Below are 246,596 nucleotides of genomic sequence, written 5' to 3'. Positions count from 1 at the left end.
TCTCTCTCTCTCTCTCCTCTCTCTCTCTCTCTCTCTCTCTCTCTCTCTCTCTCTCCTCTCTCTCTCTCTCTCTCTCTCTCTATCGCCCGGTGGGCCGACCAACTTCTATATTGCCGTCGTAGCTGTTGCACTGCTGCCGGCCGGAGCTCGGCAAAAATCCTCCGTCGCCAGCACGTGCGTCGCTGATGACGATTTAAGCCATATAATCGCAGTGTGTTTGTCACGACGGATTAAGGCTGACGCCTGTAGAATAATGACGCTATTACCAGACGGTAGACGCGTGAGAATAGATGACCAGCCGAGTGAAAGTATAGCGAGTGTGCCAATCTGAGCGATGGTAATGGCGCCGCCGCCAATGGCGATGGCGCTGCTATTGATGCCGACGGCGTCTGAGGCGACTGTGGTTTGCGATGCCGGTGGCTGTATAGAGTATGGCGGCGTCGGCGGCGTCTGCGGCGGCGGCTGACCGAGATATATCCCTAGGGAGCGGCACCTGGTCGATCCGCGAGGGCTGACCAGACTCGACCTCAGATGGACAGACGTGAGAAAGGTCACTGCGACACAGCTGAGACGCCCCGGCCTACCAAGTGGGACTGTGACTGAGAAACGAGACATGAAAGGTGTCGACGCATGAAGACCGGATGGGGCAGCCCTGGGAAATTTTTGATGAGTCGACGTGATAGGCCCATTCTTGGTTTGGATGTGTGTAGATGTAATGGTAGCGAGTTGTATTCTCTGCACTCGACTAATAGAGCTTTTAAATGAGCTGATCATCATTTGGGCTGTTCGACATATCAGCTACCACATTGGCCATCCCTTACACACGAGTAGCCTTCACTCGCATACGGCTCCTCTATTCACAATGCGCCACCTCTCCCCCCATGAACCTTTCCACCTCACCTCATCTCAACTCATTTATTTTCAACAAAAAATGCAAAATAAGTTCAAAAGTGAAACAAGTGGGAATCATTCACACCGTACCAAGACCTACTTATTCCTCAACGTTTGCCCCTCCACCCACGGGACAGCTGTTCCACGTCCCTTCTCGGTCGTCCCCTCCCCCGCGGGTGGCCGCCCATCATGTCACGTCTCGCGCCGCATCCCGGCACGTCATTGGTACTGGGAGTGACCAGACCTGTCGACAGACACGCTATCCATTATTCATGGCTCGACGCCGAGGCAGAGTAGCGGCGCTGCTCCTTATATGCAGATGTCCATTGCCAGTGTATGAGCGGTAATGTGGGCGCCGTATATTGAATGGTAAATGAAATATTCGGGCGGTGGTGGGTGGTGCTGTAAGTAAGTTACAGCGATGTTACTACTTGTCGTTCGGCTGTCTGTCAGAAATGCCTAGTGGGCGATAAGTTGTAAGCGGAAGTCTGGTTGACGAGTTAGATCTTCATGTCATAATCATCCGGACCCGGCTCGTATTGTTTATGAGAAGAGCTTTTTTTGTCTTCGTGCGATCTAAGCTGATCTTCATCGTTGTCGCCACGAATCCTGGGCCCACAATCTTAGCAAATGCCGTGAATGCGCTTTCACGGCATTCGGTAACATTCATCGCTATTCTACCTTCATTTATTCATTCATTCATTCATTCATTCATTCATTCATTCATTCATTCATTCATTCATTCATTCATTCATTCAATCATTCATTCATTCATTCAATCATGCATACATTCATTCATTCATTCATTCATTCATTCATTCATTCATTCAGGCAACATTCATAATCATTGACGCGATAAAACACATTCGGCGAGATAAGCTGGACGTAAATAAAAAGAATACGTTTCATAATATTGCCGGTAACTCCGGCCAGTGCTGTCAAATCCTTTTCACTGCATTGGTAAGATTGGGCCCTGGATTACGCCATTTCCCTTGCTAGACACTTTATTTAGCGGTGTCGGCAGCATCCTTGGCATTTTATACGTAATGTAGAACTGTAAGAAAGTGTCTAAATGGTCCTAGTTTACATTCAGCACCTGCTGCGTCGCTATACGCCATCGAACTGCGCTAGTTTCGACCAATTGACAGAATTTAATGGAGAAAGTTTGACTCCCTCAGAAGTTTGATCACAGGGCTGGCCAGGAAATGAAATCATTTCGCGTTGGACTACTGTAGAAAACACGCGTCACGACCAGCGATAAATACCAAGGACGGAAGTGATTGACTCCCACGTTTGTCCGCCTGAATGGTCGAGATATTGCTGTGTGCTACTTGATTGACAGTCGCTCGTCCTCAGTTTTTGTCCTTTCACAGTGCTGATAGATATATTATTGGATAGCAGTGACATATACCCCAGTGCTTTTGTGCGTTGAACGGCAATATTGCATGGAGACCATGCCATATTACCGCCGTATCGCAAAGGGATTCTGTGATGCGTTATCTTTTCCTTGTAGGGCTTGAGACATTCATGTCAGATGAAAGAACTTACAAAGGAAGTGTTTCAATGCTTTTGGACAAGTCTTATTGCATTTGTTCTCTTGTTCCGGAGATCAGGATAATGTGATGTTTGTAGATGCATAAAACAGTTGATTATATATTTCCTAACGTTATTTAAGTAACTGCGCCTTTATGGCAAAGAGACGTGCTAAAAGTTTTGTGCATAGAAATACTAGTATTATAGCTGCTTACCTATTTGTCATGGTCCTAATCACTCCGACTTGCAAATAGATTGCCTTGATAATGCTAGATCCTCACAAAAACTCTCTTCCAAAGATTATTTTGTGACCACGCTGGACTCTCCCTTGACCTTGTCAAGGGTGTCTCACTGTTCAGTGGTATTGACTTGACACGACTTAAAGGGACTATCCCACCTTTAACATAGGGTTTGAGTTGAGATAGCCAAGTTTGCGGCGAGGTTCAGAAACCACTATCTATCTAGGTTGCAACCCCCGCGGCCTCTTGGTGTTGAAGAAATTCGTTCCCTTCATTTGAAAATGGGCCTTGTACAAGGCCCTATCTTCAACATGGAGCGACCGTTAGTGTGACGTCACCTCGTTTAGTCATTCTGATTTAAATGGGTTTGTTCGTTGAAAAATCGCTTAAAACTTGGTCTGAACTTTGTTGTGGTGCCTACAGAGTAAAAAGAATCAGCTTTATGACAGTAATGTGGCCTGGGGAAGGAGGTAATTTTGGGCTGTGACGTCACATATTTGAAAGTTTGTGTTTGGAATATGGGAAGCCTAAGATGTTTAATGAAAAATAAATGCCAGAACCGTGTTCCTGGTCATCCAATCTATAAAGTCGGGCACAATTTAACTGGTTTTAACAACATTTTAGAAGGTGGGATAGTCCCTTTAACTTGAAATTGACTCTCTTGACAGATGAAAGATCTCCACCACGATCATCTGGTGCGGTTCATCGGTATGAGCATCGAGTCGCCGCACCAGGCCATCTTTACCGAGTACTGCCCCAAAGGCAGTCTGCAAGACATCCTGGAGAACGAGCAGATCAAGCTGGACTGGATGTTCCGCTACAGTTTGATGCATGACATTGTCAAGGTCAGTGCAGGGTCACGACGGGCATTGTGGATGTTTCCACCCCTCACCTACCACACAAGTGTACTCACCAATATACTATTCGCTTGTATGATGAACTCCGTAACTTCTTCGGGCTTACATATGCATTTGGTTTGGTTTTTAGCATGAATTGTAATAATGGTGACGCTGATTCTGGCAACATTCGTGGATGAAATGTATGAATGATTTACGTAAACATAGACACTAGGACACCCAAATGCGTACGAGATTTGAAACTGCAGGCAAAGTACCTTATCAATATCCCAACTCCCCTGTTCTGTCCTAACTTAAACAGTCAACCTTTTTTATTGACTATATTCGGGTCTATTTTTAGAGGCGTTTTGTTTTGCACGACTTTTCAAGATGCTAAAAGACATCTTACACGGCAAAGTTCAAACCACAGACATTCGAGGCATCTGTTTGTGTGCGGTTCGTTTCACGGGGCTTACCTATACTGTGAGGAGAATGGACTGCCGACAGTCCGATTTAGGATTGAGCAGAACAAGCTGGGATGATGTTTACGGCTTCCCTCCGGTATCAGGTGGCGTCGGAGTCTGACGCGCGGACATTTATTTCCATATTCATACCACGTACGGTGAATGAATTCTGAATGTGATATAGAAAGAAGCGCGTTGGAGAATGCTGCATGGAAAGATAAACCAGGACGATGACATGCATGACTCAACTAACGAATGCCTGCAAACTTACTGTAAGGTAAGTTTGCAGGCATTCGTTAGTTATAATTTACTAATTACTGTTAGGTAAATCTAACAATTTTCCACGAACTGTAAAAATGCGAGCTGTTGCCGGCGGACCATCCAATTACATAAATGCAGCCTAAAGCAGTGCAAAATTGACACCCCTGAGTCACTTTCGTTCAAAGAAGTCGGCACAGTTGGTGACCGAGCCATTTCGTCAGTGTAACCTTTGTAAGACTGTCCCGAGGGGAACAGAGACTCGAGTCCGTCTGAGGGCCCTGGGACGTGTCAGTGTTATCAAAGCGCCCGCTGCGGTAAACACAGTGCAGGGGTGATGCTTGAGTTGAGCTGTTTTTGGTGGTGCTAAAAAAGACAACAGGAAATACTTAACCTGAGCTTTAGATCGCTTAGTAGTAACAATATCGCCTGACGACCAGGATACAGGCGCGCTCAATGAGATTTATATCTTCATTTTTGTAATGGACCTCTGCTGAAAGGAACGGCCAAGTCAACGAACCCAGTACGTTCACAGGGCTGGATTTTCTAGGAATCTTACTCTTCTACGTATGAAAAAGATATCCTGTCCTGCTTTCCGATCAGTGTTTATATTGGCCATGTGTCATCGAACTCCTTAGTATCATTCAGTAAGACGCTCGATACTCCATAGTCCACACTAAGATTGAGCCCATCATTGACAGCACCCTTACCCAGTGTGGCGAAAATAGTCAAAACTTTGGTTTTCAATGTCCGGAAACAGACCCTTTGTCTATAAGCATGTGCGCAAACTTTGCCTATTATAGCCATACTAAAGGCGAAGGCTCAAGTCAATGTAGGCGGAGAGGCTTATTGAAACCGTTGGGCACCGCGAGTCCTTCTGTTATTATTTTCACGCTCTAAAAAAAATGATTCCTTCCAAATAGTGAGAAGAGTAGAGCGGATAAATTTCATAGTTGGCGTTTTTTCTTAAAACCCCTCGGCCCTCCCCCAAAACAAATTCTGACTGCTCGCCACTTGAGTTATGTCTCATTCTAAGCAGCATTTAGCACAGCACTCGTGTAACACCAATTCGCACAGGAACTTAACCTATCTCCCCGACGCCCTCTGATTGTGTTCGATCCGGTCGTGTTTCAGGGCATGGCGTACCTGCACAGCAGTGAGATCCGGGTCCACTCCAAACTCAAATCGTCCAACTGCGTGGTCGACAGTCGATTCGTGCTGAAAATAACCGACTTTGGTCTGCATCAGCTCGACACGGACGACGAAAACCAAAACCTCGACTCGTATGTGTATTGGAAACGTAAGTGAGAGATTCTCCAGCGGCTCGTACTGCGCACTTCATAGGAGATCTTTTGGTCTTGAACAATCGTTGGTCCCATTAAAAAAAGTCATTGATTGGTAAGTCACATTTTGCTCAAATATGCTCAGCACCAAAAACCTTTTCGTTTGGCCTTTTCGATCTTTTAAGATCAATCAAGACTCGTGGAATGTAAGTGGACGTTGGAAACCTGGGATAGAATCTGGAGTCGACGTCTGACTGACGTCGCACACAAAGAATCAGTCCATCCCATTAGGACGGGAGTGAGCCAGTGTGACAGGTTACTTGGACCAGCCTCTCAAACGGTCACTATGGATGGATGCGTTCCTTTTGGGGCTTCCCTCTACTGGCTGTCTGAGTTTGGCGGACGTCAGCCCGGAGCATAAAGATGTTGCCAAATTCGAGAGCATTTTTAAAGATGTGTTGCTGTGGATGAGGAAAATAGTTGACATAGAACCAGAAAGTCAATGATATCCAAGATCTTTGTTTGATTATGCGGAAGCTGCATTAGAGTCAAACTAGCGTTCATTGCCCGCCTCTTGCGAGCCATTCTTCTTCGTTAAAGGCACCTGTTACATCGTGCTGCCTGGCTTATGCTCCTTCCACAATGTACGTCTTCATTTGTTTTTTTTTGTTTTTTGTTGGGTTAGGCCCTTTCGGTCGACAAGACCATTGCAGAGCCGGAAGGATGATAGGAATTAGGGGGAGACATTGGTCTGGGCAGGCACCCTAGTGAGTCGCCGGGGCTGAGCCCGTCCAGAGGACAGGCCACCCAGCCCCAAGGCACTCACTGCACCCGGCTACGGGGTGCGCTCCCTCAGGAGTAGCGGTGCCGCTCCAAGGGAGCAGCCCGCATGAGATAAAGTTGCCTGTCCAGCCCGGAGGGGGGTTTCGGCTTGGAGGAGAAGGATTTCAGTATCCTGAGGATAGAAGCACGGATAGGTGGCGTCTTCATTTATTAGCTTGGATCCCGAGCTAAGGCTACTGGTATAGTGGTGTTGGTCAGTCCTTGATGCAGACGATTGTGCTGCCATCTGTGGCGCTGAACAAACACCGTATCTTGTGCCATTGGCTGAGGTGGCGGCCAAAGCTCGCTCTGAGGGCGGAGGACGGCACTAGGTAGACCTCCCTAGGTGGCGCGCAGCACTGACTAAAGCCCAGAGGCTGGCACAGCTCGCTCTGAGGGCTGAGGGCGGCACTTTTGGTAGACCTCCCTAGGTGGCGCACACTGTGGTGGTGTGCATCCCCAGTCTGTACCTGGGGTTTGCATCTCTACGACCGTGTGTGCCCTCGGGGCACGGTCCGGCGGCGGCTCCCGGCCGGACCGTGCGGGGCCGCGTCAGTCTCTACTGGGTCCGCGCCACGCTCGCTCGCTGTGATCAATACACCTGCACCGGTTCAGAGGCGTCTTCACATGGCGCAGCCTGCAGGGTCGTGAACGTGCGATTACCAGTGCAAGTGTGACAGGGTGACGTGCATAATTACTGTGCATTTTCGACCCAGCAATGGGGGACTCTGACGCCGACAGCGTAGCGGATGCGTCTCGGGAGCCGGATGCGTCTCGGGAGCCGGCCGCTTCCGTCGCGGTTCGGGCTGCCGCGCCGCGGCAGCGGGCCGGCCGCGGTCGTGCGTCCCGCAGCGCGCCGGCCCCGTGGGCGGGCCGAGTACGAGCACCGGACAGCCTGGACCTCTCCACGGACCGGGGTGAGTCTTTCCTGGTGTGGAGAGAAAGCTGGGAGGACTACGTGCTCCTGACCGGCTTGATAGACGCTGAACCTGACATTCAGCTGGCTGCCCTGAAAAATGTCATGACCCCGGAGAGTCGCCGCGTCCTGAGGAACCTGGAGCTGACCGAGGTCCAGCGTGCCGATCCCGAGGTTGTACTGGACGCGCTGGAGCGTTTCGCAGTGGGCCAAGTAAACGAGGTTATCGAAAGGAAGAGGTTTAACGAAAGGTTTCAGGCTGAAGGGGAGGTCTTTGATGATTTTCTAACCTCCCTGCGTGAATTGTCTCGTGCTTGCAAATTTTGTGACGCGTGTAATGATTCGCTAATCAGGGATAGGATTGTAATGGGTCTGAGATCAGCGGAGACCGTCAAACGTCTCTGCGCCGTCCAAAACCTCTCGCTGTCGCATGCCATCGCTGTTTGCAGGGCTGACGAGGCGGCCGCCAGAGACGCCGTGGAGCTGCGGGCAGGCGGACTCGCCCGGGCCGCCGCCCACCAAGTGGACGCCGCCGAGCGCCACCGAGCGCCGCCGAGCGCTGGACCGAGGCGGCGCGACGGCGGCTGGTGCGCTGCGTGCGGCCGGCGACGTCACCGGATGGGAGACGCGTGTCCGGCCCGGGGTCAGCGCTGTCGCAGCTGCCGTCAGCTGGACCACTTCGCGGCAGTTTGCCCCGACGCATCCGGCGACTACGATGACCGCCGACCGGCCACGTCGTACCAGCGCCGCCGGCTGACCCCGTCTCGGCCGCGGAGCTCGCCACCTGGGCGGAGATACAGGCCCGACCCGTACCGCTCGTCGTCGAGATCGCCGTCCCCGTCGCTGGACACGCGGCGATCGCAACGGCGCCAGCCGTGGCGCGGCACCCGGGTCCGCTTCCAGTCGTCGGAGGGCAGCAGTGACCGGAGCCCGGACGGTGCGGCGCGGCGACCGGCCGCGTCGGCCATCATCGCGGTCGCTTCGGTGCAGAGCGCCCCCCGCGTGCGCCTGGATGTCACGGCGCAGCGCCGCGCCTCGGTACTCGCGCTGCCTGACACCGGGGCTGACATCTGCGTCGGAGGACTCGACTTCCTGAAGGAGATGGACGAGTACCCGGAGAACCTGCTCCCCCCGGAGCAGCATCCTCGGACAGCCAACGGCGAGACGGTCAAATCGCTGGGAGTCCTGCCGGTCTCGCTGAATCTCGGCCGCGTCTCGGTGCAGGAGTCGGTGCACATCCTGGAGGGCGTCAGCGGCCTGCTGCTCTCCTGGAAGGCCGTGAAGGGACTTCACATCATTCCAGCCGGCTATCCGCAGCAGATAACCGCCGATCTACCGGAACCCGCCTCTGGCTCTCGCACCAGGGACGCACCAGACCGCCCTCGGCCGGGGCCAGCGCGGCATCGGCACCGGTCTCGCGCCGCGCTGCCCGACGGTGGCACGTCATCGGACTGCGTGGCGGCGGTGTCGCGCGACGGCGCTGCTGGAGAGGCGACCGCGGCGACACCTGTCGAGCGGCCTGACAGCAGCCTTCCGACCGGTGCACCTGCATCTGAAGACGGGTCAGCAGAGCCGCCTGTGGACCAGGGAGGCTCCTTCCCGGACATCACGTCCGAGTTCCCCACCGTGTTCGACGGCCACATCAGAGTCATGCCGGGGGAGCAGTTCAAGATTCACCTCAGGGAGGAAGCCGTGCCGTTCCGCGTGTCGAGCCCACGACGAGTGCCCCTCTCACTCCGGACGCCGCTGAAGGACGAGTTGCAAAAGCTGGTGTCCGAGGGCATCATCGTGCCCGTCACGGAGCCGACTGAGTGGTGTGCACCGATCGTCGTTGAACCGAAGAAGGAGGGAGGAATCAGGCTGTGCGTGGACCTGTCTCGCCTGAACAAGTTCGTCCGCACCGAGCAGTACCAGGCACCCACCCCGCTGGAGGAAGTTGCCTCTATAGCGAGCTCGGAGGCGAAGTGGTTCACCGTTTTCGACGCGGCAAAGGGCTACCACCAGTGCCCTCTTCATCAGGACAGCGTGCTGAAGACGACGTTCATCACGCCGTTCGGCCGGTACGCGTTTTTACGCGCGCCGTACGGGGTCAGCTCGATATCTGACCACTACAACAGGCGCATGGACGAGGCGTTCTCCGGCCTCACCGGCTACAAGAAGATCGTGGATGACGTCGTGGTCTACAGTCGGACCAGGGAGGACCACATCCGTGACGTCCGTCGCTTCATGGAGCGCTGCGAGGAGAGAGGTATCTCCCTGAACCGGCGGAAGCTGCAGCTGGCCCAGCAGAAGGTGAAATTCGCCGGCTTCATCATATCGGCGGACGGCTACGAGCCCGACCCTCAGCTGACGTCGGCCATCTCGTCGTTCCCGACACCGAAGAACATCTCTGAGCTCCGAAGTTTCTTCGGCCTCGCCAACCAGGTCGCCCCATTCGTCGACGAGCTCTCGGAGCTCCTCCTGCCTCTCAGGCCGCTGCTCAGCACCCGGAACGAGTTCGCCTGGGACGAACAGCAAGAACAGGCGTTCATATCAGCCAAGAAAGCGCTGACATCAGTTCCGAACCTGGCCTACTTCGACCCCAGACGACCAACCTCGCTCTCGACCGACGCCAGCCGCCTCAAGGGATTCGGCTTCCTCCTACGGCAGCAGCAGGAGGACGGCAGCTGGCGGGTTATCCAGGCGGGATCGCGATTCCTGTCTTCAGCGGAGTCCCGATACGCCACCATCGAGTTGGAAGCCACTGCCGTGGTATGGGCCATGAAGAAATGTCACATCTTTCTCTCCGGACCGACGAGCTTCACGATATTCGTCGACCACAAGCCGCTCGTCCCCATCATCAACGGCAAGACTCTCGACGAGATCGAGAACCCGAGACTACAAAGACTGAAGTTGAAGATGGCATACTACGGACCATTCGTAGCCAGCTGGGTGCCAGGATCCCAGCACAAGGCGGCAGACGCTCTCTCCAGGAGCCCCACCCAACCAGCAGCTGCTGATGACGAATGTGGGGAAGACGACGACGCACCTGCCCTCCAGAGCGTCTTGGTAGCTGAGCTTCGAGCGTGCGACACCGACATCATGCTGGACCGGGTGGAGTGTGCGACGTCAGAGGACCCCGAGCTCCAGATGCTTCGAGACATCATCTCCACCGGCTTTCCGGCATCCAGAGCGGAGCTTGCGGAACCCCTCCGGAAGTACTGGCCGGTGCACGACCGACTGTCGGTGGAGGGCGGCATCATCTTATGCGGCATGCGCATCCTGGTGCCGCTATCCCTCCGTAGATCGACCTTAGCGTCTCTCCATGCGAGTCACCTCGGGAAGGAGAAGACCAAGGAGCGAGCTCGGCGGGTGGTCTACTGGCCGGGAATGGACGCCGCCATCGACGATGTCACCAGAGGATGCAGTAGGTGTCAGCAAGAGCTGCCATCCCAGCCGAGGGAGACCATGCTGCATCATGAGCCTGCCGCCAGGCCGTTCCAGGTCCTGGACATGGACTTCGCAGACCACGCAGGTGGCAAATACCTCGTCGTCGTTGACGGCTACTCTGGGTGGAAGTTCATCGAATGTACGGGCACCCGGTCTGACACCAAAAACGTAATCAAAGTAATGCTTAAGATTTTCAGTGAGGTCGGTGTGCCAGAACTTGTCAGAACCGACGGGGCCCTCTGCTTCACGTCTCTTCAGTTCAGCACGTTCTTGAGCAACTGGGGCGTTCTGCATCGCACATCATCCCCACACTACCCCCGATCTAACGGCCTGGCCGAGTCTGCTGTTAAATCTGCAAAAAAACTTCTCAGGCGATGCTGGGACGACGGCAGAGGACGGCTCAACGAAGAGGAGTGGACGCGGGGCCTGCTTCAGCAGCGGAACACGCCGGGCGTCAGCGGGAAGTCGCCCGCCGAGATCGTCTACGGCCGGCCACTGAGGGACGACCTGCCCACGCACCCGTCGCACTTCAAACCATCGGCGCGCTCGCAGCGGGCGAGTGGAGGCGGAGCCCAGCAGCGGAGGGGGACGCCACCGCACCAGACTGTGGACTGCGACGATCGCCGCGAGTCACGCCGCTGCGCCGCCAAACGGTGGTACGACCAGCATGCCCACGACCTGCCCGAGTTCCCCGTCGGGACTCGCGTCCGTGTGCAGGACGTCAGGACAAAACGATGGGACAGGTGCGGCGTGGTGACGTCGGTCGGCCCCCACCGACGCTACAGTGTACGCTTCGACGATGGAGGGGAGGTGGATCGGAACAGGTGCCACCTGCGCAGGCGGCACGCTCTGTGCCCGGTGCCCGGAGTGGAGCCTCCAGGGAGAGCCGGCCCGCGTGTCGTCACACAACCGGACACTGGTCGGATGAGTCGTGACCATGCATCTGCGAGCGAATCGCGCGCCTCCACACGGCCGGATCGCGCGCCGCGCACTGAGCCGCCGACTGTCCGCCGATCCACCCGTGTGCGGAAGCCGGTGCGTCGGCTCATAGAGGAGATGTGATGGTGTACTACGTTTCTTGTTATTTTCGCTACTGTGTTATGATTCCGTTCTTTTCGTTATACCTCGAGCGCGCTGGGGGCTTAAGGGGGGAGATGTGGTGGTGTGCATCCCCAGTCTGTACCTGGGGTTTGCATCTCTACGACCGTGTGTGCCCTCGGGGCACGGTCCGGCGGCGGCTCCCGGCCGGACCGTGCGGGGCCGCGTCAGTCTCTACTGGGTCCGCGCCACGCTCGCTCGCTGTGATCAATACACCTGCACCGGTTCAGAGGCGTCTTCACACACACCATTCACCAACACCCAGGTGATGAATTAGGAATGTTCCTGCTCCGACCACTGACTGTGACTGGTTAGTGGCATATTCACAATAAAATGTTAGAAGTAGGAAAGGATAAAATGTAAAATAGTGCCTACAGAGGCTTGTCGCGATCCTGTTCATATGTGTCTATATGCAGACCTGACGGCTCCGAGGGACGGCGATCTGTCTGTGTGCGTCCTGCTGCGTGTTCACCCCGAAAAATAATCAATGGTGGTGACGTTAGCGCCCCCGCAGATCACTGCAAATACAGCTCCCAGCAGCAGCTGCTGCTGCTTCGTTGTCTAACACACTACAAAGGCACCATTAGTAGCATATACCATCTCTGACATTTTTTTGTGTGCCAGTTAATTGCCATTTTTGTGCATAGACCCGGGAACAGGGGGGGGGGGCAGCGGGGGCGCTTGCCCCCCCCCCCCCAACTTGGGAGCCGAGGGGGCGGCGCCCCCTCAACATTGAGGCAGCGAGAAAAGATCTTTGCCTCCTTTTTCCGGACTTCTTTCCTTCTTGTTTTCTTTACACATCTAAACATCAACACACGGCATTTTCCTTGCCATCTGTATGGTTTCTGCTGATACAGTATCGATTTGACAACATCTGCTATTGTCATCCCGCTTTGATTTGGACCTGATTTTGGTCATAAGTTTGGCAGGCCATATTTTATACTGGACCATTTTGAGTCAACTTTGAGAAATACATAACGCACAACGGTGGTAAAATCGTTGCTATAGGTAGGTATAACACAGTTAACCCTCTCCGGGTGTGAGGGAGGGGTGTGGGGCAATGAGTGCACTGACGTGGCGCCCTCGGAGGGCGTGTATGGGATGAAAGCTCAGCGACACAAAGGGCTTATGTGGTGCCTTCGGTTATCGGTAGCACCCTCAGAGTCACCGGCGTAGGGCCCTCAGAGCCGCCGGTAAGGGGCCTTTGAGGCACCGGTGTGGGGCCGTCATGCATGTGCCGGTGTGGGCGCTCAGAGGTGCCAGTGTGATTCTCTCAGAGGCGCCGATGAGGGTCCTTACAGGCGTAGCTGTGGGCCCTCATAGACGCTGGTGTAGCCGTTACAGACGGGTGAGGGGCCTTTAGAGCTGCTAACGCGAACTCTCTACAAGCCGGCAGGGGGTCTCAGTGACCGGCAGGTCCTTAGGCCGGCAGAAAAAGTCCTGTGGGGTCCTTAGAGACCGGCATGGTACTGTCAGACGCCGATGGGGCCCTCAGAGTTACCGGTGTGGGGCCCTCAAAAGTCACCAGTGGGTGGCCTTTAGATGCGCAGGTGTTGGTTGGGTCGTCAGAGCCGCCGATATAATAGGGCTTTAATAGGCACTGGTGTGGGCACTCAGAGTTGGGGGTGTGAAACCCTCAGAGGCACCGGTGTGGGCCCTCATAGGCGCCGATGAGGGCCCCACATTTGCCGTTATGGGGCCCTCAGAAAAATAAGTGTGGGACCATCACAGGCGGAAAATGCTCCTAGAACTGGCCCCTCATAGGCCGGTAAGAACTCTCAGAGGCCAATAACGGGCCTTTGGAGACCACCGAGGCGCCCTTAAAAGCCGCAAGAGGCCCCCAGGAGCCGGCGTGGGGACCTTATGGAGATCTTAGTGTGGCTATTTAGGACCCATGAGGTGCTCTAACGAGCCCCATGGGGCCCTTCTGAGTAGAAATATGGTCCTCGTTAACCCTCAGCGGCCAAATGGCGCCGCAGGGCCTCTCGGACCCGAGGGTCCCTTTGAACCCAACGGGGGTGGGGGGGGGGGGGTACGTGTCCCCTTAGACCCCTAGCTACGCCACTGTTTCATATGTATCATGTCAGGTATTTTAGGCTCCCCCCCCCCCCCAACTTGAAAATCGTTCCCGGGCCCCTGTTTTTGTGCATTTGCAATGTCGTAGGCTGATGTAGTCGACTTCACTTCAGTCGGTACTTGCGCTCTCATAAAAATAGCATGCCCTTTCAGTCCCGAATCACCTACTCACACCCAAACCGATCTGCAACGATTGCCAGCCCTGTCCGTAACCTATCCCTAGATGGCAGTGTGATGCGGTGCTAGATGCCGCCGTCAGTCGCCGTCACCGGCCGTTCTGCTCCGACAGGACGATTATGGACGGCTCCTGAGCTCCTGCGAACCGCGCAGCCCATGGGCCACATCCGCGGCACGCAGAAGGGAGACGTCTACTCATTCGCCATCATCGTTCAGGAGATCATCATGCGCATGGGACCGTTCTTTGTGCACAACGAGATATCGCCAAAAGGTGAGCTCCGGTGATCGGTGTATGAGACTTGTGTAATGTTGAGGTAGGTGTTGACAGCATGTCTGATAATTTACGACAGGCATAAGAACACACAAGTGTCGCTATACGATCTTGTACACGATCCGTGCACGCAACAGCAAATTCAGATCGATTAACTGGTGACACCGCTGAACTGTTCTTCGAAACCTTTGGAGAGTGGCCTGCTTTTTAACGGCTTCAGTCAAGTCGAGTTAAATCGGAGGAGGAACACATTCGACATATTATTGTAAAGTCTTCTATCGTAGGCGATTTACGTTTGGTGAAAACAGCAATGCCCAATGCACTTTGCTTAGGCGTAAAATACATTGCTACGAACTATAGTACATGGCTGAAACCATACTGGCATGCGCTTCAGGCTTTAATGCCGGACTTTTTTGTCTTATCCGAACTTTGCAAAGAGACGGTGGCTTCTCATCTGTGAATTCATCTATGTGCTTTCGTGGTTTGGGAAGGCTAGCTTGGTCACAGGGCTGTATGTTTTGCCTTCGCATTTTGGATGACCGAAGACTTTAATATAAATAATTATGATTTTATGGTCCCCGAAGGTTTATCGCCAATGCATGAGGCCGTTTTCTTTGCAAGATCATCAGGACTGCATTTTGGACACGTTGGGCGTTGTGACTTTACGTTGTTCTGTGTTACTCTTCTCGTGAATTTGGTTATATACAAGAAATACACAAAAAAGCACTCACAATTTTTAATCCAAAATGTTTTTTGTTCTTTTGGCTTCATCATGACTTCTCAACACCAAATTCCTTAACCCGCGCCCCACTTGGGTCTGCGTATAACACGCCCTACTGGGGAGATGGGAGGCTATTCAGAGCCCCCTCCTAACTCCGAAACTACTGGGCCCATTTTCAAAATTCAAACGATGGTTGATAGCCCCGGAAAACTGTCGAGCGAAACCTAATTTTATTGACCTCGAGGTCACCGATGATGTCACAGGTCAGGTCAAAGCATACAGTATCGATGTTTGGCTTGTTCATATCTTGGGCTCTGGCCGCCGGCTTACAAGTCAGATAAGGCTCATTTTCGGTTTACGCACTTGTGAATAGTTAGATGCTTTAGATACCCTGAGGGTACCACACTTGTACTTTGATTCTCAGGTCAGGGTCAGGTCATCACAGGTCACGGAAATCTTTTATCATGAATCGGTCACGTGACACATGTTTTATGGTCTCTTTAGGCTATATATTTCGAATTCGGTGTCGTTTATGTCATTCGAGGTCATTTTGAGTTGAATTTAGCTGAAGTCAGGCCACTTTCAGGTAAAAAAGAGCAAATTTCAAACTTGATTTTTTTCAACAACAAATGTGATTATCGGATGCACTTTGAGCTCAGTAACACGCGGTGTTATTTACATTGGTGTACGATGTCAAATACGTACTGAAAAATTGATTTGAAAAATTTATAATTGTGAAATTTTTGCTATAATGCGTATAACTTGGGCCATTTTTGAAGATATCTGGCTAAAACTTGCTAGAGTAAGTCATAAGCATGTGTTCTGGCACACATATTCCGTTTTTTTTTTCTTCGAAAAGTCAACTTTTTAAGAAAAAATATCAAAATATAAATTTTGAACTTTAATATCTATATTTTTCAAAATTTTCTAAATGTTGAAAATCCGAGATAACAGTTTGATAGCGCAGTCTATTGTGAGTCCTCTCATGCAAGGAAATTGGATCTAGCTAAAAAACTGAGCTCTTGAGAGCAATTGCCGTTGTTTTGTTCAATGTTTTGCGTTGAAATCGGCCGAACATGACGTCACTCTGACGTCATTTCCGGCCGACCTATGGTAGCTACGAAGTTTATATTTTAAATTAATGCAGTCGAAGGTGCTGAAAGTTTTGCGTCGTGTATAGCGGTTTATTAATTATTGCAGAAAAACGAGAGGGGAGCTATGAATAGCCCCCTCCCCCTCCCCCCAGCGGGGCCCGGGTTAAAAGTAGAAGCAAGTAACCGTTAAACGTTACAGGGCCAGGACTAAAAACCATAGACAATTTGGATCCGTCCACATCATAGATGTAAAGGTCGTGATGTGGGTGCACCACGGGTAAATGGAAATATCTCTTTGTAGCGCTCCTTAACCCGGCACCGCCTGGGCTATTTCCGTACCCACGACAGCCTGGGGGGGGGGGTCGGATCCGACCCCCCCCCCCTGTTATCTCGAGAACCAATGGTCGCATCGAGCCCCGCGAGGCGGCGTTCGAAAGGTCTCTACGAGACCTTCCCAAAGCACTCTTAAGATTTTAAGATTGAGGTCAACTTTCGGGTCAAGGTCAGGTCAAAGGTCAAATTCAGGGGTTTTGCATGATTAGGCTTACGGACAGCGGAATCGATAGCTGCTGCTCGAAACTCACCAAAAATGACCTCAAAGGCCTAGTGAAGGTGTCATGTGCGTATAGGGGTCATACTAAGTACGGGTCAAGGTCAGGTCAGGTCACGAAAGGTCACGGTTTTCACTTTCTGCTACATAGGCGTGCGACACATGTTTTATGGCTTATTTTTCACGCCGAATCCGATGGTAATGGTTATATGTGACCCCAAGTCACTGTGCTGGTGATAAATGTGCATTGAAAGCATAAAAAATTGTTTATACCATACGAGGGCTGAGAAAAAAAGGTCAATTTTTCAACTTTTTATTTTTGACATAAAAATGCACTTTTCTAGGCGTGCTTTGTCCCAGGAATCTAGTGGTGCCATTTGTTTTCACATGCGATGTTCAGAAGTGCCTCTAATTCACGAAAATGCTTATGACGTCACCATGCCCTATGCATGTTGGAGCTATTTTTTACAATTTGGGGGTCAAAAATCAAGATAGAAAGTTGAAATTTGGGACATCTAATGTTCTAATAGAGCTCTATAACATATATTCCGGTTTTTTTGAAATTCTCCAAATTTTGGATTTTATTAGCTGTTTTCCAAAAAATGTAGTTTTTTGAATTTTAGGGGTGAAAAACGCATTTTAAGGAAAATCCGAGATAGCCATTTTAAAGAACTCGTTGAGGTGCGTCTATTCATGTCCTTAACTTGCAATTTGCTTCAAACCCTGATTTTTGGCGATTTTTTAAACATTTACCACTTTTTGACTAAAAACGCCGTGTAGTTACATCACTAAAATCGATATATCTAAAAAAAATTTGAAATTTTTTTCTTAAAAATTACACATAAGACGTCAAATTGATGGGGGAGAAGGTATGCCAAGTTTCAAGTTGATAGCGTAAGCGGTTCTTGAGTTATTCAAGAAAAACGGAGGGGGGGGTCGGATCCGACCCCCCCCCCCCCCAGGCGGTCGCGGGTTAAGCCCGATACAATTACACAAGAACAGGAAAAGATAAACAGTGCAAGGAACCTAAAATTATATTTAATTTAGAATAATAAGTATGGTCAGTAGTACATCTTTTGTATTCCTTTAAAACATCGTAAACATGCAATGGCTTACAATTGCCTTTTACTAGAAAGCAATTTATGTTAGATTCAGCTAAACTGTTTTTGTCACATTTGTCCACGTGATTCATTGTATTTAGTGGTCGTTTATCTTTCCGGACAGCGGTTGACGGTCAGTTAATCATCCTGCAACTGGCATGTGACAAAAGACGCGGAGCCGACCGCCGGTTGCGAGGCGCCCGGCTGGCTGTGGGCAGGGGAGGTCGCATCTTGGGACGGAAGGGGAGGGGTGGTCGGCGGGCTGCGTGCGACGTCGGTCGCGTCGGCTCCGACGCCCGCCGGCGGGCGGCTCCAGTCGCTCCGCGGTGGTCGCTGCCGACGGGCCGACTCCGGTGCGCGGCGGGTGCGGTGTCAGACGGGCGCGGCCGGCGCCCCGTTCCGCCAAACTGTCGGCCGAAATCGATCTCATTCTGAGCATCTACTCGGAGGCCGGCGGTATGCAGAGCGCCCGGCTGTCTCCTCCGGAGCGGCGCAGCGGGCGCGCTCTCGAGCCGCCGGCGCCGCCGCTGGTGCCGCGCGACCCGCTCAGTCGGCTCTCTCCGCCGTTCCTGGGCCACTCACCCACGTCGCTGACTGCTCCCGGGGGCGCCGGATGGCCGGCCGGTGGCGCCGCGGCCCTCTCACGTGCCGTGTCACCGGCGCGGTGCACACCCAGTCCGGTGGACATGGCGGCGAGGAGGGGCTCCTACTGCAACATTGACTGCACGTACTGCAAGTACCAGACTGCGGCCAGCCCGGCCTGCAGTCCGCTCCGCAGCCCCCGCTCCCCCTGCAGTGAGTCCGCGCCGCCAGAGCGATACCGACGGTATGCTGGATATATCGGACAGTTTTCTTGACGGTTCTTGACGGTTTACCCGTCATGGTCGCCATTCACTTCAGTTCAAGCTTTTCTTGCCTCGAGCTCGTGAAACTTTGTACTGCTCGCAGCTGCATTTCAAAGTACATTCTGCCAGCTCAATGTGTCAATGAAACGGATATTGCGAGAGCTACATTTTCACTTTTTGTCAAGCACTGATATAACGTTGGTAATAGTTTTATCATTGGCCAGCTGCATTTCAAACATTCTGCCAGCTCAATGTATCAATGAAACGGATATTGCGAGAGCTTCATTTTCACTTTTGTCAAGCACTGATATAACGTTGGTAATAGTTACGAGCGAGCGAGCGCAGCGAGCGAAGTGAGTCTTTTCAATATAACGGGAAAATCTCAGTATGAGCGGCCCGGCCCGGCCTGTAACGCTTTTGAGAGGCTTATATCTCAGCAACCGCTGGACCGATTGGCCTGCGGTCTTTTTTGTTGGGTAGCCCCATCCCTTCTACCCCGTAATTGACTACTTTTGATACATCTCAGTGACCGTCGTGGCACGTGCCACGTGAAAAGTCAGGGGTGTTCAAGCTGTTTTGCAAAAGTAGTGATATTGTGAGGCTCATATCTCAGCAGCCGCTTGGGCGATTGACTTGCGGTAATTTTTGTAGGGTAGCAGCATCCCTTCTACCCAAAATAGGATACTCTCGATGTATGTGGGTCACCCCCAGTGCACGTGCAAAATACAACAATAAGAGGTGTCAAATTTGTTCCCATTTCAGTAACTCGGTAATTACTGGGGCGATTTCGCTGACACTTGGCATACAGGTAGGCACCCACCAGGCATTGCATTCCCATGTGTTGCGGTTAGGGTGCTACTGCACGTGCGCACGTGCAGGGGGCGTTTCCAGATCTCGAGAACGGCTGGGCCGATTGCGCTCAAATTTGGTACACGGTTGGGGACCAGTTAGTAGGGTGCCGTGCAAGTCATTTTGGACCCCGTTTGCACGTGCGCACGTGCAGAATGCCGCTTCCAGATCTCAGGAACGGCTGGGCCGATTGCGTTCAAATTTGGCACACCGCTAGCGACCGGTTAGAAGGGTGCTTTGCACAAGCCCGTTGGAAGCACCCTCTCGCCCTTCCGCACGTGCAGGGCTCACTATCTCGCTCGCTCGTTCTTCGCCCAAAAGGCGTTTTACTGGTTTTATCATTGGCAAGATTTTGTTCAAATTTACCACAAGGCGAGGCCACCAACAAAACCTCGTCTCGGTCCGATTCCATGCTGTCCGCGAGTCATAGTGACTAGGTAGGCTGCGCCGCCGAGCACCGATGTAATGCGGCACAGCCTACCCAATGCTGAGCAGGCGGCTGCGCGTCGCTGCCCGGCCAGCCAAGACACCCACTTCCAGTCTCCTCAACTGTTCCCTGAACATCAAAAGGCGGTTGTTTTAGATAAATCAACACAAGGAAGAAATTACATCTTAGGTTTTTGTTTTTTGCGAGTATACATATATGCGAACTTAAAAAGAGCGATACCTTATCGTAAACGTACTACTTATAGACATGGTGTGTGCAAGTTCTATAATAATTTGTTTAATGAAATATTGAGTGCCATTGATATTGATGGCATTTAACGATAGCTGAAGTATTGCTGGAGTTCTTCAGGGCCTTATAATACATCATCTTGTTACTGCTTTATAACAGACATCCTAAAGCGAAATTGCCTACACTACATTTTATTTATAGGATAATTAAGATGGATATCATTTGTTCTCAACTACTCTTATTCACTTACTCTCGTTGTTGGTATGTAACTCTAAAATTCATAAAGATACGGGTAGTGTCTTTTTAATGACATCCAACAAAACTCAGAACCGAGTAGATCCGAGTTCTTTTGTTTCTACAGAGCCGATATCATTTTGGCAACATCTAAGTTTTAAAAACACATTCAAGTGTCGCACATATATCTCGCTAGTGTGAGAGAATGCACGTTGTAAAGCTGTTTCACGAGAAATATCGCACTGATTGTGTCTTAGCTGCGCTTCAATTCTGTAATTTACAGTGGCTGATATGCCCAAGTTCTGTGCTTATTTAGTGGACATTTTGTGAGCGTAATCCCCCGAATGGTTAATTAAACTTCCGGGCTTTACGTATATTTCCTACACGACCTTATCTGTGTTCCTTTTCATCAACATCTGTCATTCTGGAAAATAAGATCGTCAAGTTCTAAATCATCAGACACAGCTAAACTCTCCACGGTTCACACATTGCGAAGGCGTAACCCTGCCGTTCTCCCTGTGCCGCAGAGATCGTCGAGAACGTGCGGAACGGCCAGAAGCCGCCGTTCCGGCCGGCCATCGACGACGACATGGCCGACGAGGAGGTACTGCAGATGATGCGACGCTGCTGGTCGGAGGACCCCGTCGACCGTCCCGACTTCCACGCGCTCAAAGGCATCATCCGGCGACTGAACAAGTGAGGAAGACGTCAGGATTTGTGTTTGGCTGACTGATCATAATAGCTGTTTAACACTGTACTTTTAGTTGCTTATTAGCCTTAGCATTAATAGGCCTTAGGATTATCGTTAGTGTAGATATGCGAGTTGTATCATAATCTTTATTTGTTGACATGAGTATGACCTTACCATTTTTTGCATTCGTAACAATATCTCTGACAGGCTCATCTTACATAATTCCTTCAACCCCTTTCTCTAAGTGTACGCCGCAGTTTGAGCTTCCGGCCATAGATTTCCATCGATACCATTTCCAACTGTGTCTGTTATCACGTCACTCTAGCCCCATTTCTAGTCCTTGGAGACATTGTGATGTAACCTTCATTTTGGTCACTTGAGTCTAATAGCTTCATCAGCACTTAAAGTATGCTGGATCAGTAGCAGTAGCATAGCAACCCCAGTTGGAGTTCGATTAGCTGGCTTAAGCTGGTTCAGTGATATACCGTTTCCTCGGCCTGAGTGGGCAAGGACGAGTTACTTGGATACTGAAGGTCCGATCGAAAGCAACCAATACTTTTCAGTATGCCTGCTAACGATTCCCTCCATTCTGCTTTCGTTCCATTTGCCTCGCTTTTCCGTATGATGAGACATACTCAACCGAACTCCGATGTTCCTAAAATGAATGTATCATTTTATATAAATTTGGAATACCTTGACATACCTTACTTGCTTATCTTTAATCATTGTCATGTTACGTTGACATTACCTATATTGCAGACGTTTTTACGTATAAAATTCAATTAAAGACCGGCGGTTGTTCATGGGCTTATGATGTCATTCGAACGCATCCTTGCTTAGTGTGACACTCTGACTCACAGCCATTCTGCCAGCTGAACCATTTGAACTAAAACTCTTATCTTAAAAACGCTGGATCACGATTTTTCAAACGTCTGCTCATTTTGATTTAAGCATCGCCTTGTGCGGCACAAAATAAAGCTCTAGAAATAATTTTCTTTATTATACTGATTCGTTGAGATCTTGGTTCTTGGCAAGCGCTGCGAATTTCAGCCTTATCCCACCGTATCTCTTGTTGAGAGAGCAGTGTAATCCGCCGGAAACAGAAGACCGGAGCTCGATAAAAACACTCGTCCAGGGTGTTATATGATGATGTAGCCCATCGCTCTTGACAGATGGTGACGCTCATGGGTGTAAAAAGTGACCAATCCTGTGGAATAGTTTGGCCACCCACACTGCAACAAATCAACGACTGCAGTAAAAGCGAAAGATTCCCTGTAGTTGTGTGCACTTGAAAATTTAGCAATACTATGACCCCGTTTCCATGGGCATCACTGATCCGGATCAGCAAATTTAAATCGTATTATATCTATTGAACTCTTCGTTATATGTTATAATTCCAAGTGGATTAGGCTTATATAATCATTAATCAGTTAATCCTTTATTTTGATTCTCATATATTGTCTAACCATACTGGATTAGCTAATCCATTTTTACTGATCCGGATCAGTGATGCCCATGGAAGCGTGGTTTATATAATTTCCCTAAAAAAACGAAATGATTAAATTTTCGAAACGCATTTGGCAGCACTGCTGATAATCAGGTCTCTTTAACCAGGGCCCAATCTCACAAAATGCCGTGACTGCGCATTCACAGCATTTGGTAACATTCAATATTATTCAACATTGGCTAATTCCTGCCTTTAGGTAGCATTAATAATTATTATTCACACCATTAAAACACTCGGCGAGATTAGGTGGATGCAAATAAAAATAATAATTTCATATTATTTTCGGTAACTCCGGCAAGTGCTGCCAAATCCTATTCACGGCATTGGTCAGATTGGGCCCATGAACCACAAATAAAAATCCGTCATCCTGTCACGCATGGCGTAGGAGCACATGCCACTTTTGATAAGTATATTTAGGAACGTTTCTGAACTCCTGGACTTTTGCTGAATGCATATTACCTTCAATGCATGATGTCACACCCTTCCATGGTGTATGACAGAACACATTGGACTTGTTTCAGAGACAATGAAAGCGGGAACATTCTGGATAACCTGCTCTCCCGGATGGAACAGTACGCCAACAACCTGGAGGCCCTGGTGGAGGAGCGCACTGCGGACTACCTCGACGAGAAGAGAAAATGCGAAGAGCTTCTCTACCAGCTGCTGCCAAAGTGAGTAGTGTTTTGAACTCATTTGGCTGTGACTTGGTTAAGTAAAGGTGAATATTTGAAACAGTGTGGATTGTTTAAAAGGCCTGTCTCACGCACTATAATGTCTTTCTAACGCTCTCGGGTTTGCTAGCGTAATTTTCATCACAGCCTTCTTCGGACTGGCTCCCGAGGAAATCGATAGGCGTTATCACAAGTGTATTCGCGGCCATTGGGGCGACGTAAGAAAAGAAGAAAACAACTGGCCCCAAGAACTTTAAATCACCAGTTAGCATGCATATTTTCCTTGATCTGTAGAGAATTTACCATTAATTGCTAGAGAAAATTGCATTTAAAATCTTCCATTTATGCTTTTTTCATCGTTTGCACAATATGTTCTTTAACTATGCTAGAAACACTAATTAGAAATAGTTCCCGCATCATCGTCAAGAACAATAGGGAAGGCTTGAAGTGAATACAATAATCTAAACGGTTTTGTGATCTATGTGAAGACCAGGGTTTCGGAGTCGGAGTCGGAGTCGGAGTCGGAGTCGCCCGGAGTCGTGGCAAGCAGCTAGGAGTCGGAGTCGGAGTCGGAGTCGGTCAAGCTGCCTCGACTCCGACTCCGGAAAATAACTAGAATCTGTGACATCACTTTTCAGTTTTTTTTTATCAGTTGCCCGCGGTAGAATTCGCTTCCGGCGATAAAAATTGCACTCATCTTGTTTTTGTTCTAAATGACAAACATTGGATCTTACAAGTTTCAAGTTACAAGTTTCAAGTTTTCATAATTTAGTAGCCAAGTATTTTGCATGCCTGTTATAACTTCCACTATCTGAAGTATTTGATGAGTCAAAGACTAAATGTATTTTCATTTTATTCGTTTATGCTCCGAAAAGTATCAACACATAGGAATGACCGACATGATGGCGATGCTCATGTTCGTGATACGGCCGCCTCTCGTGCTTCTCGGCGGGTTTCCACGCTGACCGCTGACCTCTTGTGGATTCAGCTGCGTCCACGTGGGAGAAATGGTGACTGCATGAAGGAAACCGGAGAGTAGGAGCGTTCTCCCCGTGCACGTAGACCTAGCACGTGGCGTCATATCACGCAAAATTTTGGCGGCCGCCATTGCCATTCGTATCAGACCCGGAGTCGGAGTCGGAGTCGGAGTCGGAGTCGGAGTCGGTCAGGAGCCCGGAGTCGGAGTCGGAGTCGGAGTCGGAACAGCGCTACCACGACTCCGAAACCCTGGTGAAGACACTTATAAAATTGCCTGTAGAAATATTGAAGGCAAAAGTTCAACTTTTTCACAAAACGGATGTCTATAAAACCTATTCAACGTGTGACAACTCAGCCGGTATTTCGTCGCCTACAGCCCAGCTTTCCCTAGTGACCGATAGAGGCGCTGCTATCGATGTCCGCCCGTGCCGCCTAACGACCCCGCGAGTCCATATGCCGCACCATTCCTCTTTGCAACCACATCTCCGTCAGCTGGTGAAATATACGGCGTCCGAGCGATGACGAATGCGCCCGCCGCCAATTAGGCTCTGCTCACTCTCTGGGTCTCATTTAGGTGCCGGTGACCGGGTGACTGAAATGAGATATAGCCCTGTAATGGGGCTCCCGAGGGCCACAGATGGTATTCGCGAGACGAACCCAGAACACCGCTAATGACCTATCCTCAAAGGAGCGTCCCCGCCCCGGGAAATGAGGACTGACAGAGAGAGAGAGAGAGAGAGAGATGGCTGCTGGCGACGCTGTTGTATATAGAGACGCCTCTGCAGTGCCTTGGCCGCGCATGTGACGTGGTCGGTGTTCGGTGTTCTACTTTTGGAAGCCTTTGAATATGTAGATTACTGCGGTAAGACGGTATTCCGACCATCTCACAGAGTAATTTGGCTAATTAATGAAGCCAGTGTGGATGTAAGGTAGCGCGAGATTAGTTTTGCTTCTGATGTGATTATGTTACCTAGGAGGAAGATTTGTGCATTGGAGATGCATGGCCGGCCATGTGTTCACGCAGGCGAGACGTCCAGCCCACCTCCAGCTCCCAGACTCTCCCAGTCACCCCTCCCCTGTAGCAAAGTTTATCATGTGCAGCAGTGGGGCGCGTGAGTCCCTGCACCGTCTCAAAATACACCACCTGGGCCGGGCGCTGCTGGTGACCTCCAGTTCTGGAAATTCGGAGCCGACAGGCCGACCGGTGCCCGCTGGGGCCTGGGGCGAATATCGGCTCCATCTCCAGCCGGGCTGACCGCGCCCCGGTCAGTGTTCCGCCTGTGAAATGTCAACGCGCTCCAACTCCCATCCGATCGCGGGGAGAATAAGTAGCGCGGCCAGATCTGCAGCCGTGATGGTGTCGATCCCGATGGACGAATTGGACACGGGCTAACGCGCGATCGACCTGAGGACGTGTGCTACAGGCTAGGACGTGTGCTCCAGGCTAGTAATGAAGCGATGGCCTCTAGAGAAAGATTATCCCGAACTCCATCGACGTGGAAGGAAGGCGCCGGTTTCGAAGTGATCGGACGATCGCCTGTTATACATCAAACGTGACTGGTTGCCTGGCGTGCTTCGATGAGTTATGGGAAACAAACTGCAGCTGTCACATAGCATTACTGCACTGCTCACCTGATCACCTCTGACAGCTTTGACGTCTGACATTGACAGGTCGGTGGCCAGTCAGCTGATTGCCGGGAAGTCGGTGGTGGCGGAACACTACGACAGCGTCACCATCTACTTCAGCGACATCGTGGGCTTCACGGCCATCTCGGCAGAGTCGACCCCGATGCAGGTTCGTCGCCCTGCCCCCCCCCCCGCCCCCCCCCCCCCAAACACACTCACACACACTGCTCGATCGCTACGAGCGTACCGTGTTTTCGACCACTGCTAGTCGTACTGACTGTCGACCAAATGACGATATTTTATATTCAGATCTTCAGAAATGAATGCCGTAATATAACAATCCTGGCACGAAGCGGACACGAATTTCGTTGAGCGGCCCTGGCACTTTCCTCTAGGACATCGCAAATCCACTTCGGTTTCTCCCTAAAGAGCTCTTCAATCTAAATCACATCAGCCTTTAAAAGACATCATGTTATTCCTCCTTCGCTGTTCAAACACTGCTTTGGTTATTTTCCTCGCCAGATTTCAGGCTCAGCTGGAGCTGAGTGGAGTGAACACTGAGCACAGCTCAGCACTCGATCTTCTTTAGAACTATAGTTTCATATGAAGTTCCTTTTCGTGGATGAGTAAACGTTTCAGCTCTGGAGTATTATCGAAACAAAGTTTAACGGTAAGGAGCATTTTCTTTCGTGCAAAAACGTGGCATAGAAACAACCAAAGAAACCGTCAAACCATATAGCAAGAATTAATTGTTTTGAAAGTGACTTGTTTAGGTACACATGTTAGAACGGTTACATGAGTTGGAGCAGTTGCCCTTTAGCGGGACTACGATGATGAATTGAAGTTATATAGTGAAGTTGAAGTTTTATAGTGTTAAATTTGGCTCGCTCCAATAGCCTGTAGCACCTCTTTCATGTCACTTGGGGAGCTGTCGTGGGTGACCTAAATCTGCCACTCATACAGATTTGCCATTTTCCGTACGGATGTGTCACACTCCCGAAACTCCTCACGCACTAGTTCTTCCCGGCGACGGAGACCGATGAGAACAAGTACGGTTACTCCCTGGGCCATTCTAGAAATGAACTTTGATCGGCTAAGTGATGCTTATAAATAATTCGTACTGTGGCTTTCAGCCTTTCTTCAGTTCGGACGAAGTTGTAATCTAATCAGGGGATACTTTTCTCTCTGTGGGAAACATATCCCGGATGTGTTTTATCGCAGCGGCTAAAGTTGAATGAGTTAAGATCTCTAAGCTACATCGCTAGCTCAAAACAGTGCAATAATAAACGCTGTTTAGTCTTACATCCCAGCGGAATTACGAGTATGTAGCTTTGTAATATTTAGTTAAATTGATTGATATTATCTGAACATACTGAAAAAATCTGGTAAATTTGGTGATAAGATTTAGTTAAATTGATTGATTTTACGAGTATGATTGAAAGATAGACACGCACCCCATCATAAGAGTGAGTGTTTTAATAATCGACGAAACACGCTATCTCTTCGGCTACCGGCCACGTGCCCATGTCTCCGAGGGTGCAGTTCCCGTTCCCGGCAGCCTGTTGGTCGTTTTTCCTGGACTTCATGGATGGCGCTGAATGCCCGCTTATGATACCGGCAGCAGTTACTAGAAGTGCGACTTTAACAGATCAAAAGACTGGATCCAATGCTGACTGCTTGTCCGTCTCAAGGACACGGTGTGACACGTGCTTGAAATGACAATGCAGCGCGTCGCAGGGGTGCAGTGCATATTGAATCATTTATATTCTTTGGTTGAAAATAGGTTCCTTGATCTAATTTTTGGTGGCTAAGAGGTCTGAATGATTCATCGTTTATCTACTGATCAGATATTCAGCGGAGCTTGCTGCCAGGGTGCACTACAATTCCATGAGCCTTATCTGAATGCGTCCTCTGAGAATCTCATTAGTGATAAGTATAATTAAGTGTTTATTCGAGGACAGTTCAGGCTATTATCACATCACCGCTTGGCTATCTTTGTAGTTAGGTCAATGTGTGTTAAAATTATGTATGTACGATGCACTTACTTTGTGTTTCTCATGTAATCGTTTCTACGTGTAGACGAAACAACGAAGGTTTCCCGTGCTGGTTCAAATGCATCTTCCCCGCTTCCTCATGAAATTCCTTCCATTCCAGGTGGTAGATCTTCTAAACGACCTGTACACTTGTTTCGACTCAATCATAGAAAGCTATGACGTCTACAAGGTAAGAAGCTGTGGTGCTGTGGTTGTGATGTCTCGTAAACTGCACGGTCGCGATCACTCGTCTCCGCTTCACTCGTCAACTTTTCGTTTGCCATACCTAAAGCAGCTTTAAGTCGCTCGTAAGAAGCATGTCATGTGCGTATGCATGTCTGCTTATGGTTGGATATTGCTTTTCAGACAAGAGAAACCTACGCAGTGGAGGCTTATCTGCTCTCCTGCAGCTCTACATAAATGCTTTGATTGCGTATTACGTTCGGCTTTTTCCGTCTTTAGTTTTGCTGTCTGTATTTTATTTTTCTCGTGTTCAACTGTCTACATAATTGTTTCACGCAAGTTGATGTTGTTTGTCGCAATTTCGTCGCAAGTTAATGTTGTCCGTTGTGTATTGCTTTTCCCGCAGCTTGTGTCGTGACCACGTTCGTGGGTTTTGAGCTTACGTCCGAAATGCCGACTTTAATTGCACTTCGTACGGTCGGTGGATGACGTCATCTCTGCACTGCGATTTGGCCCCACCTGCTTCTCTTTCCGTACAGTGATATGGTTAGTATGTTTTGGTTTTACATTGTATTGTCCTGTCTAGCTGGATGTTGTTTCGCACACGTTATATTTGTGACGTAAAGAGCTTTGAAAAATGTATCCTCTTGCCTTGTTTCGCTAAATATTATCTTTAAAAAGTCATGCACTTTATTTTTAAATAAAATATAGAATGGCTTTGTTCTTAAGTGAATTTTAATGTTTGATGCGTTATGATAAAAGTCTAGAAACAAATACTTCCAGCTTGAAAGACAAGTAGGTACACATACGTCCTGCGAACAATAGCTTCTCATATGCTTACATTATACACAACCATAACAACATATCAATAGTAGGTATATGCATTATGTATGTAGTCAAGACTTAGGAGTACCTACCTAGGTATTTATGTTTTGGAGCTTTCTGAGTTGATAATATCGGTACAATGCTATATTCATTATTCATCGTACACGTTTCTGAAATCGTGCATCTACGTTGTCACAAGCGTATTACAGTTACACCAATATCACCATGTTCATACCTAATATAAAAACAAATCCCATGTCAATCAACCCTTCAACTATCGTCAGCTAACAGATGGACTGGCTCGTTTCGATTCCAACCGCGTAGTGATTAAAACTGTGACCTTCGGACGCGGGGTATCAGCTCTCTGAATGGCCTGTTATTGGGAATTCTCAGTATTGGGTCAAATTACATCGACTGGTAATGAATAGCTGAACACCGGACGTTTTATTGGTCATTATTGGCAGGATAATGGAACCAATAACTCATTGAGACAGTGATCACGCGTATGTTTTTTATCGACGCCGTACTGATATATGAATAAGATATCTGCAGTTGACTGCAGTCCTGAGGCTAGCATGTTGTGAACTGGAGGCCTACATATGCTTAAAAAACTACTTTATTTTGTACATTTTTATTTTCTATGTTTTTCAAGAACAAAGATAAGTTTATTTAAAAATGGTTGTTCATAATCACATGCGATAAAGATGCATTTCATACTATTCAATTGTAATCAAATTTTTCAGCTGGCAAAAGTCATCACTTTACTTTATCCAATTAAAAATTCTTGTGACCATGTAGTTAGGTACAACTTGAGTGAATTTTTGGCAGCATTGTTTTGAAGCCAGCCTATAGACTACCTTCTCACGATCATGTATTCACCGTTTATTTGTGAAACATCGGAGCCGCAGTCCAAAAGGTCTTCCTGAAAATAAGAAAATTTTCCAACTAAGACTTGCTACTTAATCTCAACCGACGCAGCAATTCCTAGGTAATTTCCAGCAGCTCAGTGCGAAATTGGCTATTGGGCTAAAACCACGGCTCCATAACCATACAGCACGCTAATTGCTCAGGACCTCACTAGCGTTCATTGGGGATCGTGCTCCACATACACGAGGGCAGTGCCTTCTCAGCTGACGTCAGAGCCGCACTGACCAATGGCGAGCGGCGCCGAGAAAGGTCAAAGAGCTCGGCTGCCCACACGGGCCGCTGACGAGCCGCGGGGTACGGCGGAGCGTCGCCAGGGGACAGGAAGCGGCCTGACGCTGTCGGCGACACGGCGCGTCGTTACCGGCTAGTTGGTCCTCCGGCTGAGGTGACTCGGAGCTGCAAAATGTCGGCTCAGCGCCAGATCAAAGCCGAGTTCGCAGAGGTTCTGATCCGGCTGGGTGGTCCGTCCTCGGAGACGGGACCCGCTATCGGCCTCAGCAGAGGCCGCCTGACGGGATTAGCCGCACATTGGGCCTTGTTACTGAGCATCGGATGTAGCGGGAAACTTTGAAGATATTTCATTACGAAGTTGTAGCTGACAAAAAGTAGGAGTGTTTGCTGTTCCATAAAAAACAAGCACTGAAAGAGGGTAACTCATATCAGAATGCGACGGTATTTTTAACACTAAAATACCATTCAAACATTTGTTTTCTTTTGCATTTATTTTTGTTTCACACAAGTCTTCCCAAGATAAGCCTACGTATTACACATGCACTAATTTTCTCAATTTTTCTTCTATATATGTTTGATGTGCTTTACATCAAAGCACCATGGTCAGCTCACCAGTATAGTATAGCCCAACTGCAACACAAGAGAGATTCTTCAAAGCAGTCTGACGTGTTGAACGATTTAATGCGCAGGTGTCCAACACCTTCACATCTAACCATCACGTTCTTGGCGAGCAGGTTGAGACGATCGGCGACGCCTACATGGTGGTCTCGGGTCTGCCGGTGCGAAACGGCATCAAGCACGCCGGAGAGATTGCCGGCATGTCCTTGGCCATGCTGGAGGCAGTGCAGAGCTTCAAGATCCGACACCGGCCCGGACAGCAGCTCAAGCTGCGCATCGGTCTACACACGGGTAAGTGGTGAGAGCGAGGAGAGCAGAAAATATGTGAGAAAATGGAGAGATGAAGGAAGAGAGAGAGAGAGAGAGAGAGAGAGAGAGAGAGAGAGAGAAAGAGAGAAAGAGAGAGAGGGGGGAGAGAGAGAGAGAAAGAAAGAAAGAGAGAGAGAGAGAGAGAGAGAGAGAGAGAGAGAGAGAGAGAGAGAGAGAGAGAGAGAGAGAGAGAGAGAGAGAGAGAGAGAGAGAGAGAGAGAGAGAGAGAGAGAGAGAGAGAGAGAGAGATAGAGAGAGAGAGGAGAGAGGAGAGGGATACAGAGATAGAAACAGAGACAGAAATAGACAAAGAGGGGTAGTTCTGGGTATAAAATTGAGACTTTTATTGTGCTTTGATTTGTCTCGTAAGCACCGTTTGTGAGCACATTCCATTTCAACTATCTTATTTAGCTCAGGTGCTGTTTACTGGAATCGCTTATGTTGCTCATTGAGAATTACTGAAGATGATAATTTAGATAGCAAGTTATCCTTCCAAATCCACATGTTAGATGTTGCAGAGAATGGTCCAATGGAGACATATGTACTGAGCACCTGAAGGACACATTTTACAGCGCGTATCATGTACCCAAGCATGGCTGGCCGGAACGGACCCTGCGTCTCATGGACTGCCCCCTCCGACCCCCCCCCCCTCGACAGATCAGGAGACAGCGTATTTAAGGGTAATGATATACCTACATCTTTACTCGCGCCGTGGCCGCGCGTTTTTAAGTTCCCTTAATTTTTTGGACACGCATTTTTAGAGACTCTATTTCGCAAATGGCTCAAGCTAGCCAAATGCTTAGCGCCTGCTCAAAGCACTTGGACCGACTGTCTTATGCCATGTAGACCATTATGCCGTAGGCGTCCATTTAAATGCTCTGAAAGCTTCGTAGAAACCTAATCGAACCAACGCTAAAGCTTTTGATAAATCTAAAGTGCTGCACAAATCATTACTCAGAACGTCTTATCACACTCTGTAGAATGTAAAACGGGTTTATGTTTCATACTGAGCCATTTATTTATAATACTTCTCAACAAGCAAAAACGTCACATGTCTGAATAATTTTCCGCTCAACCTTACCACTAGAACGTCAAACCCTAGCCGTCGTCTGCGCCAGTCGCCCAGACAGTCTCCCTCTGACTACCCAAATCGTCTTGAAGTTGGAGCTGGACGGGGCTGTGGGGGGCGGGCGCCGCCCTCCGTACAGATCAATACCAGGTGCAACGGTCGCGCCGGGCCTGTGGCTCTCCCTGACAGGCTGACCGAGCCTTCCACGAACGGGGCGTCGGACGACCCAACTCGAGACGGACGGGCTCGACGCTGGACAGTGCCACGAAAAGTTATCGGTGACACCCTAAGTGATAGGGCTGAGAGACGAGTGGCGGTGAGCGATGAATTGATCGCTCAACCAGACGCTAGGTTTTGATAGATGTTGGTAGCTGAACAACACGTTGGATTGATACGATCATAGTTTGTTTGTTAGAAGCGTTGAAACGGTTAAAAGACACGAGTGTTTCAAAGGCTAGTCTTTGCAAACAGAAATGTCTGCAGTTGCCTTAATTTGATGTGCACTTACAAAGACTGCTATCTCTTCCCAATCAGCAGAGAAGTGCTGGAAATCGCTAGCCGCGATCCTCTAATTGCGATTAGGCTCCAGAGCAATCATTTTCAGAAATGGCGGAGTGGCTGTTTTCTGGGCAATGCTCTGGCGCTGAGCGGCTATTCGGGCGCAGCAAATGAGACGTAACGCTTACACGGCGGCTGGCGGCCTCTGGAAGCGCAATGAACGGCCGCGGCGGGGTCGCTGGGGCCGCACAATGCCACCGGAACTCGCCATCTCACGCCTCAGGGCCCTGATGGTCCGACGGGGGCCCGGCCGGCTCTAATCGACCCTGAACTGCGCGATTGGAGGCCACCACAATGGTGCCTGTGGTGCAGTCATTTGAAGGCGCCCCCTGATGACCACCATATGGCGCTCGCTGCAAATTAAAGGATGCTATTTATAGAATAGAATAGATGAATGAGCACACAATCGAATGGGACAGCGTTAATGAAAATGTATTATGTTGGCATCGACAGCGAATGTGCTGCCTTCAATGGCAACTCGTGACTTTTCCAGTAAAACTAGATTCATATTCACTATTGGCACAGAACTTGAATAACTTTCTCTGTGTAGGACCACCCAATCTTCAAAAGTTTGGTGTCTGAGTATACTATCTTAATTCTGGGTGTATGTTTTAACTTTTTCAATTATAAACGAAAGGAGCTTTGATGAAAGATATGCAGAAATGGCAGGGTTCATATGAGCTTTGATTTACGGTCATTTCAAATAAACGTGACTGTGGGCATCATTACCCACGACTCGGTGTCTAACAGGACTGTGCTCAGTACTGTTCTTTCATTATGGCTACCACTGAATTAAACATCTGTCTGTTGCTCCTCAGGTCCCGTGGTGGCCGGTGTGGTAGGCCTCAAAATGCCTCGCTACTGCCTCTTCGGGGACACCGTCAACACTTCATCACGGATGGAATCCAACGGACTGCGTGAGTGGCTACACAATACAATACACAGTACACATCACACGACACACAATACATACATTTCCGTTTGAGAGAGCGAGTGCAAACTGAAGGGACATGTCAATTTGTATCGCAGCTTGTAGTATATGCTTGATGGTTGGTAGAGACGAACACTAATGAGGCTACGTAGTGTGTGTACGTTTAAAGCGAGTATATCATTAATGAGATTGGGGCCCTAGAAGTGGGTCAATGTTATTGCACTATGGTCTGCTTTGCGTCGTTTATAATCGGCTTAAACTGTGTTTATCTGGAGATTACGGTAGCATACAATGCCTTCAAATGCTTCCATAAATCTCTCTTGCCAGAATCGCTCACAGGCAGTGTTACAAATCTAGCTCCAACATCGGACTGGCTTTAAAGTTTTTTTTTTACTTAGACGGCTTCAACAACAACATGATGTTCAGTCCGCTTTTCAAGATATGCAAGATTTCAAGATATGCTTTAGTTTAGGCAACCATCATGTCAGATGATGGAAACGTATTGCTTGGTATTGGCATTGGTATGGTAGCGTAGGTACTGATTTTACCTTATTGCATCGCCATTTCTTTTCAACAATGATATTGCTCTCTTGAGACGCATACCCAATTCAAAAGTTCCATTGCGGACATGATTGACAGACTGAGAAATTGGCCTGACAGATATGTTGCAAGCTTCGATGAACTTTGATGGTGTGTTTGTAGGCTTGTTACTTACGCCAGTGATGCCACAAAACCATGCAATCTGAACACTCCGTTCCACTGCTCCATCCCACCACCATCCTGCCTGGCACCCGGCGTTCCTGCCGCTGCACCGTTGACCTTTCGCTGTGACGGCGACCCGGGCCGTGTCGCTACCGGGCCGGGCGAGCGGATTGCGTGCCGCACGGCCGTGTGTTCTCGCCACGTGACCATTAGCGGCGTGTACCCCGTGGCGTGCCGGCAGCACTGCGGATACACGTGAGCTCCACCACCAAGGAGGCGCTCGACAAACTCGGCATGTTCCAGCTGGACCTTCGCGGCGAGGTTGAAATGAAGGTGAGATTGTGGAGCGTGATGGAATGTGGCGGCTGAGGTGAGGTGATTAACGGGGTAGGTGAGGCTTGATGTTCTCATAGTGCACGACCCAGCTTGCCGAGAAGTCCACGTCGTGGTTCATCAGCCATTGTGACTTTATACCTTATCCTCCACTCTCCAGACTCCTAAGCCAGAGTGATGACGAGAAAGATGGTTAAATCGACTGTTCAAGTCATGCAGACTTGGGTGGGTGGCACTCATATATCACCACAGATGGCATGCATGAATGCCGGGAGTCTAGATAGTAAATGATGCCGAGTTGAAATATGGAGCTCCGTCAAAAGTATTATGCATACGTATGACATAATTGAAATCAGGACATCGCCTGTTGCTAGGTCTGGAATAAGTATCTTGGTGGATTCATGGAGAAGATATATGACCAGATACGAAAATTTGTCAAAATCGTTTGTTTTTTTTTTGTCCTACGCGGAAAAGATAAACCATAGACCTTTGAATGTTTCTACATACAAAAGTGTAAGTACATATGCCTCGCCCTCCGCAACAAAGTTCCAATTGATTGTCCGCTCGATGTGGACGCACATATCGGTCCAGCCGAACCATACATCTCCAGTCACACAGCCGTGCTGTCTCAGTGAGAAGCCTGTGAAATCACCGGAGCCAATATCGGCCCGCCCGAACGGCTCTTCGTCTGGGTCGCCTTTGTCGACTCCTGAGCCGCCGGGTTCGGATTTAGGCCGGTGATGTGACTCGCGCGCCTCAGAGCGGCTCTCTGCCGAGCCTACCGACGCCAGCTAATGCTCGATTCTGGAAACTGTCGAGCTCGACGCGTCGATTTAACTGAACTGCGGCGTGCACTCGGCGCGGGTGGTAACGCTGGTCGGTCCCTCAGCCGCACTGCGCCGAGCAACCTAATGCAAAGCTGAGCCTGAGTGGCAGCGGTATTGCAGTCAGCCAGTGAGTGATTCTATAATGGGAGGGCGTATGGTCTGTAAGGACAGAACGCTATGGACTCCTGACTGAAATTTCCCGCAAGAATGACATATTTCATCACACCATACTTGGACTAGTTATGCCGGAAGATACAATTATTTGAAATATTTTTATGTGCATCATGTCGAAGACGATCGGTACATGAATTCAGTATCCAATCGTTTCGTTGATTAACCCGCGCCCCGTTGGGCTCTGCCGAGCAACGCGCCCGGTTGGGGGGGGGCCATTTTGGCCCGCCCCTAAGATCTCGAGAACCACGCAACATAGCGACAAGCGGTAAACGGCGTTGGATAGCCCCAACGGGGAACTACCTTGTGACCCAATTTTATTGACCTAGGTCAAACCGATGACGTCACAGGTCAGGTCAAAGGTCCAATTTTCACCGTTTACAGGCACTTCAAGAAATGCGTTGTAAAATCGAGTAAAATGCATTTCATTGAAAATCATCGATGGTGAAATGTTCTTCAAACACATATTTTGCTATTTGAGGTCACTGATACCAGGTCAGGTCACAGAGGTCAGGTCACGGGGGGTCACAATATGAAAGTGTCGTGTGATACATGTTTTATGGTCCATTTTACATGACAAATGCGATTATATGGGTCAGGCAGCCTTTGGGGCCAGCTTAGATCACGTTTTGGTCAAGGTCAGGTCAAGGTCAGGTCAAGGTCAGGTCAAATTAGGTCAAATTTCAAAGTTAATATTTTTGCATAAAATGGGTATCGAATCGATGCAGCTCGTCACGGGGAGTTCAATGGTGGTCTTTGTTTTGCCGTACGTGGTCTAGAATTGCTAAAAATTGAGTTCAAAAATTTGACGTCATCATTTTTGAACAGTTTTTTTTCGCTATAACTTGGCCAAAAAACGAGATATCGATCTGAAATTTGGTATGTATATAGAAGAGCGCTGGGACTATCACATGTATTCCGGTTTTTTTCGAAATTCGGAAAAATTTTGTATTTTTTCAAAGTTTTTCTAAAAAAATCAATTGTTTGATTTTTTTTTTTGGTCAAAAACCAAAAATTTTGAAAATCCGAGATAGCAGTTTTGTAGCGCCGCTTTTTGTCTACTAGACCATATAAAGAACTTTGAAATTGCTTGATAACTGTAGATTTGGTGAGCGTTTCAAGATTGCATGTTTTTTGCTCATTTTTGCTCGAACATGACCTCAGTTTGACCTCAATAACTCCTGACCTAAGGTGACCTAAGACTTGAAATTTGGTGTGAAGGTGTCAAATTGATGCCCGGAAAGGTACTGAAAATTTGGCGGCGCTGCGCGCCGCCGTTTTCTTGCTATTCAGGAAAAACCACAGGGGGGGCCAAAATGGCCCCCCCCCCAACGGGGCGAGGGTTAAGATCGCAATATTTTTGGAGGTGATTCCTCCCTTGCAAAACGTCAAAGTCTCTGAAAGGAAACACATCAGGCATTGACCCCAGCAATTAATGTGCATTGGGCAGTGTGCACGCTTACCGTATTCGAAAGCACCATAACTTCGAGCACACCGCCTGACATTACTCGATAGAAAGTACTCACAGAGCATCGCGGAATCCCCCTTCACCCACGCAGCTGAAGCACGGCAGAATAACTGTGTCAAATAAAACAGAAATTATAGTGAAGCGGTACAAAACGGTGAATGCCGACCGCTGACATTTCACCCCGCACTTGGACGGATTCAGGCACCACTGTGCGAAGCTTTAGATGAAGTTGCAGGTGCAGCGTGTTTTAGTTTACTGGAAATTTGATCAGCTGTTGAGATTACGGACCACGCAGCGCAAAGTTTTCCCTACACTTCCATTTGGTAACTTTCAGTCGTTTGATCATTTCATGATGAGTTACGGAATGCTCACAATTTTAAAAGAACGCATTTCTCTACATCCAAGTTGAAATTAACTTTTTGACCGTGTGCCAAGTTTTGGGATTCAATTCTCTCTGGTGGAGGCTTAATTTACATTCTTATCAGGAGCGCCGCGTCCGGCTGGGCATTCCGTCCACCCCTGGCCACCCCAATCAGCATACGTTTCCCGCGCAGTACCACGACAAGTGAACATTTTCCTGCATTTCGCGAAAAAAATACACTTACTAGTATTTACAATTTTTGGCAAAGTGACAATGAGTGAAATATTCAGCCACATTTCATCTGCCAGTAATCCCTGTAGGTAAGGCCTATGGAAAACATCCGTTTCTCGCAGCAAAACGCCGGGGTTCCACAGCGAAAGTTATGCACTCGACGCGCCACATTTCTGCGCGGGTGCGCCAGTATTGGGCACACCGATCACGCTGCGCGGCTCAGCCCCCCCTCCTCTCCGTGCCCGAGGGCCAAACACCTTATTATAGGGACCGGCACAGACCCGCAGAGCCTAATATTGCTCTCGGATATTCATATATGAAGGCGAACGTAGTCCAAGAATGGAAAATACGCAAAATTGGCGCTGCGAATGTGAATGCTGATCAATGCGTCGTTGAAGGCAATTTTATCATAGGCAACCACAACAGTGGCTAGTGGGATGGCCACTCAATAGGTCAAGTTTAGTCGTTAGGATTTAAGAAATTAAGTAGCTTTGTTGTCTTTTGCAGTCAGTCCGAGAACATGGCACAAAAAATGATTTGCAACTGCAGAAAATCTGACCTGACACTCAGGTGACATGCGACTGCGCTATAGATATGCATCCTTTCCAACCCGTACAAACTGTGTACAGCTTAATTAAATACCTTTTATTACCCTGAAAAACGCTACTTTAGCCCAGTGTCCCCACGAGGTTGGAGTGTGGCCCATCACAAAACCATAAATTGCTGTAACCCGTGTCAAATTGACCGCATATTCCGGTCGTTCTTCTTCATTACCGCAATAAAGTATCGTACATCGTAAAACAGGCTCTAAATTTAACATTTATTGGTGTAGGCGTAGAGCGTATCTCGTCTTGGCTATCTCACATAACAGCTGCGTATTTCTGCGCCGCTCCCCCGTCGACAATAGCCGTGTTTACATCATAGGCGGCGGAATGGGCGGGGGGGGGGGCACCGGGGGACCGTGCCCCCCTTCATTTTGGCCTTTCAACATTAGCCCTATGGGCGTTGCATGGAAAGAATGTGACCAAAAGTCGGCAGTGCCCCCCCCCCCCCCCTAATCGAAGGTGTTCCGCCGCCGCTGGTTTACACAGGGTTTGTTGAGAGTTCCTAGCTCTGCCTGAAATGTTTAAAAACATGCCAATGGCGCTATGTACACAATTTCATTCGACGCTAGGAAATCCGCATCGAAATAGGCAGCATAAGCAAGCCAGAGACTCGCCCAAAAGCCCTTTGTAACCAGCCACAACGTAAACTTCACTGCTAGACTGACCCGCAGCGCAGTGACGTACTGCGGGTTAGCCTACCAATCCAGGTATCACCGTCCGGCCGGCATGTAACTACATCGTGCTTTGTGCGGTGCATCTGTCATTTGGGTGAGACTTTATGGAAATTGGAAAGCTTATAGGTATTCTGTTGTGCTATGTAGGCACATTGTTTAGTGTGGAGTATGTGTAGTTTACTCTGTGCAATGTACACACAACACCATGATGGTTGCCAGGAGAGCCAGCAATACGAAGTGCCCTGGAATGCTCGTCTTTGACCGATGTTGAGTTGTGTATACAGCCATGAAGGTACGACAGAAGAAAATTGAAGTGATGGTGATGGCGGTAAAACATGTTCAAGTTCAGTTTTTCTATAATCACTCAGGCCAACCCAGCCCACACAAAAACGAAATTGAGACTGCTCACTTCAGACTGATTTATGATCCACCTGCCCCGTCAGCGGTTTTCTTCGGAGGAGATTAAGTATCGTTCCGTTCGCGGCGTCACCCCCACTGCTCCGAGCGGGTCAGAGGTAGCAATTGACCGTTAACCTCCACATCCAACCATTCCATTGCCTTCTTCTGAGTTGTGGTACATTACCCGTGGATTCAATATTCGGTCATTCTGACCGGTGGCAGTTGATGAGAATGTAATAATAGTGTATGCCCGGTCGCTCGTTTCGAGTTTGTTAATCGCTGCAGACTCTCAAGACCCGTTCAACAATCAACTTACGTTATGTAAGACCTTACATAACATGGAGTTTTTAACTGCAGTCTTATGAAACAGAAAATGCAATATAATTTTGACGAGCGGGGTTAAAATTCGATGACGCATTTTATTGTCCGTCGGAATGTTTGAGCGAAATATCGACAGCGCCGTTTTCTTTGGACATCGTTTATGATAGTACCCGGCAATCTACATACAAGATAGATGCAAGAGGCAAATAGCGAAATATATTGCATTATAACTATGCGGTTCTTAAACCATTCTTTTCCTGAATTAGTTATCAAATAATTTCGCAACAAAGCGACAAAACAAAGTCACCTTTCATTCTTGGTATAAACCAAAGCAAAAACATGGATCCCGTGGACAATAACTCAGTTGTGATGATTTTATGCCCCACTACCGGAGACCCTCCAGCCTGCCTTTCCTCACCAATCACCAATGACTGTTGTGATTTTGTCGTGACAGCTTTTCTGTGTGGGATACCACGCGATTGTCGATTACCATTAACTATATTGATTGTTGACTTCCCGTCCTTGTTGCAAACTGTCTCACCTCTGAACTGAGTTTCTTACATCCCTAACCGGCGCTGACACACCATTATTTGTTGATTTCAGGGTAAGGGCAAGATGGTCACCTACTGGCTCCGACACAAGGAACCCACAGCCACCGACTTGATTGATATTGACGGCGTGGATCTACGAGAAACAAAGGTGTGACACTCGCGCCGTGAGACGGCGGTGTGATTCTCGCGTCGACAGACTCCGTGAGCGAGAGGGCACCGCGTGCCGCCGAGGGCACGTGCCGACATGTTGGCACACGTCTAACCTGATCTGGGGGCGCCCGGCGGACGGGCGAGCGTCCGGCGGAGTTATGTGCGAGTCTGCGTGACCTGATGCTGTCTTCGGCTCACTCCGGTGCGCTCTGTAGTTTCACATCGTGATCGATTCTCAGTGCGACTGTGCGACGCCGCGCCCCCTTCACGCAATGTTTCGAGACGCCTGGGAGGCACCTAGGGCGAATGATATGATGTGTTGCTCTCTTGTTGACGATTCATACCTTTAGCGTGTGTTGACTGGCTCGGCGTGTGTGACCGTTGTTTCGTTCAGCTGCGCCGCGGCGCATCTGAGCGCTCCTTCCGATGTGATTCTCGTGACAGCTCGCTGGTCGCGGGTGCTGTCTGCGTCGTTATTGTTCGCTGTTCAAGGGCCGGTTACCGGCAACACAGAACCATTGTCACGCGCACAGAGACGCGGGCGAGCGTCTCGAGAGTGACGGACGGAGCTTCTGAAGCGGGTACCTAACCGAACAGGCGGCGGAGAGCGCGCGACTGTTGAAACTCCAGCCCGGCCGTCGGTGTCTGTGACGGGCCCTCGCTGTGCGTGACGGAAATGTGACACTTGGTGATGACGTCACGTGACGTGTCGTGACGCAGGTGATGACGTCACGTGACGTGTCGTGACGCTGGTGATGTGTTGCGCAGTGACGTCATACGGCGTGGTGTGATGTCCGCAGAGCGCGGCGGACGTCACAGGGTAACGCGCGCGTGTGTGAGAGCGAGCGAGTGCCAACTCACTGTGAGAGAAAACTGTCTGTCATCAGTGTCTGGTTGATATGGGCACAAAGCAAGGCGCTGGAGTTTGTTTTATACATGGAGGTAGATAAATATACATACCTTGTCTTATCGTGGTGTACTCGAATATTCCCACATTTGATTTCATCGCACTGTCTCCCGAAAAGGTTACACAAGCCTCACGTGAAAGAATAGTGGATGAGTACCGTACACTACACGACAATTATACCGTTTTCTTCCAGCAATAAAGACAAACCACAGGACGGACAATGTATTGTAACACACACGATTTCATGTTTTGTGACACAGATAGATCATTCGCGCTATAGAATAATGTAGTGCGCAATACTGGATTTGAATCATACAGACTAACGATTGGCGAGCATTCTTTAGCATGTGGGAGCTTTGGAAGTTGACAACAACATGGCCAGAAAGCACAAAAGTAAGCGACATAAAAAGTATCCCACAAACTCATGTCCAATTGTGCTTCCATAGCAAGGCAGCCGAAACGGAGCTTTACTTAGTAGCCCTGAGAACATCTACATTCCACAAATAACGACAGCTGCGAAGTACGATATCAGCAGAAAATATTCCCATGCATTGCATTGGAATGTAAAAAGTTGCAAAACAATCATAAGTATAGTAGATCACCATCGTGCTACCATCGTACTGAAGCACCTTTTCTAGGCATCACATTCTAAGCGTGGTGTGCCTGCTCATTAAGTACTGCCATTTGCACGACGTTACAAAGGCACAGCGGTGCAATCCATTTAGCAGACAATAGAAAAGTGAAGCAGCTGGCACTAGCGGGAACCTAGGCCCGTTGTGTACATACACAGCCCTCTTGGTCGACAGAATTCAGGTAGAACTTGCGGTGAAGGACGGCGCTGGGGACAAGGCAACGATCTTTGGTCTCCAGGTGCAGCGATGGCACAGAAAAAGCAGCTTTGGTTTTAAGGACACTCAGTTACGAAAATTGTAAACGGACGTCATCATCCGGTGCATGTCGCCAATATTGGAGAATGGAGAACCACATGGGCAGACATGACCTTTTCAGAACAGCCAGCGGACATGCGGACATTCAGTGTAACACGGCAATGTTCTAATCACAAACTAAGCCCCTACCGTCAGCTACTACAAACTAAAGGTACAGAACAGCAGCCATCATCCGGCAGTGATTGAGGCAACAAAAGAGACAAACTCAAAATAGCAACATCACATTCATCAATACTGCCCTGCACCCTGCCGGCATAACAAATACCACCAACATAAATAACAATACTACATAACAACACCATCTAGGTACACCTCGCAACAAACGGCTAACATTCACAGTATATAGCCACAACATCGCGGTAACGGTTAGGCCAGGAGTTAGATTCCCAAGGCTGGGACGCGGTGTTACGAAACTTCTGTTTGGAGACATCACAGGCCCTCATATCCGCCCATCAGACACAGACCAACACGGAGCGAGCGACCGAGAAAAGCTCTGGCATTAGTCGAGCAGTTGGAGGCTCAGCCACCCATCTCCTGCTCCTTGGCGAAGCGCAGGAACACCTGCTCCAGCGTGGTCTGGCTCAAGCTGTACTCCTCCATGCCCAGACGCTGCTTGGCTGAAAACACAGAGAGAAGCGTGCAGGTGAGAATGTGGTGGTGTCACAATTATTGCACTACAGTTGATAGGACCGCATGTGCCTTTGATCACTTAAAAAGATTAGGCTTCAGGTCATACTTGGATGCCGAGTATGTAACTACTTGCATTCACCAAAAAGTAAACGTAGATGCGAAACAAGTGAAACTAATTCGGATAGTTCCGTTCGTAAAAATCGTAACCATATGGTGAACTACATAGAATAACTTGTCACTAGCGCGAAAACCTCTCCTCTGTCTCAGTCTAGCAAGCACGTTTCGTTTGTTCGCACGTCTGGCCAAGACTGTGCTGTACCAAGGCCACCCTACACAGTACACACCCGGCCGCATCAGAATGCATAGACCAATAAGAGGCGGCCGCGGTAGCTGTCAGCGGCGGTCGTTTGACTGTCAGCTCTATCTCACAGGAGCCGTTTGCTCAGCACCAGCCCACAGTTTGTCCTTGTGTATGCCTAGCTGAGACGGTTGACATCCCATCAGGACCGGCGAACGGTGAAGCAATATCCAACGGCGCAGGGTATTCGTTTGGAAGGAGCCTGTGGGTTATTTTTACAGGTCGTAATCAACAACTCGAGGCACACGAAATGCAGCCTTCCTCGGCCCAGATCGGTGATTTTATGTAGGCCAGCAAAGAAGTCCTTCAATAGTAACAAAACGAAACGATGCATGTAACTTTTCCACTCCAGTCAAGCAAAAAGAGCGATGCTTTCACCGTAAGCCTCGAAGAGCTTTTAACGAGACGACTTTCATAGGGAAACAATCTACGATTGACCGCAGACAATGACATGAATATTGGATATGCTGATTTTCAGCAGGTCGGTTAGACGAGTGTCCTAGGCCAGACCATACTCCGTGAGCTCCACTCAAAACCCTCTCCCTCCTATCTCTAACCGAAAAGGCACGAGTGCACAGGCCGCCCAGACCAATGTAGTCCCACATCTGGTTCCGACGGCGTACCTGTGGCAATTACGTGCGGCACGGGCCGAGGTATGGCATCGGATCGACATCGTCCGCCGGGTAAGGTCAATAAGCCGATGGACCCATTCGAGCGAGCCCGGTCAAATGACCCTGGTTGGTATAGGATCCCCAGCGACTGGCAAATGACAGGGTCACTGAGGACGATACTTATATCTGGCTCCAAGTGTAGGCAATATCCCTCCAATACACTTCTAAATCTAACAAGGAGTTAATGAAAATTGCAGCCGACACGGTGTTTCTTCCTAGCACCTTAATTCTTCTAATAAGGGTCTTTCTAGCTATTTATTCATCCTACCGTGACGTGAAAGGAAACAAGCCGGCATTTATCTTTGTTTCTGACATACTGATAAAACTGCATTGACCAAACCAAGTAACCAAACATTGGTATTGCAGGATTAGTGTATAGCCGATATAAGCAATAGGCATCCTCCTTCATAAGCTCTACATAAACCTGATTTCGATATTGTATCACCAAAGCGCCAGCTCAGATCTAGCTTCTCCGTCAAATGCTGCAACTTTCCGGCAAATATGGGTGGCTGATTCCCACTGCGACTCAACTACTGGTGAGCGCCTAGAACTAGTCTCAAAGTTAAAAGTTGTGCCGTCGTCACCGTTCCGCCGGCGCGGCGGAAGCCCGCATCGGTCCGACCGAGGCGGAGGTTCGTACCCAGAGCGACCTCGACAGAGTTCACCGGCAAACGGCTGCGCAACGAACGGCCATCGGTTCGGGGCAGCAGTAACACGCGCCTGAGAGCCTTTTAGCAGATCACCCGGCGAGTAACGGGCGGCTTTTAGCCCGGGAGACGGCGATGAGGCGCCGGATGCCAGACGCAACGAGGGCAGATTAATGGCCTTGTCTTGGCGCACCGATCGTGCGTGTAATTGTACTGACATACCCCTCGAAAACAACACTGTGGAGTGTGGTACTATATGGATGCAAAACACCTTCGCCCTAATGAACAGCGATGAAAAAGGTTCAAGTCCAAGCGGCTAAAATCCAGCTCGTGCACAGGAGTGCGTCTGACATTGACCAAAAAAGCTGGCATTTGATGGCCTTTAGCAAGGGAACAATGCCAATAAAAACGTCAAACACTGTAGCTTGTCAACATAGGCGGCGGAGCGGGGAGGGCACCGGGGCACCGTGCCCCCCTTTGATTTTGGCATTTTAACATTAGCCCTATGGGCGTTGCATGGAAAGAATGGGACCAAAAGTCGGCAGTGCCCCCCCCCCCCCTTAATTGAAGGTGTTCCGCCGCTACTGCTCGTCAATACTGCATGGATTGGTAAGCATTTCTCTCATGAATGAGCACTTTACTACCTTTGTGCAACGACGTGGCAGCCTTCTGGCTGCTTACGGGGAAGCGCAGACGCGAAGGCGTGCAGCGATCGACAGAGGACAGAAGCTTCTCCCCTCCCTCCCCGGGGAGCGCGGGGTGATAATAAGATTTTCCCGGACGTCGGATCGAGTCGGAAGTACGACGTTGACACGGGTCTGAGACCCGACGTCAAACTGGTGTGAACTGGTTTGGAAAGCGGTAGCTGGTTTGGAAGGAGTGCTGAAACTGGTGAGAGGTGATTTGTGGGAACCGCGGATTACAAGGGCAGATTCATATCGCATTTGACTATCGACGGTTAACAGCTCAAAATTACACCAACTTGAGATACTGATTTATTGGAACTGCTCCGAAGCCCTTTGTGAAAACTCTCATCATCTCAACGACGAAGATGATTGCGAGATAGATAAGTAGCAGCATCACAAATATGCCTCGCTGGTTGTCCAAACATAACCAGAGTATTCATCATGAATATGTCGTTGAGATCTATCCTAAGCGCTAGGGCAATAATTGCTGAAATACTCATCTTCCACTTGTATTAATTGGAAGACACTAGCTGTAAGCAGTAAACAGGGAAGATCGATGTCGCTGAAGCTCCAAGACGAAAACAGGCGCCAAAGTAACGGATTACTGGTGTAGGGAATTGATATGTAGATGAAAACATTTTCGTATTATGGTAAAAGGTAGGTAACTGTTACGTAAATTTGTCTACTGTACACGTACAGCTAATGCATAGCGGCAAATACAATTCGCGAAACGAGGTACTTTTAAACTTTTATCCTTTTTATACTTTTATCAGGTACTTTTATTCTCGTTTAGTTCCCAATATCACATTTTCAATACTAATAATATTCATAAATGCCGGGACACCGAACGGCGTGACTTGAAATACAGGGATCCACGTTCATATCAGTTGCGCCTGACCGTTACCCCGAAACACACTCCAAAATGAAGGCAAGAGCACGCACCGCACATCCAACGGGACCCAACTTACGCCATAAATCCAACTTGCGCCGTAAATTTATCAACCGAACCGGGGGTTAGACAGAGCGTAGGAGAAAGGCACTATTTGTAGTACTGAACTGCAACTAAATAATTAACCTGCAGGTGTTAGTACTTAGTACACATCCAGAGAAGTTTGAACTGATGAAGTTGTCCACGCATCCAAGGGAAACGGTATATACCTAACTTGGTCGACTGAAAACAGCACCAGTTTGCATGACCAGTGATCATGGTTGGTGGATTACCTCTATCTTACGCATAGAACTAGGATCGCAATACCATTGCTAAGCCGGGTAAAATATCAACATACAAGTTTGGAGAAGCAAAAGTTGTCTTTCTACCACTGACTTGAAGTGGTTTTAAGCCGCGTTTCTCAACACTTTCCCATCTGCTATCATATCAAGTGATCTACCAATTTCATTTCAGCTGAGAACGCAGAACAGTCTTACTTGGCACTCCAGTCATAACACCCACTGCAGGACAGTCTTCTCTAACATTCTCCCAAACGTGACCGGAACACATCCGGGCCACTGTATCTCAAAACTGGCAGCTCTGACGCCTCCAATTCATAGCTGGCCGGCCATTTGGGTCGTATAGTGGTTGCCATGCCACCCGATATGCCCGGGGGCGCCGAGGCCATTTGTGGACCGGTTCCTCTGTCACCAGTCAGCCAATATGTGCCCGGGACGGGGATCCGCCACCGTCGCCGACCCCTCCGACGGGGGGGGGGGGGAGGGGGCGGAGGAGATGTGGGGTCAGCGGACAACAGATTGCATCAAAAGAGGATGGTGGGAAGGTAGTCTAGTGCTCCTGCCAGCTAATAGGTCGTTAGCTGCAGAATACAGATACCAGTATTTGCGGAGATTACAATGCGTTACTTCTCTCTCTAAGCCCCCCCTCTCTCTCTCTCTCTCTCTCTCTCTCTCTCTCTCTCTCTCTCTCTCTCTCTCTCTCTCTCTCTCTCTCTCTCTCTCTCTCTCTCTCTCTCTCTCTCTCTCTCTCTCTCTCTCTCTCTCTCTCTCTCTCTCCTCTCTCTCTCTCTCTCTCTCTCTCTCTCTCTCTCTCTCTCTCTCTCTCTCTCTCTCTCTCTCTCTCTCTCTCTCTCTCTCTCTCTCTCTCTCTCTCTCTCTCTCTCTCTCTCTCTCTCTCTCTCTCTCTCTCTCTCTCTCTCTCTCTCTCTCTCTCTCTCTCTCTCTCTCTCTCTCTCTCTCTCTCTCTCTCTCTCTCTCTCTCTCTCTCTCTCTCTCTCTCTCTCTCTCTCTCTCTCTCTCTCTCTCTCTCTCTCTCTCTCTCTCTCTCTCTCTCTCTCTCTCTCTCTCTCTCTCTCTCTCTCTCTCTCTCTCTCTCTCTCTCTCTCTCTCTCTCTCTCTCTCTCTCTCTCTCTCTCTCTCTCTCTCTCTCTCTCTCTCTCTCTCTCTCTCTCTCTCTCTCTCTCTCTCTCTCTCTCTCTCTCTCTCTCTCTCTCTCTCTCTCTCTCTCTCTCTCTCTCTCTCTCTCTCTCTCTCTCTCTCTCTCTCTCTCTCTCTCTCTCTCTCTCTCCCTCTCTCTCTATTTCTCTAAGCACCCCCTCTCTCTCTCCCCCTCGTTTGGACTGGTAGGACATACCTCACTGACAAACGAAACACAAAGATGGAATGAGGAACACTGACAAACAAGCCATCTCATCTCTCTCCCTCCCTCCGCCAGTGCTCTTATCTCTCCCCGCCCTCTCCCCGTCCTCCTTTCTCTTCTCCCGTTGGCGCTCCGCTCCCTCGGCGTCCTACCAGCGCGACTGAGCCGATTGGGGTCACGGCTGGGAGAGGGACCAGCCGGTAGGCCGTGTGTGTGCGTAGGGGTGGGGGTAACTGGGGTTAGGATGAGGGTCATGGTCGTTCCCAGTGTACTCAGGTCGAATGCCACACAGCGAAGCGAAGGAGATCCCGTAGGACGATGCAGGAGCGGGATGATTAGGATTGTGGCGACGGGATCTGGCAGAGAATGCCGCTTAGGTAAGAAATAAGATGCTGACCGCAGACCGCTACGTTTGAAGTTGTCTTGGAACTGGGCGGATAAAAATGGAACGTTTTTGAGCGTATGCGTAGCAAAGTGAAAACCATGTGTGGATGTTTAGGCAGCAATGAATGCTTATTTTTGAAAGTTTTTCGGAAAGATCAAGTGTAACCCCGAACATTTTACGATTACATTTTGTGCTATGACTTAACACATGCCTTGCTATTACGAAAATGAATTAGATGTGAAATTCTATCAACTACACATAAAACTGACACCTCTGTACTCAAAACCCTGGCATCCAGCAGTGCAGCTATAAACCATCGACAAAATAAAAACGGCACCGGCTCCGTCAAAACCGACAGCACACGGCCGCCTGAGGCGCTGTCTCCAGCCATTTCCTCCGCCTCCGCTGCCACAATTCGCCTCCGATCGGCGTTTTCCACGGCGGAGGGCCGACGGAAACAGTTCCCGGGGGAGAACTGACCTGCTTCCATCTCTGAGAAACCCTTGGAGAGACTGCCGACGTCCTGCTGTGGTATCTTGTAGCGCAGCCGCTCGCCGTAGCTCTCCTCGAGGATGGCCGCGGGGAACACCTCGCTCACCAGCCGGCGGGCCTGCGGGAGCGGGACGCACGTGCGGTCACTGGTAAGGAGGGACGAGTGGCGAGATACGATGGGCAGGTGTTCAGGTAAGAATGGACAGGCACTGAGAGAGGTTGGGCAATGGTCATGAAGGATGATCAGGCACGGAGAATGGGTGCCAGGATGCAAGGAGACAAATGATCACTAATGAGACAAGACGCTGAAGGGCGTGTACAGTTAGACACAAAAGCCGGGTAGTCTCGATAGTCAGGCAGTCTAGCGGACACCGATCGTGGGATACGGGGGACACACGCCGATATAGCAACAGCGCGCAGCTGGGTTACATACATCTGATGGAAGTTGCATACAGCGTTCAGCTAGCTGATGGGCGAGCTGGGCCCGAGGTTTATGAAGACACGTGCAACAAATGACCGTCATGTGGACAATACGAGTCTCAGCATGTATATTGGCACCCCGAATGATGCCAGAGTAGGCGAGAGTTTGCGGACAATGGCCCGCTTCTCTGGAGCTGCTGGGCGTGAAAATTGCTGTCTCTTGATGATAAGTGGAGATAGAGTTTTAGATGGGTCTGACGGAAACAATAGGAATGATTTTGATGAGAGTATACACAAGACGGGCAGCTCTAAAAATGCATCATATTTTATTATTAGTTACTTCATTCATAACAAGTTTACTTATATGGTTTAATATCAATCGGCAAATGATTTGAAACCAAACGAGAGTTAACACTTTTAGCAGAAATCTAAATACAACTCAAAACGATAAGAGACATTGCTACATTTAGCACAAAACAACACATTTGATACTTCGCTGAAATAGCAAATCGACAGAGCTTCAGCCAAGCTTAGACCATCTACGGAGCTTCTCCGGCGCATCACGCCCAAACGAGCCCCACATTTATCAGAGTTAATCAGGCGTCCAGCGACCAACTAAGGTGCATCCGGCGTGTGAGTGAGACGGCCAGCATTTACAGGGCATCTGATGACTGTTCTCGGACCCGGGCTGGGTCTATTTATGGATCCCATGGATCAGAAGACGACCAAGGCTGAATGTAATTCCAGCGGCCACTGGAATACCTGCCACGCACTGGGTTGACTGAAAGTTCTCATTACTGTTTCTGTGTACCGCACGGATTGGATCTGACTTTTTTATACATTAATGCAATATTAGATGGCAGTAGACTAATATTCATCAAATAATGCAATAAAATATTAAAATTGGCAGCTCTGCTGAGTGTGACGCATGATGCCAGCCACCGCACGTTATCATGCAGAGCTTGTGATGTGATTACATTCACCGCTATCATCCGCTAACTACTCAGCACCTACCAGGCACGTATAATTACCATTCTCCGGTGCCGTACCCACTAACATGCCATCTAAACGTCGGTCACTGGGTACTAGAGATGTCAATCGGGTACCAACTTTCTGGTATACCGATACCAAACCGATACCAACTCGGTATTTGGTACTTCAGTCCTAATGTGTTTGGTATTTTGTTGGTATCATGAACCCTCGCTAATGTTTAAAAGAGGCTAAGAAATCGGTAAAAAGTTGATATTTTCCTCACGTTCCCAAGTTGGTTTGGTTTCGGTATTTCTCCACGGTTTTGGTTGGTATTTGGTTTGGTATCGGTAATCCAATTTTCCGTAATTGACATCACTACTGGGTACCTACACCTGGTGATAGCCACGGCCCGTCGCCAGGGCGTCTGTAGCCGTTTGCCAGGTAATATAACCTAACGGCCCATGCTCCGATCGAACGCCAGTGTATTACAGAACCCTAGCGGATGACGTCATTGGAGTTTGGACGAACTTCATAGCTTGACTGCACAGCAGGCGGGCAACGTGGGACGATATTGGGCCAAAGTTACACACAGAACAGGGGTTAGATGCGGTAATACAGGATGCAGTCTGGAGATAAATCGTTGTTCGGCTGTGACACAGTCAGGTTTATTTAAAGCTACTAGAATCGGTCCATGCAGCTCAACTTATGGTATTGAATTCTGAAATGTGAAATACTCACATGGTGAATTTTGGATCTACCTTAAAAATAATGCGATTACCAAATGCGTGAATTTACATCTGGTTTTCATATCATTATATTCATGGTTACACGTAACAATCACTTGGAAGCTAATTTCACAGATTAGTATTAGTAACGCAACCATGTTTGATAGCGCCCTTTTTAAAAACAATCAACATTAACCATTAATAAGCTGTCAAGATGACGAAAACAATCATCTATTGTTACCAGTGTCAAGTCATTAGCTTGTTTTGTTCGAACTTTGGCCTAAGAATATCAGCAACCTTTTCAGCGGACAATAACCTTCAATACAACTATCATCAAAACAATGGCAAAAATAGAGTCGTGTGCGGAAGCTGCAGCACGAAACGCTAGGCGCTTCTGCTTTTCCGAAGAACTCTAGGAGAGCCAGAATTACCTATAGCAACAATACCGCCATAGAAAAGGGAAGACGACCACTTTAACAGCCCGAGCCGCCGCCCCAAAACGACCTGCCAATGTCGGCCGTTTCGCTGACACATTGGACCCCGCCGCCAAATCGTCTCTGTCGCTATGACTCTGCGGCGCGGGTCACTTTCCTCGCCAAGTCACGTCCGGAGGCACTTCCGCCTTGCAACGAACCCCTGGTAGCAGTGGGGGAGGGGACCAGGGCGTCGTACAAAACGCAAAGGTGATATAGCCCGCGCGAGCCGAGCAGAATCATAATCAGGACGATCGAAGTATCGGAAGGACCATAACTGTGGCTCGATGAAATGAAGTAGCGTGGTGTTTTATGACAAAATGAGACGGCGACATACGTTACGACAAATTGAGGTGTGACGATAGACATGCATAATCAGATAATGACATCAAAAGGTGGATGGTGTTTTGTCTTTACGAAATGAGGCGATACTCGTCGAGTCGCTGAAGGGATATGGCTGCCTGAGGCGAAGGTTTGATATTTAGGGCTGTCATCGTAAGACTGCCAAGACTATGCAGTAGATTACTGTCCAGAAAATATGAGTGGGCACTGACATGCATGCGTAGAAGTCGCGTTTTTGCCACGTTATGCTAACGTCGGGCTGAAGACCCCGATACGGCGCCAGTTCACCAATGACAATTTTGACTTGTATCCGAGGAATAGCCCTAAAGTTATTCAGTATGTTTAGCTCACCCGCCAGATCTTTCAACCTCTCGCTCCACCAGTCGTTTCGACTTTCGATCCTATAAGCAAGTTGGAACCGTCAGTCCGCAACTAGCTAAAACAGTCCCTAATACCATCACTGCCGAACTGCAGTTTCGACTTTAGTCGATGATTTGGCCACCGAGTGACGCGTTAGCGTCGGTTAGGTCTGGCCCAGTCGGTCCCACCTCCGGCACAAGTTCGTCCCGCCGGCGACCTTTTCAGGCCGAGTTGGACGACGGCCGGCGCCGACTACTGGGTATCGGTGCGGTGACCGGTGCGCCCCCGAGGCACCGGGTCAGGGGGTGCGACCCGCTCGGTCTTGGTCGCAGCTCTCAGAGCCACAGAGTGATGGGAAGGCGGCCGGGTGCAGACTGCACTCTGCCGTGACGTGAGCGGCGCGCAGCGGAAGTGAGCCGCCTCGATCATTAGCCGCGGGACGTATACGCTTGGTCATTGAAGAAAACGCGAATATGTTGAAATCATTTCAAGATTGGCATCATAAAATATAAGAAGCTGTTGTTTGTAGGGGTTTAGGATCGCTAGCAAACAACTTCATCATCATTTATGACGCCAATATCTCAACGATCAGGGTAAATCCGTGCGGAGGATAAGGTGCAGCTGTATGCACAACATTTCATCTACAAAGTACATATACACATCAGTTTAACTTTTCCCGAAAAACAGCTGGCGATGAAGCCGTTTCCGGCCCACGACCTTTGATGACCGACGCGACCATGACTCCGCCATAGCGCGGCGATTCTCCGGGGATCTCACCATTAGGGCGAGCTATCGATCACGTTCCTCCAGGTAAATAGCACATCCGGCGGCTCACCTCAGCGATGCGGTCAGAGAGGTCATCACCGGCACCCAGCTTCATCTCCAGCATGTAGCCGCCGCCGTACTTGTTCTTCAGGTGCTGTGTCGAGCCGAGGCACCTGTGGGCCGGGAGGGGGGTGTGATGATCGGGCGGTTCGGCTCGTTAGGCCGCTGATAGATGGGTCGGAAACGTTGTGATTCCGAGCGTGTAACGACGGAAACGGCGAGCTACTCGGCTGATCTCGACTGGATGGCAGGGGCGTTCATCAGATAAAGTTTAGGATTACTTGCAGCACATTTAGCATTCAACTTTTACGATTGCAAAGAGCATACTGTGTAATAAGTATACTTAACCCTCGCATGTGTAGGGGGGGGGGGTCGGATGGACCCCCCCATGGTTTTTCGCGAATAACTCGCGTAAAAAGCGGCCGATCGCGACGAAACTTTCAGTACCCTCGCATTGATCAATTTGACACCTACCCTGAAAATTTCATGACCCTGACCCAAATGACCTTTGACCTGTGACCTCTTTTCCGAGACCATGTTTGGCCGGAATCGCGATTTCGCGTATGTCGGCTCGCACTAGCCGCGTGTTTGCAAGCTTTTCATGGTTTCAAACGTTCAAACATGTGATTTGATGTTACTCCCGTGTGTGTCAAGGTCACCTGAAGGTCAGGTCAGGTCATTGACCTTTGGTGACCTCGGGTGACCTCGGGTCACTTTTTCGAGTTTTACATGTTTCTAGGCTAGTTTTTGGAGCTGAATTCGAATTTAGCAACCATTTGAACATTTACGAAGTAGTTTTGGTGACTTCGTAACATGTTACGAAGCTGTCAGAGGCGGTTGACACGTACTACGAATACCCGTCACGACGCCTACTGGTTGACCTGACCTGACCTGACCCGACCTGGTCTAAATGCTTCAAGACATCATCTGTGATCAAAACTAACACGATATTCGTGATCAGCACCCCAAAAAACCCCTTAGCAGCCACACTTTACGACTTTCTAACAGGTCCCGATTTTCCCGACTTTGGGTCATTGACCTGACCTGGAAGGTCAACCAATGACCTAGGACCTTAAAATTGGGTATCATCGGCTTCCTCTCGTCACGGGCAACACGCTCGTTTTTTCCGCGAAGCTCTAGCTCGATCAGGGGACAAACGGCAAGGGGGGGGTCCAACCGACCCCCCCCCCCCTACACATTAGAAGCTGGCAAACGCCGCACACATGCGAGGGTTAAGTCAGTGTTCATCCCAGACGGTAGCTCTCAGTATAGCGAAGGTCTATGGTTCACCCATAGACCGGTATGCAGAGGTCTATGGTAGCACGCATACGCACGAAACAGATAAAGTGCTTGCAAGGATAAAAATCACTTAAGCTCCATCGTCGCATACGATAAGACGTCATGTCAACAGCACTTGTATTTTCTCTCCTAGCGTTGCGTGTTGTTGCTGAGCATTGCGTCAAGTTCGCGAATCTCATTTGGCAACACAATATCGCGCCCATAAAGCTGTCAGCTCTCGTTCGGGTCCTCGAGACCCGGCCATTTTAACTCTCACCCGACAAGGCACCTCACTCCTAGTTCAGAGTGCAGGTGCGCTGTGCGCCCACGCAACAAGGGAAAGCTCTCATGAGGTGCCTTGGGCCGTATAATTAGATCATCGTCTTTGGTTATTATCTATGAAATCTTCATTGTCTTTAATATCACCGTCACTGGTTTTCACTACCTACACCAACACTAAGACAACCACCAGCACCAGCACCAACACCAGCATCAGCACCGCCACCATCACGACAACCACCACGCAGCACGACCACCACCACCACTATAACACGTCTATCCCCGGAGGAACCAGTCCCCATTTCCGGCCGTAGCGCTGTCTCCGGAAGTTCCCTTCCGGTCCCGACACCCCGCCCCGTCCGGCGGGCGCAGAATGGGGTCGGACATACCGCCTGTGAGCCACATATGCATGCCCGGTGAACAGTGGGTGGCATACGAATCAGTTGCGTGGCGCGGTGGAATACAAAACAAGGAATAGGCAATGACTTCTCTCGAGAGAAGGTGCAAACGAGATGCGACTGAACGAGGACTTAGAATGATGCGCTTGAGGACACTGTTAAGACCAAAAAAGTAAGAAGACCAAACAGCAGCTCCAAGATTGTACACGTGATCGTATTAAGAATATCATGACATATTACTTACCGACACACGGAAACTTTCACTGATCAACTCTACCTGTAGGTATGTCTGTGTGCACGGTTGCATAGGTGTCTGCGTGTGTATGTGGGGCCGGATGAGGTGTACGTGTTGTGTTGCGCAGACAAAAATCCTCTACCGCGGCGTCGCCCGGTAAGGACGTTCGACAAACAAGAAGAGCCGCGTCTCTTTGACGGCTCAGCGTGGTCCGGTATTACCGAGAGGAGCAGAAAAACAGGATGGAACGCACCAGACCGCACAACACTGTCAGCGGCAGGACGGGGTTGTCATGGACATTTTTATACGCTCAAAGTGTTTTGGATCACAAACAAAGCGCAATCACTATAGAGCTAGAGCTGCATGAACTTAGAGGACAAAATCCGAATCTGCCCAAGAGCATCCGTAAAGCTGAAACACTACACCAGATTATGTCTAGGCTAGGATAAGGCATGAAGACAAGTCAACAGCTTGAGCCAACTTATGTTTAAGCAAAGGGAGCATTTCTTTAGTCAGCCACATGCTTTTCAAAATTGCGGACAATTCTCGCATCGCTTCACTCGATAAAAATAGGAATCGTGCGCCACAACTCGTTATAGGTACCACGTGTTGCACTGACACGTGAAAAAGCACGCGAACCTTAGATGACGCAAGCGAACCGAAGGGACCGTGCCCAACCGCCGCCTGACGTAATGAGTTCGCGCTAAATATCAAACCTGAATACTAAATGCCTGCTTACCCGATCAAGCATACGCTCTACGACAATCTTAGCGCTATCTTTAGCAACAAATGCGGCAATGTTAATTTTCCACACAGCCCATGCATTGAAAATCTAAAATTAACATCTTCATTACCAAGGCTCGATTTTCCAGGCAGGTTTTCATAAATCCGCACCTATATTTGGTCGAGCCGTCTATTCTAATATCTGCCGCCGTGAGCTGAAGGCCCGGTACGGGCGTCTCGGCTGAGAGGTAGCGTTGGCAGAGTGTGGCGCCGGCCGGCCCCGGCGGCGCCGGCAGAGGCGGCCGGCAGCACGCGGTGGCGCCCATAAACCGTCCAAATGTGTACCGTCCCTCCCCCTCCACCACCGCACCGGGCAGCCTGGGGCGAGCGCCCCCCCCCCCCCCTCGCGGACCACGCCGTACCCAATGGAGCGGACAGCCTGCCTGAGGCGGGTCGAACCCGATACCCGGACGAATCGAGAGGAACTAACTCCGGGATAATGCGCCGAACTAAACCGCATTGCAGCGTAAACGGCGTGTGTTGTAGCTACACAACGTTGCCACATCATGGAATGGATATTCCAGCTCGGCAGTCGAACGAGATATCTCGTTTAAAGAGAGGTTGTGAGATAATGTGCATGACGTTTAATAAGGAAAAGGTGATCATTTAAATTTTGCCTGAGAATGATAAAATGCCGAACAAATATGCTCAAAATCCAATCAACTGAGCACACTAGCCAAAAAAAAAACATGTTCGAGATGAAACTTCTTCAAACATATCCTACATATTTGAAAAACGCAATTCCGTAACTGAAAAAGGCGACGATGTGGAGCACCAAACTTTCCAGTGAACACCATTCACCAGCGCGCAACAAGTTCGGGCGTTTTTTGTTGGGAGCCGTCGCTCGCCAGAGACAGCCTCTCTGGGGCCTCTGCAATAACAGCGCCATCGGTCACAGAGCGACGGATATCCCTCAAAACACGGAGACAAGAAACTGCGCACAGGCGTCCGTATTGGCGGACCTACACCGTGAGGCGGTAAAAAAAACGATCGAGACGAGATGCAAAGGAGAGGATGAGCGAAGAAGGAAGGGGCGATAAAGTGAACGAAGTGGGGGTAATAGAAGAACAAGTGAGCGAAGAAGAGGGCGAGCTTTGAACGAGGGAGAGTACGGGCGAACGAACGACTGAAGAAACAAACAAGCGGCCACGAAACAAATTACCTATACACACGAACAGCTGGGCACGACGAACAAAAGGACGCCTGAAATATATGCTACGTTTCCATGACACAATCTAAGCCGATTTTGAAAAATGGATTTGCTCCATTACAGCATTTAAGCATAATTTAAAAATGTACATATAGGATTAGATGCTAGTTAAAACCATATCTACGCTCATTTTTTTGCATAAGGTAAATAGTTTCCGAGAAAAACGCACGTGTAATTTCGCTAAATCGATGTTGACAGCATACGGCTAGTGTTAGCTGGAAACTGCCAAGCCTCAAGGCGTCTGTTGAGACTACTTGTTTGTTGATTGTGGGTATTGTGGGATGTTCTCTGCATGCATTGTCGCTTGTCGATGCTTAATACATTGATTGATTGATTGATTGATTTAGACGTGTCATGGAAACGTAGTGATAGAGAATACGGAGAATACCAGATTGTGATGGCAACAGTAAGTACAAATAAAATTGCACCGCAATATCCATGTTTGCAATGCGTATTCGCCAGTAATGGCAACAAATCGCCGACTTTTCAGTGTCGGCACAGAATTAAACGACAAACTATATATTATCCGTCATGCGTAATTACTACTCGGCACTCGCAGGATGCGATAACAGTTCGATTTCATTTCGGAGCAAACCATATCCTTCAAGACAGTTGATTGGTTGTGAAGCTAGCAAGGTCTTAACCAGAATTGCAACCCAACAGTTCCGGGACACTTCTTGCTGCTGGCGACAGTTCATGACAAAATCAATTACCTCGCCACCGTACACAGGCTATCGACGAGGCAGTAAAGCAACTATCTCGAGGCAGCAGGTTTCCTGAACTGTACGGTTATGTAACCGTCCAATTTCTGTAATAGACATCAAAGTAAGAATAGTACCCGCCGCGGAGAAGCGACTGAGGTGGACACCAAACAGTGGATACTGTGAACAATTTCTGCACCAGGCAGCAGAGTAAGAATAGTACCTGCCGCGGAGAAACGACTGGGTATTCTGTGGATGGACAGCGGACACTGGATGTTCTTGAAGGCCAGGAAACGGAGGGAGGGGGTCGCTTAGCGAAGAATCTCCCTTGAACTGGGGCCGGTACAAGCGAATCTCCGGGGTGGATCAGAGGCGGGGGAAGGGGCGAATCTCCGGCGGACCAGGAGGGGGGAGAGGGCGAATCTCCGGCGAACCCAGTTGACCCGGATCACGCGCGGCAGACCAGGTCACGTATCGCCCCACCCCAGGGATCCCGACCGGCAGCGACCGTCGCCCCTTCCGCATCACAGCACTGCGGCCGCCGGTCGAACCAAGAGAAATCAACAACTTGGCGCTGGTTTATATGAATATTTGGTATTTCACCAAAGATAGGATAGAAGACGGTCGTTCGAGCGTACTCAAAAACACGTGCTGAGTATAAGTGTATTTGAGTAGGCACACATCTCTCCGAAACCCAAGGATCTCTGATTAATCGTTCCCGATTTCCTACAGCTCGTGTTTTTTTTTCCTCCGACGGGGTGTCGCGGCAGAATCGGGTCACAGTCCGGTAACCCGAGAGGAGGATCGATGGGGAAGACGCGGCATACACGAGGTCGGAGAGGGTGAGGGGGAGGGAGAGGTCCTCCCACCCGGTCGGCCAGTCAGGCGAGGAATGGTTACATCGTGTAACCAACGCGCAGATCTCGGAACTTGGTGCTGCGTTAGTAGAATCGGGTGATGGAGAGAGACGATATAGATACCCGTGCAGGCGCCAGCAGTTACGGCTCACCAAGCTAATACAAAAGAAATGGTTCATTGCTGCCAGCACACTGTCATAGCAATCATGCATCAGATAGTGAATTACTTTGCATCGCAAACGCTTGCAGTCGCCGGATTCATCCTCAAACCAGCGCTTTTCTAATTTAACCACTCCACGCTTTCGACGAAACTAGCACGATGAACAAATCACTCAAGTCGCCGATACCGTAAAATGAGGCTCGGACTTTACCATCGAGGGATCGGTTAGGCCGCTGTCGGATATCCCATGGATCAAACTGGTCGAAACTGAGCCGCGCACGCGTCTCACATATTGCGAGCCCAATGCGCCGCTTTGTCAGCGGCCTCGGGAGAAAGAATTGGCAATCTACCGAAATCGCCGACCTCGAGGTCGCCTCGATTGACTTGACCTACTAAAACGAATCCACAACTTGACCACATTTAAGAACCACCATCCAAGTTGAGAAAATTTCGATCGTTGCTGGTAAAGTTTTTAGTTTTCTACGAGTATAAACTCGAAGCCTGTGTTCTGTTTAGCCATGTGAACATCAGAAGTGAGTCCTCTCCTCGAAATCTCCCTCCTCGTCGTGAAGTGAGTCACTGACGTTCTACGAACTGCCACTGAGGCCCATCGTAAAAACAGCATTCCGCATCTGTCAGCTGGCGTCGACCGGAACAATTTGGTGTCAGATTGCCAGAAATAGGCCTGGGGCCGAAAGATGGTGATTGATAGCTAATTGTCCTTCCTGCTCAGACAATGAGTTTTACTATGCAGTCAGACACCATAAAAAATCCTATATTCGAGCATTCCTCACATAAACCACACCATAAATTATTGTGGCGTTGAATTTTCGCGATATACTTGGTTATAAGCCTGACTAGCACATCAGCAATCAGCATTCATTTCAATTTAGTACTTGTTTGTTTGCTCGTTTGATTGTTTGTTTTGCTGGATTAGGTCCTTTCGGTCTGACGAAACCATTTCAGAGCCGGGAGGTTGGTAGGAATTAGGGAGGACAGTGGTTTGGGCAAGTACCCTAGTGACTAGTGAGTCACCTGGCCTGAGCCCATCCAGTTGGACAGGCCACCCAGCCTACTAGTACCGACTGCACCCGGCTACGGGGTGCTTCTTCTTCTTCCTTCTTCTTCCTTACCAGCTTAGGCCGGGTCCCGTGGGACCCGGCCCGTCTCCACCAGGAAGTCTACGATGAGGTCAGCATCGGTGGAGAATATCTCCCCCAGCGTCGGCAGGGGGCCCCACCGGCGGGTCCGAGGCCCCTGGTGTGCGGGGCAGTCCATCAGCAGGTGCGGGACCGAGTCCGGCTCGCCGCAGTCGACGCACGCGTCGGACTCGGCCAGCCCGAGTCGGTGCCGGGTGTCTCCTGTCAGGGGCGAACATCCCACCCGGAGCTGCGCCACGGTCACCGACGCTCGGCGGTCCAGTCCGTCGTGCCCGGGCGTCGGGTCGGGGTGCGGGTGGCTGCGTCTGGCGCGCGCATCACACATCGCCCGCGCCCGGCGGGCCACCGCGGCTCTCGCCGACCACAGGTCCACGGGGATCTGGTTCTGTCTGCGCGAGCTCCCGATCGCTGCCAGACGGTCCGCCTCCTCGTTCTCCGGCAGGCCCGCGTGGCCGGGCACCCACTGCAAGTGGAGCCTGTGGCCTGAACGAGTGATGGTGTCTAGCAGGTCCCTGATCTCCGCTACCAGTGCCGACTGGGAGTCCGCCGTGTCTTGCAGCGACTGGATGGCCGCACGCGAGTCGCAGCAGAGGAGCAGCATGCTCGGCCGGTCAGGCAGATCGCCCGCGGCCTCGGCCAGCGCCTCGCGAATGGCCACGAGTTCGGCCCTGGTGCTGCTGCACACCTTCCCGGCCGGAAGATGTGACACTACGGGGTGCTCCTATGGGAGCTTCCCGCTCCCCGCATGGGATAAAGTTGCCCGTCCAGCCCAGAACAGGGAGTTGAGGCGTGGAGGAGAAGGATTTGCTATCACGACTCACGAGGATGGAAAAGACGTAATGGTCTCAATTTAATACTAAACAGCTTACCGTATCTTCTTTTACTACTCCATCCTTTACAGCTATGTAGGTACCTTTAACACTTCTCATCTCAGATATCTACACTCCATCTTTCACTCATTCACTGTCCCCTTCCGCCCTCATCCCCCTCCCTCCCTCCTCCCCCACTGTTCTCCTCACCTGAGGTTGCCGCGAACCATGATCCCCAGCCGTGTGCAGAGTGCGTCCGCCTCCTCCATGGAGTGTGTCGTCAGTATGGCGCCTCGCTCCGCGCGGAACCCGGCCGCGATCGTATCCCAGAGGAAGCGCTTCGACTGCGGGTCCATACCAGTGGAGGGCTCGTCTAGTAGGACGATGCGGGGCTCTCCCAGCATGCTGAGCGCGTAGCTGAGTTTGCGACGTGTACCACCCGAGCAGACGTGGCTGCGTTTCTTGGAGTGCTCGGCGATCTGGAGGCCTTCGATGTAGTGGTTGGCGATACGCTGGGACTGGAACACGGGGAAGGGTGGAGACGGTTAAATGAGACGAGATGGGATAATACACAAAGTACAGGGAATTAGAGTTAAGATACAGGGAAAGTGAGCAGTTATGTAGCGGGATGGGAAAATATAGCGAAAGGGTAAATAGCAAACCAGGTAGACAATCGACATATCTTGGCATCAGACCAGACTCGGTGGGTCATATGAAAACTCGCATCCCCGTTTCAAACAGCAGGAAGTGACGAAAACATTGCCATCGGAGCTCAGCGAAAGCCAGCGTGTGATCGAAAACAAGATACGCGAAAGATCGCTGCATCGAAAAGTTATGGAAATGACAAAAGAGGTCGTCAGACGAAACTAGAAAGTCAGATGCTGCTGGGATTCAGGTTAAATTGCCAATAGATAACGAATGGCTAGCACTCTCGACCACATCAAAATAACCGAGGCACATATCAACGAAAACAAGACAGAAAGCTGATTTTCAATCATTGAGCCATAAGGAATAGTGGTCTCACATTTTACACAAAAACAGATAAAACAGCTCACTCACTCACTCACTCACTCACTCACTCACTTACTCACTCACTCACTCACGTACACATAACTGGCAATATCAATGTATACCCGGCTCCACCTTCGCCGATCGCCCAACAACTCACGTCCTGCGGGGAGACGCCGCGGATCTGCGCGAAACACTTGAGATGCTCCTCGACGGTGATGTACTTCCAGAGGGCGTCAAACTGGGGGCAGTAGCCGACCATCTGGAACGCCTCGGAGAGACTGTCCGTGATGGGCGTACCGGCCACCTGGATCTGTGGGAGGGGGGGGGGTTATAGTGGGAGAGAGTTTACAGTGGGGAGGGGGTACCTCGGAGAGGCTGTCCGTGATGGGTGTACCGGCCACCTGGATCTGTGGGGAGTGGGTGGACGGGTGGGTTAGTGGAAATATGGGTCACAGTAGGGGGGGGGGGGAGGGTCACACTGTGGATGAGATGGGCGCAGTAGAGGAGAAGGGTTATAGCGGAACGCCTCCGAGACAGGCTGCGGAGTGGTGGGAGGAGGGGGGGGGGGTAAGAGGCGATTTTTGTGAAGGGCGCGGATGGGAAGGAGGGTCAGATAAGTGGGTAACTACAAGATGGCAATGTGATAATACAGAATGATTACAACTGCTGTAATTCAAAGCTGCTGTATTTCAATATTTACTGCTGTATTGCAATGTGGTGGGACTAGCAATAAGCTGAAGAAAACAAACGTCGAACTCTGCGAACTTTCCAGAGCTCGTCGGGCAGTAAATCGTCGTCTGGGGACCGCTGTTCGTGCGTCTAATCCCCAGCAGGCCACCGTTGATTGAGTACATCAGCGGCGTTATGAAATAATGGTCACATAAAACCAGTTCAGATCATGTAATGTCATTCGCGAATTAAACTTGCCCGGCGTTAAGAGGCAATCCAAAGCTAGGCTGTCGGAGGGGTTGTTTTGATCGAGAAGCCAATCATACAAATGGATTTTGGTGGCGCGCCTGGGCTAACAGTAAAACAGCAAAACCACTCTGCCTTTAAACACTTTTAGGGCGATATTAGTTGGAAAGGCTTGAGCTCAAACTTCGTTCAATTTGCCAGCTGTTTCTGACGCACTGAATGAAACGTCAGCGAAATATAACTGAAATGTTTTGGTGAGATAGAGCGCCGACAAAAAGAAACCACCTACGAAGGCAGCAGTACCTAATTCGAAGCTGGCTTTCCTACATACAGAGCCTCGAGTTACTTTATGTCTACATTTAAATACAGCACCACTGAATACATTGCCGCTTCAAAAACTGCACCCATAAAACTACCGACAGCGGTAGGGCAAGCTCAAAGTCACGACGCACCACCGAGGCCCCATCGCTGCCATCGGTGCTTCAAAGTTCGGGCACTCAGACGGTTCGACCTGACTGGGAGCCGCTCAGGGAGGCGCCGACTGTCGCCGCACGGCACCCCCCGTCTGTCACGGCGACAGCGGATTGGCCGGGCGGCTGTCGCGCGCTGTCACAGTGGGCAGAGACGCCGGCGCCGGACAGTCCGACACATCCCTTCCACGCCTGACTCCGCTCACAGTGTACAGCGACACGTCCGTCTGCGCCGAAAATGCAATCAAAAGTCCCTGCGTGACTTGTGTGATGAATGATGATATAGATGCCGGTAGGAAAGTATTTTCAGGCAATCACTAGTGAGTATCTTGTGGTTTTATCCTCTTGGCACCCGAGAGCAAGGTATCAATAGAATCACCATAAAAACTCATTCCCTGGCTTAAAATAAGGTAAGTATGGATAAAATACTCTTTTTTTTATAAATTTAGTCCGAACCTTTTGATGGGAAGGATTCACAAGGACAGAGCCACCGCTAAGCGAAGCTTGTTGCGGTGACCCTGCCCTCTACCCTCCGATCGCGTAATTCCAGTTCTATGGCAGAATTTAGAGTCCAAAGTTTAACGTGTGCACATAGCCGCGCACGGCCGGTCCCCTCACTGACTTCGCCTGGCTACGGCCTGCCACCAACCGCAACCATACCTGTCAGGAGGCCCATAAATGTCAAGCGCCCGTCGCGCTTCGAACCCGGACTGTTGTAACCGGGAACGCGTGCTCTCACCACGCGGAGTCCAACGCTCTACCAACTGAGCTACGGGACCGGCAAGTCACAGTAGAGACTTCTAATTATGCGCATGCGCTGTGACCTGTACACTATAGTACACTTTCGGATTCGGGGACTACAAAAAATGGTGTATTACGTGAAAAATGACATTGCATTGTTTCGACAAACCTCCCTCAAAATCATCATAAAACCAGAGTGATTGTATTTATCAACACTTACTGTTGTGTTCGGCACTCTTAACGATCATCAGATACAGCAGCTGAAGGGCGCGCTGACGCTCACCAGAGACGGAGACGGAGCTGAAGAGTGCGCGCTGACGCTCACCAGAAACGGAGCTGAAGGGTGCGCGCTGACGCTCAGCAGAAACGGAGCTGAAGGGTGCGCGCTGACGCCCAGCAGAAACGGAGCTGAAGGGTGCGCGCTGACGCTCACCAGAGAGGGAGCTGAAGGGTGCGCCCTGAAGCTCCCCAGAAACGGAGCTGAAGGGTGCGCGCTGACGCTCACCGGAGAGGGCGCTGAAGGGTGCGCCCTGAAGCTCCCCAGAAACGGAGCTGAAGGGTGCGCGCTGATTGTCCACGGTGTTTACTCATTCGAACCTCCCTCGTGGAACTGATGGAAGCAGTCACGATCCGGGCGGCAGCAGAGGAAGATCTTGCACCTGCGGCACTCCATCCCTGTCTGCTGATGGCACCCGGGCTTCCTGCACCGCTTAAACTCCTTCCGAGGGTGGCACTTGGGGAGGTGCTTCCCTGAACGCAGGCGAGCTGGTGACGGCATTGGCACTGTGGCTCGACGGCGCTTCTTTGGATCCGGTCCGTCAGGCTCTTCTACTTCGCTGCTTCCTGAGCTGCTGTGGGATGAGCCATCGGAGCTGATGCCCTTCAGGAGCTGCATCGCCAGGGCATACTTGAACTGGAGGAATTTCATCATCTCGGCACCCTTGATGCCGGCTTCTTCGGCATCTTGCTGGTACAGTAGCCACGCATTGACAGCTGACAAGTCGAAGAAGTGAAGGATTGTTTTTACCGTCCACTTCCGAGTTCTCGCGCCTGACCTATAGTGCGCGATCATCCGATCATTCAGATCCACTCCTCCCATGTTGGCGTTGTAGGCCTTGACGACTGCAGGACGAGTTACGTCAATGTACGACCGACTTGTCTTCTGGTACCTTTTACATGTGTCTGAAGGCTCGACGCCGTGTTCGGTTGATCCCAACAGGATCATCTTGCGATCTTGCCAGGCCGTGAACGCTACAGCGTCGTCACTGCGGACAGCGCACACAGACGTCCCTCTTCCTCGTTTGGCGAGTTCCCTCTCTGTCGGCAGTTTGGCCTCCTTCGGGACCAGATTTTTCTTAATGGTACCAGTCCCGTGAAGCCCTCGAGCCTCCAGCTGTTCCAGGAGGCGGGACGTTGTAAAGTACCTGTCGAAGTACACGGATGTCCCCGGAACCAAGGTTTGCACCAGTCTCATCACCACAGACTCGCCCACCGTCCATGGCTTGCCTTCAGCGCCTCCGTCGTCAAGCTTCTTCCCTTGGTAGACCTCGAAGTCGAGAACGAGTCCTCGCGGTGATGCCAGCACGAAGTTCTTAAGACCTTCTGGGTGAGGCTTTCCAGGCACATACTGCTTCAGTGTCGTTTTCCCCGTGAAAGGAATCATCTGCTCGTCGATGGACACCTGAGGAGGCCTTTCCTGCTGCAGACAGCCACTTCGAACGCTTTCGACGAGGGGACGCACCTTCCACAAGCGGTCCTTCTTCTGCTCATCGGTGACGTCGACATCATTCACTACTTTCAAGTGTCCCCGAATGAAGTGGAAACGATCCCGAGTGAAAGCGTCTGCCACTGCTGCGATTCGCGTTGGTTGTGACCAGTACATGCGTATCCAGGGGAACTTGAGCACAGACATCAGCAAGCTAGCCCCGAAGAACTGCTCGCACTCGTCGTTCTTCAAGAGGAGGCTTTTGCCCGTTTGAGCGACCGCATGCTGATTAGTTCGCAGCGCGATGGTTCGATACATTTGAGGAGGGATGAACACTTCCATGTACTCTCGGGGAGTCTTCACCCGAGCCTGGGAGGGACCTGACCTCTCTGGGATACATCGGCCAGCATCACCAGCTCCCTGCTGGCGAGACTTCGGAACGAACTCCTCCGATCTTCTGTAGAACACGCGCCTGGACAACGGATGCTCGGAAGGACCATCGTCATCTCCGGAAACACCGTGTGCATCGTCATCGCTATCGTTTTCTGGCCCTGAGGACTGAATTTGGTCTGGACCAGGACTGAAGTCTTCATCAGAGTCATCGAGGGAATCATCCAGGTCGGAATCTCTCAAGGACTGGAGGTAGGTGGCGATCTCCTCTGGGGTCCTCAGGACACCTTGGAACACACACACGGTAAGGAGGATTAGATAGGTACCTATTTTGAATGAAATAGCTAGCTAAGTATGCTTGCGTATCGAAAATAAGAATGAATCATATTATGTATGAATCATAGTGTTATGTGACGAAAGTGTACCATAGTAAACAATTTTTGTGGGTGCGATTACCTGGTGTGTACTATAGTGTACAACGCGACCTAATTTGCTGTAAACTAGGGGAATATTTGACACCAGGAAGGGAACATGAGCTCTTTTGGATGTTTATGTGGCTCAATGACAATATATCGCGCTCCATTGGAAATTATTTTACGAAAACATATTTTTTATAGAAAATTACTTCGCTCTGCCGAATGTACACTATAATGGACATGACCTATTTGAACCACTTGCCTTCATGTGAACGGCTCTATATTTATTTTTGCACCTTAGGGGAATCACCCAAGCTTCACTTAAAACGGACCAATAAAAAGATTATTAAATTTTGCACGAAATGCACGAAAATATTAAATTTCCCGAGAGCTCACCTGAAGCGCGCTTCCCCCGCGAGGACGCCATCACTAACGACATCCGGTGGCAAAATCAAAAAGCGTTGTCGAGTGAACTGACCAACAGGTGGCAGGCCCGGAGTGTCAAAAACATAGGAGAAACTTAATCGAGAAGCTGACACTGAGAGAGGCGGTCCCAGCCGCCTAAATGTCAGTGTGTACCAGGGGGGTTCGCTCCCGTGCCTTCAGCATTACGAAAAATGGCAACAGCCCGTGAGCAGCATCAGCGCTCACGCACATGTTCAAGGAAAACGACATGTAATGGACTGCTAACGACGGCCCTCTCCACCAATCAGCGCTCGGCATCTCGAGCGCTGATTGGCTGGTAGCAAACGCGTCATATGTGGGTCTCATTTTTTGCGATCAGTGAACGCGTTATTTAATATACAGTGGCCTATGGAGTGTGGTGCTGTGGGGCAGTTCACCACATATCAGTGACTGGATTTTTACGTTAATCAGAAATGGAGAATATCAACCTGGTGCGTGTTCCAAAAATTCAATCAGTTCGATCCAAACGGCCCCAAGTAAAAGAATTAATTAAAAGAGCGGGTTGTTATATTTAAATTACCAAAACGAAGTCAAAAACCAAAACAGCGAATCAGACCATGGAGCGACGAAGAGACGAGAATGAAATCCAAGTTGGCCTATGGAAAAATCGAACAAGAATCACGTCGGGGTCACCAATATGTGGTGCTGTGGGGCAGTTCACCACATATCAGTGACTGGATTTTTACGTTAATCAGAAATGGAGAATATCAACCTGGTGCGTGTTCCAAAAATTCAATCAGTTCGATCCAAACGGCCCCAAGTAAAAGAATTAATTAAAAGAGCGGGTTGTTATATTTAAATTACCAAAACGAAGTCAAAAACCAAAACAGCGAATCAGACCATGGAGCGACGAAGAGACGAGAATGAAATCCAAGTTGGCCAAATATGCCCTACCTAATCTAAGTTATAAATCCCGGACAGAACGGGCCAAATCGCGGAGCCAGACGTGACGCGTCTGCTCGGGCCAAGAGCTCGGCCAGAAGTCCCGGGGGAGCGCAGCGCGCGGCCCGACGCAGCGGGCTGGGCCCCAGACATGCGCAGAAACACTCTGACAACACGTGGCTGCCGATCGGAGCGCGGATTGGTCACTGGCCGACGCACTGCGGCAGCGCAGGATGCAGGCACGCGGTCGCATCGTGATGGGACAAAGTTCACGAACAGACACGTCCTGGGCCGCCCCCCCAGCGCCGGGGCGGGGTAGCGACGTCACAAGTCGGCGCGCGAATCGGTCTGCGCCGGGAACTCCCGTGCCGGCCGGCGACACACGTGGTTACCACAGGAGAATGGCACGCGGAACTGAAGGTCAGTGTTTTATTGCTTCGTACTTGCGAATGGGGGTATTTGAGTGGCATTTGACACCATTTTCGAAATCTACAGTGAATTTCTGATCGACTCATGTATATATTTTTATGAATTTGACAGTGTTAGTGCTACATAGTCGGTGTTTTATGTTGGTGTTGTTTCTCTCGACCTTTGTCTTGGACTCTTATCCTATCTTTTCTCGAAAATGCTTGCCATAACCAGGTCTTAACTGTATCTGTATAAAGGGAATATGTGTTGAATATGAGGAGAAGGTAGTAATGACCACTCTGCCTATCAAACTGCCAGAAGGTGTGCTTGTAAGGTGATTGAAACTGCAGTACGGGTTGCAGATGTGGGTTTGACATTAGCATTGTTGTTGTAACCCCACTTGCTCTAATAAAATGGCAACATGGGGTTATGTACCCACTATTGCACAGCCTGGTATCAAGCTGGTTGATATGTGGAGGATAATGAAAGTATAAAAACTTTTCTTTAGTGAATAGGAGTGTTGCGTCTTGTGATTTATGTCAAGTCATTTTAAATGAAATGATTGTGATTGTAACTTTTACTTCAATTATTATTGCTAGTTTTGACCTTTTTAATCATCAAGTTTAATGTGTACCAATTTCATATGCCTGTGTAATGTCTGTGCGGCTTTGTGCAGTGAGCGTGTCTTGAAACAAACCAATTTATTTTGTACCCTTTTTTTACCTCAACAAATGTATGTCAAAGGACAAAAATGTCATGTCTATTATCATTGACACTACTACAGCTAACTTTGCCTATATTCCTATCTTTCAGAGGCATTCATCTGCTTTCCAGTGCAGTACCTAGGAGGCTGCAACTGAAACTCGCGCAAAGGCAACCAAGTGTCACTTCATCAGCCTACAGTAACAGCCCATCTGTAATCAAGATATGGGTGAAGTGGCATAGAAGAACAACCAGTAAACATGAAAAGATGTATTTTGTTTTGAACTATTTCTTAGCATAACAGAACAGCACAATGCACACTTACTGCTTTTTATGTTTGCCCTGTGTGCAGTTTTGAATAATTTTAACTATGAAATGCTTTTGCTAACTACTCTCTTTACATAAGCTTCCTTTGTCATGCCTGTGTAATTTTGAGTTTACATGCATGATGTAGTCATGTTAGCATGTATTTCCCTTGTCTTCATAAAACTACTTCCAAGCATTTGTTATGGACATTGGTGCTACCTATATATGATGCTTCAGATGTGTCCAGTAGTTGATGAAGGGAGAAGAGTAGTAGGACAGCTGATAGGCTGATAGCTATTACCAAAAATATGTGCTTGTCTGCACTTCGGGCTGTTCCATCATATGCAACCTCTATTTACTTCCTTGCGTTAGAAACACCCCATCTTTTGTTTCTTTCCTGTGCGCCCATTGTTTCCGTGGTGCTATAAACGTCAAGTTTGAAGTTGGTATCCAAGTGAGCAAAAGTTGCATTATTTCAGGCCGTCTTGAATCATTCGTCTTGAATTATATCCCTAACTGACATCCTGTTATTTGTCCTGCAATGTCTGTCATGCCTGTGTCCGCCCTTACCTCCGGCTCCAGCCTCCAACCAGGCCTGCTGAGCTCTGTCGCCGGCGCGGTGTGTCGCAACGTGCTGTTTCTCCACTCCACCCGACAGCTGCTAGGAATCGTCCTGTGCCATGCGCCATGCGACCAAGGCTATATAACCCATGCGACACAGCAATTGTAAGCTGCAGGTCACATTCGGACTGATTGGCTCCGCGTATGTGCATCCGGCCGGGTGCTAGTCGATATCAGGGACGTGGGTCGGACTGTTGTGGCGGCGTGCACTGTGCTGGTTGAAGTTGTTGTATTTCTGTTAGTGAAAAGCATTAATACATAACCGTGGCCGCAGCCCAATGTTATTGTGGATTTCAGAGGGAGTGGCCAGTCAGGAGGGCCCCATGTGGGTATAGATCCAGTGTCCAGTGGGATTGGCTAAGATTTCCGGCGATTGATAAACGCTTCTATGATAGTAAACCTATTGAGTTATGAGGGGAGGTCACGTGAGGGACTGACCTTACTAAACTCTTGTGAAAACACGACACATACGAACGGTAAGAAACTGACAGCTCTTCTTTCTGCCAAGTGTCATCTTTCTGTGAAGGATTTCTTGGCACTGAGTGTCCAGAAATTGCGTTGCTTTTGGATTGTGTAGAGGCTCACGAGTGACAACATAACATAGGTCAACAACCTGACGTACCTTAAATATGCGACTTGTACCAGAAGATCCAGCTTGATCAAAAGATTGTACATGTCAAATTTCAGCTCTTTAGCTCAAAATAATTTTGAGTTATCGTAAAAGCCGTCAGTGTGGCACCGTATCGCCTCCCCGCGCGGTCGGAAGGTAAAAGTTCGCCGGCTCTAACTAAACAAATAGTCGTCGTATCGCAAATTCATTGACGGCGTTCGAAGCGTCGTTCAATTTACTTTCGAAACATATCCTAACATTAACATTTATCTGCCTAGCGCAGTCTCCAACAAGCAAAAGTTCCGTGCATTCATCCCCATACAGTGTTAGCGGCCGCCGGCCGCCGGCCGCTGACCCACATTCGCGTCATCAGGGAATGCCGCAACTAATTTATTGTTTCCAACTTTTTTCCCGGAGCGTTCTACCTGGTTTATATAGCCTTGGTGTGTACTATAGTACACAAAAAGAGCCAAGAGGTTATAAGAAATATATACGTTTCTGGTAGAGTGGCACTGACGGCAATCTTCTACAGTGTACCTAATGCCATTACGTAAAGCGATTACACAATCTAACAAAGCGCAATATGAGATTCGTTGGGCCTTTGGCAGCCCAATTATGTTCGTATGTTAGCATATGGAGAGTATAACGAGATTGGAACGCCAGGATAAGTGGCGAGAGAACGATGAATGGGTGTGATGAAGTGTAATTGTGACGAACAAGGCAGAGTTAGGGGAAGTATTACGAATGAAGCAGGCTTTGTTTTACATGATGAACGTAACGATGCAAGTTCGATCAAGCGTGCATGTGCTATTGCTACGTGCTATGTATGCTATATTATATGTGCTATATATGTGCTATGGCTATATGTGCTAATAGTGCTATTCGTACCTTCCGGTACTAAACATTAAACCCCACCGCTCTCTCCCAACTATGCAGACACCGTCCCATTCTTACCTTCCCGCGTGTGGGCGCCTCCTCAGCGATCACCATCCTCATACAGGTCGTCTTCCCGGCGCCGTTCGGCCCCAAAAGTCCGAACACTTCGCCGGCATTCACGGCGAAACTGACGTCACCCACCGCCTGTAGAACGCCGTCGCCACCGGCAGACTTCTCAGACTTGTCGTGAGATCTGTACAGCTTACATAGGTTCTGTAAGACAGGGAGAGACGGTATTCAGGTAGGGTGAACGACGGTGAAAAGAGAGGAATTATGAGGGGCGAGCTGGGAGGGATGACGTTTGGGTTATCAGTATTCGGAGTTGACGATATTGCATGCATTGTTAATGGTATTGATTTTGCATCTTGTTTTGTGAAGGAACGGCGTGTGGCTGGCGGTACCACAGATGACATGCCAAACACATGCAACAGAATCGAAAGAAAAATATTCGGTCGAGCCCCGGAGAGCGCACAATTCTTTTCACCAGTCAACAACACGACTGCTTAGCGCTTACATTACGGAAGGAGCACCCATTTTCGTCGCAGCGCAGTAAAATTGCATAGAGAGCTGAGACCAAATGTTGGTGGCAGATATCGAGTAATAAGTAAAAGTCGTTCCGATATGGTGAAATACTTTGACGACCCAGCTTGAAGATCATAATACTTCATAAACACGACGTCATAGATTGTATGAAAATCCAATCATGACAAAACACAACCAATTGGACGTTTTTTACAGGGACCAGCCACAACCTACCGGAATCTCTCTCTGAGGCTAACCTGGGTCACTCTCACCAGAGTCGCTGCCACACTCTCAATTGGGCAGCTCAGTCTCACTTGAGTCTCTCTATCTGACCCCAGCTGAGTCGCTAAGACGGATTTTCTCACCATGCCCACTCTCACTATCTCACCTGAGTCTCTCCCATTCTCACCTGAGCAGCAATGACGGGCGCCGGGCCGGTCCACGACCCGTCCATGATGCGGTCCACCCGCTCCCGTACTGCCAGTACGTCCTGATCGGGCTCCCCGCCGTCCGCAGCAGGGCCCTCCTCCATCTCTGCTGCGTCACGGGTGTGTTTCTGTAGACGAGCAGGGGTAGGTGAGGGGTGGAGTGCTGCGATGAAGAGCTGATAAGTAGCTTACTTGAAATTTAGATCATGAGAACCCTATCGAAATATTCTCCTTTGGTTATCTACCACATAAGCGCAGCTGTATGAAAACCAGACCGCAATGAAAAACTATAAATTCATGTCTAAGCACAACTGAGTATTGCCAGAGCATGCCAGAAGTCGGCGACATCTGTTGGCTGCGTTCAGTGGCAGACGTCACGACGAAAATCGACACATTTCAACAGTCACATGACAATATTTCCTAACGCAGGAAACGGGTCGGAAATTCGCTCACGATACGTGGCAGCGACAGCGCGGACTCCTAGTGTCCAGGGGTTGATACCGTGTCAGTTTGGTGTGACAGTGAAAGAAGAACAAGTTGTATTGTGTCTGACAGTTTTGGGATACAAATGGCTGGCACGACCTAGTCTGCAATGTTGATAGGGTGATCTGATAGCGCCATGAAAACCGTGATAACTTCATACAATGCAGGTGAGTAGCCATGTCAAGGTGAATGTGCTTGTTCAATCGGAGGGTAGAGGTACTGAAATCGTTTTCGTTGTGATTAATAGTTTAACTAGCTCTTAAGGTGGATTCAACGTGACCTTATCAATAAAGAGAATTGAAGTCTGAGCAAATCTACAAAAGAGCAAAAGTTCCTTCAAGCCACATCATACAAATATCTTATCTACATGCACAAAGCACTAAGATACCAAAAGGCTTAGAGGTTTTCCTACTTTCACTGTAAAACAGGAGCCAGGAGCCCTTCCTTTCGCACTGAGGACCACATAACCCCATAACAGCTCCTTACCAGACTAAACGTCCCCCCCCCCCCGAGTCTCACCCGGAGCCTCACACCCCCAACATCACATACCCTGCTCGCCAGATACGTACCCTGCGCGCCAGGCAGCCGGGCTGGTCGTTGTGCGCGTTCTTCTTGGCGTCGACGCGCCGCAGCACCAGCCAGAGCAGCGGGATCTGTACCAGCTGCACCAGCAGCGGCACCAGAAACTCGGGAGCCGCCCAGTAGTCGGCCGCCTCCACGTCTCGCTGCTCAAGGAGTCTCACCATGATGTACGTCTGTGGGTAGGCAATGGTGAAGTTGAAAAGGGTGACGGTCGTGAGCCGTCACATATGTAAGGTTGTTATCAGCTGGGAATTGCTGGATTTATGTATAGCGAACAGCGAACATGATGATTTGGCGAAGAAGGTCATATTGTAAATGTTGTTTCCAGGCATCTCATTCGGTCCCATCAGTAAAATAAATAATCAACTTAACACATAATTAACAATTAAGGCAGAACCACCACGGCTTTCACCTAAATAGATGCCATCACGAAATATTTCAAGAACCGCGACATCTACACCGCTATTCACAACGAACACCCACACGGCCAGCCCGGCCCGGGCACCCACCTTCGACAGATAGTAGAGCGCACCACATGGGATGTAGAACGGATCGATCAGGCAGAACACGTAGTGAAGCGGCAGGGCCACACCAGAGTCGGGCAGCAGTGAGTCCAGCAGGGAGACCAGCATGTAGGGCAGCATCCCGCACATGATGGCCACGTTGGGGTACACGGACATGGAGGTCTCCAGCTTGTCGAACATGTAGGAGACGATGCTGGCGAACAGCAGGCCGACGAAGATGTACTCGAGGTAGAGGACGGCCAGCATGGAGAAGGCCGGCATGGGCTTCAGCAGGGTGACATCGGCAGCCTGCACCACGATCAGCATGATGACCCTGATGGAGAACAGAGAGGCAAGGAGGCTAGAGGTCATTTCGAGTCCTCAGCGGGTTCTTAATCTCAAATGACTGGTTCAGAATGTATCTATCAATTCGGAAAATGCATATTCGACGAATTAACATTCCTTCGCTGCATGTAGCGACGTGCAAATCAATGAAATAGTTATTGTGCGGTGCACTACAGCAAATCATCAACTGCGACAGAATTAAGAGCTTATTCGATGTGAGAATTAGCATTCAGCATACACATAAATCTATAATGAGCTAATCAAGGGGACACAGATCGCTCTTAACCATCAAACGGAATTCAAATTGATGTCAATCGTGAATCAACAACATACAGGCAGACACGTAAATCAGTTGCCAATAAGGGATCTGATAGAAGCCCCAGTCCCCTTTCCGGATCGCTGAGCGCTTGACGTACCACAGGGCGAAGAACAGGCCGAACACGACGATGAAGAACGACAGGAAGTAGGTGGTAAAGCTGAGACCGTTCACTCGGAGCTGGTTCCGGATCTTGAGCTGAAATGGGAAATAAGAGTCAACAGCTTGCAGTCAACAGCAGACAACTGAAATCGACTAAATGGGGGATCGTGAGATTATAAACAACCCAAACTAATCCGCACTCGTCCCCTCCCCAACTAGCTGCTTCGCCTTTATTTCATCAACCCCTCAGTTACTCCCTTTTCTAATTCCTCGCATGCTATAATTCACTTTTTCTCCTTCCTCGTCTTTTTCCTTTCATACGCCTTCCCTATATTTATCTATTCCTCTCCGAAACATCACCTCTCCACGTCTCTCACTTCTTCCCTTACCCTTTTCTCTATTACCTCCCTTCCTTTCCCTTCCTAGCGCTTTTCGTTTTCCTCTAATTTCCTGTCATCATCCTTCCTCTCCCAAATTATCACCTCCTAATCCTTTCCCCTTCAGTTCCTCCATTCCAGCCTTTCCTGCCTCCCTCCATCCTCTCCCCTCCCCTCTTTCTTTTCTCACCTCTCTCTCCTGTACCAGCTCTCCAGCGATACTGCAGGGCACCATCAGGAACAGAAAGCCCACCATGAACGACGAAAAGAACACGCTCGAGTCGAAGTCCAGCGTCACGCCGCTGGGTAGAGGATGGGAGGTCACCGACAGAGCCGCGGAGGAGTTGAACGCAGACTGCAGCAGCTGACTGGAAAGCAGAGAGACGGAGGGACCGTCAGAGATGGAGGTGTTCATTGGTGCAGTGGTCAGTATTCTAACGAAAAATGGCCAACCTGAGACTGAGGGACCATGGTGCCCTTACGATGCCAAAAATGGAGCGCCCTGCCATCTATCGAAAGTAACTGAACTGTAGTTTCAATATCAGGGCATATGAAGTTTTCATTCAATGAAATGCAGTGCCTAATGAGTGATGATGTTATTTAGATGCCAGACAACCATAAACATATCTACACTGCTAGCTAGTCGGTTCCAAAACCTAGCAAGGGTCACATAAGCCCTGATGAAAGCAAAGTACCTAGACGGAAATCAGGTATCCTTAAGAGTTTCCGACCAGTAACCAGCAGGATACCTTTCACCCACCCACCTGAGTCTCCCGTTGTTGACGGCGTTCAACACCACAGCCGGCGAGTGGATGGCCTGGTCATGCAGCACCGCCGCCGCCTCACCGGCACTCGTCACATTCAGCCCGGCCAGTACAGAGTTATTGAGCAGCGCCCGGTACGAGCCGTTGAAGCTGTCCGCCGGCAGACCCCATCCACGCAGCACGGCCGGGTCCAGAGCAGCCCCCGGCTCCATGTGGTACAGCAGGGAGTAGCCGGGGTAGAGTGTAGCATGGAGCGGCACCTGCGCCGGGCCGCCGCTCGATCCGCTCGAGCCGCGGTTGATCATCAGACCCCCGATCATCATGGCTGCCGGCATGATCAGGATAAAGAAGATCGCGGCAGGTACGCGGATGAACGACAGAACTCGGATGCGGATCAGGGCGGCCATGGCGCGCTGCCAGGACGGCTGCAGCGGCACCGCCGGCGGCTCGGCCGTCCGCGCGGTCCGGGGCAGGTCGGACAGAGGGATGGAGTCAGGGCCATCCCCGCCGCCGCCCGGCGAGGGCACGCTGGGAGGACGGCCGACGGCCTGCTGCGAGGACCGCGAGTGCTCCGCGCTGCCCAGGCTGGCCCGCTGGTTCAGCACCGTTCGGGTGACGGCCGACAGAGGCTCCGAGTCAGCCGAGTGGTCCTCCGTCTCAGCCAGGTGCAGGAATACCTGTAGTGGCAGACAGGAATAATAAATCACCAGCTGTGCTTACAGGCACAAGGGTGATGTGATGCATGAGATAAGGAAGAAATAAATTGGAGTGATGAGACAATTTAGAGAAGCGCCCGTGACGCAAAAAAGCAGCACTTTATAACAAAACATAAACAAACTTCTCTGAAAGGCGTTTTTTTTTCGTATCAGAAATCTTTAGCAATAGCTTTAGCCTGTACTGTGTTGAATATAATAAAATCAAATACAAAGGGTGTCACCTTAACCAAGCGCGCATTGTCAAGTATTTTCACGAATACTCAGCTTACCTCCTCCAGTGTGGTGAGCGAGACGCCAAAACTCTGCACTCCCAGCGTCTCTTGCTGCTTCTCCAGTTCAGCAAACAGCTCCGGAAACCGACCCACCTAGAAACATGGTGGTTGGTCATAAGTTACCCAGCAGGGCGCTGGTTAGTGGATGACGGCATGGACGGTCAATCAAGCACATTGTGCAAGGTTTCGAGAATAGTGTGACACGAACAAATTACTAAAAAGACGGATATCAATGACAAAGACGCTCTAAAACAAACGACGATTGCCAGCCAAAATATGCTGCGTATGCACAATACGCTTTCCACCATAATTCACCACATCCCCAGCAGCGAATCCGTTTACGGTCAGATTCCCCGTACTGACCGACGCCATGGGTAGTACGAATGTGAGCTCGTTGCCGTGCGCCCTGCCTCGCTCCCGTGTCGGTATGTACGACACGATGATCTTGTCCACAGCCTCCAGACACGGCGTGGAGCCCTGCACGATGCTGAAACACAGAGGGGGATGGCAGTCAGATGTGGCTGGTTGTGGTACTACGCTACTCTATCTAGTCAAAGGCGAAATTGAACCGGAGAGATGTGACAGAGGTAGATTCGTGAGTTTGTTTATCGACTGGCAACACGTAACGCACATGCTAATAAATAGGATGGAAGCGGATGCAACGAGTCCCAAGAGGGCTCTGATATAGCCATGGCAAATAATCCGACACATAACTACCAACAGATACTTCTACCGGAGCATGCACAAGCCACCCAACGCCTAATTTACTAATTGATTACGCTAGCATGAGAGCCCACCATGCAACATCTCTCATCATCTCTGCCTTCTGCCCTCAATCTAAGCCTCGCATCTCCCATTCGGCGCTCACGTGAGGTGATAGCCGAGTCCGAAGCGATTCTTCAGAAACATGGACGAGCCGCAGCAGCGCAGTTTGCCGGCCGACACGATCGCCTTTCGGTCGGCCAGGATGTCGGCTTCGTCCATGAAGTGGGTGGTGAGCAGCATCAGTCGGCCGTGTTTGCGTCGCTGCAGCAGACTCCAGAGGTGGCGCCGCGAGTACGGATCGACGCCAGCCGTCGGCTCGTCCAGGATGATGATGCGGGGGTCACCGACCAGCGCTTGACCTGGGGAGTGGGGGAGGGGGTCATGGGATGAGTAAAGAGTTTGCATTGGGAAATGGACGTTGTGAATGTGTTTGCAAGTACAGTCAGCGTGTCTCATGAGAGTCTGAGTGTTAGAGTCTAGTTCTGAGTGAGAATGTGTCTGATAGGTGACTGTTGTATCATTTGTCAAAAAACAGCGTTCCTGCCGGCTCCCCTAATATCCACTATCCAGCTAACCAGTTCATAGCGAGATCCATTGCACTAAATAACGTAAATGCACTAAATAACGAGTCAACCGTTACATGCCAATTTTTATATAAATTATGCATTAATATAGACAACATATGCCATACAGCTGTATCAAAACACTGTCGACACTCTTCCTCCCCACACCAGCCACGTCTCATATTCAGCCAACTCACCAACGGAGAGTTTTCGTTTCTGGCCGCCGGAGAGGCCTCGCACCACTTCGTCTGCCTTCTCTAGTAGGTCCACGTCGGCCAGAGTGGAGTTAATCTCAGCCTGAACACGCTCTGGTGGGATGCCCTGAGGAGAGGTCACAGGTCAGGTCAATGGTGAGAACAAGTGGCAGGTCGCCCGGTTGAGCCATGGGTAAGGTCAAAGTAAGTAAACTCACTTAATTGCCTAAATCACATGACGGTTATATGTAGGATCACGGGTTTTGCTAAGGCCAAGTGTCATGAAAAGTCACAATGGACACCTGCATTCTGCAAGTCACAGGTTTACGGGTTGGGCGAAGGTCAAACACACGTCAGGTCAACGGTCAGATCACTTAGTCTTTTATCGGTTTTATCTAAGGCTTCAAGCATAACAAAACGGTCCGATTCAAGATTGTGAGCACAGCAGCTGCTCCACGCTTGTGAAGATAGCGCTATCACACGTCCTTGAGGGCGTTTTTACAGAGGTGTGTCAAGGTCTACTCTGGTCTCGGCGACTGGTGTATGAGGTTGTTGTGACACTCGTGTATATTGATACAATTGTGCATGCACAAATGAGAAAAGTTGAATTACATGCGTAAAAAGCAAGGCAAGAGGCTGATGGGGACATGGGATAGAGACGAGAAAGAGAAGAGACTAGCAGAGGCGGAAGTGAGGGAGGGAGGGAGAGAGAGAGAGATAAAGAGAGGGAGCTATATGGAGAGAGACCGTTAAAATATGATGCTGACTATAGCATGGAGCCAACAATCATGCAGCATATATTAACGAAAGGACTCGGCCTGCGAGCACGCGCCGCGAGTGGTCATTCGGGCCCAGTTACGCTCCTCTCACCCTAAGTGTGGCGATAAATCCGAGGTGTTCCCGCGGAGTCAGGTCATCCAGCAGTATGTCGTGCTGAGGGCACAGACCGATCATCCCCCACAGGTCGCGGAGGTCACCCGGGTCACTGTCAACAGAGGCAAGTTCAAAGGTCAGGCGGCGTCACACAGCTCTGAGGCCTCCTGTTGGAAGGATGAAAATAAGATGAATGAGCATATGTTGTCCCAAAATGCAACAAGAAAATTAACACAAACGTACGATACGTTTCCCATTCCTTTCCAAAGCATAAAATTAAACAGAACAACTCGAAAAGACGCAAAGCAGAGTTGTGTCAATCTTGCAGCCATAAACTACTCCGTTATGTTGCAGCTAATGTAACGTCTGTTCCACCAACACCTCACACCCCGCCACACCGTACTGCCCCCTCTCTCCCCGCCCCTCCCCCGAGCCACTGACGTGATGTCCAGTCCATAGATGGACGCCGTGCCGCTGGTGGGCGTCGTCAGGCCGGTCAACATGTTGAAGAAGGTCGTCTTGCCGGCGCCGTTGTGCCCCAGGATGGCGGTGATCTGTCCCTCGTACATGTCCAGGCTCAGGTCTGTGGTAAAGGTAAGGGATGTGAACTGGGTGATGGAGGGTATGTCGAGAATAGGCGATGGAAAAACGGAACGTGATGGTGATGGAACGGAATAGGTGATGGAAAACGGATGCTAATTTGGCTAAGATTTGCCTACACTGGAACAACATGCAATGCATTTTAATGAGCAAGCAAGGTAGTCAGCAATTACTTATATTACCTATTGTCATTTTGTTAACACCCATACATTTCAGAGATGATATTATCATTCCCAAACTGTGTACCGAGACGTCAATTAGAACAGGGGCGTGCATGCAATAGCCACCAGTGAAACGCAACGAAAACCTTAAAATGGACCGTCTCCAGTATAAAAGCTTGTGTGATCCGACCCCAACTTGCTGCAGCCCGTATCAGTCAAACCTTCCCTCTCTCGCCTTGCTCACCATTCACACTCCTCTCACTCACCATTCACTGCCACCACCTTCTTCTTGTTGTTGGTGAACTCCTTCCGCAGGGCGAACACCCTGAGCGCCAGCTTCTGCTTCACCTCGCCGGAGACGGGCTCGACGTCGGGACTCGAGTCCTGGCCGTCCAGCGCCGCGTGGTCGCCGTCCATGTCAGCCAGCAGCTGAGGGCGACCGAAGGGGTCACGGAGGTCAAAGAGAGGGGTAAATGAGGTCAGGGGCAGGTCAAAGGTCGGGTCGTGAAGGTCAAGATGGGTCACATATGTCCAAGGGTTAGGAGAGTTTTATATAGCTCATGGGTGGGTCACGTGGTCCATGGAAGTAAAAAATAAAAAATCCAGGAAACCACGCTTGAAGATAGTGAAAATAAAACGAAGAAAAAGAACATGAAAAACGTCCTGGTACGCTCATGAACTTATCTTAATATAGCTTGTTGCCTACCAGTGATCAGCTTACCAGTGATTTGTTCGAACCGAACCAGTAAGATTTCTTGAAAATAAAAAACACCGACTCCCGACGGCCGTATTCATCTGCAAAAAGTCACATTACCACTTAGGGTCAGCTAATAATTGTCCTCCTTAATTACAATGAGTCATCACAATGGACCTTAGAGCACAGGCTGAGATAAAGACAAGAAAGTCCACTTTTTCACTTAATTCATCTATCTGAAATATTCTTTACAACATCCTCCAAGGCAGCGTACGGATAGGATATCGCCCATCACAACACTAAATCCTGACACACTACATACAGCGCTAACTCCACTCCTACATCACCAACTCCACTCACTGGGCAGGACGTTATCCAAGTAGAAGGCCAGGAAGGCGTAGAGCACAATGTCCACGCACAGCATGACGATGCAGCCGCCGAAGGGCAGCCCGCCGCTGTCGTCCCACATGTTGAAGCTGTGTAGGCCGATCTTCCGATTGTCAAAGTCCACCGCCTGCGGGCGCGATGGCTCCGGTTAGAGAAATGTGGGCGGAATAGTGCCGTGGGCGGATTTATGTTGTTGGCTGATTGACCACGCAGCGAGTTTGGAGGATTTGTTTTTACCGGATCAGGTGCACCTTTGAGAAAGATTACACAAAAAGTAAATCCTAGACAAGGAGAAAGCGAAAGGTTAGCTATCCTATAATGTGAACATTCTGTTTTTACATTTTACCTGCACATTAACTTTATAACCAACGAATTAAAAATAAATAACAGATAACAGCGAATCATAGAATGTGCCGGCTTGTGCCATTTATCTTCTAGCAGTCGCATATCCCCACTGCGTTCGTCCCCCTCCGACCATCCTCCTTATATTACTCCCCTAAAACCCTTACACCCACTGCAGCAGCCACCTCACATACACCACAGTCATATACGCCCCAGTTTCTCACCCTATCAATGCCCAGAGTGAAGGCCACCGGACTGATGAGAGACATGAGCCAGTACACGCCGTGAGGCATTCCTTCCAGGTAGACTTGGAGCAGGAACAGCAGTGAGACCACGGTCACTGCCAGGTTACCCACACCGCCGGCCACCTGAGAACACGGAGGTCACGAGGTCACGAAAGGTTACCTACACCGCCGGTTATCTAAGGATGGAGGTCAAGAGGTCACGACAGGTTATCTAAACCACCGGTTATCTAAGGGCGGAGGTCACAAGGTCATGGCCAAGTTACCTAGAGCGTCGGTTGCCTGAGCGGAGAAAGGTCATGGGGGCACGAAATTACTCGCCCCGCTCGCTACCTATTGGATGTGGGACGCAGTTTGCTGGCAGCGAGGTGATAAGGACCAGCGAGTGGTGAGGGATGACAGCCAAGCATGGAGGTAAGTCATTTTGGAATGAAATTCACTCCTAAAACAACTTAACAGATCGTAAGAGGAAAACCTATAAAAACGGTGTCGATAGTATGTTGCAAAACAAGGTACACAAACCTCAAACACAATGTTAGACACCTCGTAACGCGTATCCGGTAACGGTCTGAGTATCACCCGTCCAGCCCACACCTTGGCCTTGGTGAAGAACGGAGTGAGCATGAAGCCGAACATGACGAGCGACCAGCCGTAGAGCACGTAGACCAGGTAGATGTAGGCGTTGTTGGAGTAGGGGAACACGTTGCTCAGCACCATGATGGCAATGCAGATGCTGGCCACGACGAACACATACACGGCGTACACCACGAACCAGGAGAACCTGACGGACAGGTTGGGTGGAGCTGTCACACAGGGGCTCGTTTGGGCACTCAAAGATGGAGCGGGCTTTTAGCTAACTTTAAACAGAAACATACTTGGTAATCACACTACTTCATAACAGCAACAAACAGGTTCTGCAAAGCCCATACGTTTCCTAACGGCTAACACAACAAACATGATTCAATGTCTTTTTAATACGGACATCACTTTTGAGAATGTTCACATTCAGTGGACAATACTCAGCAATGAAATAATCAAAAACGTTTGAAAAACAAGAATCACAACTAAACAAACTATGAACACATCACTTGCATTTCCCGGCAAGGAAATACTTATGTAACCGCCTATCAGCCGGCCATGCAGTATGCATGGAGTAGCTTTCACTCATTAGTGGACAGCAGCTGACATATATCATAAAACATGACCTCTCAACTACTGTTAGTTTCAGGTATTCCTGTCGTAATATGCCACTTACGCACTGGGATTATATCCCGCGTGTCTCACCAATAGACTGAGTCTCGGAGACCCATCAGCTTCAGGCCGTCCTTGATCTTGGCCTCCTTTTCTCCGACGATCAAAGTCAACAGGTAGGTGATAAATTGAGACAGCGAGATCGCCATATACAGGGGCACGAAAATGCGCAGAAACTCTGAGCTGTCTGAAAGCAGAGACGTCAAACACATATTAGTATTAGCTGCATCATCAGAGCTATAACAGTACAACGAGGTAAGCAGTGGTCACTGAAAGTAAAAAGAAAGATTGGCTGCAATTCCCAATTATAACAATTGAACGCATTTTTCCTTGTTGTGTATAATTAATACCTATGCACATTTGCTCTTGCGGCCTGGTACTATAAAGATCAAATAAACCCAGTTTCTAGTGCACACAGTTACGCAATGTATGCAGTTAACTGTTACGAGCGCATTTGCCAGCCCCACTTTTCTCGGTAATTAAAGTGACTCCTCTATTGCCCGTTAAGTCGGCATTTATCGTGACAGTGTGCCACGTAACAGCGCTTTCCGACGAGAGATATCGACAGAGTAAACTCGCTTTGTATGCGTTCGTGCAACTACTAATAGCACGCATAATTTTTTCGTCGACTATGAGCCGGAAATTCAGGTCAGTTAGCTATGGGACATTTTAGGATCAAAGGAAGTCGTCAATGTTTTACGATCGGGCATCGAAAGCCTGGTCGAAATACCGTTTCATCATAGTATTACCCTTTATGGATGCTGAGCGTTCGATGTCAGTCATGGCACGCCGCAATGATAAGAATATCGCCGTTTATAATGCATGCATCATGATAAGCGGTATCGCAACAGTCATACAAAATTACCAATTCCCAGGCAAAGCGGTGGCTAGTTGCGCCACTCATTACTTCCCCACAAAATTTAACGGCCGAATCATCTTAATTATTGCTGCGATCGATCCGGCGCAACTAAAATGCGGCACCGGTCTGATAACGGCTGCGGCTCGCTTTGACACTACAGTGACAGGGGGCGACGCGCGGGCGGCACAGCTCCGGTGGCGTCCACTTCGAACATACTGAGAGACACTCAGGGGCGGCGTGGGTCATGGTTCGGAACCTGTGTCTGCCAGCGCTTCCGCAGACAGTTCGCCAGACAAGGACCCACCGGCCGTCTGCACAGTGAAGAGGAGCTCTGAACTGCCACAGAGCCGCGGTGAAACGTTCCAGCACGCAAAGGTAAGTGAGAAAACATATTATAGTCGTGCGAGAGTCGCGTGAGACGTCCAAACGACGAGTTTCCCCCAAAGTCGTCCCACAATCTCGGGCCAGGGACACTAAGAGAATGTGAGGTTCATATAATGAAGGGTACATGGAATCAGGGCTGCGGAGTCGATGGATTTTAGGATGACTCCAACTCGACTTCGACTCCGGCTTCAAAAATCGACTCCGACTCCAACTCTATCTCCGACTCTGACCCCGGACGGTTCTATTAAAGTCTATATCATAATATTTGAGTTCAGAATGGAGATGTTTTCATCTTGCCTGAAACGATCCCTTGAGCGTTCCAAGGTGCGTTGCAAAGATACATTAAAAATAACATGTAGAATTAAAAAGCAGGTTCTGGGGCATTCACCGTCTTCTGCTTCTTTCGCTGAAAACGTTCGTCCAAAACAGCAAAATGGCCTTTTATCGATAAAACCCAATTTCGAGCACAGTATCGTCAATCAAACAGGCGCAGTGCATGGCGTTGAGCCATGCAGCGTTAACTCCGACTCCGGAGTCCGGAGTCGCATTCGGCAAGATTTTGGCGACTCCGACTCCGACTCCAGGCAGAATTGTCGACTTCGACCGACTCCAACTCCAACTCCGACTCCGACTCCGCAGCTCTGCATGGAATGACTAATCGCGTGACGCTTAATAGGTATATACATACATAGACCTATGTATACAGAGGTCTACGGGTATGATACATATTTTATCATATCTAGTTTCAAATCGTGAAATTATTGGTTTGATCGTGATTGCTTTGGTGATGCTGAACGGCGAACGCTCATAACTATACCTTGTAAATCAAGCCTTGATTAATCTCGTAATACTGATTGTAAAAAAAGAAACAGCGGCATTATGATGGTAACAAGTGAAAACTTATGAACTTTCCTTCTATTTCACAGTAGCAAGCTACATCGCTACAGAGCCGTACCAATAACGTTACAAAGCCCTTCACGATTATTTTCCGAAGCCAAAACATCACTTTTCTCCCACAACAATTTGTTCCGAGAAAACGTCAGAAAACAATAAAAAGGGCGTACTATTCCCGAAAACAGAACTATTAACATGTGTGCTGCGAATGACGACTGCATTTTGAGTACCGTAAACGAGGGTGACTTTGCCACGTTTCTCGAAAATGGTGTAGGGTGATCATAGTTCACTTTCCCGAAATTAGTTTTTTTACAATTGCTTTATTATTTTTTAGACTCAAAACGATCAGAAAATAAAATAAAACCTTTCTATGAAAGAAATTATTTTATATATTTCAATATAGGAAGAACTATATTATATATACCTATGTAAAATATTGTTTGACGCGGAAGCATTATTACGCGTTGACCAATCATATTGCGTAACTAGTATAGGTATACAAGCTCATTGGCTGTAAGCAGCATGCTGATTGGCTGACGATGACGTGGCTGCATTCCTCAGCAACACACTTTTTCGGAACGAGAAATGGAATATCTTCGACTAGGGTGATCGTTGGGTCGTAAAATCTTCTGATTTGTGCTAGTCTCAGCTCAAGCTACAAAACTGCATGCAATACCAGTTCAAAAACCCATGTGAAAAGTGAACTATTTCCTTCAAGAGCAAAAAATCTCTAATTGCTTTATTCTCATTTTAAAACAATGCAGGGTTTCTATTGTATGGGGTAGGGTTACCATGGTTGCCCTACCCCATACAATAGAAAAAGCGCTGGAAAAAATATTTATTAGCTTTGTAAAATCCTTCTTTAGCATTCACCCCTTTTCATTTTAACTTTGCCACGACTCTTTTTCTTAAGTCAAAAAGCTAATCTTCATCCGTGTTTTGAACGTAGAGTCGCCCCAATAAGTTTGCAAGCTTAAAAAAAAAACACAAGCGTCTAAAGTTGAAAAGGTGGCAAAGTTATCCCTGTTTACGGTATAGCTTGCGAAACGTAGCATGCGTTTTCACAGTAACTTGCGTACCTAGGTGTCTTGCGCAGCGATCTCAAACTAGCAACAATGCAACCATTTAATGTTAGCAGAATGACCTAGTCCTGCCTAGAGAGAGCGAGTCTATCCGGTCCACATTCATGGTATATGGGTTGAACATGTTGAACAGGACTGAAGAATCAAGCCTTTAACATATTCAGTGACGGCATGTACCCACCTGTGGATTCCTCGTGTTTCGGCCCATTCAGCATCGTAAGGTTCGTCACTGGCACCATCTGCTTGGATTGGTCCTGTAACATCAACGGAAGCGTCAGCAATGTAGCGCCAGACATCAGAATAAGCCCACGGCACGGCCAGAAAAGTCAATCGGAGATAGACAACGATTTACTGAATTATCTAAGAGCAGTATCGTTCAGAGTAATTGAACAATTTGTGGTTAAGCCTTGGCAAAATAATCGCCTTACGACCCGGACAGGACAAAGGATCCGTCCTCGAGCAATTTATGTACTTCGGCAATAGTAAGCCACAGCAATCCTTTCCGAGCGATGAAGAGACATTTGCGATGCTAAGCTCGACATTTCCAATCATAAAGAAAGGATACGGTGGCATAAACGGAAGACAATTTAGACACATGGTCCATACTCAAACAAACCTGATTATATGGAAACAGGAGTGCATGCAGCTTCTTAGTGTGTATAGCCTCCTATTATGCGTAATTATATTTGTGACGATACATTTAAAAATGTCGCGAACATACAAATGCTCGGAGCCAACTCCATATTTCGAAGCGCTGTCGAGCAAATGTGCTTACGCACACTTATTGCACACGACAACCGAGTTATAAATACTGAGTACACCACCATCAGAACACATTGCTTTACAATGATTCATCTTCTATAATAAAAACCTAGCCCTTCCACATCCCACGCCATCCTCACCTCCATCATAAGTGCGTCGATGTGACTCTGCAGCTGCAGAAAGCCGCTGTAGAAGTAGTCGTTGGTCGGGCAGGTGGCCGGGTTCTCCAGGCCTCCCTCTGCGCCCTGGCCGCGGCACTGACCCACGCCGGCCCATTTGGCTACACTCAGCATCAGTCTTGGATCGGTGCGGATTGTATACTCGAGGTCCCTCGTGCCCGGCTCTGGGGGTAGCACCAGACCGGCCACTATCTGCTGGGCCGGCAGTGCAGTGCTCAGCTGCTCGAGATCCGCCTCTGTGGCGTGGTACTCAACAGACGTGTTCAGTCGCGCCGCCAACCGGCGACCAAACTCCCGCTGGGCCGTCCCGTCAGGGGTGACATGGAGTTGGAGAGTGGGTGCCGCCGAGAGGGGGCCGGTGACCACGGCGGACCCGTGCTCTGAGACGACCGCCTGGTAGGAGGTCTCCGGCTGGACAGCGCGCACAATTGCCAGGATCGCGAAGATGTAGATGGGCATGAAGACCTCCTGCGAAAAAGAAAGGGGAGGGTGGTGAGAAGGGAAGCTGATGAACCGAGAAAATGATGCGGAGGAGAGGTTACAAAATTGTTGTATCGGCAAATGCATTGATTTGGTGTGACAGTTGAGATTACTAGTTTTGAAATTAAATAAATTCTGTATGACATAGCCAGCACTTGCTGAAAACATAGAAAGCAATGCGTTGAACTTACTGGCATGAAATTACACATACGAAAAAAAAAACAACAACGCATGGCAGCTTATACCGCTACGCCTATAAAATTAGCAAAGAACATCTTAGATAAATGTTAAGTACGTCATATCTTTGGTGGCAAACTAGGCAAAGTATTGCTTCTTGGTTTTACGTAGTGCGCAGTGACCTAGCTATGACGGCTAGCACAATGAGTACTGCATTTGAAGTGAGTTGAAGCTAGCTCCAGCGTTTACTGTCTCGATTCGCGTGCATTTAGATAATAACGGCGATAGCTTGCAGCTTAGCCGACTCACAGGAAAACGAAATTGATCTCAACGTTAATCAATTCATAATCAATGGCAACAAAGCGAAATACTACTGGTTAACTCAAGAAAACGAGCAAAAGCATGTTCGGAGGCAAAAAAAAGATAGACAAGGAAAATAGAGTAAAAAAGAAGAGGGCAACATCGATTGTTTTGCCTTTCACTCGCACAACTGAAATTATCAATAGGCAGCACAAACAAGACAAATGACTGCATCAGTTCCCGCAAACCCAAAGGATTTCACAGCACTTGACCGCATTAATAAAATTAGCCCGTGCGGCGAATAAGTGACTATTACTTTACGCCACTAAGCCTTACATAGTGGAAATAAGAGACACATCAATCAGCATAGTATCAATTATCACAATGAAATACGACTGCTGTCGCTGCAAAATGCCGAGGACAGGCTCCACTGTGCCATCAACGGAAACACGCGACATTCACGGAAACACGATAGCTGGTCAAATTTACATATCTACCATGGAGTAAGTAGTTACTGTTCACAAAACAGCCAACAGGCTAAAAACGGGCGAGAGAGAGCCACGCTAGAACTGGAAGGACCGTGCCACAATCTACCATCTAGTTACACCATTAACTCGGTATACGGTAAACTTTTGAATAAAATTATATCCGGTGAGCTGGGCGCGGGCAAGATCGGATGGTGGGTCCTTGGTGTCATTCGTAAAGAGCACCGCTTAGCGTGGCAACCAGGCCAAATCTCACCCATTTATCCATGATTCGGGCGACATTCTCTTAAATGTCAGGCGAATGACCGCCAACGCTAGAGAGATATCGTGGCGCTGTATTAAATAAAATAAAAGGACTGACAGCAAATGATGTATGCCTGCATTACAGCAACAATTATGTATGCCTGCATTAAGGTTGATGTTCCAAGATTGAGAAAAATTAATTAACACTGTAAGGTTAGATGTTTGCAAGTGAATGCTGAATTATTTCAAAGTTAAACGGAAAGAATGCCAACATAGATAATTGATCCATGAACTATGTACTATCGCATGGGGGCATCAAAAACAGTATGTAATGACAAAACAGCATGCGTTATTATCCATGTCATATGCACTTATTCATTCCAGCATCAAATGCCACGATTCTAACAAGTACGATTTATACAACAACATCGTTCCTCATAGGTTTGGAAGTAGGTTGGTAGTTAAGGTTAAACGCCGTATCTTGTGGACAAAGTGCTAATAGGAACTCTCCTATAATCGGGCAGAAGGCGACTCATCCACGTGACGTGCCTAGCTCGGGAATCGAACAGAGATGGATGGCGTAGAAGGCCATTGACTGAAGTCGCAGACCAACCCTGGATTATTCGGCCGTATCAAACTACAACGCGCCATTTCCAGTCTTGCTCACTCAACGGTCCGCAGCTTCCTGTCTCTCTAAATGGTGCGCCGTGTCCCGTCTTACCACCCCAATACGCTGCTTCTCGTCTAACTCACCACTGGACTTTCCTATCTCACTCATCCCCTCGGTGCGCCATTTCCCGCTTTCCTTGCCGATTCGCCGACTCCCCTCTGACCACATCAGTACGGTGTTTCCCGTCTTCTTGCCAGTGCGCCGTTTCCCGTCTCACTCACCACTCAACTATAGTCTGACAAAGCTAAGAAAGAACGGATTTAACCCTCGCCCGTATTGGTGTTTTTCCAGCCGCGAACGTATAAGGGGGGGGGGGGGTCCGTTGGACCCCCCCTTGCCGTTTCGCCCCTGATCGAGCTAGAGCTTCGCAGAAAAAACGAGCGTGTTGCCCGTGACGAGAGGAAGCCGATGATACCCAATTTTAAGGTCCTAGGTCATTGGTTGACCTTGCAGGTCAGGTCAATGACCCCAAAGGCGGGAAAATCGGGACCTGTTAGAACGTCGTAAAGTGTGGCTGCTATGGGGTTTTTCGGGGTGCTGATCACGAATATCATGCTAGTTTTGATCACAGATGATGTCTTCATGTATTTAGGCCAGGTCGGGTCAGGTCAGGTCAGGTCAACCGGTAAGGGTATTCGTAGTAGGTGGCAACCGCCTCTGACAGCTTCGTAACATGTTACGAAGGCACCAAAACTACTTCGTAAATGTTCATATGGTTGCTAAATTCGAATTCAACTCCAAAAACTGGCCTAGAAACATGTAAAACTCGAAAAAGTGAACCGAGGTTATCAAAGGTCAATGACCTGACCTGACCTTCAAGTGACCTTGACACCCATCCTAATGCATGGGGGCAACATCATATCACATGTTTGAACGCTTGAAACCACGAAAAGACTGCAAACGCGCGGCTAATGCGAGCCGACATAGGTACGCCGAATCGCGATTCCAGCCAAACATGGTCTCGAAAAGTAGGTCACAGGTCAAAGGTCATTTGGGTCAGGGTCATGAAATTTTCAGGATAGGTGTGAAATTGATGAACGCGAGGGTACTGAAAGTTTCGTCGCGATCGGCCGCTTTTTACAAGAGTTATTCGCGAAAAACCATGGGGGGGGTCCGTTCGACCCCCCCTATACGGGCGAGGGTTAAAGTGCAGCAGTTATTGATGCACGTACCTCTTTTTATATCCAAAGCACCTGAGATTATTTCTGTCAAATTTAAGCACCGGTACTCGGTAGGATATCTCCAATGTCCAATGCACGTGTTTTGGAGGCGCCTTAGCTCCGTTCTTTCTTAGGTTTGACAGACTATAGCGCGCCGTTCACCGTCTCACTCACTACTGTAGCGCACCGTTTCCCGTCTCACTACATGCGACGTTACCCGTCCACTCACCACCGTGGTGCGCCGTTTCCCGTATACTCACCACTGTGGTGCGCCGTTTCCCGTCTACTCACCACTATAACGCATCGTTTCCCGTCTCACTACATGCGCTGTTTCCCGTATACTCACCACCGTGGTGCGTCGTTTCTGTCTCAGTTTGATGGTGACGTTGCGCCGGACGGTGGCCACCATTTGATCCCACCAGGTGCGCCGCCGGCGGCCGGTCGGAGCGGCCTCCATGGCTGACCGTCCCGGTGCCTCCGCCTCCTCCGCGTCCGAGTCTTGGGAGCACCCCAACAGACCTCGGCTCTCGCTTCCTGGGGGAATAGAAACAGAGCAGTGAGATGGGGTACCAAGGCAGATGGGGCATAGATGACACAAAGCCGATATACGACATCCTGAATCGTCATCGTCTGCACACCACTGACACGATGTCACTGATGCGACACTGACGGTGAGGGTAGCAGCGCCGCGGGTACGTCACTTTCCGGCTATCCCTTCCATCGTTTGTCACTTCCCCGGCACCTATCGGACGCAGACCAGCTCAAGCTACCCCTCCGTCCTGCCACATCCACACGAATACCCGGCAACGCTGCGCTGCACCACTCCTCGCTCCGCACCGGCTACGATTGCACTGTTCCGTTGTGTCAATACCGAGCAGTGTCCACATGCTCGGCATTACAAATCGCCAAACTTGTTAGCAGAGTGGAGCAGGGTTAAATTATGACCCGGCACACTACCAAAAACAAAGTTAGCCCCCAGTGTACATTTCGGTCCAAAACGTAGCTTTGGACTTATCGCCTCCTACCTCTCGATCTCACGACTAACTATTCGACGACTGTCTCAGCGAATAAAGGGATGCACGTCCGTTCCAGACCGCTACTAGCCCTGGCTCAGCCGCTTACACTGCCGCCGTCACTATCGCCTACACAAGTCGGCTGGCTCCCCTTCCCCAGCGTCCCGGGAGCTACGTGGGAGGGCGTGACTGGAGGGGTCAGGGGACTCCCGCAAAGGCGGTTGAAATGAAGACCGATTTGCCCAGCGTGGGGGTAGGTTCAAAAGAGAAAATAATAAATGTAGGGGATGGAAGAAAAAGAAGCAAAACCTCCGGCACAGAAGAGCACGATCTACTCAGAGAAAGTGCAGTAGAGATCAAAACGTTATTAGCACATTACACCCTACGGCGCCGTGCGTGTTGCCAACTCACGTGCGCGCTGCAGCGGTATCAGAGTCCGTGCCTGCACGAGCCCCGAGCCTCGACTGGAGAACGACACGGCGACACGGGGCGATATGAAGGCCGGTGTTATCTTCCCTCCCGCCCATTCTGACGAGTCAGCGGGTGCGATAACACATACGTGTCGGGATAACCCAGGGAGTGAGTGGTACGTGGTAACCGTCAATTGCAAGCTGAGGAGCCAGCGATAAAAGCAATGACGGCTTTGGGACGAACATATCGCTTTGCACGATAAAGCTAAATTTAATGGGTAACAAATAACAATACATACTTTGATGTAAGGTACAAATTACCTAATGCAAAAAATAAAAGGAGAACACACAAGGGCGTAGTTTACTCGTGGCTTTTGATGACCATTGACCATGCCATGGATAAAGGAAAGGTCAGGTAAAAGGTCACGGCAGGAGCATTATGGTAGTAGCTGTTCCTTCTCATCAGCATTATGTATGCTGGAGTCAATTTTGCTGCTTGCAGAAATCAAAGCATTATCGTAATGCCTTCGATTTTTGCAATCAATTTTTATTTAAGAACCATAAAGGTTTTTAAATATCATGTGTAACGTGATGCGGATAAATATTGTGTGTGGATATGTAAATATCGAAGGAATCGCGTAGCTATAAATATTCGGCATCTTCAACAACCTCTTAACATTTATCGTTGTGACGTTCATTTGATGTGACGATGCATTGACGTCACTGAGTGAGTACACTGTGGTTACACGATTTGAAGATAAGATGACGAATGACGATTGTTTGACATGTGTTGTGTGACGTTTGAAGTAAAGCACTTAGCACACTAAAGTGGATGAATTCATGCAGTTTCTATAACTGGCTTTGAAAATGAGTAACTATCGCGGGCATCATCAGCGATAAGTCGTGAGATGGTTGATAAAACAGATATCAACTATAAGCTTAGTAACCGAATACAGACACTCTCTACTCGAAAATAATGAAGAGTAATACACATACTGCTTTTGCATCTTTGGGACAAGTGGAGTTGGATGTGGTTCAGAGCGTTCCTCAGTCCTCACTGGTGACATGAAGATCGTCAGCACTCATTTACGTCGCGACGGTAGACAGAGCCAAACATAAGCATGCAAGTGGAAGGAGATAAGCTGAGCGTTGCATTCTAAAATCCCAAAGCATTTTGATGCATGACCTCATTGATACATATTTCATTGACTTTTTCATGCATGTGAAAGTTCAGACCCAGCTCATACAAGGCCAGGTTACCAGGTCATGTCCTGACCCATTTCCTTAACCTCCATGAACATGAAGGTAGCATATGCACACCTTGCTCATCACTCACCAGCAGTTCTGCAATCCCTACCATAGCCTTCTGGCATCATCACAGGGCTCAGCACAGCATCCATGACCAGGCACACTACAGAGATTGTCTATTGTCCGTTAAGTACGGACCGAGTCCTCGCAATCATTAACCCGCGCCCCAGTGGCGGTCTCAGCCAACTTCGCCCTAGTGGGGAGGGGGGGGGGGGGGCATATGTTACCACCCACCTCTAACTCAAAAACTAAGAGGATAGAAAGACGCGGTAAAAAGCAGTCGATAGCTCTCAATGCGTACGTTTGAAAGTATTACGGTCATTTTTCATCTTAGAGCAACATTGGGGTCACCAGAGGTCATCAAAGGTCAAAATTTGCCAATTGTTATTATATTTTTCAGAAAACATGCCGTTATCTCAGGAACTATGGTAGCTAGAAAAACGCATGGTATAGCAATCGATAGCTTTTGAACTCTTCTTTTGATAAGGTCATTATCAAAATTGACCTCAGGTCAACGGTTTAGCCTCCAGAGGGCAAAAACTCCAAAAATAGCTGTTTTTACGAAAAGTGTTTTTCGACAATTACTTTCGACTACAAAAAGCGACGACATTTCTATTGCCAGAATCGTGTTCCTCTCGCCAAGACGCGTCGAATGAACTAATTTGATCTTGAAAGGTCAACTTGAAAATTTGACCTCAGGTCAAGGTCATGACCTGGCCAGAAAAGGTCATGTTGCATATCAGTCGATGCGTCTCGGCAAGACAAACACAATGAGACCATCCCCAGCGTTCTATCTCTTTCCAATCTCGAGTTATTGGCAAAAATCTGTTTGTAGCCTCAAATGACCTCGGATGACCTTTCTAGAGGCTATCAGCAAAAATGACACCTTGGTCATCACGGGTGGTCCAAATCATTGTGATTCTGAAATATTTGGACTGTTCCTATGCGTACACACGGATCTAAAGGCATTTTCATTTTTCTCCATTGACTTGTAATGGAAAGGTCATGCCACTGACCTGACCTTAGGTCACGGATATAAAAAATCTGAGATATACAAATTGTATGCGCCCATAACATCATGCAATCCACCAAGTTTGAAACCTTTCTGACAAACACTGCAGGCTGGACATGATTGCAAACTTTTATAGGCTTGGTTAGTTAACTTGACCTGGTGACCTGGCCTGACATGACCTGGGGTAAAAAATTTCACACATTGTCCAAAATTGATGTACCAAAAGCTACCCCAAGCGGCGCGGCGCATAGCGCCGCGGTTTTTTATGTACACGCAAAAAATGTGACAGGGTGGTAAGGTAGGTAACATATGCCCCCCACTGGGGCGAAGGTTAATGGAGGGGAAACATTGCTGCTGTTTTCCCAACATAAAAATATCAACCACAAATATTTGCACATAACAGCATGCATGTATTGCCCTGTTTTCACTATCGTCCCAAAAACCGGTGTCATTTTAAGGTCCTTTAAACCGGACCCTATGGGAGCCAGTCCTGTCACAGTCACAGGATCATAAAAAGGGCGCTCCAATTTTGGCTTATTTCCCTGGTACGTCACCACCAAGGTCACCACTCACCAACAACTGACACTGACACCAGACATGGTCTTCAGTTGTTTGTGGGAAACGTAGGTAGATACAAGGCCAAATATAGAGGTAGATAGGTTGGCATTAGAAAGTCAACACTCACCTAAGATATTGTTCTGCAGCGTTAATGACTTGATAAACAGGTTTTGGACCTTTCCTTCGCTCGCCCAAAGCTACATTATTCATACAATATACATGCTATATCGCCTTAGCAATGTCCCCTATCTCTTCGTCGTCTTCGTCCGTTCGTCGTCGACACTCGACACCCACACCCGGGCCCAATCTTATAAACGCCGTGAAATGGATATGGCAGCACTCTAAGGCTGGATATATAGTACGCAATCTTATAAAACTCTGTGAAATCGAAAACACGGCACGCTCTTTACGGTATTGGTAGCCGCTGGTTTTGAGGATACCGTAAACTGATTTTAACCGTGAGCAGCTGTGCACATCTCAAAACACCGACAATCATCAGCTGTTTGCGGTTTCAGCGGCGTCCATTTCACGCCAGAATTTGTGGCGTACTTTGACGAGCTTCTCAGACAGTTTAATTGATTTAAGATAAATTCCATGTTTTTATGATATAAGTACGCAATATTTTACATTATGATATTTCTAAGATTAAAACATCCTCCACATATTAACTCATATTTACTATAATGATGCTTAATTAGACAGACAACGATCAATTTCAAAACATGTATTTCCAGGAACTAAATGCACACTAAAACACATAAAAACGAGTGTTCATCGTTATATGGCTTTATTTTTCCAATAAAAAGGGGATTTTTAAGAGAATTTTAGCATTAGTAACCGTCTTAGATTTTCGGCAGCCACTGCATTATAGAATCGGTATGGGTCTTTAGCCTATTCTCACGTCTCACGTATGACACAAATAACGGGCACTTCATGGCTTCTGATTAGATATTTAAATTAATGATGATATACCTTAGTTTGTCAAAAAATTATAAATGCCTACTCACCATTCGTATTTCCTCACTTTCTGTTTGGCACAGTCACTGATCAGTGATCAATCTGTTGTTTCTCTTCCTGCATCTCGATCTGACTTCTGAACCAAGTATTTTTCTTGATATAGCTTTGATATGTAGACTGGGTACTTAAATCTTTTGAGGAATTGCTTTTTAGCTTTAGGCTAGGTAATAGGTACAGCCCACCGCTAAAGTAATGTAGGGTTTTACCAATCTCAACGGTTGGCTTTGACTGGCGATTGTTTAATGCGGAGTGATCGAAAAGAAGATGTCAATAGCTGAAGTTGCAGCTGCAAGGGTGACGATACATATAAGCTACATTCAAAGTTTCATTGTAGTCTGGTTAATCGTTCCTAAGCTTCAGAAGCAGAACATACCTATGACTGAAACCCCACATTACTTCTGCTGTGGACTGTACCTATGCTTGAATAAGAAGGAAAATAAGCTGTGACTTGACCTAATTCAGTTCATGTACGTAATCTTCGAATTTTAGTAGCTTTATCTTCATGAAGACAAGAAGGAAAATAAGCTATATCTTGAATTGATCCAGCTAATGTACGTATCCTGATGCTCAAATTGTAGGAGCTTCATTGTCAACGGCATTACTTCAATTACTGAAAGAGTAGCCGAGCTATAATTAAATGATTATTTAGATATTTCTTTAACAAATTTATTGCAATGCCTTAACAGCAAATAAATGCAAATGATAAGTTGAAGAAACACTTTATTCACTCGATTTTCTGAGCGCGAGAATGCCTTCGCTGAAATTTATTTGGTCGGCAATCCACTTTTCAGGAGAATTCTTCAAGCATGTTGGTGTTTTCCATACTTTGCTATCACGTTTTCCATAAATAATTTGTTTATTTCACATATGTGTGTCTCTAAAAGAAATAAATGCCCAATAAAAATTAAAACACATAACTTTTGCTGTTCGCAAACAGTACGCATAATTTCCAATAGCGACGGCGACAAGACATTGACCAATCACGTTGGGTGTTTCCTGCTGGCGTTGATTTGTACTGTGGGCAAAATGGCGTGAATAGAATTAGCATACTATTCTCTTTATAAGATTGCGTGAATAGGGTGCCGTAAATAGAGTGGGGTGGAATGATAGTACGCCATTTGGTAGCACAACCTTTATAAGATTGGGCCCCGGGGCCCGCGTCAATCTGTCCGCTTATGCTGAAGAAGTGTTCATTACAATTAACAATTTCTGCTTTTGCAATGAAACCAGACCAATGAACACCGGGCTTCACAAAAGTGTCATTTTTACTCGGATTCTTTCAGATGATCATGCCTATTTTGAAGAAGTGGGCAACTATTTCGATTGCCTAGGTTCCTTTCTTATAAATAAAAATATTATGACTGCACAGAAAACCATATGTATGTGAAAATCACATTCATCGGACCGCCACCGCTAGCAATTGTACCTAGAGACGAACACAGTAGTGATTGTCACACATGCGCAGATATAGGCAACAAACAAAGAAAAACAAACCACTAAATTAAAAATATCGTGTGTCATACCCGATAAATTTACAATCCACCCACTTGTGTCAATATCCAAACACATACCATCTTCAATGGATCAATTTTATCACCAAAAGCAACATATAAGACTATGACAAATTTTAAATACACGATGATAATTCAAAAGGGTGACTGAACATGCGATTTTAATTTCATAGTGCATTGCGCTGTGGTCACCTACCATACTTGATGTCAACGTCCTCATACGACCTTCGCATGGGTCGTTTCCTTCCAGTCAGCGCCGACAGCCACGGCGCTCCCATCACATGGACGCACGGGCGCTGCTCTCACACTTCTGTCCTCACTTTCTACCGCGACTTCTCCGCATCGATACACGTAAATACGCAAAAAAAAAAAAACACAGACGATCCTCCCCGCTCTCCCGGCAATGCGGCCGTGACGTCACCGTACTGACGGCTGCAGCGCGACCCGCGAGCGGCCGGTCCACCGCCAGGCACCCCACTGTTCCGGCCCGGCGCGGCGGTGCACGCCGTTGAACCTCAGCCGGAACAAAAACCGGCTGAGCGGACAGGCCGTAGCGGTCGACGGGCCACCGGTACTCGGGTGGTGCGAGACCCTGCTCGCGGCCCGAGCGGGATGTGGAAGATAAAACCAAATTACTGGTGGGAGATAGGTTAGATCCCGGAGTAATGTAGGTAATGGGTTGAGCTATCGTTCTAAGGGGTTGACATTGCAAGCACAGTAAACCATAGAGCTGCGATCATGACCGAAACTCCGAAAGTCGGGCCGTAACGCATCGCGTGCATGTCTAACCGCAGGAACTACTTATATTACTGTCCGATGATTACCGTCGGCGATTGATATTATTGGCCCGTTACGTTTCGGGCACGGAATAGTTAATTACTGTTTAATTATGTCTACCTGACGGCCCACAGGCGTAGCGTAACTAAACGCAGGCGGCGCATCGCCTGACCGCTCCCGCTCTCGATAAGCTTTATCGGCGACCAAACGATGCAATTACTTCATCAGGTGCACAGCAAGAAATGTGAAAGTGAAACTCGCAAGCAACTACATAGATGAGAAAACACTCAGTCATATGATTCCACTTTGGACATCCGATTACGGTACAGTCCTCATAACATGACATTATTCTTCGAGTAAAAACGGACCAACACCACGCTCCAGAGACGAAGTCGGGCAAAAATCACGGATCACGAACTACCGCACGATCGGTGGTCCCGCAGACGTGGTAAAAACTCGGGCAAAATAACCACTTGCCAGCTACATGCGGGCTGTTGAGGTGAACGCCGCTATGTGCTCCGTTCAGCAGAGGTGCCAGCCCGTGACAATACTGTAGTACGACTACCGTTACAACGGTGCCGCGATAAGTGTTTCTGTTTTATAGCGCAAACGTTTCGCCCCTGCATTTATGGATTGTATGCCCATCACATCAGTGATCTGAAGATTGACTTCTGACCTAGCAGATAAGTAAGGTACATATTTAGACTTAGGACGACAGGCGAATTGTGGATGATCAATTAACGGTTCTCTAGCTTAGGCAAGACAACCGCTCAAGTAGTCCAACGCGCTCATCGAATAGCGAGTTACTTAAACATGGCCCTCATCAAATAACACTAGCTCCGCTTTGAAACGTGAAAACATAATTTCGCTTTGGTCGGACCAGCCCACGCCGTGTGGCAGTTGCGATACGGTGTGGGCGCTTTCTGTTGTTATTCCAATACCACATTTGTCACCCATGGGGGACGCATCACGCATGGCTTACGAGCGACGAAAACACGACCGGTGGATGAAGGCGATTCTGATGTCTATTCTCCTGTCACGCAAGAAGTTTATTACTGTTTCGCCGAATCATTCCACTCCAGCTGCTAATAGCTTCATGGGTATTGGGCCTTGGCCATCTTTAGACTTATGCTTTTCGCGCTTAAAAAGCTCGTTAGAGACAGGAGCATGTCTTTAGCTACGATAAACCCTATATTGATAAGGTCAACAAACGTAATATTTTTTTTCAACCAACAGACATCGTGAATGACTTTGAGCTATCCTATGCAATGTCAGCTTCGATTACGAAGTCAGTCTGATATTATGGTAACTATGACTCCGAGTAGAACTGCTGACTCCGGCCGACTATGACTCCGCAGCCCCGTCTCTGACACCACTGGCGTGGGAGAGGGAATGGATTGGATGCCACTTCATCGAACTACTGCTTATGGCAACGCCCGCCAGAGGCGCTGAGGCCAACCAGCACACAAAATTGAAATCCGCCCGGACATACAGCACAATGCCACAGAAAAGGGAACTGCAAGCGACTCATATATTATAAACGATATATGGGATTCAAGCAGACTGATAATCAAAAACACTTGGAGAGTTTCTGATTGCAAGAATGCATCGCATTGGGACAGCCTACAGTTTAACGATGATTAACTCGTGAACAATGCGTATAGAGAACATTGGGACCCATCCCGAACCTAAAAAGCCTACTGCCTATGTTGGCAACCAGTGCACACACACGCGCATACAAGTAGCATGACGTCACCAACTGGTCTAAATTTACTTCGTACGGTCTCGAGAGGATGCTAAGCCCACTACACATACACCAAAGCACGTATCAAAACCACGTCCACCCACGGATAACAAAATAACGTCACTTATCACATGATGGAAGGGATAACTTTCGACCAAGCGCACATGGGACTTTTGATTGCCAACGATAAACGACTATTGGTCCCGAAGATATTTCTAAGCCAGGTGTTCCAGGTATGCACCAAGTGGCGCCCACAGTAACAAGGACCTTGGGTTATCTTACAAAAGAAAAAAAAAACAGAGAGAACCGAGTACACTTGGACATTCTACTACCCCTGCCTCCCCACTGCGACTTGTATCACAGAAATGCACGCCAGCCACGATGCTATTTTGAGGGTCGTGCTACCAACGATATTTCACTACAGCATTAGGATAATAGCGCGACGGGACAATGTTCGCTGCCACTGCCGTAGCCAGCCACGGGTCTCAGTGCGGGATGCACGTCAGTCGTCAGCCTTGAAAAAAGCAGTTGCCATGCCAACGAAGCCTTCACTGGACCGACTGTGATCGGTGGCGGCAGCATTCACATCACCTCATGAAACGTCCTCCATTCGGCGCCGGGCCAGCAGGAGCTCTGTAACGCATAAATTATGCACATTAATGTATTAGATGATCGACTGGATACTGGTTTCTTCTTCGAATATGAAAACTAAAAAAATTGACCCAATAATCATGATTTAAGCTTCTTATATTTCGCCAAATGAGTGAGTCATCACACATTATTTACATATTTCGCCAAAAAGTGAGTCATTACACAATTAATACTGACCCCTGTGACAGACACATACTGAATCAGCTACAGGCGCATACTGACTTCTGACAGAGGCATACTGACTTCTGTGACAGACAAATACTGACCTCTGTGGCAGACGGCGGCCGCCTCCGGGCTGAACAGCAGCTGCAGCCGCTGCCGCTGCTGCTGCTGCTGCTGCTGGCAGCTGCTCAGCTGTACCGTCAGGCTGAGCTGGGGAGCCCAGCTGTCTGGGTCGGACGAGTCGCGAACAGTGGCCACCTCCCACTGCACCTCACTGAAGCCCGGCTCTGTGAGAGGAGGCACCGGCGCGAGGTCAGGGCGGAGAAGGGCACGGACCCGCGGCGGACGGTTAGAACAGTGGACCTCACTGAGGGAACTAAGGTGAGGTTTGCCGTGCAGGAAAGACTGCCGAATGAGAGAGATACCAATCGACGCGCCTGAGCAAGGCGAACACGATGGTGTCAAAATCGCGGCTCTGCGTCCATTTTTTGCGAAGTTATTTACCAAAAACCAGACCCGTGCCTTGGGTCACTTGACCTGACCTAGTCAGAGGTTACCGGTTGACCTGAGACCTTAACCCTCGCATGTGTAGGGGGTCCATCTGGTTTTTCGCGAATAACTCGCGTAAAAAGCGGCCGATCGCGACGAAACTTTCAGTACCCTCACATTGATCAATTTTACACCTACCCTGAAAATTTAATGACCCTGACCCCAATGACATTTGACCTCTTTTCTGAGACCATGTTTGGCCGAAATCGCGATTCCGCGTATGTCCGCTCGCATTAGCCGCGCGTTTGCAAGCTTTTCGTGATTCAAACGTTCAAACATGTGATTTGATGTTGCTCCCATGCATTAGGGTGGGTGTCAAGGTCACCTGAAGGTCAGGTCAGGTCATTGACCTTTGGTGACCTCGGTTCACTTTTTCGAGTTTTACATGTTTCTAGGCTAGTTTTTGGAGCTGAATTCGAATTTAGCAACCAGTTGAATATTTACGAAGTAGTTTTGGTGACTTCGTAACATGTTATAACATGTTACGAAGCTGTCAGAGGCGGTTGACACGTAATACGAATACCCGTCACGACGCATACTGGTTGACCTGACCTGACCAGACCCGACCTGGTCTAAATGCTTAAAGACATCATCTGTGATCAAAACTAACACGATATTCGTGATCAGCACCCCGAAAACCCCCTTAGCAGCCACATTTTACGACTTTCTAACAGGTCCCGATTTTCCCGACATTGGGTCATTTACCTGACCTGGAAGGTCAACCAATGACCTAGGACCTTAAAATTGGGTATCATCGGCTTCCTCTCGTCACGGGCAACACGCTCGTTTTTTTCCGCGAAGCTCTAGCTCGATCAGGGGCCAAACGGCAAGGGGGGGTCCAACCGACCCCCCCCCCCTACACATTAGAAGCTGGCAAACACCGCACACATGCGATGGTTAAAATCAGGTACCATTCGCTGCGTGTCGTAACGGCGCACCCGTTCGTTTTTTCCGCGATGCGCTAGGTCCACCAGGGACGAAACGGTGGGGTCGAGTGGGGTCGTACCCGTCCCACCCTCTAAGTAGGTATGTACTAGTGGTGTCAATTTCAGAAAACGCATGTCCAAAGTCCGTCCAATGTCCAATGCTTACGTCGATTGTCCGTCCAAAAATGTCCAAGCCAGCCATTTGTCCAAAGATGTCCGACACCTACGCAATAGTTTACACTCAAAACTGTTATTTAATTTGCTTTTCATATACCGTTACAAGCTCAAAATTGTTAATCATATCGAAAGCTGAGCTTTCTAATGGCCAATAAATGTGTAACGCAGATGCGTTACATTTTTTTTCATCTTTCATGCTGAACTGCAAGCTGTGCCACAAGCTGAAACACGGCCATCTGCGAGCGCCGCACAGACACGGTCAGCCGGCTAAATCGGCTGTGATACCCTCTCTCCGTCCCAGCTGCCGTCCACACAGACGGCGCAGTAGGCTCTGACAAACAGGGGTCCTCTATAGATGACCACCCCACTTCATGAGAACCCGGATCTGAAGCCAACAAATAGCATACCGAAACGCGCCATTCTGCCAGCCTCGAGCCATTAATCAGTTTAGCCTTTGGAAAACAAGACTCTGTCCCACGCTCGGCACCCCGCCAGAGAACAAGGAGAGGGGAGTGCAGACCGGCCCTGATTTGAACCAAAACAAGAAAGGGGAGCGGGGACCGACCCGGTTTGTACGAAAACAGGATGAAATGGAACTCGGTCGCCAACGACAAAATATAGGACATCTGGCCGGAGCTGACTTCAAAACAAGGGGGAGCGGAGGGCCAGGCCCGCCACCTGGCACCTCAGGCGCCGTGAGCGCCGGCGGCGAATTCCACCCGATCGCCACGTGAAAGGGTGCGACTGCATGGCCGGGGGTGCCGAACTTCAGCAAATCACGAACGTTTGAAGGCGGAGCCAAACGCACTTTCTGAGAATGGAGGACGAAGATTGGACAAGGAGATGCTGCCCGGCCCTCTGAAGTATGACGTCATCAAAAGTATAAGTTGATGAAACGGAACTGGAACGCGCTCTGGTCCTCGCTCTCTCGGACGACGCATCCCGCGCCGGTGGCACTCTCGGCCCACGTCTCTCGTCTGACATCGCGGACAGCCCACGAGACACCAGCGGCTGGCATCACGGCGCCGGCGGCGGCTCTGGCCGCCGGGCCGGGTGCTGGACGGACACGACCATCATGTCAGCGACTCCATCTCAAGTAAGGTCACGCGGTGAACACGGGTGCGCACCTAGTCCCTAAAATCCTTGAAGTAACCCCCCCCCCCCCTCGTTACTGCTATGTGAGCCACATTATATTCCCCTTTTTAGGTGTCGTCTGCAATGTTTTAGGCCATTCAGTTTAGGTAGTTAAATTTATTCTTGGGACTTTCAGTCTAGGTAGCTTAAGTTCACAATTCGATTTCGGTAAACTATGTAACTGTGCGCGTGGCGCGAGACGCGTGCCGACGTGGACCCTCGTCCGGCGCCCCGTGGTGATTAAGGCGGACGGAGGGGATTATACACCGTGGGGAGTCTGGAAAGGGACGGGCGACTGTGTACCGCACCGCGCGGCTTGTGGGGCTCAGTTGATGGGCGGCCTGGGCCCAGAATGTTTCTTTTAAATTTGACGTGTAAGGGAATTTAAGGTGTTGCGTCGGAGTATGTAAATAAATGGGACTTGTAAATATTGAAATACGAGTGTGAGTATAGTGCTGAAGGGCAGGGATCGGAGGATGGAGCATAAAAGGCCATATGCCAACCCACAGTCGGGAAAGAGGTCATTTCCAAGGTGTCTGGCCAGAGCAATTTACAACGATCAGTTTTCTTTATCTGTTTGATTTTACACAGTGCACACAGGGATTATACGGGGAGCACAGAACACACACAGGACCTCCCTAGCCTAGCCGATACTGGAGCTTCTCCGGTTGACTCCTAAGTGCCCTTGCCAGTGGATTTCCTGGCACTCCATCCTCCCCAAATTATCCCACGGTCCAAACAATAGCGATTACACACAACATACACAGGACCTCCCTAGCCTAACCGATACTGGAGCTTCTCCGGTTGACTCCTAAGTGCCCTTGCCAGTGGATTTCCTGGCACTCCATCCTCCCCAAATTATCCCACAGTCCAAACAATAGCGATTACACACAATACACACAGGACCTCCCTGACCTAACCGATACTGGAGCTTCTCCGGTTGACTCCTAAGTGCCCTTGCCAGTGGATTTCCTGGCACTCCATCCTCCCCAAATTATCCCACGGTCCAAACAATAGCGATTACACACAACACACACACGACCTCCCTAGCCTAACCGATACTGGAGCTTCTCCGGTTGACTCCTAAGTGCCCTTGCCAGTGGATTTCCTGGCACTCCATCCTCCCCAAATTATCCCACGGTCCAAACAATAGCGATTACACACAACATACACAGGACCTCCCTAGCCTAACCGATACTGGAGCTTCTCCGGTTGACTCCTAAGTGCCCTTGCCAGTGGATTTCCTGGCACTCCATCCTCCCCAAATTATCCCACGGTCCAACAATAGCGATTACACACAACACACACCGGACCTCCCTAGCCTAGCCGATACTGGAGCTTCTCCGGTTGACTCCTAAGTGCCCTTGCCAGTGGATTTCCTGGCACTCCATCCTCCCCAAATTATCCCACGGTCCAAATAATAGCGATTACACACAATACACACAGGACCTCCCTGACCTAACCGATACTGGAGCTTCTCCGGTTGACTCCTAAGTGCCCTTGCCAGTGGATTTCCTGGCACTCCATCCTCCCCGAATTATCCCACGGTCCAAACGATAGCGATTATACACAACACATACAGGACCTCCCTAGCCCAACCGATACTGGAGCTCCTCCGGTTGACTCCCAAATGCCCTCGCCAGCGGATTTCCTGGCACTCCACTAATCAATTTACCAACGGTCCGCACACAAGCAACACACTAGACCTTGTTGCACACGAAATATATGTAATTTTATTCTACATGGACACTGCAAAGGATGGAACCGGGGAGATAGATGATGCACGTCACGCCCCTGTGCGTGGAGAATCCACCGACGCGGCCATGGGTTAGGAGGGAGATGAGACGCGAGTAGAGACGCGGACTGTACAAATAGAAAAATCGGGTTTCCCGAATGGCGCTAAACTCGGACAGACCCCACTAGATATAAGGCCTCGATTGAGTAAGCCCTGGATGCGTGCAATAAGTCGCGAAATTAAACGTGAGGATGAAGGCGAGTCGGGCACAGACCGCCGAGGAGGGTTTCAAGAAATGTTACCCGGTCAGCCTCGTGTCCTGGCTCGGAGGGGACGACGGGCTGTAGTCTGTCTAACCTCTGGCTAGCGGGACACGGGACCAGTGGCCCGATTGTTCCGGCCCAGGGTAGGCCTGGGTGATAATTAAGGTCACGTGGGCCGTCGCCTGGGATGTGTATCGGCGGGTGGGCCGCCGCGAGATGACGGTGTTCCGTCTCGGATTAACAGCTTCGGAGGCTGGGCAGATTTTAGGCTGCCGGGCTGGCCCGGAAGCCCTGAACTATGACTGGAGCGAGATGCGGTCATCAGTATCACGGATGGACCTTAGTTACCCAGCCCGGTTTCAAAAAGATAGGTAGGCCCGCTATCGGTCCCTCAAGTGGTCGGCGCGGGACGTCATTTGAAGAGCGACATAGATAGTTTCGGAGGTGGTTAGGACCCCGGGCGTCTTAGCGAGGGAATCGTATGCCGCCGGAAGAGTAATGCCCCGCGAAGGAACGTATAATGCCGCAAGACGGGGGTGAACATTAGATACCGAGCATTCGAGTCGGGTGATCGCAGTCAGACGGTGCTGGCCACCCGCAGTCAGTCGAGTAGCTCCGGCCATGCTCTGGTCCTTTCGAATAGGTCTGTGACGACAGCTTAACTACCAGCCACGGATAGATAGGGCTTTGGACGCCTATGTGCTGGTAGTCGACGATGTGTGTTGAGTGCAGGATATCCCCGAGTGGACCTGCGTGCGTGGAAGACGTGTGTCGTCTTTGTAGTTAGCCGACGAGAGCTAACCTTTTTTTAGGTCGCCGGGTTGGCCCGGAAACCCTGAACTATGGCTGGTGCGAGATGCGGTCATTAGTATCACGGACGGACTTTAGTTACCCAACCCGGCTTTCAAATTTTAGATACGTCCGCCGCGGAAAGCCCGGGCTACTGAGTGCCCTGCGAGCTCTAGCTCCGGAACCGTGGGCTGGAGTGTGTTAGAGATGCTGACTGACCACTGGCAGCAGAAGGTAGGTCCACGCGTGAGTGGCAGTAAGACAAGGGCTGCGTACGTTGTTGCAAAGGTTTACCGGCCCATGCTGTAAGTCCATTGTTCGCTCAACAACCTGCGTGCGTGTGTGTTTATTATTTGTGTGTAGGTAGTTCGGCATGGTCTTGGACCCGCTATAAGTCGCGTAATTCAAGGGCGGAGTGCCGAAATCTGTGGTGGTTCGTATATTCTATTCGTGTAGCGTGAGCATTATGAAGCGTTTGTCTGATGTACGGAGCATTGTGGTTATGAAGGGATAACGGTTAATGAAATTTAAGGCCAATGACTCAATAATGACTTGCGCACGCCTTAGCACCACCGGGGGAAGTTAGGCAAAGAGGGAGGGATCGGAGACGGCTAACTCTGATAATTATGAGGTATAACTGGACGTATGACAGAAGTGAGAAGGGATGCACGAGTGGAAGTATGATTGTTGTGTATATCCGGTGGGAGATAGCCCTCAGCTAGGAAAGGCGCTGTTGTTTGAGAGTGGGACTTTTTGTTAAATAGAGTTGATTTTCTATACCAATATGATCGAGGGTAATTGATTATCATTTATCATTATCTCCCATTCCCTAACCCTGGCCTATGTGTTTCCGATGATTGATCGCCCCGGAGAATGCAAAGACAGAGTCGGGACGAGTTCGCGAGGGGCTGAACCGAGAAGGGCTTTTACGAGTAGAAGCGCACCCACTAGGCCGATTTTAACACCCCCACTCGAGCCAGCCCACCTGCTGAGAAGCGACCGCCCGGTTAGCCCCGCAACGCCGCGAAATCCCGCTACAAATGTTAAACACTACTTTTTAAAAATGTTGAGGTGTAGCAAGCGATTGTCCAAAGTTGTCCAAAGCCTGCTGCCATTGTCCAATCGAATTCCGAATTGGACATTGGACAAAATCGGAATTCTGAAGATTCAAGTTCCGATTGACACCACTAGTATGTACATATGTAGAAAACCAATAGGTCCGGCGAGGGTTAAACCTCGGTCTTACATGATCTTATGTAACGCCCGTCTGTTTCACTGTACACTTATCGACTAGTGGATGGACGGCGTGACGCACTGGAAAATGGAAATGACTGACGGCATTACCTATTGTAAAAAAAAAAAACTCCAAAGGACTCAAGATCATGACAATACCCTATGAACAGGTAAATAAAACGATAACGTAAAACGTAAAGAACAGGTAAATAAAGCACCTCCTCCACCAACGCATTCGCAATCAGGTTATTTTGACGTGGTTATTTGAGAGCTCTGGAATGTGCTATGCTACGGTAACAAAATACCGAAAGTGGAAAGTGACGTCGGACGAACGACTGTTCATGCTTAGAGATAAAGGCAGACATATAATTACGAGCGAGCGAGCGCAGCGAGCGAGCGAGTTCATACTGAATTAAGGGAAAATCCTGAGTATGAGCGGCCGTGGGGACGCTCTTCAAAAGCTAATATCTTAGGAACGGGACATCCGATTGACAAGCGGTCTTCTTTACTGAATGTCACTTGGACGTAAAAGTTCTGTGGTGTGATGGCCACCATGCGTTCTTGCCAACCACCGCACGTGGCGCGTGGTAAATTTGGACATTTTTTAAGAACCCCCAAAATTGCAACCTCAATAACGGCACAACGGTTGGGCCGATTGAATTGAAACTCGGTACACAGTTAGGTCTCCATCAGATAATTCATCTGCATGTGTTAAGGTTGGGGTGCTACTGCACGTGCGCACGTGCAGGGGGCGCTTCCAGATCTCGAGAACGGCTGGGCCGATTGCGCTCAAATTTGGTACACGGTTGGGGACCAGTTAGTAGTGTGCCGTGCAAAAGTCAGTTTGGACCCCGCTTGCACGTGCGCACGTGCAGAATGCCGCTTCCAGATCTCAGGAACGGCTGGGCCGATTGCGTTCAAATTTGGCACACCGTTAGCGACCGGTTAGAAGGGTGCTTTGCACAAGCCCGTTGGAAGTACCCTCTCGCCCTTGCGCACGTGCAGGGCTCACTATCTCGCTCGCTCGTTCTTCGCCCAAAAGGCGTTTTACTGGTTTGCGAGTTGCGCCACTTCCTATTCTCTTCCTGATGTTGCGAGCCAGTCTTAGCTGGTAGGTCTGTCTCATCATGCCTCACGTGTCACCTATCTTGTGGACAAGCATTTTGGACGTCCTTCCGCATAGATACAATCTGTTCCAGTATCTATTGGCCGTTATGCTGGCTGCAGCGGTCTACCGACCGGACCAGAAGCGCATGCTGAAGAGACCACTAAAGACCTCTGATCGTGCTTAGAAGCTTGAGTGTTTCTTTTGACATCTCGCGGAAACTGCCTACTCCCGTCCTCATTTGCGCAAACAGTCACCGCACACACCGATTTCGTCAGTGACTATGGTTGACATGTGAACGGTTCCTCATAAGATAATTAAGGACATATGATATGTAAGGACACATAAATGGACTCCGATTTCTGCAAGCCACCCTGAAGAATAATGAGCGAGACAATTACCTGTAGTAACGAAATACACTGACAGGAAAAGGTAGGAGAATGAGAGGCAAGAGGGAGCTGTGGGCGCTGGTACAGGGTCAAGGTACAGGGAAAAGTCCATCCTGTCTCTCTGCCTAAAATTCCCGCCCACTAGGAGACAGAGCGCGACCTAAAGATTCGACGCGATAAATATCACATGAAAAGCAAACTAACAATTGACATCAAGGAAATCGCCCATCGTCAAAGCCAACAACTCCAGATGCTGGTAACCGCGGATAAGCGGCAAATAAGCAGCAATAAACAGCATTCATGGAAGACTGTGATGACTTATTACGCTAATGGTCTCCTACCTTTTCCCAAATCAGTATCCATCAGACATAAAAGCGGCACGGAACGTACGTCACTGGACCGAGAAGCCCCATTTAGCAGGATATGCAGACTGAGTGTACCTGTCCGGGCCATGTCCCTATCGTTACTGTGTGACTGAGCTATTAGAGGACCAGACCCCCATCTCAATCAGCTACCGAGAAACGACGAAACCTGAGAACCAGCGCACACCGCTGCGTTTTTCATGCGGCGCGGTGTTCTGTAAGTCGTATACCACATACCCAAATTAAGGCTTTTTCGTCTAAAAGAACCCACATCGCCCAGCCCCACTGGACGCTACTTTTATCTAGACACGACATACCTACTTACGATGGCCTTTCAGCCCAGGTACACGATCCACGCTTACGATGCCTTTTGATCCTAGCACATGTTTCACCCCACCCACCCCAGTCCAGTCCAGATTCACTACTGGGGCGTTCCACGACAAATCGACAAGTGCCCTGCACCCTCATATTTTATTTTTTGCTTAAAATTGGTCTAATGAGTTGTGATGGGCGGAGAAGCCAGCTGTGGCAAGGATTTTTTTCTTCGAACAACGGTTTCCGAGATATAGCCTCGGGCAATTCCCGGAGTTCGCGCTGCAGCTCTATGTTTGGCGGCCTATAACTCAGAAACTATTGGTTTTTTACGATAAAAACTTGATATGGTTCAACTCACAATCAACCAACAAACATTTTGGCTATCTCGGATTTTCAATTTTTGAAAATTTTGATCACGTGACCTTTTGTCCTATTTTTCGAAGAGTGACCTTGATATTTTCCCCATTGAAAGTTGCAATTTTGTCTGATGACGATTAAAGCCTTATCAATCGTCATTCATATGCGATAATACAAAAAGTGGTTATCGCCCTGCGTTGACCTCAGGTCAGGTCATTTTTATGACCTGTCCATTATTACGAGCGGGAGCGACAGCGAGATCTCGAGAATGAAGCAAGATAGCGACAAGCGGTAAACGGTAAAGGGTACACACGGATAAGGTCTATAATTTTTACTGAGGTCATTTTCAGGTCAGGTCAAAGATGACGTCACAGGAGCTAAAAGGAAGTCAAAATAGCGGCACTACATTATATATGAAGTTTTTCTCGAATAGCTTTCAAGGTATCCCACCTAGGAACAAACTAATAGCACCATCGTGATCCTCTCGTCGATCCGCATCGAAACATATGTATGTTGACCTCGAAAGGTCGAAAGGTCAAAAGTTGACCGTAGATCACGTGACCTAGGGTCAACTTTTGACCTTTCGACCTTTCGAGGTCAAAATACATATGTTTCGATGCGGATCGACGAGAGGATCACGATGGTGCTATTAGTTTGTTCCTAGGTGGGATACCTTGAAAGTTATTCGAGAAAAACTTCATATATATGTATAGTGCCGCTATTTTGACTTCCTTTTAGCTCCTGTGACGTCATCTTTGACCTGACCTGAAAATGACCTCAGTAAAAATTATAGACCTTATCCGTGTGTACCCTTTACCGTTTACCGCTTGTCGCTATCTTGCTTTATTCTCGAGATCTCGCTGTCGCTCCCGCTCGTAATAATGGACAGGTCATAAAAATGACCTGACCTGAGGTCAACGCAGGGCGATAACCACTTTTTTATCATCGCATATGAATGACACTTGATAAGGCTTTAATCGTCATCAGACAAAATTGCAACTTTCAGTGGGGAAAATATCAAGGTCACTCTTCGAAAAATAGGACAAAAGGTCACGTGATCAAAATTTTCAAAAATTGAAAATCCGAGATAGCCAAAATGTTTGTTGGTTGATTGTGTGTTGAACCATAAAAAGTTGTTATCGTAAAAAACCAATAGTTTCTGAGTTATAGGCCGCCAAACATAGGGCTGCAGCGCGAACTCCAGGAATTGCCCGAGGCAATATCTCGGAAACCGTTGTTCGAAGAAAAAAATCCTTGCCACAGCTGGCTTCCCCGCCCATCACAGCCCCTTACACCAGTTTTCAACGAAGAATAAAATATGAGGGTGCAAATTTAATTTTTTATTTGTCGATTTGTCGTGGAACGCCCCTACTAACAGTCGCACCCCATCCATCCCGCGCGGCCCACCTTTGACGGTGCGCTCCAGCAGTGTGCGCCGCAGAGGGTGGCGCTGCTGGTCGAGCACGCGCCCCAGGCTGGCGGTGTGCTCGCGCGGCAGGCCGAGCTGCTGCAGCTCCTGGTCCAGTTGGTCGGTAGCCACCGAGTGGCGGACGGCCGACTCCAGGATGTACTGGAGCACGGCCACGGCCGCCCGCTGCTCCTGCTCCGCTGTACCGGGGGAGGGGCAGGGGGTCAGGGCGGCGGGGCGGGCGCAAAGTTTCAATGAGGAAAGAGTAAACGGTCAAATGGCAGAATAAACTGAACATCGCTATGAAGGCATTATGCCAGCAGCTAGCTGATGTACAATTTTTCATGCAATTTTACCGATAAACTACGCACACAATTAACCCGCGCCCAGCTGGGTGTCCTGGATTTCCACGCCCTGCTGGGGGGATGTTTTAACACCCCCCTTCTAACTAGGCTCCTGGGCCACGTAGCGTTACGCGGAAGGCGGCGTTCGGAGCGCCAAAAATAATGGCGAACATACTTAGGTAACATTTTTGGTCAGGTCAAAGGTCAGGTCACCAGAGGTCATTGAAGGCAAAATTTCGCCGATGTTCAGGTCGAATGTGGACAATTTCCAAGAAGCCAACGCATAAATCGGGAACCAATAGAGCGCGGAAAAGCGCATTTGATAGCCCTGAACGCTCTTTCTGATTACTGTTCTCAGATTTGACCTAGCGTCAACGGTTTTGCCTGCAGGGGGCAAAAACTGCCAAAATAACCGATTTTTTTTCGGAAACAGTTTTCTGCATTAACTTTTGACTCAAGCCTTGCTTTTACCTGCATCGTGTTCCTCTCGTCAAGACGCATCGAATGAACTACAATTTAACCGTGAAATGTCAACTTGAAAATTTGACCTCAGGTCATGGTTATGACCTGACCTGAAAGGGTCATGTTGCATAGCAGTCGATCCGTATCGTCGACCTGAACACATCTAAGGCGTTTTCATCGCTCTAGCATGCCTCTATCAAAAGTTATTCGCGAAAAACTGCTAGTGATACTATTCGTGACCAGAGATAACCTCAGGGGCATGCAAAGGGGTCACGGATACCATTTTCATGTTCAGTGTGCCTAAGTTACTTCTATTTCAGTGTTTGAGTGTTTATAACCGCTTTCGTCAAAAAAGGCGCCTTTCAATTTTCTCCCATTGACTTATAATGTCGCAAAATTGACCTGACCTTAGGTCACCAATATCAAAATTCCAAGACAAACATTTTGTACATACTTTTGCTCTTATCAATCGCTGAAAGTTTCAAAGCAATCGGTTACTCGGTGTAGCTATGGCGACATTGAGGCAATTTTATAAGGTGAGGTCACTTGTAGTGACCTAGTGACCTTGGTCTGAAATTTTCACAAAATGTGTAGAATTGATGTATGTATGATAAGATGCTCCAAAAACGCTCCGCGCCGCCGTTTTTTTAGACATGTGCGAAAAACCACAGGGGGATTGGTGTTCAAACGCCCCCTCCCCCAGCAGGGCGCGGGTGAATGGTAGAGATATCATGTTAAGTCCATTGACCCCGTTTCCATGGGCATCACTGATCCGGATCAGCAAATTTAAATCGTATTTTATTTCTCGAACTATTCGTTACATGGTATAATTCCAAGTGGATTAGGCTTATATAATCGGTTAATCCCTTATTTTCATTTTCATATATTGTCTAACTAGGTATACTGGATTAGCTAATCCATTTTTACTTATCCGGATCAGTGATGCCCATGGAAACGTGGTCATTGTCAGTTCTTCACTGTTACGTTGCATCTTTCAGCAAGTGCGATCTGGTGGGTGTAAAAGGAATGCTCGTAAGCATAAAACATACTTCTATATAGAACACACTTACTCAGCTTAGCATCCGTCGAAACCTTCTGGACCTTGCCCATCTAAAAAAGAAGAAAAAAAACAGTTGGGTTAAGCAGCCTACGCGGTGTTCGGTTAGTGATAAGGCCAAGGGAGGGTCGGGGGTGTTCACATCATGTGTAGTTAGGTATAGTTGAATTTTTCCACTATCACAGTTTGTCCTGGTATAGGTAGACTAGACACGAAAGGATGAGTCCGCTTGAAATTTAGTGAGCAAATTTGACCATCACACCTGTATATTCTAGACAGTTTCTCAATTCCAAATTCAAAGCTTGGTCAACCGTCTGGTTCCAAGGCCGAAACAGCTACGCAAAATACGCATTTTTTGTGACCAGACTTTGCAAGAGTTGCCGAAAAAATGGCCATAATAGCGAGGCAAATATCAATACCAGCAACATTCGCATACCCCACGTAATTGCGAGCCCTTTTAACAGTGTCTGACCAATAGGTATATTCAAACAATAAGAATCAGGTGATCACATAACTTCATTCCAGTTATTCGTTACCATTCGTGCATGATGGTAAAAAATATAGGAATGATATAATGATAGTATGTATCGAGTATCGACTTTGTCTTTCAGTGGGCATTCCGTCCCCTATCTTGAAAAAAAAGAAATAAAAAGACATACGTACTCACATCAAGCTCTTCACCGAGAAGACTCTTCATCACTAAGGAGCACATCGTCCTCAGCTTCAGGGAACTCTGAAATAATGTAAATAATATGTAGAACATGGCGCATACTTCCCGGACAGTCATCCGTTACAGCCTCTCAGGGTTGTCATGGAAAACGGTGCTGTCGCCTCCGCTGCTTCCTCATTCAGCCTAGTAGTTTCATATAAGGCGACCTAAGCTACAGGTACCGGAAAGGCTTACACTTAGAAGTGATTCATTTAACAAACGCTGACTATAGTGACCTCCGTTGCAGTGTGAACTAATGAACCGTTGGCGTTTATATGAGGCGTCGTCGTCGTCTCACCATTCTGGAGAGCAGGTTGATACCGGCCAGTACCCAGTCCGGACAGTCCAGCTCGCCGCAAAACTGGAACCTCTGCGAACCACGGCACATGGAAACTTCTCAATTGGAAAAAAATGGGCTCAGTTACACACACGACGCATGGATGCTTAGCGCGCCTCAGAAAACGACGACAGACAATATGAATGAAAAATGTCTCAACATGCATCGAAATACTTGATTGATAGGAAATTTAGTACAATACAAAACAAAATAAGAGTGGTCTATGGGCGAGCAAGCCACACGCGTGCCAATTCAATTTGCATGCCACGCGTGCCAATTCAATTTATTTGCAAAGTTTGCAGCACAACGGCATAACGAAAGAAAATGTGCATTGCAGCAATTACCAGAACCAATTGGGTTCTTATCACGGCGTAGTAACAACTATAGCCATAGTCATCGAAACCCTTATATAATCATACAAGGATTGATATTAATAGTGCAACTGCATATACTCGTGTCTCTACCAGCTACAAATAACTACGCATCTCAGCGGCTTCTCGGGCACTCTTGCAAATAATCATAAAAAGAACGCTGTAGCAATCCATCACGCATGGGCGTTTAAATCGACAATTGTTCATGTTCATCAATGCTGCGCAGCAGCATGGTCGCCGAGCAAAAGCTCTTATCAAAATTCACATTTTCCGGCAGTCGAAGGCATTCTATACCACAGCTCACTCGTTTCACTAAACACACCAGCACCTCCGTTGAAGCGGCAGGCTTCAGCAGACCTGGCGCGCGTGAAACATTGAGATGCCACCAGGCGTGTAACGCCGTTAAGCTCTCGAAGAATGCCGCCGTTCACGTACCATTGCGTCGCGTTGGCGGAGCGGCGGTCAGCGCGGCCGATCCCGGAGATAACCTGCGAACGGAGCACCAGTCAATCGCCGCCGGTCGAACGGAAACCCAGCTCAGCCGCGTTCGGCGCTGTAAATATACCATATCGTCGTCCATCATCCGAGTCGTCCCATACCGCCAGCGGCGTGGCGCAGAAATACAGAGCCATCGCCGCAGAGTAGGGATCGGTCTCAGAGTTGAGCTCACGGAAGGCGATCGAGATGGATCAGAGCTGAATGAGCGGCACGCAAATCATCATGTATCGGCTAATGTAATGTGGATGGCCGCTGCGATGCAACTGCACATCGTAAGTCTCGTAACATCCGGAGCGTCCGATCTTCGAAAATATGGCTAAGTGCATACCTAACAGCCTGAAATGTTAGAAAATATCAGTTGCTACACTAAATAAATTGATTACCATGGCATCAGACCCAATGCCAGACATCAAGCATCAAGACCGATACATTTCAGCACTTCTCACTGGCTATACCTATCTAAATAACTATGAATAGCATACGTGCTCATTTCAACTCAATTCAGAAACAAATCTTTAGCATCCAATCGGTATGGTTCCAAGGCAAAGCGAAACGCTGGTCGGCAGCTGGCGAAGCTCCACCGCACTCCGGCACCTGTCCAGCCGAACGGCACCATTACCCTTTAAATCGGCCGTACCCAGATTAGTTCTAGCACCGATTGGCGACCATTAGCTGCGTGCGTGTGTTTGTGCAGGCACCGCTAACCGCATTACGGCGCTGGTAATCTGATCTAACCGGCTGCCGCGCCGCCCCAGTGCCGGTAGATTACAATCGGCCAATGAGGTGGCCATCGGGCCGCCTGCGTGAGCAAGGGTCAACAGGTGGCCAGGGGTGTGCACAGGACGCTGGTGACGAGATGACGGATGGTGGGGTAGTGTCGCGGTGACGGTGTGGTCGGCGACCTTTAGTGGGTCAACTCGGGGCAGGGGCGGCGGCAGGAGCCAGTTTTAGGTGGAGTGAGGACGTGACGATAAATGGATCCTGTGCCGGACCCTGCCCGGGGGCAAGACAGTCGCCCCGGGCGAGGTTTGATAAGGCGGGTTAGGAGGAGTCGCGGCGCACTGGAGCCCTGCACGGCCTGACTTTTCCCGTGGAGCCTGTCCGGTGCCGCCGCTGCCGGCCGGCATGTCAGCAGTGGTCCCACCGGGCGCCTGAGGCAGGTAGGAGGTCACCGTCCACCGGTCACTCGGGTCACCAAGCACAACATGCGCTGTGGGTGGCGCTGCAATATCGAGGTATAACATATAACACGAAAGTTGATTTTCGTGAGGTATAACACGAAAATCAACAACACATGACCTCTTGTGACTCTTGTGACAGCCCTTGTGAATGACATCCACCTCTAAAGGTCCCGTCGTTCAAGAATGTTACCTACCACGCCTCAACAACCGTCTTGGTGAGCAACATGTGGTGTTGATCTGCCTGGAGCCGGTGCCGTCTCCATTTCCCATTCTAGTCAGCAGCAAACTTCACTTCCCCAACTGCATGCCAAGAGACCTCAGCGCCCGAAGTTTTCGCCAATTTACGTTCGACAGTACTATTGTAAAGTGAGCACTGGACACTGAGCACTGAGCAGTCGGCAGCATTACGGAGCTGTCGACGGCGATACGAAGGAGGGGTCACACCACAGCAAGCCAGCGCGGCGCAGGAAGGCCTAAAACCATAGCCAGCTTCCGCCGCACCACAAGCACACTTTATTGCCGGAAAACACCGGAGAAGTACAATTATAAAAAAAAAACTAGAGCCTCGAAGATGTTACATGCATCAATGAAGCAAACCTTTCCCATCATTACTGCACAAACGAGTTTAAAGCATTTCACTTGAAATGCACCTAATTAAATCAATCTTTGTTATCCTCGAGAGCCAGGACCTTTATGCCCGCGTACCTATTTGATCTCCTTCCTTATCCAGGCTGGCGGCGAGTCCCGCCCGATTACCGAGAGGTGAGGCTAACCTTAATTTAACCCTCGCCCGTAAACGGCGATCTGCCACCTTCGCCCATGCAGGGGGGGGGTTGGTGCGACCCCCCCCCCTTGGCGTTTGAAAACGGAGCGTCGTAGAGCTTAGCGGAAAAGACCAACGGATTGCTCTCGCCGAGATCTCGCGATTGGTGGTATATTTTTTGGTCCTAGGTCAACATTTGACCTACTTTTGACCGGTCAAAGGTCAAATTTTCGGAAAAATAGACTTTTTTCAACTTTCCGCGGCGATTGCGGCAAAACGGTGGGAGATATCGACTTGAAACCTTCACTATCGTGTTTCTTGATCAATTCTCTATCGTTTGGTATGTATTTCGTTTCCCTAGCTCTAAAAATGGCGCGTTGGGAGCGCCGGAAGTCGGCAAGGTCACAGTCGGCGGCAGAAATTCGAAAAATCAAAATTTAAATTTTTGAAATCTGATTGTATTTTTGGATTTGGGAGGTCCATTTGCTCCCTATAGAAGCTAATATTGCTGCATATTCCCATTGAGGTGACAAGAATTAGCAAAATAGTGGTTCGGGCGCTTTTCAAAAATAGAACCGGACGCTGTTCCTCTTGTGACGTCATAGCTCCGTGACCTGACCTGACCCGGTCAAGTTTCTTATACCATATGATAGCCAATACTTGCCCCAACATGCATGGGAAGTTTCATCACGATCCATCAACCGATGTCCGTACCACCGGCAGGAAACCTCGGGCGTTGGCACTCAGTTTGTGAAAATCCGGCCGGAGGCTGTTCCCTTTGTGACGTCATAACTCCGTGACCTGACATGACCCGGTCAAATTTTTTTTATCAAAAGATGCGCAAGGCTTGCCCCATAAGGTACCCAAAATTTGGCGGCGCTGCGCGCCGCCGTTTTTGCACTATTTCCGAAAAACCTCAGGGGGGGGGGGTTGCACCAACCCCCCCCCTACATGGGCGAGGGTTAATATTGCGATTATACAATATTTTCATTCAAAGAATTTACGTTTTGCAGGAAGAAAATAGCAATTACATGCAATCGTTTGCATAGGCGGCGGAACGGGGGGGGCAGTGCCCCCCCTTAATTGAAGGTGTTCCGCCGCTACTGATCGTTTGTGCTTAACAACAGCGACTAAAGCAACGTCACGGCTACAAGAGTCGAGGAAGGAAGAACGTGCAAATCATGAGAATGCAGCATCAGAGTGTCTGTCTATTTCTTAGTATCCCTTCATTGAATTAGTGAACACCATGGATCAGCGCATCTATATTCAACAAAACCGGCCAGTGCCAAGGCATTGCCTGAATGCGTGATTCCGGAGGGCTACGCCTACAAGTACCTTGGGTACGCATGATAAGATGGGTCTGTAGGTATAACGGTAGCAAAAGTAAAACACGAAAAAAAAACTACGTGATCACTGAATGCATGTATTTTAGGCAATACACGTACCGTGCTGCGGACTAGTGCATTGCGCTGTCCGCTGTTTGAGACAGCTAACGAGTCGACTGACGTCTGGATGTGTAGGCGATCAGTCCTAACATGGACGGAAAGTGATCGGTATATCCAGTGCCTGCTCTTCGTGTTTTATCTTTACTGTCGAGTGTCGACGGCACTAGCCATGCAATAACAACAACAACAACATAAAGGCGGAAGAGAAACCGTCCACTAATAAGGCGTAATTGGTTCCGGCTGAGAAACAAATACTACTAAGCAGAGAAGAAGAAAAATATGCTGCGAGAGCAAAGTAATATATCAAGCATAATTTACCCCATCAAAAAGCATTTAAGCATTAGGTGTCATCATTGACGAATCCCTCACATGGGAGAACCACGTGTCGCTGGTAGTTCGCCGATGTACAGGCATTCTCGTCCCTCTGTATCGTTGTTTGTTTATCGGGGTGTTTGGGCGCGCCGACTGCAAAGGTCAATTTGCGCCCATCCTCTCTGGATCAGTTTAGACGTCTCACGTCACTTCACTACTGAAGCGCGTCTGGCCATCATCCAAGCCCACGTATTCAGCCACATCTTGTACTGTCTGCCAGTTTCGGCTAGTGCATGCAAGTTGAAGCGCATACAAAAGCCGCTGCATTTCGCAGCCCGTGTATTCACTAGCGCACGACGAACCAAGCACATGTCTCCCGTGCTCAGGTCTCTTGACTGGGTGAACATTGAGGATGAAGTTTCGGAGCGTGACTGTATTCGTGTATATCGTGCGTTTCATGATCCGGATACCCCGATTGTGATGCGCCGATTATTTACTCTGAGACGGGACACCCGCCTCGCCCGGTCTGAGCAGACTGCCCAGAGTAAGACTCGCCGCCCTCCAACGTACCTACCTTACCGCGCGCCGCCACCTCTTGGAGCACACTGTCACTGCCAAAGATTGTGTTGCAGAGCTTTTCGAGCGGGCAGTTCAGAACAGACTCAGAATGATGTATAAAAGTGGGCGAAATTAATCACCTGAAAGTTCCAGTTGGGGAGGAGCCTGTATGTGTCATGACTGAGTTCCATGTATAGTTTTAAGCTCTCTTAGCTGTATATGACTCGAACTTCTGAAAAAGCTGAGTTCGCACGGAAGAGGTTAATGAAAATATACATGCATATACAATATAAATACATAAATGCATACATACATACGTGCATACATACAAAAATGGATGGATTGTGGCGGGAGTTTGCAGGTGATTGTACATAGTAGCAGATAGGCTCGCTGCGCCTGTTTCAGTCGTACCGCGCCCGGCACTATATCACCGTTGATCTGTTTGTGTTCCAGGTGAACAGACGCCGTTGCCAATGCTGATTCAGCTGAGCCTGAAGGTGATTCTGTTCAGCATCAGCTTGGGCAGCAGCAGCTCGGCCGATGATGCACAGGTAAACAAACGCATGGTGCGACGGGACGGCAAATGGCCACACGCCTGCCGACGGTTTAGCTCGACAAAAAAAGATATGAGTGAGAGTTGGTCCATTCCTTGTTTAACTACATGAACAATAAATGACTTTCAGTATATTCACTGAAATTACAGTGCATTGAGCACATAAATGTGCTTGAAATCTGCTGAATATATGCTGTCCTTTCTGCGGCCATGGTGACGCAGCTAGCCAGCAGTCAGTTCGAGGTCGGTACCCATCAAGCATTATCTATGGGATTCAAAGTTGCATGATTATTTGTGTTGTCACGTACCACGTGACGTCAGTTCACGAGATTAGCACTAAACTACAAAGTACATAGGTACCCATCTATCTAAAAAATGTGTATTTTAACATCAGGTGTAAAGCTGCAAGATAAATAAACAATATCGGTTGACCGTGTTTCAAAGAAACAGTGGCGAAAGGTTAGATGGTGTCTTTCACAATACAGCGCAGGACAAAGCACATTCGGTCCACACTGCCATTAGCATTCGAACACAGCATTAGAGCCGACACTTGGCGGATGCTCTCTTATCACCGAAATCCGGCGGAGATTGTGAATTTTTCAGCAACCGACACTAAACCCACTTTGACTGGTCCTGTCAGGCGTAAGTTTTCAAAAGAGCAATCGCAGCGCCCGTGCCCTGACTGGCAAGTGGCCTTCGCCCCTGGGAGTTGAAATAACATAAATTACTCGGTGTGCCACCCACGAGCACTTGCAACTTGCGGTGAAATTGTACAGGTGACATTTACAAAGACAGTCGAGACATAAGCTCCATCGTCTGCCTGTTCCGCAGAAAACGCTATAACCTGTCAGACTGCCAGCTGATTTCTAAAAGCCGGTCCGCCACCGATCAGACGTCAGTCAATTATTATCATTCTCTAAAGGCATTGAGTGTAGAGAACATTTCAATTTCATCACGAAGTTTTATGTTTTAGCATTACAATTAAACATTACCGGCCCTATTGAACAACCGGAAATTAAGTGATTTTATGCAAAACTATCCACGCGCTCCTGAGCTATTCAAACCTCACTTACAAGTTCCAATGATCTTTCCACAATACCGGTACACAATAATCGCGCACGAGTACTACGGCGTCGCTCTTGTAAGCAGAATTAGACAGATGACTATTCCGACCACAGTTCATATAAATACTTCCGACCATGCCATCGCACTGTCTCTGGCGGCGCTGGCTCCCACACCTGCGGGGTCGTTATACGGAGTGAGCACCCGCCCCTGCAGCCCAGCCCACTAATGACACATTCAACTGCATCCATGAATACTCGGATCGCTGAATGCAAATCGCTCCGCATGCATGATTTGTGGCCAATGCTGAGAAAAGTTTTCGCTTCTCAATTAGCGATGTTCATTTCAAGCTGAGCGATTGAAAACTGATGGCTGAAAATAAAGTGCAGGAAAAATAAGTATTTTGCTCTGAAGTCAACTGCTTGTAATATTTGCGGGGTAGTGAAATATACACATACGAAATAAAAATAAATAAATCGAAATCAATAGGGCCCTTACAGCTTTTTAAATATCCTAAGATTAAAAATATGTCTAACGTACATTCTTTTAAGCGACTTCAATGGCAATTATCAATTCAACGAAGTGTAATCGAATTCTGCCCTTCGAGCAAACAGGAATTAGCAATTATTACTCGCAAAACATTTTAATTCAAATGATTTTAAAACCAACGATGCACTTCGGCCACGTGAATGTTTGGCCGCCACCAAGAAACAGAAATATTTGAGTTAAATATCTGTTTTGTGCTTAAAGCATAACTCACCTGATCACTTTCGCACTTTTCTATAACACATTCCAGGACCATCCAAAGACTAGAAAGAAAGTGACTAGCAAGTAGCACAGTACCTTGAGTGAGGCCTGGCAAGTGTACCATCTTGTTCCAAAAGCAGCCACTTTTGACACACCGAGCCTTTCAACCATGCCGACGTTTTGTTCGAAATCGCAACGTTCAATGCCCGTTCTTATATTAGGAACCCCTCCTTTTGTCGCCAGGTTACCGCCGTGCAGCGGTCAGCCGCCGGCCCGGTCGGTTCGACCGTGACCGCTCCTCTAGAGCGGGCACCTCCTCCAGACCCGCTCCCTGGCGACCTGCGCTCGCTGCCGCTGCTGCAGCGCCGGCGACGCCAGGACGTGGTGTTCTGGGCGGCGCGCGGGAAGCGGCCCGTGCCCGTCCACTACTGGGACGTGCCGGTGCGCCGCTGGCTGCCAGCACCGGCCGCCGGTATGACCTCGGCCACGGCGCGCCGTTTCTTCGGGCTGCCCCGCAAGAGGCAGCGAGAGTGGGAGGCGCGCATCGACAACGGCAACGGCAGCCGCCGCATGGCGAGAGAGGGCGTGCCGCAGAGGGAGGCGGCCGCGTCGAAAGTCGACAGAGACGGGCCAGACGGCGACGACCGCAGCAAGAAGGAGTTCTGGGCGTCACGGGGCAAGAAAAGAGGAGGCGGAGGCGGCGAAGGAGGCGGCGGAGACTTTTGGGCATCACGAGGGAAGAAAGACAACGGTAACGCCGACTTTTGGGCGACGCGGGGCAGACGCAGCGATCCAGATGAGACGGGCCGTTCGCCCACACAGCTCCTGAGCAGGCCCGACCAGGGATGGGTCCGCAGAGAGTCCGCTACCGCAACCCGAGGAAGGTGGAGCGAATGATATCCGGCGGGCGAGGACGGCAGAAGAGGCGCGTGGGAGCGGGGGAGACGTCAATGCCAAACAGAACATCAAACGACGCTGCCGAAGATCAAATCGAGCAAGACCATGGCGAAAAACGTCAGAAAAAAGCAAATACTAGTCCCGACGTCTAATATCAACCCGTTTCTCGTAACGCTTCAGGTACTCTAGCGAATACTGAGCATCCCAAGGACAAAACGAACACAAGACAGTTCAGGTGGAACAGGTTAAGCTCTCTGGCGGGCCACTGTGGTTGAGGCTGGCCCAGTGACCCGCCCCCACACCCCTGCCCCGCTGTTCTGTCGAGCCCACGTCCCCAGTCCACGTCGGAAGGCCAAAAAGCAGCCGCACAGTGGTCTGTGAACGCGCGCACGACGAAATATTTGGACGCAACAGTTGGCATGCAGTAATGCTACATTTCAAATAACTTGGGGTTTAGGTCGCCTGCATTGCGGAGATCATTGCAACCCAAAGCTCCCGATGCTCCCTTTAGGTCGCAGACGCGCCTACACGATGAGTGTGATTAAGACAATAACGATACCCCTTCGTCCCGTGGTAGGCTGTTGAGTGATAGGCTAAAGTTACTAACAGCTCCCTTGTCCGGTAGGGTGTTATGTGCAAGGTATATGTTTTGAGATATCAATAAAAGCAATGAATATTGCGGAATATGATTATTGCAGGTGGTGTTATGACAAAAGAACAGAGTTTTATACCTCCGTCATCTGTCCGCTAAAAACCTTCAAACGTAATGAAAAAGAAAAACACGCTTCTTGGTCAGTGTTGGATATATACTATTATCGGTTTTCTCATACATTAGCCGAGGACAATAAATAACCAATCCATAATAAGAAAAAAAAAACATGCAAAGCGACCGAGGCGACACAACAACGGAGGGAACTACCGAACAGTCAATAAAGTCTCACTAACGTAAACCCATCGATAGATGGATCGGATAGCTGACATTGCATAACGCGTACATGGAAAGAGGAACAATCAAAAACCGTCGCAAAGCAAGGCTTCAGTTGATCCGAAGATGAACGAATAGATGCAAATGGACGCCATAGGTACATAAGGCCACAGAGCGAGCGACTGCTATCAATGGATTTAGTTGAACAGCTAGCTTATTTGAAGAAAACGCAATCAAGGGCACCAACAACAAGCGCAGTCTGGTCCAGAAGTGACCGGTTCAAGTCGGGATCAGCGGGGAAGGCAGCTTGTTCAGATTAATCACGAAGGCAAACCGCCGAACGTAACTGAAAAACAACACTGCAAATCAATAACATCTCACCAGAAACTATTTCACGACTGTTTCCCCAGGTTCAACAAGTGTTTTACTTAATGTTGGAAAGTGTTAAGCATACGAAGGGAACTAAGTACCTAAATGGCATTGTGCTCGTCCAGTGCATGCGAATGAACCGAACGCAGCTATTCTAACGTTAATTGGTTGCTAAACTCTGTCGTTCGGCATCATGCTAGTCCTCCAGATGCTCAAAAGATGGAAACACTTTAAGGAAAAATTTCGCTGTAACGATCGTCTCTTCAATCATAAGCGATTGTGAAGTGGGATAATTGTGCGCATTGCTCAAAGAGGCGGACTCGAGGAAACCAACCCCCGTCCCCACACACACACCTGAACCGAAAAGTGTCGCTAGCCGTGCAGGAAAGCACGGGAGGCGATACGAACAACACCCGCCTGCACCTCCCCTTGCAGTGAGCTCAACACTGACTATCTGCGTCGAGTGGGTGGGATGGGCTCTCCGCTCCATTGTCGCGGGGTGGAGATGCGGGGGGGGGGGGGTAAATCGGCAATACGTCGGCGTCTGTCAGCGACGGTGGCCGCTCAGAGTCGGCGCCGACGGCCCGTTTAAAGGCGCGCCGCCGGCCGGCCAATCCGTCAGACGCCGGTCATCTCCGCTGCACGAGCCGACATGGTGTGCGCCTGACCACAGCACGGGGAGCACCGCGCTACCAACGCCGCCACACGCCGCCCAGACGACCGCAGGTGAGACGCGTGATCGACTCAACTCGGGAATTGAGAAAAACACACACATGCAGCATGACAGATCGATCCATCAATCTTCATACACGATCTAAAAATAAAAAATAAAAACTAAAAAATCAGGAACATGCACCATGACTGTGCACATGTTGCTTAACTTAACACAAGCCGAGCCGATATTTCAAGAGCATATCACCAAAATCATAGTCCCGACACTCTGCAGAAAATCATCGATTGGAGGCGGCCGAAAAATACTCACAGTTTCAAACTCGCTCCACTTGAGCTTCGGCCCCGCTTATATTTCAGCGGCTTCACGTCTTAAACAGTTTCGGTCCGACCAAAGCAACAGCCTAGGTAAAATTAAGCAGCTTAGCAACTAAGAAAAGACCGCATTTCTTCAGGACATTTCCTGCAACAAAAAGACAAAAGTAAGAATGTGGCTTTTCACACTCAATTTCGGAGATGTCCAACAACTTTCGGCACATTTTCGTTAGGACATGGTCATCACACTCTGCAGTCTGCATGCAACTATACGTAAACGCGAGCGACACAGATCAGACCACGACAAAAAATGTCCGTTGGGTCCCAACGGAATTTTTTTTATAAGATTGGGCCCCTGTTCGGCTCTCGGAGCTTTGTCATTCGAGCCAAACTGGCAGTGCTCACTGCTCAGTCTTTGAAAAAGTACACGTGACAATGCGAAGGCAGATGATCGCGGTGTCACCATTTGATCAAACAAAACAAAAAAGAGAAGTGTATAAACTGTTAAACAGTTCACTTATATGCAGTTATCAAGATTGATACACTGATCGATCAGCACATGACTGTTCCTTGTAGTGGTAAGATAAATTATGTATGAATAATGAAAGAACGCTAAAAAAATCTACGATGCACCGTACCCTTGAAGTGATGCTTCGTGGTGGTAACCTATATAAAAAAGCATAATGGGTATAGCATAAGCTGGACAAACAGGTTAGCTCGCAATTAACGTTTGTCAGAAATTATTATTGAATACCTCTATCTCGTCTTTCAAATCACATCGTTCCGGTGAATATCGTCTCTTGGGTTATCATTCTAGTCGTACAGGCAAATGGCATGACCTTATCATAAGCATTTAAACGGCAACATCAGCCATTAGACGATGAAGTCGAAGCATGCACTCCATAGCTCCAGAGACTAGACGGGAGACGCCTGTGGCAAAAAAGTTGCGGGATCGAGATGCATCACATCGACCATGACATCCCCATAAGGGTTCAGTGATCCATTAACGTCGTAGGTGGTCCGCAGCTGGTACACTTCGGTTCGTATCCGTGACTGAACGCCAGACAGGCTAGCTTGCGTGGTAGGTAAACGTCCAGCAGATCATGTGCAGAGCAACAGAGCTGCCTGCTATCGGTGTAGCCAGGACAAACGGCGCTGTCACCGCAAAGCGCTCTCTTCAGTGGTTGCTAACCAACAGGTGCGCCCCAAGAAGCCGAAATGGCATGGAGTCAGTAGGGGTAGTCATTCGCATTGAAAGGGTGAGCGAAAAGGATCTTTTTTTACATGCAACCGACCAAAGTTGATGACGATCACGTATCATATTCGAGTTGAAATGAACATTACAGGCACACGTCCATCAAAGTTTTTCTCAAGAAGTTTGGCAGGCGCACGTATGGGGGGAGGCGGAAAATACATAGTTCATTTCCTAAATGATTCGTGGGGCGACTCGGGCCAACGCACGAGATGCATAAATTCAGTGCGTTTTGCCAGAGCTCTTTCACAGAAATCACAGAGCTATCATAAGGTCAAACACCAATGGAATAATATTGCATTCAGCGCGTACCATATGCATGGCATGTGCCGCATGGTGGAATACCAAGAAATAACGTGCGGAAAATATCAACGTGTGGCTAACACATCGCCAATGGTCCACTTAGCTGTGATTAACCCGGCAGTTGCTGGGGTATTTCGCCACCCACCGTTTGCTGGGGGGGGGGGCGTTAAACGCCCCCAGCCGATAACTCGAGAACCAATAGGCGCAGCGAAACGCACGAGGCGGCAAACGAAAGAGCGCGACGAGACGCTTCAGATGAGTACTTTAAAGTTGAATTTTGAGGTCACAGGTCGGGTCAAGGTCAGGTCAAACACCTGAAATCGGGCTTTCAGTAGCATGGACTTCAGGGCTTCGCAATGGGCGCCTCTCGCCATAAACTCTGTCAAAACGGTGCACAATCCATCTTATAAGGCCTACAAGAGTGTCAGCTCCATATAGGGGTCAGTCAAGCATAGGTCAGGGTCGAGGTCAGGTCAACCGGGTAGGCACATATCCCCGAAAATCAAAACTGATATTCGCAGCCTGTGACACATGTTTTATAGGTAATTTGGGGCGTAGAACACGATGGTGACATTCATTTTATCATATGTGTACGTGTTTGACTCAAAAAGTTCAATTTAAGAAATTCATGTATCATGGTCGTGAAGTAGTCACGAAAAATTGCCAAGATTCAGTTCAAGATTTTGGAAAATGCGGAACGATAATCAATAATCGAAGATGGCCATTTGATTGACCATGGTATTGGCAGTCTAATGGCGTTTACGGCATGTCTGTATGTCTATTCTGTGATTTTATATGATTTTTTGAACATATGCCGTTTTTGGTCGAAAACTCAGAAATCATGACGTCACTAAAACCTCGATATCTCAAAAATTTTCAGACCGATTTTTTTGAAACTTTGTCACAATAAACTTCAATCAATTCCCTACAGGTACCCAAAATTTGGCGCGCCTGCGGCGCGCCGTTTTTATGCTATGGCCCGGCGAAAAAAGTGGGGGCGTTTAACGCCCCCCCCCAGCAACTCGCGGGTTAATCCCCGAAAAGACTGACACCAATCAAATCGGAAACATGTAAAAGGTAGTAAGTCAATTAAAGATCAATTGGGTTACGCGGTACGCCTCTCCGTCTGATAATAACAAATAAATGACACATATCTTCGAGAGGTATGGGAGGCCTGATGGACGGCGAAGGCACAATGCACAACAAAATATCGCTCCCTTTTCATCACTATTCAGCTTAACGATTCACTATGCTAGTGACAGGTTTAGACATTATTGCTAAAACGGCATTCCAATTCATATCATAATCGTAATAATAGACCTCTGTATACTGGGTTATACAGAGGGTCATGTCGCAATTCATTCCAAAGTTGCATTTAAATTGTGTAAAATGGAAGCATCACAAAATTAGCAGGCGCAGGTACATATCTATCCATGCGCTGAGCACACACCGCCAGCCATGTGGAGAAGAACGCGATATTCCGCGCTGTGTCAACGCCCACATGGGTGTTCAGACAGTCGTGTTTTCATTTGAGGCACAATCGATGTGTGGTGAGAACCCTTGAGCAGCCGGTTCCGGAAAGGCACGGACCGAATACCGACAGTGCATCACAGGGCGGGAGATTATCGATGCTGAAATCCTATGCCTGCTCTTTCGGACGGTCATTGATGATATGCGGTGAGAAAGTTGAGGGCTGAGCTATATGCAGTTTAGCATTTCAATAAAACTGGTTACAAATGAACCATGCAGTTGCGCAGCGAATGCGAATTTCTTCGAAAATTCTTCGAAACAATGGGTAGGTATGAATGATAAGGAAATTGGCATAAATTCTCAACGCAGATGCGACTCAATAAAGACCTGGTGAATCAGCAGGTAAGATCTAAGATCTTTCATTCAACAGGTACTATATCTCGTAAGGCCCGGTAAACATTTCATGCCCAAATTGGAAGGCATTCACAATGCATGGTCATTGGCCAAAAACGATTCAAGAGAGCAAAAGGTGAAAGAAGCACATGAGACAACACAAGCGTCGAGAGCCCGACCCAGGACCAGTTAATTGGCATGAGACTGGCGTATAACCATAGGTAGGGCTTGTGGAAAATACTAACGACGATAAGCATGTAGCGTTGAATTATGAAGTCGGGAAAATATGAGTTGCTAATATACTTATAAGTGCGCTCCTCTCATAAACTCCTGGCATTCAAGACATTTCTCACCTCACAAGTCTTTCTATAAAACGATCTCACGGCGAAAAATGGACAAAAACTCCGATGGTGAATAAAGCAGAGTAACAAGAAAGCAGGTGGATAAAGCATAAATAAGGTGGCACATCTCCTGGCTTACACGTCAGGAGATAAATCTGAGAGATGGCCAGTTAGGATATCTTCTTGGCGGCGCTCGGCCATTTATTTCAATGGAGCTGTCGGTTTCACCGTCCATGGAAGCGGGAGGTTGGAGTTTCAGCTGACGGACCAGCCGTCATGTGCCCTCGCACACTTCGACGAGCGATTTCGCGACAAGTTTGGTCCAGGAGGTATAATGCAATAAATTGCTTACCTAGCAGCAGCGTGCAAGTGTGGCATTTTAAAAGGAAAGAAACGGAAGAACTCAACAATGAAGAAATTGAAAATTTGTCCTTGAATTAGCGATATCATAAAAGCATCACCGGGAGCGCCGTGAGCGTTCACTGCAGATCCGCAGCGGCCTTTGATTTTGACGTATAGCGGCAATCACACGTCCGGCCGGCAGGGGCTCTCCCGTGCCGCCCACCACTGAGGAGTGCCTCAGGCGCGGCGCTGTCACCGACACTAGGTCGACTCCGATTGATCAAAAGAGCAGATGGAATCCGCAAGCCTCTCAGTCGGACAGACAAATTTCCTTTCGCCCACCGATTGTAAGCGCGGAGAATGTAGAATGCCGTCGATACAGATGCATTTTCTCGCGATTTCATTCAACACGACAGGTCAAATGGACTCGGTCGGGCGCAGAGGCACCGCTGTCCATTTGCACAGTTCTCACCTCCCTGTCAACAGTAGTGATTTCCAAGTTTCGGAAGTTAATTATATGTTGATAAATAGAGGTGAAAATAAGGAAGAAACATCTATTTATCTGCGCTTCACAAATATCATAACTGAACTAACTGAATGAAACAACCAAACAAGGCTGTTATAACTACCTACTGCATTGCATCCGTAGCTCAGTCAACTTCGTTCAACCACGTCGTTAACCTCAAAAGTCGCCATCAAAATTAATCAGGGCATTAAACACAACCACCGCCACTTACTATGTACGTACATCATTACATGCGGCCGATAATACCTTCACCAGTGTGTGATCCGTCCGACATCTCCCACCCCTGTCGTATGTATCCGTGTCCCTGTGTCGCCGTTACTCGCCCCTGGGCCGCCATCTGACCGCCGCCGTGTGCCGGCAGAGATGCTGCTGACGTGGCTGACCTGGTCTGCTCTGCTGGCCGCCGCCGCCGCCGCCGCGGACGCCACACCGGAGGAGCTGCTGCTGCTCGAGTCACAAGATTCGGTGCTGCCGCACCGGCTGATGCAGCTTCTCACCGAGACCGGGCAGCTGCAGCAGCGCCAGCGCCGCCTCCGGCAGTCGGTCGGCTTCAAACCCTGGTCGGGTAAGCGGTCCGGGCCGGTCGGCGTGGTCGCCGACGAGCCGACCAGCGGAGAGCTCACGGACCGGCTCGACGACTGGCAGGACAAGCGGGCCAACTTCAAGCCCTGGACTGGCAAACGCAGCGGCTTCAAGCCGTGGACCGGCAAGAGAAACGTGTTCAAACCGTGGACGGGGAAGCGAGGAAGTTTCAAACCATGGACGGGAAAGCGGGAAAGCTTCAAGCCTTGGACAGGCAAGAGGGAGAGTTTTAAGCCCTGGACAGGCAAGCGGGGAAGTTTCAAACCCTGGACGGGCAAGCGAGATGGGCCCGAAACCTGGACGTATAAGCCATCTGAAGTTGACTGCCCTGAAGACGAATCGGTAGAAAAAGACGTGCCTGATAATGATCTTGTCGATATGCTACACGAAGTGGAAGACTATGCCAAGAGGATCGCTGCTCGCAGCAGCGTTCCTTCCAAAGGCCAGGTGCGGCACATAGTTCGACAACGCTTCAAGCCGTGGTCGGGCAAACGTTCCGCGCAAGCTGAGGACGGAACGATTAAAACCGACGACGATATCCAGTTCTGACCGATGATGTGGTGCTTCGGGCAAGGGTTCTCAGGACGCTAGCTAGAGTTTGGTACGACATGGCCAGATGAGTGATGTTTTATCCCATCAGTCATACTAGCACCCAATCAGACAGAAATGACCAACATTTGGCCAGTGCCAGCCTATGCTTGGGAAAATCAGTCAGGAATTGGGCAAAATGACCCTAAGAATGACAAAAAAAAACACTATAGAACTGTAGGAAGAATTCAACAAAATACCAAAATCAAAGCTTCAGCATAATCGAACATTGCTGGACAAAGCTGCCCGTTGAGCACAAAAGATGGTGCGGCGACAACCGCCCTACGCTGTCATCCGCAGGGACAGTGACAACGGAGGCCCAGAGGCTGGACTGGCCTCCAGTCGTCCACTGCCCAGAGTTTTACAACTTAACAGCGGTGCTGTAGCTACAACAGCGGTGCTGTAGCTAGCTGTACAACAAACAGTCCTGAACCTGGCCAAGTTCACTTGCCACATTACCGTGCTTATTGGAACTGTTTAACAGAAGCACCACCCAAAATGAGATTGTTATGTAATGTGTAAAAGGTGCAGTGCTCCAACTGTGAAGTCTGCTGCACTATCATGTAGGCTGAGTACCCTGTCACATGTGGGACTGTATTGTATAATACTTATTGAATGTGAGATAAATGACATAATAAACTAAAATGAAATCAAACTAAATCAGATTGTGACAAACCACCAAACAGGGAAGTGTCCAATGAGGCTTGGCGGATGGTCGATTACAGAATGATATGTACTAATGTGAATGGGAGAATCGACACGATAAGTCAAGTTCTTTTCAAACACAGAATATGAAAAGTTTTACATTCTTTGTAGGTAGATACCTACCTACCTAAATAAGCAGTTCGCCTATCAGGTGTGTGCATGCATTAAAAAGCTGATGATTACAGGTACACGGGTGGTACAGACAGATGGATGCACCAGGTGAACAACGCCCCTGGCCAACCAACAGACTACAAAAGAGGGAAAGTAATTTTAACGAGATCTCTTCAGTGCAGACGCTCTGCCAGTACGCAGTGCGGTGTGGTGCAGATTTACTGTGGTATGGTTCAGGGGGTATATACCGCCTTGGTTCAGACTTAAGAGTTGCACTATCGCACTATCCATTGAAATCAATATTGGAGCTGAAGCCAAGATCAAGATTGCTGAAGCAAGGCAAATTGAAATGGTGCTTTAGTACCTAAGAACTAGGTAGTAGGTACGAATATGAACTTAACAAACACAAATTCAGTAAGGTATAAAGGAAAAAATATTCTACATTTACCATTCTTCCATAAGCCCAGACAGGTGATTTGACGGGAAACGTACCCTCGGATTACTTTTCTGCCCCCATGTTTTCACTCTCATTTGCATTGGTTTCAGTTTGAGGGTTTTTTGATGTTTTTCGGCTTGCTTGTTTTGCGTCCTAAATGTCGCTTTTGCGCAACTAGTAAAAAGCACACCAGAGTCAAATTCGAAAATATGTTCCACACCTTTTTTGAAATGGCCCGATCACAACTTGTACACAACCCCGCGCTTCGAAACTGTCCAAATGATGACAATCTGGGTATTCTTATCACGAACTGCAATATCAATATATGATGAATCAAATATTGTTTGAATTGAGTCACTATATGGAACATATATGGAACATTGAGTTCATCTATATGGAATATAGATGAAGCCAAGCGGTCCGACAACTCTCGGGAATTTCAAACGAGTCAATACTGTGAACCAACTGTGAACTATCCACTATTCAACCACGTAACGTTAGGTTCTCTTCGTTTATCTTGTTTCTAAGAAATGATGCTATTTCATGCATCAAATTGCGGAAATACAGTGCAACTTGCCAGCTGCAATGTTGGTGTAGTTAAACGTCAGTTGTATGTAGGTACGTACGATTGTATCAGACCCTGGTTAGTTACCGTCTAACATAGTGCCCAATTGAAGACCAATGTGCATAAAAGTCTAGTCTCAATGCATTCCGTTTGATCATGTTCAACAGATGCATCTGAACTTCTTCAGATCACATCAACAGTTGACAGTTGATATCGAATGCACCGACCGTTGTCAACGTACCGTCAAACCCCGAACTCCGCTACCTCACTTCCCGATTCAATCACTGAGCTTTTGGTGACCGCAAACTCGACAAAACAACCTCTTCAAATTCTCACTGCAATAACAACTCTGTTAGCCTGTTGTTTGCGAGTTTGAAAATTGAATAAAAGTAACTAAAAGCACAGCTTTTCACCGTCTGGCAATACTAAATCGTTCGCAAAATTCTTATGAAATCAGTCTTCGATCTCAGCATTTAAACGGTTTTACCGAACGAACATTGACATATTTTATTGACATTAGAGCATTATAGTCGCTGGTATCAAGCATGGCAGGATTGACGAATGACCTACAATAGTTCGAAACATCATAATCCTTCACTGCTGCAACACTCTACACATAAAAACATCAAATATTCACGTTTCATGTGGCACTTCTCATTCACGTAATCTCCCATAATCCACCGAATCAATCGCACCCAGCAGTTCCGCACCCCTGTCAGACATCGAATCGTGTCAGCCTCGAACGGTCGTTCTCCTGCGCTGGCTATGTCGGCTCTCAGTCTCCGACGGCCGTGAGACCGCCTCAACTGGACACACAGCTTCATTCAAACCAGGGACGATGTCGATGTTTTCGTGTTAAGGGTTGTGGTAGGCGTTAGTCATCGGTGTCCATACTTCAACCAGAGGCCCGATCACTGATCAATGAACAATCGTGATCACTGATCAATGAACAATTAGATGTGTGACATGAGAGCTGCGACAGTCAATCAGAGATTTACGTCATCAATGAAAATATAGTGACACCAGACCAGAGCCACCCGGTAGCATTTGGACGGAGATCACCACATTCAGATGGCCACAGAACGGTATCTTCGGCGCCTACCGAGCCTACCAAGCAGAACGCAGTGCCCCTGTGGTACTGGTGTCGAGGGGTCACCAGATCACATGACCCGCAGGGCATTCGAGGGCCAAGCCGGGTCAGAATTGATATCGCTGAGCGTCACAGGTGGCCGCTGAATACGTCACCGGGTGTCCCGACTGGGCGTCACCTGACAGCTTTATGACGTCACCTGACAGCGACGCGGCGCTACCAGTTGTAGAGTTTGAGTTCTCCCTGAGGCGGCGGTACCCGACCCGTGGTGACGATACGCTGCAGTTGCTGCTCCAGGCGCACCACGGGGCCGCCACAGCCGGACGGCGTCACCTGGGGAGGTCAGGGGTCACGGGGTCACCGTAGGTCACAGATCATCGTAGGTCAGAGGTCACGGGGCTATCGGAGGTCAGGTGTCACCAGTTACAGGGGTTGTGTGGGAGCTAATATGGGTTCCGGTGTTAAGAGATAAAAAAGTCAGAGGTTAGCGTGGTCATCTGAAGAGGTCAAAGGTCATTGCAGGCGTTTGGATATAGGAACAGGAGTAACGGGTACCTACTAACTACCTTCCTACCTACAAATACAGCGGAGGTCAGGGTAGCCTTAGCGGAGGAGGCTATGTTACTCAGTCTCCTTGTATGCTGTAAGGCTACCACACACGGCGCCTCTGCGTATCCCGGCGCCCACTCTGGATCTCGGTAACGCGCCGGCTGGGTACATTGGGCAGCCCCACTCCCAGTGCGCCAATGGCATTAGACGGCTTTAACAACGTCTGCATATTTTCCACACTCGCAATATAGCGTTCCGTGAATCGTGGGCGCGGAATGTGTGGGGGCGAAATAGCGGCTGCGTGGGGTCGGAAAATAAATCAATTTTTTGACGGAACTTATAAATAAATTCACGCGATAAAGGAATGTCATTAACGTTCATTGTTATGGTCTGGCCTAAGCTCACATACACCAGCTGGTCTTCGGAGTAAGGATAGGTGCGCTAGGAGGCCTTTCACACATCAGTCTACGACAGCACATGTGACGAACAATAAATCATAGCATACGACCTTGCTACATCATAGCATCCGACATCGGTTTCACGAAATAGTATACAAAACACATAACCTCAACTAAAGCAGTCCTTCGTAGATTCACGTGAAGAATGTCTCGCATTTTAACTCAAACCTCCCAACCCTCATACCACCTCATAACCAAACCACATCAAGCCACACAAAACTTATCAACGATACCCCAATTTCACCTCCCCACTCGAAAACAGCTCAACAATTCATGCTCGGTCCCCACACCTATCTCACCTGCTGAACGCGCGCCAGGTACTGTGTCCGAAGCAGCTTCACCAGTTTGACGAACTGCGTGCCGTAGGCGGCGGAGAGCGTGGACCCTCCCACCTCGAGGGCGTCGTACAGAATCGAGGCGGTCACGTCGGCTCGCGGCTCTGTCCAGGGAGGGGGGGAAGGGGTGTTATAGTGTAGAACACGCAGCGAAGGGTGGGTGTAGGGGTAGGTGAGATCGGGATGCAGACAGATGAACGTCGAAATGACTAATAGTGCTCGACTCGTTTGTTGGTATGATCTTCCTGTGCTTCAGATTGAGTTTCGAATGGTGCTCATCGCTTGCGTCCATGATTGAACACTGAAGGCGTAAGATAGCCTAAGAAGAGATTACCTTTTCGGTGAACATCAGACTAAGGGGATCTAGACCCTGTGACATTTGCTAAAAAAAAGGTGCAAGCAAACAAAACAAACAAGTAGGTGCATACATACCAAGCAATGAACACAATATTTCGGATATCTGCGTATCAAAAATATCACTAAAATCAGCCGACTGATGAAAGCACGTTGATGCCTAATCATGAACAAAGCCGAGCTAAAGCGAAAAAATATAAAACAATCCATTAAAGATAATGCGTCCATAAGGATAATAATATGTGGCAACTGGCAATAAGCTACAAACATCGAGTGGCTTCAGAGTCAATCAGCGTTCAGTGCCGCGCGCCAAATCCCTGTCCTGGGGGTCGATCCGGGCCTCGGCCACCGGCCGGTACCGATTTCTTCCCCAGGCTCAGGCTGTCTATTCAGCTGTCTTTGCGGCTTAGTCGCAGTGCTGTCCATCATGGAAATCGGACCGCCCACCTGAGGCCGCGATCAGGCTTACCGCGGTGACTGTACCGGCAAGAAGCGGTGGCCCCCTGGGCAGTGGGCCCTGAGCAGGATTAGTTCCAGCCAGTAGGCGGACGGGTAAGTGGGGGCGAGGGGACAACGGAAACTAACCCCAAGACCTACCCACGACAGAACCTTGTCGGTGGAGAAAAAAAAGGACCTCAAGCAAAACCTCACAACAGTCATCTTTCATATCCGCCCTGTCCGAATACCACTGCACAGTTGACGATTTGTGTTTAACCACCAGAAAATCAAAACTCACCCAGGTTCACGGTGGCCGCTAGCCACCGCCACAAATGTTTTACTCCGAGTGGCCGGGCCGGTGCCGCGCCGGGGGGCGGGGCGGGCGTCTGCTGCGGCGGTCGAGCGATCAGCAGCGCCACGTATAGCCGCGCTATGCCCGACATCCGCTTCAAAAACTTGTCCTGTTTCTCCACCACGCCGTCCACGTAGTCGTAGCCGAGTTTCCTATAAAACGGTCCGTGAGAACGTGACTGGTGGGGAGAGGTCCCGACGGGCGGGCGCGGAGGAAGGGCGCCGTCAAGAATAGTGACCGATCGTACGAAAGGTCAAGGCGGAATCATGGTTCATATGAATTTGGTAAGATGATTAGATGTCAGCATTCAGTTGGATGGTAGCTTATTCGGGAGGTTTCAGATTACATCGAGACGGAATAAATCCACGAATCATCTGCAAGTTCTGGTTTGTGTTGTGAAAAATGCGTCAGGTTCATGGGAAAAGAGCCAGCGATACCACACCATATTCACAGGTATAACTCTTACAGCCAGTATCATGTGGTAATACTCGGCGATAGTGCTGCAGTACTGTGTGGTACTGACCGGTTCAACATGCGCGGTACCGAGAGGTACAGGTCTCGCGGGTTTTAGCGGTAGGTTTTGCCCCGATGAAATTTAGTAAATTTCAGGCTATGTCTTCTTCGTCTAAAGCTTTTAAGGGTTGACGATGCGATCGATTTATTCGTTCACATGTCTGCTATGATCCTCTAAAATCGCTTCATCGTATATCGATTAGTTTCTGAGATGTGGCCGGACAAAAGGCAAAACCTACCACTTAAACCCGCGCGGAGAGCCGTACTTTTCTGTGGGACTGCAGTTATATCGTTAGGGGATCATTGGTTATACACTAGAGTATCAGATGGACTCATCGGACGGTACCAGTTGTACATACTTACTCACTGGGACTACTGCGGCACAAGTAGTACTCACCGGTAGTACTGTTCGTTGGTGTCCCCGTCCAGCTGCTGTGGGTACATCGGTACCAGGTACGGACAGCGCGCCTGGCAGTGGGCCACTGTCAGCTCGGTCAGCTGCGGGAACTCCAACTGTAGCGCCAGCAGCACCGCGGCCAGCGCGAACGCCGCCTCCGGCTTACTGGACACCACGTCCTCTCCCTGACGCTGAAACACGGAGGGTCGAATAGCAGGTCAGAGAGGAACCGAAACACATACCAGGTCAGAGTAGGGCCTGACAAAATCCGGAGCTGAAACATAGGGTCACGCAGCAGTTCAGACAAGGTCTCTCTGACGCTGAAACACGGAGGTCAAACACCAGGTTAAAGAGGCGCTGAAACACGGGGGTCACATACCAGATCACTCTGAAACAAGGGGTCACATACCAGGTCAAAGAGGGGCCTCCCTGGTGATCAAACGTAGCGTCACATTCCAGGTCAGAGTGGGTCTCTGTGGCCCTGAAACACGGAGGTTACACACCTGAGTAGAGAGACGCAGCTAGACACTTCTCTGACCGCGTGCCTTGCGTGGCGATCGTTGGATAAGGAGCAACGGCAGTAAATCTGGTAAAAGGCACTGAAAGGACGGCACCAGGCAGATGCAACACCTACTATACTCGTAGAGTCCGGTTGGTGCGTGGTAGTGGCCGGGCAGCACTGCAAGAGTTATGACACCCGCTTGAACGACAGTTTGCTACCATTTTGAAATAGATCCAGCAAATAGCAAAATACTTCAGTTAACTTGCGTATATGGTTTGATATTCCGTGTATCAATTATACGGAATATCTAAATATGAAAGAATATGAAGACTTATTGTATTTCACAAAATGAAAATGTCCACAGCTTTCAAGCTTGATAACACTGCAAACATAGATTATCAGCTGCAGCTCAATCGAAAATATAATGAAATGGAGCTCAATCGCCAACGCGGGGCCTGCAAAAACCAGGCGGTCAGCGATAAAAATCTAGTGGAGCAGATCAAGACAACGTTGCTGCGGATGACCACCGACCAGCCCGGGGGCAATGGGGATAATACAACTGCGACCGCCTCCAACGCAAGCCGCTTTAGAACCGTATTGATGCTCTCCGTCGATTATATGATTGACCTCCTCAGCTAAAGTCGTATTTCAGCCATTTCAGCGCTTCGCGATGAAAAAAGAAGCGAGAAGCCTTACATTACCAGGAAAGAGAGGTGCATCGGATTACTATCAATCAGCGCTCAGTGCAATGCGTCGTACCAATTAAATTGCACTACCGATTCAGCTTTGCGATACCTAATTCATTTACTGTATGCCTGGCCTATTCAAATACATTAGCCAGAGGGGTGTGGTAATAACTGGTGTAAGCAAATTGACCACGGTCAAAAATGCATTACCAGAATGCACTTAAGCCAACATTTTGGGATGGTCTCGTTCCTAAGTCGGCTAAGAGCTTCGGTCCAGAAAATAAATTTATCGTTGGCATACAGTAAAATACATACCAAACTCGGCCGGTGATAAATTTTCAAGACCTCAGTCCTTACTGATTTTTGAACTCGGCCTTCGGCCTCGTTCAAAAATCCAGTAAGGACCTCGGTCTTGAAAATTTATTTACACCGGCCTCGTTCAGTATTATATATTACCAGCCAATGTCGTGCGTCAAACTTCATAAACTTTGATTAATTGCTCGACGCCCTAGGGAGAAACTTGTTGCGATTCCACTCATTCGTAGGGAATCATAATTGGCATTTTATTTAATTCCTTAAACAAACACAAAGCCAAAGGATGGACGAAATAAGACGGAGAAGATATAACGGCAAGTGCCATTAGCCGACGCACACAAACTGTTTTCGATGAAACGTCGCCAACCAGCTACTCACACCCGGATAAAAAAAAACGCGTCAAGTCCGCGAGAAAGCTTAACTATAGGTTTGAGGAAAAAAACTAAGCATACGTACGTTTGCACAATAGAGTATACACAATAGAGGTAACTACTAAAAAGGCTAGAAATCGAGTACACTTTTTCGATAAAGTAATTAGTAGCATAATGCATAAATAGCTATAAAGTAGAGTATATCGTACCGTCAAAAAGTATGTAGTACTTTCCAGGTGCGTTGTTCGGGAGCCTTTATACGCATTTACCAAAAACATATAAAGAGGACCGTCGCACCAAACTAAAAAACATCTACCTCAATTCACGCTATTGCCATGGACTGAATAACTGGTTACGATATTCATTATAGGAAAAACAGGCAAATTAATGCATAATCGACCATTTGATAACACATTTCATCCCCTCGTCGAGTGAGAACAGCTAACCTCATTCTGGTAAAGTTTCTCACTAAGAACTAAATAAAACCATTCGCACATGTTACGAACACACTCCCAGAAATAACGCAACTAACTCTGAAACCACAAACGCAGCCTAGTTACCTCCTTGGATAACTGAGGGTTACGGGCGCGTCGAATACAGGCTATTTACGCTTAGACCCACGACGCACGGTCACACCTTGCGGCACAGCACACAATATCTACTCACCACAAACTTCTTGGCGACCAGGTCGAGACAGAAGGCGACTCCGTTGGGGTGCGAGGCGGCGCTGACCTGACCTCCGGCCACGGCCACCGGCTGGCCCCTCAGCAGCTGACGCAGCTTGTCCAGCTTGTCCCGCAGGTGGGCCGTCGATACCGGAGAGATGGCGTTTATCGGCGTGTTCACCGCTTTCTGGGGGACGAGGAGGGGTTATATGAGTGTGGACGAAAGGCATCAAGACAGACATGGATCATTATCATAAAAGGAAGAAGCAAAGAATGCTGCGTTGTGTGCGAAGTTCAAAATATCTGGGTATTATAAACGGATGGAGGTTGGATGATGATATGAATAGCTAGGTGTGATTCCATGGCCAGTTAGTAAAGCACCGCACCGTTTTGCGCACATGAGGGCCTGGTATTGTTACTGGGGTTTGACGAAGGTGAGCTACTACAAGATTGTGAGATACTTCCATGCTGGCCTTTAGCGCCGATGCCTCACCCTGTATCTGTGGCGATATTAGAACACGAAAGTGCACATATTTACAGATTGAATGAAATCCAAGAACTATTCTCCACATAGCAGCCAGCCTGCTGAAACGCAAGCCGCAGTCTCACATCCAGCCATGCCCAATGCCCATGGATATATGTACCCACGTCCGGACAGGTCGGTTTCAGCACACACCATACGGAGTGAGCAAATCGCATGTAGCGTGCGTGCATGGAAACTTCCGTCAGTTCCTGATAAATGACCTCGGGCTAGTCTCCAGAAGACACGGCGACCGAGAGGAGAGAGCGAGAGAGTTGGAGGAGAGAGCGAGAGAGCTGTCCCACTCGTCAAACTTCTTCGATACGCTCCACGAGTCCGTACCCGTGTAGCATCCGTGAATTTAAAGTGGCCAGTGTGGGTGACCCTTTCGGACTGTGACAGTCCGAGTGTGTGACCTGAGATAATGGTCTGCCGGGGACGGAACTGTGGCCAAAGCGGACGGTCCAACACACCCACACACGCACACGAGCACACACAAGCGCTTACAAATACACACACACACAACTTCTCACGGCAGAGTTTCGGCCGGCCGCCTGATTGGTGGCGAATTCGGACTAACTAGCCCACTGTTCGCCCGTGGGATCGCGCAATGTGGCAATCGTGCTCCAATGCGCCAGCCTCGCGTCTGCGTTTGTCGATCGTTCTTCGTTTTAGGCAAATACACTGAGGCTATGAAAGAATCTTAATCGAGAAATACGATTCAAATATAGCGTTGCGTATATTCAGAGAAGAATCAAAATTCAAAAGTCTTCAAACTTATCTGTGATGTGAGAAATAAGTAGCATGCCTTTAAGTTATAACTATCAAATGTAGTCGATTCATTTTAAACTCAACCTGAACTAACATTCACGCTGCAGCAGATATCCAGTCAAAATACCCTCGCCTGAACTGCCCATAACATCGATATCAAACTATTTAGTTTTCAAACAATTGGGTCCGTGTGCGTTGAATTCGACTTTGGCGAATGGGGCTGCGTGCACATTCTACAGAACAAGTCTCAGAACTAATGGTTGTCCTCCAAAGTAATGAGAAAAAAAACACACGTACATTCAATAAGCAAGGACACCTCAATTCAGTTACGCTTGAATAGCTGGATATCGCTTGAATCGCTGGATACCAACGCCATAGGGCAAACATAGCAAAACCGCATGCCCATTGCACATTACAACATACCTGGCAATCAAACTTGAACTTTTTGAGCGCCGGGTCTGCCAGGAGGCTGGCGAACTGAGCGCGGAACTCTGCCGCCTTCTGCTGCACCTGTTCGTAGCGAGTGCTGTCCTCCGGCAGCACGGCGTCACCCAGCTGGCCGGGGCCTGTGCGACAGACAGGGTCGGTCAGAGCCGAGACCGGGCAGCTCGGGGCTCAACGGTGTGGTAGTGAGGATCCGCGCTACGGCAGTGATCTAATCGTAAGAAACCGAGGAGGGGCGTTACATCCTTAGTTACTCTGCCTACTGGGCTATATGCTTATATAGCGACAAACCGCAGCTCACCTGTGCTCGGTTGTACGGCCACCGGGGCGGCTGCGGGCTGTGCAGCGGCCGCCGCAGTTGCCGCTGCGGTCGCCGCCGCCGCTGCCGCCGCCTTGGCGTCCTTGGCAGCCTGAGCGGCGGCGTTGATCTCATCTGTGGAGCCAGAAAGGTGGTGTCAGGTTGTGGCGGCCGGTGATCAGACGCACGCTCAGCGAGGAGACAGTGTTTTTCACAGGAGTGTGACCGAGATGGGGATAGCTTCTACACTTTTACATAGTTTAAATCAAGAGCACCATATTTTCATTATTGGAATTGACATACAACACAATTAATAACGACGAAACAAATACTAATTAAGGTCAAGCAAGAAAAAAATATATCATAACAATGGAAGCAAGCACGCTATAAAGCCCTCACTTCATCCAAAACCAAACACAGCTGACAGTAGATGCAGAAAGAAATCACGTCTGACCCTAGCTCACACCGGGTACCCGTCCCCATGATGCCCTCTCACTCCCTCATATCATATCATCCACACCCATCCAGCACTGACCGACAACAGCGGTGATCTTCCGTGCCAGCTCGGTGGCCTCCGTGACCGCCCGCTCTGCCTCGGGTACATCGAGCTCGGCCGGCGGGGCGGTCGACAGCCGGTCCATGGCGGAGAGCAGCTGCTTTAGTCGCTCCACCTGACCGGCCGCCGGTCCGTCCTGCAGCCGAGAGATGTCCGCGCAGCCCCTGAAACCGGCGGGGCAGGGGAGATGTCAGCGGGGAGGGGGGGGGGGGGGGGTTACGCCGTGCGGGGAGGGAAGGTTACTCGGCACCTGAAACCGGCGGGGCAGGGGAGATGTCAGCGGGAAGGGGAGATTACCCCATGCCGCTCAGCCCCTGAAACCGGTGCAAGGGGGGGGAGTCAACTGGGAGTTACACCCTATCGCACAGCGACTAAAACCGGCGCGGCAGGGGAGATGTCAGTGGGGAGGGGTGGTTACACCCTGCCGCGTAGCTACTGACACCGGCGCAATGAGGGGGGGGGGGGGTCAACGGCCGATGGGAGCGTTCGACCGAAGTCCATTTCAGGAGGAAGGAGGGAGGGAGGCAAGGATAAATATAGAGCGAATGAATAGATGGTGGAAGAAGTAAATGAAAATTAAGTACGCATAAATAAAACGATCGTGAACTAATGCTGAAAACTGAACTCTCTTCAGGTATAGAAATAACATTAATGGTTCAGCCCGCGTTCGTGGAACGCTAATGTTCTACAAGTCCTATGCAGGTACCGCCCAGAGCCCAGCTTTTTCAATAACGGTAAAGCATGTCGTAAAAACAAGGGACAAACGTTGTAAAAAGTAATGTAGCTCGAGTGAGCCCTTCTATGTCCATAAAAGCCTTTCGTTCAATTTCACCAGAGTACTCTTATATAACCAAAGCAATAAGAAACGAGATATCGGGCGAACTGTCCAGCCTAGACTGAATGTTTCACCTGTACGCCAATTCGGTACAAGACCATCGCAGAAAATCCTAGCAACGTGAAGCAGCGATGCTTTTAATATTCAGCTAGTCCAGTGTTTTCTTTCAGCTGATATGCAATTAATCATCAAAAACGCAGCTCAAGTCTAACTACATCGTCTAGCCTCCATGGATCATTTTCGCGTTTAATCAGAGTACGTTAAAAATCAAATATCGTGACGTACGTCACGATATTTGATTTTACGGCAAGCATTAGATGGCTAAAGTACAAGCCACTGAAGCAATAACCAGTTGCAGCAAGTACCAATGTTGTATCAATAACAATGAAACTTATCCACCGGTCACTGCGTTCAAATTTCCCACTAATGACTGATCTGCCCGTGTCACACCACTACAATCCATGCGCATTATGTAACCATACCTTTACATCTCTCACCCACGCCTCACTCACTTGATACTAGTGAAGACCTGTGACACGATGGAGCGCATCTCCTTCTGCGCAGCCACCATGCGGTCAAGATTGGCGCGCTGTTCGGCGGATTTTCGGCGCCGCTCCTCCTCGTCTGCTTGCTGCTGCTGCACGGCCGCCTGTACCCGCTCACTGAGGTCCTGAGGGGGGGGGGGGGGAGATAGTGAGGACGTGCTGCTGCTGTACGGCCGCTTGAACCCGCTCGCTGAGGTCCTGAGGGGAGGGGGAAGAATGGTGAGGTATTGGTGTTCGACCGACTGTACCCGCTCACTGAGGTCCTGAGGGGGGGGGGGAGGGGGATGATGAGGACGTGGTACTGAACGGCCGCCTGTACCCGCTCACTGAGGTCCTGAGGGGGGGGGGGGGAAGAGGACCTGCTGCTGCACGGCCGCCTGTACCCGCTCACTGAGGTCCTGAGGGGGTGGGGAAGGAGAGATAGTGACTGCTGCTGCTGCACGGCAGCCTGTACCCGCTCACTGAGGTCCTGAGGGGGGGGGGAGAATGGTGAGGTATTAGTGTACGGCCGACTGTACCCGCTCACTGAGGTCCTGAGGGGGGGGGGGGGGAGAATGGTGAGGTATTAGTGTACGGCCGACTGTACACGCTCACTGAGGTCCTGAGGGGAGGGGGGGGGGGGAAGAATGGTGAGGTATTAGTGTACGGCCGACTGTACACGCTCACCGAGGTCCTGAGGGAGGTCAGGGGGAGAAATAGTGAGACGTGCTGCTGAACGGCAGACTGGACACGCACACTGAGGTCCTGGGAAGAGCGACGGTAAATGAGTTAGTTATGTATTGCTGAACGGTCGCCTGCACCCGTTCATGAGGTTCTGGGGGGCGGGGGTCACCAAGGTCAGATGAGGGAAGGGAGCAGATATGATATAGGGTAGGTTTCTGAAGTTTTGTGGCCCAAAAGCATGCTGAGCGACAATCATACAAAGTCAGCTCGTCCAATAGACACTCACCCACACCGTCCATCCCTCCTTCTCCCTCATCAATCACCCCGCCCGTACCTTGGCATCGAGCTGCTGCTGCTGGCGCATGTTCTCCTGCTGCTGCCGGAGCTGCTGCTCGCTGCGCTGCCGCTGCATCGTGCGCTGCTCGTGCTGCTGACGACTGCGCCGCTGCTGTTCAATGGCCAGCTGTCGCTGACGCTGCTCGTGCTGCTCACGCAGACGGCGCACCGTCTCCTCAGCAGCTGCCAGTCGCGCGCGAGCCGCCGCCTGTCGGGGGTTCACATGGTGAGCAGTGCGTGGATTGAGCGGAGTTTGGGGAGCCACGACTACAGAGCTTGGTGCTGAAAGGCCTAGCTAACTTGGCACGTGCGTGTCCTGATATAATTGTTTTGTGTTTAGTGGTATGTCATAATGTATAATTAGATGTATAAGCTGAGAAAATATGGTACACCAATGGGGATAGATATTGCTGGGACACAATGCTTGAATCTGACACATGAACAAATTGTCCAGATACATTTCACTTAGGATAAAGAACCTCAAACCTTTCACGCCATTGATACTTTGTCTACAGATCAGCCCAACAAGCTCATCTGACAAAGCATATCACGGGTGACGAGCAGACATTCTCACTTCTCACATGCTTGACACAGAACGTAACCGCAGGCTCACGTGGAAGGAGAGAATCTACCGCTCGTTGGGACTTTTGTTTGTCACGGACGCCCCTGAGCCTCCGCCATCTACCCACCTTGGCCTGCTCCAGATGTCGCTGCCTCTCATCGTGGATCAATTTGTCGAAAGTCCTCGGCGTAAACGGGGTGGGTGTCGAGCCATGTCGCGGGGTGCTGGTCCTCTGCTTCTGCTTCTCCTCATCCACGCCCCTCTCAGGGCTCTGATCTTCCTCCCTGCTCCGCTGGAAACTCGTCTCGATATTCCTCCGTACAGTCTGTTCATTGTCTTTCTCCACGTTGCGCTTAGATCTTTCCTCTACCCCACTTTCATTCCTCCCATCTGGAGATTTCGTCGCGGAGCCGACACTGGCGGAGCTCTGTCGGGTGGGTTTACTGACAGAGCCGGAAGCGCGCGGAGACCAGGGTCCGCGGCAGGTCATGCGAGTGACCCGCGGGTGCAGAGGCGTGTTGCCGTCCTCTTCGTCGGAAGAAGCGAGACCGAAGCTCGGCGGTGAGGAATAGTCGGCCGGTGAGCGCGGCACGGCCACGCGCACTTGGAGGGACTCCATTTCGGAGTGAATCTCATCCAGAACGTCCTGAGCCACGGATAGAGCACGGTTAACGAGGTATTGGCGATATTCGGACGGGGCACGTGGAATCAGTCACGGACAGGGTACGAGTTGTGAGACACGGGCAGGACACGTGCAACGGAACATCGACAGGCGGTACGGATGTCGCGAGACATCATCATACCTAAGGGACACACACAGAGCACTCGACAAAATCAGGTGATCGCGAACTAAACAAAGATCTGGTCTTCCACAAACTTTCCACAAACTAAAACAAAACAAAACATGTGAATGGTGATGCTTGCAAAACCGTTACGCTAAAAATAAAAACGCATTTAAAAACATGAAACGTCAGAAACTTTTGATCCACATTTCCATTTCTATTAATTACCTCAAAGGACTGCAGGCAGACCCTATGTCGATCATACTTCAGGCGGCCTCGCGGCGTTCGCTGCAGCTGCTCAGTGACGCTCATACTGCCACCTGGAGGCAGAAACAAGAAACACTGTTACCCTATAATAGGCACAGCTGCCCAATACAATTACAGACTACAGCAGGACAGAGTGGGGCCATTGGGGTAACGGAGGCCTTCGGTGGAGTTATTGAGGGCTTATGAGGAATTTACATCGCTCTAACTGATCCAGGGATCCCGCTCTCACTGAGCTCATTTTGGGGTAGGTGTATGCTGGGCTCTTAGGGATAGGGGATGTCAAACATAATACCAACCAAGTGCTTGTCCAGCCGGGTCTTGAACTGGTCGACAGACTGTGCCATGAACGCTGCATTCAGGAACAAAATCCAGTTCCTTATGCCAGTGAAGCAGAACACGTTTCTGCGCATGAGTTTGGTGGAGCTGGATTTCCGGAGTTTTTCCGGAGGGGCCACTAGTTTGAGCCGAATCGTTCTAAGTCAAAAAGATTCCTGGTGACATAATCAACCCTTTGTGCAGCAGCTGATATATCCCAGCCAGCAATTTGGTTTGGCTGAAGTCCATTTAGCTCCGGCAACTCTGACACCCCAGATTTGGGCCGATGTAAACGGAACGCCGCCGGAACAGGGTCGATATGGCTTTGGTCGATATGGCTCTATTCTGGCTAGCCAGTCTTAGCCGTAGCACTCCTTAGTTGGCATGGTTTTGGACCGCCAAGTCCGGTTCGAGTCTGGCTCCCTGCCAAGGCGTGCTACGGCCAGGTCCGGCTGTCTCGTAGCGTAGCTGCTCTGGCTTTCACTTCACCTCAAGTGCCGTACCTCAACCATAGGTACTTCAGCCACAGTAGTACAGCTGAGGTATGGCATGGCTGATGCAGCAAAGTCCGGCTGTGCTACGGGAAAGCTCTGGATTGTATGTCAGCTGCAGTAGAGCTCCAGTAGACCTTGCCCGTACTTTGGCTGGAGTAAGTGCTGGAGCTAGCCAGAGTAAAGCCGGATACAGCCCAGCGAGGCCAATTGTTGTGGCTGGGATGGTTACCTAGTGTTACCATGTCACCTCTGCATCTTCAATAGTTTACATTTGACAGTCCCAATCAAGGAAGTCAGCTTTCAGGGCATGAGAGGTGTTTGTTTGACTGTTGTGACCATTCTTGTTGCAGGTCATTGCACTCACTACAGCCTCTTCTCTTTTGGCATCCTATAAGAGGGATCAAAACATGGTCTTGTATGTTGTATGGTGTTGTATGGTAACAGGTCAGGTTCCAATTTGAAATAGCTAGATCGCTTCACATAACGCTGAACTACTAACACTAACATAGAGTTCAAGATTCTTCATCAACTTATCAACTTCTCCCTCCTAAGGTTATTCCTCCCTGGCAATTTCCTCCCTGCGCAATTTCCTTACCTTGGTATCTCCTTACTCCTTCCATTGTCACCCGCTTAGTACCGCTTAGTACCGACACCTTGGTACCGAACAAGAAAGGACGTGACTACTAGTCAAGAGAACGACTACAGTGAAGTTGGACGCTTGGGTCGCAAGGCTACGTGTCCTATTCCAACAACAACAAGAACATGGTGTTGTATGGTCTTGTATTTTTTTATGAATTCAGTTAGACCCTTTTGATTGGAAAGATTCACAAGGACAAGCCCCCGCTGAGTGAAGCTTATTGCGTTGACCCTGCCCTCTACCCTACGATCGCGCAATCTTGGTTATATGGCTGAATTTAGAGTCCAAAGTTTAACATATCATCATCAGGGAAGACGCTCAGCCTTCGTACTTCATTATCTTCCTCAGACAAGAACTCAACTTTGGCTGGTGTGTCTAGGATTCAGGGTTCCTGTTCCTCATATCCACTTCTCACTTCCTTCCTGACTTCCTAAATGACACTGGGAACCCAACCAGGTGAGTTGACCAGGTGAGTACTGAGTATATGCACATAGCAGCGCACCACCGGTGTCCTACTCACAAAAGATTGGCAAGACTGGCAGAATGAATAGTAATCTTACTACTCACTCACAATTCACAAAGTCCTTATAGGGTACGGAGAGCTGGTAACTTCGTGAAAAAATGCAAATCTTGGTCCTTGGATCTGTCAATGAATTCAAATTATCATTATAGGCCAGTTATCTGGCTCATATCATCACATGAGACTGAACGAACAATTACCACTTTCCTAGGTTAAAGGGACCCTCCCACCTTCAAAAAAGTTAATGAATTGGCATGAAAGTGATGTCGCTCGGTTCAGAAAGAGCAAAAACGAATATCTACCAAATTTCATCGAATAATATTCACCGGTTTTCAAGATATTAGACTTTTACTTTTGTTTACTTTTTGGGATCTCCGCTGTTCCTAGCGACTTTATTTGAAAGTGCGGCATTTGTTGCGCGCAAAGCAGCATATACCACCGCGTGCTACAAAACGTTTTAGTCAAACGTTTAACGGACGTTCGAAAGCCTGATGACGTCATCAGATTCCCGTAATGGTTAAGAGATAGGGACCACGCTGGTCCCACCCTGCAAGTAAAGGGAAGAAATTTCTTGAACACCATAAAGCTGCGGGGGTTGCGACCAGGATAAATGGTGGTTTCTGAGCCTGGCCGCAAACTTGGCTATCTCAACTCAAAACTAATGTTAAGGTGGGAGGGTCCCTTTAAAGATTTAGGTTTAATAGCTTCATTTTACCTAATTATAATTAAATTCGCGCATATCCCAAGTTATAAATACCTTTTTTCTGTATTGGTATGCTCAAGGCGGTATGCTTTCCACTCTATCTTTCACACGCGTTGGTGCACTCCGCCAGATACGTCTAAGCTGCGTAGGAAATGAAGCATATTTACGTCTGGACAACGAGTTGCGGGGAAAAGTGATGATTTTGTCGCAGTTTTAGGAGTCGGTGATTAGGCTGGTTTTTTGGGTTACTTTTTCGCTCCGATTCCTGTATTTCATAGTGTTTGGCTTTTGAATATTTTAGTTCTTTCAGAGAAATATTACTTGCCTTACAGATTTTGTAAAAATGTTTCAATTTTTATAAGCCGAACGTTAGAGTCCTAAAACAATACATCAGTACTACTATTATTGTAAACAAACAAACGGAGCACCACTTGGCTCTGTTCCAAGGCCTTTTTCGAGTTCATCTGGAGGTTTTCGTACTCGTGTACTCGTGTACGTTTTGTTGGATGTCTTAAATCTCTTGTGATTGACTTATAGCATATTAAAGAAGCATGTTGACTGAAAACAATCCCAAGTATCCAGGAGGAGGCTAAGAGAGGTCCTGATCGTCCTGAGCAAGATCAAGTTGAAGTTATGAAATGTTGGTTGATAAACGCAGGTTGATCTGGCTCACTTATCAGCAATAAAAGTAAAATTAAAAGAGCTTATTGGCTAAAAACAAGCCATATTATTGCAGGAGATCAATACTGAAGAGTACGCCGAGCAGTATCAAGCCAGAAAATGTTTGCTGATGATGATTGCATATTGTCTATTGATGTATTGGGATGAATAATTAATTATAACTTATAACAGCAAGATTATAACTATGAAGCGCTGACTATGAAGTGAAAAAATCTAGAATGAGCGAACTCAGGCAGCTTTACTTTGCTATGCAGATGGTAATGTGCATTACTCAAGTGTCTGGCAAATGAAACTTTGCATTTCTTGAAAAAGGATTTCAGTAAAATTGTGAATGTGACAAGCCATGCAACGATATGATCATATAATACGTGTTAATAGTCATTCGTGACAATGATCTTTGGTCCAATATACAATAGCAAAGCTCTCAGCGCTTCTTTCTGTGGATGGCCAGAAGTGTGACTCAGGATTTAGAAGTATTAGTCTTCTTCACAGGGATGTTATAAAATGTACTGGAGGGTTATCTTCCAGCAAGGAACTTTATTTTGAGTTGGTATGAGATGTAGGCACAAGAACTTAGGTGCTTAGTGCCTATAGTTAGTAGTTGTGTAGGTTTAGTTTGGTCAGGTTAGATTAGGTTATGCTAGTTTTTAGTTAATTTGCCAGGTGTCCATAAAAAATGTGACCAGGGCGGTGTTTCACGGGATGCTGCTACCACGCTGCTATCCAATTGCACGAACTGACGTCACACTTGTGGTAGTGTTGGAGCAATGGGCCTGTTGATGTTTCCATGGAAACCCAATTTGACACGTGTATAAGCAGCGTGCTGCTATCACTGGTGAAACAGGGCCCTGACTAACCTAACCTAACCTCAATCATCACACATATTTGCAATCTACTCATAGCAGAAGCACCCAGTTATATGATAGATACTCACCATGACTCAATCTTACCTGCTAACAACTTAAAAACAGCTCGCGTCAAGCCGTTGCCAAGTTAGCTCACCTTTGCCAAGCCGCATCCATGGAAACAGCCAAATGAGGAACTGGCTCATTGGGTGGCTGGTGTCAGTCTGTGCATTGAAAGTGTTTCTTCTCTGAAGCTGCTCTGCACTGCTGTATTGCCATGTTAGATGCTCAGAAAATGTGGGAAATGATAATTGAGATACTTTAGTGCTTTGTTCATGCTCCAGACATCAACAAGTACAAATTCTGCAGGGTACACCTATGAGCTAGGTGAGTATTTTATGTGAATGTGATGTTTGACTGTAGTAAATACACAAACAAACACAGGGTCACAGTTATATTCAATCTCCACATAAACACAACAAAAACGCCCAAAGCCTCACTCCGCGAGCACACCACAAATAACGCAAGCCTTTGCAGGCACCAAAATGCTTTGATTTACAGGATAGGTATACTTTTTATATCCTTTATCCTCTGGGATCTTGCTGCCAAGTTGAAGTAAGATGACTGAACTTCAGTATTTATCAACCTTTTCTTCTTATAGCCACTGCTATACGAGAATGACTAAATGCTTGGTTTGATTGATTAACTGCCTTGAAAATTTAATGATCGATCTTCAATTCTCAATGAAGGCACAAATAAAATAGTTTCCTCTCCTCTTGGAATACACAAAACAAAATATTTAATAACTTCTTAGTGGATGGACGAGAGCCTGATGCATGTTCGCTTCATATTTTGTAACAAAAGCGCAAAAACTGCAATATAACAGCACTATATGTTTCTGGACAAAATGCAGCGGCAGTAAAACCTTCCCTGATGGCATTCATTCTTAGCCAAATGTAATGACAAAAATATTTTGTAGTAACTATTAAATTCCGGCTAAAACAGTGCACGGTTTGAAAAAGAATCATTCCAATGACGGTCCATTCTTGCGGTCCAGAAATCGCCACTATTTCCGGCCTCTCCAACGCAACTCGTTGTCCAGACGTAAATATGCGGAAATGAAACGACCTTTGCTAGCGTCACAATAAGTTTCTAGTACTAAATTATAGGGATGTTTTTTTAAGTGAGGCATTCCATTGTATTTCGAGTATTTCTAACAAAAATTTGTAAAAGATAAAGAAAAACACAAAAACGCTATAACAAGGTTACAAAAACATCTTCAGCTCTTGACAAAGACTTAATTTTTTCGATAACAGCAGTCTTGCAGGGCTGACTTCCATCGACCTTTGGTTCCAGGCCAACGGCCTCAGGAAAAACTCAGCTGATGTAGTTGGGAAGCTCTCAAAATCTGCGCAACGTTCCTGGCCTCTCTGTCAAATTCCGCGATCATGATTTACTCCCTGTCTCTGAAGTTAGAAATCTCGGTTTAACATTCGATAGCACGCTCAGCTGGACTAGTCACATTTCTTCTCTCACAAACCGCTGTTTCGGAACCCTTCATGGTCTATCACATCTAAGGAACCACCTCCCACCATCGGCTGTCACCGTCATCGTCCAAGCCCTCGTTCTCTCGCAGGTCCGATACTGCATCTCAGTATACGGCAACTGCACGCAGACAAACCTCTCTCGGCTCCAAAAAATAATTAACTATGCTGCAAAGGTGATTTTCGGCCGCAAAAAGTACGACCATGTATCGGACCTGCTGGATAACTTGGGCTGGCTCAGCGCTGAGCAGCTTGCTCAGTATCACTCTCTGTGCCTGCTGCACAAGGTGCGGCGATCAGGCGAGCCAGAAACCCTGGCTGCCCAGCTGGTGCAGGTATCGCAGACGCGGCAGCGATCCACCAGACAGGACCGCAATCTGTCAGTCCCACGATCGCGGTCAGCGATGGGGCAGCGCCGGTTCTGCTGCCGGGCGCCCCTCGCCTACAACCAGCTCCCGTCAGAACTGACGCGTCTACCGGCCCACCTATTTGGTCGGCACCTCCAATCCCACCTACGGGGAGGCGAGGTGACTTAGACAGCGGCCATGAGTCTGTATGAGTGCATGTGTATGTTTGTTTGTGTGTACGGGCTTTGAGCGTATTTATCACGTTATTTTATGTTATGTCTCCCATGCAGAGTTTTAGCCCTGTACGAGCGGCCGTAATAGCCACGAGTGTATCGTGGATGGCTTCAATACACGTCTATGTCTATGTCTATGTCTAAACGGTCGATGTGCCTTTGCCTACATGCAGTAGGTAGCCAGCAAGGCCATCCAGGGTTACTTTTACAGGAAAAGTTGAGAGGGGGAATAAAATTCGGGGAACCGTCATCACCCCCGTCCCCCGCCGGTTTCTACGCCGACGCCTGTACCCACTACCCAACCTGTGCCGATATGCCAGTGAGTGCAGTGGCGGATCCAAGGGGGGGGGGGGCAAATGGGTCATGACCACCCCCCCCCCCCTGGGGCCCGGGGACACCAAAGGTCTGTCAGGGGCACCTTGGGCCTGTCAGGGGCACCACGAGCCTGTCGGGGACACTTTAGAATTTTGATATCGATGACCTAAGGTCAGGTCAATTTTGCGACCTCCCATTTTATTCACACGCAAAAAAAAAAACGCGACAGGGTGGTAATTCATATGCCCCCCCCCCCCACTGGGGAGAAGATTAAAATCTTTTTTGAAACAGGTCCTGCACTTTTTCCGTTTTACCCCACCAGACCACACTGGGGTAAAACGGGGGATGACCGGTGGGGTGATACGGGCTTCGATGACTTTCACTGAGCTATACTATCTTTAATTTTCCTCGGTTTCCGTCTAAGCTACTGAAATTGAAAGTTTATCTCGGCAAAAATATGTATATTAGGTACATACACGGTACCTGTGCAGGTACCTACTTATAATGAAGAAACATTATGACAACGTTTGAAACGTTTAACACAACCACTCCTCTTTGGAAAGAGCACATTTGAACATGCTTTTATGGAACGTGAGTTGGCCAATAAAGGCAGCTTGTTTTAACTAAAAAAAGCACTTCTGGGCACGTACACTGAAAACAATTTCACCCGAAGCTGGCGAATTAAGCGTTGCTCTGCGGGTGGTATATGTGTATTAACTCGCCATGTCCAGATTCTAGCTAGAGGGTAAGCAGACTTGCCTGCCTTATTACTCGTAAATATGCACTGTACCCACAGTCTGCAGTAAGGTAGCTAGCCAGCACCGGATATTGTCCCTGCGGGTGTCGAGTCATTGGCACAGCCCTCACTGAAAGAGTTGGAACTACTCGAGGTATCGTAAACGCGTATCCGTGGATGGCGAACCTTTACATAACCTGCCCTGAAGGAGTTGGATCTACTGTTACAACTAGATGGCGTTGTCTCATACAGTTTTGAATTACAACAGTTTTTTAACTTTTTTTTGAACCAATGATATGTTGGCACATTGTTTGGCGGTTTTCAAGTGGGGGCGAAAGTACAATTGTTAGGGTGCATCTTTAAAACCTCTGCAATATTCATCACGGGACGATTGGCAACGCTTTTTCTTCCGAAACTACCAAGTGAGACCATTTTGATTCTTATATAGGTCACGAAAGCAGCGGCGACACATTTTCTTGATTTCGGGCGGTCTGCATAGCTGCCGGTGACTGAGTCATGTCGAATTTTCTATGGGAATTCGATTTGACCTTTCCCACCGATGTGAAACTTTCTCACCGATGTTTTCTAGATGTGAGATTGCTATACCTAATATAGATATTTTCCCGCAAATATGGTCAAGCGTGGGATTTTTTTTGGCCCTCGTGACTTGGTCGGCGAAGGATAGGCGTGGAGGGTAACCCCATCTCCTAGGGGTTTGTGGGGCGCTGCTGCCAGGTAGGCGTCGATGAATACCTTTCGATGGAGGGGTCGCGAGCCCATGGTGCGCGAATAGTCGTGGAGGGTTACTACTCTCCAGAGTGAATGGCGAAAGTGTTAGGTCCTAAATTGACTCCTGGGATGGTGGTTAAAAATGGTTGCGGATAGGGGTACCCGCGAGGCACCGGTTTACTCGCCAGTTTTGGGTGAAATTGTTTTCAGTGTACGTACATACAACCTACATCTTGAAAGCATCGCGACTCGGAGGGGAGGGCGCCACTGCCTCAGTCGCGGTTGAGCGGACAAGTTTGAGAGTCACTGGTAGCACTGACCGAAGCCTCACACGCGGTGGCCGCTGGCGCTGCGGGACGAAGGGAGCGGTTGCGAAGGGATAGGGGAGAAGAGGACGATCGCCGTCCGGTAACTTGTGATGGCAGTAAGCATGCGGTCAACGGAAGCCATCCTACTCGCAGAGGATTTGTTGAGAATTGTTTCATTACAAAGCTGAAAATTTTACCCGTCATCGGCACGACTACCCCAGGTTTTTGGTATAGGAATCCGGAAGCCCGTGCACGAATAGGAAAAAAAACATCAGTTGCACCCGCTAACAGAATGCATCCGTGGTCACAGATACACCCGCTAGCGGATTTTGATCACAAAAATACCTATCTGCTCTCTAGTCACTTAGTCCTTTACTTTAACGATCTCATTTTTTAAAGAGCCGGTTGGTTAACGGCGAAAAAAAGATATTTACACTCCAGTCGTCTTTTTTTAACGCCTTATTTGACGCCAGGCTGCCCGAAGGCCTCTTCAGAGTAGGGTTATGGGCTATGGCGAAACTTTGCTTCGTTGTGATTTTAAATGTCACGCACACTGAGATAACAGTGATTGGCGCCACCAAGGCAGACCAATGAGCGCCCGTCTGGTGAATCCAAGCGGCGCAGGTATCCGCCTGGGGCGGTGGACGGGGTCAGGGGAGAGCGCTACGAGCATGACCTCTGGCCGGCCACCACCTGGTTCGACCCAGCTGTCAGCCGCTGAACGACCTGCGTCATATAGCAGTTTTCCTCCTACCGCCGGCGTAGGATCGCGTTACAGCGTACTTTTTATGATACAGGCCATGACCTGACCGCCGCGCTGGGGTCCTCAAACTGAATGGGAAAGTTCACCGAGCCGCCGCAGCCCATGACGCGATACTTTCAAGAGAGACTATACTTACCTAAATGGGGTAAGTGTGGTAAAATGGGGTACACCCCATATCCCCTTTACCGGAAACCCGTTTTATCCCCCGAAGGACATTGGCAATAGAGCAGGACCGTTCATGTTTATCAAAACAGCCGGCAACTTTCTATCGCAGCGAAAGGTTGGCTAGGACGAGAGTCATTGCTTTCACTGAATATCGCAAACCTACTCAAGCGGATTTCCACTTAGGAAGTTACCAAACGAATGTTGAAAAATACATCAGCACCATGAAAAAACCTTACCCACGATCCTCAGCAACGCCGCCTCCCGCCGGCATCCACCGGAAAAGGGCGGCAAATGAGCGAAATTTAAATTGCCAGAAGTGATTCCAGATAGCAACATCTGACTAGAATGAATTGCACTGTCTTTCTCATATTGCCCCGTACCCCATTATGCCCACCTTCCCCTACTACTATTCCATCTATTTCATGCCGCGTCCTATAGCCGCGTCAGACCATCGCCGCGTCCAGCGTCGGTCAGCTCGTATATATGCAGTCGCCGCTGTGTATTCAGACCGCCGGTGCCGGCTATCTGTCCAATACAGGTGGCTGGTTGGCCTGGGAGCGGCGCCAGGCGGTGTCCGCTGTCCCGCTATCTAATCTATCGACCCAGCCTCCCCGCCCCATTGTTTACAGGCCATGAACACCATACGGCCTCCCCGACCCGAATGCACCGAACAATGAGCCCAGTGTCAACCGCGGTACCGCATTCAAGTGCCCCAAAGCTGTTGGCAAATGCCTTTGGGGCGATAATAGGCTATTTTCAACTAGAGCACACCAATTTGATAGTCGGCCGATTGTTCGTGCAATACATTGCACACAAAGGAAAACTTACACAGACATTGTTTGTAGAAAAAAGACTGCAAATATTCCCACCTGATATCAATCTAAACGATCGGATGAGGCAACGTCGTGTCTAGTTTCACCGTTTGATGAGTTCCAGGTCCCTCGGTGCCGTTTAGCCCCAATGACAAGTCCCAGACAGTGATGAACGTTTTTGTTATCTCCGTGCTTGCAACGTAGGTTTACGACGATCACATATAGAAATTAATCCGTCACATAGACCCGGGAACAGGGGGGGGGGGGGCAGCGGGGGCGCTTGCCCCCCCAACTTGGGAGCAGAGGGGGCGGCGCCCCCTCAACATTGAGGCAGCGAGAAAAGGTCTTTCCTCCCTTTTCCGGACTTCTTTCCTTCTTGTTTCCTTTATAGATCTAAACATCAACACACGGCATTTTCCTTGCCATCTGAATGGTTTCTGCTGATACTGTATCGATTTGACAACATCTGCTATTGTCATCCCGCTTTGATTTGGGCCTGACCTTGGCCATAAGCTTGGCAGGCCAGTTTTATACTGGACCATTTTGAGTCAACTTTGAGAAATGCATAACGTACAACGGTGGTAAAATCGTGCTATTGGTATAACGCAGTTTACCCGCTCCGGGTGTGAGGGAGGGGTGTGGGGCAATGAGTGCACTGACGTGGCGCCCTCGGTATGGGATGGGATGCATGGGATACATTAAAGGGCCGGTATGGGATTAAAGCTCAGCGACACTAAGGGCCTATGTGGTGCCTTCGGTTATCGGCAGCACCCTCAGAATCACCGGCGTAGGGCCCTCAGAGCCGCCTGTAAGGGGCCTTAGTAGAGGCACCGGTGTGGGGCCGTCATGCAGGTGCCGGTGTGGGCGCTCAGAGGTGCTAGTGTGATTCTCTCAGAGGCGCCGATGAGGGTCCTTACAGGCGTTGCTGTGGGCCCTCATAGACGCTGGTGTGGAGCCGTTACAGACGGGTGTGGGGGCTTTAGAGCTGCTGACGCGAACTCTCTAAAAGCCGGCAGGGGGTCTCAGTGACCGGCAAGGGGTCCTTAGGCCGGCAGAAGAAGTCCTGTGGGGTCCTTAGAGACCGGCATGGTACTGTCAGACGCGGTGGGGCCCTCAGACTCACCGGTGTGGGACCCTCAAAAGTCACCAGTGGGTGGCCTTCAGATGCACAGGTGTTGGTTGGGTCCTCAACTCCTCAGAGCCGCCGATACAGGGCTTAATTTTAATAGGCACTGATGTAGGCACTCAGAGTTGAGGGTGTGAAACCCTCAGAGACACTGGTGTGGGCCCTCATAGGCGCCGATGAGGGCCCCATAGTTGCCGTTATGGGGCCCTCAGAAAAATAAGGGTGGGACCATCACAGGCGGGAAATGTCCCTAGAACTGGCCCCTCATAGGCGGGTAAGGACTCTCAGAGGCCAGTAACGGGCCTTTGGAGACCACCGAGGTGCCCTGAAAAGGCGCAAGAGGCGCTCAGAAGCCGGCGTGGGCCCCTTATGGAGATCTTAGTTTAGGGCCTGTGAGGTGCTCTAACGAGCCCCATGGGGCGGTCAGCGGTTTGACCCTCAGCGGTCAAATGGCGCCGCGGGGTCCCTCGGACCCGAAGGTCCCTTTGAACCCGATGGGGGGGGGGGGGGGGGGTACGTGTCCCCTTAGAACCCTAGCTACGCCACTGTTTCATATGCATCATGTCAGATATTTTAGGCTCGCCCCCCCAACTTGAAAATCGTTCCCGGGCCCCTGATCCGTCATTTTCGTAGACGTACTAATGCCGTAAGAATCTTGCGGCTATGAAGCCGTATGGCGGCGGCCAAATATACATGCACACACAAGCGAATGCAAGCTTTAGAAGACGGACAGTGCCCTTAAATAGACAGAAGAAGACCTATTAGACAAATACCACCACCTCAACCGTTTGTACCTAACGGACAACCGCTCATGAATGAATCAAATTGCTAACGGGTGTAAACAGGCTTGACGTGGTGTCATTCGATCCGTTAGAACTCAATGCGGTTGAGAAGTGCAAACAACCAGACAGATCTAGTTTGAAGTACGGGGAATAGAAACCAGATCCATCCAGACCCCCTCCCCCCTGATGTACATACGCTCTCCCGTCGGTGACGACTCGGCCGCGGCCGCCCTCATCGGCACCGACGCGCGGCTCGCGGCGCGCGGCGCGTCTCGGCCGTCGGAGGGGTGGCCTTGGGCAGGTGGGCGGCGCGCCGGGTGCCTGCCCGGCGCCGCTGGCCAGCACGTGCGTCAGTGCCAGTCGGCGGACGACGCGCGGCGGTGTGGGGTCGACGTCGGCGGAGCACGCTGTTGACGGTGCCGACAGTTGGTTTCTGGGGAGGCGCTGTGAAGCCGTGAAGGTGGCGACCGAGCTGACCGCCATGGACCTACTGGAGACGCCGGCGACGACCGGCCGACCGCGCGGCCACCGGACCGGCATGGAGCGCTTTCTGATCGGACTGACACTGGCGCTGCTGTTGTCCAGTGTGGTGCTGGTCGGCTCGTTGGTGTATGTGGTGACGTCGGGCGCGGAGGAGAAGACGGCGGCAGGCAGAACCCAGGTGGCGGACGCCAACAGGTCGCAGGGAGGAATGGCCAGTCCTCGCACCATGGGACAGGCCACTGTGCCGGAACAGGTGGGTCCCGAGGGATAATGCTGCAAGAGTGAGTGCCGGTCTCCGGGATATGAATTTGCATCATAAATGACAACTCTGCTCCATTTGAAAAGCAAATTGCTTCTGTTATTCAGTTAATTCACAAATTGGCGAGCTATCCGACGTAGTAATAAGCCAGCAATATTCCAAATGTATGGAAATGTTTTTGGCACGCGAGCCGTCCTCCCATCTGTGCACATCCGTAGCTCTTTTGTCCTCGGCGGAATCCAGCCAAGAAACACATTCTTTGAATGTCTCATCTGGTATGATGATGCTCTAATTTATCTTGAGCCTAATAATGTGTCTGGCAGTCACTGAATGTTAGAACAAAACACATACATCATCTTTTCCTTGTTAGATTGTCTGGCGAAGAGAATGCGGGCATTGTTCTAACAACCACGCTTTGACTACGTCTTAGGTGCTTTGTAGTTACTCGAGAAATTGCTTTTGAAATAAGGGGACATTAACTTCCATCCTTGGCAACCTCGTGACCAAGAAGTTTATCGATTGCAAATAAACTAGACCGCGCCTTGCAATCTTGTGCAGCTGTCGGTGCATTGGCACAACAGCAAACGCTTGAAACGAACACCAGTCCAGTTGAAGCATGATGATAATCGCGATGCGTCAGAACATCTTTTCAAGGCAGCTGGCTATTCATCTCTTCTCTCGCTCATGTAGTCACTGACGCAGCTAGAGCATCAATCAGACTTAGCAGAGTTGACAGCAACTCCATTACGCTAGTGCTGCAGCGTTCGCTCCGTTCATTGCCGTATGTCCTCCGGCTCAGACATGCCTTGCTGACCACAGCTGAAGATAATGTATGATGCGTAAGTTTGTCGTACTAGATCAGCGTCTTTTCGGACCTGTGAAGGGCAATGCGTCGGTGGAAAAACAGAGCGGAGGAAAATGAGGAAGCAGAGAGGGACAAACTATCCTCAAAACACATTGAACACGAATCCACTCTATGTCGACAGCCATTTTCTGTGTGCAGTGTTCAGAGACACTCCCTTTTAAAGTTTACACCCAGCCCATTCTCCAGCACTTTGGGAAGACGTCCGGACATCCTCCATTTAGTTACTCGGTGCCGTAGTAAACTGGACGGCTCTAACGTGCAGCCCGCCGCTGCCGTCTGTCCGGCCGAGTATCGACAAAGCTGGCTGTCGAGCTGCACTGCCGGACCAGCCATAACTCGGCTCCGGGCCGGCCCTGAGCCGCGCCCTAACTCGCATAACTCCTTCTCAAACTCCACCCGCCGCGCCACGGCAGTGTTTCAACGCGGAAGCCGGTCTTGGAGCGGGCGACCGGCGCGGCGGGCGCCCCTCGGGACGCCCGCTGGACGGTCACTGTGCGCCCGCTGGGCGTCCATGCACTGGGAACGTCCATCACAGTGAGCTCTGCCAGGCGAGCACGCGCCATGGACAAATGACGACGTTACACACCCGCTCGGAGGCCGGGATAAGCCGCCTGCCGCGCGCCCCCGCTGAACATCGCGGACCAGACGCTTCGTGTCAGAGTATGTGATGGATGCCTGCGCTGGATGTTATATCTACTTTGCTACGGTTGTGCTGATAGTTTTGCTGGACTTTCCAGCTGTAGATATTCCCATGTTCAACTCCCACTCCCAAACTGGGTGTAATACAGACATTTTGATTTTTGCTGACTTGACCCATAGTTCTGAAGTCTTGTACTTACCGCACCCTTCATCACTTCTCCCAAACCTGACGACCCCATGTTCCGTACTCCTTGTCCTGAATCTTGCTGTTGTAGAATACTAAACTCGTACCGTTCCCGTTGCGCTTCCCGTGGAGGTCTGAAGCGGCCCGGCCCGGCGGCCGAGCGGAGCGTTTATCGCCGGCGCTCGTGGCCAACTATCGACCTGACCCAGCGGCTCGCAGCGGCCGCGACCGGCCAGCGCGGCCCTATGTCACTCGGATGGCATGCCAGCCGGTCCGTCGGCCCGCCCGCATGCGAGTCCACGCGGTCGAAGGCAGTTGGGTTAGGCGCCCGTGGACGGTGTGGTATGCCGCGTTCGGGGAGTGTAGAGATGTTCGTGGTGCGTGCCCGCTCTGGGTCAATGTGTTGTGTTGTTGGACACTTAGGCGAGCTTTTATCTGCTAATAATCATTCTTGAAGATCGAGGAACTTCAAATCACATTAGGGTGTCGATTCTTGCCGAATCAAAATGCGACTAAGATTGGAGGCCTGAAGCAATTTGCTTTAGAGGTAACAGTTAACGTCGCAACGAAGCGTGCTACCCACGCAGCCTGCGCCTTCATCGTTAAAAGCATTGTTGTGGCCACAGCTGTTAATCACATTAGTGAGCCAGACCCCGCCATTGTAATACCAACAACTGAGCAAACACAAACTGATAGCAAACTGATTTTTCCTCGGCAAAGGATGGTCGTAGGATAATAGTTCGGGTATATCTAAAAGGTCATATGAAATTAGTTTTTAGAATGAGGACAAATGAACGGTCTTCATTCAAGCATGCTAATGTTTCTGAGGATTGCAGATCGGATGAAAGGCGTGGTTTCTTCATATGACGGTGTATGTAGGTGTCGTAAAGGACTGTTGATATCCTCAAAGATTCCTGGAGGTAATATCCGCCGCCATTTTACAGAACAGCTGAGCTTAGTACGCAGCTAGTTTTTGTTTATGCTCGTAAATCACTCCTGCTAACACAAATCAGCACAATTTGCATCAATGGACAGGGCGGAAGTAAAATGGTTTGTGATATATATCCGCTTTGATCTGCCGTTGCCCATTAGGCATTCCACCACCGAATAGCAATTGGAAGATCGCCTATTCAGAAACCGTAAATTGTTAGATAGGTAAGATTTTTTAGGCATTGAAACGTTAAATTGAGCATTGTTGATGGGATTCTGAAGAGTATGAAAAATAACCTGTAGCTCATACTATAAGAAATGAAAAATTAAACCAATATCTTCAGGCATGGTCCTTCCTCAGTGGTCACTGGGGCAGGACCATGCCTGAATATATGTATATTGGTTGAATTTTTCATTCAACCAATATACATAAAATTGGTTTCTACCAATATACAACATTGGTTTAATTTCATGAAAAATTAAACCAATATATTCATACATGGCTCTTTCTCAGTGGTCAATGTGGCAGGACCATGCCTGAATATATGTATAGGTATTTGTTGAATTTTTCATTTCTATATATGCTAAATGACAACAGCTGTTATGTTTCATAGTCTTCATGATTTTTTTTTTTATTGAAAAATTATCATAGTCATACAAAAATATACCTTGGCTACAATCTTGAGCCATATTTTGCCGAGGGCAATTTCAAGGTATCATGCGATTACCTATTCTCTTCACATCACCTACATTGTTGTCACTTGCTAGTTTGTTGTCATGATCAACGGATTAAAATTAAAGAGTTATCCGGGCATAAGTGCTTTATGTCAGCAGGAAAGTTGAATACCGACAAAGGCAGACAATTCGCTTAGATGCTTAGTCGCACGTCATGACCTCAGAGGTTTCTGTGACTTCATCGATAGTTCAGCAGGAAACTACCTATTCGATTCCGCCGAGTTCCATACCCAATCACGCCGCCATTTAATGCTGCTGCCATATCCTCGATGGATTTAAAAGTATCGTTTGTGGGAAACAGCTGAGCCGCAGTTTATGTTGAGGTATGCCAGCGAGCTTATGTTGTGAATGGTGTTGTTATGTTATGGAGGCAATGCTGTTCTCCACCTATAATTCAATAATTCAATAACTCAATGATGATAAAGGACGAACAATTATGTTGGAATTCGTGGAGGCTTTCTTACAGAATGCAGAGCATCCACAAGTAACCTTGAAGTAACTACCATGCCGAAAAGATACGTTATGGAGTCACTCGAAATAGGCCCCAAATTCATCTTCAACATCACCAAGACCCAATGCCTGTCTTTATTGTTATTTGTTTAGGTGCGCTTGGCGGGTATATGCTCCTTCTTAACCCGCGCCCCAGTGGCGGTCTCCGCCAACTTCGCCCTAGTGGGGGGGGGGGGGCATATGTTACCACCCACCTCTAACTCAAAATCTAAGAGGGCTAGAAAGACGCGGTAAAAAGCAGTCGATAGCTCTTGATGCGTACGTTTGAAAGTATTTCTGTCATTTTTCATCTTAGAGCAATATTGGGGTCACCAGAGGTCATCAAAGGTCAAAATTTGCGAATTGTTATTATATTTTTCAGAAAACATGCCATTATCTCAGGAACTATGATAGCTAGAAAAACGCTGGGAAAAGCAATCGATAGCTTTTGAACTCTTCTTTTGATAAGGTCATCATCAAAAATGACCTCAGGTCAACGGTTTAGCCTCCAGAGGGCAACAACTCCAATTAAGAAAAGTGTTTTTCGACAATAACTTTTGACTAAAAAAAGTTAGGTCATTTCTAATGCCAGAATCGTGTTCCTCTCACCGAGACGCGTCGAATGAACTATAATTTGACCTTGAAAGGTCAACTTCAAAATTTGACCTCAGGTTAAGGTCATGACCTGACCGGAAAAGGTCATGTTGCATATCAGTCGATGCGTCTCGGCAAGACAAACCAATCCGGCCAACCCCAGCGTTCTATCTCTTTCCAATCGAGAGTTATTGGCAAAAAACTGTTTGTAGCCTCAAATGACCTCGGATGACCTTTCAAGAGGCTATCAGCAAAAAAGACACCTTGGTCGTCACGGGTGGTCCAAATCATTGTTATCCTGAAATATTTGGACTGTTCCTATGCGTACACACGGATCTAGAGGCATTTTCGTTTTTCTCCATTGACTTATAATGGAAAGGTCACGCCACTGACCTGACCTTAGGTCACGCATATAAAAAATCCGAGATATACAAATTGTAGGCACCCATAACATCATGTAACCCACCAAGTTTGAAACCTCTCTGACAAACACTGCAGGCTGGACATGATTGCAAACTTTTTTTAGGCTTGGTCAGTTAACTTGACCTAGTGACCTGACCTGACATGACCTGGGGTCAAAAATTTTACACATTGTCCAAAATTGATGTACCAAAAGCTACCCCAAGCGGCGCGGCGCTACGCGCCGCGGTTTTTTATTTATACGAAAAAAACGCGACAGGGTGGTAACATACGCCCCCCCCCCACTGGGGCGAAGGTTAAATAAGTGCAAACTGAGACGGCCGATGCCCGATGACATTCTGAATCTCGCCCAGTGCTGGATTATTGACAAGGCATACCTTTATGGCGGATGCAAAACTTTGAGGCTGTTCCTCTTTCAAGTTAGCAAAAAAAATCGCTTTGAGCAGCGTTGTCTGCTCTTCTCATTACCAACCAGTCTGCAGCTAGCTGCTAGATGATCCTTTCAGTGTACTGCCTTGTGCCACACTCCCTAAGCTGCCTTTCTTATGCAAAACATCTCAAAGAGTCGAGACTAGGGAAGTTTTAATTTTGTTCTCCGTAAGTAGCTGGCTGGCGGAAAGTAAGGAATCCTGCGAACTTCCGCTTGCCTGACGTAGATAAACGATGTAAATTTTTCACACATCACATGCAGCTCACGGTTTACTGCCAAGCTGAATTTAACTGAAGTGCTGAATATTATTTTTAATTAATCATGACATATTGTACCATACATAACGTGACAGAAATCCTATTGTCTCATTTTACACACTGAAGCGAGCCGCCATTCGTACAATTTGTTTTCTGTCAAGTTCATCGTCTTCAGCATTATAATAATCTGTAAGTACAGCATGATTCGCTCGACACTTAACTCATTCAAACCATGCCTAAGCGACGGCTTATCAGAAGGCAGAAGTTAGAATTGAAAATGAAAATTTTCGTCAGGAATAATGGCTAACGAGTATCAATTTATTAAGCAGCTGAAGCTTGAAGGTCAATCAAATCCACTTATCAGCGTAAAGAGCTCAGATCAATGACCCTCAGGGATATCAGTGAAAAGTTGCCTAATGACACCATAAATATCTCCAAATGCTGGTTGGAGGCGGTCGTTTTACGAATAACTTTGGCATATGTTTTACATCACTCTTGCCAGATAAGTTTTACGGCTTACATTACAATTATTTGTAGCTTTTGAACGTCCGTTTCAATGGCTACAAATTTATCATGTAGCTTGTTTGATTGTCCTTTCACGTCGATTACTCTTTACCAGGAACAGTGCACGGTCCTTCACCAGTACAAACGGCTGGAGTGCCAGTTATCCCAGCCACTCCATGATAAACCGCAGCATGATAAACACTTCAAAAGGCACTCTACAAGCCAAGCAACCACCCCCAATCCCCACTCATAACCCACCGCTGCTTCCTGTCCAGGCACTGTAGCGTATTTTCTCTGACGCGGCGGAGATCTGTACCAGGGCGATCGATTTATGCCTGCACTCTTCTGCTCCTCCTGTCCGCCGTCTCAGCTGCCAGCAGAGCTGTTGAGACGGCTTCCGGGCGGCCCAATGCGGGGTCGCCACGCCCTCAGCGCTGGAACAACAAACGGCCCGGGAGGGCACTTGGAGAGGCCCCGCTCGGACATGGGCGGAGCAGATAGAGGTGCGGGAGGGAGGGAAGGAGTGCAGGGTCGTGGGAAACGGCAAGGGACGTACATACAATTGGACAGATACAGCTGCAGTATGGCCGACACAATGTAGATGTATGACTAAATCATGCAGTATGGTCAACACATTGCCTCTGTACCGCTTCAGTATGGCTGACAGCTGCTGCAAGGTAGGTAAAGCCGACGGAAGCTATAGGAATACAACACTCAAAGCGAGATCATGCTATGCTCAATGCCTTTTACTCCGCTGCAAGTGTAACGCATTTAGCTCTGCACCTCTAAAGTTGTATCACACCTCCTTCAAATGTGTTTGCTGAGAGCGGCTCTGCTGAAGTCTGTCCTCTGTACCCCGGGCCAGTTTTAGATTCATTGGCGCCTGTCTCCAGCTGAATCACGTAGCCGTGCGCACGTATGGAGCTCAGCCGGTTCCGGGTCAATGGGAGGAGGTTCGGCAGGGCCCAACACTGCATGTTAATGACGTACTGGGAAGAAAAGGGAAAGAAGCAAGTGGCTACGCGTTTAGGGCTCAGATGCATCCCACGCTCATCTAACGAAATGTGGTATCTTTCGGAATGGCCAAAAGCAATGATGGACTTAAATGGATATACCTACTGTAGTGTCTTGGGCGTTGGGGTATGACGGTAGCTGCAAAGATATCAAGAGTGTGTTGCGACCGGCTGAAAAAGAATGATGAATGATTATAAGCGGTTAAGCACCAGTAAAATTTTAGTTGTAAAGGAATCCCCTTGAAATATGGTACGTACTCCCATTGTCGCCAGACTTTATATTCATCCTTTTTTTTTTGCTAAATTGCAAAAGTGAACCAAATATATGCCCAATCAGTGTTGCATACGTTTATTTTATCAATGTACATACATTCAGTACATTCAGTCATTTATTCAGTTCATGTACATTCAGCATCTGTTGTTGGTTTCAAAGGCTTCCAACCGAATTAAGTCGAACCAAATATCCATATTCGCTGTGGTTTTGTCTGCGACACGTCGTATATTTGCTCGCGGTCTTATTGCGAATGCTTATGCTTCAGTGATGCCCAACCAAGATTGAATTTCTGGGGAACCCTCGCAGTCACAGAACTTTAATGGTGGTCGTTGCCTATACATAGTTCTCAGTCATGTATTTCCACGGATCATTGCGCACCGATAAATTGCGTGGGGACCCCCGGCAAGGATATCAGATGTTACGCCTGGGTAACAGCCGAATGCAATGCAGCTAATATAATTTCACCTCTCTTTCTCTCTCTGTCTCTGTCTCTGTCTCCTCTCTCTCTCTCTCTTTCTCTCTCTCCCTCTCTCTCTCTCTCTCTCTCTCTCTTTCTCACTCACTTACTGCACTCACTCACTCACTCACTCACTCACTCACTATCACTCTCTCTCTTTCTCTCTCTGTCTCTCTGTCTCCCTCTCCCTCTCTCTCTCTTTCGTGTCTCTTTCTCAGACTTACCCTCCGATGTGCATTTGCGAAAAGTGCTCAAACGTAACATAAGATCAATTTTGTCGTACTTCGTACTTCATAGTTACATGATAGTAGTTAATAACATCGAATGCATTTATAACATTCATGCATAACAACAATATTTGAAGCTCAATCTCTCTATTCGTGCGCGAACCATTTTGATGAAATATAAAATTTATCTTTAATTAATTCACAGTTTGACCATCGTTCTTCAGCAGCACAAATGGTGCTTACACTGCCGATGTCTCGTCTGCTCGGACTGATGGATTCGCCCGTCGGCAGGCACTTGTCACCCGGCCCAGATTCCCTGCATCTGTTATGAAGGTGACAGCAGTGATGCATGTCGTGTCCTCAAACACCGGGCTCGCTGCGGTGCCCGCCGTTTGCTGATTTCCGAACTGTATGTCACAGTGATGGATAGCCGGCTCCAAATTGAAAGGAAAGCCGTTCGAAGAATTCCATCAGCAGTTCACTTATAAATGATTCTTTCTGTTGAGAAAATATATAGACATATAGGCATGCAATTTGATTGACATTTTTGTGACGCCATATGGGTGTGTTTAGATTGAATTTAAGCATTTAGTTAACTGGCCAATCTGACATCAATGTAAGCAACATTTTTTTTATTTAAATGAGCCCAAGGAAAAGTTTGAAAACATAACTCGTGTTGTGCTGATTACCTACGTATAAATCTAGACCCACCAATTTGCATGTCACCGGCTTCCATTGCATTTGTGCTAGGGCATCAACTCGTCGAAGGGGGTCCTGCATGCCATTTTATATTAATGCAAGATAGATCCATGAATATGTATTCATTATGCTGTATACATTATACTGTAAGTACTAAGTACCTATATACTTTATATGTCTGTGAAGCGTAGCTGTTGCCTGTTCTCTGAACCTACCGGGCTATCTGATCTGTATCCGGAGCAATTCTAGGGGAGAGTGGGGTAAGATGCCCAGGGTGGGAAAGACGCCCCACCCCCTCTAGCGGCGAAACAAAGAATCGAACCTAGAAATTAATGTTCTTAGCGTAAAGCGGAAGCCTGCCTTGTTAACTGCACAAAAATTTGCGAAGCTCGGTTGGGCAACGGCTGGCTGGTGATTGCATGTTTTTTATTTGCTGTTTTCAAAAAATATTTTGGTGTCAAAACATTGTAAATATCAAAGAAGGTAGATAATATTTGCGTCCCTTGCTATAGTCGTGATACATCAACATGCGTGCACTGTGTCCCAAACAGTTTGTTTCAGGGTGTAGTTTTATGGCTAACAAATTGTACTGATTTAATGTTACTTCGGTACCTTGGGGTAAGATGCCCCCTGTCCTGATGGGGAAAGACGCCCCCCTAAATCCGTAGGCTGTCCTTCAAGCAGCCCGTCAAATCATTTATTACATACTTGTGATGAGAGACAAAAGCCGATCTGGGACTATTGAGAGTCCAGTACGGTCGGGTGCTCCCCATGCCGGTCTCTCGGCCCACACAGCGACTTTTTGGGCGGCATCTGACTCTGAGAGCCCTCACGACGGCCTCTGTGGGCCCCATTATTGGCTCCAGGACCCCTCACGACATCCTTTGAGGGCTCCCACGTTGGCTCCACGGGCCGCGCTGGCATCTGAGGTCCCCACGATGGGCTCGAGGGCCCTCAAGCATCATGAAGACCTATAAGGGCCCCACAGTGGTCTCCGAACGCCACCACGGAGGCTTGTGTGGCCGCGCTGGACTATGATGGCCCTAACGATGACCTCTGAAGCCCCTTACGACTACTTTTGAGGGCCCTTACGATGACGTTTGGTGTCTACTGCAGGCTCGAAGGGACTACTGATTCGTTCAGGCGATTCACGTGCCCATTTATGTCATTTATAGTGCAGGGGGCATCTTCCCCAACGCCAGGGGGCGTCTTTCCCACCCTGTGGGGTAAGATGCCCCCTTTCACTTCTTCAGGAAAATGCTTAATAGCAAAAAAAGTTATCATATTTCAGGCACGAAAGTGTGATCTTTTTGGAGAAAAATGATGTCGGCTTCCGTTGAAACTCCAAGTTTTTGCTTTCCGATCGTCATTTTCGAATAATATATGACATAGTAAAACCCTGGGCATCTTTCCCCACTCTCCCCTAAGTCTGTCACCCAAAGCGCTGGCGTAGCCATGTTTGAGACTGAGGCTGAGGCTTCCGTTTATAATTTGAAACGACACCTCCGGTCAGTATCCTTAGTAGCTCGGTTACTGGCAATGATTTTTTCACCTCAGCAATATACATAAATAGAGGCTTTCCGCTTGCTTTTGTGTAAAACAGCTTGACATTGAAAGCACCATCTAAGGACAGACACCTCAGAGGACATACCTATGTATAGTGTATACCTTCTAATCACCCTGGAACCAAATACCACTTGCCTGCATCATTCACACATCCAATAGTCTGTTCCGTGCCAGCCAGCTCTTGCTCTCAAGTGCCCCTCTAGAGCCACTCACCCTCCCCCCTCCTCCCACGTCCGTATCACACTGCACGTCGAACGTGCTCTCATGCGGCGTTTTATGAACGGTCTCCCAGCGGCGCTCGGGCGCGGACAGCCTCACGACAGCGCCACAGCCGGCTGCCGAGACACGCCCCGTGCCGTAACCGAGCGCGGTTCACAGCCGTTCGCCGCCGCGGCGCGGCCTGCACCGACCCCCAGCCAGCGTTGGTCTGCAGCGAACGATGTTTTGATAGCGTAATGTGATCACGATAGAGCGCCGGGCCGCCTGAACCGGCGCCGCCGAGTGAGACATTTGCGGCGCCGAGTGAGACATTTGGGGCGCCGAGTGAGACAATTGGAGTGCCAAGTGAGACAGGGGGAACCAAGTGAGACATTTGAGGAAACGAGTGAGGAATTTAAGGAAACGAGTGGAGTGAGACAATCGTGGTGCCGGGTAAGATATTTGGAGTGTCGAATTTTAGGTACCGAGAGACAATTGAGGTACCGAGTGAGATATGTGGGACGCCGGGTGAGACATTTGAGAGTTGAATGAGACCTGGGGCGCCTAGAGACGCAGCCGTCAGTTTGGGACTTCGAGCCGAGAGCGGGAGCCGGCAAGGGGACGCGACGCATGGAGGACTGCGGCTGGTACATACTTCCTGGTGCCCCTGTTAGTGACTGGTGATGGCGTAAATGACGGCAGTTCTGACACTTGTGCTGTTGATGGTAAGGTGGTGATGACTCTGGTGCTGGTGCTGGTGCTGGTGATGGTGATGTTGCTGCTGATGGTAATTAGAATAGTGACGATGGTGTTTGAAAAGGAAAGCCCCATGTCGTTCTGAGACGGGCAGCTCGAGCGCCGCGCGGGGAGGGGAGGGGTATGCAATGTAAACTATCAGCTGTGTTTAAATTGATACGACCAGCGGGAAGTGATGTCATTGAAAAATGACCGACCCACTAATGGTTCATTTAACGTCAGCTATCGTCAACACTGGGAGATCTTATAGCACTATCTCGTTTATGGACAAATGCAACTGTTTGCTTGTGTGATTCCACTTGTATATAGGTAGTTAGACCTTTCTATTGCCCACATTATATGAAGATTAATACCTTGGTAACTTTGATGCATGTGACCGTGCTCGCTGTTGCAGCTAGTCTCCGAAATTATCATGCAAGTTGGATGTTCTAGGTAACACTTCCCATACAGTCAACACAAGCGTCGCATTTTCTCCTGCAGCTAACCTTCACCGGGCAGGCAGGCCGCAGCTGGCTTGATCTCACAGGTTCGAGACGGATCCGGGGGGGGGGGGGAGGGGGCATCTCAGACGACGCACCAAGATGATAGGCTCGCAGTCACTTCGATAGGTGTGCCGACGACAGCTTAGTTCATTGAACAGACAAATACAGAAACGCAGATGTCCGCGACAAACACATACCTACAGTCCTACACTTGCTTTTGTGGTTGGCGTGGAAATTATCCTTATTTACGCTTTCTTTCATCGCTACTAATCCAACAGTTACTAATCCCTCCTCGCCAAGCCAAATTCGGCCGCAAAAAGCAACAGCAATCTCCAAGCTATCCCAAAGTGGAAAGCGTGCATCCACTGACAGATCAAGTGCGGCTCCCGTGGAGGTGATGTCATGTCATGTGTGTTGACCTGAGCGAATACCGCATTTGTTTTGGATAAACGAGATCTACCTTGAGCTGTGCCAAAGTAATCTGGAAGCCGCGCGGTCCGGCGTCATCGACTCATCCCCACAGCTGTCCGCTGGCGCCGGCTGTCGGACTGCGGCTCCCGAGAGATCAGCTGGGGAGCTGCCGGACAGCTTCTGGACAGCTGCCGGACAGTCACCAGACAGCTGCCGGACAGCTGCCCGCTGGCGCCGGCTGTCGGACTGCGGGTCCCGGGGAGATCAGCTGGGGAGCTGCCTGACAGCACCCTGCCAGCATGGTTGACAGCTCGACTAGCCCTCGCCGGACAGCTAGAATAGCCACCGCTGCTCAGCCAGACTAGCTACCGCCAGACTTATCGACTAGCAGTAGCTGTCTCCGGACAGCTCGATTAGTTAGCAGTAACAACCTCCAGACAGCTCAGCTTCCCACCGCCGGACAGCTTGATTAGCTACCAGGACAGCTCGACTAGCTACCTTCGGACAGCTAGTTAGACTAGCTACCGCCAGACAGCTCGACTAGCAGTAGCTATGCCACTGGACAACTCGACTAGCTACCGCCGGACAGCCCGCTCGCCAGCCGCCTGACTACTCAGTCGAACCACTGCACCGGATCAGAAACTGCCGGTCAGCAGGCCGGCTATTTGAGGCACCCGGTCCGGGAGCAACACCCTCAGGGCAGCCATAATCAACAATATGTCTGTTGAGACTGACAGCTGAAGACACCCGGCACGGCCCCCGATGTCAGTCAGTTGATAAATGCACGGATCGCAGGGGACGTGCGATGGCAGCCAGCTGCATATCAAACCGAGCAGATAGACACCAGGGCAGACATGTGTCCGTCCGATTTGCTGCTTTGATGGAGCTGTATTCAGCGTCCATTTTGGGAACAGGCTGGAATGTATAGCTGGGCGACTGAATGGAAATATATGCTGAATTGGCTGAAACGAATGAAAGACTCGGCAATTGCCGCTGAGGAGATGCTAGCGATGAGGAAGAGTTGAAACGTGGCGTGAATATGTGGAAATCACCAGCTTTATCTTTGAGCTTCCGTAGGATCATTTCAGTCTGATGATGAAAATATTAGGTAACTACCTGGTCGCTGGATCCTGATATGTGATTACCTCTTCTATTTAGAAGTGAACGTATATGAATATTTTCCTCCATTAACCATTATTGAATGACGTTAGCACTATTTATCATCAAGCCGCACACTGAAAACAATTTAACCCAAGGCCCGCGAGTAAACCGGTGTTTTGCAGGTACCCCTATCCGCAACCATTTTTAACCACCCTCCCAGGAGTACAGTAAGGTCCCATTGCAGTGTAGTCGTCCCTGCTCTCAGCGGACTTGTTCGCTGACAGCGGTTATATCCGCTCAGAGCAAGTACGACTACACCGCAATGGGACCTAGCACTACTCCTGGGAGGGTGGTTAAAAATGGTTGCGGATAGGGGTACCCGTAAAACACAGGTTTACTCGCCAGCCTTGGGTTAAATTGTTTTCAGTGCATAGGCAGCTTTGTCAGGCTTCCTCCACTTTGTTCTAAAGATAGCATTCGAAACAATGTCACGTAGGCAATTATATCCAACATTTAAGGGCAATGCGAGCCGTCTTGGGACATGTTTTCAGTCTGAACGTCACTGGCGGCATTGCAATAAACGTCAAGGTGGTCCTGCATTCTGCAATACCCGTGCAGCCATTGTCGTCTGGCTCCGTTCCAGCTCGAGCAGCGCGTCTTCCAGTCCGTCCCCCTGGAGTTCTTGTCACCTCTGCCAATAAACTGCAGCGTTCCCTGGTATGCTTACACGCCAGTCAAATAGGCTATGCGCCTATTGCGGCTGGAACAGCTCGTAAAGCTCGTCGCGGGGAGCTCTAAAGCTGCATCAGCCCACCCCCAGAGGAGACGGCGCCACGGGAGAACTGAGATACTCCGCCGGCATAGTGTGGTTGGCTATTGATGCCAGTGACTTTGTACGAGTGTCACGTTCCTGAAGGTGATGCGTATGTACCGCAGGGTCACTTCTATTGAAAAGCGCCATGGCTCTCAGGATCTGACAGTAAGCATTGGAAGAACCACGTGATAAAACTTGAAGCGTTCAAGGGCATCTTAATGAAATCACGAATTTCCTACGGCCGCATTCAAGCGTAGGACGTTCATTGCTCTCATCAGATATTGGATATTCTCTGCGGTCCCAATCAAGCGACTCACCGAAGCGTGGTACCTGGCGTAAAATGTGCTTATCGCCCACCCATCTGGCAACAAGTATGTAGACATCGATCTTGACGCGAGCTGCCATAAAATCTCCACCAGCTTAAGTGCCCCCAGACAACGTGTTTCTCATGGGGATCAAAAATAGCCGCCTCTATGGCATTATTCGGTGCCAAGTTCTCCAGAGCGCCGCTCACGAGACCGTGCCCCGGAACGCATAACTCAAACACTCTGCAGGGGGCGGAAGTCGTCACTCCGTGGCCTGATTTCTAAATACGCAGATGTTGCATCAAAGCACGGTGTATTGATCCACGGATTGATGTCGTGTTTTGTTAGTTCGAACTGGTTGCATTTGCAGATGAGCATGAAGCGGCGGAGCATGTTTGTGTTCATGGTAGTGGGTAGATCAAAAGTTAGACCGCAAGCTTATCCGACCAAAGTGAATGTGTGTGTGTGTACTGTGTACATAAGTGTACATCCTATGTTGTTGGTTCGAGGAGCTTCAGAGGCCTCTGGGCAGTTTTCTTCCCTCACGGACAAACTCCACAGCGTGTTGAGCGTGAAGCTTTCATTTTGATATACCTACTGCCTCAGCAATTTGAGTGTAGAACTGTGTGCTTAGAAGATTGTTAGCGAGAATCTGAGAACATTGCTAGCGAATATTCACCCCCCCCCAAAAAAAAACCTTTCCTCGGGGCACTTATCCTGACCTGATAGGTCAACCTTTAGCCTGAGACCTTAAAATCATAGGTAGCCCACAGTTATCCACATATGTGTCTTACTTAATTTGGAGGAGAGATGAGAGACGATTCCCAATTAATTATGCAGCCTGACAATCGCAGGCGACCTGTGAACTTCATTTGCAGGCGTGCGCGCAGCCACCAGCGTCACGATCAGTTAACGAGACGGCCTGCTATTGATTTTTAACGTAGAACTACGACATTGGGTCATTCTGTTTCATTAGAAGCCCCCGGGCGGTGGAATGCTGCCAGTGTTGCCGCCTGACCTAAATTGCATGGATTGGAAAATATATGCGCCGATATTTGTGTTTTGGTTTATGACGGAGATATGAACTAGGAAGAGACAGCAAACATGAAGAATTGCCATTATCCCGCACCCTCTAAGCTTTAGCCTTTCTTACGTAACACTGGTATTTCGTTCTTTAGCAATAGGCTTGATTTAACAAACAATGAAAACTGACCTCCGGAATTTCGCTCCCTAAAAATGTATGACCCAGATGAAACAAGGTTGAATGGAAAAGATTGACAAATAAATAATTTGATAACACTTGACCATCAAGTTCTACCAGTAGGAACTCACAGCCCTACCTGCTGATCTCAGGCACAGGGATGTGACCTCTGACACCAGCGCTGATACCGTGTCTGACCTCTGAGCGCTGCCATCACAGCCAAGTCAGCACGCGACCCCTGCCCTCCACACTGTCGGCAAACTGACATGGCCAGCGCGTGGTCCAGCTCCGTTATAGGGGGTTCACCGACTGTAACTTGTGACTGAGCGAGACCGTAGATTTAGACCCGCGGCCATTCTTGTCACACTGACTGTATACCTAGAATGATAAGTGGTGCCCTGAAACTGAGTGCTGTGGGCGGGTCACAGCAATGGTGTTTGGCAGGATCAAAATAAATTTATTTTTGTTTTAGAATGCATACTTTGCATCCAAGCCAGTTGTAACATTACAAGGTAGTTGACCCCGCTACAAAAGGTGTCTCACAGCCACTGTCGATGCGTTTCCCGCAGTAACTATTTAAGTTTTCGTGGCATGGCACACCCAGCTTTCATGGTAATGAACGTTAACGTTTGCGAAACATTAGCCTTTAATGCGTATAGCGTGCAGTGTTAACCATCGATATTTGTTTCTTTCGAATCAATTTATTTCAGGCTCCAACCGCGTGTGTGCGATTGCATGATGCACCTGATCTTACGTTATTGAATGAAGCAGATCTTTTTTCAGAAGATAACCATCGAAAGAGTAACATTTTATTGTTTACAGTAGAGTCGAATCATTATCCTGCATAATAACATATTTAAAAAACTGACGAAACCCTGACTCATTAAAGTCTCTGTAATTTCATTATGTAAATTGGCTTACTCTTGAGCAAGTTCTGAACGCACTGGTGGATCCAGAAAGGCGGTCTTGGACGTTGTAGGAGGGCATATCCCAAAAATTCGGATATCGATACCCTGCGCCTTGCTGTGCTGTTTGAAACAAATTTTTCCTTCTAAGAATTATTTAGTTTTCATTTTATTTGCGAAAAACGCAAATTTTCATCTATTTCGGGTGCTGTGATGGTGATGGTGGGGGGGGGGGGGGGAGGAGATTTTCCCAAAATGCCCCCTGGATCAGCCAGTGTCTGAAAGACACCTCTCTCTCTCTCTTTCTCTCTCTCTCTCTCTCTCTCTCTCTCTCTCTCTCTCTCTCTCTCTCTCTCTCTCTCTCTCTCTCTCTCTCTCTCTCTCTCTCTCTCTCCTTTTTTCTCTCCCTCACTCAGGTGACTGACTTATTTTGTCAGCACTTTAACAAAGCTGCTTTGCAGTTAAATGATAGCACAAACCATGCTATATAAGTTGCCTCGTACTGCGTACTGCTGTATCCAATCGCACCTACTCTAATTTAACGGCCTCGAGTTTCCCGCCTGTGACGTCAATCAATGACGTCATTCGGCGCTGGACTCGTGACGAGTGAAGGTGTGCTGTCGCCCACTGAGTGACCATACCGAGCTCTCAGCGTCGAGATTTGAAAAAAGCAATGTAACAAATGCCAATTTAACAGGTAGCAAACAAATGCACATCAAATGTCGATACCTGACTGGATGCTCTCTAGTTCAAATACATGGACATATGTCTGTATGTATTGTGCCATATGTAGGGGAAGGAGGGTGAATTGCGCCACCTTAAGGAAAAACGCTAATTGTAAGAAAACCGCTGGAGATATAAGCATGCACTGGTAACCACTTCAAAGAGGAACTCATTAGCTACGATTTAAGAGCCTCCCGATCAATTAAGAATGTTTCGTTTGCTTCCGACAGCTGCTTTTCAGAAACATGCAAAAGGGCGCATTTACCGACAACTGCTGTAAATTGCGCCAGGGGGATGGCGCAATTAGAATCAAATTGCGCCCTACACTTAAACATGGCTAAGCGAATGAGACGGAATGCATACACCCCGGCAGTGTAATGTCATTGCGGCTTACTTAAACATTTATAATGTTAATCAGGCTGGATAAATAATAAATGTAGATATAAATAGCGATGCTTTTTGCCCAGGTTAATAACTTTACATGTGTCCGTATGTTTGTAAAAGTGCAACGAAAACGTTTTATGTAACCGACTAGATATATGTGAAAGTATGGTTAAATTTTCAATCGTTTCTCTCAAAATCATTAATTTTTATCGTTTCGACAACTTGTTGACATCAGTTCTTGCTTTTTGATCATAGCTGTCACCTCTCACGCCCGAGTCCATGTTGAAAATGCCGTATTTTGTCAATTACACCACAAGTTGGCAGCCTAAATGGCAGCTGCATTATAAGTTTGACGAGAGAAATAATTTGCGGACTGGCGACAGCGGGCTGCTCCCCTGCCTGGCATTAAACTCCTTCTTTATTGCAATCAGTTAATGGTGCATTCATACTGTCGTGATACAATAGCTACACCATTATTCTATTTGCGCCCCCATGGCGCAATTGCCATGGGCGCAATTAGAATTGAGGTACCTACTTTAAAAAAAAGCGTAGAAGTTATCATAAATATGCTGAAGGAAGTTTACTGTTTAAGTGAAATATAATGAAAAATGGGCTTTCTTTCTAAATGTCACTCTGAAAATCACACACGTATCACAGATTGTTATAGCCAACGGTTCAAAATACTGCAAAAAAGCTAAGAAAACGCCGTAAAATTTTTCATGGCGTAACTGAGCCCTGCTGATTGGCTTCGTCGGAGAGCTTGGGCCATAAAATGAACTATCAGGTGGTGAAAATATTGTTTTCGAACACAAAATTATAAACATGCCATTGAATTCGTGGGAATGTTGGTGGGCGCAATTGGTTAGGAGGGCGCAATACACCCACTTTCCCCTATAACTTCTTTTTGCGAAAGTTGCAAACCCTGAAAACGGACTGGTCTGATGCCTAGTGAAGCTTTGCATTGATTGTTGTGGACAGGCGTCACTTTTGTAGTTTCTTGTCTGGTCGGTTCACCCAATTTTGTTTTTATTTCAAGTTTTATTCGGTTGAAATTAGTAAATCACGTACTGACATGTGTGATGACTTGATGAGAGAAACGGAAAACATTATACCCGCGTAGTGATAACATCCGGTAGGCATAAATGGAACATTTGAATGCACTGTACTAAGCTTGAAACGAGCTCAAACCGCGAACATATTGCCGGTTCTTGGTTGTCGCAGTTGTTCAGGCTGCTCGTTCGCGTACATCGACGGAACAACTGTTTTTCCACACACAATTTATGAAACGAGCATTTACTGCTCCATATCAGACTACTTCAATAAATAACGAGCTGCCAACCTTTTCTGTAACGAGGGAGACTTCTATTATGCTTTCCTCGCTGGCTGCACTAACAAGCTGTCAGGTCAGAATCTTTTGGAACGGAGCAATGCGGCTCTATTCATCTACTGGGGTACCGAACAGATTCTAAGCACAGTCTGCTATGAGAAGCATTGCAGCGCTGTTGGGCGTAGAGCCGCCCCACAAGTCAACTTAGTCATCTACAAGGCTGAAAAACGTGTGGTATCTCAGCCTCCCGAGGAGCGGCCCCCACCCAAGGACAGCGCCTCATACCGGCGGGCGGCGATGCTTGACGCCATCGACGAACGACGTTCTTCGTCATCACCGCCGTCGTCTGTCGGAGTCGACGGGACCGAACGAGCGACAGATGGCGGTCGCCGGTCGTTTCGTCGCTCTGGCGCCGTCCTGTTTGTCGTGATCGATGTGACGAGAGGAGGCGCGTCAATATGTCTGGCTCGACGTTCGCGACAGAAGTGGGGCGGTGTTTGTGGATAAGAGGAGTGTTTTTTTCCGTAGTGGTAGTGCAGTAGGAGAATTGGGAAGGCTTGAGCTCGCGTTTCACTTCACCACGCAGTCTCACTTTTGTCACCAGTCTGTCCCATTCACTTATCACTGAGTCCATTAAGATGACTAAGGTAAACGTCATTAGTTATCCATCCGTGATAGGATGGATAACCATCCATATTGTCCACGATGAAAGGGTCAAGTGATAAGTGATACTAGCAAAAAATATACAGTGAATTAATAACATTGCTGTGGTGAAAAATATTGGTTGCATCGTAGTTGAACTGACCTTTACGTGACATTTCACTTCTTGGTTCACAATCGCGAAAAGACTGGAAACGTATGTACGACTTAAGTACCCTGACGTACGACAAATCAGTATTTCGGCCGGACATAGTCTACAAAAAAGCAGCTCGCACTTCGCAGGTAACTGGTCATTTGGGGCGAGGTCATGAAATTTTCAGAGTAGATGTAAACTTAAATCACCTACCCGAGGATGCTGAAAGTTTCGTTGCGATCAACCGCATTTTGCCCGAGTTATTCGTGAAAAACCGAAGGGGTTCACTCGACCCCTCTTACAAGTGTAAGGATAAAGTTTCATAATGTAACCTTCCACGATAGGTATGCAAATAATGCAGGACCTAAGAAGTTTTCCATGTGCAGATGATGGGATATGTTCGAGGCCTTAACCCGCGCCCCGATGGGGGGGGGTGGTCAGAATTTGCCCCCTCCCGTTTTTCACCAATAACTTCTAAACTCGTTACGCCAGCAACGTCAAACTTTCAGTACCTTATTATACATTAATCAAAGACGTTTCCTGAAAATTTGAGCGAAATCCGTCGGAAACTAAAATTACGATAAAATTGATAAAATTACGTTTTAGTGACGTCATGTTCGCCATTTTCGCCATGTACAACATTCTCAGGAGTCTTTCCTTCAGTTTTTTTTTTTTACATCAAGCACCTCCACCATTTTTGTAGATCCTTCTCTCAGTAACGCCAGCGGGATTTTGAGAAATGCTCCAGCTTCACTCACTCTTTGAAACAAGCCAAAATGGAAGCAGTCAGCACATTTAGGCGTCATTTGCAAAGGAGCCGCTGTCAGTTCCCGCCATTACCTACAGTTCGAGTCTCGTCCAGATGGCGCGAAACAGCGCTGAGAACCGCGCCAGACAGCTGTGACGTCACGCGGGCGCCATTTCTCGGCGATGTTGTCCGTTCTCACCACAGTATCTCGGCTGTTTATGCGGCACCCCGGGGCCCCGGGCGGGTGTGAGGTGCCGAAAAAAGGGACCGAGAGGATCCCGCAAACAAACCATGGAGACGCAGCAGGCCCCCATCGGTAATTTTAGGCCCCCGCCGCGGGCCATAGCAGCAGGAGCGGAAGGACTACCTGACGCACCAAAAGTGTGCGGCCCTGGAGAAATGGCAGGCGGGGTGGAGGACATAGACAGGTAGGCTGGTGCGATGATAAAGCTTTGAGAAGTGTGTGTGTTTTTTACACCTCTTTAGGGTTGTGCGCTTGCTCATGCTCATTTTCACCAAGCTGACACTGTAAATAGTGTCCTATATATTTACCTACATAATCTTTTAAACGTTGTAGGTATGTGAAGATTGTACGCTGTTAACATTTATTTCCCATAAGAAATATGCATTGGTTTAGTTTTCGCGTGCCAGAAGTTTAATATTGTGTAGTATTATACATGGGTGAAACTTTGACATCACCATTGGGGTCCCAAACGTCCAAGGGGGCCTCCATTTAGTGGGGGCCTCCAAGCAATTAGGGGCCTCCAATTGCGGAAGCGGTAATTTACGAACCACGCCAGGGCCTCCTCTAAGAAATTTTCACTGGGGGACCGGAGGCTTAGAAGCCAAACCTAGGGTACCCCCAAATCCGGTTTTTTCGTCGGATTTAGGCCACTTATTTTTCGTCACAGCCCGGATGCCATGATTTTTTTTTTTTGAATATTTATAAAGAAATGGTAGTTCACCTGACCCATACTGGTGGATCCAGGCCAGCAGGGTGACATTGTATGTAAATATCCCCCGCGGCGTCCGAAATCGATGCAAATTTTTGGCTTTTTCACTTTCGACGATAAAAGAAAATGCCTTTATTATAGAAAAAAGAATTTAACCCTCGCCCTAGCAGGGCATTTTTCATAACACGGCCTGGCAGGGGGGGGGGTCGATGCGACCCCCCCTCGCGATTAGCTCCTATGGCACCTAGAAACACCAAATTTGGTAGGTAGGTGGGCCCCCTGGAGTTCTCGCCCCTGTGCAAATTTGGTTGCTCTAGGTCAATATTTAGGGGGGTTTTGGGGGGTATAAATGTAAAAATTTCGCTAAAAGAGGTCAAAAGTTTTTCACTTATAACTTTTGATCTAATTAAGATAGAGCAAAAAGAAAATCACCAGTGAACTCAGCACGTCAAGGCGCGTCGAATGATATACTTTTTAGCTAGCTTAAGTGTACTTAAAGTTTTTCTTAAATTTTAAGTAAACTTAAATTAATAAATTAAGTTCAAGTTAACCAAATTGCATCATATCGCATAGCATTCGATTCGGCTGATCATTAGGAACACAATGCTACCATTTTTTAAGCTCTAGCGTCATTATGTGCCAAGTTATTGGCACAAACGTCATTTGACCTCAGTTGACCTCATTTGACCTGACCCATGGATAAGTACACCAAACAAAGAAGCACCAAGTGACCTGCTGTTAAGTACCGTGGTTTCAAAGCACAAAAGTGATAGAACGAAGCGGATATCTCCAGTATTTTCCGAATTTAGTATTTTCCCATAGGCTTAACACCAGTATAACGCCTTTTGGGGCGACTAACGGAGCGAGCGAGAGGGTGAGTCTTGCGCGTGCGAAATTTCGAGGGGGTACCTCCAGCTGACTTGTGCACGGCACCCTACTAACCGGTCTCTAGCGATGTGCCAAATTTGAGCACAATCGGCCCAGCCGTTCTCGAGATCTGGGAGCGACACCCTGCACGTGCGCACGTGCAAAATGGGTCCCAACTGACTTTTGCACGGCACCCTACTAACTGGTCCCTAACCGTGTACCAAATTTGAGCGCAATCGGATCAGCCGTTCTCGAGATCTGGAATCGACCCCTGCACGTGCGCACGTGCAGCAGCACCCCAACTCTGGCACATGGATATGCAGTGCCTAGTGGGTACCTACCTACATGCCAACTTTCAGCGCAATCGGCCCAGTAGTTACCGAGATATTGCAACAATTACAAAACTGACACCTCTTCGTTTTGCACGTGGCACGTGCATAAGGGGTCAACCACATGCATCGGGAATAGTCCAATACTTGGTAGAAGGAATGAAGCTACCCTACAAAAATTACCGCATGTAAATCGGTCAAGTGGTTGCTGAAATATAAGCCTCGCAAAAGCGTCCGCACGGCCGGCCGGCCGGCCGGCCGCTCATACTCAGAAATTTCCGTTAATCTAAGGAAAGACTACGCTCGCTTCGCTCGCTCCGTAATTACCACGTAATGACCTCTAACTGACCTCAGGTCAGTGACCTAAAAAAAGCCGGACTATATGTTATACAACTCGGTGAACTTAGCACATCCTGAAAGTTTGAAGGAAATCAGTCGAAAACTGTGAGTAGGACAGGTGCAAAAAGAAAATTGAAATTTGACCATGACCTTGTACCGGTTTTTCTGACCTGGTGACCTGACCCAAGGTCACCCGGACCTGAAATTTTCAGGTCATATGTAAAAAGGTTGCCCCATAGGCTGTGCCAAATTTGGCGGCGCTGCGCGCCGCCGTTTTTACGCTATCTTCGAAAAACCTTAGGGGGGGGGTCGCATCGACCCCCCCCTGCCAGGGCGAGGGTTAATGGCACAGTATTGCGCAAGGAATCTAACCTATACCCCAGAAAGTGTGAGGCTTAACCCTCGCCCGCACCTGGGGGGAGGGTTGCCATCCCCCAAGTTAGTTCTTTCTGCTCTACACTGAACATTTTTAAAGCTAGAAACCCGATTTTTGGATAGCTGCTTTTCTATCTTTTCTCAGCGTCCACTTTGAAAATTTCAAGTTTCTGTGGCTTTGGGGTTTGGAGATATGACCTTGTTCTTCAGGTCATGTCATGACCTAAATGAGGAATACCCAATATCTTGCGTTCAGGCTTCAGCGTTGGCTATGGGCCTTGTGAGCTTTTGACACCTTGATTTCCGCTTTTTTTGCCAGTCTTACCTCCCGGCTCCCACCTATCATTGAACATATTGTTCTGCGATGTACAGATGTCAGGGTCAGGGTTAAGGTCAACCTAGGTCACCTAAAATTATTTTCGTGAAGTTTCTTTGACTGCATGTTTAGTAAAAGCTTCTCAGTTCATGATCTCATGTAATAAGGACACACAACCCAATCTGTGCACACGTCAGTACATACACAGAAATACACAGACATACAAACACATATCATTGACCTTGACCTAACTTGACGTGAAATGACCACAGCCAGCAAATTAGTGGGATAGTGTGACAAAGAGCTGTTCTAGCTGGCTTGGTACCAATACGGCAGCGTCATCGGTATATGATGGGTTGGCCCGCTGCTTGTGTAGGTATTTTATTCGACATCACCACAATTTATTCAAACAAGATTTTAAGTTTCTCGGTCAAGAGCAACAGATTCTTTGGGAAGAGACGAATCCAATGATACCAAATTTAACCTCATCAGGTCAGTCATTGACCTTCCAGGTCAGGTCAAACTAAAGAATGTTGCTGTTTGGGGTCACCGTTGCCCGTTGGAATATCACCTGCGCTGCTCATCATATACCGATGACGCTGCCGTATTGTGGTGCCAAGCCAGCTAGAACCTCTTTGTCACACTATCCGACTAGATTTTTGCTGGCTGTGGTCATTTCAGGTCAAGTTAGGTCAAGGTCAATGATATGTGTTTGTATGTCTGTGTGTGTCTGTGTGTATACTGATGTGTGCACCGATTGTGAATGTGTCCCTATAGCATGAGATCATGAACTGAGAAGCTTTTACCAAAAATACAGTCAAAGAAACTTCACGAAAGTCAACTCAGCTTGCCTAAAACGCAATATTTTTAGATTACCTAGGTTGACCTTGACCCTGGCATCTCTACATCATCGAACAACATGTTCCATGATAGGTGGGAGGTAAGACTGGCAAAAAGGCCGAAATCAAGGTGTCAAACGCTCACAAGACCCATACCCAACGCAGGGTATTGGGCATTTGTCAGAGGTTATGACATCACCTGAAGAATAAAGCAGGGCTGGAGAAATGATTTCAGAGGTGGGGGGGACTAGGCCTCGAGGGGCCCTCAAGGAAAAGGGCCCCAAGTGTCTCAAAGGGCCCAAAATCATATTACCTTCCAAGGGCGGATCTAGGGAAACGTTTGGGAGGGGGTCACAAGTCGGCCGACATGCCGGGTCTGATGGATGAATTCTGACGACCGGGGGGGGGGGGGGGGTAGGGAGCGAGTATGTCGAGATCAAATGACATTTGATCTTCGTCGTTTCTAAGATGAAGTTATATCGTTATTAGTCACTCGGCTCAGTAGTTTCAGTTAGTGAAACCCACCTATACAGGGGCGTCGCTACGGATTTTTTACTGGGGGGGGGGGGGGATCGACGTACTTAAAAACCCAGAAGTAGATATAGTTACCTCACTTTTAGCCTAATGCAATAGTAGCATATAGTCATGATCTCTCTTATTGACCTGTTTATGAATCGGCGGCGCGAAGCGCCGCAAAAATTTGCAAAAAAAAGTAAAAACACAGCTCTAAAACACAAACATTACAACCCTTATAGCATGCTAGTACAAGCCGGAGTTCCTTCACAGTACACATATGAATTCCGATTCAATTTGACACGGTTGATGTTATTACAGTCACGATCTCTCTGATTGATTGGTGTATGGCGACGAAAAAATTTGCAAAAGCATTTGTCAAAACACAGCTGCAAAACACAATTTTTACCACCCTTTGAGCATGGCAGTACAAACCGGAGTTCCTTCACAGTTACACATATGAGTTCTAATTCAATTTGTACGGTTGATTGGTGTAATTACAGTCATGATTTCGTATTGACCTGTACGTAGGTACATGAATCGGCGGCGCGAAGCGCCGCAAAAATTTGCAAAAAGATTTGTCAAAACACAGAGGGGGGCGGCCTCCTCTCTACAGAGGACCACCTCTCTACTGCGGGCCTCCTCTTTTCGCAAGGCCTCTTAACTACAGAAGGCCTCCTCTCTACAGAGGTCTTCCTCTCTACCGAGGGTCTCTCCCTTTCAGAGGGCCTCCTTTACAGAGGGCCTCCTCTCTTCAAAGAACCTCCTCTCTACAGAGGACCTCATCTCTGCAAAGGGCCTCCTCTCTTCAGAGGGCCTCCTCTCCACTGAGGCGCGAGTCCTCCTCTCTACAGAGGGCCTCCTCTCTACAGCGGGTCTCCTCTCTTCAGAGGGCCTTCTGCTTTCAGGCGGTCTCCTTTCCACAGAGGGCCTCCTCTCTATACAGGGCCTCCTCTCTACATAGAGCCTTCTCCTCTCTACGGGGGGCCTCCTCTCTACAGAGGGCCTCCTACCTACTGAGGGCCTCCTCTCTACTGAGGAGTCAGAGGGGCCCTAGCGGTCAGACACAGGCACTAGCGGGCGGTTATTCAGGAAGTAAGAAGGAAGGAGAAGGAGGCCTCAGGAAGTAAGAAGGACCCTAGCTGTCAGGCTGGTCAGAGGGCCCTGAATGTCCTGACGTGATTTTTTGGATTCCCGTGAATTTCTTACGCCTCCGACGTGATTTTGGCCCCCGTGGGCCTTCGGCGCCCACGGGGGCCTCCTGAAACCCCAATGGGGGGCGCCCCGTCCCCCCTTGGGTACGTCCCTGGGGCCCACGCCGGTCTCCGAAGGTCCAAATTGCCTCTTGAGTCTCATACTGTCCAGTGGCCCGATGGTCTTATGATGGCCTTTGAGGTTTCTCACCGGCTTCAGAGGGCTCACATCGACCTATGAGGATCCCGCGCTGGCCTCCGAGGGCGCAAAATGTAAGAAGGTAAGCATGCCGCGTAAGTAATGCATAAGTATTCCGGCATCTGAGGGACTCCGACTGCCTTTTGGGTGCCTACCGCCTCATACCGGTGAAATGAGGGTCCCTGACACCCTACCTGTCTCTGAAGGTCCCATTTTGACATTCGAGATCCTTATTTTGGGTCACAGCAGAGGCCCATGCAGTTCCCTTAATTAAGGCCCAATGCCGACGGTCATTTAGCCGCTTCTGATGGCCCCACGTCCTCTTTTGAAGGCACCTCAGGGGTCACCATAGGCCTGCCAGGGGCACCACCGGTCTCGCAGGGGCACCTTGGGCTGACAGGGGCACCACAGTCCTGTCAGGGCCCAGGGGCCCCAGCGACCTAGCAGGGGCACCACAGGCCCGCCAGGGCTACCACAGTCCGGCCAGGGGCACCACAGGCCTGCCAGGGCCCAGGGGCACTAAAAATAAAATAAACAATATAAAAAACAAAGATGGAAACACCGCATCACCAAAATTAAGTGGCCGAAATCCGTTGAGTTTTTAATTTTGGGTATAGGTAGGGGCACCATAAATTAAATTCATGACCATCCCCTTGGAGTTTTCCTGTATCATCCCCTGGTGCTCGCACGGTTGAGACAAAAACGAGTGAGATTCTGGCCTTCAATACGCCTTTTCACGCAACACGATCCAGACAAAAACAAAGGTATTAGCTCAGATGTGTTTGATAGGTGATTTTGAGCATGCAAGACGGCGTCTATAACGCATTTAGGTATTCGGCTTTTGGAGGGGGGTCAACTGACCCTCTCAGACCATTTGGGGGTCATGACCCCGTGCCCCCCCCCCCCCCCAGGATCCGCCACTGAATTATTCATGCGTTGCTGTACATAGGAGGTATGTGAAAGGAAAGTATGTCTAGCAAACACCTGTCAAATTTTCAACAGGTCCACTACTGGACCTGGACCACATGGACTCAATGAGGGCCCATGGCTCTCTGATGGTTCACGGTAACCACGGAACCATTAAGGGCCCACTAGCTTGTGGTGGACTACGACTCGTTGAGATCTACTCACTAATATAGGGCTCCGATGCTTGGAATGGGAGATTTAAAACACTAATACAGGCCAAAATGGCTGATTACTTTTTTAAACATAAGTCAGAAGGGCCCACTTTCGTTATATATTAGGTCCCCCCCAGGTCCCCCCCAGGGAATGGAATTAATGGGGCCCGGGGGGGACGGTCCCCCTCGGTCCCCCCCGGTTTCTCCGGCCCTGGAATAAAGTCATATCTCCGAAACCAAAAACCACAGAAACTTGAAATTTTCAGTGGACGCTAAGAAAGGATAGAGAAGCAGATATACGAAACATCCGGCTTCTAGCAATCAAAATGTTGAGTGCAGAGCAGAAAAAACTACCTGAGGGGGGAGTGGCAACCACTGCCCCCCCCCCCCATGTGCGGGCGAGGATTAAATAATTTGAATATCAGGAAAACAATTTATTCAAACAGGCATTCCAACAGAGTCCCGCTTTTTTATAGGTGACCTCCGATTTGTGTAGCCTTTAAGTTGCCCAGGGGGCCTCTTATTTGTAGGTATAGTACAGAGAACCTCCTACTTCGAATACTTGCACAGAGCATAGAGATCTTATAATATATTATAAGATCTCTATGGCACAGAGAGCCTCCTTTTTGTACATACGGCTAAGCTTCTACAGGCCGAGCGCCGGCCTCCTATTTGTGCGTACAGAGAGCCTCCTACTGTTACAGAGTCTATTTGTCTAGGGGGCCTCCTATTTGTCCAAGCGGCCTCCAATTCGTCTGGGGGCCTCCTATTTGTCCAGGAGGCCTCCTGTTTGTCCAGAAGTTCCCCTATTTATCCAGGGGCTTCTATTTTCCAGGGGGCCTCCTCTTTATCCAGGGGGCCTCCTACGTGTTCAGGGGCCTCCTATTTATCCAGGGATCTTCTATTCTACCAGGGGTCTCTTATTTGTGCAGGGGCCTCCTATTTGTCCGGGGGTCTCCTACTTGTCCAGGGGCCTCCTTTTTTGAAGGGCCTCCTTTTTTAGGGAGCCTTCTATTTGTCCAGGGGGCCTCCTATTCGTACAGAGGGCCTCTAGCTCCTACTTGTCCATGGGGCCTCCTTTTTGTTCAAGAGGTCCCATATTTGTACAGGGGCCTCCTATTTGTTCAGGGGGCCTCCTAGTTGTCCAAGGGGCCTGTTATTTTTCTAGGGGCCTCCTTTTTGCCCAAGAGGCCTCCTATCAGCGGGCCTCCTACTTATTCAGGGGGCCTCCTATTTTTCCAGGGGACCTCCTATTGGTTAAAGTAGCCTCATATTTTCCAAGCGGCCTCCTATCTATCCAGAGCGCTCCTATTTTACGGGCCTCTTTTTTATCCAGGGGGCTTCCTATTTATCCAGGGGCCTTCTATTCATAAAGGGGCCTCCTATTTGTCCAGAGGGCCTCCTAATTGTCTAAGGGGTCTCTTTTGTGAAAGGGGGCCTCCTATTTGTCCAGGGGGCTCCTAATTGTCCAGGGGGCCTCCTTTTGTGAAAGGGGCTTCCTGTTTGTCTAGGTCTAGGGCCTCCTATTTGTTCATAGGGCCTCCTATTTTTCCAGGGGGCCTCCTAGTTGCAGAGGGCCTCCGACTTGCCCATGGGGCCTCCTATTTGTTCAGGGGGCTTCTAATTTGTACAGAGGGCCTCCTATTTGTCTAGGGGCCTCTTATTTGTCTAGGGCCTCCTATTTGTCCAGGAGGCCTCCTGCTTTTCCAGAGAGCCTCTTATTTCTCCAGGGGGCCTCCCTATTTATCCAGGGGGCCTCCTGTTTTCCGGGGGGCCTCCTACTTGTTCAGGGGGCCTCCTATTTGTCCAGGGGGCCTCCCATTTGTCCAACAGGGCCTCCGATTTGTCCAGGGGACCTCCTTTTTATACAGAGAACCTTCTATATGAACATCGGACCTCCATTTGTAAAGTAGCTGGTGCGTCTCGGGGGCCTCCACTATTGGGGTCCCAAAATGACAATTGGGGTCCCAAATGTTTGCATTGGGGTCCCACATGGGACCTCAAAAGTATACAAAGTTACGCCCATGGTATTATATCCATAAAAATAATCAGTTGAAATTAGGGGAAGTTGGGGGAACGCCGAATACTTTTTTTCTGACGCCCGTAGCACACAAGGTACACAACATAAGCTATTCTTGTTGGCGTCATTCGAGAGGCCAGTCTTTTGCCTTTCAAACATACCAGGCGCATTTGATGAATTCGCATACCGTTAAGCGCACAAACTAAAAATATCAAAGAAGTGACTTTTTCGGCGTTGCCCCGGACTGCGGGGAAAGCCGAAAATGGGAGAACTGATCTACGGTGAATGCCGAACTTGATGTTTTGCCATGTTATCTCAAACTTTATGCAGAATTCATCAAAGCTGACACGTTTTTTAATAGTTTGAGGACGCTTGGTGCACACTGGAAGGTATAATTGTGTGATATAATAAGAAAAGGCCAGGTAAATCATTCCTTACAGGTAACAGGCCGTTGTGTCGGTTGAAAGTGTAATTTGCGTGACTAAAAATACGCGTTGCTATTCTACAGCAGTGAAGTCCACGTAGCGTGCTTTAACGTGCGTAATTGCACGTTTTCGGCATTACCCCAGCCAGCCATACTTTCATTTGCAGGCCCATAACTTTTCAACGTGCTGTATAAATTTCAAATAGGCAGCACACTTATGCAAAGACATGCTAAAGATTACTTGACCGAATTGGCCAGATAAACGGTAGCATAATGAGTAAGAAATGCAGCTTCAAAGGCGCATGTAGTACAAGGGAAACGTACCTTGAAAACGCTCTTGGCGCCCTCACAGCCGAAGTATTCCGAATGACGACTCGTAACAAACATGCGATAATTGGTAGTCACTTAAGCTTCAGAACATCACTGACGGGTGGCATCCATGTCGTACAGTTTTCGAAATATCTCGAATTTCGGCTTTGCCCCAACTCCGGCATTGCCCCAACTTCCCCTAAGGTACGAGTGGAGGGTAACAATGCTACGTTTCACCTTTTTCTACCGTGCAATAGTACATGTAATTCAAGAGGAATTTGGCCAGAATGCATGCTAAGCTTTCATTTTTAGCTCTTTTCTTCATATCACAATGTGTTTGCAACGCAGTTTGACCTTCGCAGGCTTTGAACAAAAAATATGATCATTTTGGATAATGTTAAGAGGGGTGGAGCTATGGATTATGGGTAGCTGATATCTATCCATCCTATGGAAAATATCCTTATCTTCAAATGTTTTTATTGCAAACCGTCTTAGCGTTTCCTGAGGCAGCTTCATAATCAAATGACCCGTTAAATATGAATGGGTTCGCTAATGGCCTGGACGATCATCAGAAGTTGTTGTGTCAGCAAACACAACAGTAATTGGAGAGTCCTGCAGAATGTATTTACAGAAGCGGCTCCGCGGGATGTGACCGGCGACCTGAAAAGGCTGCCAACTGTCACCGCTGGAATGTCACGACGTCACTTTAATGCCATTGTTTATAGTAAACGAGTCGAGTTGTACTCAGCTGGCGCGCAGAATGACAGTCCAAGTGAGCAATCACTGCAGTTATATACGAGTACGTATGCACATTGCACACTATTACACAACTTTTGCATTTGGTATGCAATAATAGAGATATGAGTACCAATGAGCTGAGTCCATGCTTAACTTGCGAAATATTGATCTGCAACTGCAAAGTGAATGCAACATAAAGGACAATAAAACACCTAACTACATAGTCAGGGGCGGATCCAAGGGGGGGGGTCACATGGGTCATGGCCCCCCCCCCTTGAGGCCCGGGGGCCCAAAGACCTGCCAGGGGCACCACCGGCCTATCAGGGGTATCACAGTCCTGACAGGGGCACCACAGGACCGCTAGGGGCACCACAGGCCTAGCAGGGACACCACGGGCCTGGTGCCCCTGGGCCCTGACAGGACTGTAACGCCCCTGACAAGCCTGAAGTGTCCCCGGTAGGCACGTGGTGCCCCTGACAGGCCTGAGGCGCCCCTGCAAGGGCGGTGGTGCCCCTGGCAGGCCTGTGGTGTCCATGGCAGGCCTGTGGTGCCCTTGCTAGGCCTCTGGTGCCCCTGACAGGCTTGTAATGCCCCTGGAAGGACTGTGGTGCCCCTGGGCCCTGACAAGCCTGAGGTGCCCCTGACAGGCCAGTGGTGCCCTTGCTAGGCCTGTGGTGCCCCTGGCAGGCCTCTGGTGCCCCTGACAGGCTCGCGGTGCCCTTGGAAGGACTGTGGTGTCCCTGGGCCCTGACAAGCCTGAGGTGTCCCTGACAGGCCCGTGGTGCCCTTGTTAGGCCTGTGGTGCCCCTGGCAGGCCTCTGGTGCCCTTGCTAGGCCGCTGGTGCCCCTGGCAGGCCTCTGGTGCCCTTGCTAGGCCGCTGGTACCCCTGCGCCCGGAGAGGACTGGTGCCCCTGAAAAGTCTGAAGTGCCCCTCGGCAGGCCCGTGGTGCCCCTGACAGGCCCAAGGTGCCCCTGCGAGGCCGGTGGTGCCCCTGGCAGACCTCTGGTGCCCCTGGCAGGTCTGTGGTGCCCCTGGCAGGTCTGTGGCGCCCCTGGCAGACCTGTGTTGACTGGTGCCCCTGCTAGGTCGCTGGTGCCCCTCACAGACCTGTGGTGCCCCTGGGCCTTGACAAGCCTGAGATGTCTGGCTATGACAGGCTCGTGGTGCCCCTGGTAGACCAGTGGTGCCCTTGCTAGGCCTGTAGTGCCCCTGGCAGGCCTCTGGTGCCCCTGCTACCCCTGCGCCCGGAGAGGACTATGGTGCCCCTGAAAAGCCTGAAGTGCCTCTCGACAGGCCCGTGGTGCCCCTGGGCCCTGACAGGCCCAAGTTACCCCTGCGAGGTCGGTGGTGCTCCTGGCAGACCTCTGGTGCCCCTTGCAGGTCTGTGGTGCCCCTGGCAGGCCTGTGTTGACTGGTGCCCCTGCTAGGCCGCTGGTGCCCCTCACAGGCCTGCGGTGCCCCTGGAAGGACTGTGGTGCCCCTGCCCCTAGGGGTGCTCATGGGCCCAACAGGTCCGTTGTGCCCCTGACAGGCCTGTCGTGTATACTTGCTAGACCTGTGGTGCCCCTACTTCCTGGCAGGCCTGTGGTGCCCGTGGCGGGCCTGTGGCGCCCCTACAAGGCCGTAGGTGCCCCTGAAAGGTTTGTGGTGTCCCTTAAAGGACTTTGGTGCCCCTGACAAGCCTGAAGTGTCAAGGACAGACCCTTTAGACGCCAGGGTCAAGTTCGTCGGACTGACAACGATTTGCTTACCTGATAACGTTCCTGGTAAGTACTCACTACTCAGCGTCCACAACATATATACACATAGCATCTATGCACATAGCACATTCATATATACTTGCTTACAATTGGTAAATGTGGTTGTGGCTAAGAGTTAAGATACTGACTAAAAATAAAAAAATAAAAAAACTGAAAATGGGGGCACCACCAAAATGAAGTGGACGAAATCCGTTGAGTTTTTAATTTTGGGTATAGGTAGGGGCACCACTTCGATTCATGACCCTCCCCTTGGAGTTTTCCTGGATCCGCCCCTGTACATAGTTGCCCGTTTTCGTTCTTTTAATTGAAGATTAATGGCTAATTTTTCTCAATAGCTTGGTGATGAAACTCAAGGGGCTTTTTGGCTTACCTACATATATGATGTATGGCGAGTACTTTTATGAGAACTTCATTAGGTACCTACGTATGGAGCAGCGATCCTTTCAGTACCTGCGGCTATTTCTTCTTTCCTTTTTTCGTCATGGTTGGCGAGGCCTATGTGCGACTCTTTAGGCCCACAAATAACCGCAGGCGGCATCTTACTGTGGGTTGAACTGGCCTCTGACCATTGCCTAATCGTATAAGTACGCTATGCCATGTGTGGAAAATACAGGCAATGTATGTCGTTGTCCGTTAGCTGGCCTGCCATTCACAGATTTCTTGTAACTATGATCCAAGGCCGTTTTGTTCATTAGCGGCCATCCATCGGGAAGTTTCTGATCTGATTCTATGAGCTGATGGAAGAAAACGGTAAAGCGTCTTGCCATTGTTTGACACGAGTGACTATCCCAAACACCTACTGAATCTAGGCGTTCATCCGCCTTATTCCCATTCCACGGCTCGTCGCTTGCCTCTGACGTCTTAAATTCTGGCATGGGGCCAGGGGTGACTGCCGAAATATTTACCCCCGGGCGGTCCGGGGTGGCAGCGGAGCGGCTGAACCACCAAGGTCATCACCACCTGACCTGGCCCTATCCTAAGGGGCCACAGCCCGTGTTGGGGGGCGGGCGAGGCCGGGAGAGGTCAGACTCCCACCCACGGGAGTATTGTCATGTGACAAACATGACCGCGGTCGGATGCTTTTAACGGGAAGTGGGAGTCGTTGTCCCGTGTTTCCTTTTGACAAACAGCTGATGAGGAGACGAGGTTCGTTTGAGCTAAGCAGTAGTGCTGCAGCCGCCAGACGCAGTGCAGTTATGATATACGCAGATGAATTCAGAATTATGCACAAAACTCCTGCATACAAGCATAGGTATGCATTATGCAATGTCATCTGAGGTGAGCTGTTCGGCTTGACTGTACATAAGTTGGAACCGTGGAATGGGAGGATTGAAAGGATTCTAAGTAAGTTTTTGTGTTCTATCAGCTACCCACCTTTACTTTTAAGATTTAACTTTCGTCCCTCATTTCTTTGGACACTAAGACACAAACTATACAGAAAAATATAACTTCTTCAGCTTACCTAATGACTTAATGAGTTAGTGACCCCATGAGCTAATGAGTGTTGCCAACTTCCCCGCGCTTCATTACGATCTGCACTTTTCATCAATAGCTGAAGATTTCCTTACTATTTTCACAAGCACACTCACCTTTAAGTCCGTTTAGATTAAAAAACTCACAAATGCGGAAAGGAAAGGACTGAAGAGCTTGCCACTATATACTCCATCCATTGATATACTCAACCATCTGCTTCTCAGCACACACCCGGTCCGAGTGTGAATTCAGTGCAGCTGCACTCGATGGCGCGTGGGAGGCCGATCGATCATTTGCCGCACCCATCTCCATGCAGCGCCGATGGTAATTATGATTGTACAGCCTGTTTTGACGAGAGATCTCTCACTCAGCGAGTACCACACCCTTCAATGAGTCCTTTGTATATGACCAGACCGCTAGTCGGTCTATGACGGTCAATCATCGGGTGCTTCACTGCAAGCTAATGTGGGAAATTCCGCGCCCAATATCGCTTATTGCTCACGTCTGACGCTTGTGATCTCATTTCACGATGGATGTATCCTGTATCATCTTGTTATGCTTATATGACGTCGCTATCTTGAAGCTATTCAAATCACAATCAGTTCTCAAGCACGTTGTCACTGCGTTGTAGCTGTTAAAGTTAGTCGCCGAGCGACAAAATTGCTGCTGTAAACCAGCAGAGTGGCGCAGTTCTCATCCAAGATGTGCCTTGAAGAGAATTCATAGCGTCACTTGTTAACACTGATGTTATGATAAGGAATGCATGACGTCAGACGCTGCATTTATATACAGTTGTTATATAATGAGTTGCCAGCCGACACAGTAGTTTTCTTTCATACAATTTCTTTCTTTACAATTTCTTTCATACAATTCTTTGTATTCTGAAGTGTCAAATGTCCGGCAAAAAACTGAATAGTGACTTTGGATCTAATTGATATGCATTCGTATTCACTCAGTTTGTATTAGGCATGCAAATGAAAGGCAGTAAACGCACCTTGTTGCTCTCTTTATCATCCCGTTTTCTGAACGTGTCGATCTCTTTTATCGCTATTACCTAATGCATTTCTTCGCTCTTTCGATAATCTCTTATACCCTTGCCGAACAATTTTCTCATCCCCCTCCATTACGGCAGGAGCAACCATCCACCGTGCCGCCAAGTCGGGTGTATAATTGATAATTGCATATGGCAATGGGGTCAGTCCGGGGGCGAGTTCGACCGTCCACGCCCCTTGCCACATGGGGGAGTAATTGCTGGCGCCAGTCGACCTCCGCTCAGCTGATTCGGCTGAGCCTGTGATTGGACGAGAGCCAATGAGGTGATGTCACAGGATGGTTCTGCTGGCCCCCTGGCCAACGCATGGCCTCGGGGAAGAAGATAGAGTGGTATGGAAAAGGCTAGTGATAGATGTGGTCATGAGGTCACGCTACAAATAGATCTCCGACCGATAATCTTTTTTTCAGTATCATGATATAAGTTTTCAGCATTTTAACCCGCGCTACAGAGTTGAGAGTGGGTGAGATTTACCCCGTTGTCGCATTATATTGAGCCTAGAATTTCGTAAGCCACGAATCCAAAGAACCGGTACCATCTATAAATACATCAGTCATTCAATGGTTCTCACTTCTCCCTGTTAAGTACTCATTTTAGGTCACCCATTGAAATTTTTTGAATGCAATATTATTCGCATATCAATATATGCTATTTCAGTAGGTAATGATTATTACACTGGTCCATGGTGTCCGCCCATGGCGACCCTAACCGTGCCAGCGCCACTGGGGTGAGGGGGTCGAATCGATGTTCGACCGCTCCGAGGGTTATCAAGGCCGATGTTGAGTTTACGAGTGATAAAGCCGACCTACTCTGGTATTGACTTTAAAAGTACATAGAGCTGTGGCTCGTTGTGGCCAGGATTGTTCGGATACGGATTACCCGAAAGATATTTAAGCTTTCATACTCATGTGTTTCCATGGCCTCGTTTAATTGCGTCAAAAAGTCTGACTTTTGTTGGCTTCAGTGAACCAAAAGATCTGAAAAGTGGATACCTGAACCCAACGATCATTCTCCGCAACACCCGCAGCATAAAGGCTCTCTTTTCTCGTTTAAAGACGTGATTCAAAACCAAAAAACTCATGTGTTTTAAATGCATACTCGGAACATTTTTTTTCAGCTCGCTTAAGCTTAATTGCGTCGATTTACGATGACAGGAAATGGGCCCGAGTGTGGTGAGATACCGTCGTCGGTCGTTGGTTCAGAAGCTGTCTGGCGCCGGAGACGCTATTGCTCCCGTCTGCAATGTCGGAACGGTAAACTGTTTGGGGGCAGTCCGTCCCGCGATAAGTCATCATGAGTTTACTGTCTGGTCCTCAGGGACACATGCCGCAATGTCGGCAGCCTGGCACAGTCGCTCCTGATCGCAGAGCCCGCGCATGTTTCGTCCAGTTTCGTCATTGTTTGGGTTGAAGTGATATACCACGGACTTAACCCAGACGGGTGAAAACACCTTAATCAATCATGACCGCTGATCCGCCAGCTCTGAGTAAAGTTCAGCGCACCGGCAACCATTGTTTGTTGCTGGGCTCATTGATATGGCCTTCATGGATCCGACATGTGCATAAAAAACTGCTTCCAAAAGCATGTTTATGAATGTTGATCCTCTGCAAACGGACAATGCGTATCCAGATGGTAATTTATGCAGGGAAAATGAGCTGTCACCATCAATCACATTTCACTATGCCGAGAACAAACGGATAACTAAAGGAGATGGAACGCTCACAGCGATGTCGGCATTTCGGACCGTTCCTAAAACAAGGCTTTCTCTCAATCCAATGCTCGAATAGTTCATTGAGTTCATGCACATAACCCACAAGTCACCCAATAGAAAATGCCAGAAAATGCATTCACTCACCCAACCGATGAATTATGTATTCATCTCGTATTTAACTTCATAAGGTTCAACCGTCATTCCTCAACCAACCACCGTTAAATGTCAGTGCAGGACCCGTTGCTTGTGCCACGTGCAGCCCTCGCTCGAATCACGCTTAGCATACATAACTAGTCTGAAATGTAAAACGAAATACCATAGTCACCGTGGAAATACCTACCTTCAGTGAGGCGCTCCGTCACACAGCGGCGCTACTGCCACCAAATTCATACTGACGCAACCAGAAGTCAGCCCGCTGCGTCACATCCAAACGTGGAACCACCGTACCCTGTCGAGTTAGGCCCACGTTCGGCGGGGCCCCGTCTAGTTATACCGGCAAATGTCAGTCGACGGCGGTCCGCTAGTTGGCTTTCGCAGCCATAACGTCGAGACGCTGTGCGCCGAACCCGGCTCTAAATCAAATGGAAACGGTTAGGCCAAGGCCATGAGCGACGACAGAGCCCGGACAGCGCCGGGCCGGACGCGCAGTGACAAGTGGGGCAGGACGGATAGCGTCGCCGCCTAACGACGCGTCGTTTCGGCCCGGAATTCGTAGGCCATTCCATATACGCTCGACGGAGAGATGAGATGGTTGGGGCGCGTATGAGTCAGGAAAAGCAGTGGAGACTAATTGCATATGTCGTGACCATAAGCCAAATTGCCAATACAGATCTTGAATGTATGAACCATTTGTTGAGTTTAATGAATCATATAATGCAAAGAAAGAATAAATCAAAGAAAGATGTTAGATGAACGATAATGAAAATGTCCAGCTATGGCAAATATATGGCAATAACATTGCTGATTTGTATTGAACTTCCGTCTCAAAGAACCTTCTGTACCCTCAATTATGGCCTTACAGATTAATCCTGCAGCAAAGGAAGCCAATAATCGTTCCCTGAAAGCATATTGGCAATGTATTTTATCGTGACATGTTAAATAACTGCAGGTACTACGGGCTTTTAAACGTCTTTTTGATCGTTCATCTTGTGCTTGACAAATACCTCCAAACTTTTATGATCAACTTAGTGATCACGATAAAAGATGGCAGTAATAATGGCAAACGAGCATCCCGACATTGTTTTCAAAACAGGATCATTGATCATATCAGCTGTGACCACCTGACCCGAGTGTGACCCATGCTCTTTCAGTTTCAGGGTGACCTCTGCGTGACCCCGGGCTGCGTGTCAGTGGCCGCACACTTGCTGCGCGCCCGGGATCCGACCGTGTCTCCGTGCGACGACTTCTTCCGGCACGCCTGCGGCGGGTGGCAGCAGCGAATGTCCCAGCTGGGCCTGGCTGACGCGGAGGCTGACTACAGCATCAACATCGACCAGCCGCAAGCAGTGATAGACTGGAAACTGACGCGTAAGTTATAGGGTGTTTTACCGGTGGCAGATGACGGGAAATATGGTTTTAAACATGTTTGCTTATTTTCAAGGCTGTATAAGCAAAGTCGTCATTGCTGACATGGGTGAGATTGCTGCTGATCTCTTCGACGTATGAATGCATTTACATTAAAATGAGAAGGGCACCACATAATGTTTTTGCATGACTGTTGGTGCATTGCATCTGCATGTATGTAGGTACATATGTATTTTTATCCGTCGCCGCCCTCGCGCTTGCAAAAAACATTGTCATAGTGTGTAACGGGGCTGTATTTTGTCCGTTTTTTGGAGAGGTGGAACAACAGCCCAGTACAGAGAGCACACAGCATTAGCACCGCCTAAAGCAAGATAAACGAACAAGGCACAGGAGGCGTTGGGGTGGCGGCGGGCGAACAACTACTTTTTTGCTGGCTCTGCGTCGCCTGTCGCTGCGTCAACTGCGGGTGCGGCGCCGCCGCCGCGCCGGCTCAGCCGCCGCAGGTTGACAAGCGCTTAAGTTGGCGACGACCGATAAAAGTCTTTATACGCCGTTGGCGCATAAATTGCCATTTATCCGTCGCCGCCCTCGCGCTTGCAAAAAACATTGTCATAGTGTGTAACGGGGCTGTATTTTGTCCGTTTTTTGGAGAGGTGGAACAGCCCAACCACCCCACCGAACCGCGAGGCGCGCGACGGGGAGAGGTAGTAACGTGACGGTACACGCCGCGGAGGGCAGGTACGACGGCCCCGCGGCCGGCACTCGGGGTAGCCGCCGTGTCGGGGCCGACGCGGCCTGCTGTTAAATACACGAGTGTGGGGCACAGCCGGGCGAAAAAAAAAACACGCACCCGACGTGGGCATCGGAACAACGAAGCGAACCGGCTCACAAGCCGAAGTGATACGAAACACAACGAGACACGTCCACCACACAGCATGATTGAGTGAGTGCTAACGGCGCCCGTGCGCTGCGATATGCTTTAAACTATGCAACGAACAATTGGGAGACCGCGCCGCGCGACCGCGATAGGCGGTAGAGATGATGGCACATGGTGCAGAGGGCAGGCACGACGGCCCCGCGGCCGGCACTCAGGGTAGCCGCCGTGTCGGGGCCGACGCGGCTGGTGTCTGGATTGTACACGAGCCCGGGGCACAGCCGGACAGAGAGGTACGCTCACGCGACTAGGGTCGCATACCCTCAGATGGAGCGGGTATGTACGCATCGCGGCATAACATAACATGGCATCACATAACCTGAAATGCGACGATACACATCCACCACATCATACACCTGAATTGAGTGAGCACGAACGGCGCCCGTGCGCCGCGATATGACATGAACGATGCACACCAACGTGATGAAATGAGGGGCGCAGAGTTAGCGGCACGTCATTATCATCATCATCATAACCAAGTTTATGAAACAAAAAATACGGACTGAACTGGTACAAAATATAAGACAGGCGCAAAGGCAAAGGCTTAACTCAAAGCGCCTTGTCTGAATGTCATACATAAACAGATGTAAACACGTAGAACGGTCCGCGCGGCCCCGCGGCCGGCGCCGATTAGGGCAGCCGCCGTATCGGGGACGCCAGCCGGAAGGACGTACAGTTCGCCAACGAACCCGTTCGCTGCCGTGCGGTAGCCCGCGGCCGGGCCCCCAGGGTGCCCGCCGTGTCGGGGCGGAACCGTCGCCCGGCCCAGGGCAGAGACGAGCAGGTGAGACCGCGGCCGGCCGCGCCGTGTCGGCCCACCTGTCGCCGCGCAGGCGGCCGGGGTTCGCAGTCCGGGCTGGGCGACGTCAGTGCGAACTTGAGCCGAGCTGCAGCAGGGACCCACACCGGCGGAGGTACCGCCGCAAGGCAGATGAAGATCAGCGCCAATGACGGCGACACCGAGCGCCCGCGGCCGGGACCATATTCTGTCCCGCCGTGTCGGGGCTCGCCACCCGTGATGAGGCATCGAACTTTTGGATTGATTGTGTAAGAGCAAGTATTGCAGATCCGTACGTCTCCTGCCAGGAGAGCCCACGGCCAGCGGATACACCGGCTCCGCCGTAGTGAGCTCCGCGTAAGACACGCTGAGAGTAACAGCTGGCGACACCAAGCGCGCGCGGCCGGGACCAATTCCGACGCGCCGCGGCGGGGCCCGCGACCCGTGATGCGGTATCGAACGTCTGGATGAATTGTGCGACAGCAAAGCTCGCAGGTTGCTCGCGTCATACCACGAGAACCCACGGCCGGAAGACACAACGATCCTAAGACGTCAGGAGAGTAATGACTGAGCACCCGCGGCCGGGACCGTGCCATCCCGCCGTGTCGGGGCCCGCAGACCGTGATAGGATGTCGTATATGAGCCGCGCGCCAGGTGGAGCAGTGAGACAGTTTGATGCCGGAGTCGGGCCAGCCGGAGTGATGCCGGAGTTGGGATGCCGGAGTATCACCTAGCGGGAGCCGGAAGAGACGATCACAGTCGTGTAACGCGACTCCAAGGCATGTCATGGCAGGCCTGTGCTGGGCACCAGGGTACGCTCCGAGCGTTACAAACATTCTGAGAGCGAGACAGAAATCCTCTACCATCATCGCGGAATAAACCAATTAATAAGAAACAAGGAGCTCAAAACAGAACTGATTGGTCAAGTGTCACATAAAAAGCGGGCGATTTAGATGAGGATGTCGGTAAGCGACCGCAGAGGGGGAGCTGTTAGTATTGCCTACGACGCCCAACGACGATGAAACCGTGCCATCCAAATTATTGGATGGCAACCGAGTCGCCCACAGAAGGAGGAATCGGCTGGAAAGAACGACGGTGTCGTGTCGCGGTATGGAAGTCAAAGAGGTGTTGTGGCGATCAGAGAGGAGGTAGGTAGCGGGGCCAGCGTAGGCACAGTGTGCATCTCCGGCAGCGGCAGCTGCTCCGTAGGGGGCGGCAACGGCAGCGGTAGCATGACACGATGAGGTAGCGCTTGTCGCTGCATCGCAATGTCCGCCATCCAGCAGCACCCGCCGACCTCCTCGTGGACCAGGTGACGCCGGCTGTTTACCCGCGCGCTGAGCACCGTTTGGGTAGGCACCGTCTCCGTAGTGGGAGGCGGCTGAGGCAATTGCCGAAGCTGCGTCCCGCTCCGTGCAGCAGTACCCCGCAACCAGCCCCGTCCGCGAGTTGTGACCAAGCGCGGCGGGGCCGGCCTGAGCCCGCCGTCGACGCAGACCGGTAGAGGGTTTCTCGGCATGCCCGATGTGCCATGAAACAAAGGTAAACATAAACGTCAGTGAAAACAAATGCAATGATACACAGCGATAGGTATTCCCCGCGGTGCCATCATCGCCGCCAGGGGCACTAGCGAAGGAAATACTTTGAGAAATGCAGTGAGGGCGGTACGACACTAGGAACTCGTGGGAGCATCGTAAACCGACATACTATGCCAAAAGCAGAATGAATAAAAGCACATTATCATGTGAGGTGGACAGATGCGGGGTGGTCATTTGGAATAGATGTAAAGGCAATTGGAAACATCAGCCCTGTTTGAAGCGAACAGGGCAAAAGCAAAACCAAACGCACCCATCGAACCACACGGTGTGACATTGTATCTGTATCGCAGTCAGTCCTCAGCGTCAATAGCCGGCTAAGAGGAGATGCCCAAAGTATACACCTTCGCGGACCGCCGACCAGCTGAGCTGGATCATGCTCACGGGCCACACCAAAGACAGTAACGCGCACGGCGAAAGCGGCAGCCAGTAACAGTTGTTATATCGTACCAACGATAGGGGCCGGACCGACCACCCACGGCGTGATACTTATGAGCTGACCGCAGCCCCGCCGGTAAAAGCTGTTAGGAAGCTCTCACGCAAGAAGCCGATCGTGGTGTGAGAGAAGCTGACCGAGCTCGACCGGCAACACCTATTAGTGAATATGTGTCCGGAATTCGTAACTCGCCGCTAGAATTATTTTCGTTCGCAGTAAAGTTGACAATGTCTCCAACTTGCGAACAAAACTCGGGTGGTTGTCCCCGCGCGGTATGTCCGATTTCCACACCCTTGTCCTCACACGATAGGTACAAGGTCCTACAGCGCCGAGAATTCGAGCAACTAGCAATCCTGTTCGTCGCTAATAGCGCTATCCCCGCGAGAGACAATCCAGGCAAGCTCACCTCCTCCATCTTCCCCGTCCGCGGCTGGAAACGGGCAAGCGGCGGTTCGGCTATCGCGCTGCAGCTCTGCTGAACAGCCTGCCACCTCACCAGTCGCAGCTGCCTCCCGCCGTGAGTGATGTGCAAATGTTCTGAATGATTAGATAAGCAACCGCGGATATGGATTCTGAGCAGTAATCGCCACGCACGTTGTATGTGGATCGCTCTGAAATGTAAATACGATGCAATACAATACAATACAATATCATCCGCACTGTATGGGCTTATCGCTGCCAACCGGCAGAGAAGAGCTCACCGCTGCTCCGCCGTAAATGTCGATTATCTCATCAGGACGGTAGACTCCATTGGAATGAATCTGTTCAGCTGCATGTATACGAATGAAGAAATAAATAGTGAACACGCACGGTTAGCGGGACCCGAACATACGCAACCCGCCCCGGAAACTCGAAGGCGAGACCAAACCCCGCCATTCCGGAAGATATCAGGGCGGGAACAGCCTCCGCCATTCCGGGAATAGACCAGAGCGGGAACATTCTCCGCCATTCCGGGAAAATACCACGGCGGGGGGCCACCTCCGCCAGTCCGGAAATATACCACGGCTGGCACAGCCTCCGCCATTCCGGGAATATACCGCGGCGGGAACAGCCTCCGCCATTCCGGGAATATACCGCGGCGGGAACAGCCTCCGCCAAGCCGGGAATATACCGCGGCGGGAACAGCCTCCGCCTATCCGGGAATATACCACGGCTGGCACAGCCTCCGCCATTCCGGGAATATACCGCGGCGGGAACAGCCTCCGCCAATCCGGGAATATACCAGGGCGGGAACAACTTCCGCCATTCCGGGAATATATCAGGGCGGGAACAGCCTCCGCCATTCCGGGAAGAAACCACGGCGGGGACAGCCTCCGCCATGCCGGGAATATACCAGGGCGGGAACAGCCTCCGCCAGTCGGGGAATACACCACGGCGGGAACAGCCTCCGCCATTCCGGGAATATACCAGGGCGGGAACAAGCTCTGCCATTCCGGGAATACACCAGGGCGGGAACAGCCTCCGCCATCTTGGAAATATACCGTGGAGGGAACAGCCTCCGCCATGCCGGGAATAGACCAGAGCGGGAACATCCTCCGCCATCCTGGAAAAATACCACGGCGGGGGCCACCTCCGCCGGTCCGGAAATATAACACTACTGGCACACCCTCCGTCATACCGGGAATATACCAGGTTAGGAGCAAACTCCGCCATTCAGGAAATATATCACGGCAGGAGATATCTCCGCCATTCCGGGAATTTACCGGATCGGGTACAGCCACCACCATAAGACAATAAAGTCTTACAAAACACGCAAGTTTGCGGCGAGATATCGACGCATCCAGCGTGCAACGCCGGGCCGCCCAGAAAGCAAAGCTATCGCCCCCCAACAGCAGCATGCTGAAACGAAAATGAAGAAAAGGCAAGGAGGGACGTAACCAACGGCATGTGGACGGAACGGAGCAGTGCCGTACCCGTTACTAGTCCGGGAACGTACGGCTAAACCCGGTAACTGCCATAATGAGAGTCGGTGCCAAACTCTTGGATGCCGGCCACCAATAAGCCACAGAGGCGACTGCAGGTACAACATCCGCAAGCCCGGCGGGTACAACGGCCGCCAGTTCTGTGGGTACAACGTCCACCAGCCCCCAGCGGGTACGTCAGCCAGTTCGGCGGGCACAACGTCCACCAGCCCCCGTGAGTCCACCCACCTCCGGTGACAGCAGGAAAATCATCTGCAGGCTTAAATAAAGAACACGTCGCGGGGGCTATGGCGGGTATAATGTCCGCCGGTAATTGGCCGGGAACAACTGCTGTTGGTGTGGGCAGAAAGAGAGAAAGGAAGAACGTTTCTCGCCCCTCACGGTAATAACGTAATACACACCCTTACCCCATCCAAACGAAATACGCAAGTGATCCTGTACCGGGAATCGAACCCGGGTCGCACGGGTGAGAAGCGAGCGCTCTACACTTGAGCCACGACGCCCATACAATTCGCACTCCCGGGGCGGGATGACGCTCTGCGACAACACTGGGTAGGGGAGGGGAGCGAAACAAAGAAGGGGGGACGCGGCCCTACCCAGGCCCGGGCCTGGGTCAGAGCAGCGTGCCTCGCATGTCATACACCGAATATGGGGGCAAAATGGAACTCGACGAGTATGCATGAACGGCCGGTGGCGACCGACGCCGTAGAGCGGTAAAATGGCGACAAAAAGCACGCAACCAGGGCCCAGGCGATGGTAAACCGAGACAACGCGTCTAGGTCTATACTGCCATCAGCAGAGAGTATGTCCCAGATATCGGAACGTAATCACCAACCTGGATGCCAGCAATGTTTCACAAGGCGTGCTGCCGCAGTGAGACTCCAGTAGAAGACTTAAAACCAATAACTACAGCGAACAACGACTTTTTTGCTGGCTCTGCGTCGCCTGTCGCTGCGTCAACTGCGGGTGCGGCGCCGCCGCCGCGCCGGCTCAGCCGCCGCAGGTTGACAAGCGCTTAAGTTGGCGACGACCGATAAAAGTCTTTATACGCCGTTGGCGCATAAATTGCCATATGTTTGCACCGGTGCAGCGGAGAGCTTCGGAATCCAAAAGGCACATCGATGACCCACTCTGTGTTTGGGGTGATATGAGCCCGAAGGACATCATACATCAAAAATACCTTTAATATAAGGCACTTTATCTAAAAAATGACACATACGTGCTCACAAATACAGATTCAATGTTTCTGTCTCTACAAGACGAGATCTCTGATAAAACATTCCAAGATCGAAGAATGAAACACGATCTCTCGGCCATCCCGTTCCATTACGATCAAGGCACCACCGGACACTGCACTCAGAATGCATTAGTCGGGCGCTGTTGTGCAGGAACCAGACATGATGCTCCCGGTCTCCAGCCGTTGGTATCCCACGACCGGCCGGCGGGACACACATGTCTCCGGTCACAGACACAACCGGTGGCGCTCACACCGGGCTGCGACACAATACCCGGTGACACAATACCCGGTGGTGTGTCCGGCCCGCGACACTAACCGAGCCAGACAATGTCACCAGCCGACAAACACTGAGATACATTGAGCTCGACCTCAAAGGAGTGTCCCACTAATGAGAGAGGATCCCAGGCGACAGAAGGATGACGTGGGTCTTGTATGATTGGATAAGTCGGCCATGCTTGTTGGGTATGATACAGGTGGGACCAAGCACTTGCTTGGTATCACTCAAAGAATGCCATATGTAAAATAGTCTCATTTATGTTTTATTCCACGATCACTCAACTATAAGTCATAATTAAGTAGTCACATATTCACCAAAGGTCATATACTGGATAAACCATTAACGACGCATGCGATATATTCTTCAGACAAAAGCTAGCTATATCGAAAACAGTTTTATCATCAAATGACAAATTATGTCATTGAATCCGTCGCAATAAAAAATTATCAGCCTTCAAGGCTAGCTATACGCTAAATACATATGTATATGCTATATTGCTATATGCTTTGATACATATATCAACAAAATGGAAGAGATATACCTATTTTCCCCATATTTGAAGCAACAAAAATGTGGCATTATTTCGACGCAGTAGTTACTCGTTTTGCTGAGGGAGTGCCATATTCTGCAACAGTTGGATAGCATATTTGAACCGAAATAGCCCAAACTGAATTATACTGGCAAACTTGTAACCATATTACGAAGTGTATTTGACTTATCCGAAAAAACTGGCTTTGCAGAGCTTCTTTCATCACGAACAGAAGAAACAGTTGAAGGATTCCAGCAGACGAAGAACTTCTTCGTCTCGTGCAAAGAACATCTTCCAGCCAGACGATCTGACCTGGAAGCAGCAGGTTAGTACACAGTGGCGGATCCAGGGGGGGGGGGGGCAAAATGGGCATTTGCCCCCCCCCCAAACGGCATAATTTTAACATTACGCCTATGGACGAGGCATGGAAAGAATCGATAAATTGTTATGGTTTGCCCCCCCCCCCCAAAAAAAAACTCCGAGCTGAATCCGCCTCTGTTAGTATAGACCCAGTCTTCAAGTGTGCTGCTGAATGTCGATATTCTTTATCTTTACCTTTAGAATTTCGCGAGTTATGAAACGGATCTCTCCGTACCTCTTTCTCTCTCAATTAAAGTCTGATCTTCGAATATATAACTTTAGATCTTCCGCTCTCCTGCTTGTTCTTTTTTCCTCATGTCCACTATACATAATCCCTTTCTCTCCCCCTCTCTCTCTCTCTCCCTCTCTCTCTCTCTCTCTCTCTCTCTCTCTCTCTCTCTCTCTCTCTCTCTCTCTCTCTCTCTCTCTCTCTCTCTCTCTGTCTCTCTCTCTCTCGGCAGCCGATCACATTCTGGAGCACGTGCTGGGTGGGTTCAGGAGCACCGCCAGCTGGGCGGCTCAGCCGCAGCAGCTGACGGAGCTGCTGGAGCAGCTGCACCGGCTGCGTGGAGGTCCTCTGTTCCAGCTGCACCGCACCGTTGACCCGCGCGACCACAGTCGCCGGGTGGTGGAGATCTCCGTGCCGGACTCGGACCCGATGGAGCATGTGGGCGAGAGGAAACACCCATCGATTGCGAACAGGGTGAGAGGGATAAAAATGATTCAGCTGCCGCCGTTTTTAGTCCACCCGGGATGCATGTTTTCCACATATGCAAAAATTTCAGCTTTGGAACGTATAAGATCAGGTCACTTGACAAGACCTCAATCTAAGAAAATTGCCAAGATTTTTGCTCTCTATGCTATGCAACTATTGCTTTGTAACTTTCTGATATTGACCAATGTGACATGATGGGTAAAATGGGTCATTTGTCTGACCTTTCCATTATAACGCAACAAAACATCGCCGCTTGGACTTCTACTTCAAATGCACTTTTTCTCGTATTTCAGCGGTCTCCCTGGCGGGCCTACCGCCCGACCAGTTCCTTTCGTCGGCGCCGACGGGTAGAGACAACGTCGGCGGCGTCGGTTGAAACAGAGGACCACGGCGCCGGGCATGGACCCGCTCACGAGGAAGGCCCAGAACATCCGTACACAAGTGCCAGGTTCTTCAACGCCCTGAAGGTATGGCATGACGAAAATTGTAGCATTGCTTGTAACTGGTTTTCTTGTCATTGTTTTGCTTAGCATGATGATGCTTCGGAGTTTCGGAAGCTCCGAAGCTCACTGTTCCGAATTGGAACAGTATAGTAAGTACAATGTGTACAGGCTTGTTTTATTGATTAATCAACTCTTATTCCTAATACCCTCCCATACCCAAGCATAGCTTGACTTATTACCCCATTGGTGAATAGCGTATAATTTTATGAGTAAGCGCGCGCTTTCTATTTTTCTTTTCTTTTTCAGCGAGCCATTGCCTCAGAACATATTAACGAGTCGATGGAGTTCTTCGGCATGAACATTGTCAGAAGCAACCGGTCTGAGTTTTACTCGGAAGAAGACATGCTAGCAGATTGGTACAAAGTGCAAAAGTTCTTGTACAACTTCTCAGAGGTGAGCAGTAAATCACTTACAAAACACATTCGCTGTCATGTTCAAATGATCTACTTGAGGCTCTTTTAACACGTTTCTTATGAGGTCAACAGATTGAAATATGTTGATAGGGAGAGCAAAATACCGCAAATGTACTAGGGTTGACTATTAAGTAATGGAAGTGCCTTAAGCAATTAAACGGGTTTGCACGTGCACACATTATTTAGGTGTCATTTCATGCGCCGATCTTTTTTCTATCCAATGGTGAAAACCACATGTCCCTAGCTACTTTTTGCTATAAGCTATCGTCGTTTTCCCAAGAGACCTCCCGAACCTGTGGCGCACCACCTGGCAATGGCCAAAGCCGCGCGCCGGCGCCGAGTGCAAGGTCATTAGAGCTCAGTTTGTCGTAGGGAAAAGGCCTACCAATATCAGAAAATTTCTTTTCTAAGTGTATGGAGCGACGCAGCCTCCCCACAGACGATATGTTGGTGGTTTCATCGGTTTGAGAAAGAAAGTGCCGATCAGTCTTCTGGCGGCGTTCCAGGAGTGGGTCAAGACGAGGCTGGAATGGTGTGTGATGCTTGAAGGCGATTATGTGGAGTAGTGCATGCTGTCATTTATCGTGCCATTGTGTATTGTTTTGATGAAAATATAGAAATTGTCCATTGTGTAGCCATAACAATAAGCCAATAAGCTCTGATGACCTCGCGCTGGCGCTTGGCGCGCGATTTTGGCCATTGCCAGACTCCTTTTTCATGGTGCGCCGCAGGTTCGGGTGGTCTCTTGGGAAAACGACGATAGCTTGGAGCAAGAAGTAGCTAAGGACATGTGGTCTTCACCATTGGATAGAAAAACATCGGCGCATGAAATGACACCAAGAAAACATGTGCACGTGCAAAAACGTTTAATTGCTTAAGGCACTTCCATTACTTAATAGTCAACCCTAGTATATCTTTCTGTGACATCCAACGATATCGCAAGATAAGATTACTGTCCCGAGGATATAACCATATCAGGAATTAGGAGTAAAAGAGCCATACAAAAAAAAACACGCGGCTATAGTAAAACTTAACCTTCATAACAAACAACACCGTCGTATAATTTTCCTATATCGATGTTGATCGACGTCCCCAATTGGGTGCTGTTTTCTGCCGGTCAGATCATGCCTTCTCACCGGGAGAGGGCCGAGCTGGAGATCAACGGCCAGCTCCGGTGTCGGCACTCGCTGACCGTGCACCAGCTCAGCAGCGAGTTCATAGCGGTGAGATGGCATGGCATGCCTGCCTGACGCCGAGTCATTTTTTTGGGGAGTGAAGCCAATTTTTACTTTAGTGCTTGATATTCATGAAAGCTGAGGCCTTATGTCGGTAGAGCGATACCTTGACAGAAAGTACAAGGCGGTTTCCATGAGGATGTTTTCTAAAAAGCTTTTATCAATTATTTCTGCCTATGGATTTATATGTAAGAATCGGCTTAGTCTGGGAAGCTGCTCAATGTTTATGGAGCAGCCATCGATTTGAATTAGTGCCTTCCTCGGTGAACTAAAAGCTAATTTGGTGGTCCCTGCTAATATACATGCCTCATAAATCGGCCCTGAAATGCGAAGTAGCTGCAAACAAAGTAACGTATAGAGATGTCAATCGTATACCGACTTCTTGGTATACCGATACCAAACCGATACCAACTTGGTATTTGGTATTTCAATCCTAATGCGTTTGGTATTTTGTTGGTATCATGAACCCCCACTAATGTATAAGAGGCTAAGAAATCGGTAAAAAGTTGGTATTTCCCCCATGATCCCAAGCTGGTTTGGTTTCGGTATTTCTCCACGGTTTTGGTTGGTATTTGGTTTGGTATCGGTATTCCGATTTTCCTTAAGACATCACTAGAAACGTATGCTGTTGAAATTGCAACACCGATGCCGTTGCGTTCGACCAGGAGATATGTCGCTGTTACTCGTAAGTCACAATTCGTAGCGTGATCGATGGCAATCAGTTAGGTACTTGACGTATCAGAGGGGAAACGGGGTCACGCCATTGACCTGGCTATTATTGTTATATTTATGTAGCAAGTGATGGTCTCTTTGTATGGATTGGTTTTCTTCTAAAAATGTCATAATACTTAAATTCCGATGCATGCTTACATTCCAGTCTTCCAAACGGTCAATTTATGGGTAGCTGTTAGGATGATTGACGAGCATGCTTGAAAAAGCTAAATAGTTACGACTTACGAGTAGGAATAAGACGGGAAATAAAAGCTCATAGTGCATCATCCCCATTGTATTACTATTCTATTTGTAATATGCTATCTGGTGTTACCTGCTCTTTGTTTTGCTATATTGCGTTATACAGGGTGATCGAAAAAAAGTGTCACCCCTAACTTAAAATCTACATAACTCGCGACTGGTAGGTCGGATTACTTCGCACCAGGCAGCATCGGAAAGAGCAGGCAATTTTTTTCAATTGAATGTATTCATGATTGTTTTCTATTCCAAATCATGTCCCCATGGGCTCAAAAACCAGTCAATGTGCGGCTTTCACGTGAAACGAAATTCACCGAACGGGAACGGACACCGCTGAACGAGAACAATGAGTATCGTAACTCAACATGACAGTTGACACACACCTTACACATTACACATGGAGTGTATGTATGTTGTTCACTGCAGACTGTTTCTCAGCTAACCTTAGACTCGTTTCTCAGCTGACCTTAGGCAAGGCAGACTTTATCAGATCTTCCTTGCAAACATGCGGCCTCATTATTCACAAATTCGCCGGTAACTAGCGAAACATTGCGACAACCTGCACTACCGGATTATCAATTTTATGCAGCGGTAACCATGGAACAGTTAAGAAAAATGCTCACGTGAGCTGTCACGTGAGCTGTCAGATCAAAAACTCTGTCAAAAGTACAAATTCGCACAACCAAACTTTTGAACACGCCAAATTGCGTCCTTAACATACTTTTTGAATAGCTACATCTTCGTTTGCGGCATAAACCATGCATATTTACATCCATTCGAAAGGAAATTGTATGCTCTTTCTTATGCTGCCTGGCGCAAAGTCGCACGACCAACCAATCGCGAGTTATATGGCTTTTAAATTAGGGGTGACACTTTTTTTCGATCACCCTGTATGACTTATTTTGTCGACTTCCGACAGGTAAACTGGACTGGACTTCTTCGAGAAACTGTCGCTCCAGACATCAGGGACGACGATGAAGTTTGCCTGCCTTTTCCGCAATACATGCAGGATCTGGACCTCATGCTGATGATTTTCTCACCCCGCATAGTTCACAATGCTGTGCTTCTGATGTACAGGTATGTGTGCCTGATTGCATAATGTAGATTTCAGCATACTCATGTCCGCTAATTGCTATAATGCTCAAGTGATAGGAATGTCACTTTTATTTGCATTGTCAATTTTGTGATGGGGCTATACCTATATCGAATACCTATTGTTGCCCTGTCAATTTTCACTTATTTCTGATGTAACCGAGGGTTTATGTTTAATAGTTATGTAAAAACACTATTGTTTATAATTGTGTTTTCTGTTGAAAAAACTTTAGTTTTTGGACCATTTCACATAATGTTTGCTACGTGTAAAGTGTAATTATTATACGTTCGACCCTTTCAGACAGTCTGGGAACTTTCGGCATTTTGACGATAAACTAAGAAGGTAACATATCTACAACTGTCATGCCCACAGGAAATCTCATCTGGACTATCTAGTAGACGCCCTGTCCGGCGCAGCTAAGAGCGACCAGGCGAGAGATCAGTACTGTCTGGGTCTGGTCGAGACCGTCTTCCCGGTACCCCTGGCCGGCATGTTTGTTAGGGATGCCGGCAGAGCCCGGGTGGACGCCTTTAAGGTCAAGGTCAGTGACTTCAAGGGATACGTCAAGACGGTTTGGCCGGTAGATACGGATCGAGAAAGCGAGCCGATGTAGCAGTATGCGATGCTTCATGAATTGTCAACTGTGTTGTCGTTACTGATTGCTATCACGCAACGTACTGGAAAATGGATTGGAAATAAAGCAAGAGAAAAGAGCCTTACCAGTTACCATAAGCTAATCAAGGGTATATGGCAAGCCCATTAACGACATTCATATTGGGAACATTTTTCTTAAGCTTTTAAGCCTAATCCAATTGTCGTGAAATTGAGAGATCGTTGGGAAATTCCACGACACGAGTAATGTCGTGAAATTGAGGGATCATTAGAAAATTCCACGAGTTCGGCGCGAGGAATGCATTTTTCAAATGTGTGTTTTATGCGGGGATAATGTGCTCAGAGAATATAAAATGTACATGACGCAGATTACTTTAATTTCTTGGTGATGGTTTAACATGGTGGCAGCGGTGTGGAGTTAGTTTTATATCCAGAATTACGAATCATGGACGAAGAAGGAGCTGTCTCGGCGCCTTCGCCAAAAGTTTCAGTGGCGGATTTTCCGACTTATGACGGCTTTTCAAGGCCAGACGACTTCCTCGCTCAATGCAAGCGTCTCGGCGACCTGGGTGGGTTCACTTCAGACAAGTTGGGCATGATCGTCGCTACACGCTGCTCCGGTGAGGCTCTGCGTGTCGTCAATGAGACAGAAAGTTTGAACGGTGGCCTGACATTTACTTCATTGTGTGCGGAACTCATGAGTCATTTTTCGGACCAAACTTCCACAGCACAAGCTGCTATGAAACTGTCACAGCTCCGGAAGCAACCACAAGAACGCGCTCGTGACTATGGCATATCAGTGCGGCGCTTGGTGCGACAGGCATGCCCCGATTTTTTCTGCACTAACGGCCAGGTCAAGAACATATGCAAGCCGGCCTATAGTGCCACATTGTACCGGCATTTTGTGGCCGGCCTAGACCAACACGACATCACCCTCTTGTCGCGTCTTAAAGTCACTACGTTCGAGGAAGCAATAGCTGAGTTATCGCGCGAGGAGTCACTGCAAGAGTCTGTGCAGACAGCGCATGAATCTTCTTCAGTGCGCACAGCCCCAAGATCGGTTCAATGGGCCAATCCGATCAGTCGCAGTTCTTCACCGTACCGCGACGATGCAGCCCAGACCCAGCCCGTGATCCAGAGCCAAAGTAAGATCAGGCACCAATCTCCGGACGGGGTTGGCCCACACAGTCACCTACAGAAGCAGCAGGAGCGGCACCGGCAAAGTGGCTCGCCCTCCCCGCCCTGGCGGCACAGACGTAGTCCTTCGCCGCCTTACGAGAGTGATCACTCACATAGGTGGCCGGGCAGCCGTCGGAGTCCAAACAGAGCTCGCGGACGCAGCCCTTCACCATCTGAACCAGAACGGAACGACTACCACCGACAGCAATGGCAGCCTGGCTGGGATGACTATCACCAGCAGCAATGGCAGCCCGGACGGGGCGGCCGTTACTACTACCAGCAGCAATGGCCACCTGGACGGGGCGGCCGTGGCTGGCGAGGTCAGCGGCCTCCCGGCGCCTGGGGAAGGCGCACACCGCCCCGAGGAGGGTCAAACAACGAACACCCACCTGACGGCTTTCACGGTATGATCCGCTGTTGGTCTTGTAGGGGCTGGGGACACCGCAAGTCTCAGTGCCCAAACGAATAGCCGGGCAGGCTCATAACGCTGGCCTGATGTCGCTGCCGGTGACGAAAGTTATGATAAATGGGGCAATTCTAAACGACTGCTTAGTGGATACGGGAAGTCAGCTGACTTTGTTAGACTCTAAAGTATTGAGAACATTGGCCCCTCGAACAGAACTGAAACGTGCAGCCGATCTCAAATCAGCGTCTGGGCATAATATGAATGTGCTTGGAAAGTGTGTCCTGCCCGTAAAAATGCTGGCATCTAGTGGCCAGACTAAGGAAACGGCATTCGAATTTCAGGTGGTAGAGGGCCTGTCACATGAATGTATTATTGGCTGGGATTATCTTAGCAGTCAGGGTGCTATCATGAACTGTGCAGATGCTTCCTTTCAGGTTAAGACCAGACTTTCAAAACCCGTTAGTGTTCCCGCAAAATCCGCAGTATGCTTAAGCGTCAAAGTAGACAGTCAGCTATCAACAGACTGTACTTACCTTATGGTTGGCCTTAACTCGGAAAGCTTAGAGATTACTGACTCTTTAGTACGCCCTTTCTCTTCACAAGAAATCCCTCTTTATATCAGAAATAGTTCAGATCGTCATATCACTCTCCCGAGGAAGACTGTCATTGGCTTTTTGGAGAGAATTGAATGTCATGAATCGGCTGAGCCTGGGTGTTCAGACTCAGGTCCCAGTGAGGTGAATGCAATCACGAGCGAGGATCGTCAATTCTTTGGTCAGACGACGGACGAAATCCTAGCCAGGTTTATGATGGGTGAGGCGGTTACGGATCGAGAACGGGACAGGTTAGCTGGTTTGATCCAGTCGTTTCCCGGTGTTTTCTCCCACGGATATTCTGACATTGGGTGCTACAAGGGGGACCCCATTGACCTAGAGCTGAAACCCGGGGTGTCACCGCAATTTGTGCGCCCTTATCCTATTCCTTGGTCAAAAGAACAACAACTAAAGGAGCAGCTTGATGAACTAAAGGCGTGCGGTGTAATAGCAGAAGGAGAGCCAGCTGACTGGAACTCCCCAGTTGTTTTGATCCCAAAACCGGGGTCACATGGGGAAAACCGCATAGTCCAAGACATGCGGCAGGTAAACAAATGCTTACTCCCGAAAAAGTTCGTGTTCCCGAGTATTGATGATTTCCTGAATAGTTTGGGAGGTTGGAAAGTGGCCAGCTCCCTGGATATTAGACACGCGTTTTGGAATTTGCGTCTCTCCGAAACTTCCAGCCAGATCTGTGCGTTCTACGCGATGGGCAACACATATTACCCGCAGAGGATGCCAATGGGGTGTGCCCAGTCCTCTTTTTTCTTGCATCGGGTTATGCATCGCGTTTTGGGTGACATACCCGGAGTTTTCATTTACGCTGATGACGTGCTTTTAACAAGCGCCAGTATGGATGAACATTATCGGTTGCTGCACACAGTATTCGAGAGACTTAACGAAGCAGGTTTAAAGCTTTCGGCTGAAAAATGTAAGATCGGGATGAACAAGCTGTCATACCTGGGCCACCTGGTTACTCCTGAGGGCATTTCAATAGACCCTGATCGTTTCAGATGTATTTCGACCATGCAACCGCCATCCACTGTCAAAGAGGCCAAGAGATTATATGGATTTTTTTCTTGGTTTCGGAAATTTATTCCAAGATTCGCTGATCTGTCAGCTCCATTGGTTAACTTAGCGAACTCTGAGAAATTTTATTGGAATCCAGAATTATCACGTTCATTTGAGTCTTTACGCGCGGCTCTGCTCTCTGACCGTGTACTAGCATACCCTAGCAGAGACGTAAGTGACAGGTTCATCCTGTATACTGACAGCAGTACGATCGGCAGTGGCCAAATTTTGTGTCAGATCCAAAATGGAGTGGAAAGAGTGATTGCTTTCAGTGGCAGCAAATATAACAAACACCAGCGTAAGTGGACTATCTATGAATTAGAAGTTTACAGTTTTATTCAAGGTCTAAATAAATTTTACAAATATTTGGCTGGTCAGGAATTTACGTGGGTATGTGACTGCAAAAGCGCTCTGCAGATTTTGAACAATCAAGACAGCGTCAACCCCCGACTGATGCGCTGGCGATCGTTCGTCAGTCAGTTTCACTATAGCCCCGAACACCGCCGTGCAAACTTTATGGAGCACGTTGACATGCTGTCGCGCGCACCAGGTATGCCACCAGACACAGAGTGTCCGGATAAGAACATGCCACAGGGGCGATCCAGCCCAACCGCGACCGAGAAAAGTAAGGACAAGTCGATGACCAGCCAAATGGCCCCGAGCGGCACGGCAGTGGCTACCGAAGGAGACGGTAAAACGGTCCCCGTTCCGCCACAAACACGGTCAGAAAATGCCACTCCCTCGCTTTCAGGAACTCAGGATCAGCTCCGCGTCAGCCTGATTGAGCCAGATCACGTTCAACCAGCGTTTAGTCGCGAAGAAATGATTTGGTACCAAAAACACGATCGGGACTGTCGGGCCATTGTCCATCATTTGCGCTTTGGAAAGTGGCCAAGGCATTGCAGCCCAACGTTGAAGCGATATGATGTAACTAAATTCAGATTAAAGAATGACATTTTGTATCGGTACGACGACAGCACACCGGAAACCGGTCGGATTGTCTGGCCATTTGCCAAGCGTTTTGAGCTTCTGTACCAAAATCACGACCCATCGCACCATGGTCATTGCGGCGTAGACAAGCTGTTTGAGAAAGTTTCACGACATGCCTGGTACGCTGCATTAAAAGACGATTGTCGCGCTTACGTCAGGAGCTGCAAACGCTGCAGCGAGCGCAAAGACACTAAGGGTGCGCAGCCACCGCCGTTGATACCGCAGGAAGCTTATCTTCCCAACGAAGCGATGGTCGTGGATATCGTACACATGCCCAAAAGCAGGACGACAGGCGTTTCTCTCGTCCTTACTTGCGTTGATAAATTCACCGGGTACTTATCGTTTTATCCACTTCAGTCAGGCTCAGCCGATCACATTGCAAACGCTCTCCAAAGTCATTTCCTTGTGTTTGGTCCTCCAGGGAGATTGGAAACTGACGCGGGTAAAAACCTTAAAAGCTCAAAAATATCTGAGCTCTGTCGGTACTTTGGTGTGAAACACGTATCAGGAGTAGGATATCACCATGAGGCGATTGGAAAGATTGAAAGGAAGCATCTCGATATGAAACGGCGACTACGCGCTCTGTCAGTCATGGCGTAGACTGGGAAGTGCATTTGCCGGGGATCGTATTCTCTCTGAACAACGAAGTGTCTAGGACAACGGGGTACTCGCCATATTTTCTGTACTTTTGGCGCCATCCTACCGCTCCGCTATCTCGGCTGGTGGATGAATCCGTCCCTATGTATTCGGATAACTTTGTCCATCAAAAGCTGCGCACGCTATCCCAAGATCTGCGGCAGGCTCAGGAGCAGCGGCGTATTTCCGCCGCAGCTGACAAAGCCGCATATGATCGTCGTAATCAAGCAAAAGACTTGCTGTATAAGGCCGGGGATCGCATACGTGTGCGTAACTTCAAGCACCAGGCTGGGGTTGCTCTTAAGATGGAGCATCCGTGGTCGCGCACACACACTGTAGTGGGGATGGTTGGACGTCGTCACGTTGAATATATGGATGGAACAACTGGAAGGCTGCACCGTACGCACGTAAAATTTACAAAGCCAGTGTTCGACTTTAAGCTGTAGGATGTGAACGTGTCATATAACCTGTGTATGCCCATGTCGAACAAGATTGTGTATCCATGTGTAATGAGCATTCATGTCTACCTATGATCTGTTAGATAGGGGCCTGTAACTAGGTGTTGCGCGCCGCACACTCGAGGGGGGTAATGTCGTGAAATTGAGAGATCGTTGGGAAATTCCACGACACGAGTAATGTCGTGAAATTGAGGGATCATTAGAAAATTCCACGAGTTCGGCGCGAGGAATGCATTTTTCAAATGTGTGTTTTATGCGGGGATAATGTGCTCAGAGAATATAAAATGTACATGACGCAGATTACTTTAATTTCTTGGTGATGGTTTAACACCAATCATACGTTGATTGTTGATTACTTCCGCAATGAATGAAATGTCCATCATATGCTAGTGCTAATTACAACCAGGCCTAAAGCGTTTTTTATTCCCTGACGCATGGATTCCTCCGTACCTTTCTTCAGGTATCGGCTCTGGTCTCGGAAATCAGAGACGAGCTCATTCGAGGGATAGAAAAGCGTAACATCCAGACACCGTCGCCTATCTACCAGACTGCACTGGAGAAACTACGGCGACTCCGCAGCTTCATCGCTGCCTCAGACAGCTTTTGGGATGACCACTTTATCAACAGTCACTCTGCCAGCCTAGGACACCGGCTGCATATGCAGGCGAGTTCCTAGTGCGACTGTGCACGTGCCACCTAGCGGGTGACATTACAACTTGAGGTTAGACCTCCTAAAACAGGGGCGCTCTGCGCGGCATCTCCTGGGCAAAATCCACAGAAGTATTGATCTAATGCAGTGCTCAGTTGTTTCAATGCCTGCTTGGTGCTTGTTAACTTTCCGCTGACTGACCTTTTTTTGTGATGTCCCTCAGGAGCCCAGTCACCATCGTCTGCTGCGATTAATGAAGACGCTGACGTCGATCGGTGACACCTTCTCCGACCAGTACCTGGCATCAGACTTTCAGGCTGAAGACACCATGTGAGTGCACTTGACCCGTGTTCTCCGGTCCCTAACCTACTCTCAGGACACACCAATCCTTCTAATCCAGGCTCACCATCTCAAGTCCCCGCTCCGGGCTGAATGGTCACCTTTATTCGACGTGAGTAGCAGGCTCATGTGCAGAGAGGTAAATCGTTGCGGGGGCTGGGTGGCTTGTCCATCGAGACGGTCTCAGCCCCGACGGGTTACCAAGGTGCCCGCCCAGACCAATGTCTTCCCCTAATTCCTGTCACCCTTCCGAGATATTGGGCCGATATATAGGTAAGGAGGAATAGTTAAAGCTTTGTTATTACGTCTAGATGCCTGACCTTTTAACTGTAAGGAATTGCGTCACCGTTGAGAACAAAGCTCATTTATTCCCACCTCACCAACTGTTTTTCCTGAAGTTTGATCTGATTCATTTCAGTTGGAGTTACGTCGTTCAGCCCTACTCGCCAAACGCCTACTACCTAACGGACCGTAACGCAGTGGGTAAGTAGCTATCATCCGTCCAGTGAGGCTCACTCATTCATGTCCAGCAACGAGATGCTATCGATTCATTTACACACAATGATGCCGTCATGAGTGGCCGTGAGGGCATTGAGCGGTTAGTTCTTGAAGGAGGACCACTGACAACAATGTGTACATTAATTTAATTTCACCCTCAGTTTATTGTGGTAATTGTGCCTGAAGCGCTGTTCTCCACAATTACAGGATGGCTGCAATTCAATTTAATAACAATGTGTTCACCAACACTGCTGGATCACCGTCCAGCCTGGACGGTGTCTTTGTCCATAATACTTACAAAATGCGGGTTTTATGGGTTCTGGTACATGTGTGTGTTTCATGCTGCATAATCATAGGTCGCTACGTGCCACTATACAGGTCACCAGCTCTGCTGCCCCTCTTGTACCGCAGTGATACCGCTGGCGTTCCTGTCTGAGCCGTACCTGTTTGACGATGTACCGCGGTACATTACGATGGCGGCGCTCGGTACCACGATCGCTCACGAACTGCTGCACAGTGTTGGTGTTACAGGTTAGTCAAATGAGATGGGGGAATATTGCGGTAATTGGTCGAATTGTTTGGGATGAAATAAGTAATAACTAGACGTAAAACGCCAGCTAAACGCCAATATTTTATCAGTCAGGTGTTGAGTATAGATTAGATTCAGGACATAATTTTCCTTTAAAATGTCGTATGATATCACAAATTATGCATTGTAAAACTTGTCAAAAGCAGACCAAAAGAAACCAGCATTTTGAGTTGCTATCCACTTGCCTTTTCTATGCACGAGGAAAAAGTGGCTGTGGAAAGCTAGCGATAAGTCGGACCTTTCCTCATCATGCTTTGAAATGCATTTCCCCAAGCCTCCACTTCACGAACCCGCACAAAAGAGCGACGAAGAGTCCATCGCCACGCGACCTGGTGAAGTTGCGTAATTCCCAATAGATGGCGCTGGTAGTGTGCGCCTGAAGGTAGGCTGTTCCGCAGTGCATGGGAGCGGCGAATACGCGCTGAATGGCTGAAACGACACATTGTCTGTCAATTGTAGGCGTACATGCTCAGTTGACGGATCTGTTACGTTTCCAGGGTTTTATTTCAACAGTGCCGGGGAGCTCCACTCGCTGTCAGAGGACACAGAACACCAGCTGTCGGATCTCCGACATTGTGTCCGACATCAGTTCACGCGGAATCTCAGCCGGGAAGTGGAGATCAGCGGGCTCTTGTTCAGCGCACAGGTATGTCAACGTGCTTTTCTCACGTAAGGAATCACTATGTTTTATTTGGCTTTTGTTTGTGTGCTTGCATAGACCTCTGTACACCAGGTGTACAGAGGTCTATGGTGCTTGCTTTTATCTGTCTATTAGAAACTATATAGGTCCTATTATCTTCATTTATGTTTCTACCGAAAAATGCAGGGTTATTTTTAGTTGTGTTTTCCATGCATACTGATCAAACTTAATGAATTTTAGGGATCACTTCCTTTGCAGGTTCGCAGGCCTTTTAGTGCAGGTTTCGAAATAGTCGCAGCTTTTGGTTTATCGAATACCTACCTATGGAACTGCTACAAATAAAAGGACATTGTGATGATCAATCGCTAGGCAGACCTCGCCAGTTAAAAAAGGAAGAAGAAAAGAAGATAAAAAGTCTTTCCGAAACCTCACTGATCGATCCAATGGTTTACAGCCGAACGGCGAGCTAACGCTGGACGAAAACCTTTCGGACCATGACGGTCTGGCGCTAGCTTGGCGGACCTATCACAGATGGCAGCACCGTCACCGCCACTCGCCAGAGCCCCGACTGCCCGGAGTTCAGGGCAGCGTTCGACAAACCTTCCTCTTAGCATTAGCGCAGGTAGGATGACTATAAAACGTCTAAACCCCGTTTTTGCGTTGTCCCTGAACTGAGTGGTCTCATGTTCAGCTCAGTACCTATTATTTAAACAGCTATCGTGCAAGACATACCATACCATACCAAAAAACAGCGACAGTTGGCATCATGATGACAACTTATTGTTAAATCATTGCATATGTCAACAGTGAACACTGTTGTGTCATCTCTGTGCCCTCTGTGTTGTCATCTCTGCGTTGGATTATATCTTCACGACACCCACCATTTCTCATTCGGCAGACGTACTGTGCGAAGGTAGCGCCGGTGAGCTACATTACGTCTGCAGAGGTGGACACCCACCTGCCCAATCCTGAAAGGTGAGCAAAATAGTGCTAGTAAAATCACAATTGATAAGCTAGCAACTTTTAAGAAGTCCGAAGTGACTGAAATTTACTTGAATAAGTTTGGACACTTTCATGGATAACTTGGAGCCAAAAAATCGTTCTCTGAACTTGCTTTGTTGGCTGTATTTGTATATCTTGTCATTTGTAATTGCGAATATTTTATCTCTCGCCCGTATAGGGGGGGGGGGGTCGAACGGACCCCCCCCCATGGTTTTTCGCGAATAACTCGCGTAAAAAGCGGCCGATCGCGACGAAACTTTCAGTACCCTCGCGTTCATCAATTTCACACCTACCCTGAAAATTTAATGACCCTGACCCAAATGACCTTTGACCTGTGACTTACTTTTCGAGACCATGTTTGGCTGGAATCGCGATTCGGCGTATGTCGGCTCGCATTAGCCGCGCGTTTGCAGTCTTTTCGTGGTTTCAAGCGTTCAAACATGTGATATCATGTTGCCCCCATGCATTAGGGTGGGTGTCAAGGTCACCTGAAGGTCAGGTCAGGTCATTGACCTTTGATGACCTCGGTTCACTTTTTCGAGTTTTACATGTTTCTAGGCCAGTTTTTGGAGCTGAATTCGAATTTAGCAACCATATGAACATTTACGAAGTAGTTTTGGCACCTTCGTAACATGTTACGAAGCTGTCAGAGGCGGTTGCCACCTACTACGAATACCCTTACTGGTTGACCTGACCTGACCTGACCCGACCTGGCATAAATACATGAAGACATCATCTGTAATCAAAACTAACATGATATTCGTGATCAGCACCCCGAAAAACCCCATAGCAGCCACACTTTACGACGTTCTAACAGGTCCCGATTTTCCCGCCTTTGGGGTCATTGACCTGACCTGCAAGGTCAACCAATGACCTAGGACCTTAAAATTGGGTATCATCGGCTTCCTCTCGTCACGGGCAACACGCTCGTTTTTTTCCGCGAAGCTCTAGCTCGATCAGGGGCGAAACGGCAAGGGGGGGGGGGGTCCAACGGACCCCCCCCCTTATACGTTCGCGGCTGGAAAAACACCAATACGGGCGAGGGTTATTGCAGACTTTTTCGATATCTCTTTAGTAATCATCTCAGTCCGGTTTTATCTCAACTCGGATGATAATTTGACAATAACAATTCAATTCAATAACGATGTTATTTGACAATTCCTTCTCTGACAGGATAAACGCCATGATGCGTCACTTCCCCGGGTTCGCCGCTGCCTTCGGGTGTCCTGTCGGGTCCCAAATGAGACCCGAACACCAATGCAGCCCCATCTGGTTACCACTGTGATGAAGTGATCCCTGCGTTTGACTATCTGCCGAGAAACAGAGTGAAACATGTGAGGAGACAGAGGCCGACTGTCTCTTACATGACATCCAAGATGGTGCCGGGGCGATACAATTTCAAACATTGACTGCTGACTTCTCATCAATCAGTCGTCCATGGCCATGATCTTGCCGGTGTAAGCTTTTCGGGTATATTTTTGTTAACTGAAAAAGTGCGATGGATTGCCACCATTGGACGACCACTCACTAGCCGACAACGGACAGTGAACGTACTGTGGCGACACTGGGTGGCCTGTTGGCGTGCTTTGAGGTTTCACAGACTAGCCCAAGTGACTCCGCAGTGACCTCGGATAAACGACCGGCGTGGAGCCTCGGTATGCTGCAGGCTCAGAGACTAGCCGAGTTAACTCAGGACGTAGCTTGTGGGAATAGCAGTCTGTCATCAAGTTGTGGTGGTTGAGTCGTGTTTCGTGATGACATCGACAAAATACCAGCGCTGGTTGCTGTCTCAGAGAGTCCATTACGGAAAGCATACAATGGTCTGACCATGCAGCGCATGTGCTCTGCGCATCTCGAGACTAGAATCTATGGACATGTGAACGAGTGTGGATACGTGTACGAGGTGTGACGTCATGTTTGGCGTCATCAGGTGACATGCCAGCGTACCTTAGTGCACAACCCGTGTGTTGAAACTTGACATGTTTGTTGTTTTCCCAGGCCAGTAGAGGAATGAGCATGGTTTGACTTTGTGAATTGTTTTTCGTGCTCCAGAAAAAAAACATTGTGGGACAGGTGTGAAAAAAGAGTTGTAAAATCGCTGATCTACTTGAACGCAAATGGTTACCTACACCAACGTCTTTCTTTGTCTACTGAATGAAAAATTCAACAGTAATGTTAATATTGCAGCAACCAACGTTTATAAATGCGTTAGCGACGCTGGAGCGGTTGCGATTGGTGCCAAGTTGCGCTGTGGTGGAGGCAGGAAACGCACAAATCCTGTCATCATATGGAATGCCAGCTTCCCGGTTTGGATTTGAGTGTGATGCTAGCGATTCGGATTTCGGACAGCCTCGTATAGGCAGTGACAGCTGTGTGAGCCCTCCGTGGAATGGTGCAGTACCAATACAGGGTTTTGGTCGCGGGTACGCATCGGTGGGCTGCCCCATGTGTCAGTGTTCGCGGTGTGTCAGTGAGGGATGTCAGTGACAACAATGACACTTGCCACGCAAGAGCATCCCGCTGGGGCCGTTGCCGCGCAATGATGTGCGCGAAACTGTGAGAGCGTGTAGAAAAGCAGGGTATATCGAGTCCTATGCCGGTACAAATGTATGGGTCGTGTTCGTTTTATTCGGTTATCTCTTTGTACGGGCTCTTGGCTGTTTGCGTACTGTTTGCAGATAGAAAAATTAGTCACTACAGTTTGATATTTTTGTAAGAAGTTACGCATCCACTGAAATTCTTGATGCTTTGCGTATTGAAAGGGATATTGTTTGACACTAAGCACTTTGTACATATGCGTTAGGCTGAAATAAATGAAATGTTTTATCTCTTTTAAATGAAATTCTTCAGCGCAGGACACCAAACAATGGCGTTAGAGGTTAATTCGGTTGCCTCGCCTTCGACTGTATCCGTTTCGTAAGGATTTATTTTCAAACGCTTACACTGTTGACGGCTGGAGTGTGGTTTTATTACGTTTTACACATTCATTAGAAATAATCCGATCACTGAACCAACATCATCACAACATTTCAAACACGCACGAGCACGGTATATGGTACGCATGTGATATATATGTACATACAACGCAGCTCGACTCTGGAGCGTCAGAAGTCGCTGGGTGTTTCGGAACAGTTAATATGTGTCGAGTGACTTCAGAACAGGAAAGATATGGCTCACGGACATGCCGCTCAGCTTACATCACGAAATGTCACGAACCGTGACTTACACACCGTGTCCGTGACGAGCGAGCGCCGACACTGACACACGCGCAGACAACAACACCTCTCCGTGAACATTACCATTTTGTACAGTTAACCCTCGCCCGTAAACGGCGATCTGCCACCTTCGCCCATGCAGGGGGGGGGGGTTGGTGCGACCCCCCCTTGGCGTTTGAAAACGGAGCGTCGTAGAGCTTAGCGGAAAAGACCAACGGATTGCTCTCGCCGAGATCTCGCGATTGGTGGTATATTTTTTGGTCCTAGGTCAACATTTGACCTACTTTTGACCGGTCAAAGGTCAAATTTTCGGAAAAATAGACTTTTTTCAACTTTCCGCGGCGATTGCGGCAAAACGGTGGGAGATATCGACTTTAAACCTTCACTATCGTGTTCCTTGATTAATTCTCTATCGTTTGGTATGTATTTCGTTTCCCTAGCTCTAAAAATGGCGCGTTGGGAGCGCCGGAAGTCGGCAAGGTCACAGTCGGCGGCAGAAATTCGAAAAATCAAAATTTAAATTTTTCAAATCTGATTGTATTTTTGGATTTCGGAGGTCCATTTGCTCCCTATAGAAGCTAATATTGCTGCATATTCCCATTGAGGTGACAAGAATTAGCAAAATAGTGGTTCGGGCGCTTTTCAAAAATAGTACCGGACGCTGTTCCTCTTGTGACGTCATAGCTCCGTGACCTGACCTGACCCGGTCAAGTTTCTTATACCATATGATAGCCAATACTTGCCCCAACATGCATGGGAAGTTTCATCACGATCCATCAACCGATGACCGTACCACCGGCAGGAAACCTCGGGCGTTGGCACTCAGTTTGTGAAAATCCGGCCGGAGGCTGTTCCCTTTGTGACGTCATAACTCCGTGACCTGACATGACCCGGTCAAATTTTTTTTATCAAAAGATGCGCAAGGTTTGCCCCATAAGGTACCCAAAATTTGGCGGCGCTGCGCGCCGCCGTTTTTGCACTATTTCCGAAAAACCTCAGGGGGGGGGGTTGCACCAACCCCCCCCCTACATGGGCGAGGGTTAACATTTGAACGCACAGTGTACCGATACCAATTATTTAACATGAAATACTTACAGGTGATCAGACACTGTGTTCTTTCATGAACACGGATAAATATTAAAGCATTTTACGGTGCATGTGATGAAGTATAGACCTCGGTATTCAAAGACCTCCGATTCGATTCTGTAGCTCAGACACAAAGTTCCTGTAGCGCAACAAAACATTTTGTCCTGGTATTTTATCTTTGAGCTTGAAATGACTTCAATTTAACTAACTTGTGTCCCAATTCATGTGTTCAAATGCAGTCAGGAGACGGGTAAAGACTGCACGGCACTACACCTCACTTGATCATATCTAGTCATGCGTGAACCAAAGCACACAGATACCTACTTGCCCACATAAAGCTATTATTCAATCAAACAAACATTAATGCGTCCCTTGGCATTAATTTGTAAAGGGTAAGTGAACTTAACATCTCGCTATTGGATGCTTCGACATTTACTTTATAGGCGACGGATTTAATTGGACAACACCGCCTTATGCTTTATTCTCTGTTGAAGCAGACGGGCAAAAATAGTTATCTGCATTGCTTATCATGAACACGTCATATAATCAATATTGTGTGTGACACATACGCTTCATCACAACATATGTATACTTCAGTGTACTGCTCAACCGTAGTAATGGCGCAAATTCTGTATTTTATAACGATATAACAACAATAATATCAGCATCGATAATATCTCCACAAATCTGGCCGACGTATATTCAATTACAATATAAGCGCTGAAGATGAGATCCTTGGTGGGGGCCTTGAGGCATAAGACATAAATTTTGTTGTTTTTCTAATGCATAATAAGAAAAGCTAGCACCTTCTATTCGCTATTCGGTAAGTTTGTCTTTAGAAAGCAAAAACAACGCATCAACAACCAAAATCCGAGGAGTTTTTGGAAATTGGAGACACTTTTCGGGAAGTTTGCCCCCTCCCCCTGCAGGAGCTACCGTTTTGGATCCGCCAGTGCAGATGAGATTCTCATTTCTAAATGCTCCACAAGCAGTCTCCCGCACAATTGCTCACAAATCTTACAGGGAGGACTGCATTGGTCCTAGGATGCTAGCTGGCATCCATGGAATGTTTTCTCACAGTGTGCCTATTTCTCGCTGCCCATTGTTGGGTAGGACTGTCACCCGGCGCCTATCAGACTCGGTACACTTGAGAGTGAAATACATATGCCTTGGAATATTAACTCATAAAATCACCTATACTTCGGAGTAATCAGGGATGAGAAAGAAGATTGCAACGTCTGAGTTCGCTGAGGTAATCAAGAAAGTCAAGATTACATCGTTCAGCGACTAAAACAAGTTTTTGTAGAGACGTCTTATAGGTCTATAATTTAGATGGTCTTATGTACTAATTTCATGCAGGTTCTTGAGTGAATGCTATAAGCAAAATCTGCTTATTCATTGTAGAGCGAGATCTTGCTTTTGGAACAAACCTCATCACAATGGATGACGATTATACTTGTAAGCAAAAGCAATGCAACACTAGCGTGCATTCTGATGAAATGGGAATGATAAGGAGCCTTTTCTGTGCAGCAGTATGTACAAGATTGGTCACAACTAAATGATAAATCATAAACGTAAAAAATAAGTTGGTAGTTCCTCACATACTGCTGAAGAACAGAAGTAGCAGAATGAACTCTGTGGTATACCTCTTCGCTCAGATGATCATGACGTCATCCATTGTGACGTCATCATTCACGATTGATCCATCACTTTGCACGGCTACTTGGTCAACAAGAGTCTAATAAACTCTGAGTTAGTCACCTGGGTATCACATTCGAAGTGATCATTGATCTTTCGTCCTTCGTCTAGCCCGGGATCGAGTCCCAGTGAAGCTGAGTATTTCGACCTGCCCGTACGATGAGTTCTACCTGTGGAGCGGTGAAGTGATGACTGCTGCGTGTGAGGCAGGTCGGATGGCTGCCACGACGCGTGATAGCATGAAGTTGTGACTGACCGACTGGGAACCCCGGTGAGAGTCGCTGAGAGTTGTGATTGAGAGCGGAGAGGTGTGGTCGATCCGACCTACGGACATCCAGATAGCTTTTCACCGTCACTGTCCTGAAACGGAAAAGGCAGGTTAGCGACGACTAGAAGTGGACACCCACTGACTGTTGGTTGTCAATGCATTTTAGAGATATTTTTTTTTAGAAAGGAAGGGACGGAGGGGTTATTATACTACTATTAATTATTCTTCTTATAAAATGATTTAGTTCTGAACCCCTGAAAGCATTGCGCAAGTTCAAGAATATATAGATCATTCCGTGTAACCTTTTTCACCATAAGAAAATATAGTTAAGATATAGCTTTGGAATAGCCAACTCTTGGAAGCTAATTACGTGTTATTTAGTTAATATAATGAATGGCAGACTACCGTATCACAAGAATAGAGAAGTCTATGCCAATGGTCATGCTAGAAGCTTTGGTAATGTGCCATTGTGGCAACACCCAATTAGGTTTGCATCGCGCGTCACTCAGCGTATTATTCGGGCCACAATATCTCCTGAGGAAATAGTTGTAATGGGTAAAACCCCCACTGCGTATGGGGACCTCTCAAGCAGGACTCGGCCACTGGACGAGTCGGGCTTCCGAGTCCGACGCAGTTTGGAAGCCCCGCACATTGGCAGGATTTGCCGACACGTAGCTGGTTGACGGTCTGCAAGGCTTCTCGAAACGACAACAGAGCCGTCGGGCGTAACTCTGCCCACAAGGGATTCAGCCTCGTATGGGCCGATACTAACAGGATGATAGTCCACGTCAAACTGAAGCCAGGGCGTCACAGACAACGCAATTTGTCGATATCAACAGTCTGCAATAAAAGAACGGAATAATTCCGTTACTTGCTATTAAACCCTATTATTCTTTACCTTTGCATAAAACAATATTAGAAAGCCTCTGACGGCTGATATCAAGATGATGACAGTTATGCATATTTTCACGACAACTAACCATACCGCTCTTCGGTACGACGGTCCATCATTATTTTTTTCCAGCATATTTGCATGGGTGAAAGATGATTTTCTTCATAATAAAATAATAAGCGAATTTCTAAATGTCAGCACAGAAAACAAAAACTGGATAACAAGAGTGACGCATTTCGAAGTTTCGCTGGCCATTGTTGATGGGTCGTGGAAAGTAATTTATCCCCGCCGATAAAGCAATAACTTTTTACGGTTCTCGGAAAGTACATACGCACGCCACTCTCTAGGTAATATAATAAGCTAGAAAGCCATCTTTGAAAAAGGATCACATTGCCTATTTTTACGTGTTGTGACCATCACCTATCACCATCCTGCACACAGGAATGGCAGTCGCCGAGTTGACTGCAGCCCGTTTCGCGGTGGCCGCTGTACGCGTGACGCGGCGCTGGCCTATTTTCCGATAAGCGATAGTGGCGTTTCGTGCTCGGATGTTGTCGACTGGCCGGTGGTTTTTGTGCCGCCTCTCAGCTGGTCGATACGAACTGCTCCCGACTGTGCGATGGCGTATGTAATAATGCTAGCCCTGGATCCTTTGTACCAATACTGCACGGCCACAAAATGATGATTGCTGTACTTTCGATCCATAGTCACAAATTCCAGTCAAAAGCAATTACCATCGCACACTATTGCAACTTCTATAATTGATGTGTCATTTGTCTGTGGCGAAATAGGATAAGTGATGGAAAATGTAAACGCAGTTTCATCGCTATAATTACCTGAGTGTGTGTGCGATAAGTTTGCGAGTTGCGGCGCAGGCAGGCATGTCCTGGGCTTCCATTGTGCATTTAATTGTCGCAATCATATTTTTAATTAAAATTTCCTGTGAATGTGACACGCAGTTGAACAAATAACCTAAAATTATGTTTTGGTTGTTATGAAGGCGTATTTGGATATAAAATCTCTCTCTCTCTCTCTCCCTCTCTCTCTCTCTCTCTCTCTCTCTCTCTCTCTCTCTCTCTCTCTCTCTCTCTCTCTCTCTCTCTCTCTCTCTCTCTCTCTCTCTCTCTCTCTCTCGTCACGCTGGTCATATTGATCCCACGTCACTCGTTGGTTCCTTATCGGCTCGCCCCTTCTGGCTATTTATCCGTCTAATTTGTTGCAAATCATATCTGCTTTACATGACATGACATTTAGCATGATGACATCCAGGCCTTGAATCCCGTCCGCTTGGCTTACATCAAAATATATGCCGATGTCAATATGCAAAGCAAAAGGCACGGACGACAATGCGTTCAAACATAGCCAGTAAAGCTATATAGCAGAGAACATCATTCGCTATTTGATTACTTGGGCAGCATTCAGGGGATCAATAACACCTCCTGGGAAAATGAAAAGACTTGAGGCAATGCTTATATTGTTTATTAAACTTACGTTTCCGGCTTTATAGTGCAGGGCACGGTTCTAGATCTTTCTTTTGATAATTGTGACTCCTGATTGACTGCTAGCGGTGAAAAAGCGAAACAGCATCCACCACGCTACCGTAACCTTCTATTTGTCGGAATCATTAGTGAAATTATTGGTCGCGTGCTATGAAGACGAGCCCCAGTGCCCTATACCCCGTAAGTAAGGCACCATCTGGTGTCGGACTGCGATGGATCATATGTCAAAGTGGCGCCTGAGGGCATGGCCCAGCGCTAGAAACCCGACCTCCGGCAGCGCAGCAAACAGAGTCGGGTAAGAGGAGAAACTGACAAATCCCTCAGCGAGGCTCACTGTTGAGGAACAAATGGGACGGGGGGGGGGGGCTCGTAACTGACTGATATCCTCATTGTACATTATCTTGCATCAGAGAATAAAAAAGAAACTTTGTCGTGCATATGAAACGATTATAATTGCAAGCAGCCATTTCCCAGGCATCTGTGTGATCCAAAAACCGGCGCCACCAATCCCCTGAGTCCATGACTTACCTGATACCACTTACACACGAAGCCAAGAAAATATGACCGCATTTCTTCTTGTCGGTCTTGACTCTGGAACAAAAAAAAATATATATCGTCAGTAATTTCGCATGAAATTCGACATCCTTGGAATGTGGCAATACGAAGAGCGCGAGAGACACCGACTCCTTTTCCGACGCTAGATTGACAATACCTACGCACATTTTTGTTTGCTGGAGCTTTTTAATATGAATTGCTATTTCCTTTCGACTCTGGCTCGCCGATTGTCGTTTATCATTGGGTATAAGAATAAGTGCGAGGTCCTCAAGATAAGAACCAATAGCTCCATCCCTGTTGGGCAGAGACTACTTATGCAACTGGCAAACGAATGCCCACATCCCCGTCGGAGACTGACTCTAACTACCAAAGTCTGACATCAGCCGGAGGCTAGCACAAGTTTGGCAGCACCTAACTTTCCCGTGACGATACTTGGACTCTCCGACAGTCTGGAACGCAATAACGAAGGACTTCTACCGGTTTGTAACGCCAGTCCCAGAGATATACGGAGAAGGTACCTATGATTTGGCAACGTCTCATTCTCCAAAGATAAGCATTCGACTATATTCTTAGATAGGCTTTCTCAGGGGAGCTTTGTTATCACATATGATAATATTTTTTTGGGTATGTACCTAATATCTAAATGAAATCTTATGACCTTTTCATCCAGCTCCTATATCAGTATTTGAGGACGCAAAGCATCACAATATTTGTCCGTTTTCTGCAAGTAACGAGCCACCTACGTTAGCCTCGCCTCACATAAGTGTGTGTGTGTTTTTTTTTTTGGCTACTTGCACTACTTGGTTGCTTTGCACGCGTCCGTTCGCTTGCGTCGGACACGCGTCGTTCGCATCCCGCCACATCTCGCCGTACTCGCATACGTGTCGTACCGTGTCACAGCGCACCTAGTGAGCGCCTAGGCCGCATGCCACCCATTCAATCACTTAGACTAAATAATGTATATAAAAATAATAACATCTCACCCCATTGACGGTGACTGTGGGCACGAAGCTGAGTCGAGGCCGGAGCGCCTCTGTTCGCTCTCCATACCGCTCCATCACCTGACTGACGGCCCCGCCGTCTGCGCATGCGCTGACAGCCGACCACGAGAGACCGCTGGAGCTGGCGCACTGTAGCATGGGGGAGCACACCTTGTAAACTCAGTTCGTCACGAACCCCAATCGTCAATACTGCAAGGCTTCTGATCGGCCTAGAAATGCCTTGCTAGCACTTCTAGGCAATTACAACCACCACTGAACCCCAATGGAACGCAACCAAACTAAAAATCATTTTCCAATAATAGCTGGCAACACATCACAAGAACAACTATTGTCTTCTAAGAGAGTAATTAAGGCTAGTTTCTGGGCCCGGAAGCTGGCCAATGCTGGAGCCGCCATCTTGATTCTGACCTAATGCTTCATCAGGGCCCGCCTTATCACCCAATCAAGAGTCTGTGAGGCGAGCGCGGGGACAGATGTTCAGATCTGAGCATCGATCAGTGGCCCGGCCGCCAGAGCGGTGGCGTCAGGGCCCTCTGGCCGCTTCATCAACACGTAATTGGGGCTCCGGGAGGTACGGATGGAGTTACATCGACGGAAGTTTACGTTAACTAGATATCAGCAGAGTTCTGAAAACCTGATAAATAATTCATACAATGCCGTACTGAATGCCATTTAATCTTTTCGGGGGATTCAGCACTATTTTGGTACCTACGTTGACTAAAATTCAAAGGAGTTTCGCACAGACATATTTGTGTAATAAAAGTAGTTTTTGTCAAAGATCTCCTTCAATAACATTCCGATCGCAAGATTTTGCCATGCTCACCTGCGCCGCGTGCTGTTTGAACAGCGCCGGCCTCATCTCCTTCAGCAGACAGACGACAAACCTGACGCCCTGTGGCGGCCGCTCGGCCAGCCGCAGGCCGCAGGCGTGTACCAGGTTGGCGCGACACTCGTCGGCACCGTGGTGGCAGGAAAAGGTCGGAGCGCCGCCCGTCGCCTCCGTCGGTGGCTGAGTCTGAAACGACAGGGCAGTAGAGCTGAAATATGAGGCCGGGGCGGGACGTGAGGAAGGACTGAGCTGAGTGTGGCTGAGAGCTGTGACGGGCTGAGACTGAGTGTGGAGGGGGCTGGGTCGGGGAGAGCGAGGCCTGAGTCATCTCGGACGGGAAGGTAAGTTGATACAGGGTGATGGTGTAACGCAAGAAAGGCGCAACATAAACTGTCCATAAGATATGCATGGAATTTAGGTATGGAACATTGCTTTCTCACCCACGAAAGAGAACGTCGCTGGGTTGGTATGCCCAAGTGGTGTACTAATCTGGACTCTGGAGTCATTGTCGGCAGTAATTCCAGCAAATGAAGCTTATAAGAGAAGAATCAGTTATTAGAGGAGAAACGCCAGTCTATCAGACCGCTATACCTATTTTCACTCTAGTAGAGGCCACCAATGAAGCAGTCAGAGAAGCAGGATCAAAACTGATCCGGGATATATCGGCGGTCAGATTTCTGCGGTCACGAAGGGTATATTGTCTCGCGTGTATTGCCACCAGCACCGTATACTCAGAGATAGTTTAAAAAGTTCATTTGTGGCCGAGCCACCCCCACGAACACTGCGGTCACGTTATGATATTTAAAATGCATATCATTTAAAGGTAGTGTGCCAGCTTTCTTGGACCGTATGGAGTTAATGGCCCAGATAAGGAGAACCGGATTTTTAGAACTTATCCATACCTTCAAAACTCATGGAAACGTCTTAAATTCTTCAAATTTTGAGTACCCCAGTGCGAAATTCGCCCCGACGGGTTGTCGGTCGTACCCCAACCACATTTCACACCACTATGAACAATAAATGCACACACTGAAATCGCTATTACCGATATGCTCATCCAATCAAGTTTCGATAAACCCGTTCATCATCATCTCCTGCGGTTTCGAACACGCCTGTTAGGTGGCTTCTGATGCTCGTCGAGGTCGGAATTTCCAAATACGCGTGGTGCGTCGGGCCGCGCGCTCTGACTTCGGCCAAGAAAAATGCGTCAGCTGATCATTGTCATTTCTGCCACTTGCGTGTGGTGAAATGGGGTCATAACTTATAAGACGGCTTTTTCATATCAATTATTTTACATAAAATCATATTTCAAACCATAAATAATGTTCGACAGCCAAATAAAAGAAACAATACCAATACGGGCTTACAGTTTAAGGCTCGACATTGTGTTGTCTACGATTAGACAGCTGATAACTCATTCCCGTACGTCGTATGGTCGTAACACTATAATGACCTTTGCTTATTGTCACAAGTGCGCCGCATTCGCGATTGTTGCCCGACGCCTGTTTGCAGGTGAGCCCACTACAGTTGTTATACATATCTAAAAACCGAAAAACTTTTAGGCGAAAAAGGCACTATTCCAGGCCCATTTTGATTTTTTTTTGCGATATTAGGTAAAAACAGAAGCTTCTTATCCTAGGAAAAATAAAATGGGAAATCTTTCAAAGGTGGCACACTACCTTTAAGAGCCCTATTCAATTTAGCGCCCAAAATACCCATTTATAAAAAAAACAATTAGCTTGCACTTAAACCTGCACTGAATAGGTCCAATTTTAGTTGACTAATGGAGACAAAAGTGAGTATAATGCCTAGCCCAAAAAGAAGACGGTCTAGAAAGAATGTGGATGACAGCTGATGTCCAACTGCTGAGCACCAATGGCCTCGGCGCTAAGCTAGCTGTGAATACCTATTCACGGCTCCTGCCAAAATGGCCGACCAAGGCGGAGAGCTTTGAAGAGCTTTCAGGAAGCGCGACCGATAGCGAAGATGTGAAGGAACGAAAGAGGTCCGTGGGGAGAAATATATCCCTTGCGGACATATGAGCGTGTAGATTTAGAAATTAGCTCTAAGACTACTTGGCTCACTTCTTAGGGTGGCTAGCTCAGTAGCAACACAAGATTTAGCAACGCCAGGCCGGAGCAGCTTACAAAGACCAAAGTGGATTTTCCAACCGTCAGGGACTCCTGCACTAACAAAGGCTTCCTCAGAAAAGCTTATTTTCTCATTTCGTGAAGACATCAGCGAAAATGAAATCCTTTCATAAAACTATTTCATCATATAGCGTCTCGCAAACCCTAATGAATGGCTTATCTTATTTCCGTTACTCGTTTTGTGATTCGCTTTGGCTAACTTCAGCCAGAGGGGGCTCTCTGAGTGATGCAAAGTTAGCCCATCGGTCTGACGCAGGAGCTAAAAGTTAGGATTCGACACCCGACGGGGCCAGGACGAGTTCAAATGCAGCACCTCGTAGTTAGGACGAGGCAGCTCCGCCCACATCCGCCCCTGCTTCGACCCTGAGAGGTTTCCCCGGCCAGCTACAAGATTGCGCCGACATTAAGGGCGCTCATTAGGCTCCTTCGAAGCCACCAATGGTCGTCGCGCCTCAGTCACAATCAGGTGCGTCCATGCTAGGCATTGCCAACAGTCACGTATATTACGTAATTATTAGTAAGACACCTTACAAAAGGTGTCTTGCTATTTCTGTTCGCAAGCACATCATAGCCTCAATGATCTATCGGCTGATAAAGGGACCAGGCTGTCGTGTCTGTAAAGCATTCATGTCACAGCGCTGGGTTTTTAAAAGAATGTGCAAAATATGCTTCATTTAGGCGCTTGTTGTGCAAATAAATATCTAAAAACTATTTAAAAACAAACAACCATTAAATATAAACCCGCTTTCTACATCCATTAGCCGTTGAACGTTTGCATTTCATACAGATTTGTTCAAAGCACGCACAATACACATGATGTGCTTATATGGCCTGTTTCGGAGTGCTGGGTGCAACCGTTGCATCACTCAATTCAAGATCCACGCCGAAGTTCCTACACTTGCATGCTGAGGCAACAGCCACGATCGATTTAGTGCATTTCTAGGATCCATCTAAGAATAGACCTCGTCGTATTTTCACTGAAGCCAATCAATAGCCTCACATTTGATATAACACATTCATTTAAAAGTTCTTGCTAACCACTTATTTCCACCTCCCTGGCTCCACTGAGGCTCTATTGAGCGGGACACCCAGCAGCGCCTGTTGCATGCCAGTCCAGTGGTGGCGTGACACGGCAGTGACGGTAGCAGCACGCTGACGGGCCAGTCACGGCGAGCACAAAGCGACGGTAATACGCCACCCGGAAGTCTGACTTCCGTTGCCCCCTACCTCGAGGAGGGAGGGGAGATGACCGCCAGAGGATGTCATGCGCAGCTCTGCCACTCGGCATTGCACATAAAGAGTTATGTATTTCTCAATTGTTCAAAATACAGTAACTTTTCATTGGGAATCATGTTGTCCGTTGCATATTTATTCATCCAAACTTTCCGTCAACAAAGTGTAGAAAACAACAGGGCAAAGACGGTCTTAGATATCGCATCTGGATATCCTGCACTGAGCACGCTTATGAAAACCGGATTTAACGAATCCTGATGGACCATTCAAAGTTCTTAAGTTATGTAAATGCACCTTTCCTTAAATGATGCTGCGACTCCCATCCGAGACACTATTTCGGAGAAGATGGCCGTCTCGCCCCGACTGCTGATTAAACTTCACGTCCCTCCTGACACCGGGAAAGCCCGCAGGAGCGGACTTAGGCCACAATAACATACGTTTTATTTCTGCTGGCTGCTTCTCAAACGTTCCTTTGAGCGCACTGGTGCGGTAAAGGTCAGACCACACAGCGTATAATCGGATTATAGTTTCCACTGCTGACAGCTTGAGCGCTTGATCTGTAGCATGACATTTGTGGTACTGCTAGACATTTGGCAACTGCTGTTCTAGGTGCTATTTATTTGAAATAATCAAAAGGCTTGTGCTGCATGCGCACTGTGCAAAAAAAAAAAACTTGCAGTAGGTGAAAGACAACACAGCCTTGAGACTATTTTTTATCCTCCGAATTGTTGAAACATAAACTGACTCCAGAATAAGCTCCATTGTATATTTGTCGCTATAATGAATCCTAGTCAAGTGAAATGTACATACTTACTACTTAGTAGGTAATAAGCACATTGTATGTGGAATGTATGCTATTGTGAATATATCTGCATGACGAAAAATAATTCTGCATTGGGTACGATTTCCAAGAAACAGCACAGTACGTCGTAAACTAGAAAAAAATCATCAACCACTTGTCAATTGCTTTCAAATATATGCCACAGAATGCAGAGTGACGTGTTGTTCATTCGTTTCTCGCAAGTTTCGGATTTTGTCCATGCTGCTCCGTATAGGCTTCAGACGTCCCGATTGGTTATACTCAGGCTGGCAAACAGCGTCATTGGGTCACCAGGGAGCTCATTAGATGTCGGCATCCCCAAGAGAATGAGACAAGACAGATGATAAGCCATCGTAAGAAGATATCTTTTAATGGCAACCGCCATCCGGTCTGCCCCACAAGTTTGGAATTATAATAGAAATAAGCGTGATCACTAGAATGTTCTACATAGCGATAAAATACCAATGCAATGGCAAACGTAATACGCCCCTCACACTTTTGGCTACATGAACTGAGTGCAATAGAAATGAAATAACAATTCAAAAGGTTAATTGCAATCGTTTATCGCAACCCAAATTTATCGCAGAAGCAGGGGTAAACAACCGGTGTTTCAGGCGTGCGCTGCGGAACAGTATAGCATTCAGGCGCTCGATGCCAGTGCCATCTATTGATTAGAATGTCAATAGGAGGCCAACGCGAGGCACATTCCCAAGTCATTGTCGTGCTAGTTTTAGGCCGAAGCCAATACAGTAGTGATGTCAATTACGGAAAATCGGAATACCGATACCAAACCAAATACCAACCAAAATCGTGGAGAAATACCGAAACCAAACCAACTTGGGAACATAAGGAAAATACCAACTTTTTACCGATTTCTTAGCCTCTTAAATATTAGCGAGGGTTCATGATACCAACAAAATACCAAACACATTATAATTGAAATACCAAATACCGAGTTGGTATCGGTTTGGTATTGGTATACCAAAAAGTTGGTATCCGATTGACATCTCTACAATACAGTAATGAACAGCCTTGTAGTCGATAGAATATACACTCACACATACTACTTTTAGGAATGAAAAAAGGAAATGTCTCAGTGTTCCTAGCCATGGTTGTAAACTGTAAAAGTAAATACGTACCTATCACGTTTAACAGACCGGAGCAGCAAACCCAAAACACTGAGCAGCAGACCTGCAGGACCAGACACTGAACAGTGCAAACCCATGGAAACAGGACACTGAGCAGCAGACCCTCTGCAGACACTGAACAGATGACACTCCCAGGACAGAAGGACAGGCGACAGACTGGCAACAAGCGACCCTTGCGCCTGATAAATGGCTTCGACCGGCCGGCGGCCACGTCCGGGCCGAGGCTCAGCGAAACACCCTAACCAGTAGGGTGTGTCACTAATCGCAATGCAAGGTGCTCCATCGATTTTATTGTGCTCCACTCATGTGGAAAGGGCGTGGCATTGTTAATTTCCCGCAACTTTTAACCCCCAGGCGGCGCCGAGCGAGAGAAGTTTGCCCTATCTCACAACATAGGCGATCTTAGCGCCCCTGGCGGCTGTTTGCGAAACTAACAGGCCGTTGACTGTATGGGCTTATCCCTGCTTTCTGTAAGCGCGTCTAGGGACAAATAATAGTATGGGTAGATTGCAGAGAGTGCAAGCTAATGACGAATACCTATAATGAATGCTATATATTGTCACAGGGGCCAAGGAACATTCTTCAAGTTGGGGTGCAAGCCCAAAATACCTGACATGACGCATATGAAATAGTAGCGTAGTCAGGGGGTCCCAGGAGGCACGTGCCATCTAGTCCCCCCCCCCTATCGCATTCAGAGGACCCCTCGGGTCGGAGGGGCTCTGTGGCACCAGTTTACCGCTCAGGGTCTATGCTGGCCATATTTCGATTCAGAAAGAATAGGGCTCGTAACAGCACCTCGTGAGTCCAAAGAAGCCTCACTAAATTGTCCATGAGGGTTACACGCCGGCTTCTGAAGGCTACTGGCGGCCTCTGAGGGCCCTTTACCGGCCTCTTATGGCCGCTAGCGTGCCTCTGAGAGTCCTTGCCGGCCCAAGAGGGGCCATATCTAGGGCCTTACGCCAACCTGTAATCAGTAATGGCCTCACACCAATGTCTCAGACGGCCCCATTACGACGACTGTGAGACTGAGGGCCCTCACTGGTGCTTCCGAGAGCCCACCCGGCCATAAAGACCCCTGCGGTACCAACTGACCTCTGAGGGTCCACGCTGACTATATTTCAGCTGAGAAAGACCTCACAGGTCTCGTAAGAGCACCTCATGAGCCCCTAAGTAGCCACACTAACATCTCCGTCAGGGTCTACGCCGGCTTCTGAGGATCCCGTAACGGAGACCGTGAGGGCACTCAGCAGGGCCTCTGAGGGTTCACAACCAGCACCTCTGAGAGACCCACACCAGTGGTTCTAAGGGCCCATAAGGACACCACTGAGGGTCCCCCAAGCCAGTGCCACACCATTTATGCAACCCTATATTGGTGGCTCTGAGGTACCCACACCTGCGCCTGTGAGGGTTCGGCAAAAGCATATCTGACGGCCACCTACCTGCAACTCTGAGGGTCCTACATCAGAGACTGAGGGCCGCACCGGCGTCTCAGAGTACCTTGTCGGTATCTAAGGACCCCACAGGGCTTCTGAAGATGCCGCCGGCCTCTGTGGGCCCCTTGCCGGTCTGAGGTCCCCCTCCCCGGTCGTTGAGGGCCCCCTGCCGACTTTTAAAGGGTTCGCACCAGCAGCTCTAAGGGCCACACACCCACATGTAACGGACCCACACCAGTGTCTCTGAGGGTCCACAACGGCGTCTGTATTCTGTGAGGACCCTCACCGGTGCTTATGAGGGATTCACACTAGCACCTCTGAGGGGCCACACGGGCGTATGTGAGGACCCCACACCAGTGCCTCTAAAGGCCCCTAATTGGAGGCTCTGAAGGCCCTGCATCGGTGATACTGAGGGTCCTACCAAAGGCACAACACAAGCCATTAGTCTCCTTCTGAGTCCCACACGCCGCCCTCCCACCATAGGCGGCGGAACGGGGAGGGCACCGGGGCACCGTGCCCCCTCTGATTTGGGCATTTTAACATTAGCCCTATGGGCGTTGCATGGAAAGAATGGGACCAAAAGTCGGCAGTGTCCCCCCCCCCTCCACTTAATTGAAGGTGTTCCGCCGCTACTGCCTCCCACCGGAGCGAGTAAACCTGTATCAATCAACGACTTTACCACCGTTGTACGTCATAATGTTCTCATCACGCCAAATCAAATACCATCCGGAACCAAAATGGTCCAGTATAAAATCTGACCTACCAAAGTTATGATCAAGTTCAGATAAAATCAAAGTGGGATGATAATAGCAGGTGTTCTTAAATCGATGCCGAGTCAGCAGAAACCATTCACTTCACATGCAAGAGAAATACCTTGTGCTGATGTTTATACAAAAACAGACATGTAGGTCCATAAAAGGGAGCAGAGATCCTTCATCGTTGCATCAATGTTGAGGGGGCGGCGCCCACTCGGCTCTCAAGTTGGAGGGGGGGGGGGGCAAGCGCCCCCACTGCCCCCCACCCCCCTGTTCCCCGGGGTCTATGCAGTGAACGACGCTACAAAAAAAAAACATGTGACACCTAATAGCAGGCACTATAAACATGCGCTCGTACGTATCCCGTCAGACCAGGACGGGGATCGGGGGTAGTACTATGCAATATACATTAACACAGAACTATTTCGTGCTTTAAGATGCATAACATCACATTTTCACCAACATTCTGAGTGCCAGACAAGCCAACAGCAAGGCGTCATTTCGGTAAAATGCATTTAATGATGATCGTAAGCTCACAAAGCATAGCGGGCGTGTTAGTTCAAAACATTGCCGCTAGGGGCGCTGAGGTCGCTAATGCTGAGAGATAGGCCAAAGTGTCGGCGGTCGGCGCCGCATGGGTGTTAATATTTGGGGGAAATAAAAAATGTCACACGGTTTCTACGTGTCTGGGGCACGATAAAATCATTGGAGCACCATGTTCTGCGAAAAAAGTGCCCAAAATGACACACCCTACTAACCAGGCCACCGCCAAATCAAAATGGAAGGGGGCGCTTCTCATAGCTGCAGGAACATGACATTGGGAAACATATGACTTACGGGGATATAAATCCGGAGCAAAGTACTGTATGAGGAGCATTTATTAAAAACTTTCTTTTTCAAATTTACAAAAACATTTTGAACAATGTATAAAATGGTATCATTTTACACATATAATAGGTAATTATGTACATCATCGTCTACATTTGGTGATGAAAAACGACATCTAGGTGGTTGACCAATTATAACACACAAATATAATACAAATACATCAAACATTTTTTATGACACAAATATGTGTGTATTAAAGTAAACGTACGTTATTGTAGTTTGTACTTGGGGGAGCATTTATAATGCATCTTAAAGGCTTATTGGCGTATTGGTGATGCACATGTGCATTGTGCATCTTTTTCCAGCCCAGAACAGCAGAGCAATATCCAGACACGCAAACAACGTTAACAAGAATATGCATGATTTAGAAAATCGAAACATGATTCCGACTGACAATCGCCAAATTACGAACACGTAATGGAAATGCATAAATCACATAGTTCACCTTCATTGATATGACCAAGAAAATCGTGCTCACAATTCACAAATGTCCAAGAGCATTGCCAACAAAACTCATGGTCAAATGCAACGTCGAATGTCAATGCAATATAGTTAATTCTTGATAACCGTCCTAAGAAATCACGTCGAAAGTACGAAATCTTCCTTTTGGCAAAGCTCTTTACCTATGCAATCAGTTCACTGATATACTGAAGAAATTCAGAAATACGTAAATCAGGCAGCTTTATCAACACTCATAAGCATCGCTTATTGTTAAGCGTGCGACGGCCAACCGTTATGAATATTTGAAGAATACAATTATCGCTTTCTACGCCTCGCGGACTCTAATCTGTGGCGGAAGTGGGCACCCAATTACTGGAACGCCTCTCCTGGGACCGGTACAGACTATGGGCCAATTTCACCGCTATAGCAAGCACCTGCTAAATATACATCTCAGCTTAGGGGAAAGGAACCATCCGGAGACAACTTCGTCCTCTCCATTTAGTTTTAATAGTACATTATTTAATATTTTGCCTGTCAAAGCAGCACATTCGTTCCCCTAAAAGACATCGTGGGCAGGCGACGTTCACTACAAATACTTTAATTCATTTTCCTTGCGAGACCATGCGCCTGCTCTGCTAAATTCCCACATATATATCCTGCGAGCTATATATGCAAGTGGTGTGATGATCTATGATTGGTGTTTCTCGGAGGAGCACACCATTGTAATTCATCATGGACAGCCTGCCGCCCTAACACAGATGACGATGCTATTGGGAGCGGTCTGCTCAAGGCTATAGATCTGCTGAACTGCTGGGCGGTGTGCAGACTTGCTGTGGATGTTTGGAAACGCTGAAACCACATGCTTGTCAAAACACTTCAAGTTCTGTCAAAACACTTCAGAGCTGGCAATACAAGTTATGAGGTAACCATGAAATAGCGATGTTTTATGCATTCAATCAAATGAGTAAATAACGAGGCAGGTGGTGACTGCATATTTACATACTACCATTTTAGGTCACGCAACGGCTGGGTTTTATTGACCATGTGACAAAATGCTATTCATTCACACATGCCCGCTGTGTTTCTGCTTATATTTGTATTCACAAAATTTTATACATATAAAGTGCTAAGCATTTAACACCTTTCGATCCCAAGCATAAATGGAATAACTTTTTTTCAGCAAACGCAAATAATGCAAAAATTCAAAGTAAGGGTTTCAAACGAATATCGCCATATGTAGTCGCACACATACCTTTGCCTTTCCGTAAGGCACGAGTTCGACCCGCAGCGTGTCGGGCATCCTTTGGTAGGCCGGCCACAGCTGGTCGGAGATAAAGGAGCGGCTGTCTGGACAGAAAGCCTCGTAGTACACGACCACGTCCACCACGGCTACCGCCTGTCGACAGATCGGGGGACGGGAGTCAGGTGACATGGTGACTTCAGAGAGCTCTCAGGCAGTTCTCTGTGAGAGATGGTTGTCGGTTTTTGAGCACGCGTCGCCTCAAAATGCCAGGTTACATTTTAGCATATTTACTAACCTTCCCTGGCGAGTGGCGTGGTAGCTTAGTAAGTGCAACTCGCCAGAAGTCGGGCTCTTGTGCGATGCGAGGAACTTTTGTGGCACCGGGGATGTAGAGGGTCGGGCTGCTCCATTGCTCATTATGAGGAGTATTGGAACAGTATGGAATATCGTCACGCTATTACCCAAGTCGATTAGGGAAGGTAGCTATCATTGCATTATTTACTGAACAAACAGATCAATGTTCCCTCATTACCTGAGCAACTTAGACCAAAGTATAGCCAAATAACACTTAACGCAATGGAAATATTTGATAACATACCATGAACTATGCAAACTTCTCTAATCGCCTGTTGGCATTCACATTATCCTAAGCAGCTATTACGGTGCGCTGTACTCCCATTAGCGTGGCGCATCAGCCGACCGTCCGGTGGTCCCCGTCGGTCGTCCGGTCCTCGCGTGTCGCCGGCCGCGGCACTGCGCTGCCCTGGCGTGGCCATGCCGATCAGCTGGCGCCATAATAACCATCAGGCCTGGCGAGCCAGCGGCTGGCGTGATGCCCTGTTCGATGGACCGCACAACAGGTGGTCGGCGTTCCTCAGCGAACGCAACACCTCAGGCTGCTCGGTCGGTGGAGGGAGCCCACCTCCCCTCCCCCTGTTCCGCCCCCTCTATCTCGCGCTCCAGACGACCCCCAACACCGCCCACGGTCGATTTCGCTCGGGTTTGCTGGCGTGTCGCGCCGCCGACCATGTAAAATGCAGCATCCTCCAACCGACGCAGTGGACGCCGGACGGCGGCGGTCAGGAGAAGGTCGAACTTGATTGGACCGATGATGAGGTCGAATCGAATTGGACTAGTGATAAGGTTGACCCGGATTGGACCGGTGTCAAGGTCGAACTTGGTTGGACCGATGCGATGCTGAGGTCGAATCAGCTTGGACCAGTGATAACGTCGAATCGGATTGGACCGGTGATGAGGTCATTTTGAGCCAGTTCTGAAGGTCAGATTGGAATGAACAAGCACCAAGGTCGAACTGAAAAGACTGGTGTTACTGATAAAATCGCATTGGATTGGACCGGTACAGTGCTGAGGTCGAATAAATTGAACCATCTCTAGGGTAGGATTGCACTGTACCCCTGCTGCGGGTTGCAACGTATTCGACCAGCGCTTTTCGAACTGGATTGGACCGGTGCTCAGACTGAATTGCGTCTCTGTCGGAGCGCGATGAGGCGGCCGCGGCGTCTGATGAGGTTCATCCGAGTTCCGACGCCTGGCGACCAACGGCCACTAGCAGCAGTGATGGCCGGTGATAGAAGAAAGCTGAGAGGCGAGACGCCCGGAGCAGAAATGTCTTTCTTGTGTAGTGCCACTTTTATGTTTGTAGTGGCAACGGCTTTTCCAATTCTTTTTTTAATCCATGAAGTGAAGCTCAGAGAAATTTGCCATCCGTGCCATAAGCTTATAAGCTTATAAGCTGATGGCGCAATATTCTGGTAGCTAAGCACTGCAGTGAATTCTGTAGAGAAAAGCGTTGTCACTGGTGCGCATCGGAGATGTCGGAGTGGATTTGAGATCTGAGTAAACGTCTCCTGGCGCGGCGTCATCCGACCCCTGACAACAAACACTACCGACTCCACAATTTTCCCCAACCTCCGCTCAACTCCCCGTCCTTGACCTTACTACCCGTCCCCATCACCCCCTCCTCGGTGATGCCCCGTCCCCATCACCTCGGTCACACCTTGTCCCCATCGCCCTTGTTCTCAGTCCCATCCCGTTTCCATCGCACGGTACTCGATGGCATCTTGTCCCAATCGTCCCGCTCTCTACGACACCTCGTCCCCCCTGGCACATCCTTGATCACTCCCTTCCCCCTGTTCTCAGTCCAACCCTGCTCCCATCGCCTCTGTTCTCAGTCGAATCCCGTCCCCTACGCCTCGTCCTCGGTGACACCTTGTCCCCACTGACCCGTCCGAAGTCACACCCCGCCTCCATCACCTTATACCCATCGCCCCGTCCTCGGTCACACCCGCGCGCCCAGAGCACTCCCTGGGGCAGTCATCCCTCAGCCCAACTGCGGCAGTGGCTGCCCCAGACCATAGCGCGGTCTCTGAGGAAACACACGACCAACGCGCCGCCGATGCTATCGCCGGCCACACTCTCAGCCGCCGGTGACGTCACTGGAGTTGTCTGGGACACGGACGTGTGACGTCATCGGAGTCTGAGACTGCCACGGATCGATGGCAGCCTTGTCGGAAGCTGCGGAAACTCTCATAAGGTGGTGAATGTAGGGAGGGACAAAGGCGGCGGCTAATTCGGCGCACGGTGATGGCTCGCTGGATGGCGTCATTCCGGATGGAGGGCTGCCTGTCGAGGTGGTTTTATTGGCGAATCACCTTCTGAGGGCTGCAGTGTAGGTGGACGGTGAAACTAGAGCGCGGTGGTCGGTGGTTTACTGGTGTGGGGATAACGACCATAGTGCTTCGCCACTGGCCGTGTGGGTTGGCGCATTGGCTATGCTATTTACTGGTAGGACAGAAGTTGCAGTTGGTAAACGTTAGCTAGGTGCATGCGCTAAGCTATAGAGCTTGGGGACAGTTGAGCGAGAGAGGTTAAATAAAAAGCTTCGATGGCGCCAGCCTCCCATGACCTTTAAATAAGTCTTGGGCCTATCTTGAATAACTCAGAACGGAGATTATGAGAGCCTACCGGTGGAAATAGCTTGTCGGACTGATCACTGTGCTCGAAAGTGGTTCTGTGAGACGTTATCCCAGCCTGTCACACCTCTCTAATTCTGTATTTGAGACCAGTCGACCAAGGAGCCACTCATAGCGATCAATTCCTCTGGATTCTGGAAGTTCCTCTCCACAGCTCGCACGTGGCTCGAGGTGGAGGACCGCAGATCGTGACATTTATTCACTTAAGTCGTAGCGTAGCACCTTATGTAACTGGTAGGAGCGAGGAATAGCTTTCTCCATAAGAAAGGATTCCCGACTCCCGAGGTAAAACATGCGGGGACGCAAGAAAGTGGTATGGGTTCGGTAAAATGAGAAAATGCTTGTTACAGTAACCTGGTGCCTCTCTCAAATCCAAACCGCAATGCACACTATGTAGAGCACAAGTGATCGATTCTTACGGAAGCAGAATTCCTCGCAGCCAAAAACACGCGATAAACGGTATGCACATTCATGTCACGAGGCTGGAGGCCTTCGATTTACTTACGTATAAGTGTTCTTCATATGAGTGGCTAGCTGACAGGTCGCAGATTCAAGATGCTGTAAACTAAAAATAAACTTAAATGGACATATGTGAAAAGTTAAATCACGATGCCGTTTTATGTAACCATAGCACAGTGGGGATTTTTCCGATCTGGCGCCTATTAATTCAAAAAATATTTTTTGGATTTTTGTTTATTTTTTGTGTCAGTAGGGCTAAGAAATGTCTGAATTTTTCATATATGGCATTGTTTTATCTGTATGTCCACAGCAAAACTAGGAAAAATGCGCCCAAAGTTCACACTCATGCGTGATTACTCAATGGGCTCAGCAAGGCCCGAAAGTATAGCTCAATTTCATTGTCCTGTCCTGTTGGTTTTAATCTTGCGAGGTCTTAAAGTTGCATATCGTCTGAAAGGCACCTTTATTAGGAATGGAATGGCAAACAGAAAGTATGCCACAACCTTACTAAGGTCACAAAAATGCCCTTTACAAAAAACCCTTACAGACACCATATTGAAGGAATGGTATTCTAAATAAATGTAGGAAATCAACAATGTTCTCCACACTTTTCCACTCCGAAATATATCCTATCGAAATCGCCACTTTCTTCTGCACAAGACAACGCCTAGTTTGGCTGCCGAAACTTGCCTGAACACGGAATATTCACATTAGAGTATCTTAACACCCCACTCGAGGAGCGCTAGGGCAAACAGCACGATATAGGTATGTTCCGGACATAGGCGAATAATTTTACTTCGTGATTTATATGATGCATATTTTCTGAGACACATTCATTAGGAATAGGATGACAAGCGTAAATTATACATACCGTAGCCTTATTAACCATCGCACTTGTGGGGAGGGGGAGGGGAAAGGGGTCGGATAAAACCCCATGGTTTTCCGCAAATTACTCGCGCAAAAAGCGGCCGATCGCGCCAAAACTTTCGGTACCCTCGAGATCATCAATTTTACATCTAACCTAAAAATTTCATGACTCTGATCCAACTGACCTTTGACCTGTGGCATATTTCTCGAGACCATGTTTGGCCGGAATCGCGATTCGGCGTATGCCAGCTCACATTATCCGCGGTTTCCAGTCTTGTTGTGGTTTTAAACGTTCAAATATGTGAAATGATGCTGGTGCCATGCATAATGGTGGGTGGCAAGGTCACGTGAAGGTCAAGTCAAGGTCATTGACCTTTTGATGACCTTGGTTCACTTTTTCGAGTTTTACTTGTTTCTACGGTAGTTTTTGGTGCTGATTTCGATTTTAGCAGCCATTTGAATATTTACGAAGTAGTTCTAGTGCCTTCGTTCCATGTTACGAAGCTATCAGTAGTAGGTGACACTTCTATGGATGGCCGGCAGGACGCCTACTAATTGATCAAACCTGACCTGACCCGACCTGGCCTAAACGCATAAAGACATCGTCTGTGATCAAAACTAACATGAAATTCGTGATCAGCACCCCAAAATACCCCGTAACACCCTAACTTTGCGAAGTTTCAAGAGGTCTCGATTTCCCAACTTAAGTTGGGTCATTAAACTGACTTGGAAAGTCAGCTTATGACCTTGGACTTTGAAATTGGATATATTCGGCCTAATTTCGTCATAGGCAGCACGCTTGACTTTTCCGCGAAGCTCTAGCTTGATCAGGGGCCAAACGGCTGAGCGGGGGGTCCAATTGAACCCCCTATACTATGTTGATTATGCACATTTACAGGTAAAATTCTCACCAGGACACACCAGCCAACATCTGTGCACAATCTGGCTACAATTCTACCTATGGTTTGCCCTCTACGAATAAATACGTGCTAGATCGGAAAAATCCCCACTGTGAGGTACTAAAACCCTAGGTACTATTTATAGTCACCGTGCTAAAACCCAGTATGATCAAAGTAGTTTACTTTGGCCTGAGCTCAACACTTCATCTAATTATAAGGTATTTATAGTCGCATGATTCTACAA

At 48.7% G+C, this 246,596-nt stretch overlaps 7 protein-coding genes and 1 long non-coding RNA gene across 14 annotated transcripts; 5 read left to right on the top strand and 3 right to left on the bottom strand.

The window, feature by feature from the left end:
• Nucleotides 1–3,214: 3,214 nt before the first annotated feature.
• On the top strand, nt 3,215–41,281 carry LOC122364349 (atrial natriuretic peptide receptor 2-like). 3 transcript variants are annotated; one of them, XR_006253541.1, is made up of 12 exons: nt 3,215–3,508; nt 5,356–5,521; nt 14,135–14,293; nt 20,890–21,058; nt 23,082–23,231; nt 25,881–26,004; nt 27,990–28,058; nt 30,769–30,943; nt 33,407–33,505; nt 34,463–34,554; nt 40,215–41,000; nt 41,033–41,281. XR_006253541.1 is itself a non-coding variant. In XM_043334640.1 (11 exons), exons 1-11 carry the CDS (start codon nt 3,332–3,334, stop codon nt 40,314–40,316), a joined length of 1,482 nt encoding a protein of 493 aa, XP_043190575.1. In that variant the 5' UTR covers nt 3,215–3,331; the 3' UTR covers nt 40,317–41,281. The 3 variants fall into 3 exon arrangements, 2 of the variants coding, with proteins under 2 accessions (XP_043190575.1, XP_043190576.1); XM_043334640.1 differs by having other exon boundaries at nt 40,215–41,281; XM_043334641.1 differs by lacking the exons at nt 3,215–3,508; nt 5,356–5,521; nt 14,135–14,293 and adding an exon at nt 18,079–18,553 and having other exon boundaries at nt 40,215–41,281.
• Nucleotides 41,282–41,426: 145 nt separating this feature from the next.
• LOC122364347 (phospholipid-transporting ATPase ABCA1-like) lies at nt 41,427–97,595 on the bottom strand. Of its 3 annotated transcripts, none has more exons than XM_043334637.1 (28): nt 97,370–97,595; nt 90,691–90,878; nt 86,791–87,297; nt 86,070–86,142; nt 82,703–82,856; nt 82,013–82,199; nt 81,401–81,544; nt 80,808–80,961; nt 80,475–80,548; nt 80,020–80,182; nt 79,434–79,575; nt 78,990–79,104; nt 78,123–78,246; nt 77,466–77,721; nt 76,961–77,084; nt 76,595–76,690; nt 75,610–76,286; nt 75,036–75,213; nt 74,467–74,564; nt 73,712–74,039; nt 73,190–73,375; nt 72,119–72,265; nt 71,206–71,400; nt 61,778–61,930; nt 60,820–61,127; nt 52,750–52,852; nt 48,611–48,740; nt 41,427–42,783 (listed from the first exon to the last, which is right to left on the bottom strand). In XM_043334637.1, the coding sequence occupies exons 1-28, from the start codon at nt 97,449–97,451 to the stop codon at nt 42,686–42,688; spliced, it is 5,184 nt and encodes a 1,727-aa protein (XP_043190572.1). In that variant the 5' UTR covers nt 97,452–97,595; the 3' UTR covers nt 41,427–42,685. The 3 variants fall into 3 exon arrangements, with proteins under 3 accessions (XP_043190572.1, XP_043190573.1, XP_043190574.1); XM_043334638.1 differs by lacking the exon at nt 97,370–97,595 and adding an exon at nt 94,773–95,808; XM_043334639.1 differs by lacking the exon at nt 97,370–97,595 and adding an exon at nt 91,769–91,807.
• Nucleotides 97,596–99,467: 1,872 nt separating this feature from the next.
• Nucleotides 99,468–131,992, bottom strand: LOC122364365 (COMM domain-containing protein 4-like). 2 transcript variants are annotated; one of them, XM_043334668.1, is made up of 9 exons: nt 131,885–131,992; nt 124,822–124,971; nt 114,965–115,017; nt 114,120–114,191; nt 113,780–113,845; nt 113,126–113,165; nt 111,249–111,449; nt 100,612–100,794; nt 99,468–100,327 (listed from the first exon to the last, which is right to left on the bottom strand). In XM_043334668.1, the coding sequence occupies exons 3-9, from the start codon at nt 114,965–114,967 to the stop codon at nt 100,287–100,289; spliced, it is 606 nt and encodes a 201-aa protein (XP_043190603.1). In that variant the 5' UTR covers nt 114,968–115,017; nt 124,822–124,971; nt 131,885–131,992; the 3' UTR covers nt 99,468–100,286. The 2 variants fall into 2 exon arrangements, with proteins under 2 accessions (XP_043190603.1, XP_043190604.1); XM_043334669.1 differs by having other exon boundaries at nt 131,929–131,986.
• On the top strand, nt 103,207–123,237 carry LOC122364364. Its single transcript, XM_043334667.1, has 3 exons — nt 103,207–103,255; nt 119,740–119,837; nt 121,892–123,237. The coding sequence occupies exons 2-3, from the start codon at nt 119,760–119,762 to the stop codon at nt 122,543–122,545; spliced, it is 732 nt and encodes a 243-aa protein (XP_043190602.1). The 5' UTR covers nt 103,207–103,255; nt 119,740–119,759; the 3' UTR covers nt 122,546–123,237.
• LOC122364363 lies at nt 124,374–131,280 on the top strand. The gene is made up of 2 exons (XM_043334665.1): nt 124,374–124,565; nt 129,812–131,280. The coding sequence occupies exon 2, from the start codon at nt 129,814–129,816 to the stop codon at nt 130,579–130,581; it is 768 nt and encodes a 255-aa protein (XP_043190600.1). The 5' UTR covers nt 124,374–124,565; nt 129,812–129,813; the 3' UTR covers nt 130,582–131,280.
• Nucleotides 131,993–132,918: 926 nt separating the features above from the next.
• LOC122364360 (nucleoporin GLE1-like) lies at nt 132,919–241,237 on the bottom strand. The gene is made up of 13 exons (XM_043334662.1): nt 241,144–241,237; nt 146,003–146,094; nt 145,120–145,638; nt 144,429–144,638; nt 143,399–143,556; nt 142,031–142,215; nt 141,499–141,630; nt 141,177–141,319; nt 139,464–139,649; nt 136,924–137,114; nt 135,960–136,165; nt 134,834–134,973; nt 132,919–133,860 (listed from the first exon to the last, which is right to left on the bottom strand). Exons 2-13 carry the CDS (start codon nt 146,084–146,086, stop codon nt 133,744–133,746), a joined length of 2,271 nt encoding a protein of 756 aa, XP_043190597.1. The 5' UTR covers nt 146,087–146,094; nt 241,144–241,237; the 3' UTR covers nt 132,919–133,743.
• Nucleotides 148,916–149,815, top strand: LOC122364362. The gene is made up of 2 exons (XR_006253544.1): nt 148,916–149,202; nt 149,447–149,815. It is a non-coding gene; the product is annotated as an uncharacterized LOC122364362 (long non-coding RNA).
• LOC122364361 (neprilysin-21-like) lies at nt 211,268–222,806 on the top strand. Of its 2 annotated transcripts, none has more exons than XM_043334663.1 (9): nt 211,268–212,513; nt 216,724–216,927; nt 217,136–217,242; nt 217,670–217,734; nt 218,161–218,280; nt 218,836–218,984; nt 219,433–219,600; nt 219,877–219,953; nt 221,154–222,806. In XM_043334663.1, exons 1-9 carry the CDS (start codon nt 212,334–212,336, stop codon nt 221,263–221,265), a joined length of 1,182 nt encoding a protein of 393 aa, XP_043190598.1. In that variant the 5' UTR covers nt 211,268–212,333; the 3' UTR covers nt 221,266–222,806. The 2 variants fall into 2 exon arrangements, with proteins under 2 accessions (XP_043190598.1, XP_043190599.1); XM_043334664.1 differs by lacking the exon at nt 211,268–212,513 and adding an exon at nt 215,762–216,549.
• Nucleotides 241,238–246,596: the final 5,359 nt, after the last annotated feature.

This window comes from Amphibalanus amphitrite, unplaced genomic scaffold (assembly GCF_019059575.1).
Source record: "Amphibalanus amphitrite isolate SeventyFive unplaced genomic scaffold, NRLGWU_Aamphi_draft 000671F_arrow, whole genome shotgun sequence".
Taxonomy (NCBI): domain Eukaryota; kingdom Metazoa; phylum Arthropoda; class Thecostraca; order Balanomorpha; family Balanidae; genus Amphibalanus; species Amphibalanus amphitrite.
The sequence above is the reverse complement of the archived record's forward strand: the minus strand, read 5'-3'. Positions and strand labels throughout refer to the sequence as shown.

Excerpts from the sequence above, each read along its gene's own strand:
- LOC122364361 (XM_043334663.1), top strand. The coding sequence starts at position 212,334 with ATGACTATCACCAGCAGCAATGGCAGCCCGGACGGGGCGGCCGTTACT. Across the intron at positions 212,514-216,723 it reads CCCACCTGACGGCTTTCACG|GTATCGGCTCTGGTCTCGGA; the intron begins GTATGATCCGCT and ends ACCTTTCTTCAG. Across the intron at positions 219,601-219,876 it reads TCCTCTTAGCATTAGCGCAG|ACGTACTGTGCGAAGGTAGC; the intron begins GTAGGATGACTA and ends CTCATTCGGCAG.
- LOC122364364 (XM_043334667.1), top strand. The coding sequence starts at position 119,760 with ATGCTGATTCAGCTGAGCCTGAAGGTGATTCTGTTCAGCATCAGCTTG. Across the intron at positions 119,838-121,891 it reads GCTCGGCCGATGATGCACAG|GTTACCGCCGTGCAGCGGTC; the intron begins GTAAACAAACGC and ends TTTTGTCGCCAG.
- LOC122364347 (XM_043334637.1), bottom strand. The coding sequence starts at position 97,451 with ATGGGAGCGCCGTGGCTGTCGGCGCTGACTGGAAGGAAACGACCCATG. Across the intron at positions 74,565-75,035 it reads AGCTGGTACAGGAGAGAGAG|CTCAAGATCCGGAACCAGCT; the intron begins GTGAGAAAAGAA and ends TTCCCATTTCAG. Across the intron at positions 42,784-48,610 it reads TTTCTCAGAGATGGAAGCAG|CCAAGCAGCGTCTGGGCATG; the intron begins GTCAGTTCTCCC and ends CTGTGTTTTCAG.
- LOC122364360 (XM_043334662.1), bottom strand. The coding sequence starts at position 146,086 with ATGAGCGTCACTGAGCAGCTGCAGCGAACGCCGCGAGGCCGCCTGAAG. Across the intron at positions 142,216-143,398 it reads CAGGTCTTCACTAGTATCAA|GGGCTGCGCGGACATCTCTC; the intron begins GTGAGTGAGGCG and ends CGCCGGTTTCAG. Across the intron at positions 141,320-141,498 it reads GGCCGTACAACCGAGCACAG|GCCCCGGCCAGCTGGGTGAC; the intron begins GTGAGCTGCGGT and ends TCTGTCGCACAG.
- LOC122364349 (XM_043334640.1), top strand. The coding sequence starts at position 3,332 with ATGAAAGATCTCCACCACGATCATCTGGTGCGGTTCATCGGTATGAGC. Across the intron at positions 28,059-30,768 it reads AAAGCTATGACGTCTACAAG|GTTGAGACGATCGGCGACGC; the intron begins GTAAGAAGCTGT and ends CTTGGCGAGCAG. Across the intron at positions 34,555-40,214 it reads GCGGCGAGGTTGAAATGAAG|GGTAAGGGCAAGATGGTCAC; the intron begins GTGAGATTGTGG and ends TGTTGATTTCAG.
- LOC122364365 (XM_043334668.1), bottom strand. Across the intron at positions 113,166-113,779 it reads TTCTCGGTGAAGAGCTTGAT|ATGGGCAAGGTCCAGAAGGT; the intron begins GTGAGTACGTAT and ends CTTCTTTTTTAG. Across the intron at positions 111,450-113,125 it reads TTCGACGGATGCTAAGCTGA|CGGAGCAGGAGCAGCGGGCG; the intron begins GTAAGTGTGTTC and ends CCCCCGGTACAG.
- LOC122364363 (XM_043334665.1), top strand. The coding sequence starts at position 129,814 with ATGCTGCTGACGTGGCTGACCTGGTCTGCTCTGCTGGCCGCCGCCGCC.